Raw genomic sequence first — 288,358 nt, forward strand, 5'->3', positions numbered from 1 at the left:
TAATTAATTATTATGTGCAAGCCTAGGGTTTTCCCTTTTTAGAGTTTCTTGACCTATTAGAGATTACTTTTTCTTTTCATTGTATTATCTTTTAATATACATTTTCTGGTGAATTGGAGCTCTCTTTTTTGGAGAATATTTTTCCTGTGTTTTGTTTGTTCTTTAGATTTTGCTTCATTGCTTCTCCTTGTAATAGGTTATTCGGCTTGTAGAAGATCTTCAGGCTACTGTGGGGTTGTATTTCTCAACTCCTATATGGTATCAGAGCTAGATCTGCAGCTACCTGTCCCTGTTTTTTGAGAATTTTGCATTTGAAGCAGATCTGGGGTTTCAGGCATTTTTTTGTGTGCTTAGGGGTTAAGGTTTATTTTCTGAGCACTTTGGGCCTAAACGGACCTCACCATCGTGCTTAGAAGACCCAAAAACCCCTACAGTCATATAAAATTTGTCCATTTTTGACCCCTGAGCGTCTGGGTGATTTTTTTCTCCAAGCTAGGCCATACGACCCTGACACACAAATCGAGAAAAAAATTGCCTTTTTACGGCATGCAGGCCGAATTGTTTTGATTTTTCAAAAAAAATTTACAAAAAAAAAATCAAACAAATAAAAAAAAATGCATTAAAAAAAAAAGAGTTTTTTAACAAAGCTTTTTTTAGGGTACTGGACTTGATAGTCCGGCGCCGTACAGACCTGTCAGGCCGGCCCCACTGGCGCAGCAGGCCTCCGGCTCAGGGTCCCGCCGGCTTTTTCTCCCACTACCAACCAAGGTTCGCTCCTGCCGGCGACTTTCCCTTTGCCCCGGCTTTTGCTCCTGCCGCCCGTGAAGTCCTTGTCGTCGGCCGCTGCTCCGTCTCCTGCCGACGACTTTCCCTCCGCTTCGGCCGCCGCTCCGATCGCTGCTCTCGCCCCGCCAGTGAGCCACCACCGCTGGGTTGAGCTCCACTCCGCCGGGCTGAGCTCCGCTCCGCCCCAGCATCTCCTGCGCCCAGCCCGAGCCCCACCTCCGCCCGAAGCACCACCAGCCCCTCCTCTCTAGTCTTTTTGAGAGGGGGTTGGTTTTTTGGGCCTAGATTGTGCATCTAGAGTCGGATTTTGGTGAACGAATAGGCGTTAGAAAGGTGATTCTGAGCCAGACCTTGTGGTAGTGGATTTTTTTCGTGGATCTACTGTTTGACTATGTTTTTCACCAGTCAAAGTTGGGCTTCTTTTTTGCACTTCCAGGGCCATAGAATGGGCAAATGGACTTCGTTTTTCGAAAACGAATAGGCATTGGAAAGCTCTTAGCATGCTCTATTCAGATTTGTAATCTTTTTTCTCAGAATTTTTATTAGGTACATGAGATATCAGTTTGAAGTTTTTTTGCTTATGCACTACTTCCTTCTCTTTACTATGTACTAAGGTTTGGGTTTCTCCATTGTGGGGGGGTGTTTTTTTCTCACTTTCTATCATTTATATTAGAAATCAGGAACACCTAAACTCTCAAAACAAACAAAGCCTTCTGCATCTTCTGTCTACTCTGAAAGATCACATAATAAAAACAACCAACAAGTAGGTGCAGGTGCAGAGTTTTTTCTTTGTTCTCATGGCATATCCTTCAGTTGAGTTATTGACTTCACACAACTATCACACCTGGAAGCCCCGCATCACAAGGCTTCTCAGGTCACAAGGGTTGTGGGCTACTTTGGATGAGGTTCAGCCAGACCTTCACCATCCTTATGAGGTTCTTATGTACTGGAACAAGCTGGATGAGGCCATGGGTTTGATCGCTTTGCATGTCTCCGACAGTATTCTGTTTCACCTTGATGAGTTGCTTACTCCTCGGGATATGTGGTTGAAGTTTGATTCTCTCTTCGGGAGGGTCAATGAGATTCGGGCATTATAGATTGAGGCAAAGTTGACTTCATTGTTACCTGATACCTTTCCCACTATTGAGGATTTTTTGAACAAATTCAAGACTACCAGATCTGTTCTTCAGGGATGTGGAAAGAACAAGACTGATAAAGAGTGCATTCATTTGATTCTTTCGAAGCTTCGGGGTCCCTTTCAGTTTTTTGCCTTTGCTTTCTACTCCACCATGGATGGTTTGGGTACTAATTTCACCATGCCTAGCTTTGATGTCTTTTGTGAGCGCTTGTCTCGTGAGCAGTCTCATCTTTCTCAGTTGGATACGCTCTTAGGCTCCAAGAACAAAGTATTGGTTGCTCAGTCCTCTAAGGAGAAGGACAAACAAAAGCGTAAATCGAAGCCAAAAAAGCCTTCTACAGGTAGTGAGAATTCCTCCAAGCCTGCTCCTAAGTCTGATTCAAAACCAGTTCCTCCCAAACAAGGGAAATCTTCACAGTCCGGTGAGTCTTCCTCCAAGACTAAGAAGAAATCATTAGACACTTGCAGTTTTTGTGGAAAGGACGGGCATCCAGTTTCCAGGTGTTGGAAATGATTAGAGGCTTTAGAAGAAGCCATGCAGCAGCATCACATTTCCTCACCTCAAGCGTCTTCTCCTTCCACAGGGAAAGGTCATGCTCTCACTGCTAGAGCTTCGACCTCTGGGTCCACTTGGATTCTAGATTCTGGTGCTTCTCACCATATGACACACACTCAGTAGTTGGTTACTTCTCTTGCCTCTTGTGGTATTTCATAGATTGCAGTGGGTGACTCAGTTCAGCTTTCCGTCTTGGGTTCAGGTTCTGTCTCTTTGGATGGGGGTACTCTACAGGATGTTCTAGTTGTCCCTGACATCTCAACGAACCTCCTGTCCATTTATCAAATTTGCCACTCTGGCTCTGGTAAGATAGTTGAGTTCTCACCACATGATGTGGTTATTCGGGACCTCCATGACCCTGATTTGGTTGTGGCTTCTGGTAGTGTGGATTCTGCATCTCGTCTCTACAGATTTGATGAATTTGAGCCCTCTTCGGGTACAGGTTCATCTCTCATAGCACATGCAGATTCAGTGAGTAAGCTTTGACATGAGTGATTGGGCCATGTCAATTATAGATATCTTCAGTAGATGAGTACACAGGCACTTGATCTTGGGCTCCCACAGATTTCCTGCACTGATGGTGTTTGCCATGGTTGTGTTCTTGGCAAGCATCATAGAGATCCCTTTCTGAAGGGGAGAGCCTCTCGTGCTTTGGCACCCTTGGAGTTGATTCACAGTGATCTCATGTCATTTCCCACTCCTTTTTCAGGGGCCAAGTATGTACTCACGTTTATTGATGACTTCTCCAGACGCACATGGGTGTACTTTCTTAAGTACAAGTCTGATGTCTTTGATTCATTTTGAATCTTCAAGACATTTGTCGAGAAGCAGTTTGGCTATTCTATTCGACGGATACGTACAGATAATGGGGGGGAGTATGTGAATCAGGCTTTCAGGGATTTTTGCACCGAGCATGGTTTGCAGCATCAGTTTATTGTTCCCTACACCCTTCAGTAGAATGGTGTCGCTGAACGCAAGAACAAAACTTTATGGGAGATGGCGAATTGTATGATTCAGTCCAAGTCCATAGATTCGTCTTTTTGGGCTGAGGCAATCAATTGTGCCAACTATATTCAGAATCGGATGCCTCACAAGGCTATTCGACATATGACTCCTGAGGAGGCTTGGTCTCATGACAAGCCTGATGTTTCCTTTTTCCGGGTATTTGGTAGTGAGGCATGGGCCTTTATTCCTGATACTCAGAGGAAAGCCATGGAGCGGAAGAGCCGACCACTCATTTTTGTTGGCTATTGTGAGGATGTTAAGGCGTACAGGTTGTTTGATTCTGATTCCAGAGAGGTCCTGTTTCAACGGGATGTTCAGTTTGATGAGCGTCTTCCCATAGTGGATACCCCGACTCCTATGTCTACTCCTCTGCCTACTCCGGCCACTGCACCACTTCAGGATCTTTTTGAGGATGATTCTGATGATGGTGTTGATGATCCACCATCCCCACCCCCACCATCCCCACCTCCACCTGCTCCACCTCAGATGCCCAAGTGGGCTCGCCTTACTGTTGCAGCGGCAGATCCTCTGGTTGGTGATCCTTCACATACTCGTCGCACTTGTTCTCACATAGTAGGTTCTAGTCTTTTGAGTCATGCTATTTCAAATGATCCTTAGAAGTTTTCAGAGGTGATAGGTCACCCTGAGTGGGATTGTGCTATGGAGGAGGAGTATTCTTCTTTGATGAGGAATCATACATGGGATCTCTGTCCTCTTCCTAAGGGCAGAAAGATGGTTAGGTGTCACTGGTTGTATCACACTAAATATGCTGCTGATGGTTCCATTGATAAGTACAAGGGACATCTTGTTGCAAAGGGTTTTTCACAGGTTGAAGGTATTGATTACTCTGAGACATTTGCCCCTGTAGCCAAGATGAATTCCATTCGCTTTGTACTCTCTCTTGCAGCTTCTCAGCGTTGGCTTGTTTTTCAGATGGATGTGAAGAGTGCCTTCTTGCATGGGGATCTATAGGAGAAAATCTACATGGAACAACCTCAGGGATTTGTGCAGGATAGTTCTTTGGTTTGCAGACTTCAGCGTTCATTGTATGGTCTCAAACAGGCCCCTCAGGCTTGGTATGAGAAGATGGACTCTTTCTTGCTCTCCATTGGGTTCTCCCGCAGTCATTCTGATCACACCGTCTACATTCAGCTTCTTGAGGGTGACATTTTGATTCTTGTGCTATATGTTGATGATCTTCTCATCACGGGTAGCTCATCCTTTATGATTCAACATATTTGCGTGCCTTGATGGATCAGTTTGAGATGACATATCTCGGTCTGTTGCACTATTTCCTTGGTCTTCAGGTGATTCAGTCTTCTGATGGGATCTCTCTCTACCAGCAGAAGTATGCTCTTGGAATGCTTTAGCGCTTCGGCATGCTTGCTTGCAAGCCTACTCCCACACCATTTTAGTCAGAGGTTGTTTTGACCACAACTTGTCCCACTCCTTCAGTTGATTCTACACTTTACAGGTAGTTGGTTGGCAGTTTGTTGTACCTGACTCACACCCGTCCTGATATTTCCTTTGCGGTTGGTCTTGTCTCTCGATTCTCCCATGATCCTCATGAGAGTCATTGGCAAGTTGCCAAACGTATTTTGAGGTACATTCAGGGCACTAGTTCTCATGGCATTCATTATACATCAGGGGAACCTCACATTGTTGGCTACACTGACTCAGATTGGGCTGGTGATGTCACTGATCGGAAGTCTACTTCCGGCTTTGTTTTCTATCTTGGCTCTGGTCCTATCACATGGTCTTGCAAGAAGCAGACTGCTCATGCATTATCATCTACAGAGGCTGAGTACCGCTCTGCTATGCTTGCTAGTTAGGAGATCTTATGGCTTCGACAGTTGATGACTGAGTTTGGTTTTCCTCCTGATAGTCCCACTATTCTTTGGTGTGACAATCAGAGTGCTATTCATATTTCCCGCAACCCGGTAGAGCATCAGTGGATGAAGCACATTGAGCTTCACATGCATTTCATCCGTCAGTTGATTCAAGATGGTGTTCTCATTTTGGAGTACATTCCCACTTCTGAGCAGGTTGCAGACATCTTCACGAAACCTTTTGCATTGCCACGCTATCTTCAGTTGCGCTCTATGCTTGGGGTGAAGGAAGTTGTCCTTGGGGAGTCTTTATGAGGCCTTCCTTCCTTCTTCTTCTTTCAGCATGTTCTTTTATCTCTTTTTGGAGAGGAGTTTTTTCCCACTGGGTTTTCTCCTTTGTCTCCGTTTCATAGAGATTTCATTGTATTTGGGTACCTGATCAGGCCTTGTTGCCGGGACCCATCTTTCATGCTTTCAGTAGTTGTTCTAGGTTTTAGCTTCTCCCTAAGTCTAGCTTAAGGGGGGGTGTTAGAGTAATTGGGTCTTTACTTGATTAATTAAACATTATTTGTTTAATTCTTTAAGTTTCCAATTATATTTTTACACTTAAGCTAACATTAGGTGCATATAATTAATTATTTTAATTAATTATTATGTGCAAGCCTAGGGTTTTCCCTTTTTAGGGTTTCTTGACCTATTAGAGGTTACTTTTTCTTTTCATTGTATTATCTTTTAATATACATTTTCTGGTGAATTGGAGCTCTCTTTTTTGGAGAATATTTTTCCTGTGTTTTGTTTGTTCTTCAGATTTTGCTTCATTGCTTCTCCTTGTAACAGGTTATTCGGCTTGTAGAAGATCTTCAGGCTACTGTGGGGTTGTATTTCTCAACTCCTATACTTGCATGTCGTCTATATTTTTAGCACACAATTTTCCCTAAATTTAGTATCTTACTATTTACTCATGCATTGTATCTTGCATGTCGAAAATATAATTTATAATTTTGATTATACATATATATTTAAATTATTTTATTAATTAATATTTTAATAAATTCCTTAAATTAATCCCTTTTTTTTTTCTAAAATTAGTCCTCTAATTATTTACAAGATGTTATCTCTTTAAATAGCTTTTATTTATTTTATAATTTAATTATCAAATAAGTTATATATTTTTTAGTTACTCACTTTTAAATAATTATATTATAATTAATTTCTAGCTTGATTGTAATATTAAATACTTGCATATTTAATAATTTATCCTTATTATTATTTTATTTTTATTTTAATAATTTTATTATATCATTTTATATTAAACTCCCTAATTTAATTTACTAATTGCTTATCTAATTGGGTACTTTGCACAAGGTTCCAATACTTAGGTTGCTACTAGCGAGCTAGAAAAACCCCTCCTTGGTCATATGTCTGCCTTCAACGATTAACCTGCAACTTACTCCAACTCAAAAAAAGGTCATCAGATCACAATAATAAAATGCATTATTCATATTATCAGGGTTAAAATCTAATTAAAACATTAATATCATTAATGATCATAATTGAAAATAATAATTCATCATCATTAAATAATGATATTATAAAATAACTGACCATCATTAATGTCATTAAATCACAAAATACCATCTAACATCATGAAAAAGCTAATCAAATAATTACGTATAAAATGTCAACAATATAAGTATCTGGCATAGTAAAGTAAATCTAACTAGGGTCTAAGTCGGGTCGTGACACAATTCAACAACCTTAATCGGTTAGGGTTTAACAAAAACAACTAGTAGGGTTTACTAGTTACATAACATAGAAAGGTTTTAACCTTTTACTCTGATTACCGGTTCAACTCACAAACTTACATACCGGTTTACAATAACCTTCACAAAGCTCTTCCTACTGGTTATAAGACAATATCAACAATAACAACAATAATATTACCGGTTCAATTGACATCAATGACAACATAACATATCATTAATGCAATCTCCATGCAAATGCCAACAATCTCCCCCTTTGGCATTGATGGCAATACAAAATATCAACACAATTGCTTTGCTGCTGTGATTGTGAATAGGAATCCTGGTTTACATTACCAAGTATTGACATGCTCTCTCTGTCTTCAGTGTGTCACTGGTTTCCCTTTCCATAATCACATAATTCTTCTCCCCCTTTGACAACAATGCCAAATTTACACTGTGCATCAACAACACACTGCAACTTGATGTTCCCCCTATGGAGTACATCCACTTCTACATCAACCCTTGTAAATTTTTTGCAAGTGATTTAGGGACTAATGCAGTCAACATCATGTTCAACTGACTTCTTGAAGAGGGACAAAACTTAACTGACTTCTAAGATACTAAAAAATAGTCTTAGGCAGAGGTTTGATAAAAATATCTGCAAGCTGCTCCTTTGTAGAAACATGCTCTAAGATAGCATCTTTGCTCTAAACTTTTTCCCTCAAGAAATGATACTTCAATTCAATGTGCTTGGTTCGTGCGTGCAAAACAAGATTCTTGGAAATATTTATGGCACTTGTGTTATCACATAAAATCTTTATAGGTTCTGAAATCTTCATCTTAAAACCTTCCAAAATGTGTTTCATCCAAATAGCCTGTGTGCAATTCATATAAGCTGCACCATACTCAGCTTCAACAGTAGACTGTGAAGTACAACTTTGCTTTTTACTACTCCATGAAACAAGCCTTCCTCCAAGAAAAAATGCTCCATCGGTTGTGCTTTTCCAGTCATCAACATTTCCTACCCAATCGACATCTGTGTATGCCTTCAAATCAAAGTTTCCACCATATGGATACCATAATCCATAGTCAATAGTACCTTTGAGGTATCTAAAGATTCTCTTGGTTGCTATCAGATGTTTCTCCTTAGGATTCTTCTGGAATCTAGAAACTATGCCAACTGCATGGGCTATGTTTGGTCTATTGTGAACAACATAGTGCAATTTGCCAATCATTGACCTGTATTCCTTCTCATCAACAAACTTAGATTCATCTTCCTTGGACAACTTACAACCTGTAACCATTGGTGTCCCAACTAGTTTATAGTCACTCATGCCAAAAGTCTTCAAAACATCTTTCACATACTTTTATTGTGTAATGAAAATACCATTCTTCATTTGCTGTATCTGCAAGCTTATGAATTTTTTTATTTCCCCTACTAAAGACATTTCAAACTCATTTTTCATTTCTTCTGCAAAACTATTGCTCATGACATCATTACCTCCAAATATAATATCATCAAAAAATACTTTACTGACCATTATTTCATCTCCTTCAGACTTGAAATATATGTTACTATCATCATTGGTTCTCAGAAAGCCTATCTTTATTAGATGTGTATGAAACCTTTCATACCATGCTCTGGGTGCCTGCTTTAATCCATATAAGGCCTTATGCAATCTGCATACCATGTATTTCTCATCAGTCAAAGCATAACCATCTGGCTGCTCTATGTATACCTCTTCTTCCAATATCCCATTCAAAAATGCAGACTTGACATCCATTTGATATACCTTTAACTTTTTATGGGTTGCAAATGCAAGTAAAGTTCTAACACCTTCTAGTCTTTCTACTGGTGCAAAAGTTTCTCCATAATCTTCTCCTTCTTCTTGTGCATAACCCTTGCAGACGAATCTTGCCTTGTTGCAAACTATAACACCATCTTCATTCAACTTGTTTGTATATACCCATTTAGTACCTATAACATTCTTATTTACCGGTCGGGGTACTAGGGTCCAAGTGTTGTTCTTCTCAATTTGATCCAATTCCTCTTCCATAGCTTTAACCCAATGATCATCACCAAATGCCTCCTTAGCAGTTCTTGGTTCAATAGTGGAGATCATGCAAGAATTCTCTCTGATTCTTCTTCTGGTTAATAATACATCATCCTTATCTCCAATAATCTGCTCGGGATTGTGATTCAGTCTCACATATCTAGAAATAACATGATCATTATCTTCAGGTTCAGCTTCTTCGTTGTCATCATCTTTTGAATTTATCTATTTCGGTTGAACTGTTGCATCAAAATTTTCTTTGTCGATTTCAGATTTCACAGTTTCTAGTTTCCAAAAATAAAATGCAAGGATCTTCATCCTTCTTTTCTATACTGGTTCCTTCTGAGACTTCAGGAAATTCATCCACTCGAACATCAACACTCTCAACAATTCTCTGTGTCCCGTTGTTAAAACATTTGTATGCCTTACTCTTGGTAGAATAGCCAAGAAATATGCCTTCATCAGTCTTAGCCTCAAATTTTGTAATGTAATGACCTCTCTTAATAAAAAATTTGCTTCCAAATATCTTAAAATAGCTAACATCGGGTGATCTTCCATACCAATATTCATAAGGAGTCATTTTCTTACCTCTCTTTACCAGAACCCGGTTCATTGTGTAGACAGTTGTGTTGACAACTTCTCTCCAAAAGGTTTTCACTACACCTCATATCAACATTGTCCTAGCAGCTTCAACAACTGACCAGTTGTTCCTTTCTGTGATACCATTCTGTTGTGGTGTCCTTGGTGCAGAAAGTTGCCATTTGATACCATTCTCTTCACAGTACCTAGTGAATTCCTCAGAAGTAAATTTACCGCCTTGATCTATCCTCAGACATTTTATCTTCTTACCGCTCTCTTTCTCAGCTAAGGCCCTAAATGCCTCGAACTTACCAAAAGCTTTAGTCTTATCCTTCAAGAATGTGACCCACATCATCCTTGAGCAATCATCAGTGAGAATCATAAAATATCTGTCACCTTGAATGCTTTTTTTTCTTATTGGTCCACAAAGATTTGTATGAACCAAATCTAACAAGTGCTCCGCTGAGAAGGATTTGCTTTTGAAAGTTGAAGAATTCATCTTTCCTAACTGATATTCTTTGCAAAAGAGCATTAACTAGTTTGTCTAACTAAGGCAAACCTCTTACTGTCTTGGAATTGCTCACTTTAACAATGTTATCAAAGTTTATATGAAAAATCTCCTATGCCAAAGCTAGCTATCATCTATTTTTCCAATAAAACAGTTGCTAACTTTAGAATTAAGATGAAACAGGTTACCTTTAGTTTGTTTCCCGATTGCAATCAATTCACCTTTGTTGTCAAAGACTTTGCACATACCATTTTTAAACTGTATTGTGTATCCTTTGCCATTGAGTTGTGCCACACTCAAAAGATTGTGCTTTATTCCTTCAACCTAGTAGACATCATCTACACTTCTCTTCCCATTAAGAGAAATAACTCCTTTACCTTTAACCATGCAGGGTGAGTCACTGCCAAATCTAACAACACTGCCATCAAATTCCTTCAAGGAAAGAAATTTGCTCCGATCACCGGTCATATGATGTGAACAACCACTATCAATGATCCAATCATCAGAGTTATCCATCCTCGATACTAATGCATTTTGGTCTGATATCTCTTCCTTAATAGCTACAAACACAATATCTTCACTAGCATCATATCAGATTCTTCATCAGTGACACCACTATCAATAGCAATAAGACAATCTCTTTTGCCTTTACCCTTATACTTCTTGAATCTATCTCTCTTGTATTCATTTTCACCATTAGGACAATTAGCCGCTATATGACCAATCTTGTTGCATGCAAAACATTTTAAAGGTATTTACCTCTGTATTTACTAGTGCCTCTAGGCAACTGCTTTGCCAATAATGCTTCAAGCTCCACTAAAATATCTTCATCATCAACATCTCTGCTGGATCTAGATTCATAACCATGACTAGTATCTCTACTTTTTCTCACAGATGGGTTAGAAATAGAAGCTCTAAATGCAGACTCAGATTTCTATATACTACCATCATAATCATTTAATTCAAAAGCAGTAAGCTTGCCAATGATGGAGTCAAGAGTTACCTTAGTTTTGTCAATGGACTTCAGCTTTTGAATAGCTGCAACTCGAATATCATAGACTAGTAGTAGGGTTCTCAATACCTTACTGATTACTGTGGCATCTTCCACTTTCCCTCCTACACTCTTAATTTCACCGACTATCTCTTTTATCCTTTGACCATATTGTTGGATATTCTCACCTTCAGACATCCTCATGTCATCAAACTTTCCTCTTAGACTCTCTTCTTTAGCAATCTTAGCATGTTCATCACCGCTATAAATCTCTTCAAGTTTTTTCCATATTTCATATGCAGTTTCAAGACCATGAACATCTACATATTCATCATCGAATAGGGAACTGATAATAGCCTCCAATGCTTGATGATTTTCTTGTTGTTCTTTCTTCTTATCATCGATCAGAATTCCAGTAGGTGCAATATACTTAGTATCTATATGATGCCAATACTGACTTCCCAGACTCTTGATGTAAATTTTCATTCTGTCACTCCATATCCTATAGTTTTCTCCGTTGAACTTCAGACCTTCCTTTCTCATCATGTTCTAGCAGATATTTTCCTCAAACTGTTAGGCTTAGACCTTAGAGGACCTGAGACGCTCTGATACCAATTGATGGTATGATGAAAGAATAAGTATTCGGTAGATTACTGAGAGGGGGGGTGAATCAGTAACTAGAAAAATTGATACAAACTTCCCAAACTCAAACTCAAACATGCAAAGTAATCTTATCAATGAAATACCACTATCAAGATCAATACTCATAAGAATACCGGTTTACTGTTACAACAACTTAACAATAAACATCATTTAACTTGTAAACATCCAAATTCTTTATCATATGTCAATACTTCACTTCTCAATGCATCCGGTTATCATGCCTTATCAGAAATAGTTAATCAAATCACAATAAGATCATAACCACAAAAGCATTCACCACATGACACAGGTATTTATATGTGAAAAACCCAAATAGGTAAAAACCACGGTGAGATGAGACTCACAAGATAATATCTGAACTCTTCTAAAGTTCGCCTTGTTAGGAGCCAAGCCTGTTAAAACTTTTACAAAAGTCTTGTTAAGAACTAATCCTGTTAGGAATCACTCGGTTAAGGGATTGACTACAAATGCCTTGTTAGAAGCAAATACCCTATAAGGAGTAACCTCAGTAGAGGATTTGAAAATCCAATCTAATGGATCACCTTGTTAGAGGATTTAATAAGTAACCAAGCTTGTTAGAGCTTACCCGGTTAGAGGATTTCAATTCTGCTGTAATTGTTAGAAAACAATAGGAGTTTCTTGATTTGTCTGAATAACACTACATTTGCTTGATCAGATCCATTTAATCTTCTATCTACCTTTACTCAAACTGCAGACTCATTCTCCGATTTGGGAATCACACACTCAACTGATTTCTGCCAACTCTTGCCAACACTCAACAAACCAACTTCATCGACCTTAAATACAAATCAATTAGGACGGTAACACAACAAAATTCAAATCCTCTCATCGATATTACAAACAAGTTGTTACAGACATGACCATTGGATTTCATAGCAATCTCTACACATCAATCAAGAAAACCTCAACTGCTCGCTGATTACCGCTTCATCAAGCTTAGTAACTCATCATGCATTTTGAATTAGATGCAATACATTTTGATCATTCCCTAGATAAACAAACGCGGAAAAATATTTTGAACTTGTCTTCATACAATGACCTTACGTGTCACCATCATTACTGCTCAACATCAAATCATAAACCAACATAACCAATTCAACAACCTTAATCAGTTAGGGTTTAACAAAAACAACTTGTAGGGTTTACCGGTTACATAACATAGAAAGGGTTTAACCTTTTACTCTGATTACTAGTTCAACTCACAAACTTACATACCAGTTTACAATAACCTTCACAAAGCTCTTCCTACCAGTTATAAGACAATATCAACAATAACAATAATATCATTACCGATTCAATTGACATCAATGACAACATAACATATCATTAATGCAATCTTCATGCAAATGCCAACATCATTGTGATTTGAAGTCTTGACATGAGTCATTGCAACATCTTGGATGCCATGCCCATTGCCATGTTGAAAATTGAGTTTTGTTGAGTGTAGAATTTGAAACAATTAACATACTGGTCCAAATGGTTAAATTGACATTATGACACTAACATTAACCTATAGATACCATTTAATAATTGATTTCACCTATTTCAAATTGCATTGTATGTCTTTCATTAAAGCTTTATACCACCAAAACTTATTACATGGCCTATTCATATCAAATCCCTCAAGCTAAGACATGAATAATGCTTCTAAAGTTTTATATCCCAAAACCTTACTACAATACACATTCATATCAAGTACCTAGAAATAGAGTACCAATCAAAGGTCAAATAGTTTATGAAACATTTTAATTGCATTTTTTTTTTAAAATGACTAAGCTAATTAATTACATAAAATAGTGTTCTTTGAGAAAACTTTTTAGTGGACCAAAATTTTTATCTTTCCTAGATGTCACAGTTAACCATATTTTTGTATCACTAAAATGTAAAACTAAACAAGCTCATAAGATACAATATTAATTTAACAATCATGAAAATTATGAGAATTTATCCTTTAACAAGTTTCATTGCAATTTGTAACACAAATCAAAATTATATTCCGAGCAAATACATTGAACTTCTTGAACACATACACCTGATGCAACTTTCTTGAAGTCCAAGCCAAAAAATTATATATGTCAAAGTCAGAGAAAATCTTTAATACAAATGTGTGGCAAATTGAGCTAAGATATAAAATTCTATTGAATTTGTTCATATTCTAATTAAAGATAGACTATCACATGAACTACACATGAATCCAACAAAAAACATCAAATATATGTGTAAAATTTTGAGGAATGTTGTACTTGCTTTCATATTTTATTTTTATTTTTCTTACATGATGTTGGCAGTGGGCTAGCATCCCATATGGTTGCTTAGGCAGTTGTAGATATAACATTTGGTGAATTTACTCTATCCTTACAATTTGATGCTCTACATCTAGCTCTAGAATTTCACAAAGGGAGGAAGATGAAAATAATCAAGAGGAAGTTATTAATTTTTAATTTTACTTTTTACCTTCCAAATGTCCTGTAAATTAAAAAAGGTAATTGTGTAGTCTTACCATCGAGACTCTTCATGTAGCCACGTTTATTTGAGGCAATATATCAAACAATATGTTTTCCTTGTCTATGCAACCCTTTTTTCATATGTTTTTAGCAAGGCGATTCAACATCATTTTAAATAAATCTGATCTCACATTTTTGCATATAAAGCTTATTTGCATTGCAAATCTCACATATTCCTATTCTTGATGATGAATCACAAAGAGTGATTCAAAACATCAAATGAAAAATAAGCACATAGTGCTTATCCAAAAGTTTGCATCTATAATTCATGGATTGCGGAAAACTTATACCTTCTATCATTTTAAATATTTTCATTTAGTGCTTTAGACTTGCCAATTTATAATTTTGTGATAGTCACTAAAACTATTTAAATCACATCTTTTGTGTATATCCTAAAATCTTTGTGTCCATTTGATTACATAGCTTTAGGTGTTTTAAAATTTTGAGAAATATTGGACTATATATTACATCATTTTTAACATTATGTTAATGTTACTTGATACCATCCTTCATGACAAGAAACCTAAAATGACATCACCTTAAATTCAACAATATTTTTATCAACAATTGATAGATTGATATTTCTCCTTCTAGTTCATTGTTGAACACACTGTAGGATTGATAGGGGGGAGAGGGGTGAATTAGTCCGGATCAATTGTTTACAGATCTATATACCAATTAATATTATATTGCAATTTATAAACATGAAAGCACAAAGCACATTCAATGCATGAACACTAGATTTACATGGAAAACCTTATTAGGAAAAAACCACGGTAAGAATCACAGTCACAATATAATAAAATTGATTACAAGGTTGTAGGCTCACTACCAAGGAGCAATATGCACTTGATGGAATTGCAATGCTAAGGTGCACAAAGGGAAAGATACAAAGAGACTTGCGAAATTGAGATGCACTATTTTAGAGCAAGATACAAAATTCTACCAATAGAATCAATGTCTAATGGAAGACCTAAGGAATAGGTGAAATTGAAATGAGTAGGATCTCCTAATCATGAAATTTACCTTGAATCTCGGTTTCAAGCGACCAATATCATGGCAAGCATAGGTGATCACAAATATTGTCTCTAATCACTATATATTACTATCAAAACATTTCTTTACTAAATTTAGCACATCACCAACATCAAATCTACTTGAATATTATTCTCATCCACTTCATAATGATTCACACACATTCCATACCTCAACATACACATCCATACATTCTTACATACAAATATTTTCATCAAAACCCTCAATTAGGTTGGCCAAAGACATAATAAGAAATATTGCATAAATTAGGCCATCCAGACCTATAACAATCACTTTGGTCCTCTCTAGGAGATAAAGGGGAACCAAACATATCATAATACATTCATTCAAGTACATTCCAATGAACCAAACACACTACCACAATCTCCAAGATTAGTGCCACGTGTTGCATCTAGAAGTATAATGAAACACATCAATTGGTCTGTCCAAAAACATCTTCCAATATAAATTACTAAGTGTGGATCACCACACACAATGGTGAGATCCAGATCAACACTCTAACTCATCCTCCAAATATTATTCGAACCAAAAGAGCATAATCCAAGCGACATATAGATCAACCGAAACAACTGAGGCTCAACAAAATAGAGCTTGTCGAGCACATACCAACATAACTAACTTGCAAAACAAAACCAACACTAGAAAGTTGAACTGGAATATTGCACAAACCAAATGAACATGTCCTCCAAACTATAATGCTCGAATCCTTATTTTTGGAAGCCACAAAGTAATTTTTAGACCAGTCTGATAGACAATCTTACTGTCAGAAAACAACCACTAACATCAACATCTAAGCAATCAAAGGACATGCACAACTGATAGTACATCATTAATAGGACATTTAAACATTATGCCTAAATCCTCACATAATTATTTTCACAATTCAGAAGGATGCAAAACATTCTTCCTTAGGAACATTAAATACTCTTTCATGTATATTGAGATATCATGTATGGTAACCTTCTGAAACCAACTTATGTATGCAAAAAATTAGTACTAGGTAACATGACAACATCTAAACATCTAATCTTAGATCATATACATAATTGAACACTTACAATCAAAGACAAACAACAACCATGAATGACATATAAGACTAATATTTGTGACAACTCAAATGAATCAACAACCTGTAATGGTGAAAAATTTAGGGTTTTACCCAATGATGGAGTAAAACCCTTGATATTTTTCTTAGGTACCACTACATTAAATAGGGGTGAACCCAATAGATATAGCCTCAAATAAGAAAGGATAGGTCTAATAATTTATATTGGATTCGGATTTGACACCCTCTTTTAATTTGAACTGTGAAAATGTTGAAATTAGGGTAAAAGTGTTGAAATTGAAGTAAAAACACATAAAAAGTGAGCTACAGTTGTTGGATTGAGCCATGAACCTAGATCTGAGTAATATAAGAGTGCTTGGATCTACTCCCAGAAGGTTGTCTTGATTTTTTGGGACTAGAATGCCTGTCGCTTTGGTCCTATGAACTTTTCATCGTCCAAAGGGGAACTTGTTTGTCTCTATGAATAAATTCGATCTTGCAACTCCGTACTTGTTCCTACGCATAGTAGAGAAGGGAAAATGGTTGGGAATAGGGGTTTACCTTACGTCAAACCCCAGTTTTGGAATTAACCATGAAATAAAAATGAAATGTAATTGAACTCCTGTAATGGAAATTATTTTCTTTTGAGGGAAATGTTGAAAATGTGTGAAACATAAATGATATAGCTTTTTATGGAGTTTTGTTTATCTCCACAAGGAATTAGGGATTCATGAAGTCTTTATAAATAGAGAACATGAATTTCAACTCCAATTCTTGAATCTTGAACTTACTTTTGCTCGAATGCTTGAAAGAAAACTGATTGCTTGCTTACTTGAATGTAGATCTCAATTTTCTCTCTTGAGTGGATATTAATTTGAATTGATGTCAAAATGAGAGGGGTAGACCTCCTTTTATACATTTTTTTTGAAAAAAATTTAATTTTCCAACATGAGAAAACATGAGATCAAAATTCCCACTCAAATTGAATGACTGTTGTGAGGCCCCAAAATAGGTTTTGAATGGGAGGACCAGAGTGCTAGAACCCTAGTCCTGACTAATCAGGGACATAGGAAGTTGGGGTAGAAAGTGCACATAATGAAAATTTTGAATTATTTGCATGTGTGAGCAGAATCAAGGCTCCAATCAGGTATCGGGAGATGAACACCAAGGTGAGGGCCCAAATGAGGATGCTACACAACCATCATCTCCAATTTTCCATACATCCCTATCATAATTAAATATATGTTGCCTATTTCACATAAACTAATTGTGACAAATCAGATAAGGTACCATTTTCTGTAGATAGGACATAAATACTCTTACTTGCAAATTAAAGGTTACTCAATATTACTATCAAACAATATACTAGTTCTCTTCTCCATATTGAAACATTCACAACTGTAGATGCCATGAAAGCCACACACATGAACAAAAATACCACCATCAAACAAAGCATAAACAACTAAACCTCTAATTAGAAACATCTGCACTAATATATTTGAACTATGTAGTTTTCATGAATGATCATGAACTGAGCACTGAAAAAATGATCAATAGCTAAAAAATTAGACAAACATCAACTGATCACCAAGAAAAATCAACTAATCACCATAAAAATCATCACCTAAAATACATCAATTGAACATCAAACAAATCATCAACTCATCAAGTGATCACCAAGAAAGTCATCAACTAAAACACATCAATTGAACATAAAATAAATCATCAACTCATCAACTAAAATACATCAATTGATCACCAGAAAATCATCAACTAAAACACATCTTGATTGAACATCAAACAAATCATCAAGTTATCAACTGAAACACATCAACTGAACATCAGACAAATCATTAACTGGATCTAAAATTGAACAACCACCAGACAGGTAGAACATATACAACATCTATGAAATTGATAATCTACATCAACTGATTATGACAAACACCAGACAAGTTTGACATCAATGACAACACAACAGAGCATTATTTAGGTTTTAAATAGTTTATATCTCCATAAAATACAATAGAGTATTTTACTTCAATGGGGTTAATATTAGTTGTATACAAATTTTAAAATATAAATTCACTAAAAGCATGTCCAGTGAATTACCTCAAAATTTTGATATAATTGTATTGATCTATCAAAAATGTCAATAAAAAAGTGTAGAATTTGTAGGAAAAATTTACAAAACCATACCACCCTAGAAATTCTTCCTATGGAACCCACCAAAACTTATCTCCTATAAGTGCTACTAAAATCTATCCATAGTAAATTATTATTGGATCTAAAAATATTGGGGTTTCAAGGCTATTAGATTCTTGAGGTTGAGATAATGTTTCATGTGTAAGGTGACACAAATCCAATTTGATTTGGATGTTAACATTTTAAATAAAAATCAGGTTCCTACCATAGGTTAATTAACTGGTTATGATTTTTCCCTACATGATTACAACAATGAAATATTAGATAGTAACAAGAGAGGAAGATCCCTTTCATTTTCAGTTGTAGATCGAGTCAAACTCAATATCTGTTTTAAGGTGTGCAACGAGGAATGTTTCTACTATCCCCACGAAATTTCCTAGCATGAGACTTTAGATATGAGATTGTCTTAATTTTGAGAAAATTACCACATAATATAGTCTATCAACTGATTAATTTCTAGGGAAAGCACATTAATATACATTTAATTGATGTTTTTTTTCATATGAATTTTATTAGGGAGATCTTTCTTTTAATTGGTGTTCTATTAGTGGGTGATATTGTTATAATCACAATGTTCTCTTCAACTTGAACACTTCTCTTCCTCTTATCTCATCTCTTCCTACAAGAAAACCAATCCTAAACAATGATCTTCCAATTTGAATGATTTTTTTTCTCTTCAACTTGAATGATTCTTTCATAATTCCTCCTACAAGGCAACCAATTCCCTTTATGACCATCATCTTCCTGTTGTGTACCTCAATTTTGCTTCTCCAACTTGAATATTTTTCATCCATTGTACTGCTTTGGCTTGAATGCCTCAAGTTGTGCTCTTCTATTTTGAAGCAATTGCTTATGGCATGCTCTTCCGACTTGAATGCCTATCACCTATAGGATTACCACTTTAACATCCCTACTAATACCAAGTTCTCTCTTATGGAGATTTGGTCTTAGTCTCTAGCATGAGAACCTAGTGCTCATTCCTCTTAACCACAATGCCTTTTACCCCTATGTAAAATTTGTAATAAATTACGTTAATACTCATTTATCTACTAGTTGCCTTATAAAAATTACCCATAAATCAACATTATTAAGGGTCAATATCCTCTATCATGTCATTTTTTAATCATGCAATTAAATGTTCCTTTTTTTTGCATCTAAAAATAAATATGTTCAATAATGTTTTCTAACATCATATCTCTTCGAATTGTACTTGTAGACCTTTTATCTAACTTTCTTTTTAAATTTTTCAGCCTTGCAAATATTTTGCATGGTACCTTATATATTAATAAGGAGCTCAAGAAATAGATTCATACCATGTTAGATCAAAAGTAGAGAAGCAACCAATGCTCTTTTCCATTGTTGTCAAAGGGGGAGAAGGAATCTGTAGTATACCGAATACTACATGTGTTGACATCAATGCCAAAGGGGGAGATTGTTGGCATTGTGTTTTCATTGATGTCAATCGGTATAGGGTGTCAACCGGCATGGGAGATGTATGTGCAGTATTGTCATTGATGTCAACTAGTATTACTATCATGAAGGTCAACTGGTAGTATGTGCAGTTGAGGCCAACCGGTATGCAAGCTAGGGTCACCGGTATACAAGTTGATGAATGGGTATGAAGAAACCGATATCTAGTGAACAAGTGGATGAATATGTTAGTATACATGTTGGTTCTAACTGGTAAGATGATGATCGGTAAGACTACAAAGTGAATAGGCCACCAATATATTAGTATGATGCAATCTAGTAGGACTCCCACTAGTAAATAATGTTGTCCCTGGATGAAGAGAAGACTGAAGAAGTAATGTTGCCTGAGGATTGTAGGGAAGTTTCATCTACCCAATAACAAGGATGTCACTCCATTAGCCAATAGGTGACATAGATCCTCCTCCACTGGTGTTTAGCAGTTGAAGTGCAGTTGTCTATTCCTCCCACCAGTAAGTGGTAATACCTTGCTTATCTCACAACATACATAACATACATCATGACTCTTCGGGATATGATAGTCAGAATAAGAAAAGGAAGGTGTTTGGATGCATAGACCTGATGACCAAAGAGGAATATGAGAAAGCCTCTAGAGGTCAAGATCTGAGATGCACACCATATCAACATGTGAAGTCAAGATATGCTACAAGGATAGAGAAGGAAGAGTTGAGAGGAGAACTGGTCAGATGTAGATGAATCTTTGTAGTTGCACACTTAGAGTTACCAAGGTTCAGATGGAGATTGTTGTTGCCACTGATGGAGGTGGTTGGAGGATTGATAGCATGAGGTTATCAAGAGTCCCAACCGGTAAACAAGGATATCGACATGCACCAAAGTGTACTGAGAGACAAAAGTGAAGTGCTCTCAGTCAGTTGAAGAAGCACATGGTGAGTCACCCTAGATAGCTGCTAAGAACCGATATGTGTGATGACCAAGATGACATGATCCACTGACACAAGGAAGGTGAAGGCAAGAAGGTTAACTGGTAAGGAAAGATATACCAGTAGGGTTAGAGAATTGGTAGTCTCATACCGGTTGTGTGTAATTTGTTGGTGACTAGGTCAGACCAACTTAGTGAGCTAAGGTGGATGCCAACAAAGATGCCACGTGGAGTCAATGTGGCGGACATGCATGAAGTGGTAGATGGAGTGTGCACCGATGAGGTAGTTACAGAGTCACTCGATAGTAAATGTAGACCCTGTAAATCATGGGATGTGCTGCAAAGGTGTGCGGCTCAAGGAAGGTTGAACATAGGTGATCGATGGGATGCATCGATTGATGCAGAATGTCCAAGTGCAAAATGAGATTGGTGATGCAATCTGCTGAACCATTTATGGTGATTGACCAAGTGCCTTGCCGACGGACTGGCCATGTTTGCTAAGTATAGAAAACGTACCTTGGAAGAAAGAAGAGATGGTAGGTGATACTTGATTTATTGCAGGTTATTTATCTTCATTTTGAACGCAATCTGATTGGATCTGATGCTCCTCGTGATCAGTAGAAGAAACCTTAGTGCGCTAATAGTTTGAAGTTGCGTTTTGGCGGGAAAGCTTAGTAATAAGAATGGAGGTAGAAGACCGGATTTGATGATGCTAGTTGTCAAAGGAGAGTGATCATGAGAAAAGAAGAGAGAAAATAAGATTGAGAGGAGTCAAGGAACTCAACATCTGAAGCAAAGAGCCGGCAAGGAAGGTTAAACCGGTGAGAGGGTTTAACAATGGCTTAAACGACAAGATCAGAAAAACTAGTAAATTGTAAAGTGAGTTGTAGAGGTGGGAACTGACAGTATTCAAGCCAACTAGAAGGTAGTGCAGAGTGAAGCAGTGGTATGTGTGTATGGGATAGAAGATCCGATAGGTAGGGAGTAGAGGAAAGATAAACCAGTAAGTAGAGTAACCGACAACACGTGTATGATCTGATTGTTCATCCAACATGCAGAGGTAGAACTGGTGTGTCAGCAACAACAAGTGAAGGTGAGCAGAGACATTAAGAGAGAGAGATAGAAGGAAGAGTAGGAGTCAACTAGTGAGGCAGAGAAGGTGAGAAATTGATAGGATAAAGTGTATGCAGTGGTTACAAGATTCACTTGTAATCAGACTATTACTTTTGTAATTGATTATGTTCATGATAGATCACTAAGTTGGAGCTCAGTGCAGGGGTTGGTTCTCCTTGGGTTGGTGCCCTAAAGCAGGAGTGGTACTCCTTTGGTTGGTTCCCTAAATGTTGTAACCGACGTTTTCATTGTGAGGCTGGATTGGAGCAGTAGACCCCAACAACACTTCTCACTGAGGTTTTTCCCATCTTGGGTTTTCATCATATATATCGGTGTCATATGATATGCATTTGTGTGTGCTTACTTTATGATATCTTTCCTTCTCTTACCTTTAGGTTAACTTGGCATTAGGATAGGTAACCAATAATCTCTCTTAGGATCATAAGGTTAAAGAGTTTTGGAAACCATTGATTCACCCCCCCCCCCTCTACCCCCACTCTCAGTGGCATATTGTGTTCAACAGTTAACACCTACCTGGGGGTTGACTTGGGAAAACCCTTATACAACCCAACACTTTTCTCTTCTTTTTAGTGTGTAGGTGACAGATTTGATGACAAAGAGTTAAAGATCCAAAAAGTGTAGATAGAGATACACAATTTCAAATTCACAATAGATGGAAAAACCTGGTCATTAGTAAAAAAAGATCACTAATCAACACTTCTTGTACAAAATTTTTTGGGAGAATGATTGACAGAACATAGTAAGACAGATTCCACGCATCCAAGTTTATGAAAACACCCCTCTAGACAGTGACACCTATCCATAATGATCGACCCTTTTATCCCCAAATTGTAGGAATAGGTTCCTCTCTGTATCAAATTTATAGATTTGATATTGTAACTTTATTTACAATTCTTTACCTTCCTGTACATGCTCTTTATTTTTAAAGTCCCTAGTTCTTGCATCATTTCTCATTTTATCTTATTCAATCAAATCACAAAGAGAATAATCAATCAAAGTGTCAAACTCTCCCAAGGGTTTGAAGCTAGGCCTTATCCTCTAATGAATGTTGATGTGAATGGGTTTGATTCCTAGTTTGCATGTTTATACTAGTGAACCCCATTCTTCTTCTATTTCAAATTTATTATTTTTATATATGACGAAGTTATAGTTTTTTGCATTTATTTTCAAATTCTGTTGTAATAGGGAAAGGATTGAGAATTACGTTTGTTATTTGTTGGGTTATTGTCTAGAATGCAATGATGATAATGTGATGTAAACAATGATTAAATTTAAATTTGGCAATTTGTGAATTAAATATTTAAACCCAATATTATTTATCCGAAATACTTAACAATTGAAAAGGGTTTAAAATTAGTTTAAAGTGAGATTTGCATAATTATTTTAGATTGAAACATTAGACTTGTACCAACTTGGCTAGTTGTAGTAGGGAGACTAGATTTTTGTAGAGGAACAATGTTGGGTGAGGTTCAACATTGATTACATGGGATGCACTAATGGATGTGGGCACTAGTACATTTGGGGCTAATTTTTGATGATCTTTTGTCGAAAGTCCGACTACATTTCGTCAGACTGCCGATAAATGTAGCCGTCGAAAAATCATCGTCGGACTTCCCAATAATGTCATTGAACATCGGAATTCTGACCACATCATGAACTCTTCTGACGACGGATATGATCACTCCTCTGACCAAAAATGTCATTGGAGGACCATTAGAATGCCGACGCTCGACCCCACTACCATGCATCGATGACCGTCCGACAAGGAAGTGTCGTCTGACATATAGAATCGTCGTTGGCTGTTTCTCTACTTGTCATCGAAATTTTGATGGAATCAGAAAATTTGCAGAAGCATAAGATACAAGCTAAAGAGTCATGTGCAAGTAAATTTCATAAAAGAAAGCAAGCATGCATTATCTTGAATGACATGGAAACAAGCTCATCAGCTACCCAAAAGAGAGCAATTGGAGAAAAGCAGGGGAAAGTGTTAAAGGGTGATAAATACATAAAGAGTATGAAATACAAACAAACAATGCCTAGAGTGTGTGATGTGGTCTCTAATTTATGCCGGGAGGGACTAACTATTTTTGGAGTTCCCGAGAAACCTATTGGGCCACGCTTGGAGGAAATCAATGTGTTCATGCAAGGGCCACCTTTTGTCTATTATGAGAATGATTCTTTTGCACCGAAGGATATTTGGAAGACAATATCCAAACATTTCTATGGTGTGGAACCAGAGTTGGTGGACTCAAAGTACTTTTCATCTTCCAAAAGACCAAGAGGTTATGTACACAATCTCCCAATATAAGGGAGATTTCAAGCATTACCTCTCCCCCCCATGACTATTCAGGAAGCACTTCCTCAGACAAAGGACTATTGGCCTCCATGGGATAAAAGAAAAAAATTGAATTGCATAGACTCTAGACGATGTGGTAGTGTCCTTCGTGAAGAATTTTGTACTATAATTGAAAATTCATGAGTGAAACTGCAAGATAGTCACTAGTACATTCGGGTCAAAATTTTGACGGCAAATCGTCGGGATTCCAAAACAATTTCGTTGCACTACTGACAAAAAAAGTCGTCGAAAACTTTGTGTCGGAAGTTCCGACATCACCTCCAACCTTTCAGACGGCCGCCATGGATGCTCATACCCCGAAAGAATACCGTTGCGATCTCGGCCTATCATCAGAATTTCGACTCCAAAGGGTAAAATTCTGACAGAGGAGTGCCGTTGGATGCACAACATCCTCGTCGGAACTCTCCTGGAGGCCATCGTGAATTCTGACGATAGGCCGATTTTTCAGAATTTTTTTTTTATAGAAAAAGATTGACATTGATATCTCTCTTCTATCTCTCTTCTCTATCCCTCTCTACTATCTCTCTTCTCTCTCCCCTCTCTAGGTCTCTTTCTCCATCCCTCTCTTCTTCTCTCCCTCTCTACTTCTCTTTCTCTACCCTCTCCAGGTCATTATCTCTTCCTCTCACCCTCTCTCTCTCTCTCTCACCTCTATAGGTCTCACCTTCCATTCCTCCATCATTACCCATTTTGTCAAGTTGCAAGATATTTCCCAAAGTACTTGGTTGCTAGGGTTGATTTGCTTAAGTGTTGGAGTCAGAGTTAGATGAGACCTGCATGATTAAGCTATATTAAGTGATCAAGTCACCAAGATCTCAATTGTAAACATGACTAGGTTCTAGGGTTTTAGGGTGGCATAGGTCAAGATTGAGGTATGGTGGTCAAGAATTACCTTCCAATGACAAAAGACATCCAAATGATGAAGAATGAAGGCGATGAACTCATAGAAGTTTGGAGGAGATAATTTGACTAAGCTAAAATTTTGTTTAAGTCATGGTCATGATACTAGCTTGCTCATCAAGAGCAATTTGTGCGAACGAACCCTAGAAATGTGCCCATGCTAGAGAAGCAAGAATTCCAATAAAACCTAAGGCAATGCTAGTAAGGGGTCAAAATTAAAGAATTAGGGTACAAAAAAAAAATTTGGCTAAGTCGAGATGTTGCTCAAGGATGACCTAAATCATGGAGTGTAAATCAATCATGAAGCATGAGAATGGATAGGTCTTGACCCAAGCAACGTAAGTCCCCCTTGTGATTCCAGCAGATATCACATCACAATCATTGAGTCTATCTGCAATATAAAGTCAAGACCTGACTATTGGAATCTTGGAGTCATCCCATTTGATCACGTAGTTTAGCACTTGGGAGGATTTTGTTCAAGAGAGGATAGAATACTTAGTATTTTATTTTGTGTTGCATAGTGCATAAAAAACACATCAACAGAAACCATTGAAAGGTTTGGTTAAAGCCTTCGAATCACAATCTCTATGAGAAGCTATCAAGAGTGCCTAGAATTTGGAAACTTTAGTATCCAAGAACATAATTCATAAGGCACCACTTTTAGAGCAACCAAAGAAGCCTATCAATGTAATATTTTACTTACCTTGGATATGTTTTATCCTAAGTGTGATATTCCACTATTAAAAAGCTTAATTAGGTAATATTTTTACTTAGGTAGAATAAGATAATGAGTTGCACATTCTCCTTCTTTGATTGAGATTCTACTTTTTCCTTGTCACAAATTTGGAAACTTGGATAATCAATTTCTTTTTTTGGTTTCCTACCTCTTCATGATCCTCATGGATTTGGAATCTTGGAAGCTATATATTGTAGGTTTTTCCTCGATTAAAATATCAAATGAAACTATTGTGAGCTTTCATATCTTAACATGCCAAGGGCTTAAGTTTGGGGACGACAGGGGGATGACGAAGGGGGCGGGGTGTGATGCAAATATATATACAACTTAAAAAATTAATTATAAAAGGATGTGTATAGAATAAGTATAACAACTGTAAATAAAAATTTGCCACACTATGTAAATTTTACAATAAACATTAAAAATATGTCAATGATTGCATTGAAATTTTAACATTAACAATGGTGGTAGAGTTTTGGAACTTTGGGAACAAACTAAGAATAAGTATAAGAATTGTAGATGAAACTTTGGCATACTAAGTGTTTAAACTAGTCAACATGAAAAAAATGGAAACGATTGCATTAACAATAAGAATGGTGGGTAGAGGTTTGGGGTCAATGGGTAGTGCCCCTTGTGGGGGGTTTGGGGCAAAGCCCCCATCAAGGTTAGGGGGCATTGCCAAACCTTTAATATGGATGACATTTTCACAATAATTTCACCATTTTTGTTTAGAATTGGAGTTTCTAATTGGGGGCCATGGGAGACTCATAGGCATCCTCAAGATGGTCAAGATACTCCTTCGAGTCCCTAGGATGTCCCTAAGTGGTGCGGCAAGGGGATGTTTCCCCTAAGTATTGCATCCTGAAAAAATAGGGATTTTATAGGGGGGGAAGGGGTCCCCATGTTTCAATGGTTTCAAAAGATTCTAATTTTTTTTTTTTATCTTGTCATAACAAAATATACTTCTCTTGCATCCTTGAATGATTTGAAAATTGAAAACAATTTGACAAGAAAAAACTAACTTCTAAAGTTTAGACTTAGTTTTCTTTTTTTATCCAAGTCACTACAACATTTCAATGATCAAAGTAGCTTTTTTTTGGTGGTTTTGAAGCATCCAAAAGGCTTGAGAAATTCAATATTATCTTTCATTCCACCAAAATTGGAGATCAAGAAGCATGCTCACAAACAAGGATTTGTTTGTAACTTAAGGCAATCGACTAGTATTTGGGGCATTTTTAGGTCTAAAGAACGTACCATTGTGTCAAAAAGGCCCATAAGACCCCATTTTCATCTAAAACTTGTCTCTTTTGGTCATAGAAGCATTTAAGGAAAAAAAAAATCACACAACCAATGATATGCCTATACCATACATATTTGAGTTAAAATAAAAATAAAAAATTGACAAGGTTTGGAGACCATTGAACAATTTGGGAGATTGCTAATACATACACTCAATTTATAAAGTCTCAATTTTATGTACTTAATCTTTGAGAGGCCTATACAAAAGCATTTTGTAATTGTGAACTAAGATAAATTTCCATTTTTGGCAGTTTTCATCATGGATTATGGTATTCAATTCCGACATTCTATTGTCAAGATAAATTCAGAGAACCATTTGTACTCGAAACAAGGGATAGTGAAAAATTACATTATGTAGGATCTCCTACCCTATCTCATTGAATTCATTCCTACACCAAGTGACTATGAATAAAAGCATAGGTATTTAACAACAATGACATGGTCCATGGACTAGTGATCCTCCTCTTGATACTCCATCTACAAATGAGAACATCTCTTATACACATTGCTACTTCAGAATTAAAAGTTGCTTCTTCTAGAACTTTCCATGATTCTTTGCAATAGGATTATATGTCTTCTAGATTCACCCCACTAGGACACATTCCTATCAAGCATCTTTACTTTTTTGAAAAGTAGACCACATTTCAGATCTAGATGACACCATAATGACTTTGATTTCCTCTTGCAAGATATTCCTCCATCATGTATTGCTTCATCGAAGTTCAAATTTGCTTCTTCAAGGGCTCTCAATGATTCTCTATATAGGATTCTTCATGTCTATGAGATCCATTTCATTGGGAGGCCTACTTAAACATTTCACATCTGTTTGTGGACTCTCACCTTTCAAATATTGATGAAAAAATTGAGAATATTTGTCTTCTCATTGATGACAATGCCCATCGAGTTACATCATCTCCCATTGTAAATTCACTTGTTCTATCCCCACCATATCATGCAACATGACACATTCTATTTCACATTAATTAAGGTCTCACACTTCAATGATTGTAGTCCCTGAATCTTCTATGGAACAATCACAACTTAACATCAACATCAAGACACATGAGTCGCTTCAAAAACCATACATCTGAATTCCTTTCTACATTCCACTTGAATGGGAATTCAACAATTTGACAACTCAAGATTTCCATATTGTGAAAGGAAGGTGCATCATTTGTTGCAAATGAACCTACTACAACATTCACCATTCAACATTTTGCATTGCTTTTCTCTCTTCTTTGTGGAGGCACCAACTTTAGGGGATGGGGTGGGTCTATATTATCCTTCACATATGTCACTTGGGATGGAGTTTTGTCCTATGGATTTTCTAGTCTCTACTTCGAGAGGGTACACTCTCTTTATAATTTGGGGTTATTTCATATTTTACATGGATACCTAACCTTGTGACCCATTTCTTCTTACCTCAATTGCACTTAAGAGGGTGTACCAATGTACCATTTTATTCACCAAGTGGATATGTTTTATCGTAAGTATGATATTGCATTTGTTTGTTTAGTTTACTTAAGTAATTTCTTTTAACTTGAGATAATGACTTGCACATTCTCCTTCTTTCATAGGATTATGTTTTTTTCCTTATCCTCAAAAACTTGGAAACTTGGATAAACAATTCCTTGTCTTTTGGATTTCTATCTCATCCTCATCTTCATCCTCATGGATTAAAAATCTTGGATATCGAGTGAAGATACTGTGAACTTTTTCATTTTCTCTCTTATGAAGTCAACTATGTTATGCTATTTTGATTTTATTATCATTTATATTTAACAATTTTAAAAATGTTATCACTTACATTAATTTCTAGGTTAATATTTATTTTGTAGATTCTAATAGAATTGAATACCATACCCAAACAATATCTAGTATGAACTAGTTAGTTACAGGCTAGGTTCCAAGCGTACTTGGTAACACAATTTTTGAGCTTGTGTTTGTTTATGATTTAACGATTGATGCATCTAGCTTTGCTACGCATCTACTTTGAATACAATGAGAGGGTGATTTTGTCTAAGCCAAGAGACCCTACTATCTAATATCACCCAAGAAAGATACTGATAGTTTACCTTGGAAATATAAGCCTTTTGTAACTATAATTCAATGAATTGTGATAATAACTTAAAACGAAGTGAATTAAAATTTGATTGAGTTCCCCATTGTATTTTAACAAATCACCTAGGAAGATGTTCATTCCTAACAATTTCCAATTCTCTTTCCAAAAGGATGAAAAAGAAGAGAAAGGAACTAATTAATGTTGGGACAGAATTTAGAAGACCTATGTTTTGTGTCTGAAAGCTACTAGCCTAGAGAGCATGGAAACAATCTGAAGTCATGGGAGAGAGTTTTAGTTCTATCTCCAGAAATTATGTCCAGTACTCTTGTATTGAATTTTTAAATCCTTCTAAGTTTAAATGTTCACGAGGAAACTCTAAAATTTTAATAAAATACATAAATAAAAACCAATTTTGTTTTCATCGGAATACTTTTGAAAATCACATCACCTCAGTAATTGAACTGTAACAATAAGATTGCATACAAAGTGCAGGTTTGCTATGAAACATGTTAAAAGGGTTAAATTGTTTCAATTAATACAAACACTGGAACTATTAAACAACAATAGCTTGTTGGTAATCAAGATTTTGGACTATACCCACATTTTACACCTTTTCATACAGTTACAAAGAACATAGAAAACATGTACGTGGAACTACAAATTCCAACATATGTAAAAATACAACAATCTAAATAAGAATGGGAAGCATGTGGAGAATGGTTAAGACATGCATAAATAAAAGGAAAACAAAAATCTCTCAATGTGTATCACAAACAAATCAAGGAAAAAAGCTTTTAGGCAGGGGACCGATATGATCATAAAAATTTCAAAACTTCCAAAGTATAGAGCATTTGAGATTTTATAGAGAATGCACTAATTCAGCTTTATTCATGATGAGGCATATTCACAACTTTTGCAGTCGCACCATGGTGTTGTTCATGTTGGCTCTGTTGGACCTTGCAATTAAGATTCAATATACGTACATTATTCAATAAGATTAACTGTGCAACATAATGAAATATTGAAAAGTGTGTTATCTTATTGAGCTTCACTTTGTTTCAAGAATAGTTTAATATTCTCTACTTAACAGGGCCAACCACATGAAGGTGGAAGCTCATTTGGCCCCTCCCCCCCCCTAACATCACTCTAAATTCCCCGTTAACATCTAACATTCATTCATTCTTTCATCCATTATTAAAATATAACATTCATTCATTATCACATAACGTTCATTAACACATAAAATTCATTAACTTTCATTAACACGCAACATTCATCAATAATCATCAACACATATCATTCATGAACATTCATTAGCACATAATTACATTCATTAACACATAAAAATCAGTCATTATCAAATAAGGTAGATTACAATCATTTCTTTTTTTTTTTTTTTTTTGAAGCTATGTAAAGTCTAAGTGGAGCATCATCTTCTTCATCATTTCCCCCATCTTTGGATGTTCTGCCCTCTTCTCATGCTCTTGATGTATGCCTAGTCCTATACAAAGGACGAGGATGCTAAACCAAAGGGGGGTCCTCTGCAATAACAAAGAATTGGATTAAATTCAAAACATTTTTTTATTATTGTTACAAGTATTTCATTAATTTAAAGAACACAACCGTTACACTCTTTGCCTGATGGGGCCACATCATCTTCCACATCATTTTGTCTAGCCTCAACCTCGACATGTTGAACACCCTCTAGATCCTTTGGAGTTGAAATACGAAACGTTACATTAATCAATACACCAATTGCAATTAAATTTGTTTAAAGGAATAATAGTGGTCCTCTTTACCTGATTGGGGAACATCACGTTCCTGATGTTGTCTACCCGGATCATGCTCCACTTGGTCACCACCGACTACATGCTTTAAAATATTAACAATAAAGGTTACATTAATTACTACACTAATTTTCAATTTAAGATGTTTAATTGTATTGATAATTACATAAAAAAATTTGAATAGCAACTGAATACCTCCACTACTAGGATGCACATCTGGACCTTCATGTATAGGTTCTGTTCCACGATTATCATGTTGCATTCCAATGTCATGCATAGTGTTATCATTGCTTGCTTATTTAAAAAAAATATAGTCACTTTATGTTGAAACTTAACATCAAATAGATTATTGGTTAAGTATTCAATTTGAAATAATTTTCATTTAGCTTATTTACCATTGTGACAGATGCATCAGAATCTCGTGTTTGCCCACTCAATTCTCGTAGCCGTTCAGCCACAGCTATATAGCCTTGCTGGTAGCCAATTCTCTTGTCATCTTCTGTGGGTGCTCTATTGAATTCAGAGCCCTGCATTTTTGCTTAGTATTGTGAATTTTGCTTGTATTGTTTGATAAAAAAAAAATTGTTTACAATTTATAAATATTTTGATGTGATACTTAATTTACTAATTCTTATAATTCATGTGGCAAGTTTCATATAACCACTAGAGCCGAGTTTGTGTTTCCCATGCTTTTCTTGTCTTGCCTTGGTTGCCTTTGATGTGTCACTCAATCTATGAAAAGTTTGAAATATGTTAGATTATATAAATATAATGAATAATTAGTACATATTCACATTCTTAATAGTATCACATTCCTTCTTCTGGCGTCTGGTGGTGTATTTCCTTTTTTCCTTTCAATTCTCTCCTTTGCATCCAAAATCAGGTCCTTCCACTCCCTCTCTGGAATCATGGGGGGACGCTCATACTTTACGTTCTTCTCTAAATGTGTCCTGGTCCCTCACATACTTTAGATATGTGCCAGCTTTTTCCAGGAGCTTAGTCTTGTCGAATGTGTCATTTCCAAACAACCCTACCATACGGTTTGTGAGTTCATCTTTTAACTTTTTTTCTTGGTCATTCCACCTTTAAAGAAAAAACAAACCTGTTAGATTTAGAAAGAAACTGAAGCTACCTTTGATATAGTTCAAGAAATGGATAAAAGGAAAACTATTCTAGCAATGATATGAAATCAAAATAGTGGATAAGGGTTAGTTCACGTATGATGTTCCACCTTTTACGTATGGTGTGCCCAAATATCTGCAATGTAATGTCATTAAGATTTTTATAAAAAATATCATTTCCTGCAAAAAAAACATGGGATCATTAGTCCAAAATGAGTGATCAGTAAGTAAATTACAATTAGACTATATATAATAATAATTTTAAAGTACTTGGAACCTTTTGTATCTTCAAGGGAATCAATTCTTCGTCGCTCACCACTAATGTGGCCTGTAACATTCCCGTACTAGCAATACTGGAAGATCCAGGAAATGATGGTATGTTATCACCAGTAGTCGCCTCTGGCGCATCCTCATGTGCATCTCCTGCCACAGTAAATGAATCCACTATGAAATGCCTCCAAGAAAGAACACTTCAAGGGTAATAAACACATAACGAAAGAGAGAGAAAAAGAGGGATCTACCACCAGTGGGCGGGTCAACACGAGCCAGTGCAATAGACGATGTCTGCATGCTATGTGTTGCCGACATTGCAGTCGGCAATATAGTTGGGGTCGACCTCGGACCCATGTCAGCACCTGAAAAGTAATACATTAAATATATAAAACATTAAAAAAGCAAGTTCACAAGTCCAAAGGAGTGGTTTTAATATATAGAACATGGTCATCACCTGAACTACCTGCAATACCCTGATCATCGCCACCAGGATGATGAGCCCTTATAAATTTCTATAAAAACAACACATACATATTTTAGTTAATGACATAAAAGAGAAAAAAATATAAACCATTATTGAACTTTTGTTATGATTAAAGCTTTCAATATTGCTTACTTGCAAGTTTTCTACTGTCCACAACAATAGTTGCACCCTCTCTGTTATCTCATTAGTCTGAGGGCTTATGGTTGCCAAATCAACAATCTCTTGGCTAATTTTTCTAATATTCATTTGTACCAATTGTATAGGGTTTGCGCTAAGTGCGATGTCATCAACACATAACACTATCGAGCGCCCCACATCCCTATGGAGGTGCTGAGGTACTGTAGGTTCCTTTCCCTTATCCCGAACATCTATTTGTGACAAGAATATAATTAACACTATCAAAATTACTTCAAAACACTCAAGAAAAGATCATAATATAACAGTTTGCTTCTATCTAATTTGTACAATTACAATGAGGTTTACCTGCTCTGTAGAACTGCCGAGACCTACACCCCTATCTGTGCTATGTGGTGGATCCATGTGGCCCTGTGACAAAGAAAAAATATAAAAACATTAGCGAAATGAAACCAATAGACTTAGCAAAAAAACTTAATAATACAATGGTTTATTGGATTCATTAATTGGAAGTTGGCTTAAATGGTATATATATAGTACGTACCACCCCCATGATAGTAACTTTGTTTGTATCTATACGATTAAAATTGTAATCGATTAGCAGCTCTTCCTCTGCACTTATTGATTTTATCGCACATACAAACACACAATTTCCCTCACGTGCCTCAAATATGCAATTGGGTTGCTTATTAGTTGACCCAGGTCGTGTACTATTTATAAAACTTGCAATATTCCTTGTTGCTTTTGGCCTTCCATCAATGTATATAGCCACTCGTTTACTTTGATCATTATCTTTTTGTTGTATATAATTGGCTGACAGTGCATACCTATGCATACTTTTTTTATATCGAACAATCTGCATCCAATCATTATAATTGTAACAAGGTCCAACAAACTCCATCAATTCAACAACTTTTTTGTAACAGACCTTTATGTTGTCCATGGAAAATAGGCCCAAACCATGTAACAATGAAGGTGCTATGCGATATATCCTCTCATTAACACAAAAATCAGTGTTTATTGGAGGAAGTTCCTTGGGTACACATTGTTTCAGTAGATGTTTGTACCTCAAGGGCACCTCAATGTCACCTTTGGTCTCATCATCATAAGAACATGACCCCTCTTGAGCAAGAAAAAATTCCATGCGTTTATTGAATTTTCTTCTAATCTTTTGACCTCTAGTTGATCTCCCTATTTGAGATCTACTACATGTCTCACTTTCCTCTTCTATTCCTGCATTTCCCTCACTCGAGGAAGACACATCTGACAAATACCTATTTGGTGATACCTGTGCACCATCAAATGAGAGAGTTAGTTGGTAACGAGAGAGATATTTTGCAAATGAGGATAATATTGATGAAGAAGTTGGCCATAAAGTTGATGTTGAGATTAAAATTTGAGTAAGTCCAACTGGGGCCTCAAGTGTTGATAACTGTATTAGATTTGCTGCTAATGTTGAGGTTTGAAAAACTGAGGAAGTTTGTTTTTCTTGTAATTTTTTAAAAATATATTATTTCTATAAGGTGTATTGACTTATACCTATCGATCCATGAGATTGTGCAGGATCCGCGTCAAAGGGGTTCAGGTTCCTGCACCAACAATTGAGCATCATAAGCATTACATTTGTAATTTGATAAACAATAAATACTGCAGTATCATAAGCATCATAAGCATCACATATGTATCATCATATATGTAATTGAGCATCATAAGAATCACATATGTATCATCATAAACATGTAATCCATCACATACGTATCATAAATCACCATCCATCACATAGCTAATAAGTAGTCCACATTCCATAAATAAACACAAAGTTCAAAAAAAGTCACATGTATCATCATAAGCATGCAATCCATCACATATGTATTTTAAATCACCATCTATCACATAGCTAGAGGTGCATCATGAATTAATTAAGTAATGGCATTAGAATTCAAAACATATGAATTATTTATGTAACCATATAAGTCAAATCAATTTCTATCAAGATATCAATACTAAATAGATAATATAATAATCGCATCTCATACATTTCATTCATGTCATTGATCTTTTTCTTCATCCAACTCATCATCATCATCATCATCATCATCATCATCATCATCATCGTCATCGTCATCGTTGTCGTCGTCATCGTCGTCGTCGTCGTCGTCGTCGTCGTCGTCGTCATCGTCATCGTCATCATCATCACCATCACCATCACCATCACCATCACCATCATCATTAGCAGCAGCAACATCATCATCATCAGCTTCTTCTTTGTGTACATTTCCGTTAGGAACATCGTCGACTAACTGTCGATCGTGATCATCATCTATATCATCTTCTACTTCTTTGGTATCTTCTTCTTCCATCACATTATACATTATCAGCCTTCCTCTTAGATCATGTCTAACAACAAATGACCAACCCGGTTTATGTGGAACCTTTGAGTAAAATACCTGCTCACATTGACTTGGAAGAACATAGGGCTCATCCCCAACTCGTTCAAATGACCTTGTATTAACCATTGTAAATCCATTATCATGTTTGATAACAGTTCTATCAGGATCATTTTTATTCAGTCATAGCCTATACCATTTGATGACGAATAGAACTAATTTGAAGGAATTAAAGTCACACTCAAGTATATCATCCAAAATGCCATAGTATCGATTTTGAGACTCTTGAGGATGTATGTTGTTTCTAGATGAAATATTGGTCACCTCAAAGACTACAGCTATCCCAGAATCACAAGTTTTCTTTGTGTCATCCAACTGTTTGATGCAAAATTTATGACCATTGCAGCACATAGCCTTGTGGTGTTTGACCTGCAATATGTCTAACATATTAAAATTATTGCATTATGAGTTGATAAACATATGGGTGATTAATAAAATTATACGTACCTATTGATCTCTTAAACCATATGCTAAATCAATTTCCCTTTGTGTAACATTGGAGTCTCCATTACGATGAGCTTCTTTAACCAATGAAGTGACACTATCCCATGTTAATGTGTGACCAGAATGTTGACATCATTCAATCCACACCATCATCCAATCAAGATTGTTTGCAATATACAAATGTAGTGCATCCCACTCCCGACCAACTGTACAAATAATTAATAGACCACTTACAACTGATTTATTTAGAAGATGAAGAATTAATTTACTACAATAACATCTTATAATTACCTCTCACTTTCTTCAATCTACCTTTCCCCATCAAGTGCTCCCCTTCGAATTTATTAATGGGGTTGGGATCCCAAATGCGATCTACATGGGTTTTTGCTGCAAACTTAGGAAGATATTCAGTAATGTACACCATAGTTTGGTATACCATATATCCCTCCACCACAAAACCCTCAGGATGTGCTCTTTGTCGAACCAAAGCCTTCAAAAATTTCAAGTGCCTCTCAACCATCCACATTGACCTAGTGTGTATAGGTCCACACAATCTGATCTCCTCAACTTGGTGTATGAGGTAGTGTTCTTGTGCATTGAAAAAAGTTGAAGGTAGACACTTTTGCATTTCACACATTAGATGAGGGATTTTTCTCTTTCAATATTTTATATCTTCCTTGTGGATTTCTTTAGATGACAACCACCTAAAAGAGATTGAAGACGCAAAAATATATAAACGAGACTTTACAAAATAATATACAATATATTGCATAACAAGTAAAACAAATGGCAAATATAATATCTATACAACAAATTGAACAAACATCACTACTTACCTCATGTATTTTCCAAGATCATATATGACTTTCTTGATATTATTGTCGAAGTGGTCTGGGAGAGATAGAGGTAGAACGTACTGCAACAATTATAAAATGATCTTTTCATTGTTTTCTAACATAATACAATGAAAAGTACATGCGTAGTATACAAATATATAGTAAATACACAAGAACACAAATTACCTTAATGAAGGTATGCCAATCATGCATTTTCATCCCTGACCCAAATTCACTCTTCTTTGATATGAGATTGTTTATGTTCGCAGCAAATCCTGTGGGAAATCAAATTTTTCGTATGACTTCTTTTATAGAATTGCTTTGCTGCTCCGTTAATAACCAAGGAAGGGCACTTATATTAATCTGATCTCCATTGCTATTTGATTGAATGACATTTTTCATTGCATGATTGGATTCCACAATGTCACTACAAATTTTGACAATTTTTTCTTTGTCACGCCTTCCATCCAATATTTTCCATAATGTCTCTGTTATATTCTTTCCAATATGCATTGTATCAAACAAATGCACAATTTGTAGCTGCTCATAGTAAGGCAACCTACTGAATTGTCTGGGATAACTTTTTAGTCCCTTTCGAAGGTGGTCATCCATGCCTTGACGACCTTCAGTATCATCAATTACATCATCAGTAAACAAAACACGATAGAAAAATTCAAATTCCAAACATAAACCATTAGATGGAATGACATTACCTTGATGATTAATTCTATTATATTCCAACTTCCATAAGTGAGGAGTCATTCTTCGTGGCTTTGATGTAGTCTCTTCTTTTCCATTGAAAAGATGTTTTTCAGTATTCCGGTACTTATGATTTTTGTGAAGGAAGTGCCTATACTCATCAAACACCTGCTTTCCTAAACTTTTTGAATGATGGGATTTCATCTTTGGACCACAAACTGGACATGCAAATTTTCCCTTTGTTTGAAGACTTACAAGATAATGTAGAATTCTATTAAATCTGTTAATTTTTATAATTATAATTATCATGCGCAACTTGAACACAATAAAGTACCACAAAAATGTGTTAGCCCTGGGGCATCATGTATTGTCAATACAAGCATTGCATGGAATTGAAATTGTCTTTGTCCTATTGGTCTAGAGATGTCATACATGGTCACACCATTCCATAACTCCAACAACTCGTCGATAAGAGGCTCAATATATACATTCATATCTTTAACTTGGTACTTGCCTAGTGGAATGAACAAAAACATTACATAATTATTATGACCATTTTACTGCAATATTTATAATTAAATGTAGATGACTATTAAATGATAAAATACCTGGAACAATCATTGCCAACATTATGTGCTCCCTCTTTATTGACATCCATGGAGGAATATTATTGTTGATAACAAAAATAGGCCACACCGAGTAAACAGATCTCAACTCTCCAAATGGATTGACACTGTCCGCTGCCAATGAAAGCCTAAGATTACGAGGTTCTTCTTTAAAGTGTGGCCACTTTTCCTCTATGTCCATAAATGTTGAACCATCTGCAGGCATTCGAATAATGTCATCTCGACTTCTATTGCATGCATGGTAATCCATAAATTGTGCCAAGCTAGTGCACCTGAATAATTGTTGCATACGTGGAATAATGGGAATATAACGAAGAACCTTGGGAGGCACCTTTTTGTTATTTGATCTATTTGATATCTACTGATATGACATTCAGGGCATTTTGTTCCAAATTCATGTTGTTTATGATATATAATATGATCATTGGGACAAGCATCTATTGTTTGATACTCCATTCCAATATCTTTCATAATGGCAGATAATTCTCAGTATGAGTGAGGTAGAATATTTGATGGTGGTAAGAAAAACTCACCTATCAATCTACAACAAAAAAAAAAAGTTTGAGGTGTTAATATAAAGAGTATTAATGGTACATGATTCACCATTTATTAACTGTAATGACATGTGTGACACACCTTAACATACGTGAGATTGTTATGTTGGATAAACGATTCATAACCTTCATGTTCACCAACAACAATACAGCAGAGAGAAGAGTTGTTTGGGAGCCTTTGTAAAGGGGCTCATATGCCTTCTCAAGAAGAGGTAAATCATGAACATCAAGGTCATCTTGATCATCATGATCAGCTGTGCCAGTACTAAATGTGTCATGGATCAATGTATTTGTACCATCATCTTCAATTGTGTTTTCTGGTGCATGATCATCATCTTCCATGGGATCATTATCTTTAGCTTCGTTATTCACACCTCCATGTTCCTCCACTTCGAAAACCATATTCTTCGGGTTGTGTTGGTCCATATCATGTGCCCTGGGGTGCTCGACCTATATAAAAATGATCAACATAAATAAACCATGATCATGATCTCATTATCAAGTGATTTCTTATGTATATAAATTGTTAAAATGATATAATGAACAACTTACCAGTGGATGGTAATCATGTCCCCCTTCAATGTGACCATGTTGCCTACAATGTTTCTTATCTGTTTTGATTAGAAGTCTTCTAGTCTTTAAGCCCTTACAAATTTTGTAGGGACAATAACATTTCCCATCACCTTTTCTTTTCAAGTTAGACCATGATCTAGCAATTGTCTCCTTATTTTGTTCTTCGCTGATATTATCTGACATGGTCTTTCTTCACAGGCAAAAAAATCAGGCTATGGAAACTTCAGTGCAAAAGCTTCACAAAAATTGCAAATCGAACCAAAACCATTTAACTCTTCTTTTTCATCTTAAAACATTGAACTTAATAGAGAACGTATTTAATGTAGCTGATTGTGTGAATTTCTGAGCATTGTGTCTGCAAATTCTTACTAAAAGTTTGCTTGTTGCAGACTTTCTAAGAGACATATTTGAGTATTCTAAGCCTTGGTTCTTGTATTTTCACTGGTGATAAGTTGGAAACTTTATGGCAGACCTGTAGCCAATCGATCTAATTCTGACAAGTTATACACCAAACAAACAGGCATCTAGAACTAACATTGTTTGCAGGTCACCCCTACCCTATGCCATGGGTATATGACTACCCAAAACTCTAGTTTAAGCATCAATCTTGGAAATGATCGGTATATGACTACCCAGAACTCCAGTTTAAGCATTAAGTTACATCATTATTGACCTTACTTTGGGATGCTATGTATGAGATTGGAACATTTTGTAAGGTGTGATCAATGTGCTATCATAAATGCAAAGCCAAAACCATTTTGAAGAGATCATGATCCCACTAATACTATTTTGCCTTGTTAATTTTTCACCCACAAAAATGATGGAACCAGATATAATATGCCATCAATGCCCATATACCGACAATGCTCAAGATGAGCCACTTAGAGGTAGAGTTTAACCACTTTCCATATAGGTAGATTATCTCTAACCTCATTTTCCCTATAGGTAACTGATTAGGTTCATTTTAGAGTCTTATTTCCAAATATGTACCTCTATGTTAGCTTTTTGCTTTATTATTTGCCTTTTTATGTTTAATCTTGTCAATTTTGCATAATTTTACTTAGTTCTTGCATCTTCAATGAAATTATATCTAATCATATCCAATCACATCAAAATGGAACAATTAATCATATTGTTGGTCTCTCCTAGAGGAATTAAATTGAACTAAATTGACTATTCCCCAATAAAATGTTTTGAAATGGTGAATGTATAAGTTTGTAGTTTACTTTCCTAGACTAGGACCCCATTTCGTCAACATTTCACTATGAAAGCATAAATATTTTTTCTTGAAGAGAACATCTTATAGATTATGCTTCAATGTATAACACATTTTCATAATAAATCATTCGACTTCACATGGATAAAAGAATTCACATATTCTAAATCATGATCTGATGATGTGAACAACTTATATGCAACTATATGGCATGTAAAGCATTTATTTTAACATACACTTATTCATCCACATTGCAGGGATAACAATACAAGGCTCACATATTGGTCTAAGAGGATGCCATGATCTCACAAAGTAACTAAGAACCATATGAAATGATGGTCTTGAATCCACACACAACTAGGGAGGATCCATACGATTATGTATGACTTCCCCCTTGTTTGTTTAATGGGATTAGCCTCCAAGACATAGCCATCAATAATCACTAAGAATGTACAAGTGGATCGTAGCTACCCATAAAATAAACACTTACATCTATCCTCAAATTTTCCTAATGTTTAAATCCTTATATACACTCATCCAAGGTTATCTACGTCGATCTTGGTGAGGAATCACATCACAACAAAGAAGGCAACATTTAAAAATAGTAAGAGTTTCACTAAACTACCAAAGATCATAAATATTAAAAGAAAGAAAAAATAGTACCACTAATAAGTCAAATAAATGTGTTCAATTCCAATAGAAAATCAAACATAGCCACAATAACTACACAATAGAGAAAACTCACAATAGTGATTAAACTAATTCAAACAAGATAAAATAAAATTGTTGGCCCATGCAACAAAGATGAGATATCATCAATAATTGAAGGAAACTTCACAATCCTTAAAAGTGCACATTACATAACTATACGACTAGAAATTGTGGCTAAATAGAGTGAAGATTCATCATGACTCCAATAATAGTCCCTCATGTGTGCATTTGTGGCATGAACACAAAAACTCCCACATGGCATGGCCATGTACCTAATGGAGAAGACATGCCTAGGCTACATGCCCAAAAAACATGACTATAATAATAGTCCCTCATGCATGCATTTGTGGCCTGCACACTACAAATCCTAACATATCATGGCAATACACCTCATAGAGAAGACACACCTAGGGCCACATTGCACATAGTAACGTGCCTCACAAAGAAGACATGCATAGGGCACATGCCACATAGCAATGTGTCTTATGGAAAAATGTGCATGCATGTCACACACCAAAGCTATATGTATACATCATGAGGCACATTCATATGTTATCAAACACAACCTATTGTATCTAACATGAGTTCCTCTCTACATGTGTGCAAATCTTCCAACACTAATCACCACTAAGAAGGAATAATATAAAATGCATCTTCAAATATTTGTGTGTGTGTGTGGAATTGTGTCTTTGAACCCAAATCGCTACCATCAACAACATGTAACCATCACCTACACTATATCAAAACATAAGTATGGTGTGACATCATATCTATTTGCATAATGTCAAAACACATGCAAACATGAAAATCATCATAGCATGACAAAAATCAATCTCCACATGTTGGAACAAAGATATAAATAAGATAATAGGGTAAGAGGAAACCCGTACCAAGAACCACATACCAACTATCGGCAATGCCATCAAGATAAATGTAGGATAGGATACCACTATGAGCCATCCAGTGGTCCATTCTATGAGGAGAACTAGGGGATACTATATTTGAAAGGTGCGGTCAATAGAGATAATCCCTACTAATGCCACAATATGTCACCATAGCTTCTTGAGTTTTCCATTCTTCTACTTAACACCACATTTATTGAGTTCCTCAACAGTGAGGTTGGTTCTCAATAGGATGCACAAACATGTAAACACACAAGCATGGTTTCATCATACTTGTACAACAATACAAATTCATTTTTCTAGTTAATTACTTAGTGTAAAAATAACTCCATTACATAACATAGGGCAATAATCACCATAAGTTTTCAAATAAACTGCCCAAACATCAATTGGAGTTACCCTTTCTAAGGTACAAACATAATTTATTTATAACTTCAAAATTAAAATAATCACAATACATCCAAATAAGTTCAATAGTGCATGGAAATAGACAACATGATCCATAATTAAACCCATAAATTACCCTAATTGGATATGCTAATAAAATGGTGTCTCAAATAATAGAGATTATGTTGGACCTATAATAGAGATCTGGACTTTGTTTCATCATACACAAGCATGGTTTCATCATACTTGTATCCAAATACACCATCCATAGATAGGTACTCAGTACCACAATCTCATGGGTACCCGTTTAGCTGAATTTACCCTATATTTAGGTGAATCTACCCTTGTATCATTCCTTGATCTAGTATGTCATTCCACCAATCAATAATTTTTCCATATTCTTGGGAGAATACACTATCCCTTAGGTGAATATGCCATATCCTTAAATGAATCCTCCTTGTCATCATCCTAAGTCCTCTTTTTGTTAAGTCTTATCCCTTCATCTTTAGGAAAATCCACCTATCCTTATGTGAATCTACTTTCTCTTAGGTGAATCTATTTCACATAAATCATTTATCTTATCCATCTTTCTTACGCAAATGGTGAACTTTTCCTATCCTTAGATGACTACACTCCCATTTAGGTGAATCTATCTAGTTTTAGTCTCCTTCCATTATTTTGTCCAAATTTGTATCCTCTAGTTTACATGAATCTACTTATTCTTAGGAAAATCAACCCTATCATTCTAAGGAAAATTCACCTTGTCATCATCCTTAATCATCTACCTTTCAAGTGTATAGTCCATCCATCCTTGGGAAAATCTAACATATTATTGGGAAAATCCACTCCCTCTTAGGTGAATCCACCTTTTCCACCTTCTCATTAATCTATTATTTGTTCTAAGGACACAAAAGTGGATAGAAAACAATAGAGGAGATAGTACTCAAACAAGTACTAAGGAATTGCATTAGTGACATGTCACAAATGTGAGTTATACATGTTCCAAATTGATTTATTCTCATGAAGGAACTAAGTTATCTACAATAAATAGCCACCCAAGAAACCCATTTGCTTTAGGCAAACTATCTTCTTAGTAGTAGCTTAATTCTTGAGACACTTGATTTAGATATGATCTTGTAAATGGTGTTAAAAAGAGTAATTAGTCACCAACCAACCACACTCTTCATTTGTATATTTAAGAATTAGTTTGGTCAAACCTTGATTGTAACAAGCATAACCAAATCCTCCATGATAAAGTTAACAACAAATATATTATTGCATAGCCAAATCTTTGTGGTGGGTGTGTTCAACAAATATATTATTGTGTGAATTGCTTTTGTCCAAAATGTAGGAACTTGATCTACATATCCATGAAGACATGATTAGGTCTCTATACAACATTATTTTGTTGATGCATATATGTAGTGGTTAGTTGTTTTCTTTTAGTTGTGGATAAACCATTTTGAGTGAATTTCTCATTTACTTGAGCATTTTGCATTTAGAGAACAACTGGATGACCATTCAACAAGGGGTTTAAACTCTTTGAACTTCACAAATGCTTAAGCTTTTCTTGTCAAGCAATGTACCCACATCTTAAAGACATCAAATTATGAAAGATGATAGTCCCAAATCTGCAAATGACTATCACAACATAGTGAATAAGGGAAATCCATAGATACATTAATGAGTAGCCTTAGATCAATACAAAGAGAGCACATGCATGCTAAGGGAGCATTGAACAAGCCTTTTTCAGGATAATATAATGGTAGTAAAAGAAATCAATAAAGAGCATAAGTTCATCAAGAACAATTCTTAGCCACAAAGATCTAAGGTAATCATAGAGGAGCTGATAATAAGTGAGTTCAAGAAGACACACTCAAGCCTTCATCACATTCCATAAAAAGAAAATCATTATTCCATATAATTGGAAGGAAATGATATATTGCAAAGATTACTCTGAAGGTCTAAAATAGTAAAAGAGATGAGACTAATCTTTTATTTCTACTTACAACAGTGAATTGGTTGAGATATACTCATAGAAAAAGTGAATGACATGTATGAGAACAACCTCAATAAAGGTAAAAAGGACAATAAATAGTAGTGATAGATGACAATGCATTGAATGTGCCAAGAAAAAGACAGTGGAAGCCATGGAGAAATCACTATCAAAACAAAGCCATTAAATAAAACTATGTTGGTGCAGCTTGAGAAGCACAATAGAACAATGAAAAAAGAACACTACTTGGTCCTTGAAAAGCATGTAGTCGCAATGATTGAAAATCACAATGACAACATAGAGGGCATGAATGTTTGGAGTATTTCCATTCTTAAGAATCTCATGATAGTCCATTATTAGGACAAGTGAAGTGCACTATGAAAGTGTCTTAAAAAGCTAATATAGCCATAAGTGATAGTGCCAATGCTTTGAGTTCAAATCCTCATGAAATATAGTCATGTTTATCTCAATGCAATGTTTTCCAGCATCCTCCCTGCGTGTGCTAAAATAGGAGCTTTGGAACAAGGTATGGACATCCATCAAAGAATAATCGAAGGGGGTTTTTTGTTAGAAATTATTTGCAAATGCTCCAATAACAAAAATCACAAAATGGGGTAGCATACACACGACATGTGAATTGTATGACAGAATACCTCAAAGAGATGTCATTTCATGGAATTTTAAGATCGCAGGATATGCACAAAATGGAATAATTCGCAAAAAAAAACCAGTTGCCCTTGATTGCGAAAAAAAATTAGTTGCCATTCAATAAAAAACAAAGAGTTCCATTGATTGCCAAAAAAAACCTTACCTTGCTTGTGCAAAGATCGCTCCGGCGGGGGGAGGGGGGGGGGCAGGGAGGCAAGATGGTCGCCGCTTGCTTCGGTTTGCTTTCAAAATGAAAATGCGTTGTGTTTTTTTTTAATAAAATGCTCGAGGTCATTGGAATTCCGACGAACACGAGCATTTTAAAAATAAAAAATCAAATTTTCACACAATGCTCCTTGTCCGTCGGAAACCTCCGTTGGAATTTGACCCCAAATGTATTAGTGAGTGAACATAAATACATTATTGAAAAGTGCAAAGAATGGAACTTGGTTTGGGTGGGGCCAGGTTAGGTGGATCCTCTAGAGGTTGATGAGATAGAAATTATATTAGGATTTGAAAAAGATCACACTGGTGGAACTTCTTGTGCAACTGATCGATTGCACTGTTTGGGTAATGCATTCCAAATAGATACAATTGCATACCATTTATCTGTCTTGAAATCATTTTATCCTGATGGCATTAAATTTATTTCTCTATTTTCTGGTATTGGTGGAGCAGAGGTTGCTTTGCATCAACTTGGGATACATTTAAGTTGTGTTGTATCTATGGAAATATGTGAAAAGAACAGGCTTGTCCTTAATAGTTGGTGGAGAAAAACCCAACAGATAGGTAGGTTGATTCAGAGGGAGGATGTCCAAGATTTGAATATAGAAGTACTAGAGGACTCAGTAGACAATGCTTTCAATGACTTTCGAAGATCTCAGTAGATGTCTGTAGGTGTCAATTGATGAAATACCACTTGACACATGTTGTTTACCTATTTCATCCACTCTAGTTCCACACCATAGAAATTTTCAGATATTGTCTTCCAAATATCCTTCGGTGCAAAAGCATCATTCTCATAATAGAAAAAGGTGGCCCTTGCATGAACATATTGATTCCTCCAAGCGTGGCCCAGTAGGTTTCCCTGAAACTCCAAAACCAGTTAGTCCCTCCGAACATAAATTAGAGACCACGTCAAACACTCTAGACATTGTTTGTTTGTATTGCATACTCTCTATGTATTTATCACCCTTTAACACTTTCCTCTTATTTTCTCCAATTGCTCTCTTCTGGGAAGCTAATGAGCTTGTTTTCATGTCATTCAAGATAATGCCTTCTTGCTTTCTTTTACGAAATTTACTTGCACACGACTCTTCAGCTTGTATCTTTTGCTTCTGCACATATATAAATTATAATTCAAGCTCGGATGATTAAATAAAATAAGCATCTGTAAAGAAAAGATTTAGTCATTGGATGTTACATATTATCCGACAGAAAGATCCTAGATCCAATTCTTGGAGAAATGAAACATCATTGATAATATTTTTTTCAAATAAGACTCAATCAAATAAATTAAAAATGTTTTATGTAATTTTTAAAAGTAGAACTCATGCAATGCTTTTTGCATTATGAATGAATAGATACATAGAGGTAATCCATAAGTTGTGCCAAGCTAGTGCACTTGAATAATCGTTGCATACGTGGAATAATGGAAATATAGCGAAGAACCTTGCGAGGAACCCTTTTTTTTATTTGATTTGTTTGATATCTACTGATATGACATTCTGAGCATTTAGGGTATCTTTGTGTTCATGTCAACTTTTCTTCCCGTTTGGGCTCCTTCATTGTGAAAATGAGTTTAACTACTAAAAAAAAGTTGCATGTAAACCCTTATACGCCTACTGCACCACCAAAGAAGCCACAAAAATGACAATAATCTGAACCACGTGAAGAATCATGCATGTGAAGGACAGTCCCAAAGATTCAATGGGCAACAAATATTACTGTAGTCACATAAATCTGTCCAATTTAATTAAATAAATATTTTCTATTTATTTGATTAAAAATCCACTAGCCATCAGTTAATTAAATTAATATTTAATTAATTAATCTTCAATCATTCTCCTATTAATTAAATAAATTATTCAATTTATTTAAATTAATTCATCAAACCAAATTCACAATCAATTAAATGAATACATCCTATTTATTTAATTTAATCCCCTTTCCTCTTTTAAATAAATTAAATAAAACATTTAATTAAATCATTAAATCCCCCTCCACTTGCATTCTCCTACAAATACAAGTTGCACCTATTTGTTGAAATAAATGAATTTTATTTAAATAAAAATTCTATTGTCCCTCACCCACCAAACCCACTTGCAATCCTAACCCCCTTCTAGATTCTTCTAACCCCTTCCTAATTAGCCTAATCCATCCCCTAAATATTGTCACATTCTTAAGCAACTTGGAGTCACTTCTCAAAGACTCCAAAGTCTTTGAAAAACATTTAATTCTTTATATGTCCAACAAGCTAACCTCTAAAGTCTTCCAAACCACTTATGGCTCTTACATGACCATTAATGGTTAACTCAACTCACCCACATAGTTAGGGACTTTGACCCCTAACTCAACCCTCATGTAACCCATGTGTCTCCTCAAGCATTTATTGCTTTGACCATGGTTATCCTCACTAACTCTTGCACAAGAGTTTATCCATTGGATAAAAACATTATTCCTTGAATAATGAATTTATCCATTCAACTCAACATTAACCTTACCTCCCAAGTTAACCCTCAGGTCATGTCAAGCATTTAATGCTTCTTCCCTCTCCTCTCAACCCATCTCATGTTGACACTTGTCATCCTGGGATTGGGTTTAAAGTCTTCACATGGATCATGAACCCTTCAATCCTGACCCTTGTTGAGATTACTTAATCTCAACCATCCATTGCTCCATTTTTTCTTAAATAGAGCTCATTTCTTCATAATCCAGATCTTGAAAACTTGTATGCATTTATATTATAGTCATTTTTAGAGAGCATTTAGCATAAATCAATCATATTCACTCTTTTGGTTTAAAATCAACACTAGCTAATTAGATAATCTCTTATTTTAGCTTTTGTTCACACTTGCATAGCATTAGATTAATCATTTTTCAATCTTAACCTCCATAAGGCATCTATAGTGCAAAAAGATGCTCAGAGCTACACTAATTTGGAACTTGAAGAGGAGAGGAACAAGGTAGGAGGAGCTACACGCATGGTGGAAGGCATTTGGAGATGCCTTATTGTATTTGCTTTCATTGTCAAATGCTTCATTATGTTTTTGGTGTCTCTCTTGGTATGCCTACTTAGACTAGTCTTTGGTTGATTAACACTAACAGTTCTTTGTTTCTTGTTGTTTCTAATATGTGTTATACCACCATAGGTTTTGTCTAAACATCTCCCATTTTGCAGAGCATCATTTGGTGAACCCGACGTGAATCAGCAACTGTTTTTTTTTAAATACTATTTTTTTTGACTATTTTACTTGACACACAGGTCTCGCTTCGACACTTTTGTTCACGCTTTAGCGCTATCACAATCTAGTCTTTTAGCGCTATTGTCCCAAAATTAGCACTTTTGTTTATAGTATAGTGCTATTGTTCCATTATTTAGCGCTGTTGGCTCTCTGTGTAATAATTTATTTTAGCACTTTTGTACTTACTGTTGCGTTTTTGTGTTAAATAGTGTTTCTATTCTCACACAGAGTAGCGCTATTGTAATAGAGCGTTGTAAAAAATGCCTTGTTACCAAAAAATCAAATTTTTTTAGGCTTGTAGAGGCCCACCATGTATGCGGATTTTACTGACTTTTTGTTTCTTGTGCAGGTTTGAACTAACCCAGTTTATTTCTTAAAATTTTAGAAATTCACTTTTTTTTTATTGCAAGTTAAAATCAACTTGAACACTTCATTTTGGTGCTTGAAAATCAAATCTCAAAGATTTCATTTTGGTGCTTTAAAACTCACAACAAACTTTGATTTTCTTTCAAGTTAGGGAACTCAAACTTTATTTTGGTGTTTAAAACCCAACAAAGACAAATTTTGATTTTCTTGCATCAACTCAAGCTAAAATTCACAATCTACACTTTGTTTTAGGCAAATAAAAAGAACAATCAACTTGTTTTGTTTTTCAAAGCGATCTACTTCAAGAAAACATGCTTTTCATTTAGTTGACCAGGATTTCAATTTCCTAGTTTACTCAATATATTGCCTTTGAAGGATAAAAAGAACACCATGACTGTTGGAGCAAATAGTTAGATAACATTGCGATGATGAGTTAAAAAGAACAAGTGTCTTTTGTGTTTGGCACACTTGTGCAAAAATTTTGTTGAGTGGTCCTACTTCTAACACACACTATCCTCTCCCTTAGCTTTCATGGTCCTAGGTGCAAGAGAAAAGTGTTAGTAACACTCAAATTTTATCCTTTTAAGAGAGGCCTTCCAAGAGACACATCACTCTTGGGAATGACCTCGCGCGATAAATCCTTCGAGCCGCTATAGAAATCAGGTGTGAGCAAAAGCTGTAGCCTTGGGTATAGTTGTTCCTACAGTGTAACTTGCTGAAAGGACAAATGGACCCCACCACAATTTACAAGGCTCTTAAGTGATTCACTGCAGAATGAACTTATTTCCAAAGACATCGAAAATTAATAAACACCTTTATGTAGTATCCCACCCGTTATATTGATTGAGAATATTTGTGATAAATTCAGTGCAAGAGCATCGAGGGTTTTTCTCCCAAGATACTCACCATGCATATTTCCTTGAGTAGAAACATAGCTTTTTGAAAGGTTACTTGTATCCTGATAAAAAGTGGTGACTCCCCCATCATAGGGATCATGTATTTGTTATGCTCGTGCAAGACTTAGTATATCACATCCTTACCTGCCATGGCGGGATTCATAAGGTATGTAGTACCAAAGTTGAAGAAATATCAAGATGTGGGCTAAAATTATTGCAACTGGCCATTTGACCTTAGGGATAAAGTGTGTTTGAAGTGTCTTCGTTTTGTGTCAAGACCAGTAATAAACTGAGCGGACTTCAGGCTTTTTGTGAAAACATACTCAATAACATTTTGGATAGAAAGGGTCATAAAAAGTCCAAAGATTGGGTTGATCTAGACCCATACTTACTTGTGCCTTTTGAGGCAACATTCTTGTGTTTGTGTGCTTGCTTTGTTTTCTTGTCAAAGAAAAATAAAAAATCAATTCCAAAAACAAGTATTCATCCAACACAAACATTTTCAAAAACCAAAGATCAAAAACAAAGTGCAAAAACAAAGTATCAAACTATATTACCATTCTTCACATCTTGAGAAAGAAGAATCTTCATCAACATATCAAATTGAAGAAAAGACCATTGAGATCAAAGGCTTTCATCAAAAGAAGGAAATTCTTCTATCTCACATAGAACCTTCTTACGTCACATGCATTTATATCTTCAAGGAAAATCAAATGAGTTTGATCAAGAGTCATTAAACCGCAGAGCTTTTACTCAATATAGAGCTTTGAGTTATCATAAAAACAAGGGAGGCAAAATCAATCCTACTTTCTTTCCAAACATTTGTATCACATATAACTCAGCTAGGGAAGAACCCCCAACTCCTGAAAGAGAAGAAGAAGATTTTGTTCCTTTAATAACACAGAGTTTCTATTGAAGTTAACATTTCATCCATTCTCACATTCACACATCATCAATCCATTCCAACTCTCAAAAACATCAAGAGGTTTTTGTCCTAAGTTCTATTTCGATATTGCTTGAATCAAACACAATACATCACTTTTTAGAGTGTCTCTACATCTAGGATAAACTCATCCTAAGAGGCATTTCTATGCAGGTTAAAACTAGTCTATGAGTGAATCCTCTCATTACTAGGTCGTTGGGTCTATAACACATCTTATATCTCTCTAAACCTTATCATATCAAACATTGTCAACCAAACACAACAAACAATTCTAGGAAAGGACTTTGGTAACATCTACCTTTAGTGTTAGAGATCCATATGCAAAACACTTCACCAAACATTAATCTTTCATTCCATCACCAACTCATCATCATTTTCACCAAACTTCAACAAAAAGTTGTAAACAAAATGGCTCAAACCAGATCAAGGTCTAGACAACTAGAAATTGAAGAGGAAGAGGAGGAAAATCTCAATGAATTCCAAGAATCTCTCAGAGGAAACACAAATGATGAAAATCCAAGTACTCCTACTCTTGCAGCAATAGAAAGGGCACAACACAACCCTCTCTTTAATCGACTTTTTGACGAAATACTTAGGAGCAATGCTGATGCTCACTTTTTAAGACTTGCCCAAGAGGGAGCCAAACTACCCTCTGATTTTGAAATTGCACAACTAAGGCAAGCATAGGAATGCCAAAGTTGTAATGAGGACGAAAGAGGTCGAGATCACATTAGATACAACCTTCATCAAGGAAATCCCCCACCTCCTCCTCCAAATGACATAGACATGTTGCGGCAACAAGTCGAGAGTCTCGCCCAACAACTCCACAGTGGTGTGAAAACAAACCAGTTTTCACTTAATGATATTTGTCCCTATCCCTTTGATAGGAATCTACATATGCCACCTTTTCCACGAGGGTTTGAAACACCTAAGTTTGAAAAGTATCGAGGAAAAGGAGACCCTTGCGATCATGTTAGAGAATTTCATTCAGCATGCCTAGAAGTGGCATATGAGGACACATACCTAATGCGACTCTTTCCCCAAAGTTTGGGAGGGACAACTACATCATGGTTTTCCCGACTAGCAGGTGGTATTAGGACATTCAAAGAACTGGTCCAAAAATTCCTTGCACATTACTCACACAACATTGAACACAATATCACCATGGCAGACCTGTGTAACACCAAGCAAGAACCAGGGAGCTATTTTTAGCTTTCCTGCAATGATGGCGACAAATGTCAGCAGATGTTCCCTTTAGCTACTTGAAAGAGAGCTAGTGGAAATATTTATTCCCAACTTGAACGAAGAAATGGACTTTCATTTGGACATGAAAGGCACAGAGTCCTTTAATGAAATGATCACCCAGGGTTTAAAATGTGAACGAGCCCTCATAAAAAAGGGACTTATCAAAATATACAATGAACCCAAAGATTCCCCTCGCCCTTGATTCAACAATGATAAACCTAACTTCTAGAATAAAAACAAAAACATCGTCAATGATAGGGTTGTCGATGCAAGGACTATCAAAAGTGCACAACCTATGGTCTGCTTTGCAAGGCAAAACCCCTCTCCTAAGACCAACACAGTTCCTCCCCCACCAAATCAAGGACGCAATGTACCACAAGAAGAACCAAGACAACGCCAACAAAATTATAAACAAAAATGAGTGTACACTCCCTTAGGGGAACCTATTGAAATAGTGTTACATCAGATGGTCTCTTCAAATCTGGCGACTTTACCAAAAATGTCCAATTATGAACCTCAGGTCAAACCTTCACGATGGAGGGATAATGAACATGGTGAATTCCATCAAGGGAAAGGGTATAAAACAAGCAATTGTCATAGATTGAAAGATCTTATTCAAGATCTCATTGATCGAGGCGAGATTGAAATTGAAGGACACGACCCAAAAACTATAAACAATGATCATCTTATGTTTAAAAATCCACTTCCATCACAAGATCAAAGGGATCCTTCTACTTCAGGGTGAACACAAATACCACTGATTATACGCGAGCCACCTATAATTACTCTGTGAATCACCTATATGATGCCAATGAACAAATTACGACCATTACCATAAAAAATCCAAACACTACCTGCAATGTTGTTACACGTCGCAACAAGATCACCATTAAAGAAGCTTCACAAGGCACCCCCTCCATCCAAAAGGAGTATAACCTTGTGGAACAGTTAGATAAAACACCTGCACTTATCTCCATCTTAGAGATTTTGCGCCTATCCCCATCTCATAAAACAATCTTGGATCAAGCTCTCCAAGAGGCGTCAGTCCCTGCAAATCTAAATACAAATCAATTCCAAGATATGGTTGGAAATCTAAGGTCATCACCATGTCTCACTTTCTTTGAAAGTGACAATACATCCTTCCAGCAATCTCATAACGCCTCACTCCATATTGAAGGATTTATCAACCAACATAGGATCAAGCGAGTCTTGATCGACAATGGAGCAGGCCTAAATATCTGTACACTACAATTGGTCACAACATTGGGGTATGTAGTTGAATTAGTGGATCCCCATAAAAATATAACCATAAAAGCTTATGATGATGCAGAGCGTTTATCCAAAGGAGCAGTTGTGTTACCAATCCGAGTGGGCCCAGTAGTGAAGCACATCACATGTCAAGTTCTGGACCTTCCTCTATCATATAATTTGTTGTTAGGAAGACCTTGGATACATGCCATGCAAGCCATTCCATCCACCTACCACCAGTGGATCAAGTTTCCTCATAATGGTGTAGAAATTACAATCCTAGGTGATACAAATCCATTTGCATATTGTAACAATATCAACCATTAACCAAAGATTACCATTCCTAACAATAGAGAAGCCACCTCATCCATCTCATATGTTAGTCCAACCTCTCTTTCTAGTTCAAACACCACTATACCCAAGTAAGAGAAGCTCAAGATGAAAATGGCAGAGGAAGGTCCTGGAGAGTACAATTTAAGGCAACTCTTTTGTGTTGGGAAACTACCCACTTCTCGTAGAACTCATGGTAAACCTCAAAGGTTACTTCAAATGCCACTGGTCAAGCCAACATGCACTTTGATACCTTTCATCCTTGGAAAGAGTCAAGAAGAAGAGACTAGAGATGAAGACTTAGCAGACTGGATCTATAAAAACCCTATCACCACAGACATCCCACAAGCTAAGCTTCCCACAGATCAATATGGAAAAGGCCTTCTCATTATGCAAAGAATAGGTTATGATGGTCAAAGTGGTTTGGGACCTTGCAAGAAAGGACGACATGAGCCGCTGCAGCCAGAATTAAAGTCCAAAGATAACACATGCTTAGGTTTTCAAAAGGAGATTCTTCCTAAACTCAGATTCAAAGGGAAACCCAACAAACCTCTATATCAACCGACTACAAACATAAAGAGGTCACCTTTGATTATATCAGCAACACCCAGAACCACACCAATTACTCCAATACAGTTGAACATCCCAGCAATAACATCCACAACACCAATCATCCCACCAATCAAACCAACAACTCCATTAACAACAACAACCGTATCAATAACACCATTAGCAGTATCAGAATCCCCAATAGTATTGACAACACCACAATTCTAGCAGAAGTAGCAGATTCAATAACACCGATACTACCTGTATTGGATTCACTAATCCCCATAACCCTTCCTACAACACCAATCATTTCATCTACAAGGGTACATCAACCGATCACACACCTGCAGTGTTTAACTCAAAGGACATCCCAGTATGGTATAGTAATTGGATACTGTAAAGTGACTCAGAGATCGACTCACATGAGTGGGAATTTGATTCCGTCCAACTTAATACTTCAAATGAGGAAGACGCATCACTACCTCCACCTTGCAAAGACATCCCTATTTACAAAGAAGCACAGATAAAGACCTCTTGGGTTCCTGAACTAGAAACACCTTCCACAGACCCTACGTCACATCCTATGCCCGATTTTGACAGGGAGAGTACCATCAACAACCTTCACCACAATGTCTTAACCCTCACTGACACATCTTATGAACTTAACCTGATCGATGAGGTAATGTCCATTATCCATCCCAAACTCATCGAATGGAACCAGCCTAATCCCCCATGTCTTGACCATTTCCAAAATGATGAGGCGATCATTGACTTTTTGGAACTGCAAGATAACATACCAAGAAGGGATCACAAAGTTGGATTCACCATTGAACTTAATAGCACAACATACTTTGGGGCAGATGCCAAACCTTTCAGCTACAAAAATATAATAATAAAACATGGATCTTCTAGTGAAAACCATATAGTGGCACTGCTTGATCCCACAAAAGTAAAAAGAAAGAGCGTATCCAATGGTGAAAATCTCTTTGAGGTGCCTGAGGATGAAAGGTTTGACATCCTCCCTTCTAGTGCATAGCAGGAATGATCAACAATCCTTATTGAAGAGACAAAAGAATACAACGTGGGGACTCCTGAAACTCCTCACCACATACATCTAGCATCTCTTTTAACTCCAGAGGAACAACCTAAGTTTGTTGAATTCTTCCAGAAGCGTCAGATCAACTTTGCATGGTCATATGCAGACATGCCTAGTCTTGATCCGGATCTAGTCATGCATCACCTCACCATCACAGAAGGAGCCAAGCCTGTCAAGCAGAAACTTCACAAGATGCATCCCTAGATTGCAGTACTAGTCAAAGAAGAACTTAAGAAACTCTTGGATGTTGGTTTTATTAGACCAGTTGATTATGCAGCTTGGATATCCAACATTGTGCCTATCAGCAAACCAAATGGGGGCATTCATATTTGTACTGACTTCAGAGATCTAAACAAGGCATGTCCTAAAGATGATTTCCCCCTACCAAACATCGACATAATCGTAGACCTAATAGCAGGACATGCCATGCTTTCTCTCATGGATGGATTTTCAGGGTACAACCAGATAAAGATCACACCAGAGGATCAACATAAGACAACCTTCACATGTCCATGGGGAACAAACTGCTGGAATATAATGCCTTTTAGTCTAAAGAATGCAGGAGTGACCTATCAAAGAGAAATGACAACCATCTTTCATGATATGATGCATACCATAATGGAAGATTATGTTGATGACTTACTGGCAAAATCACTCACAAGAGAAGGTCATCTAGAAATATTAGATAAAATCTTTGATAGACTGGAACAATATCATGTTCGCCTCAACCCAAAGAAATGTGTCTTTGGAGTAACCTCAGGGAAGCTTCTAGGATACATTGTCTCAAGCAAGGGCATTGAGGTCGATCCTGCAAAGGTCAAAGCAATCATGGACATGCCACCTCCACAGAACATCAGTTAGCGAAGGACTTTACAAGGATGACTACAATCCATCCGAAGATTCATTGCACAACTAGAAGATAAGTGTCACCCCTTTACACACTTATTACACAAGAACATTCGCTTTCAATGGGATACCAAATGCCAACAAGCATTCTAGATGCTTAAATACTATCTCATGAATACACCATTGTTGATCCCACTGGATCTGAGTAAACCTTTATTACTCTATATCTCAGCAACTACTACGACATTGGGAGTAGTCCTGGCTCAACACAATGCAAAAGGGAAAGAGTGTGTTGTTTACTACATCTCTCGCACATTGGTCGGGTATGAACTCAATTACACCCCTATTGAGCGAGCTTGCCTAATAGTAATCTTGTAAGCCACTAAACTGAGGCACTATCTATTAACACATAAAGTACAACTCATTTCCAAGATCGATCCACTAAAATACTTACTCAGCAAAGCAGCATTAACTGGCTGCTTGGCCAAATGGGTGATGATTCTAAGTGAATTTGACATCAGGTATGTGGACCATAAGGCTATCAAGGGTCAATTTATTGTAGATTAGTTGGCTGATGCACCTCTCATAGGCAATCATCCTCTCATTTCCAATTTTCTAGGTGAAGAAATCTTCATGATCACAACAACACAACCATGGAAAGTGTACTTTGATGGTTCATACACTAGGCATGGCTCGGGGGCAGGCATTCTCTTTATCACACCTCAAGGTGATAGCATCCCAAAGTCTTACAGGCTCATATTTCCATGCACTAGCAACATAGCGGAATATGAGGCTTTGATCACATGACTCAGACTAGCCATACAATGGAAATTGAAAGAGACACAGATATATGGCAACTCCCAACTGGTCATCCGACAAGTAACAGATGAATATCATACCAAGGATGACAAACTCATGCCGTACAAACAAATGGTGGACAACTTAAAGGCATCATTTACTACTATCACCTTTGAGCAGATACCCAGAGATCAGAATCGAGTTGTTGATGCTATGGCTACTATTGCATCTCTCCTAGATCTTCCTCAGAATTCAACACGCTACAAGTTCTTGGTAGAATAGATTTGATTCCCGCTTATGATATCCCTGAATTTGAGATGATATGTCTCCTTGTCGGTTCCGAATCCCTATGGTACGGTGAGTTCTACACTTATCTCCATGATCACACACTTCCTCCTAACCAATCAAATAACCAACGTAAAACCTTTATTCGCCAAACCGCTCGATATACCATTATTGCTGAAACCCTATATTGATGCAGTCTTGATGGTACTTTCCTTCGATGTTTGGAATAGGATGAGATAACAAAGGCCTTGGAAGAGGTACATGAAGGAATTTTTGGAACTCACGCAAGTGGTTCTTCCTTAACAAAGAAGATCATGCGCACTGGATACTATTGGCCATCAATGGAAAAAGACTCATACTACTTTGTCATAAAATGCAAGCAGTGCCAAGTTCATGGAGACCTGATACATGCACCAGTACATGAATTGCAACCCATCACAACACCATGGCCCTTTTGTCAATGGGGACTTGACCTTGTGGGTAAAATTTATCCATCTTCATCCAACGACCACAAATTCATTATTATTGCCATCAAATACTTCACAAAGTGGATCTAAGCTGTTCCACTTACCCAAGTCACCGACAAGCAGATCGCCTCATTCATCCTTAATTACATCATTTGCCGGTATGGTGTACCCATGTCCATCATCACTGATAATGGGTTTCCTTTCAAAAATCAGGATGTCCATGAGCTCTGTGAGAAGTTTCATATCCAACACCGCTTTTCCACTCCCTATTACCCCCAAAGAAATGGTCAAGCCAAAGCATCAAATAAAAACATATTGAGAATTCTAAAGAAGACAGTCAATTATGCCGGTCGTGATTGGTATGTTCAATTAAAGCTAGTACTATGGGCGTATCTAACTAGCATTTGAATCCCTACAAGCGCAACTCCCTATTCATTGGTCTATGGAACAGAAGCTATCTTACCTATTGAGGTTGAGATACCATCTCTATGGGTTTCCTTGCATAATCTCATAGATGATGAAGCATTTAGAGTATCATGTCTTCAAGACTTAGAGCTACTTGATGAGAAATGACAAGCTACATACAATCACCTCAAAGCCTATCAATAGTGCATGAGCAGAAGCTATAATCATCTAGTTAGACCTCGTACGTTTGAGGTAGGTGATCTTGTTCTTCGAGAAAATCCTCATAACTAATCAAACAAAGAACATCAAGGAAAGTTTGAATCAAACTGGCTAGGTCCATATGTTATCACTGGGGTATTTGGGTCTGGAGCATATTAGTTGGCTACTTCAGAAGGAGAACTGCTAGCAAATCCAATCAACAACATGCACCTCAAACGGTTTTATACATAAGATGTATAGAGAATCAGGCTCCCATACATACCAGAAAAACACCAAAAACATTTAGATAAATGTCTTGAAGAAAATACAAAAAAATCAAAATAGTAAAGAAAAATCATGTATCCAAATGGTGAACAACCACTCCGGTGGCACCTTGGGTAAGTGCGATGGCAAAAACCTAGCAAACAAGGGCCACTCGTAAAGGCTATGGCTCCATTGTCTTTCAGACTTGTTGCAAATCACATTCATTGCATCCACACATCCATCAGTCAAAACCATGGCTTGTTATTGATCTACAATCGAGGATAGTACTTCATGTGTCTTGCATCCCGCTTTTTCATAGTCATGTCTAAACTGGGGGCAATGCCCTTAACCTATTAATGGAAGTGGATTCTACATCACTTGTGATTCATTGAGTTATTCATTCAAAACTGTCTAACAAAATACCAAAAACATTTGAAAAATTGTCTCACAAAATACCAAAAACATTCAAAAACACTCACAAAATCCAAAAACATGATAAAACATCAAAAATCAATCAAAAACATGGCAACACATTGTACATACGCATCCAAGTAGATACCAAACAAACATTTTGAGATACTCCAACAACGATCACTTATCACATCAACCAAACAATCAACATCGACATGCTAACTGTCTTAACAAGGATGCACCCTTCCTTACCAAAATAAAGACAAGATAACATTTTTCTTTGACAAAAAATTTTGTTTAAAGCTATCAAGTACTTGGTTGATTTGTAGGTTATTTATTCATTTATATCAGGTTCCTACGCTACTCTGGGATATCCACAAGTGATTAGAATGGCCATGATGGTTCCTAAGTATCATTTTGTTTATTATCTGCGAATTATTCCAATGAAGTTCTGGGGCATGTACTAATGATGTCTACGTGGGAAGTTCACTAAGCTACGTGATCATAAGAAAAATACAGTCATGGATCAATATGGCTTGCTGACTACAATGTATACCTCGACCATATGAGCATGAACCACTATGGAGGGTCCATATTATTTATTCTTTATTTATGGTGCTTGTTTGTAGGTACAATGCTCCATCCTTGGTTCCTACTACCTTGTCCAAGATTGATACTACCATGCTCAATGATGAAAAATAAATCACTATGGATTGTCATTTCATCTCATCTGTATATATTGCATTCCATTGCATTCCATTGCATTCCATTGCATTCCACCCATCCATACATTCATAATAGCTACATATCATGCATACATAGTCATAACAATGCATACTCTATTTTACTCATCTTCTTCCATAGGACTCGGTCCTAGATCCTCCATATCTTCTATCTAACACTGAATCACCCCCTCACCCTCTCTCTCTAGGTCATCGTCATAAATCCCTTCATCGTATCCCATCAACCCAATCAAGCCATGTTCATCACCATCCATCTCTAAAAAGAGGGAATGCGTTTCCCATCCTAAGTCATCCTATAAGCCAAGCAAGTTACTCTGTCTGCACAGGTACATCGACTCCCACACACCTAGACTATCAACAGATACTTTGATCAAGTCTCTTCAGGTCTCAATAGGTAATCAATCATGGTAATCCTAGACTATATTAGACATTTATCATAACGACCTAGTCTCAATGGGGCTGCTATGATTCACCACAACCATCCATCCCACACCCACACTATCAATTGATCAACCAATCCAACACAATCCAATAGACAATTACATCAATTGTCTAAGTCTCAACGAGTATTTTGCTTCATATACCTTGACTTCATTGGACAATTACATCAATTGTCTAAGTCTCATAAGGTTACTTTGATTCACTTACTCATACTTTATCCTGTCTAAGCGACCAACTGACATCAACTATCACGCTTTGACTCGACCGCGTCAATTAAACCGATTGCACCAGATTGTCCAACCAATTTTAATCAATTGTATAGCATCAATCCAAACCACATACTACATCTACTCTATATCTCTTGCATGACCCAAGGGTACTCGCTGGCTTGTTGTTTCTTTGTATTCCCTCCATTTTCTCCCATTCTTTCACCATTAGTTCTATTTTCTTCTCTTCTACCTCCCCGCCAACTCTCGTTCTTTTTTGAGAGATTGCCTGATTTTTTGAAATTTTTCGACCCATCTCTCAAGGGGGCATACCACCCATTAAATTAACATTTATGGGGCATATTTCTTCACACCTATTTTTCTTTCTTTGAAACAACACGATAAACCGCACTGTCTCAAAGAGGGGCAAATGTAGTCACATAAATCTATCCAATTTAATTAAATAAATATTTGCTATTTATTTGATTAAATATCCACTACCCATCAGTTAATTAAATTAATATTTAATTAATTCATCTTCAATCATTCTCCTATTAATTAAATAAATTATTGAATTTATTTAAATTAATTCATTAAACCAAATTCACAATCAATTAAATGAATAAATCCTATTTATTTAATTTAATCCCCTTTCCTCTTTTAAATAAATTAAATAAAACATTTAATTAAATCATTAAATCCCCCGACTTGCATTCTCCTACAAATACAAGTTGCACCTATTTGTTGAAATAAATAAATTTTATTTTAATAAAATTCTATTTTCCCTCACCCACCAAACCCACTTGCAATCCTAACCCCCTTCTAGATTCTTCTAACCCCTTCCTAATTAGCCTAATCCATCCCCTAAATATTGTCACATTCCTAAGCAACTTGGAGTCACTTCTCAAAGACTCCAAAGTCTTTGAAAAGTATTTAATGCTTTATGTGTCCAACAAGCTAACCTCTAAAGTCTTCCAAACCACTTATAGCTCTTACATGACCATTAATGGTTAACTCAACTCACCCACATGGTTAGGGACTTTGACCCCTAGCTCAACCCTCATGTAACCGATGTGTCTCCTCACGCATTTATTGCTTTGACCATGGTTATCCTCACTAACTCTTGCACAAGAGTTTATCCATTGGATAAAAACATTATTCCTTGAATAATGAATTTATCCATTCAACTCAACATTAACCTTACCTCCCAAGTTAACCCTTAGGTCATGTCAAGCATTTAATGCTTCTTCCCTCTCCTCTCAACCCATCTCATGTTGACACTTGTCATCTTGGGATTGGGTTGAAAGTCTTCACATGGATCATAAACCCTTCAATCCCAACCCTTGTTGAGATTACTCAATCTCAACCATCCATTGCTCCATTTTTCCTATAAATAGAGCTCATTTCTTCATAATCCAGATCTTGAAAACTTGTATGCAGTTACATTATAGTCATTTTTAGAGAGCATTTAGCATAAATCAATCATATTCACTCTTTTGGTTTAAAATCAACACTAGCTAATTAGATAATCTCTTATTTTAGCTTTTGTTCACACTTGCATAGCATTAGATTAATCATTTTTCAATCTTGAACTTCCATAAGGCATCCATAGTGCAAAAAGCTACTCAGAGCTACACTAATTTGGAACTTGGAGAGGAGAGAAACAAGGGAGGAGGAGCTACAAGCATGGTGGAAGGCATTTGGAGACGCCTTATTGTATTTACTTTCATTGTCAAATGCTTCATTATGTTTTTAGTGTCTCTCTTGGTATGCCTGCTTAGACTAGTCTTTGGTTGATTAACACTAACACTTCTTTGTTTCTTGTTGTTTCTCATATGTGTTATACCACCACAGGTTTTGTCTAAACATCTCCCATTTTGCAGAGCATCAATTACAATCCAAATAGAAGTTTTATAACAACAAATGTTACAATCCAAATAGAAATTTAATAGCAGCCAAACATAGAGATTAAAAGCTCATGCCTAATGGATAGGTCTGAAGTGCTATAGACAACAAGGGTAGAAAGAAAAGTTTTAGAGATGAAGAAAACACATGCTTAGAGGGATTTCATTGACACCAATGAGTAGATATTTGTTCTTGGCCTTGAATTCCTATGAATGCATGCAAACCATTGCCAATGATAAAAGATATAGGTTTCTACAAAGAACCAATAATGGAGCATATGATATTCTTAGGAACACAAGAATATAAGCATGAATCTCAGAGTAGTTACAACATCAAAAGATAGTCCAATGATAGATTTTGAGATCTATTTTTGGCAAAGAAATTATCGAAGGGTGATAGTTGAGATTTAGGAGAAAGTGGAGCCAATCAAAAGAAGTTAAATTTACAGATGATATTGCCATGTTTCCTACCTTGGACAAGAATAATATGATCAACTCGATTATAGATTAGAGTTCTTTTATAATGCATTTGGATCAAATATTTCTCAGCCTAAATCTACTTTACTAGGATCGACTATTGACCCTCCTGATTGATTGAGTCAATTTGGTTGGCAATGGGGAGGGTCTGGTAAAATTGTAAGGTACCCAGGTATACCATTCTCAGTGTCCCCCTCGTTACCTAAGATGTGGGAATGGATGTATGCTAAGATAGAAAGAAAAATCAATGGTTAGAATAGGAAATTTCTGTCATTGGTAAGTAGAGTCCAAGTGTGTGAAAAAATATTATCCCTTTACACCATTTATTATGCATCTATGTGGTTCCTTGCTAGTTATCAAGTAGATAAGGTGAAAAAAGTGATTAGGCAATTTTGTGGTTAGATGGAAGAGGTAAGAAAAGGATGCATGCTGTTAAATGGAAATGGTGTTGCTTGAGTAATGATTATTGAATAGGTATCATTTACATTGAAGATGCCAACAAGAAGAATCATGAAGATATTGGATGAAGGTTCCTCTTCAATATATAAAGAAGATATTTAGGATGCTGCCTATGTTGAAAAAAAATATTAGCTAAGTTTGGATTATGACAATCATATATGTATGTATTATTTCAAAGTACCTATTATTGGGCTAGACCCAAATGTGATGTGGGAAAGGCAATTCAATGTGTGATAGGGTTGGGCCCAAAATGTAACATGCTAAGGCATTGGGCTCGACCCAAATGTCCAATGTGGTAAATGTCAATGACAATATAACAATAGCAAGCCGACCTAAAGAGATCTACTGCCAAAAGAAGGATATATATAAGAACTTCAAGACAAAGTAAAACACATTTTCATTACTTGCAAAAATGCGATCTGCTCTTCCTATCTCTGCTCTTCTATGTTAGTGATCTACTCTTCTATCCATAGCGAATCTGCTGGTCTACACTTTGGCGAACCTCAAGGGCTTATTAAGCGAATTTGTCAAGATTCTGCTTCAGCCTGTTGAAGCCATCTTATGCTGATCCGCTCCTTTGGTCATCTACTATTGGTTAGGGCTGCATCATCTATCATCTTGGCAACTTGTTGTTAGGACAACAATCAAAGATGTCTGTCATATTGTAATTGCCTACCATTGATATAATACATCTTATAGTTTAAGGCTAGGTTTTTCACCTTCAAGAGGGAGGTTTTCCCAAGGTATTGGTGTCTTGTGTCTTGTGTTTCATTATTGTTACTATTTATTCATAGTCAGATTATAGTTAATTAATTTGTTTAACATCTTAGCACTTAAATTTAACATCCTATTAACCCCAAGATCTAAGAAATAGGGAAGAAATTCTAGGAAGAGTATATAGACTTTTACAATAAATACCAAAAAGGACACCAATATCAATTAAAGAGGGGTGAAGCTATAAGACACCTAGAAATGGCTCACCAAAACTTTGATTGCTCTAGTTGAGAGAGTATCTTTGTGCCCTTTGGAAGAGAATTTGATACTTTCCAAATTAGTAGGACTGAACCTAAGAATAATGACAAAGGAAAAGACAAAGAAGCTAATAATGAAGATGGAGAGAATGAAGAGAAAGAGGAGAATCCACATAATGATAGTGATAATGAATCTTAATAAGATATTACAATCTATCTTTTTGAATATGTTGTCAATAGATGATATAATATTGATGTAATTTGATGTTGACTCGAAGCTCTACACGTCACTCTTAATCATATAAGCTGATTCTTTTTTTTCTTCTAATTTTAAGGCGGTTTAGCCTGGTTGGGGATTTGATGGAGTAATCAACTTGGTCACTATTATTGTAACCTCACTTTGTACTCTGATTTTATTTTGGTAATCGATCTTCAAAAAAAAAAAAATTCTACATAGCAAACACATTACACTCACATACACTCTTATATGAACCTTGACATGTGTCTTGCTTTAGGATAACCTAGTGTACCACAAGCCAAATAGACATAGACAAAAGATGAGGGAGCTAGTATTTATTTCTACCCTCATTTCATCACTTATCATCAACCAGCTCAACACTATCAATGATTAATCTGAGGTGTAAAGATTCAACAAATTGCTACAAATTTCATTGAGTAGAGGCAACATAGGTGACAACCACCCTAACTTCCACAAAAAAAGTCTTACACATAAGATTCCTACCTTTTGACCTTTTGTAGTTTGATCTTGCAAGATTTAAAAATTCATATGTGCTAGTTTTTTTATCATATAAGAATCACATATATGATTTTATCCTTAGGCTAGATAATGGGCATGGTCCAAATTTTAGCTGTTTAAATTCATATTTTTTTCAAGGTTGACGATTCCTAGATCTAATTGTTATCCATTGACATTCTAGGATGGTGTCCACCTACTCTAAAACCTTGTGGGCACTCTCTGTCTGATACTTTAGTCCCTTGATCAAGGTTACAAAATTCTCTCATGCCTCTTGTGTCCTCCCATGTACCTCCTTTTTGTTGGTATTATGGATGTGCTGCATTGGTTTTGTCATTGATGTCAACACTTATCCTTGTGGAGATCTTTGGTTATGTTCACCGGCATGTTCAGTAACTTATGCACAGTCACCGGTATCTGGTTCACCGATAGGTTATATTGTTCACCGACACTAAGGATGATCTGTTATCATCTGGAGATTACTTGGTTATGTCAAAGACATTGTTTGGACACTTGGTTTTGGTTATTTGATTATTGGTACAATCGAGTTTGCATATTTGTTGTTACTGGCAAATAGGTCTAGGTTATGGACCAGCAAGCATTATCTATTCTAGATCAGCACGACATGTTATGGAGATGTTTTATTGATTGGTTATTATTGTAAATGCATTAAGCCGACATCATGCATCACATATTGATTCATTTGTAATTGATTTAATTGTAATATTCTTAGTAAGACGACCTACACATTTGGTCTTAGGTTTTGGTATATATGTAAGATCTCATTTGTGAGATTATGTAGGATTGTGAAAAAGGATTGTAATAAGGTATATGTAAATATAACAAGAGCTATACATGCAAACATCATTCAAGATTTAAGGTGGTTTTGAAGAAGGCAAGTCGGAGCTTAACCAGTACTGAATCCAGCATATGAAGATGCTATTTTGAGCAGTACATTATCATTGGATTAACCATCCAATTGTAGTCAGTGTGACTCCTATTTTGTGATTGAGCAGTGAGCTCTAGGCAGTTGGCCTTTCTGCATGTGCAGAACCCATTTGTACACATACTATATGTAGTAGTATCATCTGATTGTGGGTAAGGTTTCCCACCGTGGTTTTTCCCCTTACAGGGTTTCCACATACAAATAACTGTGTTATGTGTTGTGGATGTTATTTGTCTTTTGTTTCATGCATTAAACTTTACCAGTACTGTTATTAACTACTAAACTGTCTACTGACATTAAGTTTGGTTTACCGATATTATGCACTAAGTTTGGTTAAAGTATATTTGGGTTGAAATTAATAGACAACTGATTCACCCCCCCCTCTCAGTTGCCTCCGGGTCCTAACAATTGGTATCAGAGCTAAGTCCTCTTTTTGTAGAAGTTTAACAGCTTGAGGAGATTCTATGGCAACTAACTATTTTAGGAAGAATAGTTTGAAGCTTGATGGAACTAACTATGGTATATGGAAGATCAGAATGGAGACTCATCTGAGTTGCATTGGAAAAGACATATGGGATGTTACAAAGAATGTCTATGTTGGTCTTGCTCAGAGTCAACCTAATCCACCAACCTTGGCTAAAGATCAGGAGAATGATTGCAAAGCAAGAGAAGCACTTTTGAGCGCCAGGTTTAACTTTAAGAAACCCCCCCGAGCAACTGTGTAAAATCCTGGCAAATCAGACATTATTTTCGGGGGGAAATTTTCATATCAATGGCGAAATTTTTTTTTTAAATGACGAAAAAATTATTTTGTATTGGCGATTTTTTTTCTAGGGTGCGAAAATGCCATAAATTTCTTGCGAATAATACCTTGTTCTATGGGGAAAATATTTATTGTGGGAGGCAAATAATTATTGTTAAAAGGAACAAATATATAATTGTATGAGCGGAAATTTTTACTCCGAAGGAAAAATTATTTAAATGTATTGGCGATTTTTATCCACCGCTTGAAATTTTTTTAATTTGTTTTGGCGAATATTTTGTTATTTATGGTACAATATATAATTCATTGGCGATTTCATAAATTCACTGCCATTAATAGAAAAGGCACATCACATCACATCAGTACATCACATCACATAATACATTGAGTTCGGACTCTGCATGATGTATCAATAAGCGCAGCCTCTTTGACACGTAAAGGGTGACACATACCTAAAATCTATCAATGATTTTAAACCGTTCGATGATCGTATATCAATGGCTGAAGTTTTATTTCGGCCCAATTTTCTGAAGAGAACATACCTCACCAGAAAGTGCTCGGAATGGAATTGGATTCAATAGACACGTATCAAATGTCACGAATCACGATTGATAATTTTGTTCATTTAATATATATCTTTTCACTTACGGCAATCCACTCTGTCCCCACAACTTCCAATGTGATACTTGCCAATTTGGTACTGGTTCATAGCTATTTCCAATTTCGCACACTCGTGCATTTATGGGAAAGATTTACAGAGATACGAAAGATTTAAAAAAAATTATAGCAGTTAATACTGTTAAAGAAGTAATTATTACAATCAAGAGCTTCAACAATTTATATACGATCTCTGCTTCTTTCATCTTCAATTAGCCTTTGCCATTTAGTAGATAAATCGTCAGAGCTCACGGTATTTTAGGTTTATAGGCTCATTGCTCAGGTTGTTTAATTTGTTAATCTGTTTTCTCAAGATGGACACTCCCATCCGCTTGAGAAGCATTTCTGTAGAGGACCAGAGGGCCTTTCTAGGCTTCGTTAGAGACCCAACCCTCCAATCAGTTTGCAAGGAGGTTGGGTCGTTCATCAATGAAGCTGTGCGGATGGTGCTGGGCAGAGAATTTCTGCGAAATGAAAATAGGTACCGTGTTAACACGGACCTTACATCTCGCTTCTTAGCCTCTCTTCTGAACTTGGGAGGAGACAAGGTGGATATGCTGATGCTGTTGAGGAAGGTTTTTAAGGAAGACTTCCTCGGAGACGATATTACTCTTGTCGTTCTTGTAGAAGTAGGGGTGGAGATCCCTTGGGTGAGTGATTTATCCAAGCTTCTCCTCCCTGACCAAACTCTGCCAGTAGCCAGGCAACCGTTTCTCCTAAACCTGAATGTGGAGTAGCTGTCGCGTCACAAAAAATGGGTGCGGATTGGTAGGGACTTCCTCCTGAAATGGTTCCTCCTGGACGACTTTCCAAACTACACGTGGCTTGAAGAATTCTCTCAGCTTATGCTATCTGAAGAATTCTACATGGAAGGAGGGCCAGATTCTTAGGGAAAAATTGTAAACAATTCCACTACCTGTAGTTTTTTTTTCCTATGTCCTTGAACCCTAACAGGCTGAGTGCTAGAGGCTCACTCATTTTGGCTTTTAAGTTTTTGGGGGACTCAAGTCTCTGACGAAAAAATTGTAAATTTCAAAAGCATAAATAATTTAATGATAATTTTTCAGATTCCAGTTTGTTTCACTTTGCCTCTTACATTCTTATGGATATAAAAATGCTTTCTATAATTCTATTTCATTTTTATTAATTAATTTCTTTCAAATACTTTTTGTATATGAGCTACGTTATTTCAATTATTTGTTAAACAATGGAAATAAATTTAATACCGTGATCTTTTTATGTAATGCTATAAAAAATAAAATTCAATTCGTTCCATTAATTATTTGTACATTGATTATGGTTGATTATAATTTTATAAATATATACTATTACTATATAGTCATTCAAAATACAAAATTTCAAAAGTTGCAAGATACAAAAGTTTATCGGTCAAGGTTTTTTCATTCAATTAATTGAAATGTTTCAAGATACAAAATTTGTCCATAGCTTATAGCATGCAGACAAAAAAACTAGTTCATTGCCGATAGGCTGCTCACTCAATCTCACTATCCCCCTGGTCCTCCCAGTCCCTTCCTCCTCAGAGGTCGATGCTTTGGCTTTCCCTTTTGCTGCTTCAACTTTCATTTTTGGAATGCAGTTTAGGAACCCGAAGTCAGGGTCACCCTCCAAGCTTGCTAGTAGCTGTATGGCCCTTCCTTCTTCAGCCCTATCTCTCAATACCCTACCAACCTCCATCCTTGCCACCACATGCAAAGCATTCAGGACTTCATCCACCCTCGTTAATTTAACAAAGAGTTTCATCGCTTCCCACCCCACTCGGGCTCATTCACGACACTGGTATTTGATTTCATCCTCTGGGCCACGAATAAAAGGAAGCAATTCCTCCTAGTCGTCCCCTTCCATAATTCGAATGCCAACTCTCGGCACCACCCACTCCAAGATTGAATCCAGGTTAATCAAAAACTCCCCATCAATCAATTCGACCAATGTGAATTTTACCTTTTCCACCTCCGGTTCGAATTCACAGGCCCATGCCATAATCAAAGAGTAAACCTCCATGTGAGTTAGATACTGGTGACTGATATGTGCCACCTCCTCTGCAAGCATCAGTCAAGCTGCCACCCACAACTTCTCCTCTGTAAACCTGAATAGTCCTTGCATTCATTTATCAGATACTTTTCCCAAAAAGGGCACCAACTTCTTGTCTATTCGAAGTGGAAATTGGCCTCCATTGTCTTACAGAAGGTATGATTCTACGAACTACAAACTATAGATTTGTTCTGCACTTGCAGCTGCTTCAAAGCAATAAGTGGTACATAGATGAAAAGGTAAAAAAAATTGCCTCCGTCTTAACTCTTATAGGCTGGGTAATGAATGTGCACAATAAGACATTAATGCCATGAGATCAGGAAAAAGATTTCCTGCCATCCTCCCCTTCCCCCTTTCATGCGGCATGCCGCAGACAACTCCTTGTGCAACAATTAATCGCCACCTTGGCATTTGTACTTTCCAAATTTTCTCGCCTTAACAGGTTGAGGACTGCAGTTGCACATTTTTAAAAATTAATAGACTAAATTTATGTTGAAATTTTATATATATTTTTCAACTATTTTTGAAAATGATATATCGTAAACATATTTTCAAAGAATTTTGTTAAACATTAAATTAATATTTTAGATTTAATATTGAATGTTTTCTTTTTAATATTAAACTTTTACCTTTCAAATTGCATATCAAAATTTATATTTTTATTTAGTTATTTGTTTTATTCTAGAAACTAAGTTTCATGTTTAATACTATTTTTGAATTTAAAATTTTTACAAATAATATTAACATTATATTTAATAGTTATCTCAAACTATTGCACATCTTTAATTACAAATAACATTTATTATTAACATTATATTTAATAGTTAATAGTTATCTCAAACTATTGCCCAATGCCCGAAATTGAACATTTTAAATTTAATTAAATAGAATTAAGTGAAAGTCTATACTTATAGTCTATGACTCTATAATCTATTAAATCTCTTTTTTGGGCAGAATTTTAAAATGATTTAGTAGACTTTAAAAACAGACCAGAAAAGTAACACGAGTACGGTGACGTGCCAGAAAAAATGGCAGAAGTCATGGGACCCACTTCATCTAAAAATAGGTACCATCGACCATTGGATGAACAAAGATCAACGGCTAGGGTGGATTTCAGCCCGAATGTGGGAAGCGAACACCTTTCTGAGAACTTCGCCCGGAATTTGACATTTTAAATTTAATTAAATATAATTAAGTCTAAAAATCTCTTTTTCGGGCGGAATTTTAAAATGATTAAATAGACTAAAAATCAATCCAAAAAAGTGACACGAGTATGGTGACGTGCCAGAAAAATGGCAGAAGTTGTGGGACCCACTACATCTTAAAATAGGTACAATCGATCGTTGGATGAATAAAGATCAACGGCTAGGGTGGATTTCGGCCTGAATGTGGGAAGTGAACACATTTGGGAGAACTTCGCCCGGAATTGGACATTTTAAATGTAATTAAATAAAATTAAGTCTATAAAGCTTTTTTTCAGGTGGAGGTTTAAACTGATTAAATAGACTAAAAATCAAACCCGAAAAGTAACATGATTATGGTGATGTGCCAGAAAAATGGCAGAAGTTGTGGGACCCACTACATCTTAAAACAGGTACCATCAATTGTCGGATGAACAAAGATCAACAACTTAGGGTGGAATTCGGCCCGAATGTGGGAAGTGAACACATTTGGGAGAACTTCGCCCGAAATTGAAACGTTTTAAATTTAATTAAATATAAGTAAGTCTATAAAGCACTTTTTCGGACGGAAGTTTAAAATTATTAAACAGACTTAAAAAACAGACCCATAAAGTCACAACAGGTACCTTGGTCCCTCATCCGTTGGATGAGCAAAGATCAATGGCTTAGGGTGGATTTCAGCCCGAATGTGGGAAGTGAACACATTTGGGAGAACTTCGCCCGGAATTGAACGTATTACATTTAATGTCCTCAGAATTTATACTGAAGTAGTGAATGTTTTGTCCTTCGGCATCAAATACTTATTAATAATAATTAATAAAATTACAACATGATTTTTAATGTCCTTGGAATTTATACTGAAGTAATGAATGTTTTGTCCTTCGGCACCAAATAGTTAGTAATAGTAATTAATAAAATTACAACATGAATCTTGATATTTTGCCATTTAGGTTTTACTTTTCTACTTTTTAGAGTTTTCAAAATAAGAGACTCGTAAATAATAATCATCTTTCATTTCTTGGACAAACCTGTAAATCGAGGGAGATTCAGAAACAACTACTAGATTGAGGAATGCAAGTTGCAACAGAGACTGTCTGCGCCAATCTAGTGAAATAGAAATTCCAATTTCCGGGTAAAATCTAGAACACTTACATCGTGCCTTTTTTTCTTTTGGTAATCCCATTGTCCAATTCGAGGGTTAGCATTTTCAGGTTTTTATCTAGCATTATTTTGAATTATTAACAATAATAGTGATGGGAAAAATGGGAAGCTGTAGTTCTACAAGAAGTCAAGTGAAAAACAAAATGTACCTAACTGAACTGGTTAAAACACCAGGTTTCACTGATGAATACCATGATATTGATGACCCTGCTATCCATGGTGAAAAGCGTATCATAGATATTAGATATACATTGTCTAGTAAGGCGGCAGATGCATCCAGGGCAAAATTTATTGTTTTCAACCCAATGTTACAACAAAAAACAAATAAAATCGCATCATGGGATGCTGGATTGGGAAGCATGGTGTTACCTGAAGTATTCCCTTGCCTTGATTTTGTCATGGTCTGTGCCAAAAATTATGATGAAGATAAAAAAACAATTGTCAATAAAAATACAAAAGAGGAAATTCTATCCATAAACGAGGGAGAATTTGCTCGTTTGTTGAACCTAGGATTTGAAGCCCAAAACTCAAATGTCCAAATTGACCTAGGAAAGCTGGCAGAGAATTATGAGACTCTCGATCCAAGTCACAGAGATTAATTTATCAAAGGTCTAATAAATATTGGTATTGGTATTGTGCTGGATCAGAATCATAAGCCTCCTTATGATTCTAAATTTTTTGTTCCATGGGTTGGACATACTATTTCCTTGCTGTCGTTTTTCCTGGGATTGGAAAATGATAGGGAAGTGGGTGCAATCCTTCTTGAATTGATTTATAATATCCATTGTGCAAGTCAGCCAGTAAGATATAATTTTATTGAGCACATTGTAAAATCCATGCAAAAACAGTTACTAATGATCAAAAAAGGTTCCTGTAAGACATTTAGGTTCTCATCCTACTTGTGCTATCTCCTTCTATCCAAGTATCGTGCAATATTTGAGACCAACAAGCTTCAAATTGTGAGCTATAAGATTGATGAGAAGACTGGGAAGAGAACAGAGTGTCCAATATATGATTGGACCCCAAAGATAAGGATGCATGATAACAGAAAGAACTACAACCATTTTGTAGACTTCTTTTTGGCACCAATGTATAATGAAATTACAAGAACTCCAATGCCTAGGTTGCCTGTGTCTTGTAGAGATTGCATTCAACTCGGAAGTCAAATAGAATTGGCTGACTGGTTCTTCATGGAAGAATTCACTGTGATAAGGTTTTACGGATCGACAGTAAAACCATATAAACTTCCAATACATGTGACATAGAGGGTATTTGCATTAGAGTATGTACGGCAATTGGAGAGCACAGATAGACACTTCCATGGTTGGCAAAAGAATAGCATATTTCCTTCCTTGTCTTTCTCATGTGGAGGGTTCACATTTGAGAGAAAAACATTCATTGTGGCACATGATTTCTTGATAGTTTTTAACTTTGGTGATGAGGGTCTCACTCTCTAGTAGTATGATCCAATCGATGTAGTTCAAGCAAGGCTTAAGAAAAATGGGAACTCTTCAGCATTATGTCAACATGAAAGTAAGCCATTGCTAGAAAAGCTTAGAAACAAGGACTCCTGGGATGAGGTTAAAAAGAGATGGAGAAAATTGCAGCTAACAATAACATTTCAATAGAAGATATTTCATCACAAATTATGGCATTGCAAATGCACACAGAGAGGACAACAGAAGAGGGCCAGGGCATCCAAAATAGGAGGTCCTACAATTTCTACCTAAAATCTGCTAATCCATCTAAAAAACTATTCCCAAATACATTTTGCATGAATGTAAAGAGAATTATTTCACTCAAACGAAAATAAATGATTTTTGGACTATGAGGAGGAATCTCGGTGAACCAAAGACAAGTGCAGAATTTGAGAGCATCGACGAGGATGCAGAGTTTAGCAAATTGTGGGATATGGAGCATGGCAGGATTGAAGGTGATGATGATGAGCATGAGGTTTCCATTGAGCCCCCTCCAACAACTACTACAGTCCCTAAAATATTAGGTGGAGTCATTGAGTTCATGAAAGAAAAATATAGCAAAGTGGCAAACCTTGTGGAAAAAATGGGTTTTGAAGGTGGTGGTCTAGGTCCCAGAGGAGAGGGCATTTGGTATCCACTTCAGGTACAACTTCCATCATAGTCAAAATCAAAAGGTCCTTATAAACCAATCATTGGACTTGATTCTTCAGATTCATCAGGGATAGGTACTACTCATTACCCTCAGGGTACACCTAAATTTGTTTCAGGTTCAAATCCACAACCACCACCACATCATGGTATTCCCATTGGTGGTGAATCAAGTGCCACTGCCACTGGTGGGGAATCTGGGGATAGTATTCCTATTAATGTTCAATCAAGTGCTGCTGTGATTGGTGGGGTTGGCAAGGGTACTACTACTGATACTAGTTGTCTTGGTGTTGGACAAGGGCAACAACAAAAAATCTCTTGCAAGAGGCCACTAGAGGTATATACTCAATCTCATACTATTGAGAATCCTATATCAAGTGCCACTGACACTACAAATCAATCATTTGCAGCTTCAGATCACACACCTCAAAAGACTATGAAAACTACACATGAAAGTGTCAGTGGGAGGAACTGCTGTTGGTAATCCTCATCAAGCATTAGTTAAAACCACAGGAATAAGTGGAACTAGAGCCTATGGTATTCCTATGTCACCTTTCAAACATTCAATTGCTTCAGCAAGCCCAGATTTTCAATTTCGTGATTACTATGAAAAATATGAACACACAACAAAAGCAAATAAAGAAAAAAAGAAAGCATTTCATAGGAATTCCGTGTCTGAAGTTGTAAACGAACAGCCTGCAAGGAACAGGGTATTTCCAACATATGACCCACAGAAAGATATGATGGAGTTCATGGTTGTTATGCCCCCGGACACATCTAAAGATAAAAATCCACCACAGAGTCAGATAGATCCCTCTCAATTTCAAGTTAGCACCCTCCAAATGGATTTTTCCAAAGTACATAATGTGGACAAATTAGTGTGTCAAAAAGGACTAACGAAGTGGTCTACACTTCATTGCTAAAGGTGGAGAGAGAAAAAAATAAACTGGAGAAACAAATAGAAAAGTTATAGGCAGACCTGGAAAACAAAAAAATCAAGGAGGAAAGCAGCAAATAGCAAGAGCAATGATTTACAAAAAAGGATTAAAAATTCGGGCTTTGTAGTAGAAATTGCAGAGCAGGAGAAGAAGGATGCAGAATTGAAGGACCTGATTGAAAAACTGGCTAAAAGCAGTAAAAAAATTGTTGAGGAAAAAGCCAGTTTTCAAAAATTATACAAAAGTTATGAGTCTGCTGCCATAGAAATGAGAAAGTATTGGATCATGGGAAGGAAAAAGAAAAACATTTGCAAGAGGAAGTAGAGGAAGAAAGAAAAAAATGTGCACAAATGAAAGAAGACCTGCACAATGCAAATGATAAAATAAAATCTTTGGAGGATAGATTGAAAGACAATATGAAAAATACAATGAAGTATATACAAGAAAACATTTGGCGGCGAATAATACAGAGTAGTGAGAAGTTGTGTGAATGGTTTCAATTGACTGAAAGTATGAGACAATTTTTTATAAAAATCAAAGGGCACTATGAGTAGAGCACACATGTTTATTCAAAAGAGGAAATGGCAAAAGAGATTCTGAAAGTAGTCTACAGTTCCAATGACAGCTACTTGGCATCCAAGGGAATTAAGAGCTGCATTGATGCCACAGTTAAGACATCATCTATCATTTAAAAATGCCAGAAGCTAAGGGAAACATCAGAAGTTATGGATAGTTGTGGAAAAAAGATAGTGAAGCTGTAAGATATGAAAAATAATTTGATTAAACTTGGTTTGCCTAAGCTTGTTGACACATCAAATAAATTCATTGGAGAAGAAGCTTACAAAAAAATCATGGAGATAAAAATGAAGTCTGATTTAGACTTGCTTCCAAAGGACACAACTCCCAAAAGCTTTCTGGAATTCATCCAACCATTTACAACTCTAAATACAATATTGGATGAAACAGTGATGTCAAGTAAATCTTATAAATATGGAATGTTGACGAAGTTGGAGTTGAATTTCCATAGTTTACAGAATATTGACCTTCCATCAGACAAAGAGTGGAGCACCCTACAAAAACTGGCACAAAATTCTTAATAATCATAGTATGTATTGCACAATTTTCTTCTTTTATTCTTAATTTCAAGGTTTTATGTTTTTTTTGTTTGCTATTTTGCTAATCTAGCGTATGAATCTATGATGCACTGGGTAATGCTATTTTGCTAATCCAACCTATGAATCTATTTTATGAATAGGAAAAAAACAGCACTCACTATTGCTATTTTGCTAATCTAGCCTATGAATCTATGATGCACAGTGCAAAACTTCAGCCAGTAAATTTGTATTCTCAAATTCTCCCTTGCTTTAACATTTATGCATTTCTCTATTTCTGATTAGTAGGTTTTAGGCATTGATATTATCTATGTTTAATTTGTCATGGCGTGAATTAATATTTAATTTTGAACTTTGTTTTTTGAATAGGAGACATCAAACATGTAGCAGATGTTAAATTGCTAATAAGGCCTGTGATGGCCATATAAATATGTCCTGAGTTTGTGATTTTGATGTTCAGTGTTCACATGTTGCAAACTTGCAATTCGACCTGAAGCTGTTGTTGCTCCCTTGTTTCTATAAAAGGGAATTTAGGGTCATTTGCAATTTTACAAAGGGTTCTACTTCTGAAAGTTTGTATTCACTTTTGCATGGACATTGGAGAATCACACATGAGTTGTTGTTGCTCTCTTGTTTTTATAAAAGGGAATTCAGGGTCATTTGCAAAGGGTTCTGAAACTTTGTATTCACTTTTGCAATTGGTATGGAGAATCACACAGATTGGAATTTTGTGTATTACTATTGAATGAATTGTATCATATGGCTATATTTTGAAAGAATGAATGAAAATCTAAGTTCTGGACATGTGTATTACTATTGAATGAATTGTATCATATGGTTCTGAAATGTATCACACAGATTTGAGACTCAAACATGTATAAATAAACAATAAATATCTCTGTATCAATAAAAACATTATGGTTTTTTTTTTATTATGCTATTTTAAATCTGGAAATAGAAAGTTGAAAAATATAATTACAAATCAATATTAAATTCTAATTGCAAAAAGTAATATGCTTTTGTAATATGAATGATGAGATACAGTAATAAGATTAATAAATACCAATCTCTTACTGTTACAGTTGCCCTTCATCCTCATCAAATTCAGTGCTTTCTTGATTTCTGTCTGTGGTTTCTTCACTCTGAGTCTGAGTCTGCATATCCTTGCCGAACTGCATCTCAATGCTACCACTAGCTCCAGTAGTCCCACTGGCACTTTGGTTTGAAGTGTTGCCCAAACCTCTTCTTTCACATTTGGACCTCCAGATTTGCAGTGCCCTATCGTAAGGAAAAGTGTGGACATCATACCTAGATGTATAGAGCCTCAAGCAATTTTCCAAATTTTTGTCTAGTTTGTTTCTTATCTTTGATTTTAGGAATCCCAAAGCACTGAAAACTCTCTCATCTTCCACCGAACCCAATATCATGGTAAGACATAAATCAGCAAGCTTCACATATTCTGGTATTGAATCACGTAAGGTTTTGTTCTCAGCTATATATTTCCAAACCCTTGTTACTGATCCCTCTTCGCGGGGGTTATCCATTTTGGCATATTGTTCTTTCATAGTGTATGCAAAACGAGCTGATTGCTCTCGAAGATGAGTTTCGTCTAATATTCCATTTATAGTTACTCCATTAAATTCTCTGGAAATGCAAAATTGTTTTACCAAAGTTAGTAGCTTACTTCGAAAATCAGATGCACTGTTGAGGCTCCAATAATGAGGAAACACAATAGACATGGCTTCGAGTAGGTTGTTAGAAGGGAATCTGCTTCTAATTTGTGAGGAAAGATCATATGCAATTTTCTTCGCAAAAGTAGTTACAGTCTCAACAATCTTGTCGAAATCTTCCTTTGTAACTCTTCCTAGTTTCTTCCTGGGGCGCTTTCCTGGTTCCTTGGGGTCGACCGTGGCATAGAAGTGCATTGGTATCTCAACTCCCTGTACATTGGCACATACCTCCCCATCTGCACCGATTTGTAAAAAGTTATCAGGATTGTTCAAATCTGTGAGTGTCCACCACTTAGCAAATTTTTCATCAGATAGTGTTGGTTGATTTTGATAGAGATTGTCGAGGGTCAGGCATGTCATCTTACACAGCGTACCATATTCTGCAATATATAGAGCTCTTTTTTGGGTAGCCTTCATAATATTCCTCATTTCCTCTAGCATGGGTAGAAAAGCTGCTAAAGTTAAGAGTGTCTCTAGATTACTTAACCTGCCAAGAAGTTTTGGAAATTACGGTTGATCTGATTCGTCGCGAGTTGTGTGAAATAGTCCAATCAAGGATGGATATTCTGGAAACACTCCATGCGCTAGACCATCCAAAGAGATCCATCTGGTATCATTATCCTTGAGAAGCTTGTTCCCATCAGTTAATCCATCAGCAAAGTTTTGAAATTCGATAAATCACTTGGGACTTCGACAAAAGTGTGAGTAGAGCTCTCTGATTAAAATTTCAATTTTTTTAACTGAAGCAAACTTGCTCACAATTCCAAAAGCTAGATTCATTCTGTGAGCCATGCAGTGAATTGCAGTAATGTACGGTGCAAATGAAGTTTCAATCTTTGTACAAAGTCCATTCTTGTGACCTTGCATTACTGAAGCTCCATCTGCTCCAACACAAACCAATTTTTTGGCTACCGTCATGTCATCCATACCTCCATATTCAATTAAACTTCTCTTTACTAGTTGAAATCAATTTTCCGCTATCGCACTCTCCTTCATTTTAGCAACAAATAGTAGATGAGGTTGGCGGGTATGATTCTCTACTATATAAACATGCATGCATACCCATGAAGTATTGTCTACTGTAGTAACTTCGTCTAAAGAAAATGCAATGAAGTTTGACTCTCTTATTTTTTCCTGCACATCTTCTTTTTCAACCTCAGCAAGACAACTTGCCCATTCCCATCCACTGTTTACTGACTAGTGTCTATTAGGATAGTTAGGAACTTTCAAAAAGTGTAATAAACCACTAATTGATGGGAAATCTGTCATAGCATGCCCTCTTCTCAAAATATGAAAAATAACGCTTAACTGAACAACTTTTCCCAGTTGTTCTATTTGCATTGCTTTTCCAAAAACAACTTCAATAGAACCTTTAACTTCAGCAGGCTTCGTCTGTAATTTCTCATGAAAATAATACTCTTTGGCATTTACCTCACATGCTTACATTCATCCTTTGTTTTCCATCTTATCACTGATTTTTCAACCCCGTCTATCATTTGTTTTTCATAAACTTTACCCATATGCTTTTCTATGGTGTCAAATTTTAGCTACAACCTAATTTCCTTGTTATGTTTCCAAGTGCAAATCTTACACTTGCATTCTATTGGAGGCTCGCCTTCAATTGGATTCTCGATCCTTTTTTTATTGTGGTTCACCCTTTTTTGATATGGCTATTCTTTTCCCCTTCCGTGCATTATCATCAATGGCATTATCACCCAAGTCGATTATATCATTCCGGTTAACTGGGGTATCTACCAGATAATCTTCTTCAAGATCATCCTAATCTGAGATATCAGGTTCACCGCCGTCTTCAACATGCAGTGTAGGTGGCGAATTTTGTACTTGTACTTGTGATGATGTACCTTCCTGATTTTCACATCCAATGCCAAAGTACGAAGACAACGTTCTGCTTTTTGTTGGCCTCTCCTGGCCTTCCCCACTTGCAGGTTTCCTACCCCTCTTCCTGTTTGATATCTCCAACGAAATAAAGGCTACCAAAAAAATATCAATTTGCTGAAGAAGCAATAATAGACTATAATGTATAATATACCACTTCAAAAATATGATCGCTCACCTTTAGGCTTTAGGTCACTAGCAGTCGCCAATACAGTCAACGACTCAACAACAATGATTTTCCTTGGTTTGAAACTTCGCTATTGATAAGAATTCAGAGCCTAGAACCCACCAGATTGTGTTGAGATATTGAGATAGATCTAATCTTTGCATGTATTTATACCAATCCTTATATGGTGAATTCTATGGGAATTTTATATGGTATACAAATATTTGGTGAATCCTGCGTAACAGAACACGTCTTATGTAATTTTTGAGGTGATTATAGGTTGTCCAAATATGACTTATGTAATTTTTGAGGCGATTATAGGTCGTCCAAATAATAGGCAAATACAATATAGTTGGCAAAAGTTGGGGTGAATGGAGACACGCGTCAGCAAGATGTAGGGCGAATTGGGTCCCCCTGGCTAACAAATCTTCGCATGCCTATAGGCAAATTAAGGTCATCTATTAAGGCAACCTCGGAGAGTGTAGGCGAAACAATTAAATTTACTGTGTGTCCACCATATATTGTATTGGCGAAATCATTGCATAGAAACATTTATTTGCATAAAACATATGGCGATCAGAACGTGACTATGACGGAAATTGATAATGTTCTGGTAACATGGCCACCCCCAAACAGTACAAAATATTCACCATTTCCGATATGGCCGACGTGAAAAATTCGCCATTGGCGAATATTCGCCACTAAAGTAAACTTTGTTGAGCGCATTGTTAGATCAGCAAATCATGGGATTATCAGACCGATCTACTGCTAAAGCTATTTGGGATAAATTGGAGACATTAAATGAAGGTGATACCACTGTCCAAATTGCAAAACTGGAATGCTTCCGAGTCAGGTATGAAAATCTGAAAATGGAAGAAGATGAAAGGATTTCTACTTTTATGGAAAGAGTTAATGAAATTATTTTGGGTATACAATGTTGTGGAGGATCCTTAAGTGAAGATGAAATTATTTCTAAAGTTTTAAGAGCATTTCCACCGGCATACAAAATGAAAGTAACTGCTATTAATGAATTAAGAACAATGCCTAATGCATCAATATCTAGAGATACTTTGGTTGGAAAACTTTCAGCTTTTGAACTTGAGGAATTTGGTCCTATTGCTACCATTAAGATAGATTTGGCTTTCAAAGCTTCATCATCATCTGAAAAATCTGATTGGAAAGCGTTGTATGCTAGATAACTTGAAGAAATCAGAAGAGAGAATGAAGAACTTAAAGAGCTTGAAGCACTATTTGCAAGGAAAATTCATAAAGGTCTAGTTGGAAGTAAGTATGAAGGTAAAGCACCATTTAAATGTTTTAACTACAATAAAACTGGTCATATGGCATCTAGGTGTCTTGATAGACATGCAAGATTGAAAGAAGAAGCTAAAAGAACATATAAGCCTAACCCTGAATATCAAAGATACAGATTTAAGAAGAATAGAGATAAATCATGTTACTATGTTGATAAAGGAGTTACTGATGATTCTGATGAGGAGCCGACAGACAATGGATGGGCTTTTGTTGCAACAATAGAAGATCAACCGACACCTACTGTTCAACCGGTAGAGCAGGCCCTGACAGCTAAAATTGAAGAAAAGGATGAAGGGATCATTGATTCAGGATGTTCACATCATATGATTGGTGATAAGAGTAAATTTTTAACCTTTCAGGAATGCAATGGAGGTTTAGTAAGATTTGGAGATGACAAAGCTTGCTTGATCAGAGGAAAAGGCATTATATCTTTTGACGGTAAGCACAATACTGATAATGTTTACTGTGTTGAAGGTTTGAAGCATAATATTTTGAGTGTTGGTCAATTAGTTGAAAAAGGATTTCAGTTACAATTCAAGAATGGTAAATGCAAAATCATGAATAGAATTGGTCTGGAAATAGCAACCGGTAATCAGACTAGAGGTAATATCTTTCATTTGAATAACAATGAGAAGACATGCTTGATTGCACATATTGATGAAAGTTGGTTATGGCATAAGAGACTTTGTCATGTAAATTTTGATTGCATTGTGAAAATCAGTACAACTAAGACAGTAAGGGATTTACCTAAGATTGTTAAACCTCACAATCTAGTATGTAAGGAATGTCAATTCAGAAAGCAAGTTAAAGCAAATTTTAAGAGTATTATAGAAAAATCCAATAATGTTCTTGACTTTAATTCATACTGATTTATGTGGTCCAACAAGAACTAGAAGTTTACAAGGAATTAGATATTTTATGCTAATCATTGATGATTATTCTAAAATGTGTTGGGTTACTTTTCTCAGAGAGAAATCAAAAGCTTTTGGGAAATTCAAACTATTCAAGGTGATGGTAGAGAATGAAACCGGTAAGAAAATCAAATGTTTGAGATCAGATCAAGGAGGTGAATTCAAATCTAAGGAATTGAATACATTCAGTGAAATGAATGGAATCAGAAGACAATTATCAACACCTCAAACACCCAGCAAAATGGAGTTGTGGAAAGGAAGAATAAAAATATTTTGGATGCAGCTAGAAGCATGATATCAAAAGAAAACCTACCTCATATGTATTGGAGAGAAGTAGTCAATATAGTTGTTTATACATTCAACAAAGTTCATATCAAAGGTGAAACCAGTAAGACCCCTCATGAACTGTGGTTTGATAATACTTCTAATCTTAAATATTTCAGAATATTTTGAAGCAAATGTTATATTAGGAGAGATGATTATATTGGAAAATTTGATCCTAGAAGTGATGAAGGAATATTTCTTGGGTATTCATCTAAGAGCAAGGCATATAGATGTTTTAATAAGAGATTGCAGAAAGTCATTGAAAGTGCAAATGTGAAGATTGATGAATAGTTTAGAAGGTTTATAGACTCTGAACCGAAAGTTGAGATAATCACAAATGAGCCTACAATGAGTACAATGGTACAAAATGTTGATCCAGTCCCACTGACATCATCTGCAAATTCCATAGTGACTGAAGAAAAACAACAAGTGAATACACCCAGGTATGTAAGATTGAATCACTTTGAAAGTCAGATAATTGGGAATAAGTATCAAGGAGTTATGACTAGAGGAAGACTGGAAAATGAAGAGGTATGTCTAATTTCTCAAATTGAACCAACAACTATTAATGAGGCATGTGAAGATAAACATTGGATTAAAGCTATGGAAGATGAATTGGAACAAATTGAAAAGAATAACACATGGACATTGGTTCCCCGACCTAAAAATAAAAATGTAATTTGAACTAAATGGGCATTCAAAAATAAACTTAATTAAGATGGTAAGGTAATCAGAAACAAAGAAAGATTAGTGTGTAAGGGATATTCAAAGAAAGAAGGAATTGATTATAATGAAACCTTTGCACCAGTAGCTAGAATTGAGGCAGTCAGACTATTCTTAGCTTTTGCAGCACACAGGAACTATAAAGTATATCAAATGGATGTTAAATGTGTATTTCTGAATGGTAATCTTGAAGAGGAAGTTTACATTGAACAACCTGATGGATTTTCTTTGACAAATGGCAAAGATATGGTTTGCAGGTTAAGGAAAGCTTTATATGGATTGAAGCACGCTCCTAGAGCTTGGCATGCTAGATTGGACAAATATCTTTTGAAGCTTGGTTACACTTAAGGTAATGCTGACAACAACTTATACTACAAAGTGACTATTGATGACATCATGGTTATTGAAGTTTTTGTTGATGATATCATTTTTGGAGGAGAAGATGGATTGTGTAAAGACTTTTCTAATAAGATGTAGGAAGAATTTGAAATGTCTATGATTGGGGAGATAAAATTCTTTTTAGGATTGCAGATTTCATAGACTGATAAAGGTATATTTATAAATCAATCAAAGTACTTGAAGGAATTACTTAAGAAATTTGGCATGGAAAACTCTAAACCGATAAGCACACCTATGACTACAATTGATAAACTATCATTGAGGGATGAATCAACACCTATCAATCCGACAAGATACAAATCTATGATAGGAGGTATACTGTATTTAACACAAACAAGACCTGATATTATGAATGTAGTATGTATAGTTTCAATATTTCAGAGTAATCCTAAGAAAAATCATGAATCAATAGTAAAAAGGATTTTCCGGTACCTACAAGGCACAACAAATCTTGGCTTATGGTATCCTAAAGATGAAAATTTTGATTTATGTGCATACATAGATGCAAATTGGGAAGGAGATGTAGATGACATAAAAAGAACCACCAGCGGAGCATTTTTTCTTGGCAGCAGACTAATTTCATGGTTGAGCAAGAAACAAAGTTGTACATCACTATCAACAACAAAATCATAATATGTTGCAGAAGCAACTAATTGTACACAAGTATTATGGATTAAGCAAATGCTGAAGGACATAAAGGTAAAATGCAAAGAACCTATAATCATTTACTGTGATAATATGACAACAATTGATATATCAAAGAATCTAGTATTTCACTCTAAAACTAAACACGTTTCTATCAAATTCAATTTTCTGAAAGAGAATGTTGAAGCAAAAGAAGTGAAATTGGTTTATGTGAATACTAAAGAGCATATTGCAGATATCTTTACTAGACCTTTGCCTAAGGAAACTTTTGAATATCTAAGAGAGCAGCTTGGAGTTATACCCTCACCGGTAGAAACTTAGACAGTTGGAGCATGGCATCGGACCGACAAAATTAAACAGAGAAATCTTTTTTCCAGCTTTGATAAAGGAGAGCTACTTCTCAGGGGGAGTAGATTGAATAAATTTGGTTATAACAATTGGTATTTGTAATGAGTTCTATGAACTGATTGTATTTGGTTTTGTATTTCTTTGGCATTTGATGTCAAAGGGGGAGAGATATCTATGAAAAAACACATTATCTTTTAGGGAGAGATTATTCATTGGGGGAGAGATTGTTACTCTCTGTATCTATATTTTAATGATCTCTTTGGGAGATTGTTGGTTTTTGGTTTTTGGCATTTCTGCTTTGGCACTTAGATGGTTTTTCCATCTTGTGTTGCCATTAATGCCAAAGGGGGAGATTGTTGGTATTATGGATGTGTTGTATTAGTTTTTTCATTGATGTCAAAACTTGTCAACACTTATCCTTGTGGAGATCTTTCGTTATGTTCACCGGCATGTTCAGTGACTTATGCACAGTCATCAGTATCTAGTTCACCGATAGGTTATATTGTTCACTGACACTAAGGATGATTTGTTATCATCTGGAGATTACTTGGTTATGTCGAAGATATTGTTTGGAAACTTGGTTTTGGTGATTTGATTATTGGTACAATCGAGTTTGCATATTTGTTGTTACCGGCAAATAGGTCTAGGTTATGGACCGGCAAGCATTATCTATTCTAGATCGATACGACACGTTATGGACATGTTTTATTGATTGGTTATTATTGTAAATGCATTAAGCTGACATGATGCATCACATATTGATTCATTTATAATTGATTTAATTATAATATTCTTAGTAAGACGACCTACACATTTGGTCTTAGGTTTTGGTATATATGTAAGATCTCATTTGTGAGATTCTGTAGGATTGTGAAAAAAGATTGTAATAAGGTATATGCGAATATAAGAAGAACTATACATGCAGACATCATTCAAGATTCAATGTGGTTTTGAAGAAGGCAAATTAGAGCTTAACTGACATTGAATCCAGCATATGAAGATGCTATTTTGAGCAGTACATTATCATTGGATTTAACCATCCAATTGTAGTCAGTGTGACTCCCATTTTGTGATTGAGCAGTGAGCTCTAGGTAGTTGGCCTTTCTGCATGTGCAGACCCCATTTGTACACACATACTATCTGAAATAGTATCATCTAATTGTGGGTAAGGTTTCCCACTGTGGTTTTTCCCCTTACAGGGTTTCCACGTATAAATAACTGTGTTATGTGTTGTGGATGTTATTTGTCTTTTGTTTCATGCATTAAACTTTATCGATATTATTATTAACTACTAAACTGTCTACTTGCATTAAGTTTGGTTTACCGGTATTATGCACTAAGTTTGGTTAAAGTATATTTGGGTTGAAATTAATCGAGAACTGAATCAGCCCCCCTCCCCCTCTTAGTTGCCTCCGGGTCCTAACACTTTTCCATAAGAGACTTTACCATAGCAACCCTAAAGTCTGTACCATCCTTCAACAATTTTTCAACAATCCCTCATTTAAGTCTATCAACTTCTCCTTTGACTCCTATTTAGACTCAAATATGTTTTTGAAATGATCATTATTCTGGTTGTTGCAACTTTAGCTTGATTGATTTTAATTTTGAGACAAATCAAAATAGCTTAGATCCTATGAAATGATCCTCACCCAACCATTCAACTATCATATTGAAGAAATTTATATCCTTCATCAACATGTTTTCAAATTTGAATGGACTCTTACATATATTTTTGTCACCCACAAGTTTCAACTAGATGGGTCAGTGATCTAAGCTAGAACAAGGAAGAATTGATGCTTCCATGCAAAAAGGGAAGGATGCCAAATCCTTGCAAAAGAGATACCTATAGATAATCTCTATAATGTTACTAAAGCCCATCCTCCTATTATTCTAAGTAAAAGCCTCATTCCTTAAACCAGTCTCAAGAAGATTGTTCCTAGTTACCCAATAAGTGAAGTCTCTTTGGGACTGATTAAACCTCAAAATAGCCACCCTCTTGTCCTAAATATGTAGGATATCATTAAAATATAAACCAAAGATGTAATGAGAAAAGGGTATTGGTAGAGACAAAACCATACAATTACAAACTATAGAGAAGAAGAATAACTCCCAATGCTACACCCTTTCCTATCCTCTCCATAGCTATTGGAGAGGAGCTCCAAAAGATAGTTAGGCTACTAGATGCCCCTTCAAATTGGATCGCCCCCAGATTCACATTCTTTTCTTTCTTGGAAAATGTCTTCATTTCTAATGTGGAAAATTTGGTTTCTTGTAGTAGTATTATATATGCCTTTTCAAACTCAATCCTATGCTTGACCAAGTGTTGTTTTTTATGGGCATTAAAGCCCCTAAAATTCCCTTATAGGAGCTTCATTCCCACTAGGGAAGTGGGCCACCCTTCTATGATCTCAATAATAGTACTTTTTAAAACTTTTTGTATACTTCACCATCCTTGGTTCTCAATTTATATAACAATTTCCTATCTTTTCATTTTCTCTTTCTTCAATCTAGGATAGATTTATTGGAAGGTGTCTATTTAATAGCCATCTTTATCTAGGAACCATCCTCACTATCCTCACTATCTTTCTCTAACAGATTGTCAAACAAAATATTCTGCTCCTCTCCTTATAATCCATCTTCCTCTATAATGTCCTTCCCTAACCCTGGATCATTTAATTGATCACTTTGTAATAAATCCAAGCACCAACATGCTATCCTCATCAACTAATCGTTGATATCCTAATAAGGGGACCAAAAATTCTCTAGTCTCTCCCTATCTTCTACTGTTGTTTTCCTGTTGATAGGAGTGGTTGTTAGAGTTCTTAGGATTTAACTAGTGTGACATTCTAAGTAGGGATTCAATATCCTTCCACCTTAGAGGGTTTTCTTGGAGATGTTGACACTTGTTCAAATTGAAAAGAAATTTTATGCTTTTTATTAACCTGCATGTTTTCTTCCTCTATCACAATGCTCTTTCCTTACCCCTTATTCTTCTTTGCATAGCCAACCTCTGTCTCCTTGAGGATGTTCAAGATTTAATTATGGTTCATCTAATCTATGGGCACTACAAACCATTTTCTCCCTACCTATGACTCTTTTGGTTCTCCTAATGAACATTTAGTTTCAGAGCTATTCCTTGGGAGGCACCATTATTCAACCAACCCCTCTCTACAACAACCTTCTAAAACCATATCCCATTCTTAAATATAATCTCCAATTCCTCCATGATCCCAACATTCAAATCAAACTCACTGAATAATTTAGTCATTGAGCATGGCCTACCATTAATAAAATCTTTATCTATCCCCACAAAGCAGTCAAGGGAATCTCCTATTTTAATTAGGACTTCTATGTTCCAATATTTCAAAATAAGTTCGGCAAGACTGATCCATATAAAGGGTTCCTAATTTTATATTTCATTAGAGAAATTGGGGACCCAATCTATGCAATTTAAGCTTAAACCCTCAAAGAAGAGTAGACTCCCATATTATAAAAAACTCTTTAGAGAAGAACCAATGCATTCAACTAGAATTAATTCATTTAGGAGGGTTCTAATACTTACACTCCCTCGAAGTTGTTAATCCACCACTCCATGAGTATCTTATTGAAGCAACTCTCCACCACACTTCATGAAGAGTGTATGATCCTTCAACTGTTCTATAGTTGCCCCAAGGGTGGTTGTGGATACGACAAAGACTTTGTTATTAATAAACTTTGAGGGCTTGTCTTTTCTTCCATCTACTAGAATGGTAGTGTATTTATGCCTAAACCCCCTAACCGTTGTTTGCGGCTGATGTGAAGCGTTTGTATGAAAAAAATTATGAGCAATAAAATTCATTATAAGAAGGATACAGCCTGATCATCAAGCAAGACAAATGCAAACTCCTATGTAAATTAAATTCAAACAATTTCATCACTACATCAAGCAAATTCAACACATTGTCACAAACATAACAATTTTTTCTTCAAGAAAACATCATGTGAATGAATTGGTTGATTACCCTACCTTTTTTCTTCAACTGGATCTTGGCAGCACTCCAATCCAAAATTGTTTCCCTCCCCCAATTTTTTTGTGATGGTAGAGGTCGACGAGACGAAGAGGCGGGAATAATTTTTATCAAATGACTTGGTGTTTTTTTTTTTTTTCTAAGTAAAGCCCGCGGTCGTCAGAATTTCGACAAACGTGGGCACTTTTTCTCAAAAAACACAAATTTCATTGCCAATTCCTTCTTTGTTGAAACCAAATGTTGAATTATCGTCAGAATTTCGATGAATACGAGCATTTAAAAAAAAAAAAAATCAAATTTGGTCACAATATACCTTCTCCATCGGAAACCTCTGTCGGAATTTTAGGCCAAATGTATTAGTGGGGTCACTTGTTCAAAAGGAGACCATGATAGTTTGATAGAGATGTAGTGTATGGTGTGGGAGATAATACTTATACCATATAGATAGATGGTCAAAAGCACATATTGATGCCATTGAGGGCAAGCAAGGGGAAATTATATAACAAGATGTGTGTTGGGGAAAAGTGATATGCATTGATTCCAAAAGCTTGCAACTTTGTTGTAACATGTGGCATCATCATAAATGCAAAAGAAGTAGTTCATAGAGTTGACTATGAGATGAAATGTCATTGAAAGGAATCAATTAAAAGGATATGATAGATGAGCAAGAGAATAAGGAGTTACATTAAGGTACATATGGCCATTGAGGGCTAGACATTAGGATGTTCAATGGATGGAAAAGGGATTAGTGGGTGAGAGGGATTAATTGATAAAGAAGAGAAGTGGATTGTGACCAAATACACACTCGAAATGAGTAGTGCAAAGGATGATTGGTGAAACAAAGGATGAGTGAAAGGGTTAAGAGTAGTACCTAGGGTGGATTGCTTGAGGCATACTTGAGGAGGTGAAAAAATGAGTTGAAGAAGAAATAATGAGTTGGAATTTCTAGATTGGGGTTAGTTGCCTTGGAAAATGAGGGACTCATAAGTGTTTGAAGTAGGGACATTCTAATAATGAGTTTGTCAAAGAATTGGAAATATGTGGTAAAATATGTGTTTGATAGTTTTTTATGAGAAAAAGTGAACACATTTCACCACATTGTGTAATTAGGTGTTGTAGTTTTAGACGTAATTCCATATATAATTGATTGGTCTATATTAGAATTCAAGGTAATTTAGATTGATCTAAATATACGATCGTACAAATTGATATCTACACATTGATTACAATATTTAGTTGAAATTGTTTTAGTTAGAAAAAAGCTACTTAAAATTGTTCATAGTTATCCTTATTCTTCTAATAATTATTCCCACCAAGATTTCGAACTTTGTTTATTCTTCATATTCTTTTTATTGATGCGATGCACTTCTACATTAAAATATACAAATATATTATTATTTGATATTATTATGTCTCTTGCCACCATAAAGTTGCTTGACAGCAAAATCATGTACACCTGTTCATTATCAAAGCATCCATTTTAGTCCCTCATGAATATGGGCATCAAAAGGCTCGTCTTCAAATGCAGTGAAAATGGGCTACATAGGTAATAGCTTCAATATTTGTTTAACCAACCACGTCTTTGACAATGCCTATGAAGTTGTACTTACTTCGAATCCTTACACACCTGAAAGGCCAGTTCATATGAATCAATGCTCACTGTCAGACACACCATCGATAATGTGAAATCTGTGGAGAATCCAATATATTATTAATGGTGTTTTAAGCAAATAAAATAGTACAGACAAGAACGTACATTCACTGCTTAACTTTACAGACAGTTAAGAACACCACTCCCATGCCTGAGCCGGTTTTATTAGACTGTATTAAGACTGCGGCTATTCTGGTTTTAAAATGGGTCTTTCGTACAGCAGGATAGCAGTGTTAGTCAATCGCAAGAATATGGGTCTTTCGTACAGCAGGATAGCAGTGTTAGTCAATCGCAACCATTTACTGCAAAATCAATGGTGTAAAACACGCGAGTAACATACATGTTAATCAATCCGTACTGTCATTTTGAAGTCAGAATAGACGCATCCCTTAATCAATCCGCACTGCCATTTTGAAGTCAGAATAGACGCATCCCTGTATTAATACTAAATGCCCACCCTGTTTCAATACAGGAACCTCAACTTTTTACAAAAAGAGCTAAAAAATATCTATATTATTCTTTGGTCAGCATTTTGTACACCACTGTTTAATAGATTTTGTGTGGAATAAATGAATGAAAGAATTTTAATGACGTTAATGAAATTTATCAGTTTAAAAGATCAAGAAACATCAAATTAATCCGTTTTAAAAAAAAAATTGATGTTTATTTTTCTATTATGAATTTTAATAAGAAATTCATATCCGATATGTGAAATCTTATCCCATCAAAGCACTCATTCAAACTGTTCACCTTAAATCATTATCAAACTGACTTGACATGAAGAAAATGAAAAGGCGTGAGTGATAATTTAATGGAGTCAGTGGTCGGCAGAGCTGAAAATGTTTTTAACTTTCTGGAAACTTTGTTGGAACTTGAATCACACGCTTTAGAGGACGACGTTTACTTTTTTCTTTTATCAACAGGAAACTGGGAACTTGAAAGATATTTCAATTTCTTCCACAGAATTATATCTTTTCATACAGCAAAATGATGGATCGTGTGAGTTGGCACGAAAAGTAGAGGCCAATTTGCTTTTGCTTGAACGCACATTGATTGTACGAACTGATCTCCGGCTTTTTTAACTATGCCTTTTGTGAGGGACACAGTTATTTTGATTCTAAAATGGGGTTATAAAATTTGTGTTATTGATTCTTACGAAAAATTACAGCTGTTGCTTGCACGATCAATGATGTGTAATATTTGTGTAATTGACTATCCGTGGTACGACAGTATCGTTTTGGAACCAGAATCGCTGCGGGCATCCATGAGCACCGCCTCAGATTTTGCATGGACAAACTGTAGATTTGACGACTATGCAAAGAACACAATAACAGTGTAGATTTATTTTGTTGGTAAATAAATATTTGTTTTTTAATTTTTTTTTATATTGGAGAAAATTTGAAATTAGTATCATTTAGATGTCTGTATCATGGATTTTGTCATTAAAGCGTCTTTTGACAATCTTTTAAATCTCGTGAAAGTTCTAATTATGATTTAGATTGACTCGTTCTTCATTTTGGAGTAAATGATTCTTGTGGTTCAAGTCTAATGTTTATATTTTAATTTAATTTCTAGGAGAGCACATTCTACATTTGATTGATGTTCTCTTTCAAATATATAATTTTTAGGTAGTTAGTCAAGGTTTTATTTGGGGCCTCATTTTTAAGATTGTGAGAGTTTGTTCATGACATCCAAATCTCATAGTTTTTTATTAGGGAGATGTTTTTAATTGATGTTTATTAGTGGGGGATATTACTACAATTGCAATGTGCTCTTCAGCTTGAACACTTGTCCTCTTTATCTCCTATCTCATTTCTTCCTACAAGAAAAACAATTTTCAAGCATGATCTTCCAATTTTATTGAATTTTTTTCTCTTCAACTTAAATGCTTCTCTCATAATTCCTCCTACAAGGCAACTACTCTTTATGACTTTTTCCTTCCTCTTATGTTCCTCTAGTGTGCTCCTCTAACTTGGATTTTTTTCCTCCGTCATACTCCTTTATCTTGAATACCTCAACTTGTGCTCTTCCAATTGAAACTTGTTACTTATGATACACTCTTCCAACTGGAATGCCTATCACCTATAGGACTACACTAACTACAAATTAGCCAAATTGGGATTGTCACTTTAGCATTGTCTACTTATACCTAGTTCTCTCTTGAGGAAATTTGGACCTTAGTCTCGAGCATGAGAACCAATTGCCCCTACCACTTAACCACAACACCTTTGACCCCTATATACAATTTGTTAGGAACTACATTAATCCTCCTTTCTCTACTAGTCACCTACCTTAAGGAAATAGTAGGCGAGATTTCCGTTACCCTACACAACTTGGTTAGCTATTTCTTCTCTCTTGGTTTAGAAGTTGATTCCTTTCTTCTTTCATCCTAGAAGTAGACAACTGCTTTCATTGGCCTTATCATTCTCATCTTGAATATCCTGAATTCATTTCATAGTAAGAGGGAAACATTTCTTCCTTAATCAACCATCCTCCTTCTTCTAGGTTGCTGTCATCAATTCACCTTGAAAAGGCTTTGTGCTCCTTCTTAATTTGCAAGTGTCATGCGTTAGATAGCAAGTTTGTTTAGCACAAGACTTCATTCATGAAGCAGACTCATAGGCCCTAGAGTTATAAACCTGGATTTGATACCAAAATGTAAAGACATAAATCATGCTAACTTCAATAATAGCCTAAAAACTCTTTATTCTTAAATAAACTCATAATTCCTTTAATAAGTCTATTACATTCCACTTTTCCTTCCATAGCTTCATTTGATCATTCCATTTATATTGTAATAAACACGAAATTTTTTATAAAAGATAAAGATTCTTCATTCAATAAATCGATATAAGTAGTATCTCAATCATACAATACTTAGGCATTTCAAGTTGTCATAAGTTCAATAAAATAATACAAAGTAATGGGTGAGATGTGTCCTTTGATCTGCAACCTAAGCTATCTTCAATGCAATCTTTAGCATGAAGATGAGAACAAGATTCAGGTGTTTTTTTCGCCCAACCTTGAAGATTACACTTCCCCAGAATTCTTAGTCAATCAAGAATACCCGACCCAGCATGAATTGCTTAGTAAAAGAATTCGAAAGACAAGATGGAATCTGGTGCATGCCTAGATGATACATGCATTTTCATTTTTCTAAATCCATTAAGAAACAAGCAAGATAAATCAAGGACGTGGTAGACTAGATAAATAAAAGAATTCCACCTATTTCAATGGTTATTCAATTGATAACTCAACCGAGTATAATGCCATGCATAGCAAATAATATAGTTTGGAAAAAGAAAACTCTCTCTCTATAATCCACATTCGGCACCCGTCCTGGAAGGTAACTTTCCACAAACACAAGCCTATCTATCCTTGTTCATATAATTCTAGAATAAATATACACAAAAGACAATCTTTCGCTTCTCAATTCTAGCTTTCTATTTCTTGCAGGATAAAAATACAGTGATAAAGAAGACAATCTTTCGTTGAATAGAAATAAAAATAATCAATCTTTTGTTACAACCAATCCTATCTGATAGGAAGCAATCTTTCATGGATAAACAAATATACATTTGAAAAGAAACAATCTTTTGCTTCTATCTTTCAAGCAATTTAAAGACAAGAATTAAATATTTAAATCAATCTTCTACTCATTCCAAATTCGTCAGTCCAATTTAAACTAACACTCAAATAAGGCTATTTAAATCATCCATCTTTTCAAGATGCAAATTATAAATCCTAATGTGGTGTGTGAGAGATTCCATCTCTTCTAACAAAATTCAAGAGCTAAGACAACTCTACCTAAACCATGTTCTCGCCTTCATCTGCGTTCACCTTTTCCTACATTCACTTGCACTCAGTTGCTCATTAGCAATGACGATCCCAATTTTACAATAAAAATTATTACTGATCATTCAATTGTATATAAATCATTTCAGTGCATTCGATCTCCTTTCTTCTTTCATTAACAATTCCAATTTCATTTGCGAAAAATAAACATTATTTTCCTAATTAAATAATTATGAAAAAATAGGGTTCGTGATAGAGAAGGTGTAAGAATTCCCCCCCCTTCCTTATCAATTCTTGTATGCACATTTGGGATATGTACTCTCAAACTTAGTGTGATATTATCTCTTGTTACTCTTACTCTTGATTGCTCAAATATCTCTCTCTTTCTTCTATTTTACTATAGTTCATACTCTCGCTAAAGTGGACACTAAATGTAATGTCATATATTATAACCCTTTACAATTGTACACTCCTTTTTGGGCCGTTGATTTAATGTGCCCCTACATACCTCATTCCAAGCCTATTTATGGTCTTTTCATTTCCAAATTGGCGTAAAGTTTTCATTTGGTGGCCAACTTTGGTACCCTAAACTTATGCACTTCACACCTGTCTCTATCATACCTAACATACTGCAACTTTGAACAATATTGAGATCACTTCTAGAGAAAGTATTATGAACAAATTTCTTCAAATCTACGCATTATCAAGCATCAAGTTACATTAATATTCATGCAAGTGTGTTTTCATGATTGATCTTGTTTTTTCATGTCATGTTATTGCATCAATACTTGATGGTTCTATACAAAGACAATTATATCACCGCCATTATCAAGCTCGAGGTATATTCATGTCAATTCAACAGTTTACTTCAGATTTAGCCTCTCCCCTACAAGGGTAAGCTCTCGTTTTCTAATCATCATTGTTGTAGTGGAGGTTAACACCTACCTGGGGTTTGACTTGGGCAAACCCCTAAACAACCCAACACTTTTCCTCTCTTTTTAGTTTATAGGTGATAGATTTGATGACAAAGAGTTAAAGATCCAAAAAGTGTAGATAGAGATACACAATTTCAAAGTTAAAATAGATGGAAAAACTTGGTCATTAGTAAAAATAGAACACTAATCAACACTTTTTGTACTAAAATTTTGGGAGAATGATTTACAGAACACAGTAAGCCAAATTCCAAGCATCCAAGTTTATGAAAACACCCCTCTAGACAGTGACACCTATTCACAATGATCGACCCTTTTATCCCCAAATTGTAGGAACAAGTTCCTCTTTGTATCAAATTTATAGATTTGATATTGTAACTTGATTTACAATTCTTTACCTTTCTATACATGTTATTTATCTTCAAAGTCCCTAGTTCTTGCATCATTTCTCATTCTATCTTATTCAATCAAATCACAAAGAGAATAATCAATCAGACTATCAAACTCTCCCAAGGGTTTGAAGCTAGGCCTAATTGGTTATCCTCTAATGAATGTTGATGTGAATGGGTTTGATTCCTAGTTTGCATGTTTAGACTAGTGAATCCCATTCCTCTTATATATTTCATTTTTTTTTTTAATATGATGAAGTTATAGTTTTTTGCATTTATTTTCAAATTCTATTGTAATAGGGAAAGGATTGAGAATTGTGTTTGTTATTTGTTGGGTTATTGTTTATAATGCAACAGTGATATTTGTGATGTAAACAATGATTAAATTTAAATTTTGCAATTTGTGAGTTAAATTTTAAACCCAATATTATTTATCCGAAATACTTAATAGTTGAAAAAGGTTTATAATTAGTTTAAAGTTAGATTTGCATAATTATTTTAGATTGAAACATTAGACTTGTACCAACCTGGCTAGTTGTAGTAGGGAGACTAGGTTTTTGTAGAGGAACAATGTTGGGTGAGGTTCAACATTGAATACATGGGATGCACTAATGGATGTGGGCCATTTGTTTATAAGAAAACCATGATAGTTTGATAGAGATGTAGTGTATGGTGTGGGAGATAATACTTATACCATATAGATAGATGGTCAAAAGCACATATTTGTGCCATTGAGGGCAAGCAAGGAGAAATTATATAACAAGATGTGTGTTGGGAAAAGTGATATGCATTGATTCCAAAAGCTTGCAACTTTGTTGTAACATGTGGCACCATCATAAATGCAAAAGAAGTAGTTCATAGAGTTGACTATGAGATGAAATGTCATTGAAAGGAATCAATTAAAAGGATATGGTAGATGAGCAAGTGAATTAGAAGTTACATTAAGGTACCTATGGCTATTGAGGGCTAGACATTAGGATATTCAATGGATAGAAAAGGGATTAGTGGGTATGAGGGATTGATTGATAAAGAAGAGAAGTGGCTTGTGACCAAATACACACCCAATATGAGTAGTGCAAAGGATGATTGGTGAAACAAAGGATGAGTGAAAGGGTTAAGAGTAGTACTTAGGGTGGATTGCTTGAGGCATACTTGAGGAGGTGAAAAAATGAGTTGAAGAAGAAATAATGAGTTGGAATTTCTAGATTAGGGTTAGTTGCCTTGGAAAATGAGGGACTCATAAGTGTTTGAAGTAGGGACATTCTAATGACAATATAATGAGTTTGTCAAAGATTTGGAAATATGTGGTAAAATATGTGTTTGATAATTTTTTATGAGAAAAAGTGAACACATTTCACCACATTGTGTATTTAGGTGTTGTAGTTTTAGACATAATTTCATATTTAATTGATTGGTGTATATTAAAATTTAAGATGATTTGGATTGATCTAAATATACGATCACGTACACATTGATAGCAATATTTAGTTGAAATTGTTTTAGTTAAAAAAAGGCTACTTAAAATTGTTCATATTTATCCTTATTCTTCTAATAATTATTCCCACCAAGATTTCGAACTTTGTTTATTCTCCATATTCCTTTTATTGATGCAATGCACTGCTACATTAAAATATACAAATATATTATTATGTCTCTTGCCACCATAAAGTTGCTTGACAGCAAAATCATGTACACCAAGGTATTCATTATCAAAGCATCCATTTTAGTCCCTCATGAATATGGGCATCAAAAGTTTCGCCTTCAAATGCATTGAAAATGGGCTACATAATTGTTTAACCAACAACGTGTTTGACAATGCCTATGAAGTTGTACTTACTTTGAATCCTTACACACCTGAAAGGCCAGTTCATATGAATCAATGCTTTATTGCTCACTCTCAGACACACCATCGATAATGTGAAATCTGTGGAGAATCAAATATATTATTAATGGTGTTTTTAAGCATATAAAATAGTACAGATAAGAACGTGCATTCACTGCTTAACTTTACAGACAGTTAAGAACACCACTGCCAAGCCTGAGCCGGTTGTACTAAGGCTGCGGCTATTCTGGTTTCAAAATGGATCTTTCGTATAGCATGATAGCGACATGTTAGTCAATCGCAACTGTTTATTGCATGTTAATCAATCTGCACTGTTGTTTTGGAACCAGAATAGACACATCCCTGTATTCTTTGGTCAGCATTTTGTACACCACTGTTTAATAGATTTTGTGTGAAATAAATGAATAAAAGAATTTTAATGATATTTATGAGATTTATCAGTTTAAGAAATCAAGAGACATCAAACTAATCTGTTTTCAAAAAAAAATTATGTTCATTTTTCTATTATGAATTTTAGTAAGAAATTCATATCCGATATGTGAAATCTTATCCCATCAAAACACTCATTCAAACTGTTCACCTTAAATCATTATCAAACTGAGTTGACATCTTAAATCATTATCAAACTGAGTTGACATGAAGAAACTGAAAAGGTCGAAGTAAGCAAGGCATCCGTGAGTGATAATTTAATGGAGTCAGTGGTCGGAAGAGCTGAAAATGTTTTTAACTTTCTGGAAACTTCGTTGGAACTTGAATCACACGCTTTAGAGGACGACGTTTACTTTTCTTTTATCAACAGGAAACTGTGAACCCACATAATTATATCTTTTCATACAGCAAAATGATGGATCGTGTGAGTTGGCACGAAAAGATCCCACATTGATTGTACGAACTGAATCTCCGACTTTTTAAACCATGCGTTCTGTTCAAATCCAGCTATTCTGGTTCTAAAATGGGGTTATAAAATTCGTGTTATTGATTTTTACGAAAAATTATAGCCGTTGCTTGCACGATCAACGGTATGTAATGTTTGTTTTATTGACTTTCTGTGATACGACAGTACTGTTTTGGAGCCAGAATAGTGTGGGCCTCTGCCAGCACCGCCTCAGATTTTGCATGGACAAACTGTAGATTTCACCACTATGCAAAGAACACAATAACAGTGTAGATTTATTTTGTTGGTAAATAAATATTTGTTTTTTATTTATTTTTATATTGGAGAAAATTTGAAATTAGTATCATTTCAATGTCTATATCATGGATTTTGTCATTAAAGCGTCTTTTGACAATCTTTTTAATCTCGTGAAAGTTCTAATTATGATTTAGATTGACTCATTCTTCATTTTGGATTAAATGATTCTTGTGGTTCAAGTCTAATGTTTATATTTTAATTTAATTTCTAGGAGAGCACATTCTACATTTGATTGATGTTCTCTTTCAAATATATAATTTTTAGGTAGCTAGAGGAAGAGCACCAGTAGTCGTCATAGCTAACTTCACTCATCCACAGATCCTAAACGGTACATCGGATTTTGATTTTTTGTTGTTGTTCTCTTTGTATGTGACTTAACTGCTTATAGCTATTGATCTGGCTTTTGGATAGTAACGATGCACATTGTGGAATCAGTTATGCACACAAAGGTCAAAAAGTACACATTTCAAAGTGTCGCCTGATACCTAAATAAAGATGTTCCAGTAATCCTCAACTCAAAATCACTAGTACTTGTTGACAAATGTCCCAATAGTGGTGCACAAATGTTCCATTAGTGGTACACAAATGGGACAAATGTTCCAATAGTTGTGCACAAAATGGGCCAATTAATTGCAAAAAATGATTGGCTATTGGTACAAAACAAATTTATTAATGGTGTTTTCACTATGATGGCTATTGGGGGGTCAACATGACAATAAGGTGATGGTTATTGGAACTATGTTATCTATTGGTGCTCTTCCCCTAGTCGGGGTTTTAATTGGGGCCTCATTTTTAAGATTGTGAGGGTTTGTTCATGACATCCAAATCTCATAGTTTTTTATTAGGGAGATGTTTTTAATTGATGTTTATTAGTGGGGGATATTACTACAATTGCAATGTGCTCTTCAACTTGAACACTTGTCCTCTTTCTCCTATCTCATTTCTTCGTACAAGATAATCAATTTTCAAGCATGATCTTCCAATTTTATTGAAATTTTTTCTCTTCAACTTGAATGCTACTCTCATACTTCCTCCTACAAGGCAACTACTCTTTATGACCTTTGCCTTCCTCTTATGTTCCTGTAGTGTGCTCCTCTAACTTGAATATTTTTCCTCCGTCGTACTCCTCTATCTTGAATACCTCAACTTGTGCTCTTCCAATTGAAACTTGTTACTTATGATACACTCTTCCAACTTAGATGCCTATCACCTATAGGACTACACTAACTACAAATTAGCCAAATTGGGATTGTCACTTTAGCATGTCTACATGTACCCAGTTCTCTCTTGACGAAATTTGAACCTTAGTCTTGAGCATGAGAACCAAGTGCCCCTACCACTTAACCAAAACACCTCTTACCCCTATATAAAATTTGCTGTGAACTACATTAATCCTCCTTCCTCTACTAGTCACCTACCTTATAAAATTTACCTATAAATCAACATTGTTAGGGGTCAATACCCTTTGTCATGTCATTTTTGAATCATGCCATCAAATGTTCCCCTTTTTTCATCTAAAAGTAAAGATGTTCAATAATGTTTTCTAGCAACATCATATCTCTTGGAATTGTACTTGTAAACCTCTTATGTAACTTTCTTTTCAAAGTTGTCAATCTTACAAATATTTTGCAAGTTACAGGTTATAGATTAATAAGGAGCTCAAAAAATAGATGGATGAGATTTTGGATCAAGTGGGTGTTATTGTAAAAATCTAGGTGAGCTGGCCAAGATAATCTATTAAATTAGTAGGAACTCTAATCTTTATTCATTTCCAAGGGAGTTGAATACCAACCTTTTCCAATTGGAGTGCTATAATTCATCTCATAGACACCTAAAATTTATGCTCAATCAATTATGCATCATTCTATGATCCCCAACAAATTAAATATATTTAATTAATTGTCTCAATTATTCTCCCAACATTAATTGAATATTTTTTATTAAATTAATTAATCAATGTCATAATTTTCCAACATTAATTGGATAAATCAAAACCTTTTATCCAATTAATTAATGACTAGTCACTTTCTAAGGATCAAACTTAAAAAATAAAAAATAATTTATTTAAATTCACTTTATACATTTATCAAAGAATTGAATTTGTATGTATGTATGTATGTATGTATGTGTGTGTGTGTATGTATGTATATATGTATGCATATGTATATGTATGTATATGTGTATGTATGTATGTATGTATGTATGTATGTATGTACACACACACATATATCTTTGTATCTATGCATGTATGTATGCATGCATGTATATATGAATATATATGTATGTATGTATGTTGTAGACACTTAAAATTAATATTTAATTAATTTAAGCTTGTCAACATAATTAATTGATTTAATTGTGTTATCCTTACTCTCCTCAGTGTTGATTAAATCTAATTTAATTAATTCTATCACTATTGTCCAATAATTAATTTATCAAATAAATTAATTATTCCCCTATTCTTCTAAAGTCCCCTCCAATAATTATTTCCTCTAAACCCACTCAGTTAATTAATTTTAATTAATTAACTTATTCATGTGATTCCTACAAATCAATTTTTCCTTATCACACTCAACCTAATTAATCTTTCTAGAATCTCTCATAATCATGCTTATCATTATTCTCCAATTTTTAATTCCCACTCATGTCAAATCAACATTGAGCCTCTCAAAGAAATTCAAATTTATTTGAATCTCTCCCTCATGTCACATCGACATTGAGCCTCTCAAAGAAAAATTTTCTTTGAATCCCTCCCTATGTCACATCAACATTGAGTCTCTCAAAGAAATTCAAATTTCTTTGAATCCCTCAATGCATCCTTATTTTAAAATTTTTAATTCCTCATGTTTGAATTTCAAATTTCTCCTCCCTTTTTTCCAAGGAATTTTATATTCCTGTTTATTTTCCCAAGGCACCCTTGAGATCCATGCCTTCTATCACAAATCAATCTTAACTCTCCATAAGGAAATCAATCTTGGCCCTTCATTGGCCTCTTTTAATCTATAAGTTGGATGATCATTCCCTCACAAAGGATCCACTTCTTCTCATAACATCCTCATGTTGCTATTTTCTCCTCTCTCTTCTTCCTTCAATCTTTCAATTCAAATCCATAAAAAATCCATCCAATAATCCTATCAAAATCCTATCAAATTCAATCTATATTGTTGAGAACTTGGAGAGCATTCCACATCACAATCAAGGAGCTAATCCAAACAAGCTAAGGAGGGACACATCTTTGGCTTAATCAAAGGCTCAATCTGAAGGAGAAGGCATAAGCTTGTAAGGTATAAACAATTTGTTTATGTTTTCACATGGTTTGTTGATGTGTGCGAGAAATGAGGGCAACAGAAACTAAAAATTCAGTTTCAAAAGGTCCATACACCAATGAGAATCTTGGTGCTATAGGAACTATATTGAATAACTCAACTTCCCAAGGTGTGTCCCATTGTTCTCTATCTCACAGGATTCCCAGGGTCTCACTCTCACTCTTAGATCATTGAGCAAGGTGACTTAGGAATGATAACTCCAAGAATGAGTGATGATTGATTAATAAACATGAATGTATTCCTACAATATGTATGATATTGAAACTAGGATGATTAAACTAGTATGAAGATGATGCTATGATAAAAGATTAGTAATTCTATCCTAACATGATATACTAATCTAACATGGATATGCTATGATATTGAAATACTTCTAAATTCTTAGTATGCTTTAAACAAAGAGAGGCTAAATGCTTAGTAAAATGACTATAACTTGGATACACAAAGACTTGGATGATGAAATGAGAGGATGAGAGCTCTATTTATAGGAAAAATAGGGCAATGGATGGTCAAGATTGAGTAATCGTAACAAGGGCCAAGACTGAAAGTTAACCAATCCATGTTCACAATTCTCACCAATGAAGTGGTGACAATTGTCAACAAGAGGTTACTTGAGAGGAGATGTAAGAAGCATTAAATGCTTGAGAAGACATGAAGGTTACCTTAGGAGGTAAGGTTAAGGTTAGATTAGAGTCATCCATTGGATAAAGCTTTTATCCAAGGGGTAAAATCTTGTGCAAGGGTTAAAGGGATAACCAAGGGTAAAGCCATGAATGCTTGATGAGACCCTTGGGTTAGATGAAGGTTGAGTTAGAGAGAAAGTCTCTAACCATGCAAGAAGGGTGAGTTAACCATTAATGGTTATGAAGAATTTGGGGACAAGTTTGTAAGAGTCCTTCCAAATTTGGGGGAACTCAACAAGTTAGCTTATTGAAGACACAAAGCCTTTAATGCTTTTTAGAAGACTTTCCCCCAAATTTGAGAAGTGACATCCTCAAATTTAGGGAAATGATAGAATAAGAGGGATTAAGGCTAATTGATTAAGATTAGATGGGTTCTAGAAGAATGTTTTAGGAGGCAAGTGGGAGATGTAGGAAAATGCAAGTGGATGGAGGAGGATTTTAATTAAAAGAAATTATTTTATTTCAACAAAAATAGAAGCAACTTGCATAAATACAAGTGGGGAATTTAGATAAATAAATAAGATTTATTTACTTGCAAGGATCAATTTAATTAAATGTAAATTTAATTAAAAAGGGGGAAAGGGGAATTAATTAAATAAAGTAATTTATTTAATTAAAGGCTAGAAAAGGCTTAGGTGAACTTAATTAAATAAATTGAGTAATTCATTTAATTAAATAGATGAATGTGAAGAATTTAATTAAATAAAATTTAATTAAAATAGAGGAATGGGGTTAAAAATGAATATTAAATATTCATTTAGGGAAGTGGCCAAATTTATACGTCTACATTTTGCCCCTCTTTGAAGTGACGTGTGCGCACATGTTGATTCAAAGAAAAATTTTCTGGATATGATGTTTGTGTTGAAATATCAATATGATGCCCCAGATTTGATGAACAATTTTGATGATGCCCCCTCGAGAGATGAATCAAGGATTTTGAAAAATTTGTCGATGAGTGTTTTCGAGATTGATTGCAATATGCGAATATTGACTATGTTGAATGCGTATTGATTGATTCATCTCCCAATAATGATGTTGATAAAGTTAAAAAAAAATGAAAAAGTGAGGACAAGTCATGCCCCACTTGTTAACCTTGTTGACTTTTACCCTATTAAAAGGTAAAGAGTGATTTGATTCTTATCATTTGCATATTTGTCTCCTTGTGATTGTGATAGCTAAGCTCTGACGGAAAATGCTAGTTTCATATGCCTCATATCGATTTGAGCGCGTCCGTCGATATCAGAGGCCTGCCACGTATGGTCCACCTATAAGTGGTCAAAATCTCACCACGTTTTTGATTGATTTTGATTGTATTGATCACGTTTTTAATTTTTTGGTTGGAAATTTGTTGTTTTAGCATGTATGTTAGATTCTATAGCGCATATGATAAACATGTTAGTGCGTAGGGTAAACCTAGTTAGGTTAGCATCTAAGGAGCATTCGTCAGCACATTAGAAAGTTAGGTTAGCGCATTGAGGGTTTTAGCGCATAGGGTCTGCAAGAGGGTGTATGGGTAGATAGAGTAGCACGTCAGGTAGGTTAGCGCATGCGGTTAGCTGGGTAGCATGCAGTGGCGGAACCAGTTAGCGCGTTGGGGGATTTAGTGCGTAGAGTAAAGTTTCTAGCGCATTGGTGGAAAAGGATAGCGTATAAGTAGCAACTTAGCACATAGGAGCCTTGATTTAGCATGTAGGGTCCAAAATGGGTGAAAAATGTTTGGAAGAATGTGTCTCGAGTCGAAATAGATGAGATAGATAGATTAGGGGTTGATACGCACCTGTTGATTGTTCTGAGGTGAGTCTTGAGCCAATGTTTTGCCTGCTGTAATGATGTCTGATTCTGATATGATGATTTTGGAGTCTATTGTTGAAATTGCTTTCGATATGGAGTGCCAAGCTGATTGATTTTTGATGTGGATCCTGATTTTGAGTTTGATGTGGATCTCTGAATTTGAGTTGATGTTCGATATGAGTCTTGATTCTTGATTTCCGATATGATTCCTGATTTGATGCTTGTGATATGGATTTTTGATTTGCTTTCTCGACATGGGTCTTGAGTTGATGCTTGATTTCTCGATATGAGTCAGATTTTTGATACAGTTCTTGATTTTCAATATGGGTCAAATTTTCGATATGGTTCGTGATTTTCGACATGGTTAGATTTTCGATATGGTTCTTGATTTTTGATATGGGTCAGATTTTCGATATGGATCTTGATTTTCGATATTGGTGTTTGATTGATTTTTGATATTGGATAAGAATGTAAGAAAATACAACAATTGATATTATACCGTTTGAATGTAGCACCCTCCTAATAGTAATATATATTATATCACATAATTGGTTGGACTCATTTATAATGTGTTATAGTGTATACAATGGTAATTAATAGTTTGTTTTTTGAAGATGTTAGTTCCCACCAAAACGTCTTATAATCTACCGAACTCACATTGATTATCTTCTTATCCTTAACACTAAGGTATTAATATAACATTTTACATGCCTAACATAGTCTTTGATCTACACATTTACTTGCTAATAATAAATAGAGAGGGTGGTTAATAGATTAAGATGAACCAAATGTTGGCAAGAAACACTGCATTGTTGTTTAGATGTTTTCATTCATGGCAACTAGAGTTAGATATTCAATCTAGAGTTCATGATTCATTCATACCAAAAGAGAGATTGAGGTTCCGTGAGGTCTGGTGAGATAGAACAAGACATCTGGTAATGTACAGTATTTTAGTTGGTGGTTCAGTTGTGTTAAGTATTTGGTGTTGCAGATCTCAGAGAAGCATTGTGGATGTGTAATCTACCTTATTTTAGGTTTGTGTGCTCCACTACTTACTCTTGACTAAGTTGGAAGGTCTGTTATACAGGTTTTTGGTTAGAACAGTTCTCATCAACAGTAACATGTGGATATTCATTGTGCAGATCGTGCAAAGTAATTTTGATGATTATTTGTGTGTTCGAGGATGTTAAGACAACATGTGGAAAATGTGTGGACAAGTGCCTTTCGTCTGCATGATTGTTTTAGATTGGATTGAGTTGACTTGGTATACACGTTTCATTTGTGTGTTATGCTTTTTTGGGTCGACATGTAAAAGATCCAATTTGATGTTGTAGATATAAAAGAGCGATTTATATGATCATTTTTGGTATTAGTGTTTGTGTATAAAGTGGTTGTGGGAGATTATGCATAGTTTCATGTGTGAAAGTAAAGGATTTGTGCTTTGGAATTCAGCATAACAACATAACAAAGAAGTGTAGTAGAGAAAAGTAAGCTTAAATATTTTGTGCTTAACCAAAACTATAATTTGGCATTTGCAGATGTTGTTTATCAATTCATAAATGTCAATTATCATTTGTAATCATTTTGTAGAGCAGTGAGCCTTCTGGGGTTGTAGCCCTTATTGTAATTTGAGCAGTGAGGTCTAGGCAGTGTGCCTGAATGCATCTGCATTCCCCTTATATAATATTTCTACACTTCTAACATAGTATATTAATATTGTGGGTCTCAATCCCACCATGGTTTTTCCCTTAACCGGTTTTTTCACATATAAATCCCAGTGTTATGGTGTGGTGGATATCTGGTTTATGTGTTTGCATATTTCTTTTGTTCAATTGCATTAAGTGGTTGCAGAATTAGATTAAGAATGTTAAAAATTACAGAACATTGATTCACCCCTCCCCACCCCGCCACCCTCCCACCCCCCCATCTAAATGTTTCTTGATTCCAACAATTACTATCAGAGCCTAGTTCCTCAGAAAAAGCCTAATAGCTTGAGGAGGATCCAAGAAAGTGAATCAATGGATTCCAGGAGTCTTAGACAACAACTTTTTGTTGCACTTGAAGATCTTGATCAATTACAAGCTGAGGTCCGACAAGTGAAAGTAAAACTTAGGGATGCTAATAAATTCATTGAATTAGTGAAAGATCAGTTGAACAAGTCAAGGGAAAAGAGAAAGGAACTTGTTGATAAGTTAAAGGAGAAAGAGAATGTGAGAGGCTTGCTAGAGCTAATGTTGTCCAGAAGAATGAGATGGAATCTATTGTGATGAGACCGAAAAAGGAGATTGATGAAGGGAAGAAAAATGAATAAAATCTTGCTCAATTACTTAAAGATAATTATGATGAATGTTGGAGACTTGATTGTGAAAATGGACAAACGAAGCCTGACCTGCAATACTCTAGACAACATGAGGAAGATCTTGAAAGGCAGATCATTCTTCTTAGATATGATCTTGATGTTGCAAATGAGTACAAGGAGAAGTTTCGAATCAACTCAGCCAGATTTGATTAGATGCTTGAAAGCCAGAAGAATGCTAATGACACAAGAGGTCTTGGATTTGAGAAAGGTGAAATCTCTAAATCAGTACAACAAAAGAACAATTCAAGAAGGCCTCTGGTAAGGAAACCTAATGCTCATAAGTTCAATGGTAACTATTTTGTTTAAAATAAATATGGTCATATGGCTAGTCAATGCAGAAGTAGTTTGAATAATAATGGTCCATATTTCTCCAGTCAATATTTTAAATGTAATAAGTATGGTCATAAGTCAAATGAATGCAAACGTGTGATGAAAAACTTTCAAAATAAGAGTAATGTCAGATGTCATGCATGTTGTATGTTTGGACATATTGCTAATCAATGCAGATAAAGAGGAAACCAAATGAACTTTAGGCCTATGCATGGAAATGTTGTTTGTTATGCTTGCAACAAATCTAGTCACATTGCTAAGTATTGCAAAAGCAGAAACATGAATATAAAAGGTTCAGAAGACAAGGATAAGAATGTGAAGGCAGATGAGAATGGTAAAGAAAAAGTTGATGAGATCGAAGATCAGATGAAGAAGTCTTGGATTAAGAAAAGTAATTCTGAAGCTAGAGGTCGATCTGCACCTGATTTTGTTGCTAGAACTACATCTAGTAACTAAGGTAAGGCATCTGGCCTTGGGGGAAGCTATCATGAAAATCTTATAGACCCCCTGTTTGAGACATGTGCCTGATTTTGGCAAGTTGTAGAAGTGATATTTGATGATTGCAGACCTATTTGAAGAATTTTTGGAAGAGTTTGAGTAGATTTGAAGATTCAAAGATTTTTTTTGAAAATACAGAGTATCTGGAAGTATTAGGGAAAAGTGCATTTATTATACCTAAAATTTAGGTATGCGGAGGATAAACAACAATTTTACCACTTCATTTCTCACTTTGCGTTTGAAGAGAAGAAGTTTGGAGAGATCTGCAAGAAGAATTTTCAATGACTGAAACGTGAAAGAAGATTTCTCAGGCGTTTTGGCAAGAAACCCTAATCCGATGGTCAAGGTATTTATTGGTAGAACTTTTTAAGTTTGAAGTCTTAAATTTCCAAAATGGTTGCATCTGGTATTACTAGGTCCCTCTTGTTGTTGATATCACTGAGCGTGCATGACCTAATTTCAAACATCATCCATTTATCTCCATGGAAGATGATCTGAAAAGCACATTTTCATTTGTGTCCTTTGGTGTCCTGCATATTGAAGATATTAGGGTTTAGACCCATTGTCCTATTGAAGAATTGGGAAGCACACACATGCTAAATATGTACAATAATTAGTTGTCTGATAGGAGTTCAATGCTGAAACCAAAATTTCAAGGGTTGGAAGACAAGGGTTTCACGCAGTATGTAAGATTCTTGATGTTCGAAGAGTTTGAATGGGTTCAATATGACTTAAGCAGAATGCATGATGAATTCATGTGGCTAAACAAGCCCCACAAGATCATGAAGAATGTAATCAGAGTCGTTACTAATTTATGTTCATCAAGAGATTTGCCATCAGTGAAGGCTGCGAAAAATGATATTATGACAAATCCAACTGGATCAAAATTTGAGAAACAAGCAATGACAATCAATAATATCCTAGGGAGCATGACATCAAATTTGCTTCTATGGTGATTGGTTACAAGATTTACTACTCCAATAGGGAGAATTTTGTTTCTGGAACTGAAATATGTGTCCCTTATGAATGAAGTATTGAGATTTGGGTAGGTTTAATGGGCCTTTGACAGACCGATAGGAGTTTAAATCGGAGAATATTTGTACAATTCTGGTGACTCTAAGGTTCAGAATGCAAATTTATGGAGCTATTTTGAGAATTTCTAGAAGTAAATGCATGAGAGGGAAAGGATTCCTAAGTCCATAATGGAGAAATATCAGGACACAATCTGTTTTATGGCTGACACAGATTAGTGCTTGATGGAGGCAATAGAACCAAGAACTTCATGTATTCTACCTATGGGATATGAAGTTGAAGAGCAAATATTGGAACTCTATGCACAACACTTGTTGACTAAATTGGTGGATCCTAATGAGGATAGATTTGGAGCATACAAAGAAAAGAGCTTGAAGTTGCATCACCAGTTTAAGAGGCTAGTAATTCAAAAGAAAGTAAAAAAGAAAGTTGAGGCTCTTGCAGAGATCATGGAAATAACAAAGGAGGCAGTCTAGAAAGCAAGAGAGAGTAACATCCTCTCAAAAGAACACACTGTCAAGAAGAAGGCTAAACCAGAAGCATCTACACCTAAACCAAGGTAATCAAGAAGTGTTTCTCCCTCCTCTGGTCTTGCAAAGCCTGCAAGAAAACCTCAACCATCAACCAAATCATCTAGTGAAGTAGAGAAAAAGAGGAAACACGTAAGATTTGTGACTGTAGATGATGAAGAAACTGAGTCAAATGAAGCTATAAAGGAGGTGAAGGAAAAGAAGCTAAGGTCACCAAAGTTGCAAAGGAGAAACCATCTAGTAGAGAACGGCCAAGCAAGAAATCAAATCCATCCAAAATTGATGAGGTAATGAAGCAAGGAAAATTTGAAGTTAAACCTCCTATGTCTTTAAATAAAATTGTGAATGAAGTAGTAAAGAAAGGTAACTTGAAGCCATTATCAGAATGGTATGGAATTTTGATGAGAATGGTAAAAGAAAATTAGAGGAAGCCAATGTAGAATATATGAGTGTATATAGCAAATCCTTGATAGAATTAATGTCTGAACTTCCTAAGAGTCTATACAAAGTTTTGGATATGAGAAGAGAGATTGCAAAAGCAGAAGAAGAAAGATTAAAAAAATATGTATGAGTTAATCTATGCTCTGTGATTTCTAAGGAGGAGATTGCTAGAATCCTCAAGTTAGCAAATAATGAGTTTCAGAGTAAAACCAGAGTGAACAAAATCATGTTCAGGAAAATTGATGAGGTTGTAAAAGAAACAGAGAAAATCTTGATAAAAATATTACTTGAGAATCGATATGAAGTTAATCAAGAAAAAGGACAAGATGAATCTCATATGGAATCTCAGAACATGCCATCATAGGATAATCTGGAAGCCAAGAAGACAATGGATGATACTACCTCTGTCTCAAAATTTTAGATAGCTGAGCAAGTAGAGGTTAATGTGCAAGAAGTTAGAGTTGAGGATATAGTTGATAGGGGTGAAGAGGATGCAAGAAAAGTAGACGAGGGTAAGGACAAGGATGATAATCCTTCAGTTGATGTAGATAACCCTCCGGTTCTTGAGATGGAAGCAAATATTGATAAGAATGCAAAAAAGGAGAAGGTGGAGGTTAAGGTTGAAGTTAAGACTAAAGAAAGAGACACTAAAGAGCCAGTGAAGGGAAAGCAAATAATTGATGATCTAGAATTTTTGCAAGGTCCTATTAACCTCGCCTCTCTGTCTCCCATCCAAAATCTTCAACTTGCATCATTTTCTCAAGCAAAGGCCAGTGAGGATCTCTTAAAGTCACATACTAAGGATTATATGTTTCTAACCTTGGCATCCATAGTTTTTGAAAAATTAATGCCTACATTTCAAAAGGATTCATCTGACACCCCATCCAGCTAGTTAAAAAGTTTGATTATCTCTATAGATACACATTTTGAATCTTTTGAAAAATCTACTAAGGAGAAGGTTTGAAATCAATTCAATACAAAGAGGCTCCAGACTTTGAAAAAGATGATTGCAAATGATAGTCACATTAGATGCTTGTGTAAAGAGTATGCAAGAAGCACTATTCGAAAGTGGAAACTTGTACAAATCATGCCTATCTTTGAAAACATTCATTGAGGACTTTGAGAAGAAGTCTAAGGAGCATGACAATGAGCTAGGACGCATATCTCAGTCGGTTGATCCCTTGTCAGTTTCTTTGAGGAGTCATAAAGATCAAGTGATGTCATTGCTTGAGAAAATTAAAATATTGAGTCATGACAGGGATATAATAACTAGAAGAGTTTGAGAACTTTGGAGTTGCATTACTCCCAAGTTGGATATTATACTTAGTGCCTTGATGGATACTCAAGATGTTCTGACCAACAATGATCTGGCAAATCTAAAAACAACAGAGGTGCAAGCTTACTTGTTTAGTGGACTTATAACCATGTTAAAGAGTCCGAAGAAGGGCTAGGATAACCATCTGGATACATTGAAGAACTATTATGCAAACATCTGTAGACATCTTCAAGTTTTTGTGAATAAAGACTGTGTGTACATATGTAAATAATCATTTTTGGTTTGTGGAACCCTACCTTTGCCATTGATGTCAAAGGGGGAGTATAGAGGAGTGAAAAATGTTGATCTTGTTGATCTTAAGGGGAGTTTTTGATTCTTGGAGTCCGGATGATAGATTCTTGGTGCAATGTACATTATTTTGGGTTTGGTCCGACACAATCATTTTTTCACTATGTGTTTCCATCAATGCCAAAGAGGGAGATTGTTGGCAAGAAACATTGCATTGTTGTTCAAATGTTGTCATTGATGGCAACTAGAGTCATATATTCAATCTGTAGTTCATGATTCATTCATATCAGATGAGAGATTGAGGTCTGGTGAGATAGAATAGGACATCTAGTAATGTACATTAATTTGGTTGGCAGTTCAGTTGTGTCAAGTATTTGGTGTTGCAGATATCGAAGAAGCATTGTTGATGTGTAATCTACCTTATTCCAGGTTTGTGTGCTCTAGTGGTGATTCTTGAGTATGTTGAAAGGTCTGCTATATAGGTTTTTGGTTAGAACAATGCTCACCAGTAGTAATGTGTGGATATTCATTGTGCGGATTGTGCAAATTAATTTTTATTATTATTTGTGTGTTCGAGGATGTTAAGCTGATATGTGGGAAGTGTGTGTACAACTTCCTTTGGTTTGCATGATTGTTTTGGATTGGATCGAGCCAATTTGGTATACACGTTTCATTTGTGTGTGATTCATTTTTGGGTCAACATGTAAAAGATCTAATTTGATGTTCTAGATATAAAAGAGTGATTGATATGATCATTTTTGGTATTGGTGTTTGTGTGGAAAGTGGTTGTGAGAGATTGTGTGCAAGCAAAGGATTTGTGCTCCAGAATTTAGCAAAACAGAGCATTGTAGCAAAGCAAAGTAAGCTTAAATGTTTTATGCTTAACCGAAACTGTAATTTGGCATTTGCAGATAGTGTTTATCAGTTTAGACATTCCAATTATCCTTTGTAATCATTTTGTAAGGCAATGAAACTTCTAGGGTTGTAGTCCTTATTGTAATTTGAGAAGTGAGCTCTAGGTAGTGTGCTTGAATGCATGTGTATTCCCCTTATGTAATATTTCTATATTTCTAACAGAGTATATTAATATTGTGGGTCTTAATCGCACTGTGGTTTTTCCCCTAACTGGGTTTTCCACGTATAAATCTCGATGTTATGGTGTGGTGGATATTTGGTTTATGTGTTTGCATCTTTCTTTTTTTTAGTTGCAATAAGTGGTTACAGAATCAGATTAAGAATTTTAAAAATATCAGAACACTGTTTCAACCCCCACCCCCCTCTTAGTGTTCCTTGATTCCAACACCAAATGTCTAGAAGAGTAGGGATAACATGACAATTAGGAGATATGTAAAATATATCCTAGGGACTCATTTTCCTGAAGAATTCCTCACAATAATTGTTCCATGTAAACCATAGAGGTATGTGAAGGTGAAGTTTGCTTGAGGGGTATATGCACGAAGTTGTGGTACCAAAAAGGTGCCACACTTTAAAAAAAATGAAAAATGCTCATAAGGTGCACGCACTATAGGGCGCGTGCCCTATAGTGTGCGTGCCTTATAAGGCGTGTGCTTTATGAGCATTTAAAACTTTTAAAAAACCCATGTCCACATTTTGGATGCATTCTGCATTCCCAAACCCGCATTTTGGCGATTTCGGGTGCCATTTTCTTGCGCTCGCCCTTTGTAAAAGCTTGATATTGGGAACTAAGTTGTCTATCTCTCATCAAAATTCTGCCACGCCATCAAAGAGCTCGAAGAGGTATGTATTTTTATTTTCTTATTGCCATTTTTTTATTAATTTGAAGATTAAACTAGGTTTATTGATTTAAATTTATTTTCATTATCAGGAAATGAGATTAGACAAGAAAATGTTGAAAACACTGAATCACCTCCTCTTGAAGACCATATTGAAAAAGAAGCACATCAATCACCTCCTCATGAAGACCATATTGAAGAAGAAGCACATCAAGAACCTCTTGCAATCCCTAGACATCCCATAGGTACACCAGAAAACCCATTAAGTCAAATAGAAAATAGCCAAAAAGAGCTTCAAGGTTTAATCACAAGGCTAAAAGATCCCACTGGAATAAACTCCCATAGGACAAACCTTGCCATTTGTTTGCAATCTATTGTATCTCACATACAATCTGTGAGTGGGCAAATAAATTTTTGGTCTAGTAAGAAGGAAGAACAAAAGCAATTTTATGCTGACAAATTATCATATGCGGTAGTGAAGAAAAATAAAATTAATAAATTTGCCTTGTGTGCTCTTTTTACGGACCCCTGAACGAATCAACCTTTACACCCTAGATGTAGGAGATTCCCTATTCATTGGTGTCATCATGAAGGGATTAAGAACAATTTTTGGGATAGGTGGTGGATGGTATTTGATCACCCCCCATGCAATAATCATGAGGTACCCCAATACTTTTTGAGAAAACTGTACTGTGAGTTTGTCCTTAATGAGATTCCAAACTATTTTGATTTTCTAGATTTCCAAGGTAGAGGTGGGGGCTCCTCACATGATAGAGAGGGTGCACAACGTGACCCAAATCTCCCACCAAGACCCTTGGCCAGACCTATGGTGGACCATGCTATTATTCCTTCCATTGTGAAGGAGAGTATTGAGGTCAAAACTCTAGACTCGATTAGCTCACTCACTCAGATCCTTATACAATATGCTAGGCCTCTGGTAGAGGGTGATGCGAGTGATGATGGTGATTCATATAGGCATCGAGTTCCAGCTCATTTTTGTCGATCTTGTGGTTCTCTTTGCACTTATGATCCTAATAGTTTTGAGAATGCACGTGCACGAGTGGAGTTTGCTACAGAGAACATTGTCATGACAAAATCCTTGCTGAACAAAAAATTTGGCATTGATACCCAGTTGAATTTCATTACAAGTTCATTTCATTCTTTTTATTAAATCTTATATGTAAATTTGAGAATATATATAAATCAGTAAATTATTATGATAAAAAATCAGGGTCAAAGTGTTCACAATACTAGCAACATTCCCGCAACACCCTTTTTCATGAATTCGTCGACTCCACAGGTATACAACGAGTGAAGAAATATAATTATTATATGTAGATAGTTGAACCTTATGTGAATGATTTTCTAATTACTCATTTTGGATGTCAAATAGTTTGATGCTAGAGCTTCAAAATCAACACCTCGCAGTGTATTTCATCGACAATCTTTCACCTAGGTAAGCAATTTATCTTTAATTTTATTATTAAATAATATAGATAGTTTTGACAATTAATCAATATACTTTGTTTAATTTTCAGATGTTGACATCATAGACTCCTCCTGTTGTCCACACGTTAATGGAGCGCGGTGTTGCTCTAGCAGTAGCAAGTTCAACTGCTTTAACATAAGTATGAGACATATTTGTAAATTTAGTAATTTTAACATTACATTTGTTATCTTAATAATATGTTATTGAAAATTTTAACGACACTTGTATTTAGTTTAATTTATATTGTGATGCTTACAGGAGGGGCTTGTCACTCCAGATCATGAACATGCCCCTGTTGTGGATGAACATCATGATTATTTGTATGCAGTAAGTGACTATTCTATTATATGTCATTCTAAAATTCAATTTTTGTATATGCTAACATCATTCTTTTCATTGTATCAGGTGGACTTACAAAAAAGTCCTGAGAAGAGGTTGAGTGGACGTACTTGAAAGACACCTGCATCATATACATCTCCATCCCCTCGACAGGCAAAGATATCTCGTGATCTATTTCCTTCCCCTAGAGGGAAATGAATAGAATAGGGTGCTATGTTGTATTCCTATATGGTAATTTTGAAAATATATTTTGTATTACAAATATGTGACATTCTATGTCCATATGGCTTTTGGCAAGCTCCTATTTGACTTTATTGGATACCATGTTGTATGCCTATATGACAAATTTGAACATATATTTTGTATTACGAATATGTGACATTGTATGTCCATATGGCTTTTGGCAAGCCCCTATTTGACTTTATTGGATATCATGTTGTATGTCTTTATAGCAATTTTGAACATATGTTTTGTTTTATGAATACATGAAATTCTATGTCCATATGGCTTTTGGCAAGCCTATTTGTTTGTATTGGATATATTTGATAGTTTTAACGGTATAAAATGTTGCATGGATTTGTAGCTTTTTGGTTAATGCAAATCATTTATCATGGTTATCCATAATTGCTGTACAAATGATTAAATGAATAATTGCACAAAGTTTATTGTTACTTAAGCTTTGAACCTAAATATGTGTTTGTAATCCAAGACACAAGTTTATAGAGATCAACACAAATTCAATAGTTATAGTCGAAATAAGACTATATAAAGGAAACATGGAAAGAACCAAAATCAAACAATGTAAGACACCATTGTACCAATACCCATTCTAAAAAAATAGCATAGCCCATAAACTTATATTCATCTAATCCATGCACTTAGGTGATTTCGCTGCTAGGGTGTGGCCCACAATGATCGGGCGAGTTGGACAGTAGAAGACATTCCTAGCATAAAACCGACCACCCCGATGTGTACAAGATGATGGTTCGGTGCCGTGACGAGCGGATTGAAAGATGGGGCATTGTGCAACTTTTCATTGAACTCATTTGACGCTTTTTGTCGCAACCGAGAAAGTGTCACCACGAGCAACTGGATTAGAGTCTACCGAAACCAAGAGAGGATTTTTTAGAGTGCCATAACACGACCCTGTAGGATCAGACCACACATTTTTATGATTAACGGGCATCGAGTAACGCGATGACAAATATTGACAACTTTGAGCAACTTAAGTAGTTAGGCGATTTTGCTGCCAAGGTCTAGCCAGCAACGATTGGGCGAGTTGGAGAGAAAAAAGAAGGCATTCCTAGTGTAAACCCAACCACCCCAATGCGTACGAGCTGATGGTTTGGTGTCGTGACGAGTGGATTAAAATATGGGGTATTGTGCAAATTTTCATTGAACTCATCTGATGCTTTTTGTCACAACTGAGAAAGTGTCGCCATGAGCAACTGGATCCTAGCCTACCGAAAACTAGAGGCTTTTTTAGAGTGCCATAACATGACCCCGTAGGATCAGATGACTTGTTATTATGATTAATGGGTGCCGAGAAACGCGATGCCAAATATTGACAACTTTGAGCAACTTGAGCACTTAGGCGATTTTGCTGCCAGGGTGTGGCCCACAATGATTAGGAGAGTTGGAGAGCAAAAAGAAGGCATTCCTAGCATAATCCCGGCCACCCTGACACGTACAAGCTGATAGTTCACTATCGCAACAAGCGGATTCAAAGATGGGGCATTGTGCAACTTTTCATTAAACTCATCTAACACTTTTTGTCGCAACCGAGAAAGTGTCACCACGAGCAATTGGATAAGAGTACCGAAACCAAGAGAGGATTTTTTAGAGTGCCATAACACGACCCCGTAGGATCACACCACACATTCTTATGATTAACAGGCATCGAGAAACATGATGCCAAATATTGACAACTTTGAGCAACTTGAGTAGTTAGGCGATTTCGCTGCCAGGGTGTGGCCAACAACGATTGGGTGAGTTGGAGAGCAAAAAGAAGACATTCCTAGTGTAAACCCAACCACCCCAACATGTACGAGCTGACGGTTTGGTGTCGTGACGAGCGGATTGAAATATGGGGTATTGTGCAACTTTTCATTGAACTCATCTGATGCTTTTTTTCACAACCGAGAAAGTGTCGCCATGAGCAACTGGATCCTAGTCTACCGAAAACTAGAGAGGCCTTTTTAGAGTGCCATAAAACAAGCCCATAGGATCAGACAACTTGTTATTATGATTAACGGGTGTCGAGAAACGCGATGCCAAATATTGACAACTTTGAGTAACTTGAGCACTTAGGTGATTTCGCTGCCAGGGTGTGGCCCACAACGACCAGGTGAGATGGAGAGCAAAAAGAAGGCATTCCTAGCATAAACCCGACCACCCCGATGCATACGAGCTGACGGTTCACTGTCGTGACGAGCAGATTGAAAGATGGGGCATTGTGCAACTTTTCATTGAACTCATCTGACGCTTTTTGTCGCAATCGAGAAAGTGTCGCCACGAGCAACTGGATCTGAGTCTACCGAAACCGACAAAAGGTTTTCTAGAGTGCCATAACATGACCCCATAGGATCAGATGAATTATTCTTATGATTAATGGGCATTGAGAAACACGATGATGAATATTGACAACTTTGAGCAACTTGAGCACTTAGCCGATTTCGCTGCCAGGGTGTGGCCTGCAATAATGGAACGAGTTGGAGAGAAAAAAGAAGGCATTCCTAGCATAAACCTGACCACCCTAAAGTGTATGAGTTGATGGTTTGGTGCCATGATGAGCGGATTGAAAGATGGGGCATTGTGCAACTTTTCATTGAACTCATCTGACACTTTTTGTCACAACCGAGAAAGTGTCACCACGAGCAACTGGATCCGAGTCTATCGAAATCGAGAGAGGCTTTTTTAGAGTGCCATAACATGAACCCATAGGATTAGATGGCTCATTCTTATGATTAACGGGCACTGAGAAATGTGATGCCGAATATTGACAACTCTGAGCAACTTGAGCACTTAGGTGTTTTCGCTGCGAGGGTGTGGCCCGCAATGATCGAACGAGTTGGAGAGAAAAAAGAAGGAATTCCTAGCATAAAATTGACCACCCCAAAGCATACGAGATGAAGGTTTGGTGCCGCGATGAGCGGATTGAAAGATGGGGCATTGTGCAACTTTTCATTAAATTCATCTGACACTTTTTATCGCAACCGAGAAAGTGTCGCCATGAGCAACTAGATTCGAATCTACCGAAATTGAGAGAGACTTTTTTAGAGTGCCATAACATAACAACAAAGGATTAGACAACTCGTTCTTATGATTAACGGGTGCCAAGGAAAACTTTAAGAAACCCCCCCCCCCTCGGACAAGGTGTAAAAACCTGGTGAAAGTTGTATAATTCCGAGGAAAATTTTAATTTTACTAGCGAATTTTTGCGGTTTACGAAGATAAATAATAATCTCGATTGGCGAATTAGCCGTGATCACTCAAAGTTTGTGAAAAATCCTTGCGAATTGTAATGTTTTTAAAACCCAAAAAATATTTGCATGGGCGAATTGTAATGTTTTTAAAACTAGAAAAATATTTGCATTGGTGATTTCAACCTATTTTCAAACCATTAAAAAAAATATTGGTGATTTCAACCTATTTTCAAATCATAAAATAAAATATTGGCGATTTCAAGCTATTTTCAAACCATAAAAAAAAAAATATTGGCGATTTCAGGATATTAACTTTAAGTCATTAAAACACGTGGCACATAGTTGTCAACTCTCTTCCTAGAAGACTGCCCATTAGGGCATCTCGCGACCTAGCGACAAGCCCTTACAACTCTCTCTATCTCCAACTCGCAAGCTGAAGCCTTTGTAACCTTGAGATCTAGCAACTGAGGGAAACTAAACTACCACTCACCAATTCTCGTCCACAAAATGTTAAGTCCTCGTCACCATAGCGACTTGGAGATAGTGGTAACTTTAACCCTTGTCATGTACTCGCCAATATAAAATTGTTTATCTCTTAACCTCTAGTACTTCACTCACAAGCTCGCGGCTTGATCAGGTCTTCAGACATTTAACTTTGTGAGCTAGCAATAACTATTAAACCTAACCACAAACTGTCTAGTCGCTAGCTCGTGACCTAAGAATACTAACATTAAACAAACATGAGAGCTAGCGACAATTGTATGAAATGAGTTACTCGCTAACTCTCGCGGCTATAATGTATGACATCAGACCAACTTGTGACCTCGCGACCAAAGCAATTTCACTAACAATCTCCAGCTCAGTAACATAAAACGCTAACACCCAAAAAGCTAGAGACTTCGCGATGTAAACCCAAACCAACTTGTCACCATCTTGCAACTTGATCACATCTTCAGACATTTTACCTCGTGAGCTGGTGATAACCATAAAACTTAACCACAAACTATCTGGTCACTAGCTCGCAACCTAAATTTTTTAAGGCTTGGATGCTGACTCATTCCTAAGGGACTATTTTGAAGGTTTCTCTTGAGTCGAGGTTGATTAGACAAGCAAGGACGAAGGTTTCAGAGGCATAAAAGGATTTGATAGCTTCTGAGTTAGTGATGGGAGATCACGGATTTATCTGAGAAATAAGAGCTCAAGTTGTTTGTTGTTAAGGATTCTAATTTCTGAAGCAAAATTTGTGCAATCAAGGAGGAATAAAATCAGAACAAAATCGTTAACAATAGATGAGCCTTGGCATGATGCAGTGGATTTGATAGGCATGACATGACTTCTAGAGTTTACAATCATGTTGAAAAACACCAAAATGATGATTTTTCATGTGAATGAGCATCACCAAATGAAGTGTGAAAAAATGAAAATGTTATAAATACAATGGAGTGGTGACTTAATTGGTATAAGAGAAAAGAAACCTTTTTCATTTTCTGAGAGTGTTTTTTTCCTCAGAAAGGAAGATGATGTTTGAGCAGGATCGTGCATGGAGTTGTTGTGTGCTCTGTGATACTGAATGGGTGTTTTTTTGTTTTCTTCTATGTGAGTTTGTTTATTGTTAGAGGGGTTGTGAAAGTGAGAAGGATTGCCAGAGGGGGTGTGAAACCCTTTTCTTGTCAAGAAAGGCCAAGTATGGAACATCCTCTGCTTCTACTCTGCCATAGGTTGGCAAGGGGTTTGAAGAAGGAGCCTGCAGAGGAATGAAAGAAGGATTTGTTTGGGTGGGGAGTGGTAGCCAGTCATCTTTGTGATGACATGGAAGCTGCGACCCCTCCCCAACATATTACATTTACCCTAAAGCTCATGTTTTCACTTTCCCTGATCGTGGGCATGAAGGCTCGATCTCCTTTTTCCATTAAACCATTTTCTCTGTTCTTGGGCATGATTGATTCCTCCTCTATTTGGAAATGATCTTTTGGACAAAACGTAACATCTTACATTCCATCCGAAGGCATCAAGGTGATAATGGCATGGCTCAAGCAGTTTTGCAAGTTGTATAGTCATTGGGGTTCCTTTTTCTGGTTCCAGTAGTGATTCTAGACTGTAGGTGAAGGGAGAAAGTTGTATATTGTATAGTCATTTACAGAGGAAATGAAAAGCATTTAGTGTCAAGCTTTGTGTAGGTTCTTGAAAGAGTTATATATAAATTTATTTTATGTATAATTCTATCTCTTTGAAATGATCAGAATCATGAGTTTTAACTTTTTTCATTTGTTGCATTGTTATGGTGTATGTAATTTTTCATTTAATGCTTCCTATTAATTATTATGCCTAGGAATGCAAAATTTATGTTACTGTTAGTTTGGAATCATATTAAGGATTCACCTCATTGTAATTGGTGGGCGGATTATAGTCATAGAACACCTCCATATATATTACATAAACATCCATAGCATATAAAATCATAAGAGTATTAAGAATGAAAGTATCAAACACCACAATAGATAGGAATACAACATAATTAGTAAAACATGCATGCAACTCAATTAAAGGGAATATCTTTTGAGGATCCAATTCCATGATAGATGATAGGTCACTTCACCAAGTCAACATCAAGACAACAGACCAGTGCCTTATCTTAGGGCATAGAGTCACTTACAATTCAAAGACAACTTGATAATAAACTTCAATAATATTCATTTGCAGATAAATAGGAATGAAATTATGAATAATGCCATTACATACACAAACCCAGATTCATATGTAAACTGAAAAACCCTTGACCATTCAATTTGCAGTGAAAACATAAATTCAACACAAAGACAATTATGTGAAGATCTCAAACTGCAAATAATATTGATATTATATTCATAATGATATCAGAAAGTAAATTCACAATGCGATTCAACTATGCACTTATCAAATTCTTGAATAGTTGATCTATTATAACTATATAAGAGTTTTCAAGTTCAACATCAATAAAAGTGGCCAACTGGCCATCCCTCTCTACCGATCAAAAAGAAAAAGTGGTCATCCCTCTCAAATTAATCTTGGAATCCTTTTATAAGATGAGGATTCAACAAGCTTAGGATTACTATGAGGAATCTTGGGTAGCAACCTCAACCTGAGATTTCTTCTTTGGCTTTAGCATGGCTTACCACTTGCCCACCTCTTTGTCTGTTGGCCAAATGAATGCATTTACCTCTTCCAACTTTGTAACTGAATCTGTTCATCTGGCATCTGTAACTGCCTTGGAATCAACAATAAACTTTGCATGGTCAACCTCAACCTTGAACAATGAATCAAGCACACCGTTAAGGAAATCAACATCAACTTGTTCATTTACATGCTTGATTATTTCTTCTTGCTCCAAAATTAAATCAAATTTGCTGGTCCAATTAGAAATTGATTTCAAATCTCCATTACTACCATAAATTGAAGGCACCAATTTACTATAACCTTCCCCAAATGTCTGCAATTTTTCATTTATAAGCACATCCTTCCCTGTGAAAAATGCAAAAGATGCATTCATTACCTCCACCATGTCTTTAGTGTCACTGATCTTGGGAGGGAACTCATCACTATAAATCATTGCAGTATCTAGCTTATCCATTAATCTGCTTCTTCTTGACCAAACATTGAACAAAGGTCCAAGAAAAGCGATAGCCTCAGAGGATGTTTTACTTGCCTCTTTCAAAGAAATGTGCAAATCATGCACTACCATCAATTTACCTTTCAATACATTAATCTTGTGTTTCAGAATTACTGACATAGTAGAGATAGCCTTGACATTTTGTTCGTTTTCAAGCTTTTCAATTTCCCCTGTGTATTCCTTCATTTTTGTTGTCATATCACCTGGTATTTCTTGTACTTGTTCTGTAATCTGTATTGGAGGGGGCTCATTTGCAATTTTTTCTTTCAACTCCACTAACTCTTCCTCCAGAGCGCCCTTCTTCATCAATGTCTCTTCATATTTTTTAGACAATGCAATCAATTGGGTATATGTTTCTGTGTATCTTCTTGACAAATCCTCTGTTTTTGATAAATTCATGAAAGAAACTTGAGTAAAAAATGAGGCAATCTCAGTGTCAGTTGTGTTCTGCAAGTTCTACATCATTCTGTTAGCTTTCTTTTCTACTTGGATATTTAGAAGGTGGGGCTTTTGAGTGGAAGGGGCCAAAGACCAAGCAATAAGTGTCTTTGACTTAGGATTAAATCCCGATCCTTTTTATTACATCTCCAATTTCAAATTCAGTTTTAAACATTGGGTCGTCTTGCTTCCTAATCTGATCAATAATAAAAATAGACTGGATATCCCAGTCAGGCATCATAATTATACCAGTACTCTTAATCAATTGTCTTGCCTGTTCCACATATATTTGTTCCCTATTAGGATCATATTCCTGCAGTGCCTTCATGATGTCCTATTTCTTTTCTTCATTTGCTTCCTCTATGATCAGATTTTATCTTAATTGTTTTTGTTTCAATCTTGTCAAAAAAAATTTAAATTCATCTGACTTAATAAAGTCATCATCTTTCATGAACTCATTTGACAACATCACACACTCATCAAAGCCTTGAACAAGGGCTTCGTTTGTTTCTCCCTATTCTTCATTTTGCCCTGCTTCTCTGAGATGTGTCCTTACTTGATGAAATTATTGTCCTTGTTCTATAACAATTGCTCTAGCAGAGTCTCTCCTCACATTTGTACTGACCTCATTGGTTTTTTGTTTCTTTGCGGCTGGCACTCAGGTAGATTGAACTTCATCCCCACTCTCTACATCATCAACAGACACACTAAGTGGCCTCTTTCCATGTGAAGAAGGACCATCTTGGGGTTCTTGCTACTGAGTAGCCACTTCTGGAATTTGAGGCATTTGTTCCATTAGAGTTTCATATAAAATCAACATTCTATTAATCCTCTCCAGGTACGGGCTATCAGAGCAAAAACCTGAGAAACTAGGGTCAGCAGCCTTCAATTCTGCTTCAACTCTCATCAAATTTTTCCATTTTCTTCTCCTTTCTTGTACTTCATCTTTTCTTAGCAAATTTCTAACCACATCTTCATCATCCAATGGTTCATGGTCCTTTATTGTGGCCCAAGGTGTCATTTTTGGCAATGCAACTTTAATAAATTGTTCAGGATCACAGAAACTAGACACAACATTAACCAACCTATACTGTTTAAGGAATTTGTTTACTTCATCAAAGGAACTCCTACCAATGGTAAAATCAGATGCAACCCAAAGCCTAGGAAGAAGAGAACCCTTCCTGTGTTTTTCAAGGTATTCTTTTTTAACTAGGGTCAATTGCTAGATAAACAACATAAAAGCAATCCTAATTGGAACAAATTTTGGTAAAATATTGGGAGGCTGAGGACACCCATAGACTTTGATCACAGTAAAGTTATCAAAAAAATAAAAGTCCCCCAGTAATGTGAAATAGACTAGTTTGGAACATATTGGTAAGGTCTCAAAACTCTCCTAACATTAATTGACAATCGTTCCCCATTTATTCCCAGCATTTCTATAATTGGCAAAACAATACAATTTTCAAAGAAAAGGAAAGAAGAATAGGGAGAACTACTGTCCCAAACCTGGGTCCATCTTTGTATTGGCATTAAGACACCCAATTCTTCTTTGAATAGCTCCAATTCTTTATCCATGAACTCAACATTATAGAACAAGATTAAATGCATCATCAATGAATAATGCTTGAATGTAGGGCTGGGTGCACCACTCTGAATTTCAACTAGAGCATTATGAATTTGTTCAACCACATAGCCCATATAATCATAATATTTGTTAACATCTGGGTGTTGAATGTCCATAGCCATTGTCAGTAATTCAGCTGACATCTCCATCAAAACCCAACACTCTGCATAATCCATAGATTGTACAATGCATATAATGGTGGAAAGGTGTGATGTCAAATGGTGGTTCAATACTCTCTGGAATTATAAACGGCTTCCTATTCACCCTAGGCATGTATCTGGGCATTGCATGCTTATTGATAACACCTTTGTATTTGTCATAATCCTCTGCAATCTGCTCCAAATCTATATCTATACATGCAACACCAGTAATCTAGAAAGCTTCAACAAATCTAGCTCTGTTAATTGAAACTAAGGCAAACTAGTTCTTTCTCCTGATTACCCTAGATACTGAGCAATAGCGTTTGGCCAACTCTTTGATCAAATTCACATCAACATACACATCTAGCACAATCAACTTTGCCATATTTAAATCCCAAGGGTTTGACATTAGGACACCCTTAACCCTATTATTCCAGAAATAATGAAACAAGGCAGAACCAATCATATTAAGTGTGGTAAGGTTTCTGCATTGGCTCCATAAATCTCTCCATGCCAAATCATTTGTATTCAAAGCAACGAAAGTCCTTGGCATCAAATCTACAAATTCTTCTTTGTATTTCTTAACCATCTTTTCCTTAGTGGCAGTGGCCTTGGAACCTCCAGGTCCTCCTACTCTGCTTGTCGTGGGCTTGGGCTTGGGTGCAGGCTTGGGCTTGGGTGCGGAAGCTCCAGTTCCACTCGTCGCTTGGCTCATTTTAGCTGCAGGAGAAAAACTTAACCAATTTTCTAAAATTTTCCCACACACAACACTCTGAATTCTCCAACATTGTTACAGAGCTCAATTCACTGGATTACCTCGAAGATAGAATGCATTAATGCAATTATACAAAATCTTAGATTGATCATGCAATTTATGGTATTTGGGTGCCATCACTTCTCTCAAGTCTCAAGTCTCATTAATTGCCATACTTGCATGAACTAGCTACTGTGGCATTAATTCAAATTTCAAACTTCAAAGCTGAAGTACTCAAGCAAAATTTGAATTCATGCCCTTCTATTTGATTGGCAATTGCCATTCAAAACTTTTACAGAACCCGACAAACAAGTCCACGTGTTAGCGAGTTAGTGACAATGCTACCAAATCCTCTTAATCGCAAGCTCACAACCCCTTTTACGAATCCTCAAAGAATCTCGCGAATGAGCGACAACAGTTGATCTTCATCAAGCCCTTCAGTCGCAACCTTGCAACAACATTTGTAATATTCTTTCCTTACCTATGAGCTTGCGACCACTGTAAATCTAACAAAACAACTTATTTCATTGCAAGCTCGCAACTAGAAACTTAACTTGACTTAAACCCTTGCGATCCCATGACAACATGACACTTAACTGCCGTCGAATGCTTACAACACTTTTTGACTTAAGACTTACAAACCCGTGAGCATGCGATGACCACAAAATCAGACCAAAACTTACTTGTCGCCAAATCGCAACTTAAAATGCTAAACAACTTCAAAACCTATGAGCAAGTGATGAAACCAACTAAGCTGTGATACCAACCACATCGCATGATCGCAAATTAAAATGACTTAACCACGAACATCTCATGACCTTGCGATAACATAAAATCACACCCAGTCGCAACCTCGCAACATAAAATGGTATTTGGGCATCGCCACTTCTCTCAAGTCTCATTAATTGCCATTTGCCACACTTGCATGAACTAGCTAGTGTGGCATTAATGCAATTATACAAATGTCAAAATCTCAGCTCGATCATGCAATTTATGGTATCTGGGCACTGTCACTTCTCTCAAGTCTCATTAATATTAATTGCCACACTTGGATTAACTAGCAGTAGCTACTGTGGAATTTGATTGGCAATTGCCATTAAAAACTTTTACAGAACCTAACAAACAAGTCCACGTGTCAATCCCCATCTTTAATCGCACACTCGCAACCGGTTATAACAATTTGGAAAGGAATCGATGAGTTAGCAACAATGCTACCAAATCCTCTTAATCGCAAGCCCCCAACCCCTTTTATGAATTCTCAAAGAATCTCGTGAGTGAGCGAAAGCCGTTGATCTTCATCAAGCCCTTCAGTCGCAACCTCGCAACAACATTTGTAAGATTCTTTCTTTACCTGCGAGCTAGCGACCACTGTAGATCTAACAAAATAATTTATTTCATCACAAGATCACAACTAGAAACTTAACTTGACTTAAACCCTTGCGATCCCGTGACAACAAGGCACTTAACTGCCATTGCATGCTCGCAACACTTTTTGACTTAAGACTTACAAACCCGCAAGCATGCGATGACCACAAAATTAGACCAAAACTTACCTATCGCCAGATCGCAACTTAAAATGCTAAACAACTTCAAAACCTGCGAGCAAGTGACGAAACCAAGTAAGCTGTGATACCAACCACATCGCATGATCGCAAATTAAAATGACTTAACCATGAACACCTCATGACCTTGCGACAACATAAAATCACATCGAGTCGCAACCTTGCAACATAAAATGGTCAAGTGCAAAACATCTTACGAGGTAGCGACAACTAAAATCTCCCAGTACTCGCAAGCTCGCAACTTAAATTGACTTGATGATAAAGGACCTGTGAGCTAGCGATAACCATAAAATCTCAAAACTTTTTATCTCTTGACCACAACGACCCAACGAGTACCAACAAAAATTGATGTTTTATGTTAATTTACCATCATTAACAGGCGCGAGCAATAGCACACAGACCATTAATGACTTAGTACTTACTCGCTAACTCTCGTGGCTATAATGCATGGCATCAAACCAATTCGAGACCTCATGACCAAAGCAATTTCATTAACAATCTCCAGCTCGTTAACATAAAATGCTAACACTCAAAAAACTAGAGACCTCGCGATTTAAACCCAAACCAACACTCGCTAAGTCGCCACTTAAATTGTTAAACATGAAATTTATCTGCGAGTTAGAGATGAAACATTAAACATGTCTGACCAACCGTTTGACCACACTTGACATTGACATGGACAAATAAAGAGAGGACAACTCAGATTTTCAATGCACGACAACTTCGGTTTACTAGCCAACTAAGACAAAAAACAAACACAAAACCCTAATCGCCATGAACATCATGTTAAGCATTTAATATAGAACAGTCGAAAGGTTCTAGCAGTAACAGTTATGAAATATGAATTTTATGGATCTTGTGACACAAATTGTTGCATTTCATGTTCAACATAATGTGGAACCAAATACCAATTTACTAATAATTCAATTGTTTACTAATAATTCAAATTCACAATTAAAAATATGAAATAAGTATCCGTTTCCGATTGAAAAATTCAAGGAATACAATATCAAAAATCATCAATGACAACTATAGTATTGCAATTTTGCAAATTGAAATTGTAATATGACTCAAGAACTGTAGTATAATTATAAATACCTATAAACTGACTGCTAATTCACTTCAATGACTCACTCTGAGGCTTCTATATCCCAAATGGACTCAAGATCCGAAAACTGACTAGTACTAACAGGTTCATCTTCATTCTGAGTTGGGTATTCAAAAATGTCTTCGTCTTCATGCTGACTCTGAGTCTACAATCCATCATATTCATTTGTCACAGCACTAGCACTAGTAGTAGCACCACCAGCTTTTAAAGTGTTGCACACCGCTCGTCTTTCACGCATGGAATTCTAGATTGCCAGTGCCCTATCATATGGAAAATCTCTAACATTATACTGGGTTACAAACAACCTCAAGCAAGTTTCCAAATCCTTGTCTAAATTGTTTCTGATCTTTGATTTCAAAAGCCCTAATGCACTGAAAACTCTCTCATCTTCCACCAACCCCAATATCATTGTTTGACATAAATCAGCAAGTTTCAAATATTCTGGTATTGCAATACGCAATGCTTCACTTTGATCTATCCTTTTCCAAAGCCTTGTGATTGATCTAGGTTCAAATGGATTCTCCAAGTTAACCAACTGTTGTTTCACAACCAATGCAAATTGTTTACATTGTTTTCTAAGATGATCTGAATTTTAAATTCCTTCTATTGGTTGTCCATTGCAATATGTATCTTTTGAAAATGTCAAAATCAATTCCTCTAGTTTTTTATGATACATCTTTGCATCATTTGGATTATCTCCAATTGAATGCCAAAGTTGAGGATACATATAACCCATGTCTTCAAGTATTTCTTCTCAAGGGAATCTTTCACGAATCTCAATTGAAAGTTCATATGCAATAGACTTCAAATTATAACTAACAGATTTAACAATCATGTCAAAATCTTCTTTTTTAACTAGTAGTGCTCTACCTCGCTTGCCCATCTTAGATTGGTGCATTGGTATCTGAAATCCTTTTACAAAGACACATAACTCATTTTTTGTATTGAAATGTAAAAAAATTTCAGCATGATTCAAATATGTAATTATCTGCCACCTAAAAAAATTTGGGCTTCACCCTGTTAGATCTGAATATAGACCATTTGGGCTCAAGCATGTCATTTTAGGTAGAGTGCTATACTCATTGATATACATAGTTCTATCTTGGGATTTCTTAACAAGTTTGTTCGTTGAATCTAGCATGGGGAGAAGAGTAGCTAAAGTTAACAGAGTCTCTATATCACTTAACTTATGTAAGAGATCAGGAGCTTTGTCTACTGTGAGGCATTGCTCATACATTAGTCTGTTCAAGGATTGATATTCTATTAGAACTCGTTCTATTGGTCCATGCAAGGAGATCCATCTGGTCTCAACATCACTGAGAAGCTTGTTTCCTCCTATTAATCCCTCAACAAAAATTTGAAATTCTGCAAAATGTTTAGGACTTCGGCAGAAGTATGAGTGGAGCTCGTGGACCAGATCTTGAACTTTTGATACTGTAGGGAAATTACTTACAATTCTATATGCTAAATTCATTCGATGGGCCATGCAGTGAATGCCAACCATGTATGGTGCAATACTATTTTGTAATCTTGTGCAAAGATCGGTCCTTTGACGTTGCATTATTGTAGCTCCATCAGCTCCAACACACCAACTTCTTGGCAATTGTCCAGTCATCCATACCAGCAATTTCATTCAAAGTTTTCTTAACTTCCATATATAAATTTTATGCTATTGAATTGCCCCTCATTTTATGAACATAGAGTAGATGAGCTCGGTGGACGTGTTCTTTTACGGTATACACATGCATACAAACCCAAGCAGTGTTATCTACCATAGTAACTTCATCTATGGATAATGAAATGAAATTTGACTCTTTTACACTCTCTTGTAAATTTTGCTTTTCCACCTCAGCAAGATAGTTTGCCATTTCCCATCCAACATTTATTGACCAATGTGACATAGGATAGTGAGGAACATTCAAAAAAGATAATAAATTACTAAATTCTAGGAAATCTTTCATAGGACACCCTCTCGACATAATATGAAAATCAACACTCATCTGAATAGTCTTTGCCAGGTTTACATCTTTCGCTGCATGTTCAAGCCGAGCCTTGATTGTATTTCAAAATCCACTATTACCAATCAATGTCGTTTTGTGGTTATGTTCTTCATATTCCACGACATACTTAACATGAAGACATTCTTCCTTTGATTTCCATCTTACTACTCATGTTTCCTTTCCGTCTATGATTTGTTATTCATAAACTTTACCAATATGCTTTTCTATGGTGTCAAGCTTTAGTTGCATCTTCTTCTCTCTTTTAGTTTTCTAGCTACAAATCTTACACCTGCATTCTGTTGGTTGTTCATCATTGTTTGGGACTGGTTCAATGAATGGGTACTTTGCTACCCAATCAATCTTAAAACTCCTTGTGATTTCCCACTCTCGCCCCAATTTTACTTTCCCGTTTCTTTTCTTCCTACCAACATCATCTTCAGTACTAGCATTTGCATATGAGTGAATTATCTCATTGTGTGTATCCCTTACAACATCTTCTGCCGTGTCAGTATTGTCATCCTAATTTGATACATTTAACTCAATGGCAATCCAACCTTGTGGTGGTGGTGAGCTACTGTGAATGGCTTCTACAACTGTAGAAGTTGATGGACCATAAACTTTGCCAATTCCAAAGAAAGACTTTATGGTAGTATCTTTAAGTTTAAGTTTTGGGCATTTTGATGGCCTCTCAATCCCTTCAGTTTCACAGCCCTAAGGAGTCTTACCCTTGTCTGACATCCCAATCCCTTCACCACCCTAAGGAGTGTCAGTATCACCCTTGTGTGACATCTCAATCCCTTCACCACCCTGAGGAGTCTCACCCATGTCTGACTGTGACATCTTTTGTCTTGACCTCTCACTATGAATTAAAAGTTGAAACTAATACTATCAAGTATGAAGAAATGATTACTCACCTTTACGCCTTCTCAATTCTCTGAATTAGGAATTGAGAATGTCTGGGCCTGTGTTGTAGGATTGTAACTCTGGCCCTCCACCCTACAATGTGAATGAACTTTGAATTTCCAACTCAATTTGCAGAATGCGAATCGAGACTCGAGAGCTCCCAATTTACAAATTAGACATGAACAAATTGTAAGAAAGAGTGAAAGAAAGAGTGTATTTATAGCAATCCATGATTGTATTTTTGGCAAATTGCGTGGGGCTCGGGCATCACATTTGCCAATAAACATTTAATTTAAATACATTTTTGGTGAATTGCATGGGCGTGCAATGAACATTTAGTTTAAGTGTGGTGAAATGGGTCCTCGAATGCTTATAATGTTTTAATTGATATTGGCGAATTTGGCCGACGCGTGCAATGAACATTTAATTTACCATTAGCATATTAGGTCCTGGGTACGTGGTCGTTTTACTATTGCTGGTGAATAACGAAGGTGATCTAATACCCACGTGTGAGTGATTCCAAGCGAATATTACGAGCATGCACGTCGATGGTGTGTGGTCTATGGTGAAGCCAGATTCTACAGTGTACCGTTAACCCTGAAATTTCGGGTGCCACGATGTTGCCCCCAACTATTTGCGTGGGATTTGCTAATTGACAAATATTTTCCAATAAAAACTCTCTGACGGGTGTCAAGAAACACGATGCTGAATGTTGACAACTTTGAGCAACTTGAGCACTTAGGTGATTTCACTGCTAGGGTGTGGCCCGCAACGATCGAGTGAGTTGGAGAGAAAAAAGAAGGCATTACTAGCATAAACCCAACCACCCCAACGTGTATGAGCTAATGGTTCGGTGCCGTAACGAGCGGATTGAAAGATGGGGCATTGTGCAACTTTTCATTGTACTCATCTCACGCTTTTTGTTGCAGCCGAGAAAGTGTCACCACGAGCAACTGGATCAGAGTCTACCAAAACCAAGAGAGGCTTTTTTAGGGTGCCATAACATGACCCCATAGGATTAGACGGCTCATTCTCTTGATTAATAGGTGCCGAGAAACGCGATGCCGAATACTGACAACTTTGAGCAACTTTAGCACTTAGGCGATTTCGTTGCCAGGGTGTGGCCCGCAACGATCAGGCGAGTTGGAGAGAAAAAAGAAGGCATTCCTATCATAAACCTAACCACCCCAATGCGTACGAGCTAAAGGTTTGGTGCCGCGATGAGCGGATTGAAAGATGGGGCATTGTGCAACTTTTCATTGAACTCATTTGATGCTTTTTGTCACAACCGAGAAAGTGTTTCCACGGGCAACTAGTTCCGATTCTACCGAAACCAAGAGAGGATTTTTTAGAGTGCCATAACATGACCCCGTAGGATCAGACAAATCATTCTTATGATTAATGGGCACTGAGAAACGCGATGCCAAATATTGACAACTTTGAGCAACTTGAGCACATAGGTGATTTCGCTACCAAGGTGTGGCCCGCAACTATTAGTTGAGTTGGAGAGAAAAAAGAAGGCATTCCTAGCATAAACCTGGCCACCCCGACGCGTACGAGCTAATGGTTTGGTGCCATGATGAGCGGATTGAAAGATGGGGCATTGTGCAACTTTTCATTGAACTCATCTGACGCTTTTTGTCACAACCAGGAAAGTGTCACCACGAGCAACTGGATCCGAGTCTACAGAAACCGAGAGAGGATTTTTTAGAGTGCCATAACATGATCTTGTAGGATTAGATGGCTCATTCTTATGATTAATGGGCGTCGAGTGCTGGCATTGCACACTCCAATGACAATTGAAGGTGATTGAAGGTGTTGTCATTGATGGCAACTTACTGACAACCTTGTGGATATCTTCAGGCACTGACACCAACAAACACTTCACTGACAGCGACAATAATGTTTACCGGCATCTCAGCCGACAAGATTTTGATTATTATACTTTGTATTTAATTGTAATATCTTTTTGTAAGACGACATGGCATATTGTAATAAGACTCATATATAAGTATGAGATCTTGTAGATCATTTTGGGAGAGATACATGATAGAGGATAGATATGATGGATATGTAGGGCAAATATTAAGGTAGATTTTGTTGAAGGGTTTATGGTTATTGTATGAGCTTAAACCGGTACTAAACCTGGCATAATAGATGTTGTTTTGTAGCAGTACATTATATTCGATTCTCATAATCCATTTTGTAAGTCAATGAGACTTCCTTTTGTAATTGAGCAGTGAGCTCTAGGCAGTTCACCTTCTTGCATGTGCAAGCCCCTCATGTAAGTAATATCCATTCATTGGCCAGTGAGTGAATATTGTGGGTCACAAATCCCACCGAGGTTTTTCCCACATCGGGTTTCGTCATTAAACATTTTGTGTTATGGTGTGCTTTCTATGTTGTCTTTATTGTTCTTATTTACTGCATTAATTCTTGTTTACTGGTACATTGTTTTGGAATGCAAAATACTTAATAAGGTCAGAAATTCTATTAACTAGTTAGATACTGATTCACCCCCCCTCTCAGTATCTTTGGGACTATCATCAATTCTAGCACCGAGAAACGTGATGCCAAATATTGACAACTTTGAGCAACTTGAACACTTAGGCCATTTCACTGCTAGGGTGTGGCCCGCAACGATCGGGTGAGTTGGAGAGAAAATAGAAGACATTCCTAGCATAAACACGGCCACCCCGACGCGTACGAGTTGATGGTTTGGTGCCATGACGAGGAGATTGAAAGATAGGGCATTGTGCAACTTTTCATTGAACTCATCTAATGCTTTTTATCGCAACCGAGAAAGTGTCGCCACAAGAAATTGGATCCGAGTCTACCAAAACTGAGAGAGGATTTTTTAGAGTGCCATTACACGACCTTGTAGGATCAGATGACTCATTCTTTTGATTAACAGGCATTGAGAAATGTGATGCCGAATATTGACAACTTTGAGCAACTTGAGCACTTAGGCGATTTTGCTGCCAGGGTGTGGCCCGCAACGATTGGGCAAGTTGCAGAGAAAAAATAAGGCAATCCTAGTGTAAACTCGACCACCCTGATGCGTACAAGCTGATAGTTTGGTGCCGTGATGAGCGGATTGAAAGATGGGGCATTGTGCAACTTTTCATTGAACTCATCTGACGCTTTTTGTCACAACCGAGAAAGTGCCACCGCGAGCAACTAGATCCGAGTCTACCAAAACTGAGAGAGGATTTTTTAGAGTGCCATAAAATGACCCCGTAGGATTAGACAACTTGTTCTTATGATTAACAGGTGCTAAGAAATACAATGCTGAATATTGACAACTTTGAGCAACTTGAGCACTTAGGTGATTTCACTGCCAGGGTGTGGCCCGCAATGATCGAGCGAGTTGGAGAGAAAAAAGAAGGAAATCCTAGCATAAACCCAGCCACCTTGACACGTATGAGCTAACGGTTTGGTGCCGTGATGAGTGGATTGAAAGATGGGGCATTATGCAACTTTTCATTGAACCCATTTGACGCTTTTTGTCACGACTGAGAAAGTATTGCCACGAGCAATTGGATCCTAGTCTACCTAAACTGAGAGACGGTTTTTTAGAGTGCCATAACATGAAACCATAGGATCAAATGGATTGTTCTTATGATTAACGGGCACCAAGAAACGTGACGCCGAATATTGACAACTTTGAGCAACTTGAGCACTTAGGCAATTTCACTACCAGGGTGTGGCCCACAACGATCGCACGAGTTGGAGAGGAAAAAGAAGGCATTCCTAGTGTAAACCTGGCCACCCCGATGTGTATGAACTGACAGTTCATTGTCGTGACAAGTGGATTTAAAGATGGGGCATTGTGCAACTTTTCATTGAACCCATTTGATGCTTTTTGTCGCAACCGAGAAAGTGTCGCCACGAGCAATTGGATCTTAGTCAACCTAAACCGAGAGAGGATTTTTTAGAGTGCCATAATAGGATCCCGCATGATCAGATGAATCATTCTTACATGTCACTAACATCAAGAAAAATGATACTGAATTTTGAGAAATTTTCACACTTTGAGTGATTGACAACAAATTAGCAATTTTTACATCTTTTACCATATTAGCCTAAAACGTCACGAAATGATCCCATGTGATCTCTAATGGTCCAAAATGAAATTATTTACATTAAATCACACAAAAAAAGACAAAAACACAATTTTTTATATTACAATGCCTCGAGTAGTAAAAAATACAAGTCATGTACATATATCCAAATAAGATTGATATTACAATTTTTTACATTTAAATTTAATCCAATGAACCATCTGGATCTGCTCTACTCTTTATCGTGTCTTGTATGGCCTCATGGTTAGACTCACGAACCTTCCATAGGTTCTTGTTTAGTGGTCTACCCCCATAACTGATCAAATGAACATTTGAAGCTACAACAAGGTTATAATAATGAGGAATCTTCCTATGTGTCTTGAAGTCCTCAAACAACCACAAGTTAGACTTCTTCACTGGGTACCTTCTAAGCCATGTACCAGTAACAACTACTGGTCCTGTGGGGTACTCAATATTTTCTCCATCTACCACCGGGCCATCCAATTTCTTTTTTGTGTCCATAAAATGACACAGGTAATAATATGTTCCTTCTTCATTGTCTTCAGCTGCAATTACTGCATAAACATGCCCTGCAATGATAAAGTGAGAAGAATTTAGCAAACAACTAAGGTAAAATATTAAAGTACAAAAAATTGCATGTGGATAATTTACCTCATTGGACTAAATCTGACACATGGTCAAAGTCAACTGATGCTTCCATCTGTGTTAGTTGTAGTGCACTCGGAGGTCAATATGTCTCAAGTGGGATTAGAGGCCTCATACACCATTCGTCCACTCACTCCTTTGACTCACACTCATTATAGGCACCATATCTACATGAAGAACAATTACATGCCATCCGCCACATATGGATAGTCCATGAACCTGCATCAGAGCTTCTGAAAGAGTGTATCTCACTCGATCCTGTCAATGTACAACAATCTTCTAATTTTTCAATGTTAGTATCATCTACCAACCAAAAAAATATGTGAACTGAAGACTTACCTTGATTACCTGGACCAATTGTACCATTGCACCATTGAACTATTGATTTTTCATCTTTCAAGTTTGCATTCCCTTTGTACTTTAACTCTTCACGTGCTAAAGCTCTTTTAATTCATGCTCCTGCACCATCATGCTCCCCTTTTCCATGCCCAGCCTCAGAGAAATTCCACATATGTTGAATAGCAGTCAACTTATACATCCTACTCAATCAATAAAACATCCAAGAGTTCTTAAATTGTGATGCACAGTTATCTGACCATATGATATGTTGACAGAATGATTTACCTCGGCTAGCCAAGTCATCGTAGAATATCTGAAAACAACCTTGCACAAACTCTATAGAGTGTGAGCGATCATCACTGATGTAAAAATGACACTCCCTCAATATCTTCCTATCCTCTTCCATACTATCATGTGCATGAATGAATTCTATATGCACAAATATAACAACTTGTGTGGAGTTGTAATATTGCGATTGCACCTCATTCTGTGGATGTAGTGTGTAGTTCTCTGCAAAGTCAACAATTGAAACGATTGTATGAAGTGGAAACGTGTACTTGCATAACTTAAATTGTGAGTTCAACCAACGAGCTCGATGGTTATGCCTTGCATACTCATACACTATATTCTCATGAAAGATGCCCATAAAATGATACACTGGAATCTTCTCACTAACCAATTCACACCTTTTTTGCTTCTTTTCCATCTTTTAGCATGTAGGCCATTGTCTTATATTTTCCAAATTCTACTAATTCATTACCAATTTCTTGTCCAATATCCATATGTTGAGAAATTTGTAAATGTCGCAATCCACCACATTCAACACATGTGCCATCCAAGAAACACTTATTGTAATATACTTGACCATCTACTCTTTCACATAAGATGCTAGATATGAATTCCCTTGAAGATGTCGGTGGACCATTTATGTTGCATTCCTACAAAACATTGTTAGCATGCAAATCTATACACATGTGTTGATAAACATCATAATGGTTAGAAAATTCAATATGTACTCTACAACAACAAGTTGTGCGTGTGTGATTTATTTTGACATAAAAAGGCTTTACCAGTTCAAAGAATCTTTGACTAATTTTAATTTGAGGATACATACGTTGAAACTTGGCAAAAAATTATGTTTGAGTCATATCCAATAAATGTTTCAGATGTGGATCACGGATTTTACTACCAATCCTCCTTCTTACAACATCTCTTTGATTTGGAGAGACCCTTGTGTTATTCTTCCAAAATCTTCAATTAGGGATCTCAAAACTTCAGCAATTGCTTTATCTTTCCGTGGTAATCTACTGGAAAATGCCCATAACTCATTGTTATATGGATCGTTTGCTCTGTCACCTTCCCATAGCTCTCATTAGAGTTTGTCTACTTATCTTCAATTGTTTACTTGTCTTTCTAAGGAGGTGAGATTTCTTAGTTTGAGTGCTTACAATTGTTGATGTAATGACATGTCGTGTGGCATTACTATCTTTTGTGCATGAGTTAGAACCAACAGTATCAGATGCATTTAGCAGATTCTTCACAATAGATTTGTCTGTTGATTCAATCAATGTTCTTAGCCCAAGAATCTTCATTATGGGCCTAAATTTCAGATTTCTCATCATTTCAACAAATAGTTGACATCTTCCTATCTCATTTAAAGGCTCAAAAAGTATTTTCCATATCCGGTTAGCATGTCTTTGACAAGTACGCTTCAAAATCTTGTCAACCATTGGTTTCAAAACATTAGCATCAATATCAATCAAATAATTAGGCTTTCTATGTAAAAATCTAGGAGGTGTTATCAAACTTTGAGTTACCTCAAGATTAGGAATGTCAACAACATTAGGGATAGGTGGCATACCTTCAACCAGAGATGAAAATGATGACATACCTTGAAATTGAGGTGTACAAGATGGTGTATCTCCAATACTTGATGTCAGTCGTGAAGTACTTGCAACGTCAAATGTCATAGAGGGAGTGCATTCAATATGAGATGTTGTAGACACCAACAACGTGCCAATAAGAGATGGTGTGCCTTCAACTTCAGATGTAAGAGATGGGGTGCCTTCAACTTGAATTGTGGTAGATATGCTCTCAACCTCGGGATTCAATTGTCTCATTGCATGAAGGTTTTGTATCTGTTGCCTTTGTGTGGCCAATTTTGTCTCTCTCTTAGATTGGATGGATATTTATTGTTCCTCTTCAATTGGTACCTCTTCTTCTATGGTATTCAATTTCCTTTCTTCACGAAGTTGCTTCATTCCTTCTCTCTTTTTTGCATTCTTAGCTTCACGCTCTTTCGATGTTACATTTTTTGGTCATTTCCTCGGCATGATGATGATTTATACATGTACATGCACATAAAAGAGAATAAAGTGAATTCATAAAGATATTTCAAGAGGCATAAGGGGCAGTCCTAATGGATCTATGACTGTCCTAATTATGTTAGGACATTCCTAATGCATCTATGACTGTCCTAATTATGCATATGTTAAAATAGATATATGAAATTTAAATTATTTCATGTATTCCTTTTTTAAATTATTTCATAAGATCTTAAAAAGGATGTATGAAATTGCAAATTTTGTTTTAAACCACTAAACAAATAATTTTCTTATGCAACTTCCTTCAAATGCATTGTTAAATCTAATGTAAATCTAATAGGATTATAATCAATTTTGATTCACACTTATTCTAACATTTAAACAAAATAACACTTAATAAGTATTTGAATTCTAAAAACAAGAAAATATTACCTCAATTATTCAAATTTGATAAAAAAAAACTATGTTCTTCCTCTTTGACGTTGCCAAATGAAAAAAAAGGTGGCGGAGAGCTAATGGAATGTATAAAATAACCTTGCATAAAATGTCAACACCATGCAAAAAGCATTTTTTTGTCTGATCATGTGCAGAAAGAAGAGAAAATGAGAGAATGTGGGCTTGGATCATGGGTCAAGGGTCCCATATAACCATTTTTTAGTGCAGCTCATTTGGCTAGCGCCAAATGACTTCCATTGAAAATTTTTAACCTTTGATAAATTTCTACTCTATACCCTATAATCTATACTCTATACCCTATAGTTTGATAGCCACAACCATAAAAATTAAACCATTTCAAACCTATAAAACATACCCTAAATCGTATGACCAAATATGCTAAATCCTCGACCCTATAACCCAATATGCTAAACCATATGAAGTTGTTATGGGTCGTATGGTGTCCTAAGGGGTCATATGGTGTCCTATGACCCCTTAGGACACCACTTGACCCCTTAGGATACAATGTGAACCCTAACAACACGTAAGGGTTTATATGGTATCCTTAGGGGTCATAGGACACTATATGACCTGTTAGGACACCATATGACCCCTTAGGAACAATATGGTGTCGTTATGAGTCGTATGGTGTCCTAAGGGGTCATATGATGTCCTATGACCCCTTAGAACACCATATGACCCCTTAGTACACAATATGGTGTCGTTATGGGTCGTATGGTGTCCTAAGGGGTCATATGGTGTTCTATGGGGCCATAGGACACCATATGACCCCTTAGGTGTCATTAGGGATCATATTGTGTCTTAACAGGTCATATGGTGTGTTATGAACCCTTAAGACACCATATGACCCCTTAGGACACCATACAACCCATAATGACACCATATGATGTCCTAAGGGGTCATAGGAGACTATATGATTCCTTAGGATACAATGTGAACCCTAACGACATGTAAGGGGTTATATGGTGTCCTAAGGGGTCACAGGATACTATATGACTTGTTAAGACACCATATGACCCGTAAAGACACTATATGGTGTTCTAAGGGGTCAAATGGTGTCCTAAGGGGTCAAATGGTTTCCTAAGGGGTCATTTGGTGTCCTTTGACCCCTTAGGACACCATGTGACCCCTTAGGACACAATATGGGGTTGTTAAGGGTCATATTGTGCGCTATGACCCCTTAGGACACCATATGACCCCTTAGAACACAATATGGTTTTTTTATGGGTTGTATGGTGTCCTATGGGATCATAAGAGAGCATATGACCCCTTAGGACACCATACGACCCATAATGACACCATATGGTGTCCTAAGTGGTCATATAGTGTCCTAAAGGGTCATAGGACACCATATGACCCCTTAGGACACAATGTGAACCCTAATGAGATGTAAGGGGTTATATGGTGTCCTAAGGGGTCATATGACACTATTTGACCCGTTAGGACACCATATGACCCACAACGACACTACATGGTGTTCTAAGGGGTCACATGGTGTCCTAAGGGGTCATATTGTGTCCTATGACCCCTTAGGACACCATATGTTCCCTTAGGACACAATATGGTGTCATTATGGGTTCTATGGTGTCGTAAGGGGTCATATGGTATCCTATGACTCCTTAGGACACCATATGACCCCTTAGGACACAATATGATGTCGTTATGGGTGGTATGGTGTCCTAAGGGGTCACATGGCACCATATGACCCCTTAGGTGTCGTTAGGGATCATATTGTGTCTTAACGGGTCATATGAAGTGTTATGACCCCTTAAGACATCATATGAACCCTTAGGAGACCATATGACCCATAATGACACCATATGGTGTCCTAAGGGGTCATATAGTGTCTTAAGGGGTCATAGGACACCATATGACCCTTGAGGGCACAATGTGAAACCTAACAACATGTAAGCAGTTATATGGTATCCTAAGGGGTCATAGGACACTATATGACCTGTTAGGACACCATATGATCCCTTAGGACACCATATGACCCATAATGACACTATATAATGTTCTAAGGGGTCACATGGTGTCGTAAGGGGTCATAAGGTGTCCTATGACCCCTTAGGACACAATATGATGTCATTATGGGTCGTATGGTGTCCTAAGGGGTCATATGGTGTCCTATGGGGTCATAGGACACCATATGACCCCTTAGGTGTTGTTAGGGATCATATTTCATCTTAGCAGGTCATATGGTGTGTTATGACCCCTTAGGACACCTTATGTTGTCATTATGGGTCATATGGTGTCCTAAGGGGTCATATGGTGTCCAATGGGATCATAAGACACCTAATGACCACTTAGGAGACCATACAACCCATAATGACACCATATGGTGTCCTAAGGGGTCATATGGTGTCCAATGGGATCATAAGACACCTAATGACCACTTAGGAGACCATACAACCCATAATGACACCATATGGTGTCCTAAGGGGTCATATAGTGTCTTAAGGGGTCATAAGACACCATATGACCCCTTAGGACACAATGTGAACCTTAACAACACGTAAGGGGTTATGTGGTATCCTAAGGGGTCATAAGACACTATATGACCTATTAGGATACCATATGACCCATAATGACACTATATGGTGTTCTAAGGGGTCACATGGTGTCCTAAGGGGTCATCTAGTGTCCCATGACCCCTTAGGACACCATATGACCCCTTAGGACACAATATGGTGTCGTTATGGGTTGTATGTTGTCGTAAGGGATCATATGGTGTCCTATGACCACTTAGGACACCATATGACCCCTTAGGACACAATATGGTGTCGTTATGGGTCGTATGGTGTCCTAAGGGGTCATATGGTGTCCTATGACCGCTTAGGACACCATATGACCCCTTAGGACACAATATGGTGTCGTTATGGGTCGTATGGTGTCCTAAGGGGTCATATGGTGTCCTATGGGGTCATAGGACACCATATGACCCCTTAGGTGTCATTAGGGATCATATTGTGTCTTAATGGGTCATATGGTGTGTTATGACCCCTTAAGACACCTTATGTTGTCATTATGGGTCGTATGGTGTCCTAAGGGATCATCGCACACCATAAGACCATACTGATCCCATATGGTGTACTAGGGGCTCATATGGTGTCCTAAGGGGTCATAGGACACCATACGAACCATATTGACACCATATGATGTACTAAGGGGTCATATGGTGTCCTAAGGGGTCATACGACACCATATAACCCCTTAGGACACAATATGACCCCTAACAACAGCTAAGGGGTCATATGGTGTCCTATGACCCATTAAGACACCATATGGTGTTGTTATGGGTTGTATGGTGTCCTAAGGGATCATATGCTGTCCTATGACCACTTAGGACATAATATGGTGTCGTTATGGGTCCTATGGTAACCTAAGAGGTCATATGGTGTCCTATGACCCCTTAGGACACCATATGACCCCTTAGGTGTCGTTAGGGGTCATATTGTGTCCTAAGGGGTCATATGGTGTCCTATGACCCCTTAGGACCTAGAGAGAGGAGCGAGTGAGGAAGAAACTGAGGGAAAGAGGCGAGAGAGGGAATTAGATGGGTGTAAGGATGGAGAGGGAGATAGCTTGAGGGATAGGAGAATAAGGGAATTGTGAGAGCTAGAGAGGGGACAGACAAAGAAGATTATGTATATATAAGAATAAAGAGCCCGAGAAGAGGTTAGGGGAGAGAGAGAATATGAGATCTAGTTCATAGAGAGAGATGGAACTACAAGGGAAGGGAGATGAAGAAGGGAGAGGTGAGATGGGGGTTTCTATGTACACATTTGGTGCTCTCCCTATTTGGTGCGCGCCAAATGGAAAAATCCATTCATCACATTTGGCACACACAAAATAGGGCGAGCACCATATTTGGTGTGCGCCAAATGGCCCGCTTTGGGAAACACCAAACCTATGGGTTGGATTTGCCTTGGGCACCCAACCCAAAGGTTTGGATGACCATTTCAGGCTAGAGACGTGTTTTTATCAGAACATTAAAAATTTTGACATATTTTTGGTCGTGCTCTCCATCAGGTTTGCACGTGTTTCAATGAAGTTAAAAAAAAATACCGTCGTAAACTTGAGCTCCCTCTTAGCTATCCAACAATGTAATTTATTTCAAATTTTGATTTCGCTGTCTTTCATCTATAATTTCTTTTGTCAGTGTGTCCGTTTTTTGTCAAAAATTAACATGTACTATTTTGGTTATAGATTTTTACACGTTCACCAGATTTTGAAAAAACTTACATTTTTAGAAACTAGACTCCATTCTACACAATTTAAATTTTTTTTTATTTATTTATTAGTTTTCAATGATTTTAGGGGGGAGCATGCTCAAAATTATGTTTTTCAAGATGTGTCCACTTCGAAAATTAGTAAAAAAACATATGCTCATTAAAAAATTAGCTGAAAAATCTGGCATAAACTACAAGGTGTTAGCTAATTTCTCACTGAAGCCATTGTAAAAATTCCAAAAAAAAAATTAACATTTTAGGGGGGCCACAACAGATGCTATGTTATGTTTTTTGCATAAAAACATGACCATTTTTTGTGGCCCCCCTTTTTGAAATCCTTAATCTCCACCATTTAAAAAAAAAATAGTAGTTTAGAAAGTAGACTCGAAGCACTCTGATTCTTGTTCTTTTTGCATCTTCAAATTTGGAGTGTAACTATCTTCAATTTGATGTTGAAGTTCAGATTTTTCTGATTTTAGAAAAAAAAGTGGCATCTTAAGACCCCCTTTTGGTACCACAACTTGGTGCACATACCCCAAGAGAGGATCAAACACACCTAGTGAGCTGTGGGCCAATGCCCACACATCAAATTTTTATTCAAGATAAGCAAGAAGTGTTGGCATATGTGCAGAGTGTGATGACATGATGATATTGTATATTGTCATTGATGTCAATATGCTAAAGTATGAATCGGTATATTGAAGTAAGCAAACTGGCAAGAGAACCGGTATGATGATGTGAACCGGTATATATGAAAAAGTGAAGTGGTATGTTGGAATGTGAATCGGTATATGGAAATTTTTGTATTGGGGTTTCATTTGGTATGGGTACCGGTTGGTAGTCTCAGCTTCAGGGTTTCCGGTTGATGCATTTCAAGTCTGTGTGATTCGACCGACGACATCCTGTGATGCATTAGCATTGAAATCAATATCCGATCGTGTTGCCACGTTAGCCTTGTGCGTGTGAAGGATTTCCTTGAGGATCTTGCATGAAGAAGATTGATCCTATCTACCTCGGGAATGTGCAAAGTCTCAGTAAATGGTCGAGAGCGCGTGATGGGTTATCAACTTCTAGAAGCGGTGAAGAACGAACGATGGAGAATGTCTTGAGATTTGTTCAAGATCATTTTACATTATGCAAAGTGATTGAACGGTTAGGATTGGACCAACTGTATTGATAACCTAAATGTTCAGGGTTTAGGGTTTATGCCACCGACCTATTTGTTGTCTATAAGGTCGATGATGGTTTGCATTGTGAGGTTGTTGGCAAATGTTATGTGTGTATCCAAGTGAAGAGATACTTGATTCTTACCAAACTGAAGAAGTGTGTTGATACCTATAGAGTGTGATTGCAGGAGCAAAGGAACTAAAGTGGATATGCATTGGCATTGAGTGCTGTTATCAGATCAGTGTTTTACCTCTTGACTTGTAACCATTTCAGTAGTTGGAAAATCCCTTAACCGGGTAGCTTTAACAGGCTTTCTGTAAATCCTTTAACAGGGTGACTCAAATTCATTGAGTTCTTCAAATCCTCTTGCGAGGTAACCTTTAATAGGGTTCTAACCTTTCTTTGGGTATTTAGCCATCCCTTAACCGAGTGATCCCTAACAAGATTGGTTCCTTGCAGAACCTATTATAAAGTCCTTAACCGGACAAGGTTCCTAATAGAGCGGACTTCAGAAGAGTTCAAAGAACAACTTGTGGGTATTCATCCCCACCGTGTGTTTTCCTAGTTGGGTTTCCATGTGAAAAATCAGTGTGTCATGTGTGATGCTTTTTCATGTGATGATTAGTGTTTTCTGTTAAGTGGTAATGCATGCTGATCCCGTGGTTTTTATATTTCTGATGTATTACTTGTTTATGCATATGGGTGAAGTGGAAAGGAGATATTAGGTGTGGTGAAGATCTAAGTGTTACCGGTTTATGTCTTTCATAGTCATATTGTGTTTTACCGGTAGTGCCCTGTTTTAGATCGGTGATACTGTTTACTAGTCAGTTCAGTCTTTGCAGTCAAAGTGGTTTAAGGAAGTTTTTGGCTATACTGATTCACCCTCCGCCCTCTCGGTATCTGTTGAGTACTTATTGTTCATCATTAGTCATCAATTGGTATCAGAGCGTCCTCTAGGTCCTTTTGTGTTGTAAGCTTAACCGCTTGAGGAAAAGATCGTATTCTAATGATGAAGAGGGAAGGTCCTAAGTTGAATAGAGATAACTTTAAGATATGGAAGGATAGAATGAAGATATACATTAAAAGCATGGGTGCTCAACACTGGAGCTATGTTGAGAATACTTATGTTGTCCCTACCGGTACTCTCACTGATGATCAAAGAAGATAAATTCAAGAGAATGGGCAAGTAATGGAAGCTCTTATCAACAACCTATCTAATGTTGAGTTTATAGATGTTCAGGAAAAAGACAATCCCAAAGATGTATAGGATGCTTTGGAGTCTATCTATGGCAGTGATGAGCATGTGAAGAAAGCTAAGGAAGAAATCCTTAGAGGAAAGTTTGAAGACATGCAGATGGTTGAAGGAGAGACCATTCAACAATATAGGATAAGGATTAAAACTATTGTTGGAGACATCAAGAGTGCAGGAGGTACAATGGATGATTCCACCATTGTTAGCAAAGTTTTGAGAACCTTCTTACCGGTCTATGCAATAAGGGTTTCCACTATTCAAGAGTTGAGATCTATTGACAAGACAAAGGTGTCCCTTGACTCTATCATTACTAAGTTGACCGCATATGAGCTAAATAGTTATGATGGCAGTGTTCAGAAGACTCATTCAACCTTTAAAGCATTTGTTGCACTATCCAGAAAGGGTAAAGAAGCTAGTACCATCTGTGAACCTAGACAAAGTAGAGATATGGATGATGAGGAGATCCTGATGGAATTTGAAGCTCTTTTGGCCAAGAGACCTCCTAAGGGAACTGGAAAATACAGAGGTAATCTCCCTTTGAAATTCTTTTCTTGCAATAGGATAGGACACATTATTGTAAACTATCCTAATGGTGATAATAAGGACAAACTAGAGAGGTTCAAAAAGTTCAAAGGAGGAAATAGGAGAAGTTGTCTTGTTGCAGTTGCTGAAAGTGTCATTGATGATGAATCAGAAGATGAAGAAGGCGAAGACATAGTATTTGTAGCTGTTAAGGAAGATGTGTCAGACAAGAAGGCTCTTATCTCCCACTTTGATAATTCCAATGAGTGGATTATTGACAGTGGTTGTTCTCACCCACATGATTGGTGACCAGAGAAAGTTTCTGTCTCTGAAAGAGTATGATGGAGGTGTAGTCCGATTTGGCAATGATGCATCTTGTATGGTAAAAGGCAAAGAGTCCATCTCTTTAAATGGAAAAAGCAATGTTGATAATGTCTATTGGGTAGAAGGTCTCAGGCATAATGTTTTGAGTGTTGCTCAGCTGAATGATAATGGACTCACTATGGAGTTCAAAGATGGAGTATGCAAAATAAAAGGAAAGAGTGGTGAACTAATGGCGACCGGTATGCAGACCAAAGGTAACTTATTTTAGTCAAATGCAAATATCAGTCAATGTCTAATGGCTAAGTATGATGATAGTTGGATATGGCATAGGAGACTCTGCCATACAAATTTTGATAACATTGTGAAGGCCAGTAAGATTAAGGCAGTCAGAGGATTGCCTGTGCTGAACAAACCGGAGAATCCTCTATACAGAGAATGTCAACTAGGGAAACTGTCTTCCTCAACCTTCAAAGGTAAATCTTTCATAGCAGATAATTTATTTGATCTTGTGCATACTGATTTGTGTGGTCCTATGAAAACTAGGAGTGTTTAGGGAGATAGGTACTTTATAATTCTTACTGATGATTGCTCAAGAATGATGTGGGTCACATTCTTGAAAGACACATCTGAAGCTTTTGGAAAGTTTAAAGCCTTCAGAGCACTTGTCGAAAAAGAAAGTGGTAAGAGAATCAAATGCCTTAGAACTGACCAAGGAGGTGAGTTCACTTCTAGTGAATTCAATAAGTACTGTGAAGAGAATGGCATCAAGAGGCAACTATCTTCCCCTCAGACTCCAAAGCAGAATGGCCTAGCAGAAAGGAACAACCGGACTATAGTTGATGCAGCTAGAACGATGCTAATTCAAGGGAAGGTTGCTCACACTTTTTGGAGAGAAGCGGTGAGCACTACAGTCTACACTATGAATTGGGCACTCATCAAGAAAGGTAAGGATAAAACTCCTTACGAGTATTGGACCGGTAAGACTCCTGTAGTAAGCTACTTTAGAGTGTTTGGTAGCAAGTGTTATATCAAGAGGAGTGAACACCAGAGCAAGTTTGATGCAAAATGTGATGAGGGAATATTCCTAGGGTATTCCACCAAGAGCAAAGCTCTCAAGTGTTTTAACAATAGGACTCAGAGAATTGTGGAGAGTATCAATGTTAGAGTTGATGAAACCTCTGAGAAACCCGAGGAAATTGGCAGTGAGCAAGTGGTAGATGAACCAGTTGTAACCTTTTGGGAACCGGTTGCAAAACAACCAAGTATCAGTAACAGTGCTCCTACACTGGTAGATGCTGATGCTGATGAAGATGAGGATGAAGAAGAAAAGAAAGATGAATCTGTTAAGATCATTCCTAGGCATGTAAAGCTGAATCATGATCCAAAGAAGATCATAGGAGATAAGGATGTAGGAATTCTTACAAGAAGAAAGGTCAGAGAAAACTCTTGCATGATCTCTGAATTTGAGCCTAAAACATTTAAAGAGGCACATAAAGATGAAGACTGGATCAAGGCTATGGAAGAGGAACTTGACCAGATAGAAAAGAATGGTACATGGTCTTTTGTACCCAGACTTGAGCATAAAAATGTTATTGGCACCAAATGGGTTTTCAGAAACAAGCTGAATGAAGATGGCACAGGAGTAAGAAACAAAGCCAGACTGGTATGTAAGGGATATGCTCAAGAAGAAGGAGAAGACTGTGGAGAAACCTTTGCTCCAGTAGCTAGATTGGAAGGAGTTCGAATGCTTCTTGCATATGCAGCCTTCAAGGGATTCAATGTGTATCAGATGGATGTAAAATCTGCATTCCTGAATGGAACACTTGAAGAGGAAGTGTATATAGAGCAACCAGATGGGTTTTCCTTATCAAAAGACACTGATATGGTGTGTAGGCTACATAAATCCTTGTATTGATTGAAGCAGGCACCTAGAGCATGGTATGAACGTTTACACTCCCATCTTGTGAAGATTGGATTTGAAAGAAAAAGTGAAGATAGCAATATCTATCTGAAGTCAGAAGGAGATCAGATTCTGATCTGTGAAGTATTTGTTGATGACATAATTTTTGGTGGAGATGACAAGATGAGTCATGATTTTGCAGATGAGGAAGAAGGAATTTGAGATGTCACTAATCAAAGAGATTAAGTTCTTCATTGGACTACAGATACAACAAATGAAAGATGATATCTTTATCACTCAGTCCAAGTATGTCAAAGAGGGGTTGAAGACCTTTGGCATGGAAGACAACAAACCGGTTGGTACACCGATAGTGACCAGTTGTAAATTGTCAAAAGAAGATGACTCAGCATTGGTGAATGAGAAGGAATACCGATCAATGATCGATAAGATGCACTATGTAGTACACAATAGAATGGACATTGCACATACATTGGACATTACTACATGTTTCTAGAAAATTCCAAGAGAATCCCACTTGGTAGCAGTCAAGCGGATTCTTAGATATCTGAAGGGAACTATTGACTATGGATTGTGGTATCCATACAATAATGATTTCAATCTCAAAGTGTTTACAGATGCCGATTGGGTGGGTAATGTGGACGACCGAAAGAGCACAATCGATGGTGCATTCTTTCTCGGTGGTAGACTAGTCTCATGGATGAGTAAGAAGCATAGTTGTATCTCTCAGTCTACAACAAAAGTAGAATATGTAGCCGCATTTATGAATTGCACTCAGACAATTTGGATGAAGCATGTATTAAGTGGTTTCAAAATCCCTGTATCTGAACTGGTGAGCATACTTTGTGATAACACAAGTGCAATTAATATTTCCAAGAATCCGGTATTGCATGCTAGAACCAAGCACTTCGAGCTCAAGTATCATTTCTTGAGGGAGAAATTTAAGAACAAAGAGGTTGTATTGGAACATGTTTCCAGTAAGGAGCAGTTAGAAGACATATTCACCAAGCCTCTACCGAAGGCTACATTTACCTATTTAAGAGGTGAATTAGGGGTGTTGCCCCTTCAAGAGGTGAACTAAAGGTATATGCCCCACATCAGTCAGGTATTGCATTGTCAAATCTTTTTAGGATTGGTGTGTTGAAGGATGCTACTCCTTAGGGGGAGCAACATAGTGGAACATAGATGTTTGTGCCTCTACTTTGGCATTGTTGTCAAAGGGGGAGAAGATGTGAAGCGAAGAGATATCTCTATATATTACCATCAATGCCAAAGGGGGAGATTGTTGGCATACGTGCAAAGTGTGATGACATGATGATATTGTATGTTGTCATTGATGTCAATATGCTGAAGTATGAACCGATATATTAAAGTAAGCAAACTGGCAAGAGAACCGATATAATGATGTGAACTGGTATATGTGAAAAAGTGAAGTGGTATGTTGGAATGTGAACTGGTATATGGAAAGTTTTGTATCGAGGTTTCATTTGGTATGACTACTGGTTGGTAGTTTCAGCTTCAGGGTTTCTGGTTGATGCATTTCAAGTTTGTGTGATTCGACCAACGACATCCTATGATGGGTTAGCATTGAAATGAAGATCAGATCATGTTGCCATGTTAGCCTTGTGCGCGTGAAGGATTTCCTTGAGGATCTTGCATGAAGAAGATTGATCCTATCTACCTCGGGAATGTGCAAAGTCTCAGTAAATGGTCAAGAGCGCGTGATGGGTTATCAACTTCTAGAAGCGGTGAAGAATGAACGATGGAGAATATCTTGAGATTTGTTCAACATCATTTTACATTATGCAAAGTGATTGAACGGTTAGGATTGGACCAACTGTATTGATAACCTAAATGTTCAGGGTTTAGGGTTTATGCCACTGACCTATCTATTGTCTATAAGGTCGATGATGGTTTGCTTGTGAGGTTATTCGCAAATGTTATGTGTGTATCCAAGTGAAGAGATACTTGATTCTTGCTAGACCGAAGAAGTATGTTGATACCTGTAGAGTGTGATTGCAGGAGCAAAGGAACTAAAGTGGATCTGCATTGGCATTGAGTGTTGTTATCAGATCAGTGTTTTACCTCTTGACTTGTAACCATTTCAGCAGTTGGAAAATCCCTTAACCAGGTAGCTTTAACAGGCTTTCTATAAATCCTTTAACAGGGTGACTCAAATTCATTGAGTTCTACAAATCCTCTTGCGAGGTAACCTTTAACAGGGTTCTAACCTTTAACCGGGTATTTAGCCATCCCTTAACCAGGTGATCCCTAGCAGGATCGGTTCCTAGCAGAACCTGTTGTAAAGTCCTTAATCGAACAAGGCTCCTAACAGAGCGGACTTTAGAAGAGTTCAAAGAACAACTTGTGGGTATTCATCCCCACCATGGTTTTTCCCAGTTGGGTTTCCACGTGAAAAATCAGTGTGTCATGTGTGATGCTTTTTCATGTGATGATTAGTGTTTTCTACTAAGTGGTAATGCATGTTGATCCAGTGGTCTTTATATTTCTAATGTATTACTTGTTTATGCATATGGGTGAAGTGGAAAAGAGATATTAGGTGTGGTGAAGATCTAAGTGTTACCGGTTTATGTCTTTCACAGTCATACTATGTTTTATGGGTAGTGCCCTATTTTAGATCGGTGATATTGTTTACCAGTCAGTTCAATCTTTGCAGTCAAAGTGGTTTAAGGAAGTTTTTGGCTATACTGATTCAGCCCCCCCCTCTTAGTATCTGTTGAGTACTTACTATTCATCATTATTCATCAAGAAGAACTAAGCGAATTGTAGTTGATGGGATTCTCCTCCATGATGAAATCACCTAAAGCATCTAATTTGTGATTGAGAGGTGAAAACCTATCCATTCTTGAAGAAAAGTTCTCTGTAGTGGAAAATTAAGAGCATAAATAGAATGACAAAAGAAAATTAAGCACTTTCAAGGAGCATGGTAACCACATGCAATCGGAGAGTTTTTTAGTGGCTAATCTTCGCCAATTTTTGAATTCCGCGCGAATAGTCGGGGGCAAAATTATGGTCAAATCACCCAGAATTTTTGGGTTAATGGTGCACTATAGAATCTAGCTTCACCATTGACCACACACCGTTGATGTGCATGCCCGTAATATTCACCTAGAATCACTTGTATGTGGGTATTAGATCACCTTCGTTATTCGCCAACAATAGTAAAACGATCACATACCCAGGACCTAATTCACCAATGGTAAATTACATGTTCATTGCATGCGTCGGCCAAATTCGCCAATATCAAATAAAAGATTATAATCATTCGAGGACCCATTTTGCCTTGCTTAAATTAAATGTTCATTGCACGCCTGCGCAATTCGCCAAAAATGCAATTAAATTAAATGTTTATTGGCAATTGTGACGCCTAGGCCCCATGCAATTCGCCAAAATTGCAATCATGGATTGCTATAAATACACTATTTCTTACACTCTTTCTTACAATTTGTTCATGCCTGATTAGTAAATTGGGAGCTCTCGGAGTCTCGAGTCTCGATTCGCATTTTGCAAATTGAGTTGGAAAATCGAAGTTCATTGTAGGGCGGAGGGCAAGAGTTACAATCCTGCAACACAGGCCCAGGTATTCATTCATGATTCCTGATTCAAAGAATTGAGAAGGCATAAAGGTGAGTAATCATTTCTTTATACTTGATAGTATTAGTTTTAACTTTTAATTCGTAGTGAGAGGTCAAGACTCAAGATGTCACAGTCAGACATGTGTGAGACTCCTCAGGGTCGTGAAGGGATTGGGATGTCAGACAAGCGTAAGACTCCTTAGGGTAGTGAAATTGAAGGGATTGGGAGGCCATCAAAATGCCCAAAACTTAAACTTAATGATACTACCATAAAGTCTTTTTTTGGAATTGGGAAAGTTTCTAGTCCATCAACCTATGCAGTTGTAGAACTCATTCACAGTAGCGCACCACCACCAGTACCACAAGGTGGGATTGTCATTGAGTTAAATGCATCAAATGAGGATGACAATACTGACACGATAGAAGATGTTCTAAGGGATACACACAATGAGATACCATTAGTGAATGCAAATGCTAGTATTGATGATGATGTTGGTAGGAAGAAAAGAAAAAGGAAAGTAAAACTGCGGTGAGAGTGGGAGATGACAAGGAGTTTTAAGATTGATTGGGTAGCAAAGTACCCATTCATTGAACCGGCCCCAAACAATGATGAACAACCAACAGAATGCAGGTGTAAGATTTGTAGCTGGAAAACTAAAAGAGAGAAGAAGATGCAGCTAAAGCTTGACACCACAGAAAAACATATTGGTAAGGTTTATGAAAACTAGATCATAGGCAGAAAGGAAACACGAGTAGTGAGATGGAAATCAAAGGAAGAATGTCTTTGTGTTAAGTATGTCGCGGAATATGAAGAGCATAACCACAAAATGACACTGATTCATAATAATGGATTTGGAAATACAATCAAGGTTGGGCTTGAACATGCAGCGAAAGATGCAAACCTAGCAAAGACTATTTAGATGAGTGTTGTTTATCATATTATGTCGAGAGGGCGTCCTATGAAATATTTCCCAAAATTTAGTAATTTATTATCTTTGTTGAATGTTCCTCACTATCCTATGTCACATTGGTCAATAAACGCTGGATGGGAAATGGCAAACTATCTCACTGAGGTGGAAAAGGAAAATTTACAAGAGAGTGTAAAAGAGTCAAATTTCATTTCATTATCCATAGATGAAGTTACTGTGGTAGATAACACTGCTTGGGTTTGTATGCATGTGTATACCGTAAAAGAACACGTCGGCCGAGCTCATCTACTCTGTGTTCATAAAATCAGGGGCAATTCAACAACAAAAAATTTATATTTGGAAGTTAAGAAAGCTTTGAATGAAATTGCTGGTATGGATGACATGACAATTGCCAAGAAGTTGGTGTGTGTTGGAGCTGATGGAGTTGCAGTAATGCAAGGTCAAAGCACTGACCTTTGCGCAAGATTACAAACTAGTATTGCACCATACATGGTTGGCATTCACTGCATGGCCCATCGAATGAATTTAGCATATAGAATTGTAAGCAATTTCCCTACAGTGTCAAAAGTTGAAGATCTGGTCCACAAGCTCCACTCATACTTCTGCCGAAGTCCTAAAAGATTTGCAGAATTTCAGATTTTTGCTGAGGGAGTAACAGGAGGAAACAAGCTTCTCAAGGATGTTGAGACTAGATGGATCTCCTTGCATGGACCAGCAGAACGAGTTCTATCAGAATATCAATCCTTGATCGAACTAATGTATGAGCAACGCCTCACAGTAGACAAAGCTCCTGATCTCTTACATAAGTTAAGTGATATAGAGACTCTGTTAACTTTAGCTAGTCTTCTCCCCATGCTGGATTCAATGAACAAACTTGTTAAGAAAGCCCAAGACAAAACTATGTATATCAATGAGTATAGCACTCTATGTAAAATGACATGCTTGAGCCTGGATGGTCTATATTCAGATCTAACAGGGCGAAGCCCAAATTTTTTTAGGTGGTAGATAATTACAGATTTGAATCATGCTGAAATTTTTTTACATTTCAATACAAAAAATGAGTTATGTGTCTTTGTAAAAGGATTTTAGATACCGATGCACCAATCTAAGATGGGCAAGCGAGGTAGAGCACTAACAGTTAAAAAGGAAGATTTTGAATGGATTGTTAAATCCGTTAGTGATAATTTGAAGTCTATTGCATATGAACTTTCAACTGAGATTCGAGAAAGATTCCCTCGAGAAGAAATACTTGAAGCCATGGGTTGTGTGTATCCTCAATTGTGGCATTCAATTGGAGATAATCCAAATGACGCAAAGATGTATCATAAAAAACTAGAGGAATTGATATTGACATTTTCAAAAGATGCATATTGCAATAGACAGCCAATATAAGGAATTTTAAATTTAGATCATCTTAGAAAATAATGTAAATAGTTTGCATTGGTTATGAAACAGTAGTTGGTTAACTTGGAGAATCCATTTGAACCTGGATCATTCAGAAGGCTTTGGAAAAGGATAGATCAAAGTGAAGCATTGCGTATTGCAATACCAGAATATTTGAAACTTGCTGATTTATGTCAAACAATGATATTGGGGTCGGTGGAAGATGAGAGAGTTTTCAGTGCATTAGGGCTTTTGAAATGAAAGATCAAAAACAAATTAGACAAGAATTTGGAAACTTGCTTGAGGTTGTTTGTAACCCAGTATAATGTTAGAGATTTTCCATATGATAGGGCATTGGCAATCTGGAATTCCATGCGAGATAGACGAGGGGTGTGCAACACTTTAAAAGTTGGTGGTGCTACTGCTAGTGCTAGTGCTGAGACAAATGAATATGATGGATCGCAGACTCAGAGTCAACATGAAGACGAAGACATTTTTGTGTACCCGACTCAGAATGAAGATGAACCTGTTAGTACTAGTCAGTTTTCGGATCTTGAGTCCATTTGGGATATAGAAGCCTCAGACAGTCGAACTAAATCACTGAAGTGAATTAGCAGTCAGTTTATAGGTATTTATAATTATACTACAATTCTTGAGTCATATTACAATTTCAATTTGGAAAATTGCAATACTATAGTTTTCATTGATGATTTTTGATATTGTATTCCTTTAATTTGTCAATCAGAAGTAGAACGGATACTTATTTCATATTTTTAATTGTGAATTTGAATTATTACTAAACAATTGAATTATTAGTAAATTGGTATTTGGTTCCACATTATGTAACATGTTGAACATGAAATGCAACAAATTTGTGTCACAAGATCTATAAAATTATTCATATTGCATAACTGTTATTGCTAGAACCTTTGTTACCTTTCTACTGTTCTACATTAAATGCTTAAAATGATGTTCATGGCGACTATGGTTTTGTGTTTGTTTTTTTTCTTTGTTGGCTAGTAAACTGAAGTTGTCGAGCGTTGAAAATCTAAGTTGTCCTCTATTTATTTGTCCATGTCAACGTCAAGTGTGGTCAAATGATTGGTCAGACATGTTTAATGGTTATCATTAGCTCACAGGTCCTTTATCATCAAGTCAGCTTAAGTCGTGAGCTTGCAACTACTGGGAGATTTTAGTTGTCACTAGCTCGCAAGATGTTTTGCACTTGACCATTTTATGTTGTGAGGTTGCGACTGGGTGTGATTTTATGTTGTCGCACAGTCGCGAGGTGTTCGTGGTTAAGTCATTTTAATTTGCGATCATGCGATGTAGTTGGTATCGCAGCTTAGTTGGTTTCGCCGCTTGCTCGCAGGTTTTGAAGTTGTTTAGCATTTTAAGTTGCGATCTAGTGATAGGTAAATTTTGGTCTGATTTTGTGGTCATCGCATGCTCGCAGGTTTGTAAGTCTTAAGTCAAAAAGTGTTGTGAGCATGCGATGGCGGTTAAGTGCCTTGTTATCGTGGGATCACAAGGGTTTAAGTCAAGTTAAGTTTTGAGTTGCGAGCTTGCGAAGAAATAAGTTATTTTGTTAGATCAACGGCTGTCGCTCACTCGCAAGATTCTATGAGGATTCGTAAAAGGGGTTGCGAGCTTGCGATTAAGCGGATTTGGCAGCATTGTCGCTAACTCGCTGATTCCTTTCTTGATTGTTATAACCGGTTGAGAGTGTGCGATTAAAGATGGGGATTGACACATGGACTTGTTTTTCGGGTTTTGTAAAAGTTTTGACACGATCGAGCTGAGATTTTGACATTTGTACAATTGCATTAATGCATTCTATCAGTTTAATTGAATTAATGCCACACTAGCTAGTTCATGCAAGTGTGGTAGTTAATGAGACTTTGTCACTTGAGAGAAGTGACGATGCCCAAATACCATTTTATGTTGTGAGGTTGTGACTGGGTGTGATTTTATGTTATTCCAATGTCGCGAGGTGTTTGCGGTTAAGTCATTTTAATTTGCGATCATGCGATGCGGTTAAGTCGCTTGCTCGCAGGTTTTGAAGTTGTTTAGCATTTTAAGTTGCGATCTGGCAATAGATAAGTTTTGGTCTGATTTTGTGGTCATCGCATGCTCGCGGGTTTGTAAGTCTTAAGTCAAAAAGTGTTGCGAGCATGCGAAAGCGGTTAAGTGTCTTGTTGTCGCGGGATCACAAGGGTTTAAGTCAAGTTAAGTTTCTAGTTGCAAGCTTGCGATGAAATAAGTTGTTTTGTTAGATCAACGGCTGTCACTCACTCGTGAGATTATTTGAGGATTCGTAAAAGGGGTTGCGAGCTTACGATTAAGAGGATTTGGTACCATTGTCGCTAACTTGCTAACACGTGGACTTGTTTGTCGGGTTCTGTAAAAGTTTTGAATGCCAATCGCTAATCAAATAGAAGGGTATGAATTCAAATTTCGCTTGAGTACTTCAGTTTGAAGTTTGAATTAATGTCATTATGCCACAGTATCTACTAGCTAGTTCATACAAATGTGGCAATTAATGAGACTTGAGACTTGAGAGAAGTGACGACGCCCAAAATTCAAATCATAAATACCATAAATTCAAAGTGTTGGGTGTGAGAAAATTTTAAAAAATTGGTTAAGGTTTTCTCCTGCAGTTAAAATGAGCCAGGAAACGAGTGGTGCTGGAGGTTCTAAGCCCAAGCCCAAGCCCAAGGCCACAACAAGTGGAGTAGGTGGACCTGGAGGTTCCAAGGGTAGTGCCAGTGCCACTAAGGAAACAATGGTTAAGAAATACAAAGATGAATTTGTAGATTTGATGCCAGGGACTTCCGTTGCTTTGAATACAAATCATTTGGCATGGAGAGATTTATGGAGCCAATGCAGAAACCCTACCACACTTAATGTGACTGGTTTTGCTTTGTTTCATTATTTCTGGAAAAATAGGGTTAAGGGTGTCCCGATGTCAAACCCTTGGGATTTAAATATGGCAAAGTTAATTGTGCCAGATGTGTATGTTGATGTGGATTTGATCAAAGAGTTGGGCAAACGCTATTGCCCAGTATCTAGGGTAATCAGAAGAAAGAACCAGTCTGCCCTAGTTTCAATTAACAGAGCTAGCTTTGTTGAAGCTTTCCAGATTACTAGTGCTGCATGTACAGATATAGATTTGGAGCGGATTGTAGAGGATTATGACAAATACAAAGGTGTTATCAAGAAGCATGCAATGCCCAGATACATGCCTAGGGTGAATAAGAAGCCGGTTATAACTCCAGAGAGTATCGAACCACCATTATATGCATTGTACAATCTATGGATTATGCAGAGTGTTGGGTTTTGATGGAGATTCAACAGTGTTAGCTGAATTACTGATGATGGCTATGGAGATTCAACACCCAGATGTTAAAAAAGATTATGATTATGTGGGCTATGTGGTTGAACACATTCATAATGCTCTAGTTGAAATTTAGAGTGGTGCACCCAGCCCTACATTCAAGCATTATTCATTGCTGATGCATTTTATCTTGTTCTATAATGTTGAGTTTGTGGATAAAGAATTGGAGCTTTTCAAAGAAGAATTCGATGTCTTATTGCCAATACAAAGATGGACCTAGGTTTGGGACAGTAGTTCTCCCCATTCTTCTTTCCTTTTCTTTGAAAATTGGATTATTTTGCCAATTATGGAAATGGAGGAATACGCAAGGAAAATTGAAAAGCTTGAAAAGGAACAAAATGTCAAGGCTATCTCTGTTGTGTCAGGAATTCTAAAACATAGGATTAGTGTATTGAAAGACAAATTGATGGTTGTGCATGATATGCACATTTCTTTGAAAGAGGCAAGCAAAACATCCTCTGAGGCTGTCGCTTTTCTTGGACCTTTGTTCAATGTTTGGTTAGGAAGAAGCAAATTAATTGATAAGCTAGATACTGCAATGATGTATAGTGTCGAGTTCCCTCCCAAGATTAGTGACACTAAAGACATGGTGGAGGTAATGAATGTAGCTTATGCATTTTTCACAGGGAAGGATGTGCTTATAAATAAAAAATTGCAGACATTTGGGGAAGGTTAAAATAAATTGGTGCCTTCAATTTATGGTAGTAATGGAGATTTGAAATTAGTTTTTGATTGGACCAGCGAATTTGATTTGATTCTGGAGTAAGAAGAAATAATCAAGAATGTAAATGAACAGGTTGATGCTGATTTCCTTAACGGTCTACTTGATTCACTATTCAAGGTTGAGGTTGACCATGCAAAGTTTATTGTTGAGTCCAGGTCAGTTACAGATGCCAGATGGGCAGATTCAGTTGCAAAGTTGGAAGAGGTAAAGGCATTCAACTGGCCAACAAACAAAGAGGTGGATAGGTGGCAAGCTATGCTAAAGCAAAAGAAGAAATCTCAGGTTGAGGTTGCTACCCAAGATTCCTCATAGTAATCCTAAGCTTGTTGAATCCTCAGGTTGAGGTTGCCACTTTTATTGATCAATGATGTTGAACTTGAGAACTCTTATATTAATATAGTTATAATAGCTCAACTATTCAAGAATTTGATAAGTGGATAGTTGAATTGCATTGTGAATTTACTTTCTAATATCATTATGAATATAATATCAATATCATTTGCAGTTTGAGCAATGTGATCTTCACATAATTGTCTTTGTGTTGAATTTATGTTTTCACTGTGAATTGAATGGTCAAGGGTTTTTCAGTTTACATATGAATCTAAGTTGTGTAACTGTATGTAATGGCATTATTCATAATTTCATTCCTATTGTACGTTAGGAAATAGAAAATCATCACAAACAATATAAACATACTAATCATTAGCTCAATCATGAAAACTCATTGCAACGATCTATCCTAAACACATTCAATAGAGACATGAAAATTGAAACATCCAAAAGTAAATACTATGCAAACCATATGCAGATCTGAATGCTTCCTTCATGCGGCTCCATTGTTCTTCTTTCCTCTTCAAATAGTTTGGTTGTGGATCTCACCTACAAGTGCACACACATAATTGAAAGCAAGTAGACAAGATTATTGATCAAGAGTACTCGAAATGTGATTGATTAGAAATTCGATAATCTGATTAGGGGTTTGATTGAAGAAATTCATCCAATTTATAGATAAATTGGAGAAATGATCAAATTAGCATGATAATGATTCGAATGGACATTCAAATCAAGAATAGCAAAATTATGACATGTGTATGACAAATTGCTATGCAAGGATTTATGACAATTTATGACAAATTGCTATGCAAAGATTTATGACAATTTATGACAAATTTCTATGCAAGGATTGATTGATTGTCAATTATGACAAATTATGACAAATTTCTATGTCATTTCCATGAATTTAGGAGAGAAATAGGAGGAAATTGAAATTAGGAATTAGAAAATTAAGAAATTAGAGAATTAAGAATTTAGGAATTAAGAAATTGATGGAAATTAGAAATTAGGTAAATTAATTAATAATTTATCATTTATTAATAAATTCACAAAGAGGAATAATTAGCCAATTAAATGAACATTTAATTTTGACAAGAAAACTTAGGATAAATAAATAATTTATTAATCCTAAAGGGAGAAATGACAAACAAGGTTAAATGATTAAATCACGAAACCTTAGAAGATGAATTAGGCCTTGATAAAAGATAATTGACTTGATCATGATTCTGATTAACAAAGGACCAATGTGATAAATGATTTAATTGATAAATGCGCCAATTAACAAGGAACAATGACTAATTGATCCAAATTGACATAATTGAAACAGACAATGATCGATGACAAATTGATCACAAAATGACAAAATTGACAAGAGGACAAGGATCGATGACAAAATAGATTGCAAAATGACAATATTGAAAATGACCACGATCAATGACAAATCGATCGCAAAATGACAAGATCGAACATAACAACGACCGATGACAAATCGATCGTTAAATGACAAGATTGAAAATGATAAGGATTGATGATAAATCGATCGCTAGATGACAAGATTGATAAGAGGACAAAACCCTAATTAGGATTGACGATGTCCAAAATGATGACAAATGAGCACGCACATTGATGCGATAGGATAAGATCGACCAAAATCATGATTGAAGATTGTTGTCGACAAGACCAAATTCTAGAGTAAGATGAATGAAGAATGTAGAAGAATGACTCGATGCTCGCAAATGATAAAGACCAAGTATGAATCATAGGAGAAATGTTAATGTGACACAGAAACCTAAAATGAGGCAATGCGCAAATGTTAAAGTATGACTCCACAAGCGCTGACCATTTTTAGGTGTCTACATTTTTCCCCTCTTTGAGACAATGCGATTTTAAGCATTGTTTCAAAGAATAGTAATGAAAATGCCCCAGATAATGACAATGACACATGCATGCCCCCTCGAGGAATTGGTCGGAAAAATCTAGAAAAGAGGCCAATTGATCAATAAGAATGATAGAAAATGATAGGATCAAATGGACTGACAATCAGAGATCGGATGCATGAAGGACAAGCAATTTATGGTGCAAAAGACCATGACCAACATAAGATGGAGAGGGTGCACGTCCATCTATGCACTGACAAAGATCTATAAATGAGACCAAGAGAGGGAAAATTGCTCATTTGCACTAGACAAAGAGGAGGATTTGTTGCTCTGGACAAGGACACTTGCAGAGAGATGGCAAAAATTCCAATGGCAGATCACCTTGGGGAACGTGTATGCACATACAAATGACTGAACGATGCAGGAGCAGCGGTATGGATCTCAAAAACCCATGTTTTCAATTTCATGAATTTTGATTGCTTGCGGGACATTGCGGGGCCCACAGGGAATGCAGAAAATGACTCCTGCACTTGTGTAGGGCGAATCTTGCGCTTGTGTAGGGTCTTTTGCACTTGTGTAGGGAGACACAGGCGCAGGTTACATGACACAGGCGCAGGTTCCTTGACACAGGCGCAATTGTGCATTTGTGACTCAATTTTGGTTCGAAACTGCATGCAAATGATTCGAAAAGGGTGGATAAGGGTAGGATAAGTCAGAATAGATGAAAAACACCCTGATTTGAACATGAAAATGAGGAAATGCAACCCATAGGAGCAAACCCTAATACTGACAAAATGTGCCCCAATTTGTGATGCAAAGTCGACAGTATCCGTTGATCACACGGGAGAACCGACCTGACTGCTTCATGCTACAACATAGACTTAGGAGCATGGACAGAGATACATTAGCAGGACTGGGGATATACTATGTCACGTTCATGCCCGAGATTAGGGCAAACACAGGATTGCTTACCGCATTGGTAGAGCGATGGCATTCAGAGACCTCCTCATTCCATCTGGCGATTGGAGAGGCGACGGTGACACTGGAGGATGTATGGCATATCCTCCGCATTCTGATTCATGGAGAGATGATAGAGTATGACCCAGTGATAGGGAGAGATGCATTGTGTAGATTATTTGAGTGTGACGCAGATGATCTGGATATCGTGGAGAGGGAGATTGGCTGGGAGACTATGGCATCAGAGTATGATCGACGATATGTGGTGATAGCCGTGGTGATAGCATGTCTACTAGCAGGAGACAAACGAGGACATGGATTCCCTATTGGATGGGGAAGAGTGCTAGAGCGGATGGCGACAAAGGGGACGGTCTATGCATGGGGACCATGTGTACTGGCTATGCTATATTTTCAGCTACATCAGATAGCATACCAGGGAGTTCAGACTTTGAGCTGTGGAGTTACACTGCTACAGGTATGGGCATTTGAGTACATAGCCCTATGTCGACCGATCACAGATAGACAGGTAGTACCACACCGACCTTATGTGTATTTCTATGGGGGAGCACTGAGATAGGGTCCTTTTGGATACATACTATATTGGCGACATGAGCTAGACAGACTGAGAGAGTTCATATGGAGGCCATATCATGATTGCCCGGGATGGTCAGATGATAGTGATGAGCTACCATATTGTAGATAGGAGAGGTACTTGATTGGGAAACCAATGAATCACCAGAGAGTGGTTGAGTTGTACCTACCAGAGAGAGTCAGACGATAGTTTGGAGAGAGGCAGGATGTACCTAGGAGGACTGCACACTTTGCCCGATCTCACAGAGAGACGAGTCAGTGGGGGAGTATGATTCAGCCACACATAGCATATGCTGAGTTTTCATAGCTACAATAGAGACAATGGGATTGGGGATCAGATGTGGTGGATGTTGGGATGACAGAGGAGTATGAGAGACGGTTTGCATGATGGTGGCCAGTGCCATTGATAGATCCGGATATTCCAGTACCGAGGAGACAGGAGGACTTCCCACTCACAGGAGAGGAGGAGGGAGATGATGAGGACGAGGAGGATGAGGGTGGGGATGAGGATGAGGGGGATGACAAGGACAGAGATGAGGATGGTGGGGATGATGAGGATGAGCCAGATTCAGGCGAGCATAAGGCATTGCAGGATATACCCATAGAGCTGAAGACAACTAGGACAAAGGAGATGGAGATGTGCAGGGCTACCATAGCGAGTCAGCAGGATCACATTGCAACTTTAGAGAGACAACAGGAGCAGTTCAGAGTGGAGATAGCCAGACTCACAGTGGCTCGCGATACAGCAATAGCTCAGGCACAGCGAGAAGAATAGAGAGTCACTGAGTATATTGGGTCGATTCGGGATGCCAGTGCACGGGAGATGGCACAGATGTTGGTAGAGACCAGAGAGGAGATACGCCATTGGAGGACACTATATGAGAGTGCAGTTCCACCAGAGCAGAGAGCACCTTCCTATTGGGCATGATCAAGGACAGAGAGCAGGGCACACTCTCGGAGGTCATTGAGCAGCATGGGGGTGAGTGGACCTATGAGACCACCACAGCCAGGACTAGGGGGGACATCATCCGCGAGACATGGCAGGGATGAGGAGGACAGAGGGAGCACCCAGTGATAGAGGCACATGCTCCTTATTACAGATAGTGGACATTATGTAGTTTGACATTTTGTAGTCAGCCTGCGGGTCATACTTAGGACAGACAATCCAATTTTGTACTCCGATATTATGATGATATATGATATGCATCGATATGATGAGATGCAATGTATTATGACATATGTTATTTTCCATGTATGGATGACTTATGCACTATTTATGTACCATTGTGGAGCATGTATGGATGTATATTTTGTTTTATGTGTTTTTGGCGCATTGATAATATGAAATGGATAAAATGCTTGATGTGATGTTTGATATAATGCAAATGTACTAACCAATGAATGCAGGATGCAACATGTATGTTTGGAGATCGGAGCACTAGACCGAACTGACTATCCGAATGGATGGAGGAAATGTTAGTAAGAAGAAAATGAGATGGAGGACAGTTAGAGACGAAGAAAAACTTGCTTTCAGTAATGCACTTTGTAGGTGAGAACCTTTATTTTTATGTAGCAAAACGGATGTGTAGCATCATGGCATTGAAGGCCAGAGCTGAAATGCAACCCTTTTTGCAAAAGACAGACACATCACAGACAAACAACAATCACACACAAAAAAGAAAGGGACCATGATCCATCCTGGTCACTCTAAATCACTCAGTGACATCATCGAGCAACATAGGAACATGACCGAAGCCAAAGATAAATCAGTAAAAAGATAAGATGCACAAATTCCAACAAATCAAATAAAACATCTACATCTTCATTGTCAAAAGTTGAAAGTGTTGATAGGACGATCATGCTGTCTGGTTGCAGGACATGCGGTACCCCGTCTAAGACAGGACACAGTCTGGTTTCGAGTATACCACACCCTGTATAAGACCCATGATAGTGTGCCAAGGACAAATGATATTGATGGTAACGTTCGATTGATATGACAATTTTGATCAGTTTGAATGTTTGGTTTTTGATGGAAAAAGTTCATCTGTTTAAGCATGATTTCATTAAAGCACAGTGTTGATTGTGAGTTTGTTGGATGTATGGTCAGTGATTTGTCTTATTGCAAAATGCTTGTTTTTGGATTTTAATGCTTTGAAATTTTTTTGTTCATTTTTTCAAGACTTTTTATGACTTTTTAGGGATTATCTCTAGACGTTTTTCAATTTTTTTGATTTATTTCAGGACATTTTTCAATTTTTATGAGATTTTTTTCAGGACATTTTCCAAGTTTTATGAGATTTTTTCAGTTAATTTTTAAATGCAAAAGTTCCAGTGATCGATCATGACAAGGGGAACACACCCAATGCGCATTTGAAAGACATGCATAGACCGGGACCAAAACATATGTACAAGCAACCAGAATATGCAAGACAATGATGTTGACCAATAACAGGCCTGGAATAGAACATTGGGGCAAGACAAAGATAGATGTGAGAAACCAGCCGAGAGAAAGCATAGCTTAGAGGCCATGATAGATGACGGAGCAACAATCTCATGTTACACATGGTGCCTGTTTGCCAGGTTTTCACCAAGGTACTTGCCCCAAGCGCCTGTTTGCCAGGTTTTCACTAGAGGGTGAATCATTTTTCTTTACTTTTTTTGCTCTTTTTTCACTTTTTTTGCTTCTTTTTCATTTTTTTGTATTTTTTTACTTTTTCCATTTTTTTGTATTTTTTCAGGATCATATTTGAAGAAGTGCTGATAGAAAATTATGCCCAGTACTTGCGAAGATGCATGCTATTTATAGGATTAGACAGAGGTTCACCTTCTGGGGTAGCAAGCTGATATGCCCCCGAGCCATATGCTGCAGTTACTATGAAAGGCCCAAGCCAATTAGGTTCAAACTTGCCTTTGATGATGTCAGTAGACTGTGCATTCTTAGGGTTTGCCTTTAAAACCAGATCTCCTACTTCGAAGTGTCACCCTTTGACCTTCTTATTATAAGAGTGACGGAGACGGTTTTGATATGCTTGCAAATGTGTCAGAGCTATCTGACGTTTCTTATCTAACATCTCAAGATGATGCAACCGAGAGACTCTGTGTGTCTCATCATCAATCAAATGTTGCAAGGAAACACGCAAGGAAGGAATCTCCACTTCCAAGGGTAAAATAGCTTCTGCACCATACACCAAGGAATAAGGTGTTGTGCCAGTAGGTGTGCGGATAGAAGTGCGATAGCCCCATAGTGCTGGATTCAACTGTACATGCCAATCTCGACCAGCGTCATTGACAAGCTTCTTTAGGATCTTGATAATGGTTTTATTTGATGCTTCGGCTTGACCATTCCCCTGTGGATAGTATGGATTGGAGAATCAGTGTTGGATATGAAACTTTTCACAGAGTTCCTTGACATCTTTATTCTTGAAGGGATGACCATTATCTATGACTATGGCAAGGGGAACCCCATACCGGCATATGATATAATTCAACAAGAATTTTGAAATTTGGACACCTGTGATATAGGTCATGGGGATAGCCTCGATCCATTTTGTGAAATACTCTGTGGCTGTAATGATGAACTTGTGTCCATTTGCAGATGTTGGGTGAATCTTGCCAATAAGATCCAATCCCCATTGAGAAAAGGGCCACAGAGATATGATAGAATGAAGTTCTTGGGCTGGTGCATGAATGAAATTTCCATGAATCTGGCATTTGTAGCACTTCTTAACAAAATCATGAACATCTTTTTCCAGAGTGGGCCAATAATACCCAGCATGAATAAACTTTTTGGCTAAGCTTAGACCATTGAAATGGCCCCCACATATACCATCGTGAACCTCATGTAAAGCCATTTGTGCTTCGTTAGAATCCAAACACCTGAGGAGGGTATGGTCAAAGGAACGTCGGTAAAGGGTGTCGGCGATGATGACATATTTGGCTGTTTTTCGGATAAAGGCTCGACGTTGGTTAGTGGAAAGGTTGGGTGGTAAGGTTTGGGATTTCAAATATTGATATACGTCATTGTACCATGGGGATTGGACCAACAAGAACGCACATCACATCTGCCGTCGGAATGTCAAAAGAAGGAACCAACAATTGTTCAACTAAAAGTTCACATTTATCCATATTGTGGGGCATATTCAACATGGAAGCAATCTTAGCCATCGCATCTGCTGACTTGTTTTGCATTCTTGGAACTTGACTGAAATGGATAGCTGTGAATTTGGTCTTAAAGAAATCTACCATGTGCTTATAGGGAATAAGCTTTTCATCTTTTGTTTTGTAGTCATCATTCACTTGTCGGATGACTAATTGAGAATCTCCATAGACTTGCAAATGCGTGATGTTCTAGTGGACTGCTACTCAGAGTCTTGTAACCAGTGCTTCATACTCTGCAATGTTATTGGTACAATGAAAAGTTATTCTGTAGGACTTTGGAATAGCATCACCTTGAGGGGTGACAAACAAGATGCCTGCTCCGGACCCAAACTTGGTATGGTACCCATCAAAGTATAACTTCCATTCATTAGAGGATGTGAAAGCAAAGACTGATTCATCTGGAAAATCAGTCAACATGGGATGATTATCAGAAATAGGAGCCTCTGCAAGTTGATCTGCTATGACTTGTCCTTTTATCGCCTTTCACTCCATATATTCAATGTCAAATTCACTAAGATTCATGACCCACTTTGCTAGGCGACCCGTCAAAGCTGCTCGGCTAAGCAAGTATTTTAGGGGATCAGTTTTTGCAACCAACAATGTTTGGTGGCTTAACATATAATGTCGGAGCTTCTGCGTTGCAAATGCCACTGCTAAGCATGCCCTTTCAATAGTTGAATAATTTAGCTCATAACCTACCAGTGTCTAGCTGATATAATAAATAGCTCGCTCTTTGCCGTTCTCATCTTGTTGGGCCAAGAGAACTCCTAATGCCGTTTCAGTTGCAGAAATATACAATAAAAATGGCTTTCCTTCTATAGGAGGCATTAGGATAGGTGGTGACAACAAATATTCTTTAAGAGCTTGAAAGGCTAATTGACATTGCTCAGTCCATTTGAAAGCGACACCTTTGTGCAGTAGATGTTGGAATGGATGACATTTGTCGGCCAACTGAGCTATGAAGTGGTGGATTGACTGGAGCTTTCCTTGCAGACTTCTTAATTGCCGGAGGTTTGAAGGTGGAGGCATATCCATTATTACTTTAACCTTGGCAGGGTCGACCTCAATGCCTTTGTGAGAAATAATGTACCCTAGTAATTTGCAACTGTGACACCAAAGACACACTTCTTTGGATTGAGTCTAAGCTTGTAAGTCTCCATTTGGTCAAAGATCAGGCTCAGGATGGCTAGATGACTATCTCTAGTGACAGATTTGTATAACAAGTCATCAACATAGTCCTCCATCAAAGTGTGCATGAAATCATGAAAAAATGTCATCATTGCTCTTTGATATGTTGCACCTGCATTTTTAAGACCGAAGGGTATTACATTCCAACAGTAGGTACCCCAAGCACAGGTGAATGCTGTCTTATGCTGATCTTCAGGAGCAATGCGAATTTGGTTATAGCCGGAGAACCCATCCATCAATGAGAGCATCTCGTATCCAGCAGTCATGTCCACTATGATGTTTATGTTTGGCAATGGAAAATCATCCTTAGAGAATGCTTTATTGAGATCCCTAAAATCTATGCAGATTCTGATGCCCCCAGTTACTTTGCTAACTGGTACTAAATTTGAAATCCAATCCGCATAATCAATAAGTCTAATGAAGCCCACATCTAGTAATTTTTTTAGTTCCACCTTTACCAAAAGAGCCACCTGGGGATGCATCTTTCTAAGTTTCTATTTGACAGGCTTGGCATTGGATTTTAGTAGCAAATGATGAAGAACCAATTCTGGATCGAGGCCAGGCATATCTGCATAGGACCATGCAAAGTTGATCTTCTTCTCAAGAAAGAAATTGACAAAATCTATTTTTTCCTGTTGTGATAGAGAAGCAGCAAAATGAATGACCTTAGGGTTGTCAGGTGTACCCAAATTGATTTCCTCGGTCATTTCCACTAGCAATGTTGATTTGTCCTGACTTGATAGGGGTATGTCCACTCTTCCACCTTTGGGCACCTCAGAGAGGTTTTCACCCACAAGTACGTCTTTTATTTTGACTTTTTTATGATCAGAGAGTGCCTTACGGTTTTCACTCAAAGATCTATTCTTTTGATTTTTTACTTTTTCTTTTCTTTTTTCATTTTGATGACTGGAAGAGGGAGTTGACTCCCCAAAATATGTCGTGGAATGCAGGTCAATAGCAAATCCTGCCTTGTGATCACCTTGTGGTATGCCTTCCTGTAGTCCAAGGAATTCTGCAATTGCTTCATCATTTTGAAAACAGTCCAATGTGAGTGGTTCTTGTTGGTCATGTTGGATAAGTTGGGGATAGATGAGGGGCATGTCATCATCAGTTGTAAGGAGAGATAGGGCTGATATGGTAAAGATATGAACATCTGTGGTATCACTATCCAAACTGCTTGTATCGGATTCGGAGCTTGGATCCCAGAATGACTCTATCCAAGCATGGGGACATGTTTTAGGAAGAGGAGTTATTTCATGTTTGTCTTCCATAGGAAAATTATCAGGGTCAATGAAAATATTGTCGAGGGCATAGGAGCTAGAAGAAAAAGAACTCCACTCCCATTTATTGGAATTAGTTTCGGGTCGGGTATCCTCAGGTGATATTTCATCGTCAGAATCACGCCCTTTTCTACACGTGGGCACTTTGGTAGATGTAGATCCAATTCTCAATGGTACAAAACCTAACCCTAAAGTTGGAGGTTGCCTCTTGGGTATGACAGGTTCTAGCCTTCCATTGTTGTTCAGGCCTAAGCCACTGCAACCATCATATCCTTTCTTTTGCAGCATAGTAAATCCTTTGCCGTATTGTTCCACTAGCAATCTGACAGGTGGGGTCTCAGTTGGATCCTTATAAAGCCAATCTATGACATCATCATCTACAGTTTCTTTGTCAAGTTCACCCCATCTTGTAAATGTAGTGGGAGGCTGATATTGAATAATGACCTTAGGTTCCTTTTGCAATAAATGTGGATTGCCATAGGTTTTTGGAGATATTGGCAAATTCCTGATGAGGAATGTTTGATCCATTGAATATTCTCCACATCCTTGGTCTTGTATCTTCAATTTTCCTTTGACAGCATCTAACAATTGATTAGGATCCACATAGCTATGTAATTTGGCCTCTCTATTGACTGGGACTTGCTGCTGAGGGGTATCCTTTAGAGTAGCACAAAATTGAAATGGATTAGGATCTCCCGGAATTGTTATCTCAGTTCCATTGTAAGGATATTTTAAACATTGATGATAGGTGGATGGAACTGCTTTCATTGCATGGATCCATGGACAGCCAAGGATCATATTATAAGGGAGATCAAGGTCTAGGACCTGTAGGAAAGTGTTTTCTGTCACTGGACCAACTCTGATAGGCAATGTAATTATCCCTTTGGATGGGCGCTCAGCATCATCATATGCTTTGATTGTTATTCTTTTGGAAGCATCAATGTCATTTTCTATATATCCAAGGCCAATGACCACTCTCAAGGTGCAAATATTAAGACCTGCTCTGCCATCTATCAAGACTTGTTGGATTTTGCAGTTATGAACAAAGACTTCAAGGTGTAAAGGATCATTGTGAGGGAGCTTATCAGGTGAGATATCATTGTTAGAAAATGCGACATTTTGGGAAATAGCTAGATGTCCAATCCGGGCTTGAAACTCGTCAACATCAATATCTGTCGGGATAGTGGACTCAATTAAAGCTTTATCCAGGACTGCAGGATGCATGGGGGACATTTTTAATAACTCAAGGATTGATATTTGTGTAGGTGTCTTTCCTAGATGATCCAAAAGATTATACTGACTTGCAGGAGTTGGCTTGGGAGGAGCTACAGGAGCTCCTTTTAGGACTATTTTGGATCGACGAGTGGTGACTGCACAAGAAGGATCTTGTCCCTTTATTCTCAGGGTGGAGACATACTCATTTGACGCACAAAAATAATTAATGACATTGTTATAACTAGTATTTGCATAATTTGCTGTTTGGGCAGAGTTGGAAGAAGACGCTTTACGCTTGTCATGATCAAGCAAAGGAGTTTTGAAAATAGTATGATCTGTGTTAGAAGTTGCATGGGGTGGATCCACCTCAATTACTCCTTGCTCTAATAAATCTTGAATCATATGTTTCAATTGAAAACATGATGCAGTTTTATGCCCTTTGGACCGATGATACTCACAGTATGCATTATCATTCCACCAATGCGGTTTTACTGCTGGTTCTACCTTGATTTCTGGTAGCTTAATAAATTTTGCTTGTATCAATTGTCTCATTACTGATTCAATAGGCTCTCCTAATGGTGTAAATTGTCGAGGAGGCCCATCCCTTGATCGGAAAGGTTTGCACTGCTGGTTTTGTTGTTGGCCTTGTTGTTGGTTATATTGTTGAGTATGCTGTTGGTATTGCGGCTGTTGAGTAACATTGCTCATTGGTTCTTGATTTTGTTCCATAGTTGACATATTAGGAACACTCAATTTCTTGATCGTGAATGGGGGTTGATTTGCATTCACTGCTCTTGCATCAACAACTCCATCATTAGTGACATTCTTGTTCTTATACCAAAATCTGTTTCAATCCCCCGAATAATTGGTGTTGTCACTGTCTTTATTGAGCTTGATAATTCCTTTAGCTACAAGAGCCATTTCGATGCTCATTTCTTTCTTAATGAGTTTCTCTATAGTACTGGGACTTTTCAATTTTAACTCATACATCATTTCTGGGACCAAATTCTGGATAAACAGATTCACTTGTTGTTCTTCGGGTATATCGAGAGAAGAACGACTATACAAGCTTCGCCATCATTGCAAGAAAGTCACTAATGATTCACCTTGCTTTTGCTTGGTGTTGCATAAATCTGACATGGTCACGTCACTGTCGATGTTGAACACGAAATGAGATAAAAACTTTTGAGCCAATTCCGACCATGTTTTTATATTTCTTGGCAGATGTGAATACCAATCCATGGCTTGTCCCGTGAGACTTCGTGCAAATAATCGCATTAAATATGTCTCCTCATAGCTTACTTCAGTACATGCTATGAAAAATGCATGAATGTGATCTTTTGGATTGCCATTCCCTTTATATTTCTCAAAGTTAGGTGCCTCAAAATGCTTAGGGAATGGAGCCATGTATACACTCTTGTCAAATGGATTAGGACATAAATCTTGATCTGTATACAACTTCTTTGTTCCTTTAGTTTCTAATGCGTCAAATTTTCGTTGCAACTTCTCAAGTTGTTGCACAATTGTATCAGATTGTGGATGTCCATCATTAGTCTTGGTTGGTATTCTTTGTCGATACATCGCATTTCCGATCGGTTGTTGATACTCTGAAATGGCCATTTTTGGTGTCTCCGGCATATAAAGTTCTTGGTACATCTCTTGTTGTTGTGGTTGTGCTATGCCTTGATACCGACCCTGTTTTTGTGGTTCTTGGAGCCTAGGTTGATATTGCAATTAAGTAGGTTGTTGATATTGCACAGGCGCCAATTGCGGTTGTGAAGTAGGATAGCTTGTTTGCCTTGGCACATATTGAGGCACATGTTGTTGATGCTGACGAATCGGAATTTGTTGACTTTGTGCCAATTGTTGTTGCGGTGTGTATCCCATCATTTGTAAAAAACTTTGTTTAGGTGCTTTTCATTGCTTCTCCTTAGGATGGGGTATAGCACTTGCATTAACTTGCTGTGTTGTTTGTCCAATCCATTGTGATGGTTGCAAGTTTGCATTAACTTGTAATGGTGCCGAAGGCGCTGCAATTTGTTGTCGAATGCAAAATTGTTGTTGTTGCACATTATATGTTTGCACATTTGATTGTACCTTTTGCGTATTTCTCAATTGTTGCAACAATTGTTGTTGATGCAAACCACTATCCATAGCTCTTCGTGTCGCCATTATCGAAGGATCTGTCGCAATAGTGTTTGGCAAAGATATTGAACTTAACGGGATATAAGAACTTTGTTGCATCGTGGAATTGTTTTGGACATTGGTGATATCAGGCATTCCAGTTGTGAAGCTTTCCTGCATCTTAGATTTTGATCGAATTTTATGCATGTAAGGAACCACTTCTTATTGAGGGACAGCTGTCAATATTGGTGTGGTCTTTATTTGATCTTGTGTTACAGGTGTTGTGTTGAATAGTGGATTATTTATTGTCTCAAATGACGACTTTTGAGGAATGGTCACTGTCAATGCCTTTGAAGCACGTTTACTCATCAATGTAGGTTGAGTTGCTTGTCGTGTATTTTCTTCATTTGGATGCAGAGAGAAACTTAACAACTCACCGCTTTGTTGTTCTTGCACATTGATTTGGTCACTTGAAGATGTCACATTACTCATCATGTTAAGATACTTTTGTGGAAACATCTCAAAGACCTTGTTCAAGAACTTATCCATCTTTTTTGTTATCTTTGGATCTTGAAGGAACATGTCAACATCATCAGAAGCATCAGAATCAGATGAAGAATCTGGTTGGACATTTGGATTCGTTTCTTGTTGAATGCCTTGGTCTGAACCAAATCCTTGTGAGAGGGTTTGTTCTTCATATAATGTTTGAGTTTGAATGTCATGTTGCAGGTGTGGTTGATTCCAATTGAAAGGTGCACTTCCTCTTGAAGTTGGTGGAACACTCCCATGTCCTGGTTTCATAGGTACAAACACTGGTTCATATAATGGAGGTGGTCCAAGTTGAACCGTTCCATATGGTGGTAGAGATGTGTTTGATGAACCTTCAATTTGTACTGTTTGACTAGTTTGAAACTGCGAATTTGCTATGTTGTCCATGGGTTGATACATTGGTTCGCCCATCTTCTTAGATTTTGATCTTGTCTCAACAGGCATGTCACTTATGCAAATGCAATGTTTTTGGAATTTTTCAAGGGCAATATATGCTATGCAACTAAATGCAAACTTGAATAGATGAAAATGCAATCTATGTTTTTGGTTGTTTTTAAAGATTTTGACAAACTTATGAATGCAAAGCTAAGAGAGGGACCCTTGGGAAATTGGAAGGATGTCTAGACCTCAAAGGACAAAAGGACTAAGTGACAAAAGGACAAAATGACAAAGTCTCCCCTATATGCTTGGATACTAAGCTAGGTTTGACGAAATGATATTGATGACAAAAGGACAAAAGATTTAATAAGGTCTAGACTTCCTAACAATGACTTAGGGTTTATCAAAGATTTGGATTACTCAAGTATGACAAAACCTAGTTTTGACACTATATGCTAAGGGAAAATTACTATGCAAGTGACCCTAATATGATATGATAATGACCTAAGCTTAATGAAGAGACCTAGGGTATGCAAATATGAATGTATGACAATGGTATGACTTTAATGCAAGAGGACACATGCAAATGGATGACCCTTATTGATATGCAAAGGAGTATGACTTAGGTGAGACCTAACCTTGGTACTTGACAATGACTTTGCAAAATGCAAACCTAAGATGAACCTAAATCTAAGTGACATGAATGTTGAGATAAGATTTTGAACAATGTTTGCTAACCATGTTTGAAGATGAGTTTTGAATCTTGTTGAACTTTTGTTGGATGAATGTCTCTTGTGTTTAATCTTATGTTGGATCAATTTGTTTTGTTCTTGAAATGAGATACAATTCAACTTTTGACAAGCAAAGAATACAAGATACTGCAACTTAGACTCAAGACAATCATGCTCATTCACACATTTCTTATGGTAGGCAAGGACATTAGGTACTTGAGAGGTAGACTCATTATGGGATTCAAGGAGAATACATAGATGCTTGACCCACGGGCTCCCCTCCACGACACTCACTTCTCAGGGCAGCCAAGCATCAGTCCCCATGGAAATCTCCCCATGGTGAACTTAGTATCTCTTCCAAGTATCCGAACTTGTCCTTCTCAAGCAACTAGAAGGGTTTTTGGCCTCTAAAACAAGGTGTGTAGTAAGGATTTCTGTTAAGCGTTTCTCCTTGATGTCGCGCAAGCGTGATTGAGACATTAAGCCCATCAAGATACCAAACAAATGTAGTCGCACAAGCATGATTTAGACCAAGAGGCCCTACTTAGATGTTGATATGAGAAAGAGTTCAAGGGTCATCACTTCCCAAGTAACTGCAATTCCCACGTAACCCTTCCTTCAAAGCTTTCGCTCATCGGGTATTTTTTTATAGTGAGTTAGAATGCCAAGGTATTCTACCTATACTCACTTTGGGTCGTTCCCTTCTCACAATTATCACTTGCTTGCAAAAGAAAATGGTCGGGAAGGCAGGCCCTCTAAAGGAGACACACAATCAAAGACATGAGCATGGTATCGAAGATCTGGATTTCTGATCACCCTAAGAAGGATGAGAGCATACTCTCCTACTCCAATGTCACACTCAACAATCAAAGAAAAAACATGTTCATTCCAACCTATTTAGAAATCACTAAGTGCCTAAAACATTAATGACAAACACCAAGTTTAGTTGTTTCTCCAAGGCAACCTGCAAAACCCAAGCTAGAAGTTTGAGGTGTTTATTCTTTGACTATCGATTCTGCATAAAACATGTTAGTAGTTTCATTTGTTGTCTTTGCCATGCATATGCCAAGATGCTGCACAGATAATTAGTACCAAAAACCAAAACACAGAAAATAGAATGCAGAAACAAGACAATTTTCAAGTAAAACACTGCATTTTTACCTCTGTTCTAGACTTTACACAGGTGCAGAAGTCATGACACAGGCGCAGAAGTCATGACACAGGTGCAAAATGTCTCTAACACAAGCATAGAATGCTTAACACAGGTGCAGAATGTCCCAGAAAACCCTGCACTACCCTGTTTTTGGGTTTTTGACCTGCAAATCAACTCAAAAACACTCAAAAACATAGTTAAGGGGTCAGATGGTTAGTGTTCATGTCGGGTTCACCAATTAATGTACATTAGGAAATAGGAAATCATCACAAACAATATAAGCATACTAATCATTAGCTCAATCACGAAAACTCATTGCAACGATCTATCCTAAACACATTCAATAGAGACATGAAAATTGAAACATCCAAAAGTAAATACTATGCAAACCATATGCAGATCTGAATGCTTCCTTCATGCGGCTCCATTTTTCTTCTTTCCTCTTCAAATAGTTTGGTTGTGGATCTCACCTACAAGTGCACACACATAATTGAAAGCAAGTAGACAAGATTATTGATCAAGAGTACTCAAAATGTGATTGATTAGAAATTCGATAATCTGATCAGGGGTTTGATTGAAGAAATTCATCCAATTTATAGATAAATTGGAGAAATGATCAAATTAGCATGATAATGATTTGAATGGAAATTCAAATCAAGAATAGAAAAATTATGACATGTGTATGACAAATTGCTATGCAAGGATTTATGACAATTTATGACAAATTGCTATGCAAAGATTTATGACAATTTATGACAAATTTCTATGCAAGGATTGATTGATTGTCAATTATGACAAATTATGACAAATTTCTATGTCATTTCCATGAATTTAGGAGAGAAATAGGAGGAAATTGAAATTAGGAATTAGAAAATTAAGAAATTAGAGAATTAAGAATTTAGGAATTAAGAAATTGATGGAAATTAGAAATTAGGTAAATTAATTAATAATTTATCATTTATTAATTAATTCACAAAGAGGAATAATTAGCCAATTAAATGAACATTTAATTGTGACAAGAAAACTTAGGATAAATAAATAATTTATTAATCCTAAAGGGAGAAATGACAAACAAGGTTAAATGATTAAATCACGAAACCTTAGAAGATGAATTAGGCCTTGATAAAAGATAATTGACTCGATCATAATTCTGATTAACAAAGGACCAATGTGATAAATGATTTAATTGATAAATGCGCCAATTAACGAGAAACAATGACTAATTGATCCAAATTGACATAATTGAAACAGACAACGATCGATGACAAATCGATCACAAAATGACAAAATTGACAAGAGGACAAGGATCGATGACAAAATAGATTGCAAAACGACAATATTGAAAATGACCACGATCAATGACAAATCGATCGCAAAATGACAAGATCGAACATAACAACGACCGATGACAAATCGATCGTTAAACGACAAGATTGAAAATGATAAGGATTGATGATAAATCAATCGCCAGATGACAAGATTGATAAGAGGACAAAACCCTAATTAGGATTGACGATGTCCAAAATGATGACAAATGAGCACGCACATTGATGCGATAGGATAAGATCGACCAAAATCATGATTGAAGATTGTTGTCGACAAGACCAAATTCGAGAGTAAGATGAATGAAGAATGTAGAAGAATGACTCGATGCTCGCAAATGATAAAGACCAAGTACGAATCATAGGAGAAATGTTAATGCGACACAAAAACCTAAAATGAGGCAATGCGCAAATGTTTAAGTATGACTCCGCAGGCGTTGACCATTTTTAGGTGTCTACACCTATTTATCTGTAAATGAATCTTATTGAAGTTTATTATCAGGTTGTCTTGAATTGTAAGTGACTCTATGCCCTAGGATAAGGCACTGGTTTGTTGTCTTGATGTTTTACTAATTATGTTGTATAATTGTATTCCTATCTAATAATCTATTGTGGTGTTTAATACTTTCATTCTTAATACTCTTATGATTTTATATGCTATTGATGTTTATGTAATATATATGGAGGTGTTCTATGACTGTCTATGACTCTATAATCCGCCCACCAATTACAATGAGGTGAATCCTTAATTATTTAATATGATTCCAGACTAACAGAAATTTTGCATTCCTAGGCATAATAGGATTAGGAAGCATTAAATGAAAAATTGCATACACCATAACAATGCAACAAATGAAAAAAATTAAATCTCATGATTTTGATCATTTGAAAGAGATAGAATTATAGACAAAATAAATTTATATATAGACAAAGCTTGACACTAAATGCTTTTCATTTGCTCTGTAAATGACTATACAGTATACAACTTGCTCCCTTCACCTAGAGTCTAGAATCACTACTGGAACCAGAAAAGGAACCCCAATGACTATACAACTTGCAAAATTGCTTGAGCCATGCCATTATCACCCTGATGCCTTCATTTTGGATGGAATGTGAGATTATACATTCTGTCCAAGTCCAACAGATCATTTCCAAATTGAGGAGGAAGCCTTCATGCCTAGGAACAGAGAAAATGGAAAGAGGAACTTAAGCCTTCATGCCCACGATTAGGGAAAGTGGAAACAAGAGCTTTAGGGTAAATGTAATCTATTGGGGAGGGGTCGTAGCTTCCATGTCATCACAAAGATGACTGGCTGCCACTCCCCACCCAAACAAATCCTTCTTTCATTCCTCTGCGGGCTCCTTCTTCAAACCCCTTGCCATCCTATGGTAGAGTAAAAGCAGAGGATGTGTCATGCTTGGCCCTTCTTGACAAGAAAAGGCTTTCATAGCCCCTCTAGCAATCCTTCTCACTTTCACAACCCCTCTGACAATAAACAAACTCACACAGAAGAAAAAAAAAAAAACACCCATCCAGTATCACAGAGCACACAACAACTCCATGCACGATCGTACTCAAACATCATCTTCTTTTCTGAGGAAAAAACCACTCTCAGAAAATGAAAAAGGTTTCTTTTCTGAGTTTCTCTTCTACCAATTAAGTCACCACTCTATTGTATTTATAATATTTTCACACTTCATTTGGTGATGCTCATTCACGTGAAAAATCATCATTTTGGTGTTTTTCAACATGATTGTAGACTCTAGAAGTCATGCCTATCAAATCAACTGCATCCTGCTAAGGCTCATCTATTGTGAACGATTTTGTTCTGATTTTATTCCTCCTTGATTGGACAAATTCTGCTTCAGAATCCCTGACAACAAGCAACCTGAGCTATTATTTCTCAGAGAAATCCGTGATCTCCCATCTCTAACTCAGAAGCTATCAAATCCTTTTATGCCTCTGAAACTGTCGTCCTCACTTGTCTAATCAACCTCGACTCAAGAGAAACCTTCAAACTAGTCCCTCAGGAACGAGTCAACATCCAAGCCTTAAAAATTTTAGGTTGCGAGCTAGTGACCAGATAGTTTGTGGTTAATTTTTATGGTTATCGCCAGCTCGCGAGGTAAAATGTTTGAAGACGTGATCAAGCTGCGAGCTGGCGACAAGTTGGTTTGGGTTTATATCGCGAGGTCTCTAGCTCTTTGGGTGTTAGCGTTTTATGTTACCAAGCTGAAGATTGTTATTGAAATTGCTTTGGTCGTGAGGTCTCGAGTTGGTCTGATATCATACATTATAGCCGCGAGAGTTAGCGAGTAACTCATTTCATACAGTTGTCACTAGCTCTCATGTTTGTTTAATGTTAGCATTTTTAGGTCACGAGCTAGCGATTAGACAGTTTGTGGTTAGGTTTAATGGTTATCGCTAGCTCGCGAAGTTAAATGTCTGAAGACCTGATCAAGCCGCGAGCTTGCGAGTGAAGTGCTAGCGGTTAAGAGATAAATAGTTTTATGTTGGCGAGTACACGACAAGGGTTAAAGTTACCACTATTTCCAAGTCGCTGCGGTGACGAGGACTTAACATTTGTGGTCGAGAATTGGCGAGTGCCAGTTTAGTTTCCCTCAGTCGCTAGATCTTGAGGTTATGAAGGCTTACCATTTTCGGCTTGCAAGTTGGAGATAGAGAGAGTCATAAGGGCTTGTCGCTAGGTCGCGAGATTTTCTAATGGGCAGTCTTCCAGGCAGAGAGTTGACGACTGTGTGCCACGTGTTTTAATTACTTAAAGTTAATATCTTGAAATCGCCAATATTTTTTTTTAATGGTTTGAAAATAGCTTGAAATCGCCAATATTTTATTTTTATGGTTTGAAAATGGCTTGGAATCGCCAATATTTTTTTTTAATGGTTTGAAAATAGCTTGAAATCGCCAATATTTTATTTTTATGATCTGAAAATAGGTTGAAATCGCCAATGCAAATATTTTTCTGGTTTTAAAAACATTACAATTCGCCCATGCAATTTTTTTTGGGTTTTAAAAACAGTACAATTCGCCAGGATTTTTCACAAACTTTGAGCAATCACGGCTAATTCGCCAATGGAGATTATTATTTTTCTCCGTAAACCGCAAAAATTTGCCAATAAAATTAAAAATTTCTTCGGAATTATACAACTTTCGCCAGGTTTTTACACCTTGTGCAAGGGAGGGTTTTCTTAAAGTTTTCCTTGCATGCAATAGTTATGCGGCTCAATGCTAGATGTCACTATATCCTTTGCAAGCCAAGGGGCAAGGCTTAGTACAAATGTATTAGGGCTAAAGGAGGACTTGTTGGTGAAAAGTTGGGAAGCACAAGGAAATTTCAATTCACCTTCAATAGAATAATAGTTGGGAAGGTATGAATTGTTTGAAGAAGGTTATGGTGAATGTTGTTTGTAGACAATGTAGTCTTGAATGAGATATCCCTCCTAGTAGCAATATAAACATGCATTTGGCCTGTTAAGGTAGTTGATTGACTAGTCAAACTCAAAACCAATATGGATGAGTTTATTGGTGTTTGGAAGGGACCATGCAAGGCCCATCTTGATGTAGAGCCAAGATTTAACTCACAAATTGACCCACTTGTTAGAGTTTCACATACACCAAAATTTTTTACTCAATTGTCAAGTTACATCATAAAAATAATAGAATATTAGATTCAATAAAAAATCAACGCATACTTAAAATTTGACTTAGATTTCCTTTTAAGCGAAAATCAAAATCCTATACCCAACATGTTTTGCTACAAATAATCTATAAGAGAACTTTAGGGCCAAACCCTTTTGTTCCCATTTTCTCAGATTCCACCTAAAGTAGTCTTTTTAAGTGGTAACCCCTTCAAGAAGAAGCAGATAAGATAATAGGAATTCAAATGGTCTGATTTCCAAAGTATTCGTGGCAAACAAAAGGTCCAGAGAAGAGTCATCCTTATCTCTGAGTTTTGAGGTGAAATGAATACGAATGCGACCTCCATGAATGCAGACGATTAAGCTGTGTTCTGCAAGTTTATTAGATTACGAAATCCAGTCATGAAGTGGACTGCAAGATGGCGACTTACAAACAATGCCGCCATATATGAATAGTACAGTGTTAAATCATGATATCAATGAGGTAAGCCATATTAGTTGAATTGATTTGATGTTTTTATTTGGAGATTATTTTTATTATTGCATTGTATTTCTGAATTCAATCTTGTAGAATTTATTTGTATCAACGTTTCAGATCACATTCTATGGTCCCCATCATTGGATGAGAGAGTTGTAGAGAGAAAATAGATAAATTGCAGACCTACGTAGATTGAATTGCTCCTCCATAATCTATCTGGTCTGCAATTTATCTATTTTCTTTCTACAACTCTCTCATCATGATGATGGATCATGGAGTGCGATCCAAAATATTGAGACAAATATAATTCCACGCAGTTGCATCTAGAAGCATAGTGCAATAATCATTATGAACTGTGGTAATTTAGTGTCTCTAGTTTATTTTTATATTTATATTTTATGGGTGGTTTTATGTGAATTTTAAAGTGGCTTTGTTATTTGATATGGAAATATAAGTTTAATGTGATATTTATATCAGATTTTAGTGGCATAATTTTTTAGTGAATCTCATTGATTCTTATGTTGATGGTATACTCTGAAAATGTACAACAAGCTAATAATGAACACCTTATATTAATGGTTTACTAATTATTATATCATTGTGTCACGAATTTTGTTTTATATGTTACATATATTAATGAATTGATTTGATGGTTTCTTTGTAGTTTATTTTTATTCTATTTAGTTTTTGGGTGAATTTAATTTAAATTTAGAGTGGTTTTTTTGTTGATATGGGAATATGAGTTTAAGTTGATATTTATACAAGAGTTTAGTTGCATAGCTTTTGAGTGAATCTCATTGAATCTTATGTTGATCTTGTGTGCACTCTTAAAAAGGAGAGTATAAGACAAACTAATAATTGAGTACCTTATGTTGATGATTTCCTTGTAATTTATTTTTAACTTTTTTGGTGAATTTAATGTTAAATTCAATATTTTTTATTATTTGATATGGGAATATGACTTTAGCTGATATTTGTATTTGAATTTAGTAGGATAGTTTTTGAGTGAATCTCATTGACTCTAACATTGATGGTATATTCTTTAAAAAGGGGGGAGTATAAGACAAACTAATAATTGGCCAAGTTGATGGTTTGCCAGCCATCATATCGTTGTCGTGTCACGTGTTTTATTTTATATATTACATATATCAATGAATTCATTTCATGGTTTTTTTGTCATTTATTTATTTAGACTCAATTTTATGTCAAATTTATAGCTGCTTTGGTATTTGAGATAGGGAGATGAGTTTAAGTTGTTATTTACATCAAGGTTTAGCTACATGTAGTTTTTAAGTGAATCCCATTGATCTTTATGTTGACAGTATACTCTTAAACAAAGAGAGTATAAGACAAGCTAATAAATGAATACCTTATGTTGATGGTTTACCAATTGCCATATTTGGTGTGTCATGAATTTTATTTTATATGTTAATCTATTAACTAATGATTTGATAGTTTCTTTGTAGTTTTTAAAGAAAAGTTAGGTGGATTTTATATCAATTTATAGTTATTTTTTATTTGATATAAGATTATGAGTTTAATCTTATATTTCTTCAATTGAGAGTACAAGATTGAGGTTATCCATTCTTTAAGTTGGTTGGAAAAATGTCAATCTCATTCCCCTATTATTACACTTCTAGAAAATTTAAAACCTTGTAATTAAGGAGCATACCATCATCCTTATTAATTGTGCTCAACCAATCAAATTACAATTTTGATATTTTTATTTATTTTGAAATTATAAAAAAAAATTATTTACAATAATTTTAAATATTTTAATCTTAATTATTTTAATATTTATTATTATAATTTTTTTTTCTTATTACTTTAAATAAAGCAAACAAACATATTGTTTATGAATTAAATTAAACTTAGTTAAAGTGATGCAAAAAAAACAATTTAATTTTTAATATGTTCTATAATTTTAGTTTAGAAATTTAAAGAAGGGAGAAGGGATTCTTTATATTTAGTGCACACAATAAAATTATATATTAATTCATTTTATTAATAAAAGAGGGATGGTAAATGTGTAATAAATGTTGCTATAATAGAATTAAATGAAGGGACAAGGATATTTAATTCTTAATTATGATGAGAATAATTTTAATGTTGTATAGAATTTAATTATTTGTATGTAGAAAAATAAATATGTTTTCTTATGAGAACTATAATTGATACTAAAATCTATTTAGATCAAATATATAATATGAATGCTCAAACCTATTGTCCATGAAAATGTCTTGAAGCAGTTTGCAAGATTTGTCTAATAGACTGTGGACTTTTACAATCTATTTTTTCTTTGTTTTGTTGTCTACTAAAGCATAAGGATTGCTAGTATTTAAAAATTAAAGAAAGTAGATTGCAAGGGTTGATTTATTCTTAATCGACTAGTTGTTTATTGTCTTTACAATCTTTGGCCAATGATGAAAGATAATAGGCTCAAGTATGCAATATCTAAAATGATTATGATTACAAAACTAAATTCTTTTAATGATAAAAAAATTAATGTTTTTATAAATAAATGCTCCTTATAGTGTAGATTCTTTAGGATTATTTGATGATTCCAAAATGATCTTTAAATACCAAAACTCAAGAAATAGTTGAATAAATATCTATCAAGTTTTTATTAGCTCCAAAAGTTAGTAAGAAAAAATAGTGGTAGATCGATTTTGAGTGATAATGAACCCACACATTGTAGGATTAGCCAAAAACAAGGATTGTAGAATATGAATATTAGTAATAACTATGTTAAAATATGCTCATGCTTATGTAAAATTAATTGTAAATGAAATGAATAAGATGTGAACCAATAAAAATGAATAAGCATAAAAAATAAATCAAACTTAACACAGAATTGTATTGCATACTATTAAATAATTAATATATTATTTTTAATTAAAATAAATCAAAAATTAAATAAAAATAATATATTTAAAAAAATTCCATCATTTTAAATACATATAAAAATAATTAAAATATAAATATAATAAAAATGTCTACATTTAAACAAAGATTAAAGAAAAAAAATAGATATTGTACTATCTAAAACAATCCTCACATGATAACTAATCAATTATGCCAAGGGAAAGCTCAAGAACTCTTATTAATCATATCAATGCAAAGATGATACATAAATGATTTATACAAAAATATTAAAAATTCTATATTTCTCACATCTTTCATTGTTTTTTATTAACAATCATTATTTTTATTTATGTTTTTATTGAATTTCAATATAAATTTTAAAATTAATCAATAATGTATTGATAAATAAAATAAACTTATAAAATTGAATAATTTATAACACAAACATTTACTAAATGTTCTTCATAAAAGATACGAGTCAACTCACTTTTAGTTTGAAGGATATATGTTACATTGTATATTTTATTATCTAGATAGAATAAAATATGTTCTCACAAATCTTATTGTAATTATAATTATAATGAATTTTTATTATAAGTATTAAAATAATTCTTTGTTTATATAATTTTGATTATAATTTCATATTATTAAGTTATACCATTTTTTCCTTAATCAATTTAATCAATTTTGTACTATTGTAGTGCATATTAAGTAGTTGATTAAGTTTTGAAGGTTCATAAAACACATGTTATTAAAAAAAAAAAAACACTTTTGATCTAGAGCACACAAAGATTTGATGCCTCATAGAGGATCTATATTCTATAATTGATTCCTATCGTTGGTCCACATTAGCACAATAGGCTTGTCATATCCTTTCAACACTAAAATCTCTTAATCAACAACAAAACCCATCTTTAGTGACTTTGATTGTTTCTCATTGAGTGTACTAGAATATGATTTTCTAATATGTTTAGTCTAATATAATATAATGACATTAGTACAATAGGCTTGTCATACCCCTTCAACACTAAAATCTCTTAATCAACAACGAAACCCATCTTTAGTGACTCTGATTGTTTCTCATCGAGAGTACTAGAATATGATTTTCTAATATGTTTAATCTAATCTAATATAATGATCTATTATTAAAAAGGTTTTCTTCAAAGGTATTTTAATGGCAATAATACACATTGGGTGGAAATTCAAGCTACTATTTTCAAAATTTCTCCACTATAAAAGTTGGCTTTAGAAGTATTCATGGTCTCTCAATCAGCCTAATAGTAGTATTGATAGAGAAAAGAACAAAGAATTTAAATTTGAGTATCTTGCATTCCTTTTTAAGGTAGACCTATTTATATTTTTCCACATAATTTAAAATTATTGTACTTTGAAAAGGGGACTCTATTCTGGGTTGGGATTTTTTTCTTATAAATAGGGGTATGCATGACATTTTATAATTTATATTTTTCTTTATATGGATGACTTATATGGGTCTTATGTTCATATACACTTCTCAATTATTTTTTTATTAGGCTTTCTAGTAACCTCTATATACGTATCTAAATGTATTATTCTCATTGTATGAGGCTAATCAATACCATCTATAACATTAATATAATAATTTAATAATCTTGAAGTTTTCATTCTTGTTTATTGTGGATGATTTTTTTTAATTCATATTTATTTTTGTTCTTTTATCATTTTTTATTGTATATTATATTATGATTTGTAAATGTCTAAGAAGAATAAAATAAAGATATATGTTTTGTGTGAGTATTTTAATTTCTATATTTTTCTTGAATTCATCTCTCCATTGCATCCATACAAATATATTAACTTAATAGATACTAGAGATAGGGTTGCATGCTTATCTCGTATTTACAATAATTTTAATTTTTTATGAAATTAGGCATTATATTTGTCATAAAAAAAACATTTAGGTCATCAAATTTTTTTACCATACTCGATGGGACATTATATCACACACTAACCAAATATTTGTTGAATTCTTGTTTTTTTTTGTTTTTTGTTTTAAGTAAAATTATAGATAAACCGCATGGTGAATGTACACACAAAACAAAGGAGATGAATGGACCCTAAGAGTATCCCTTTAAATTTGAATAAAATATTATAACTAAATAAGAAATCTATCCTTAAGCAACTACCACTTAAAATTGTACTTTACTTGAATATTAGCTAAAGCTAGTACCCCTGCCCAAACCTCAACAATGACCCTTTGTACCATAAAACAATACCAGTTCCTTGATAATGTTTATATACTAGAATGAAATTCCTCCATATAACCAATAATTTTGCATCTCTTATATAAGAGAGAATTCAATAATTCTCTTATATTATTATTGACCAAAATAATAATGTATGGTTGAGAACTTTGTCGGGAAATGTGTATCAATATTTCTCCTAATGTTAAGATTACAAAAAGTGAGCTATGTAGTTGGTATTGCATCAAAATAAATATTATTTGTTGTTTAGCACTTCCTATATGGGTTCGTATTGCATCAATCTATTCAAATGCTTTATTTTTTAAGGGTTTGAATAAGTCAACTAGATCAAAAGTTGTGGCCTCCAAGCTTTTTCATAGGAAATCTAAAAAGTTGTGTGTAAATTTTAGGGACTTGAATAAATTCACACTTAAAGAACAGTAATTGTTTCCCTCCATGTAATAAATCTTGCAAGTTGTTTCAAGTTCTGGGAGGTTTTCTTTTCTTGATAGGTATATTAGGTATAATCATCTATTTGGGTTAAGGAATAAGACCAATATAAGAGAACCTTCACAATGAATAGGGAATGATGAATTACATGAAAATGCCCTTTGTTTTTGTTAGATTCTATGAGAAGCGAGAACCGATTCAAAATCTGATGTCAATCGTAGATCACATGCAACTCCAAGCAACAAATGATCAAAGATCAAAATAGCTGAATGAAAATAAATCTGATATGAGAGAGAAAAATAGAGACAAAAGAGAATTTTGGAGAAGACTCTCATCGAGCTATCACTAAACTAGTGAAAGTGAGAGTATAATGCTTATTATATAGAAAAATAATAGCATATACATCCAAGGGGTGCATTAACTCCTATTCCCCATAAAAGTGGGAGGTTTTACCTTCTTGGTAAATGCCAAAACATGTGGCATAACCTCCTTACATGAATACATGAAAGGAGTTGAGAAAGTTGGCACATAAGGACAAAAGAGGGTGAGAAACCTAACTACCCCATAACCCACTTAAGAAATGATAAAATAGTGGTTATGAGAGGTGGTACAACAAGCCAAAAGAGGGTGTATAAGGGTAAAACCACAAACCTATCTCACACTTTTATAAAGGCATCGACTAACAGAACTAAAAATATTTAACTTCGACCGCATAAAAGTGACATTTCTAAATTAAATTTTGAAATGATGTAAACTGATCAAATGTAGAATTTTTTTTTAATTTTTTTTTTTTCAATAAAAGTGGACAAGCCACTAAACTTTTTTTCTTTTATTATTATATATAATAATTTTTACAATAGGTTCAAAGGGCATACCGACAGGAAAGAACCCGCAAGAAAACCTCTAGTTGTTGGCTAAAATAAACCAGTCTATTCTACCCTTACAAGATAGCAATTACATAGCCAGTTGTTCATATAACCCACCCAACCCCAATCTTTTGAAATGTACAATGAGGTCCCATAGGAATTTTCAAGATACAATATAACATCATGATTATATCCATCATAACATAATCTCAACTAGTATACAAAATGAAGAGAAGGATGCCAACAAAAACCTCTTCGTGAAAAACATGCCAAGACACCAAGAAGCCCACAAGCTTAAACCAATACATCAGCCTGGCTTGACAAAAAAGAATGCAGAACCGAAATTGCCCATACCTACAAAAAAAACATAGCACAACTCCAAGATAGCATAAAAAATGTCAGATGTTTAGAAACCAAGTACCAATGCCTTCAGGTGGGGGATCATTATTTACATCTGGAGGGGAAAAAACCCTAAGAGCAAATTCGAGTCATGCAGGAGCAGAAAACAAAAAGATCAAAGAAAGTAACGAATGCAAGGCTTCTAAAACAACCAAAGCTTTATCCACAATCTGAGCAGGTACCCAATTCACAAGAAGCTCCATGCATGCCCGGGTATCATCCAAAGTGTCACATATCAGACCCATTCTTAGTTCAAATGATAATTGACCATACCATCCATTACCCAAAAGATCATGATGAGGAAGAAAACTACCATAATGGAAAGACCCCACATCAAACTGATAACTATCCAAAGCAGAAAAAACCAAATCCCCATTACACAATGATGGGAACATGAATGTGGAGACCAGAAGATGAACCAATTCAACATCAAGTAAAATATCATAGAAAATAATAATAAATCAAGACATAATCTCAGAGTAAGAAATATTAAGACCAGTTTCCAACCAGCAATTCCCCAAAAGCCTATGGATTCCATTAGCCACCTCAAGAGAAAACAGGTTAAAAACCTTACCAAGCTTTTGAAAATTGTCCTCATTTACTTCTTCCGAAACCACCGATTTGAGCGCCACTCTATATTTAACAAAAGGTAAGAAAACCAACATTTGCTGAAACAAGAAAACCCAGACAACCCACAGACTATGTGACACAAAATGTAGACTACCACACTTACCATGAGATAAATAGATGAGGTGAAAGGCATAAAAGAAACCAAAATAGAAATGCAAACTACGATGATGTGATATTTCACAATAGATAAAATCACCTCAAATCTGACAGCCATTAATGATATCTCAAATGGGAGAGGACGCAAATAGCAAAAAAAATGATTCCAAACATCATAAAACAATGGCAATCCTACCACAACCAAACTCACGTGAACAATCTTCAAGAGGGTACGGGGACATCATCAAACAATAATAGCCAAAGTATGTTCAATAGATAATTCCACACACATGCCTATATCCATTTTAAGCCAAAAAATTAAAAGAACTTTAAATCACACAAACCACCACCCTTGAGTGTATCAGGAATATCCACACCTGCACCCTATGAGTGACATCGTATATCACAAATATAGAGAGCAGAAAAACCATTTCTACTTCAAATACCTGTCATATAATGGTAATCATCCATATGGAGAACAAGAACACAAATCCGACAATTCAAGGAGGATGGGAAAGGACATGTATTAATCAGAGAGCACTCCATCCCAAGCTTTAGACATAAATTCTTTGGGATCAACTATGCAAAAATGAGCTTTGCTATCAATAGCTAGATTAGCCAAAAAATCCGCCACTATGTTAACTTCTCTATAACAATGACAAATTAAGAAAGAATCAAAAGAATCTAACTTTTGCAGAATATCATCAAGCAAATATTGCAACTTCCAACAATTCGATTTCTTCTTCATAACACTCTAAATTATTACCATAGAGTCACCCTCAATCACTATATTTTTCATTCGGCGTCACCTTTTGACTAAAAATACCCTTTTCTAGAAAATTCTCTCATCTAGTGTAAAATAATTTTTTAAATTTTTTAAAATTTCATTTAATATTAAGTTTTTAATTTCTAATTAGCCTTTTTTTAGCATTAAAATGCTAGTCGCAATGTTTAATTAATAAAAAATATTAAAAATTATCAAAATACTAAAAACTTATATGACCGGATTCGTGACTTCGAGCTCTACAAAAGGGCATTTATAGATTTTTGTAAAAAAATATTTTGCTTGAAGAAAAATTGAGTAGAAGTGAAAATTTTCAAAAATACAGATTTTTTCACATTTTTTTTGCCACATCACATGACACATAGGATAGTTTGGTCATACTCAGTCCGACCGGACTACCCTTAGTTCTAACATTAAAAAAAAAATTGATTTTTTTTTGGATGGCACCATTTGAACTAAGGGAGTCCGGTCGAATTGAGTCCATCTAGACTCTGAATGCCATTTTGGTGCCACATGGCACCACGCAGCCCAGGGGTAGTCCGGTCGGACTCAATTTGGCTGAACTCCCCTTCATTGGCGAAAAGTATGACACAAATCTATGCTTTGGCCCATAAATCAACTACCCATGTGAGGTGGAGAGTTACACATGTAGTTGAAGTATTTTGCTACATGTCCTTATATTAACCACTCCTAATAACCTAAACAAGCTTAATAATATATGTGTAGGAAAAATAAATACCCCCTAACATAAGGAAATAAAACAACTACACTAACACCCCCCCTTAAGCGTAGCTTAGGTGGGTGAAAAGATGGGTCCCGACAAATGAGGCCATGTTAGGTACCCATATACATAGATATCCCCCCAAAAAGAAGAAGCCCCCCCATAAGAGGAAAAAAACCCCCTTAAATAGAGAGAAAGAATGGACTAAGAAGCCCCTCCTGAAGTAGACAACTGTCGCAACCCAAGAAAAGCTTGCAAATGAAGGAACTTGCTTTTGGTGAAGGGTTTGGTGAAGATGTTAGTAGTCTTCTCCGATGTAGCACAATACTTAAGATCAATGATGACTTCCTGAATCAACTCTCGAATGTTCTGCATATGTATGTCAATTTGTTTCATCCTTTGGTGATGAAATAGATTTCTTGAGATCTATATAGCACTTTGGTTATCACAAAAGATGATGGTAGGCTTTCTGATCGAGATACAGTGAAAATATTCTAAAGCCAAATAGCCTCTGTGGTGGCAATGATTGCCTCTAGATGCTCAGCCTCTATTTATGAAAGAGAGATTGCAGACAACTTCTTGCTCGACCAACAAACTAGACTAGAACCAAGTGAGAAGCAATACCCTAAAGTAGACTTGCAAGCTTGAGAATCACCTGCCCAACCTGAATTTGTATATGCCACCAAGTCAATATCCATGCTTGTTGCATACTGAATTCCATAATTGTGAGTACCCTAAATGTAGTGGAGGATCCTCTTAGCTTATGTCCAATGCAACTCACATGGCTCCTGCATGAATCTAGAGACCACGCCCACATCATATGAAATTTCGGGTCTCATATGAGTCAACTAGATGAGGCTCCCAACAAGCTGTTGGTATAAAGTTCCATCAGCAAAGGGTGAAGAGCACTTAGCCTCAAGTTTTATCCCTAACAAAAATGGAGTAGGTGAAAGATTACAACCAACCATGCAAATTATGGAGAGCATATCAAGTGCATAATTGGGTTGTCCAAGGAAGATACCTGAAGAAGACTGAGTGATCTCAATCCCCAAGAAGTAATGCAAAAGACCCAAGTCTGACATGAAAAATCTATCTTGTAGAGCAGTTTTCACTGCCTTGATGGTGGATGAGTGACTCCATGTGATCAACAAGTCATCAACATAGAGAACAAAAAATGTGAGAGTATCATCCTACTACAAAATGTAGACGTTCAGATCAGAATAGCATCGAGTGAAACCAACTATTAGAAGGAATGATTCTATCTTGGCATACCAAGATCGAGGAGATTGTTTAAGTCCATAAAGAGACTTTCTAAGGTGACACACAAGTGAGTGATCTTGAACAAACCCCTGTGGCTTCTCCAAGTAGATTTCCTCCTGAAGGTCATCATGAAGAAATGCACTCTTCACATCCATCTGATGAACTTCCCAATGATGGGATGAAACTATAGCAAGGACAAGTCAGATGGAATTCATCTTAGCAATTGGGGCAAAATTTTTAGAGTAATCAATCCCTAAAACTTGGGAAAAACCTTTTGCTACCAAGCGAGCCTTATACTTATCAACTGATCCATCTATTGCAAATTTTGTTTGATAGGTCCACTTGCATCAAACAAGTTTCCTTCCCTTAGGAAGAGGAACTAAATCCCATATTTGATTTCTTTCCAAGGAATTAAACTATTTTAGTATTGAAACATCCCACTCAGGAACACCTGAAGCTTCTTAAAAAGATTATGGATGAAAAGATGAAGCAATGAAGAGATGTGGAGCCTATTGAAATTGTGACCTTGTTATTCTAGTATTTTATGGATCACCAATCCAATCTCATGCTGACTCAAATGTTTGTTGAGACCAAAGAGGAACTGAGGCTGGAGAGTCTAGGGGAGAATCATCAATCTCTGAATGATTACTATGAGAAGAATGTGAATCCTCATGATGATTTTCATCATATGAAGTGGAGGAAGAAGAATCCTCATCAGGATTAGGAGGATCAATATCCTTTGAAGAACTCTCATCATGATGCAATGTCTCCAATGTGATAGTGGATGGAGAAGTGGTATGAGAAGAACTAGAAGAAATCTCCTTAAAATGAACACTCCTCTCAATGAAAAACTCATGAGTAGTGGGATGGAGAAGTCTACATCCTTTGAAATCATTTGGATACCCAACAAATATGCAGGGCTTGCTCTGTAGATCCATAGCCTTGCATTTCTCTGTTGGAATGTGGACCCATTCAAGAGAACCAAACACTCTGAAGTGCTTAACTATGGGTTTTCGACCAGTCCAAGATTGAAAAGGAGTTGCCCCCTTCACAAATTTGTGAGGAACCCAGTTTTGGATGTAACACGCAGAGTTGATGGCCTCTACACAATACCAAGGTGCCAAAGACTTGGAGTGAATAATACAATTTTCCATCTCCTTCAAGGACCTATTATTGTGTTTTGTGACTCCTTTCTGCTGAGGACTGTATGAAACTGTGTATTGCATGTTGATACCTTTTGAAGCACAAAACTGTCCAAACTGATTATTAACATATTCACCCCCATTATCTGTATGCAAAATCTTGATGAACTTCCCAGATTGTTTCTCTGCAAAAGCTTTGAAATCTAGAAAATTCTCAAATACTTTAGACTTCTATTTCAGAAAGTAAACCCATGTATATCTAGAAAAGTCATCAATAAATGTCAAGACATATCTAGCCCTATTGAAAGATGGATGTGGAAATTTTCTCACCAAGTCACTATGTACCAAGTCCAATAGTTGTGTAGCTCTCCATGCTTTGCATTTATCATACTTATCCTCGGGATGCTTACCAAGAATGCACCCCTGGCAAACTCCATCAGAAAATTGAATAAAAGGCAACCCTGAAACCATGTCATATTGACTGAGTTGTTGCAAGTAATGGTATTTCAAGTGGCCAAACCATTTATGCCACAAACAACTCACCTCATCTACATGAGTGAGTAAAACTTTCTAAGGAGAGTTAGGAACAAACTGGGAAAATTGATATAATTTGGAATGATGATCTTCTTTTGGCACAATAACAGTAGACCCATTATGCATTTCATTGATTGCCACTGTATCTTGTGTAGACTCAACTCACTTGCCAAAACTAGTGTGAGTGATTTGATGAACATATAGGAGATTAGTTGATAAAGATGGAATGCAAAGGACATTTTGAAATGTTCCTTCACCCACATCAATAGACTCTCTCCCATGCACTTCAATAGGAGTGTCATCGACCATTATTAGGGTAGGCTTAGAACATGGTTCTAAAGAGGTGAAATTGTCTTCTGAAAAATACATATGATGCAAAGCACTTGAGTCAATTATACAAGAATTGGGTAGTGAAGCAACAAAAACTAGGGCCTTACCCTTTCCTTTCCCCTTATTCTTATCAGTGTCATTTGAAGATCCTTCTGATGAACTTTGTTTGATTGAATCAAGCACCTTGATATTATTCTTTTCAAGAAGATGTAAAAGGTGATCAATCTGTTTCTTTAAACACTTATGTCCATCATGACCAGGCCTCTTACAATAAGAACTGTAGACACCTAAAATTGTCCAGTCTAATTAAATAAATATTTTATTTATTTAATTATCTAAGCCTAATTCTTCTATTAATTAAATAAATCTTTATTTATTTAATTAATTCATTTATCCTCTTCTAGCCTTATTTCTCATTTAAATAAATACATTTATTTATTTAAATTATCCTTTTCCTAAATTAAATAAATATTTTATTTATTTAATTATCCTACTTCTTCTATTAATTAAATAAATCTTTATTTATTTAATCAATTCATTAGCTTTTTCTACACATGACACATGTCATTCATCTCTTAATTCCTACACTACCTACCCCTTTCATTATTTTGGTATTTCTTTTACCTACCATCTAATCTTAGCCGACCTCTCTTTTTACAACTATCAATCTTATCCCTCCATTTCATATTGTCTCTTCTATTTAAGAAGATGCCTCCTTCATTGTCAAACCCTAATGATCTTTTATGCAATTGACTACACTACGATCCTACTAGCAACCACATTCCGTTCTTTGTTGAGCTCTTGTGCATATAAAATCTGAGAGCAAATATATCAAGCAAGATCAATGGAGATCAAAACCCTATTGGACATGTGATGGTATAATCTTTGTGATTTCATGTGATTTGCATTGTCTTAGGTAATCTTCATATGTTATGGTGGATCTTTGTTGATTGTTAGGCTAGGGTTTTGTGGTTGAATTCATTTAGCCTTTCAATATTGTTATTATTGTTATCCATTTTCACCATAAACATTTTGGCACGCCCGGTGGGACTCTTGTCCCTTTGCATTTAACCTTTTTGTTGCAGATTTTGCGTTTTTGAAGTTGCAGATCGGACATTTTTTTCTGACAGCATTTTAGGTATTTCCGCGTCTGCGAGTGTTCGGATCGCGTCTCTGAGTTTCAGGAGCGTCTGCGGAGGCGGGAATCATGTCTATGTTTTCAACAAATTTTGTTTTGCAGGTCTCAGACAGGGGCGTCTGTGTTACATAATCGCGTCTGCGTTACTTCTGATCGCGTCTGTGTCCGAGACGGGCATCTGTGTGTTTTGGCCGCGTCTGTGCATCACAGAACCGTGTCTGTGTCATAAAGACACGTCTGTGTCTGGTATAACAGCGTCTGTGTTTTTACTGTTTCGGAATTTCAAACTTTCTTTGATTCAATTTTTGGATTTCGTACCTAGGGTTTCAGATCTGATTTATTTTTGGACTAACCCTTGCAGATCTAGCTAACCAAGTTTGTGCAGCTTGTTTTGGAAGCAAAAACGTTTTTGTTGAAGGCCCCTCTTTCACAAAGTCTTTTGAGTTTTTAAAATTTACCTAACTTGTGTGCTTGCAGGAAGGGGTGATCATTTGAGACAACCCAAACTACTAACAAATTTTGTTGCAGGTCCTTGGCTAGGGTTTTGAAATTTTGTTGTGTGCCTTGTTTTCATAGATTAGCAAACACTTCCATTGGTGCACTAAAATTGAATCATTGTCTTTTGTGTCTTGAGCAATAGGCTCTTTTTGTTTAATCTTTAGAGGGCCTATCTTCCCGTGTGGTCATTAGGACTACTAGTGAGAAGAGAACGACCCAAGTGGTAGCGAGGAAAACCCACCTCATCCGAACCACTATAATCAAATGTATTCATGGTGAAAACTATGAATAACGTGTGCTGATTAGTTCATACTGACACTATGTCTCCCCATAAACCCGTTTGATCAAATTTATTTGATCATTTGTAGGGCGTAACCCCTACCGGCTGGGAGCCTTCTGTATTTACAGAGCTGAAAGTGCCGCATGTATGGCCACACGAGTGGATGCCCTTACTAGCACCATTTTGTTTTAGAGGCCCAAATCCTTCTAGTTGTTGAGGCAGGAGGTCGGACCTCTGGTAGCGGCCCACACACATACGGTTTTTAGTAGAGATACAAAGTTCGCCATGGGGAGTTTTCATGGGGACTGATGCTTGGCTGACCCGAGAAGTGAGTGCCGAGGGTGGAGCCAGTGAGGTCAAGCATCTAAGTATCCACTCTGAATAGCGTAGCCTCGGGGGTAAAACCCTATGTGGGATCAACAACTATTGTCTTGGCCAGCCATAAGAATTGTGCTTGTTTTATTTTAAACATTCAAACATTCAAGACCAAACAACAAAACATTGTGTCTTTTGTGTCTTCAAGTGTATGCAAAACAACTTTACATCAAACAACACACTTTTGGAGTCTAAAACACTTGCAAACATTGAATCCTCATCAACATTGTGTCCTATTGTCACGAAAAATAGTCAAACAGTCGGATTTGGTCACAACAAAACAACTTCACAGATTGGAAAAATTGCACGAAGTTTACAGAAACGCGTCTGTGTCTATTTTAACCGCGTCTGGGTCATCTAAGCGCGTCTGTGAAGGGCAGAATAGCATCTATGTTTTTAGCAGCGTCTGTGTCGAACAGAGACACGTTTGTGTCTGGGAATCGCGTCTGTGAAGTATACAGAGGCGTCTGTGTCCAGAATTGAAAATTTTTATAGTCCAGCAAACAAAAGAAATCAGTTTCGGAATACTTGAGCTTCCTAGGTTGTTTCTTTAGGTTTCATCTAGCATTCAATCTGTCCTTGGGTCTCATACAGTCCATCATTGCTTTACATCTCATTTTACATTCATACTTGTCCAAACTTGAGTCACAAGGTCACTTGCTTGTCCTCATCATACTTTGTCAACATACTACATACAACTACACTTTGCTAAGTGGTCCCTCATCAAGGTTTCTTACCTTTGGGTCTCATTTGGTCTTACATAGAGTCAAGGTTAGCTTACCTCATCAAGAGAAACAATCATCTCTTTGGAAGTCACACCTACTCTACTACATACATACTTGGTCTTACACTTTGGACATTTGCAAGTACACCTCAAGATTCATTTACACTCCATACAACTCTTGGTCTTCCATACTCTTTCCATTTTTCATCTAGTCTCTCACATCTTGGTCAAACACATAGTTCATGGTTGAAACCCGTCTTCAAAAATCTAGGAGAAAAGCTAAAGAAGCTCAAGAGTCCGCAAACATGAGTTCTTATGAGTATGACAATGATTTATTTTTCAATCCTGAGCACACTACATTGCCTGACATGGATGTTTATAGACACATTCCAAATGTGGAAAACACAGACACTACAAACAAAAATGCTACACACAATGACAATGTGGACAACTTTTCAATATTATCAGCAGATATAGAAGAATCCATAATGAATCCTCATTTCAATAGATTGGTTGAAGAGATAATGAAGAGGGATAGACATACTTCTTACACATGATGGCACAAAGTGGAACTAAAATACCTCATGACTTTGACATGTCTCAACTTATGGAAAACCGACCCTTGCAACAAACTCACTCCAACATGGATCAAAGGAGACCTAATAGTGGAGGAAATAGAGGACCGCATATGGTACCTGAATTACCATCAGCTTTGCTTAAAAAACTAGAAATCCCACATACACACGGTCAAACATATGATACTTACCTTCGAAGACCATTATGGAATTCTTATGCAGATAGATATGCTCAATCACATGCTCAAGCTATGGATCAATCAAAACAAGTGGACATTCAAAGGCATGCTCAAAATTTGGACACAAGGAAACCTCATGTCAAATTTGGGGGCAACACAATAGAACATGACATGCCTATAGAATATGGTATACACACACAAAATAGATATGGGGTTCCTCAACATGAAGCTATACCAAGTGCTCCCTATATGCCGCATCAATATAGACCTCCTCCATATGAACATGTCTATGATCAATATCATCCATACATGCAACAAGCTCCTCCTCAAATTGGTGTCTCAAACACGGGGTATGCTACAAGAAGTCGATCTCCACCTAAGAGCAATTTGGAGCAACAAATCAGGGACTTACAAAAGAAAATGGAGGACATAAATACACCGAAGCCAACATACACAATCAGAGACATATGTCCTTATCCATTTGATAAGAGCATCCCAATGCCTCCATTTCCTGCACACTTTGTGACGCCTAAATTTGACAAGTATAGAGGAAAAGGGGATCCTAAGGCACACATAAGACAATTTTTCACAGCTTGCATTGAGGTAGCGGCAGAAGAAACATATTTGATGAGGTTGTTCCCGCAAAGCTTAGGCGATCAAGCTATGGAATGGTTCTCTCAATTACCTCCTAGTATTAAGTCATGGGGTGACTTAGCAGAGGGATTTATTCAGCATTTCTCCTACAATATTGAGACAGATATCTCAGTCACTACTTTGTGCAACACCAAGCAAAAAGAGGGAGAATCTTTTGCATCATTTTTGCAAAGATGGAGAAATCTAACCAGCAGATGCTCTTGTGAAATCCCACAGAAACAAATGGTAGAAATGTTCACTCAAAACGTTAACAAGGACATTGGCTATGATCTAAGGAAAGCTTGTTTGGCCACCTTCAAGGATGTTATTGAAAAGGGCTTAGCAACAGAAAAGGTCTTAATTGAACAAGGAGTCATTAAGATATTCAAGGAAAACAAAGATGACTTTAAAGGAAAAGACAAGCCAAGATTTTGGAATAAAAACAAGAACACAGTCAATGATGGTGTTGTTGATGCCAATACAGTGAGACCCAAATTCATCTTTTCGGGATCAAGTTCTACAAACAATCAAGTGAATACTCAAACAACTTCTAGACCACGAAGGAAGTACACCCCATTGGGAGAACCACTTGAATCAGTCTTCAAAAAGCTTGTGGCAAACAAAGTGATCACAGTTCCAGATTTTCCTCCATATGAACCAAAGGTCAAACCAAATTGGTGGAATGATGATGAGTATTGTGAGTTTCATAAGAGCAAGGGTCACAAGACAGGTAATTGTCATCGACTGAAGAATATTGTGCAAGATCTCATTGATAGAGGTGACATTGAGATTGAGGGACACTCATCCAATCAAGAACATGAGATGTTTAAGGAACCATTCCCAAAGCATGACAAAGGAAAAGCCAAAGTCACAGATGATCAGGCCAACTATACTAGAGCACCTTACAACTATGACTCAACTATCAATCACATCTCGACGGACAATCATATCTCTACTATTACCATCAAGAACAAAAATCCTGAGAATCCTCCTCAGAGACCCAAGATTGTCCTAAGAGGTTTTGGATCTTCTTCCGAACATACCTCTGAATGTCATGTTACAACCCGTTGAGGTAAGATTACTTTGCCAGGTGCTTCCACTAAAAATGCCGCTTCTTCATCAACCAAACCTGAGTATGACCTTGTAGAACAGTTAGGGAAGACACTCGCGCTCATCTCCATCCTTGAGCTCTTACGTATATCCCCCGCTTATAAAGCTATTCTTGACAAAATCTTGAGAGATACTGTTGTTCCTACTGATCTGAACGTGGACCAGTTTCAAGCCATGGTGGGATACCTTTCCATTCCACATTCCCTTACATTCACAGAAGCTGATGATGCCTCCGTATGTCAGCCAAATAATGCACCTTTACATGTTGAAGCCTTCATACACAAACATCGAATAAAGCGAGTCCTGATAGATGGAGGAGCAGGTCTAAACATTTGTACATTGAGCACCATTAAACAATTGGGATATTTTGATAAAGCTGTGAATTCAAAAAATCAAATCACCATCAAGGCATATGACGATGAAGAGCGCTCATCCAAGGGCACGGTCACCTTACCTCTAAGAATTGGGCCAGTTACAAAGGATGTGGTTTGTCAAGTCCTAGATCTGGATCTCACATACAACATATTGCTAGGGCGTCCTTGGATTCATGAAATGAGGGCAGTCCCATCGACATACCATCAATGCATTAAGTTTCCTCATAATGGAGTCGAGGTAACAGTTAACGGTGATCCTAATCCGTTCATATATTGCAATAACTTGAGATCACATACTGAGACCATCATTCCCAGTAATCATGAAGCTGTTCCTTCTTCGGCATACATTGACCCTGAGTCATTGAAACCTTCGACATCAAAACAAGGTGAACTTAAAGGCAAATTTCAGGACAAAGGCATGGGAGAATACACTCTAAATCAGACAATGTATTTACGACAAGTCATGAGCTCTCCAAAAGAATATGGAAGGCCACATCCTAACAAGCAAATATCCATCATGATACTCAAATGGGATCCTACTACCTTTCAAAGATGGGGCGAACTAGAAGAGGAAGATTTATATAGAATGCTCTATAAAGACATTGAAGAGGACACACAAGATCAGATCAATATACCTTGTGAGAAATATGGTAAAGGCTTCAAAATTCTACAAAAATTCGGGTATGATGGAAAAATCCCTCTTGGGTTACGCAAAGAAGGCGTCATGGAACCCTTACAACCTGAATTGACTGTAAAAAGGGAACGCTCAAAGGGACTTGGTTTTCTGACTTCCAAGATCCACACTAAAAGGACAGAAGAGGCATCACAAATCAAAGTTGCCAAAATTCAACAAGAGGATTGCTATTCCACAGATTCCAACGAATGGGAATGGGGTTTAGACAAATCCCCCAGTGACTATGAGCTCACCGAGACATTCAGAGAGCCAGATGAACCCACAGAAGAGGAAGAATTTTATAAAAAGTTCGAAGTTGGTCAAGAAACAACCCATAAGGATTCCGCACAGTCTTCGTCTCAAGGTCTTAGGTCGAAATCACATAGGATGAGGACACCTATCCCGGAAAGTGCTACTAGTGACGACAATTTGGATTCACTTGCGATCGAAACTGATGAGGAGAGTGCCATCAATGACCTCGACAATTGCCTCGATATACCTGAATATAACCACATCTTCACTCTTAGCCCCGCAAACTCCGAAAACATTAAAGGCCTTCCCCTTGTTCACCACCAACTCATTGACTGGGATTATCAAGGACCAGCACAATTTGACACATTCCAAAATGACGAAGCCATTATTGACTATCTGGGCATACGAGATGATCTTCCCCCTGGGGACCACAAAGCAGGATACACCATAGAACTCAACAACGTGGCATATTTTGGTGAGGGTGTCGGACCTTCCAGTCGCAAAAATGTGAAAATAAGAACAAATCAAGGGTCTTATGGCGAAAACCACACTGTGGCGCTATCTGATCCCAAAAAAGTAAAAAGAAAGGATGTATCTGAGGGCGAAAACCTCTCTGAGGCACCCGAAGATGGAAGGCTCGACATTCTCCCAGCATCATATGAGGAAAAGTCATCCATGTTGGTAGAAGAGACTATCAAAATGAACATTAGTACAGGAGAAGTTCCACACAATATATTCCTGGCTCAATCATTGACAGAGTTCGAAAGGGCAAAATTCATAAGCTTCTTCAAAGAACGACAAATCAACTTTGCATGGTCATACACTGATATGCCTGGACTAGATCCGGATTTGGTAATGCATCATTTGACAGTCAAACCAGGGGCAAAGCCAGTGAAACAAAAATTAAGAAAAATGCATCCACAAGTGGCATTACTAGTCAAAGCAGAGCTGGAGAAATTATTGGATGTCGGATTCATACACCCAATTGATTATCCTGAATGGATCTCCAATTTAGTACCTGTCAGTAAACCAGATCGCAGTATCAGAATATGTACAGATTTCAGAGACATCAACAAAGCTTGTCCAAAAGATGACTTCCCACTACCAAATATCGACTTGATCGTTGATCTCACAGCAGGTCATGAAATGTTATCTTTAATGGATGGATTTTCTGGTTATAATCAAATCAGGATTGCACCCGAGGATCAACACAAAACATCATTCACTTGTCCGTGGGGAACTTTCTGTTGGAATGTCATGCCCTTTGGGCTAAAAAATGTAGGTGCTACATATCAAAGAGCAATGACCACTATCTTTCATGATCTCATGCACATAACTGTGGAGGATTATGTTGATGATCTCTTGGGTAAATCAATAGACAAAGATACACATTTGGACATACTTTCAGTCATCTTTGATCGGTTGGAAAAATACAAAGTAAGATTAAACCCCAAGAAATGTGTCTTTGGAGTAACCTCTGGGAAGCTCCTAGGATTCATTGTGTCCAAAAGAGGAATCGAAGCCGATCCAGCAAAAGTCAAGGCTATCTTGGACATGCCGCCACCCAGAAATATCAGTCAACTTTGATCCTTACAAGGGAGACTCCAGTCTATACGAAGAATCATAGCACAACTTGCAGATAAGTGTAATCCTTTTCAGCACCTGCTACATAAAAATATCAAATTCAAATGGGATGATAACTGTCAACAAGCTTTTCAGACGCTCAAAGATTATCTTTTGAATCCGCCAGTTTTGATGCCACCAGTTCTAGATCAGCCTCTGCTACTATACATATCAGCTACTCCAATAGCACTGGGGGCACTCCTAGCACAACAAATTGCTGATGGCAAGGAAAAAGCAGTATACTATATCAGTCGCACATTGGTGGGATATGAGCTAAACTACACACCAATCGAGCATGCATGTCTCGCTGTGGTCTTTGCTTCGCAAAAATTACGCCATTATATGCTCACTCACAAGACTAAGTTGATTGCAAGGATTGATCCATTAAAATACCTTCTCAACAAAGCTACACTTACTGGGTGACTAGCCAAGTGGGTAATGATCCTGAGTGAATTTGACATTGAGTATGTGGACAGAAAAGCAATAAAAGGACAAGCAATCGCGGATCAATTAGCAGATGCCCCCATGATTGATGATGCTCCTCTAAATTCAGAATTTCCAGATGAATCCATTTTAACAATATCACACGAAAGACCATGGCAACTATACTTTGATGGCTCATACACACAGCACAGGGCAGGAGCTGGTATTCTCTTTATAACTCCTCAAGGCGATTCTATACCAAAATCATACCGCTTATCATTTCCTTGCACTAACAATATAGCGGAATATGAGGCATTAACAACTGGATTACGAATTGCAGTTCAATGGAAGATCCAAGAACTTCGTGTTTTTGGGGATTCTCAACTTGTCATCCGTCAAGCAACTGATGATTACCAAACGAAAGATGAAAAATTAATGCCTTACAAGCAACTGGTAGATGATTTGAAATGGCACTTTACAAAGATAGATTTTGAGAAGATACCAAGAGAGCAGAATCGTGCTGCAGATGCCATGGCTACAATCGCTTCACTAATTGACCTGCCTCAAAATGAAACCTGCTATGAGTTTTTGGTAGACAACCTGTTGGTTCCTTCATATGAGATCACTCCTACTGAAATGATATGCGTTGTCGGTCTCGAATCCCAGTTATATGGTTCCATATTCACATATCTTTGTGACAATATCTTACCTCCTGATCTATCAAACAACCAACACCACACTTTCATTCGCCAATCTTCTCGATATGTCATTTTAGCTGATATCCTATACCGACGAGGTCTAGCTGGCACTCTTCGTAGATGTTTAGAAAGCGACGAAGCTCGGATTGCGTTACATGAAGTGCATGAAGGGATATGTGGTCCGCATGCTAGTGGTCCTCCCTTGGCCAAGAAACTCATCAGGACTGGATATTATTGGCCCAATATGGAAAAAGACTCATATCAGTTTGTCAAGAAATGTAAGCAATGTCAAATTCATGGAGACCTCATACATGCACTAGCACAAGAACTACAACCACTTGCGTCTCCTTGGCCCTTTTGTTAGTGGGGACTCAACCTCATAGGCAAGATTCACCCTCCTTCTTCCAATGGTCATAAATTCATTATCACAGCCACAGAGTATTTCACAAAGTGGATTGAGGTTGTGCCTCTTACACAAGTCACTAGGAAACAAATTGCTACCTTCATCCTTAACTATATCATTTGCCGATATGGTATTCCTAAGTCCATTATTACTGATAACGGGCGTCCCTTCAAAAATCAGGATGTTCGTGAACTCTGTGACCGCTTCCATATTTCCCATCATTTCTCCACACCATATTACCCCCAAGGTAATGGCCAAGCTGAGGCGTCTAATAAAACAATTCTTAAAATCCTCAAAAAGACAGTCGACGACGCTGGCCGTAACTGGCATATCCAACTCAATCCTGCACTTTGGGCCTACCGCACAAGTGTCCGCACACCTACAGGAGCTACACCCTACTCATCTACGGCGCTGAAGCCATCTTGCCTATTGAGGTTGAGTTACCTTCTTTACGGGTCTCTTTGCAAAACATCATCAACGATGAAGATTACAAGGTCTCTCGCTTACAAGAACTAGAACTGTTGGATGAACGGAGACAAACTACTTTTAATCATCTCAAGGCTTACCAACAACAAATGAGTCGTAGCTACAATCACAAAGTCAAGCCTCGCACATTTGAGATAGGTGACTTGGTTCTCAGAGAAAACCCCAAGAATTAGCAAGACAGAGAGAAGAAGGGCAAGTTCGAACCAAATTGGCTTGGTCCCTACATCATTACAGCAGCCTATGGATCTGGGGCATATCGGCTCTCAACTACAGAAGGTGAACCTTTGGAGGATCCTATCAACAACATGCATCTTCGTAGGTTCTACACATAGCTCTTCAGAATATCCTAATTCAAAAAATAAAATAAAATTATAAAACATAAAAAATCGTTACTTGGTGAAAACCTGGCAAACAGGCGCCTTGTGACACAAAAAAAATGGAAAAATCGAAAAAAGTAAAGAGAAATAATTTCATCCAACGGTGAAAACCACTTCGGTGGCGCCCTGGGCAAGTACCATGGTGAAAAATGGGTCACCAGCGCCATGTGTAGAGATATTGCTCCTCCCTCCTTCAGGATTCACTTTCATCCTTTCACTTTGCACACACTCACGACCAATTCATCCACAATAAACTTACCCATTCCCATCATGGCTTGTTATTGATCTACCCAATATTGGTTAGCCGTTCATAATAAACCTCCCTGTCCATCCATAATAAATCAGATCCTATCTGTGGCTAAGGCAAATCCTGCATCTAGTGATGGGTGTGGAACTGAGAACACCACATGTTTCGAGGAGTATAGTTTCTTCCAACTTCCTTCAAGTCTATCCGCGCACAATCCGCAATAAAGCAACATTGGCATCACAGATCCGCAATAAAGTTTCATCTTCTCCACAATAAAGTATCAGTTTCATGGATTCAGTCAGTTTCAGATGAGACACAGCAGCAACAATGGGCTTCAACAAATCAAATCTTTCGATAGACTCAGACAACATTATGGTTCAGTGCTATCTATCCTTTCTGTGAAAGTAAACATTGTGACCACAATCAAATAAGACTTATACAAGTGACAAGAGACACTAAACTTGAGGACTACAGTGGATGTTGGTGTCGAGTCTTGGTTTTCTTTTGATTTCATCTTTTTTGGTGACATGTCTTTTAGCTTTTCCAGGATGTCTCTGACTAGAGATTCTATCTCCAGGATGTCTTTTGCTAGAAAGGTGAGGATGGGGTATCATCACCTATTTTGTTTGTTGTTTGTGGATTGTCTTTTAGTAATGCTATGGCTTGTCCAAGGATATGAGGACACTGTGAGTCTAGTATGAACTGGGGCATTCCTTGTTTGTGACTGTCTTATCTCCATGCAAACAGGTACAATGACTTTCTGGGTTGAACATATGCCTTGATTGTCATAACCTACTTGCCATAATAAAACTCAATGATGATAACGCACAAGAAGATCTTTCACGTTCATATCTTCTGTCTTCCATCCCTCTTTCTTGATTGACTTCCATCGTCCTTCTCAAGTCCACGTAGCCTGCTATCACACGACTGAGTATAATGACACACCAAAAACATTTGCATTTCGTATAGTTACACCTGCATTTCCACATATAAGCATTTCATACATACATATAGATATCACAACTGCATCACATCCTACACACAACACCTGTTAGCACAATTTACATTTGCATTATCATATTCATCTGCATTACATACATTCACATTTGCGTCATGCATCACATATAAAACATAAAAGAACAAAAATATTGCATTGTGTCATATACATATTTGCATCCATATCATAAGCATACATTCTAAGAACATCTCATCACATAGGTACACATGCATATAGCTGCCGCAAAAATGAATCATCTCTCATATATAATCAAATGTGTCATGATACAATGATGTCAAAAGAATCATATGGCTACAAAATCACCCACAGGTGTTTACAATACAAAAAAATGGTACAAATACTGATACAAGGGAGCCCTCTATGGCTATGATGAACTCCCTCCCTCGGAGCCGCCTAGCCTCGATGGAATCTGAGCTCTAGATGGACCCGCTCCAGGATCACCCTGCCTGTCTGGTGGTGGAGGAGGACCCATGACCCCACCACTCGATGCCTGTCTCCTCCGGCTCCCTCTCGTAGCCATCGCTGTCCGCGATGGTCTATGAAAGCTCCTCGCCCGCTGATCTACTGGAACGACACCATAATACAGGTCCCTCCAGTAGGCAATCTCCTCTCCGGCTCACAGGACATATGAGTAGCTTGCTCCTGTGTCCTCCGCCGCCTGCCTCCCTGCCCTCATCGCTGTCTCAGCCTCAATGTAGCGCTGAATCGCCTGATCCCTCTCCCGCTCAGTATCCCTGAGCCAGGTCCTGAGTCAGTCCCTCTCCCTCTCCAACTCCTGGATCTCGTCTGCCTGGCCCTGGCAGATCTCCCTGAGCTCAATCAGCTCATCCTCCTCTGGATCCCCACCCTCTGCCTCTGCCTGTGGCTCTCCCTCTGCGGGTGCCTGCTCTTGTACCTGTCCCTGTACCTATCTCGGTACATGTCTAGGTCCCTGTACCTATCTCTGTGCATGCCTAGGCACCTGCACCTATCCCTGTGCCCTAGGACCCTGTGCTGCTGGTACCTGTAGGGGCACTCCACCGCGATCCCTCACCACTTGAGCCTGTCCCTCCTGTCCACCCTCCCTCCGAGGTGCCACCCTCCTCTCCCCAAATACTCCCCTCCGCCTCCGTCGGCCTCTGCCCCCATCACCTCCACCATCATCATCATCATCTCCTCCTACCTCTCCCTCCAGTAGCTCTCCTGGATCTGTCAACCGTGAGAACGGATGCTCTGCCCAGTATGCCGAGTACTCTGCATCCATACCTGCATCCTCAATCTCCAGCCACATATCCCAAGGTAGGGGCACCATCTCTGCCAGCTGTGTAACTGCCTGATCATATGACAATAGCGGTCCAAACTGCGCTTGATCCCTGACTGTACGGGCATACATACCCGAGCCTCGTGGCATCCTCTAGATCCTGCCATACTGTCTGCATACTCATTCCACTAGCTGCCTCTCCAGTATATAGGGCGTCTGCCCAATCAAATATCTGCTCCGGAAGGTGAAAGGAAGCTCCATTGCATCATTCTCCCACTCCTCGCACCCCAGATACGGCCTCCAGATGACTGTGTCAATGTCATCTATCACTCGCCTCCAGTGCTCTAGCCTGCCAATCTGAGGCTGCGAAGTGATCATATCATACAAGTGAACAAAGCTCTACCCATGACCTCTGCCCCTGAAGTGTATCGGTCGTGTGACAAGCAGATGCTCATATGCCCAAACCTGCAGAAGTGTCACTCCACAACCCAGTCCCACTGATCCATGGTAGACAAACTGGTGAAGCTCATAATACAGGTGTGCCAACACACATGGACCCCATGCATATCTGGTGTGATGTGTAACCAATGTCTCCAGTGCTCCTCCCCAGCCCATTGCCAACCCCCGTGTCACCCTGTCCGGACACAAGAAACCACTGATGGCTCCTCCAATCACAGCTGGCAAAGCTAACCCTGTCGCAGTCATGGTATCCCATGCCACATGCCCTGCTCTCATCTCTAGCCCGGGATCCTGGAACACCCATCTCAAAGCCTCTCTGTCTCCATCTCGGTCATAGGGGATCAGATCTCCATCGATCGGTATGTGTAGAATCCTATAAACATCCTTGAGGGTCACTGTCATCTCCCCCATCGGCAAATGAAACGTACATGTCTCAGAGTACCATCTCTCCGCCAGTGCAGTCAGCAAACCCATGTTTGCCTGAAACTCAGGTACATATAGCACGTGTCTCAATCCCATCTCCTCAATGGCAGCTCTATCCTGAAACGACAACTCTGGTCGCAACCTCTGTGTGGACGGGAATCTCTCCTGTGACTCCAACATAGGCAAATACTCCTGCAGTCAAGCAAATCAATCATGTCAGTCAGGGTGGCATTCACTGTTCATCACAAAATGCTACTCGCTATCTAAATGCATATGGTTATCTATTCTAGTGACACTCACTGTTCATCACAAAGTGTTGCTTCTATCCTAGTAGTGCTCCCTGTTCATCACAAAGTACTACATGTGTGACACTCCCTATTCATCACAAAGTGTTCCTCACATTTTGCACTCCCTGTTCATCACAAAGTGCTGCTCATACTTTGGGTACTCCCTGTTCATCACAAAGTACTCTATCTTGGTGCTCCCTGTTCATCACAAAGTGCCTTGATCTATCCTAGTCTTCCTCGAGGACCTGCTTGAGTGTATCCTCTCAGCAGCTTATCCAATCGACAGCGTATGTTCATCACAGAACTGCCGATTTGATCTAGAAGACTAAAACCATGCATTTTTTTGACATATACGCGCTTTTAACTCACAAACGCGTTTCTACCTCACAAATGCGCCTATAGACTGCACAAGCGTGCCTAAACAACACGGACGCGCCTGTTTGACATAAACGTGCCTAAATCATTCACAAACGCGACTTTGGCGCACAAACGCCCCTTCAGGACGTAGACGCGCCCGCATCAAGCACAAACGTGGTTCCAGACACAGACGTGCCTGGCACTGACACAGACGCGCCTGTTGGACACCGACGCAGACGCGGTTGCACGTTTTTGCACTTTTTTGTGCCCTATTCCTAAGCACATTTATTGCTAACTAGCGTGCATTAATGACAAAATTGAATGCGTCAAAGTACGAGGAGGTTTGGTGGTACTTACCGGCTCTCCTGCCTCTGCTGGCCTCTGAAATCGTCGAACTCGGTCGAATCTGTGTACGAAGGCCATCGCTGCTGACTGTTGCTGCTCTTTTTCTTGCTCTGCACTATGATCTCGTGAAGGTGTAGATGACAATGAGGATGTCTTTTGCCCGTGGTCTATCTTATAGCCTACCCTAGCCCTCGCCTTCATTTCCCGAGTCAGTCTTCTTCATCTCGTGACTCTGTCACTTTATCCGGTCTATCCATTCTAGCCTTTCTTTCTTATTGAGAGATTGTCTGCAATCTTTTCAGACATTTTCATCCAATCTCTCGAGGGGGCATATCATTCCCATTCTGGGGAAACTTTGTATCAGTTCATCTTATCTTCTTTGAAACAACGCGACAAGCCGCATTGTCTCAAAGAGGGGCAAAATGTAGACACCTAAAATTGTCCAGTCTAATTAAATAAATATTTTATTTATTTAATTATCTAAGCCTAATTCTTCTATTAATTAAATAAATCTTTATTTATTTAATTAATTCATTTATCCTCTTCTAGCCTTATTTCTCATTTAAATAAATACATTTATTTATTTAAATTATCCTTTTCCTAAATTAAATAAATATTTTATTTATTTAATTATCCTACTTCTTCTATTAATTAAATAAATCTTTATTTATTTAATCAATTCATTAGCTTTTTCTACACATGACACATGTCATTCATCTCTTAATTCCTACACTACCTACCCCTTTCATTATTTTGGTATTTCTTTTACCTACCCTCTAATCTTAGCCGACCTCTCTTTTTACACTTCTCAATCTTATCCCTCCATTTCATATTGTGTCTTCTATTTAAGAAGATGCCTCCTTCATTGTCAAACCCTAATGATCTTTTATGCAATTGACTACACTACGATCCTACTAGCAACCACATTCCGTTCTTTGTTGAGCTCTTGTGCATATAAAATCTGAGAGCAAATATATCAAGCAAGATCAATGGAGATAGGAAGAATGGAGATCAAAACCCTATTGGACATGTGATGGTATAATCTTTGTGATTTCATGTGATTTGCATTGTCTTAGGTAATCTTCATATGTTATGGTGGATCTTTGTTGATTGTTAGGCTAGGGTTTTGTGGTTGAATTCTTTTAGCCTTTCAATATTGTTATTATTGTTATCCATTTTCACCATAAACAAGAACAATTGACCTTCTCCTTCTTAGTTTGTTCATCTTTTGATGAAGAGGTTTGATTATTTTCTTTGAAGTAGCAGATTTTTTATCTTTCTTCTTCTTTGCTTGGTTATTTTGTTTCTTATCTTGCTTACTAGACCCTTTATGTTCTTTTTTAGCTTCATTTATAGTTAAGGCATGTGACTTAGAGGGTTTTATTGTACCCATTTGAGCTAATTTGTCCTGCTTCCTAGTGAGTTCTGCAACAAATTCATCTAGAGAAGGCATTTTGAATGTGGTACCTCGGGCACATTTTGTAATGTAGAAATAAACATTGAATAGTTAGGACCAAGCTTAGAAAGAATACTCAAGATCAGTTGCTTATCATATTTCTTAGTTCCACACTATTCCAACTGCAATCTTATAGACTTTTGTTTTGTGAAGAAGTCTTGTATGGTATCAAAATTGGTTGGATTCAACCCTATTAGTTCATTCTCCAACTGATAACCTTTTAGCTCATTCTGCTTACCAAAGAGATTTTCTAAAGTGGTCCACACTGCATTTGGTGTAGTGACAAATTCAATATGAAAAAGAAGGTTAGGAGAGACTGACATACACAAAGTACCAAAAGCTTCATCACATTTATTAAACCATTTAATCTTTTTTGCATTCTCCAGAGGTTTAGTTTCAAGTCCCATAGTAACATGATGATATCCATGTCTTTTCAGATATATTATCATCTTATATACCCATTCGAAATAATTATATGGTGTTAAAAGAGGAACTATAGATGCATCCATGATAGCAGAAAAGAAGATTGGAAAGATTCAAGAAGAGTGCAAGAAAGAAGACACAAGAGACACCCCCCCTTTCCACTGGTCTAAAAAATAACCCCCCCAAGTATTACAAGGTTGGCACTTTATAATTAGTGTGTTTACAAGGCCTTTTACTAGATTACAATGCTTTTAAGGCTCCAATGGTCAAAAATAATTTTTTTCAATAAAACTAATTTTGATAGAAAATATGAAAAATTAGCCTTGTAGCCGCTCAATGCATCTCAATATCTCTCCAACAACTATTCATTTTTGAAAACCAGAGTTGTGAGGTGAAATATATGACCTATTCAAACAAACAAAATGTAGTTAATTCAACCTACAATATTTGATGAAAAAGGCAAAATATTTGAATGAGACCTGCAAGAATGGGAATTTCTCATTTCCACATTTCCATTAAGTATTCATTTGCAAAAATACGACATCTGAGGAAAAAGTTATGCAACGTTTAAGAAAGGTTGTTGAATTTCCCTACTAGGAAAACAATTCACACCCTATTAAATCTCAATTTTTGCAAAAGCAATATTAATTTTCTGGGAACGCCATAGAAAACCTAGAAGTTTTTCGATGCTAGAAAGAAAACCCAGAAATATTATTTCTCAAAAATAAGAAGAAGATATAATTATAAAGCCAAAATTAAAACAACTCTATTAAAAATATTTCACTCTGATTTTTTTATTGTCCTCCAAACTCTGATTTTGGCGAAACAAATGTCACTTTTGACTTTCTCAAGCCTTCTGGACACTCTGGAAATGCTGAATAAGCTTCCAATATTACCAAAAAATTGCAATCACCCAGGTCTCACAAGAACACATATATAAAACCGGATTTAACTAGAAGCTTATTTTCCTTTAAACTCTTTTGATTCTCCAGGTCACACGAGAATGTAGGAGAAGAGCATACTTGGTTTTTAAAGAAAAAATTGGCTATCTAATAGTATGAAATCTCTCAAATAAATAAAAAATAAAAAATGGTCTATGCTAGATGATAGGCCAACACTAGGAAAAGAGTGCAATAGAATTGATGTTTAATAAAAAAATTTAATTGGTCTATACATGTCAATCTGGATGCGTAAACTTGTGAGAGTTGTTTGGGCAATATGGCATCAAGGGGTGAGAGTCATGAGTTGAGTAGGGATGAATTCAACTACAAAAAGAAACCTATTGTAGATCAAAATGGAACCCGCAACCTTGAAACCATGTCCTATTGACTGAGTTGTTGCAAGTAATGGTAGTTCAAGTGGCCAAACCATCGATGCCACAAAAAAATCACCTCATTTACATGAGTGAGTAAAATTGTCCAAGGAGAGTGAGGAACAAAGTGAGAAAACTAATATAATCTAGAATGATAATTTTCTATTCCTACAACAACAGTAGACCCATTATGCATTTCATTGATTACCACTGTATTTGGTGTTAACTCAACTCGATTGCTAGAACCAATGTGAATGATTTGATAAACATATAGGAGATTAGTTGATAAATATGGAGCACAAAGGACATTCTGAAATGTTCCTTCGCCCACATCAATAGACCCTCTCCCATGCACTTCAACAAGAATGTTATCACCCATTAGTAGGGTAGACATAGAACATGGCTCTAAAGAGGTGAAATCATCTTCTGAAGAAGTCATGTGATGCGAAGCACTCAAGTTAATTGTCCAAGAATTGGGTTGTGAAGCAACAAAAAATAGGGTCTTATCCTTTCCTTTCCCCTTCCTCTTATATGTGTCCTTTGAAGATCCTTCTGATGAACTCTGTTTGATTGAATCAAGCACCTTAATATTATTCTTTTCAAGAAGATGTAAAAGGTGATCAATCTATTTTTTTAAACACTTATGTTCATCATGACCAGGCCTCTTACAATAAGAACACTTGACCTTCTCCTTCTTAGTTTGTTCACCTTTTGATGAAGAGGTTTCATTAGTTACTTTTGAAGTAGAAGACTTTTTATCTTTCTTCTTCTTCTCTCCTTGGTTCTTTTATTTCTTATCTTGCTTACTAGACCCTTTCTTTTCTTTTGTGCCTTTATTTACAACTAAGGCATACAAATTAGAGGGTTTTATTGTACCCATTTGAACTAATTTGTCTTTCTCCCTAGTGAGTTTTACAACAAATTCATCTAGAGAAGGAATTTTGAATGTGGTACCTAGGGCACATTTTCTAGCATAGAAGTAGAAACAAACACTAAATAGGTAGGACCAAGCTTAGAAAGAATACTCAAGATCAATTTCTTATCATCTTTCTTAGTTCCACACTGTTCCACTGGCAATCTTACAGGGTTAAGTTTTGTGAAAAAATCTTGTATAGTGTCAAAATTGGTTGGATTCAACCCTATTAGTTCATTCTCCAACTGGTGACCTTTTAGCTCATCCTGCTTACCAAAGATATTTTCCAAAGTGGTCCACACTGCATTTGGTGTAGTGGTAGATACAATGTGAAAAAGCATGTCATGAGAGAGTGACATACATAGAGTACCAAAAGCTTCATCACATTTATTAAACCATTTAATCTTTTCTACATCCTCCTGATGTTTAGTTTCGAGTGTTGTAGTAACATGATGATATCCATGTCTTTTCAGATATATTATCATCTTAGATTTCCATTCGAAATAATTATTGGCATTAAAAGAGGAATTATAGATGCATCCATGATAGCATAAAAGAAGATTGCAAAGGTTCAAGAAGAGTGCAAGAAAGAAAACACAAGAGACACCCCCCCTTTCCACTAGTCTAAAAAATCAACCCCTCAAAATATTACAAGGTTGGCACTTTATAATTAGTGCGCTTACAAGGCCTTTTATCAGATTACAATGCTTTTAAGGCTCCAATGGACAAAAATAGAAATTTTCAATAAAAATAATTTTGATACAAAATCTGAAAAAATAGCCTTATAGTTTCTCAATGCATCTCAATACCTCTCCAACAACTATTCATTTTTGAAAAACTGAGTTGTGAGGTGAAAGATCTGACATGTTCAAGGAAAAAATGTAGTTGATTCAACCTACAATATCTGATGAAAAAGAAAAATATTTGAATGAGACCTGCAAGAATGGAAAGTTCTCATTTCCATTTTTCTGTTAAGTATTCATTTGAAAAAATATGACATCCGAGGCAAAAGTTATGCAACTTTTAAGAAAGGTTGTTGAATTTCCCTACTAGAAATATGGTTCATGGCTTGTTAAATCTTGATTTTTGCAAAAATATTTATTTTTTGGGAGCACCATAGAAAACCTAAAATTTTCGATGATGGGAAGAAAACTTAGAAATCATTTTTTTCTTGAAAATGAGAAGAAGATATAATTATGAATACAAAAAGAAAACAACTCTAGTAAAAATATTTCATTTTGATTTTTTTACTGTGTCCTCCAAACTCTGACTTTGGTGAAACAAATATCATTTTTGACTTTCTCAAGCCTTTTGGAAACTTTGGAAATGCTGAATAAGCTTCCAATATTACCAAAAAACTTCAATCACCCAGATCTTACAAGAACACATATATAAAACCAGATTTAACTAGAAGCTTATTTTCCTTTAAACTATTCTGATTCTCCAGGTCACACGCGAATGTAGGGGAAGAGCATACTTGGTTTTTAAGGAAAATATTAGCTATCTAATAGTCTCAAATCTCTTAAATAATAAAAAAAAAAAATGACATATACCGGATGATAGGCCAACATTGGGCAAAGAGTGCAATAGAATTGATGTTTAATAATAAATTTTAGTTGGTCTATACGTGTCAATCCAAGGGCGTAAAATTGTGAGTGATGTTCGGGCAATATGCCATCAAGTGGTGAGAGTCGTGAGCTGAGTGGAGATGACTACAACTACAAAAAGAAACCTTTTGTAAATCAAAATGGAATTGGCGACAAGATCTGTTGTACTCTATTTAGACAAGAGGAACTATGAAAAAATTGTAGCAAAATTTGTAACAAATACTTTAACACAAAGCACAAGATTAAATATGAAATGTGGAATCTAATTCAAATTATATAACAACCACATAAATTACAAAATAGTCTAAAATAAAAACCTTAATGCTGATCATGGAATTATCAGTGATTAACATGAAGCACAATAATTAATTATGAATATGAACTATAGAGATCGTGATACCTAAAATACCAACCTGAAATGATGTAGAATGTAACCGATAACAAACACACACAAAACTTATAGAATAATACAAGAAAATTTATACATTCGGTGGCTGAAAGTGGGTGCCCTTTCTCCCAGCAAACCAACTGAAGAAATCGCTAAGAGAACTCTTAAATCAACTCAACACAACAATATTATATTTATGATATTATGATTCATATAAACCTCCTCAATTTTAATGTTGGATGACTTATATAGCCTTTTACACTCCAAACTGAACTATCTATTGTTATACATGCAATTTATAACCATACGTTTTATAACAAGAAGGCTAAAGATTACATAAAAGAATAAATGGCTTACAACCATTCTTTTAAAACCATCTCCATAAAAAATTACTCAAGATATAATACAAACAAGAAAATAGAGGACAACAACCATCTTTTACCACAACTTGTGGAGGGTGAGTCTTTGCCCATAGAATGCATGTGAATATTTGAACAACCAATAGTTCTTAAGGCACCAAACTGATCGTTAACAATATACTAGATACATTGTTTTGGTTGAAACAATAATATTTACGCGGACTCTCATCCTTCCATTCATAATTGTAGAGACAATTAATTACGTGGGAAGAGGTATTGAGTTGGCAACTAAAGTGTCCATGCTAGTGAAGCATAATGAAATACTCACATTTGAATAAAGATCTTAGACATCAAGATGAATAAAGTCCTCCATGGTATGATAAGAGGTTCTGATGTTGCTATATATTTTTCCTTGATATGTCACAAGCAATATTAGTAAACACAATCTAATTTTATTGTCACACATTTTATCCAAAAACTATATTAAATATTACTTATATATATTGGATCATATGCAACATAAAATGATAAAATGATAGGATATGGAATGGAAATAGAACATGAGAATGGATATGAAGGTGTGTGAAATAGGCATAAAATGAGACATAAATAGCTCTCATCACCATACAACATGACTTTGATACCATGTTAGATTTCACGAGAAGCGAGAATCGAGAATCGAGCCAGTATCTGACGTCGGTCGTAGATCACATCCAACTCCAAGCAACAAATGACCAAAGATCAAAATAGTTGAATGAAATATAAATCTGATATGAGAGGGAAAAATAGAGACAAAAGAGAGATTTGGAGAAGACTCTCACCGAGCTATCACTTAACTAGTGAAGGTGAGAGTATAATGCTTATTATATAGAAAAATAATAGCATATACATCTAAGGGGTGAATTAACTCCTATTCCCCATAAAAGTGGGATGTTTTACCTTCTTGGCAAATGCCAAAAAATGTGGCATAATCTCCTTACATGAAGACATGAAAGGAGTTGATAATGTTGGCACATAAGGCCAAAAGAGGGTGAGAAACCCAACTACCCCATAAACCACTTAGGAAATGACAAGTGGCTATGAGAGGTGGCACAACAAGCCAAAAGAGGCTGTATAACTCAACTACCCATGTGATGTGGAGAGTTACACATGTAGCTCAATTATTTCACCATATGTGCTCATATTAACCACTCCTAATAACCTAAACAAGCTTAATAATATGTGTAGGAAAAATAAATACCCCTAACAAAAGGAAAATAAAAAACCTATACTAACAGTTTTGTCTAATGTGGAGGCAATGTTTTGTTGGCCATTTGGAGGAATTGATTATGTGTTTCATTGATGTTTTGTCATTGATGCCAACACTAGCTATTTGGATGCTTTACCGACACCCTTCTGGTCTCGGTAGGTTGAGTGGTTTCTGGTTGATTTGGATCTGGCATGATCCAGTAGGCTCCGGTATAGCTTGGTTAAGGAATTGGATTAGCCATGATACTCATGTTCATATCCAGTAAGTTGGTTTTGGTCTAGTGATCGGATGCTATCATGTTTGCTTAGAAGCTTGGTTTTTGGTTCCGGCGAGGGTTTCACCGAAAGAGTTTTTGATGAAGATCTCTGATGAATTGCATAAGTGGTGTTGGCACAACTTTTGGTATCATTTTTGGATGATGTCAGTGACCATGTTCAAGACTTGGTGAATGAAGATCATCGTTGTAGCATATGGACCTATAATGGGTCCTGGTTGGTCTAGGTTATGGACTGGTTTAATGAAGCATGTGGATTGGACCTCTCGATACGTTTTTGGGATGTCCTATATGTTGGATATTATTTGTTTGATCTTAGGTTGACATGTTTTGTAATTATGTAATTGGTTTATTGTCTGGTAGCTAACCTGACTGTTTATGATCGAGGGTTTGGATATATAAATGGAATAAGAATATGGTAATGGGATAGGATAGGATAAATGTCAAGGGATGTAATGCACGAATAATATAATATCATTTAGGCAGAGGATTTGGTCGATCATTGGAGATCGAATTGGGTTTATGTAAGAGGATTTAGTCCTTCACTATTGAGATTAATGGGAACTGTACTCAAGCATAGTAGATGCTATATTTTGTAGTTCAACACTTCTCTGAATTGTAGTCTGGATTTCTATGTATTTAGTGAGACTCCTTTTGTGATGAGCAGTGCGCTCTAGGTTGTTGGCCTTCCTGCAAGTGCACACCCCTCAATTGTAATTCACATACTTACTGCAGAAGTATTATCTGACTATGGGTAGGCTTCCCACCGTGGTTTTTCCCTTTTACCAGGTTTTCCACATACAAATCTTGGTGTCATGTGGATGGAATTTATTTTGTGATTATTGTTTATGCTTAATTGGTTTAACTGTTATTCTGGTATTTGGTTTAAGCATTCTGGTATTGATGTTTTGGGTTTCGGTATTAAAGTTTTAATAGCTAATGGTTCTGGTAATCTGAGACAATTGATTCACCCCCCCTTCTCAGTTGTCTTTTGGTTATTTAAACTGTTTAACACTTTTCAAAGAGATAAGGACATATATTTCTAATGATTACTACATAAAATTGTTATAGTTTATCTTGATGATGTTGTTATTTTTTCTAGGGATGCTAAAGAGAACTTCTTTCATTTGAGAAAAGTATTTGACATATGTAGAGAATATGGTATTTTAGTTAACCCAAAGAAATGCATCTTTGTTGTTCATGGACTTAAAATACTTAATCACGTGGTTTCTAAACATGGTATTACCAGTGATCCCAAGGGTAAGTGGTATACTTGCTTTACCATTTCCAAATGACAAGAAAGGTTTTCAAAGTTTCTTTATAATAATTAATTTTTTGATAAGGCTTATACCAAATACCACAAATCATTTTAAGCAATTAACTGTCAAGTTGAAGAAAAATGTGCATTTTAGATATACAAGAGAGGGGGAAAGGAGTGTCAAGGCTATCAAATAAGTCATTGCAATAGCCCCTACACTCATAAATATTTATTTTATAATTATTTCATACTATATACCTTTGGATGAATGGAAACCATCTCAAATATGAAAGTTCAACAAAATGAAGAAGGTTTGGAGCTGCCAACTAAATTATTTAGTCAAGGTTTAGAGTGCTACAAAAAGAGGTATGCCTTTGTTGAAAAGAATGCCACTGCCTTTGTTGAAAATCATGTCGTTGTTATAAGACATCTTAATAAATTTATATAGTTGATAATTTAAAACACCAAGATTCATCTAATGGTGTTTTTATCTAATTGTTAAATATTTCTTGTTGAGCAAGAGAATGAGTGAGAAAAGGGCTAGTTGGATCACTAAGCTGATTAATATGATGTTAAATTTAAGGTGACCAATTTGGTTAAGGGCAAAGGTTTTTGTGAACAACTGATTGACAAGTTAGAGAAAAATAAAGAAGTTGAAAAGAATCCTATACTAGTCTTCCAAAATGACTCATGAATAGTTTCACCTATTCCTTCTCCCAGTTGGGTGTAAATGGGGTCTTAGCCTAGAGATGGAAACTAAGAACTTATTTATTCACCATTTCTAATTTGAGTCATTTTATTAAATAAGGTTAAACTTTAGTCCTTAATGAGAGTTAAGCACTTTGATTAATTGTTCCCATTTTTAATTTGATATGATTGGATCTAATTTTGATATTAATATGTAATATCTAGGTAAAATGATAAGAAATTGACAGCATTCAACATAAATAGGAAGCTATAGAACTAGAAACCAACATAGAAGTATAAATTTAGAATCTGAAGATTGAAAAGAACTTGTAACAACAATCTAGAGTTGAAAGTGTTGGGCCAATGTGCTAGGTGCCCTAGTCTAAAAGTGTCTGTCAATATAAAACTTTGGATTTTAGTTCAGGAGGCTCTATAGATACATCCTTCCAAAAAATAGCCTAGAAATGTACCAAATAGGTGCACAAATTGACAAAGTCTATGGATTTTTACCTATTCAAAGTCTTGGACTATCCATCTCAATCTTATCTACATAATTTTATAACTTTAATTTGTTGGATCTATACCTAAACACATGAAAAGGGAAAAATGTTGTGCTATATAGTGGCCTACCTAAGTCAAATCTTGTTTTGGTGTTTCTACCTTCACTCTAGAAATGTTGGATGAAAAAGAGCTTACCCTTGGTAGGGTAGAGGTTAAAAACCTTAATAAATATGCTTGAACTGATAAATGATACCTTTGATATGAAATCCTTTCCTTAAAGTTTCACACAAATATTGATGTTACTTGAGAAATATTAATGCATGCGTTCATCATGGAGGTACACATAAAATTTCATCATGATTGCTAAACTCAAATTCTTGAATCATTGATTGCAAAATTATCCTCAATTTCGTTTAATATTTTTGATCGAATGCTCAAATTGAATTGAATCTATGCATGAGATAGAAATATTTGTTCTTCAAATGAGAGGAGTTGTATTTATATGTAACTTGCACCATTTAAGTTTATTTTTTGGTTAAGGTCAACATTTAGGAGCACTTTCCCACTATTTGCAAAGCCAAAAATTATAATATAAAATTTGGGGCCAAAATGCTTAGATAGGGGTGCTAGGTGCACTAGTATAGGAGGACGAGGGTTCTAGGAACTCTAGTTATGGTATTTTGGGCAAGAAAAAGATCGTTGAGTAGGGGATAACAATCAATTTCCAAAAATGGTCTCAAAATTTAGTAGAATTTGTAGCATCCTAAAATTTGCACCCCTTGCAATTTTTGACTATATTTGGGTCTTCACCTTAGTGTTTGTGCCCCTTGGCCTAATTAAAGACCTGATTATGCTCATATGCATCACAAATGCCAAAATTTTCAAACTTGCACTCACCCTGCACCTTGATCCTGCCTTAAAATAGGGAATGACCAAGGCATATCATCCTGGTCCTCACCAGGACCAAGGCATGGTGCCATGGTCCTCCCTAAATGGGACCCAATTTAACCCCTTTTTCCCACTTCAAATTTGAGTGGTATTTTCACTTTTGTGTCGACTCATGTTGGGAAATTAGTCAATTAATCAGGTGGGTATATAAAGAGGATTTCCCCTCTCATTCGAACATCCATCAATTAGAAATAGCACACATATGACATCAATCATTCAAGAGAAATTGAGCATTTTCCAGTCTTCCTTCAAGCCTTGGAGTAGCAATAAAGTCAAGGATTTAAGCATTGAAGTGGAGATCAACATCCTATTTTTTGAAATCCTAATTCCATGTGGAGGCAAGAAAAACTTCACAAGGAGGTCTAATCATTTCATTTTTAGTCATAATTCAGCATCTCCCTTAAAAGGAGATCCTTTCCTTTTAGTCATTTCAATTACATTTATCTTAATTTCATGGTTAATTACAAACCCAAAGTTTTACCAAGCAAAAGCCGCTATTCCCAACCTATTTTCCTTTCTTTTTGTATGCAGGAAATAGGTGCACAACTATTCTTCTGGAATTAAGTTTTATTTGCAGAGACAGAACAACCCTTTTCGACGTGCGAAAAAATCGGGGGATCAAGAGGTAGCACCATAGTCCCTTCTACTTTGAGCATTTTTCATAGGGTAGATTTGAACTAGCTTATATTTCTCAGATATTGGTGCATGACTAAATCCTGCATCTGTAGCTCAATATTTTCTCAGTTTTGTCTTCAATTTCACCACTTAACCCTAAATCAGTATTTCAACTTACAAAAGAGGGAAAAACACATTCATAATCAATTAATACATTTAGTATTTAGTCCTTATCTTATTTGTGATTGAATCTGGTGGTTTTCCTTCCCTCTTTTGAATGTAAAGGCCATCTCCCCATATAAGCAAAAATTGATTTGGTGATTTCTCCTTCTATGCTGCAAATTGCCGAATCAAATTTTCCCCTTTATACTTTGGTGAGACCGAATCTGTACACCTTTAATTCTGATTTTTACTTTCATATATGAGTGTGTATGCAATTTAAAATTCAAATTTTCATTTGCAAGTTTGATTTCCATGCAAATTTAAAAAATTTAGAGGTTAATTTTACTAAAAACCCTAATTTTTATTTTCAAAATTGAGCTTGTGAATTGCATAATTTGGGTTAATTGTTTGAGATTTGAATGTTCTTCAATTTTACAATTCAAATGTTCATCTATATGTTCAAATTTCAATCAAAATTTTAAAATTAAGTGGTTGATTTCAAAAACCCTAATTTTATATTTAAAAATTAAGCTTGTGGGTTGTTTAAATTTTGAATTTCCCTCTTCACATTTGGTTGTTAATTTCAATGCAAATTCAAAATTACAATCTTGGAACAAATTTCAAATTCAGATTTAAATTTTAAAATTAAGTGGTTAATGCAACAAACCTAAAATTTTAAATTAAAATTAATCTTGTGCATTTTCCAATTTTTTAATTTCCCTTTAAGCATTTAATTAAATATGAAGTCTTCTTTTATCCCCCTCCACATCATAAAAGTGGGCCCTTAACCCTAAGTGTGCCCCTTTTTATTTTATTCTTTCAATTAATCATTTCATCAAATACCCTAATTGTGTCCTATTTTGACCTTCAAGGCCTAATTTCATAAATCTAGACATCTTAGATTTCTACATCCTTCTAAAATTTTGTTTAGAATCACAATATCTTGCTTCCCCAAAAAATTGGCAAAAAGTTGGTTGGACCAAGAGGTTGACTTTTTCTCCCCAAATTTTGAGAGCTTGTTTTGGTAGTATTTAACTGTTTAAATCTTAAGATATGTGAAATTATATTGATTCTAAGTTGGTCTAAGGTCGAAAAAAAAGTTGAGGTTTCAACATCTTAATTTCCAATCTGAACTTTAAAATTAAGAGGTTATTTTCAACGCTAATTTTAAATTTGAATTTCTATCTCCTAGTGGGTAATTTTAGTTTTAAATTAAGAGGTTATTTTTACATAATCCTAATTTAAAAATTCAACTTCCTAGAGGATTGCATCTTTTCAATCAATTTGTTCATTTAATTGAGTAATAATTTTTCCTAGAATTTTGCATTATTCAATTATTTTGCAACTTAAATTCCAAAATTCAAATTTCAAATTATCAATTTCCCTTCTTTGATGCATGAGTTTTACTACTATTAGTCTAGCCTATAGTATCCTTGTGAGAAGAAGTTGTATAATTAAGGCCTCCCAAGTTTTAATTACTGAGGAGATGAAGCCTAATTTGGATAACTTTTTCCATGAGGATATTAGTGGTTCTCCCAATCCTACAAATGTCCTTATCTATCATCATTCTTTAGATAATTCTCATGATGTGGAGGAATCACTAACTAGGGTTTCCATTGGCCAATTGGAGAAGAGTGACAATCAATTTGAAGATCTTCAACAATGGATGAGTCAACAATACCTCGAAAGTGAATCTCTCCCATTGATTGAAGGATTAAAAAGAATGGTTCAAAGTGATAAACTTGGTGTCGATATCTTGCATGGTATTTCTCATATTGTTGATTCTAATATTATGCCTATGAAGAGTTGTGTTTAAGCCCTAGGTTATACACAACCTCCTAGTCAAGTTAATCATTCCATTCCTTTGACTACTCCTATGGATAGTGTTCCCACATTTACATCAAATATCATGGCTACTTCTATACAAAATGTCATACCTACAAATGTTAGTCAAGGGGGAAAATCCTCTTCTTTCACTCCTCCTACAATGAGCATTCCATTTGTTAGCCAATCTTCCCCTATACCTATGAATGTTAGTCAAGGGGTCAACTCCTCTTCTTTTATTCCTCCTACCATGAATCTTCCATGTGTTACCTAATCCTCTCCCATACCTACCTATCATAATGTTCCACCTCCTTATTCTCAACCCCCACCTTCCTATAACAATATCCCTCCCTATTCTCAACCACTTCCTTCATTCAAAAATTTTACCCCTCCTTCTCAATCCAACATGTCAAATTTCAATCCTTCTACTGAAGCTACAATCAATAGTCTAGCCTAAATAATGTCTTCCTTACAACAACAAATAGCTTTCATAAATCAATCTAAGTATAATGTGCCCACATATGATGTAGAGAGTCCATTATCCAATGAAATTTTCCAAGATATCCCTACTAAACATGTTGAAGTCCCTCAATTGGAACTTTATAATGGAAAAGGTGTTCCCTTAACTTATGTTAAAACATTTCAAACTTTGTGTAGTGAATTTGCTCATGACCAAAGATTGTTGGCTAAATTATTTACTAGAACATTAAGGGATAAAGTTTTTCAATGGTATTGTTCTTTGTCTCCTTATTCTATTACTTATCTTCAACAATTTCACAATAATATTGGTCCTAAAATCACTTTGACTGACTTAATGCATTGTAAGCAAGGTGTGAAAGAAAAAGTGATTGACTTTATTGGTAGATATAAGCATTTGTATTCTCAAATTTATTTTCCCGTTCTTGATCAAGATATTCAAAATATTTTTATTTCTAATTTATAAAAAGATATTAGGGATAAACCTCTCTTTTCTAAGTTTACTTCCTTTATGCAGTTGTGTGCAGTACTTCAGAACTATCATCTTAGTGTGAGTCAATTGGAACAATCATCATCTTCAATGGCTCTGAGTGATAAGGGTTAAAGTGCTCAACAACCTTTTATGAATTTTAAACCGAATAAAGGATTCATCAAATTCAATGACAACAACAAAATTCAAGTGGTAGCCGCAACAGGTGTGCATCCTTTCTCCAAATACTTTAGAAAAAAATTCACTCCTCTTAATGAATCTTTGCATAGTATTATGTCTCAATTATTACAAAGGAATGTGTTAAAACTTACCCCTATCAAACCAATTGATACAACTAAGCCTTTGCCAACCTCTTATGATGTCAAAGCCTTTTGCCAATACCATCATCAACCCAATCATGACAGTGAAAAGTGTTTTTCTTTGAGAAGTAAGATTCAAGACTTGATTGATAACAATACCATATATGTGGTTGGTGTGAATGATAAAGGAAATAAATCAGAAGCTCCTCCTAATCAAAATCTTGAAATTTTTACTGATCCTTTACCTTCCCATTCCACTAATGTAATTGAAACTGATCATCTTGCCTTCTCATCCAATAATGTTGGCCTTGAGTCTAATAATCTGGTGAACCTTGTTGACAAAAATGTAACTCCTAAGGACTTGTGCATTACATTTCATCCTAGTGAAACTATTAAAGCACCTGGTGGCCCACTATATATATCTACAAAAATGAAAGGCATACCTTTGTTTAAGACCTCTGGTACTGAGCTTAACCAGAACTATACTCAGGCATAGGAGATGTTATTCTTGTAGTTCATTCTTCTTTTGGATTCTAGTCTGGATTTATTTTGTAGTCAGTGAGGCTCCTTTTGTGATGAGCAGTGTGCTCTAGGCTGTTGACCTTCCTGCTTGTGCAGGCCCCTCTTATTGTAATCACATAGTTACTGCAGAAGTATTATCTGGCTGTGGGTAGGCTTCCCACCATGGGTTTTCCTTTTATGGGGTTTTCCATGTATAAATCTTGGTGTTATCTTTTGTGGATGGTTGGAAAATGTTTTGTGGTTTATATTTGTGCTTAACTGTTATATCTGATATTCCAGTATTTGGTTTATGTATCCCGGTAATAAGGATTTAATGCTTAAAGTTCTATAATCTGTTGACAACTGATTCACCCCCCTCTCAGTTATCCTCTAGTTATCTGAGCTTTCTAACAATTGGTATCGGAGCCTGGTCCTCTCTACAGAAGCTTAACCACTTGAGGAAGATCCTATGGCATCTAATAGTGCAAGTTCATGAAGTTCATATGCTACTATTTTCCAAAGAGAAATTCCTAGGCTTGATGGAACAAATTACATAGTATGGAAGATTCAGATGGTGACTCATCTGAGATGTATTTGCAAGGAGATTTGTGAGATCAATGAGAATGGCTATACACCTTATAATCTGGCATCTGGCAATCCTCCTCCGGAAAGCTTGGATAAGGACATTGAAAATGATTGTGGTGCTAGAGAAGCCCTTTTGTGTGCACTTTCTGATCAACAAATTATGGGACTATCTGACAAATCAATTGTGAAGGCTATATGGAATAAATTGGAGACTCTAAATGAAGGATATCCTACTATTAAAATTGCTAAACTTGATGGTTATTGGGTGAGATATGAGAACCTAAAAATGGAATAAGATGAAAGGATTACTACTTTTATGGAGAGAGTTAATGAGATTGTCATGGGAATTCAGTGTTGTGGTGGATCTCTGAGCGAAGATGAAATAGTTTCTAGTGTATTGAGAGATTTTCCACTAGATTATAAGATGAAGGCTACTACAATTAATGAGTTGAGAACTATGGCAAACACCTTTGTTAATAGGGATACCTTGGTTGGAAAGTTATCTACTTTTGAGCTTGAGGAATTTGGTCCTTCTGGAGTTGCAAAATATGAACCTGCTTTTCATGCATCTACATCATCTATCGGCAAGAGTGATTGGAAAGCCTTATATGCTAAGGAATTGGAGGAAATGAAGAAAGAAGATGAAGAGTTGGAGAAACTTGAAGCCATATTTTCTAGAAAAGTACATAAAGGTCTTGTAGGAAGTAAGTATGAAGTAAAATCACCTTTTAAATGTTTTGCATGTAATAAGATAGGTCATTTTGCATCTAGATTTCTGAAAGGAATTCAAGATTTGAGGAAAGAGTTAGAAGATCTTTTAGACCTAACCATGATTATCAAAACAAGAATAAGTACATGAGAAACAAAGACAAATCATGATACTATGTTGATGAGGAAGGTGTGACTGATTTTGATGATGAATAGACACAAGATTCAGCTAGTGGATCTGGCAATGGAAAGGAATGGGTATTTTTGGCTATCAAGGAAGATGATCCGGTACCTGAAGAAAAGGCCCTTTATGCTAAAATTGAAGACAGGGATCAATGGGTGATATATAGTGGATGTTCACATCATATGACTAGAGATAAAAGGAAGTTTCTATCTTTGCAAGAATTTGATGGCGGTCTTGTTAGATTTGGAGATGACAAAGCATACATGATCAAGGGAAGAGGAACTATATCACTAGATGGTAAGCATGATACTGATAATGTTTATTATGTTGAAGGTTTAAGTCATAATTGTTTTAGTGTAGGACAGTTGGTGGATAAGGGATTTCAGTTATAGTTCAAGGATGGAAAATGCAAGATTATCAACAGATCTGGATTGGAGATTGCAACTAGTACTCAGACTAAAGGTAACATCTTTCATTTGAACTCCGGTGAGAAGACATGTTTGATTGCACAAATTGATTATAGTTTTTTATGGCATAAGAGGTTGTATAGTGTGAATTTTGATTGTATTGTAAAGATCAATTCTACTAAGGCAATTAGAGATATACCTAAGATTATGAAGCCCTATAATCTGGTATGTAAGGAATGTCAAATGGGAAAGCAAGTCAGAACTTATTTTAAGAGTATACAAGACAAATCTAATGATGTTCTTGATCTTATTCATACTAATTTGTGTGGTCTTGCTAGAATCAAAATTTTTCAAGGTGATAGATATTTTATGCTAATCATTGATGACTATTCTAGAATGATGTGGGTTACTTCTCTAAGAGAGAAATATGAAGCATTTGAAAAGTTAAAAATCTTTAAAGCTAAAGTTGAGACATAGACCAGATTGAATATTAAATGCTTAAGGTTAGATCAATGTGGAGAATTCACATATGGTGAATTTAACAGTTATTGTGAAAATAATGGGATAAGGAGACAGTTATCTGCACCCCAGACACCTCAACAGAATGGAGTTGTGGAAAGGAAGAACAAAACTGTCTTGGATGCGGCTAGAATTATGATTATGGAAGCCAATCTACCTCATATCTACTGGAGAGAAGTTGTGAGCATGACTGTATATACATTCAATAGAGTTCATATCAAGGGTGACACTGATAAGACACCTTATGAGTTATGGTTTGGTCATACACCTATAGTTAAGTATTTCAGAATCTTTGGTAGTAAATGCTATATCAAATGAGATGATTATATTGGAAAGTTGGATCCTAGATGTGATGAAGGGATATTTATTGGTTATTCTAATGGAAGTAAAGCTTATAGATGTTATCAAAACAGATTGAAGAGAATTGTGGAGAGAACTAATGTCAAGGTGGATGAGCAAAATAGAAATCAAATCAGAACTTATGAGAGAGAATCGACAAGGGAAATGATTATAACTGAACCAGTAGTACCTGCACCGAAAGAAAATGTTGAACCATTTACTCCGGGAGTATCATAAAATTCAACAGTAACTGAAGATTAGAGCAAAGGAACAGAAAGTCAGAAGACTCCTCAGAATGTAAGGTTAAATCATTAATAAGATCAGATCATTGGAGACAAGAAAAAAGGAGTGACTACAAGAAGAAGGTTTTCTTAAATTGAACCAGCATCAGTAATTGAAGCATGTAAAGATGAAAGTTGGATGAAAGCTATGTAAGAGGAATTAGATCAGATAGAAAAAGAATAACACATGGACTTTAGTTCCCTGACCTAAAAATAAGAATGCTATTGAATGAAGGTGGACAAGTTGTGAGGAATAAAGCTAGATTGGTTTGTAAATGATATTCTCAGAAGAAAGGAATTAATTATGATTAAAAATTTTCTCTGGTAGCTAGTATTGAAGCTGTGAGATTATTTCTTGCTTATGTTGCCCATAAGAACTATAAGGTTTATCAGATGGATTTTAAGTGTGCATTTCTTAATGGAGATCTTGAAGAAGAAGTTTGGATTGAGAAACCTGATGGATTTTCACTTTTAGATGACAAAAATATGGTTTGCAAGTTAAGGAAAGCTTTATATGGATTAAAAAAATCCCCCAAAGCTTGGTATGCAAGATTGGATAAATATCTTTCGAATCTTGGTTTCAATAAAGGTAATGCTGATGATAATTTATACTATAAGATCACTAATGATGACATATTGGTTGTTGAAGTCTTTGTTGATGATATCATTTTTTGAGGTGAGGATAATTTATGTATGAAATTCTCTGATAATATGAAGGATGAATTTGAGATGTCTATGATTGGGGAAATGATATTTTTCTTAGGTTTGTCGATTACTCAAACTGATAAAGGTGTTTTCATCTATCAAACTAAGTATGCTAGAGAGTTGAAGAAATTTGGTATGGAAGATTGTAAACCGGTTGGTACACCTATTGTTACAAGTGAAAAGTTGACTAAGAAAGATGCATCATCACCAGTAAATCCTACAAGGTATAAGTCTATGATTGGAGATTTGTTATATCTGACTCAGACTAGACTGGATATAATGAATTCAGTTTGTATTGTATCAAGATAACAAAGTCATCCTAGAGAGAATCATGAGAGTGCGGTGAAAAGGATTTTTAGGTATTTGCAGGGAACAACTGAATTTGGTTTGTGGTATCCTAAAAATGATGACTTTATATTATGTGCATATACAGATGTAAATTGGACTGAAGATGTTGATGACTGGAAGAGCACATCTAGTGGAGATTTATTAGCAAGAAGCAGTCATGCACTTCTTTATCTACTGTTGAAGTTGAGTATGTTGTTGCTGCTTCTAACTATACACAAGTTCTATGGATGAAGCAAATGTTGAAGGATATAAAGGTGGATTATAATGAATCGGTAGTTATTCACTTTGATAACTTTGTTATGATTGATATATCAAATAATCCGATATTTCTTTCTAAGATAAAGAACATATCTATTAAGTATAACTTTTTGAAGGAGAAGGTGGAAGAAAATGAAGTCAGACTGGTTTATGTGAACACTAAAGAGAAGATTGCAGATATCTTCACTAAACATTTGCCTAAGGAATCATTTGAGTACTTTAGAGATAGATTGGGGGTTTCTTCCCCTCTGGTAGAGACCTGAATGATGTTGATTGGCATCAGTATGGCATGCACTTATAGAGCTACTATTAATTCTGGATTGATGTGTTGGTGCTACTACTCAGGGGGAGTAGTCAGCTGTGTGGTTCAATGGATTTATGATTTTTCTTTGATGTTCATGTCAGATCTTTGGCATTGATGTCAAAGGGGGATAGACATATGTGAAAACTAGAGATTAACAGAATATCAGTCAAGGGGAGTGATCAGAGCTTAACAAAGATATCATTCACAGGGCGGAGTTTGTTAACTTCATTGTTATATCATCTTTTGGGAGATTGTTGACTGTCTTCCTTTGGGGGAGTCTTGTTTGGCATTTCTTAGCACTTGGATTTTTTTCACATCTAGTGTTTCCATCAATGCCAATGGGGGATATTGTTGGCAATTGGAGGAATTGATTATGTGTTATATTGATGTTTTGTCATTGATGGCAACATCGACTATTTTGGTTGTTTTTTGACTTCCGATAGGTTTTGGTAGAGTGGCTGGTTTATGATATTGACCTGGTATGTGTTGGCTTGTGGAATTAATTCATATGGGTATCATGATCAGTTGGTTTGAGATTTGATGTCTCAGGAGCTATCATTTGTTCTAGTATGCCTTTTGGTCATCGGTAAGGGTTCTTCCGACACAGCTTTGTTGAAGACCTTTTAATGCACATGATAAGTGTTGTTAGCGCAAATTCTAGATGGCCTTCGGGATGTTGTTTGTTATATTGTTCATGTTCCTATTGATCAGTGGTGTTGGATTTGGGGTCTGGACTAATGCTATCTTATTCGGCTAGGTTATGAATCGATTTATGTAACGTGTTGGTGGATGATCCTGATGCGTTACCAGTTGGGTTTATTGAGTGGATTATGTTGTTTTGGTCTTAGGCTAACTTGGTTGATCATTAGATTGTTGGTTTAAACTATGAATTTATTGTATTATCTTTTAGGTGGCCGACCTAATTGTTTATGTCCCAGGTTGGTATAAATGTGATGTAAGATCTCTTTGTAGATCATGAGGATTAATGGGATTAATAGGATTTTGGTAATGGGATTATATGTGTGAATAAAGTTGTAATCATATGCATAGGTTTTTAGTCGATCATAGGCGATCGAATTGGGTTGGTGAAAGAGGTTTAAGACCTCCAGTACTGAGCTTAACAAGAACTTTACTCAGGCATAGGATATGTTATTCTTGCAGTTCATTCTTCTTCTGGATTGTAGTCTAGATTTATTTTGTAGTAAATGAGGCTCCTTTTGAAATGAGCAGTGTGCTCTAGGTTGTTGGCCTTCCTGCATGCGCAGTCCCCTCTTATTGTAATCACATACTTACTGCAGAAGTATTATCTAACTATGGGTAGGATTCTCATCATGGTTTTTCCCTTTACTAGGTTTTCCATGTACAAATCTTGGTGTTATCTTTTGTGGATGGTTGGAAAATATTCTATGGTTTATATTTGTGCTTAGTTGTTATATCTATTATTCCGGTAATAAGGATTTAATGCTTAAAGTTCTATAATCTATTGACAACTGATTCACGCCCCCCTCTCAATTGTCCTCCAGTTATATGAGTTGTCTAACAGTTTCATGTCATCTACAAATAATTATAAGCATCATTAACCCTCTATAAGTTTCCTACAATGCATTAGAAGAATATTGGAGGTTGATATAGGAGTTTTAATATTGCAACAAGAATACTAGAATTGTTGTTAATACAAGAGCATCCGACGGTGTCAAAGTAATCTTAGATTAACCAAAATTATTTTAAATTAATTAATTTGATTGTTTATAGGTTCATAATTACATTCAATTCATTGGTAATTCACTACCACCCCACTACATTTTGCCAAAATTGCACATTTCATCTCATGGTTGAGAACATATACTCTATATTGGTGCTTTAAACATTGCATTTAATTTCTGTATATTGTTGAGTAGATATTGTCATTGGTGTCAAAGTATGTGGAAAAAGTTGTCATTGATGTCAAAGTATTAAGCACAAGTTATCTTTGATAAACAATTTGTGCTGATTATTCCTGTTTATGGTGAAAATGGATAACAATAATAATGATATTGAAAGGCTAAATGAATTCAACCACAAAACCCTAGCCTAACAACAACAAAGATCCACCATAACATATGAAGATTACCTAAGACAATGCAAATCAAATGAAATCACAAAGATTATACCATCACATGTCCAATAGGGTTTGGATCTCCATTCTTCCTATCTCCATTGATCTTGCTTGATATATTTGCTCTTAGATTTTATGTGTGCACAAGAGCTCAACAAAGAATGGAAATGTAGTTGCAAGTAGGATCGCCTATGTTCAAAAGCGTAGTGTAGTCAAGTAGTCAACGAGGGGCATAAATTGATTAGAATGATTGATTAGGGTTTGATAATGAAGGAAGTATCTCCTTATATAGAAGACACTATAAGAAATGGAGGGGTAAAATTGAGAGGTGTAAAAGGAGGTCGGCTATGATTAGAGGGTAGGCAAAAGAAATAATAAAATAATGAAAGGGGTAGGTAGTGTATGAATTAAGAGATGAATGACATGTGTCATGGGTAGAAAAGGTTAATGAATTAATTAAATAAATAAAGATTTATTTAATTAATAGAAGGAGTGAGATCAATTAAATAAATAAGATATTTATTTAATTTAGGAAAAGGATAATTTAAATAAATAAATGTATTTATTTAAATGAGAAATAAGGCTAGAAGAGGATAAATGAATTAATTAAATAAATAAAGATTTTCTTAATTAATGGAAAAATTAGGTTAAAGTAATTAAATAAATAAAATATTTATTTAATTAGACATGACAATTTTAGGTGTCTACATTTTGCCCCTCTTTGAGACAATGCAGCTTGTCGTGTTGTTTCAAAGAAGATAATATGAACTGATACAAAGTTGCCCCAAGATGGGAATGATATGCCCCCTCGAGAGATTGGATGAAAATGTGTGAAAAGACCATAGACAATCTCTCGATAAGAAAGAAAGGCTAGAATGGCCTGACCAGATAAAGTGACAAAGTCACGGGATAACAAAAACTGACACAAGAGACTAGGGCTAGGGTAGTCTATAAGATAGACCACGAGGGGAAAACATCCTCATTGTCATCCACACATCCAAGAGATCAGAGTGCAGAGTGAGATAGAGTAGCAGCAGTCAGTAGCGATGGCAATGGCTCACAGATTCGATCGCGTTTGCCAATTTCAGAGGCCAGTAGAGGCAGGAGAGCCAGTAAGTACCACAAAACCTCCTTGTACTTTGATGCATTTATTGTTATCATTAATGCATGCTAGGTAGAGTAATAAATGCACTTAGAATAGGGTGCAAAAAAATGTCAAAAATGTGTATGCATGTCTGCGTTGGTGCCAGGCGCGTTTATGCGGTCTAAAAGAGCGTTTATGTTATGAAAGCATGTTTGTGTCCAAAAAATGTAAATTTGTGTCTTCTAGGTCAAATCGGCAGTTCTGTGATGAACATACCCTGTCGAATGGATAAGCTGCTAAGAGGATACACTCAAGCAGGTCCTCTAGGGAAGACTAGGATAACAAATAGGGCTAGGATTGACAATTCTGTGATAGAACATACGTTGCCAATTAGGAAACTTCTCAAGAGGATTCACTCAAGTAGAGGCCCTAGGATAGGATAGATCAAGGCACTTTGTGATGAACAGTGAGTACCAAGATATAGTACTTTGTGATGAACAGGGAGTACTAAAATATGAGCAGCACTTTGTGATGAACAGTGAGTGCAAATGTGAGCAGCACTTTGTGATGAACAGGGAGTGCCAAACACGTAGTACTTTGTGATGAATAGGGAGTACCACTAGGATAGAAGCAACACTTTGTGATGAACAGTGAGTGTCACTAGGATAGAGTATCATAAGCACTAGGATAATAAGCAACATTTTGTGATTAACAGTGAATGCCACTTTAACTGACATAGTTGATTTGCTTGACTGCAGGAGTACTTGCCTATGCTGGAGTCACAAGAGAGATTCCTGTAGACTTAGAGGTTACGATCAGAGCTGATATTTGAGGACCGAGCTGGCATTAAGGCTATGGGATTGAGACATATTCTGTATGTGCCTGAGTTTCGGGTGAACATGGGATTGCTGACAGCACTAGCGGAGAGGTGGCACTCTGCAACTTGCACTTTTCATTTGCCGATGGGGGAGATGATAGTCACCCTGGAGGATGTATATAGGATTTTGTGGATACCGATCGATGGGGAGTTGATTCCATACAATCGAGACGGAGATAGGGATTCCCTTAGATGAGTGTTCTAGGATCTAGGACTAGAGATGAGGGTGGGACATGTGGCATGGGATACCATGACATGGACAGGATTAGCACTACCAACAGTGTTGGCAGGAGTTATCAGTGGGTTCCTCTGTCCGGATAGGGTGACACGAGGGGTGGCTACAGAGGACATAGGGGCCAGGAGAGATCATCTTTGGGCAGGCCCTTCTAGGGCTCAGACTCCATCGAGGCTAGCCTACTCTGAGGGAGGGAATTCATCATAGTCGTAGAGGGCTCCCTATGTATCAGTATTGTACCATTTTTGTATGATGATGTAGACACCTGCGGGTGATTGTAGCCATATGATTTTGACATCATTGTATCATGAAACTTTATATATATATATATGAGATGATTCATCTTTGCGGCAACTATATGCATGTGTACCTATGTGATGAGATGTTCTTATGTGATGCTTATGATATGGATGCAATGCAATATATTTTTTTTTTGTTTTTTTATGTTTTATATGTGTATGCATGATGCAAATGTGAATGTATGTAGTGCAGATGAATATGATAATGCAAATGTCTATATACATGATGAGAATGTAAAATGTGCTAATAGGTGTTGTGTGCAGGATGTGATGCAGTTGTGATATCTATATGTATGTATGAAATGCTTATATGTGGTAATGCAGGTGCAACTACATGAAATGCAAATGTTTTGGGTGTGTCATTATACTTAGTCATGTGATAGCAGGCTACGTGGACTCGAGAAGGACGATGGAAGTTAGTCAAGAAAGGGGGATGGAAGATAGAAGATATGAAAGTGAAAGAGCTTCTTATGCATTATTATCATTGAGCTTTATTATGGCAAGTAGGTTATGACAATCGAGGCATATGTTTGACCCAGAAAGTCATTGTACCTGTTTGCATGGAGATAAGACAGTCACAAAGAAAGAATGCCCCAGTTCATACTAGACTCACAGTGTCCTCATATCCTTGGACAAGTCATAGCATTACTAAAAGACAATCCACAGACAGCAAATACAAATAGGTGACGATACCCCATCCTCGCCTTTCTAGTCAAAGACATCCTGGAGATAGAATCTCTAGTCAGAGACATCCTAAAAAAGCTAAAAGACATGTCACCAAAAAGATAAAATCAAAAGAAAACCAAGACTCTACACCAACATCCACTGTAGTCCTCAAGTTTAGTGTCTCTTGTCACTTGTATAAGTCTTATTTGATTGTGGTCACAATGTTTACTTTCACAAAAAGGATAGATCACACTGAACCATATGTTGTCTGAGTCTGTTGAAAGATTTGATTTGTTGAAGCCCATTTTTGCTGTTGTCTCATCTGAAACTGACTGAATCCATGAAACTGATACTTTATTTTGGAGAAGATGAAACTTTATTGTGGATCTGTGATGCAAATGTTGCTTTATTGCGGATTGTGTGCGGATAGACTGAAGGAAGCTGGAAGAAACTATACTCCTCAAAACATGTGATGTTCTCAGTTCCACACCCATCACTAGATGTAGGATTTGCCTTAGCCACAGATAGGATCTGATTTATTATGGATGGAAAGGGAGGTGAAAAGGGAAGTTTATTATGAATGGCTAACCAATCTTGGGTAGATCAATAACAAGCCATGATGGGAATGGGTAATTTTATTATGAACGAATAGGTTGTGAGTGTGTGGAAAGTGAAAGGATGAAAGTGAATCCTGAAGGAGGGAGAAGCAATGTCTCTACACATGGTGTTGGTGACCCAGTTTTCACCATGGTACTTGCCCAGGGTGCCACCAAAGTGGTTTTCACCATTGGACGAAATGTTTTCTCTTTATTTTTTTTATTTTTCAATTTTTTTGTGTCACAAGGCGCCTGTTTGCCAGGTTTTCACCAAGTAACGATTTTTTTTGTTTTATAATTTTTTTTGTATTTTTGAATTTTTTGATTTTTTTTGTATTTTTGAAATTTTTGAATTAGGATACTCTAAAGAGCTATGTGTAAAACCTGCGAAGGTGCATGTTGTTGATAGGATCCTCCAAAGGTTCACCCTCTGTGGTTGAGAGCTGATATGCACTAGATCCATATGTTGTTGTGATGATGTAAGGAGCAAGCCAGTTTGGTTCGAACTTGCCCTTCTTCTCTCTGTCTTGCTGATTTTTGGGGTTTTCTTTGAGAACTAAATCACCAACCTCAAATCTGCGAGGCTTGACTTTATGATTGTAACTGCATTGTTCCTTGACTGAATGATGTGTAGCTTGAGTGACTGTCTTCCTTGATAAAGGAACTGAGATAGAATTACTAATATGTGGACTACATAGGCCCATATGCATGTCACCTAAAGAAGTTTGGGCATCCCTGACAACAAAGTCCCTTGAGGAAGCTCCATTAAAGGTCCATGATGTATCGCCAGAAGGGAAAGGATGTGTGGAACAAGTGGATGAGTTATGAAGGCTTATGATTGTGAAAAGAAGTGAAATTAAGATGACATGAAGGAGACATAGGATCAACAAGTGTGCTTTTTAACTTAAAATTTTAGAACTTTTGCCCCCAGTTATTTTGATATTAGGGGAGATCAACTCTTGTTGTTTTTTCTTCATAGGACTTTTATCCTTGACTTTGATTTTTTCAGAGTCCAATAGCTTTTGATTTTGATGTGGACTGAAGGACTTTTCTTTATTTTTGACTTTTAGATTTTTCTTTTCAAAGCTTGATTTTTGATCCCCAGTGAGTAAGGTATTTTGTAATTCTTGTTGATCCAAGTCTGGAAGTGGAGTGGAAATGGTTTGAGTGGATGAAATGGTAAGGCTATGTGAGTTCTCAAGAGGGCTGGCAATACACTCAATAGATTCTTCGCTAGAACCACTCTTAGGACTATTGATATCAAGATATGCTTGCACCACCAGAGGAGATTTGCATTCAGACTTAGTAGCTACAACAATAGGTGGTTCACACCCAATTCCTTTCAAATTGTTTATAGATTGTTCATGTCGATTGAATACCTTAGGAGATAGTGGGATTTGATCAACATGAAAGATATACTCACCACATCCCATATCTTTAAACTTGAACTTTTCTTTGATCTCTACCTATTTTGATGTAGAAGCTTTTTAGGATTCTAGATCAACATATGCTGATGAAGGAATAGCTTCTTGATTGATTGGGATTGTTATTTCTAATCTATGTCGTAGATTGTTGCAATATATGAATGTATTTGGGTAAGCTTTGACAGTCACTTCAACTCGATTGTGTGGGAACTTTATACAACGATGATATGTAGATGGTATTGCGCTCATCTCATGAATCCATGGATGTCCTAGCAATATGTTGTATGTGAGATCCAGGTCTAGGACTTAAAAAACCACATCCTTTGTAACTGGTCCAACTCTGAGAGGCAAGGTGTTTATTCCTTTGGATGAACGCTCTTCATCATCATATGCCTTGATGGTAATTTTGTTTGTAGCATTCATAGATTTTTCAGAATATCCCAATTGTTTAATAGTGCTTAATGTATAGATGTTTAGACCTGCTCCTCCATCTATTAGGACTCATTTTATTAGATGTTTGTGTATGAAGGCTTCAATATGAAATGGTGCATTATGTGGCTGACTTACGAAGGCATCATCAACTTCTGTGAATGTAAGGGAGTGTGGAATGGAAAGGTATCCCACCATGGCTTGAAACTGGTCCACGTTTAGATCAGTAGGAATGACAGTTTCTCTCAAGATTTTGTCAAGAATGGATTTATGTGCGGGGAATATGCATAGGAGCTCAAGAATGGAGATGAGCACGGGTTTCTTCCCTAATTGTTCTACAAGGTCAAACTTCGGTTTGGTTGATGAGGAAGCGGTATTCTTGGCTGGAGCACCTTGCAAAGTGAATTTACCTCGATGAGTTGTGACATTACATTCTGAGGTAGGTTCAGAAGAAGATCCAATGCCTTTTAAGACAATCTTGGGTCTCTGAGTAGAATTCTCAGGGTTTTTGTCCTTGATGATAATGGTAGAGATGTAATTGTCCATCAAGATGTGATTGATAGTTGAATCATAGTTGTAGGATGCTCTGGTATAGTTGGTTTGATCATCTGTGACTTTAGCTTTTCCTTTGTCATGTTTTGGGAATGGTTCCTTAAACATCTCATGTTCTTGATTGGATGAGTGCCCTTCAATCTCAATGTCACCCCTATCAATGAGATCTTGTATGATGTTCTTCAATCGATGGCAATTTCCTATCTTATGACCCTTGCTCTTATGAAATTCACAATATTCATCATCATTCCACCAATTTGGTTTAACCTTTGGTTCATATGGAGGAAAATTTGGAATAGTGATTACCTTGTTTGCCACTAGCTTTTTGAAAACTGACTCAAGTGGTTCTCCCAATGGAGTGTACTTCCTTCATGATTTAGAAGTTGTTTGAGTATTCACCTGATTTGATCCAGAAAAAATGAATTTGGGTCGCACTGTATTGGCATCAACAACACCATCATTGACTGTGTTCTTGTTTTTATTCCAAAATCTTGGCTTGTCTTTTCTTTTAAAGTCATCTTTGTTTTCCTTGAATATCTTAATGACTCCTTGCTCAATTAGGACCTTTTCTATCACTAAGCCTTTTTCAATGATGTCCTTGAAGGTGGACAAACAAGCTTTCCTTAAGTCATAACCAATCTCTTTGTTATAATTTTGGGTGAACATTTCTACCATTTGTTTTTGTGGAATTTCACAAGAGCATCTGCTGGCTAGATTCCTCCATCTTTGTAAAAATGATGCAAAAGACTCTCCCTCTTTTTGCTTGGTGTTGCACAAGGTAGTGACTGATATGTCTATCTCTATGTTGTATGAAAAATGTTGGATAAATGCCTCTGCTAAGTCGCCCCATGACTTAATAGTAGGTGGAAGTTGGGAGAACCTTTCCATAGCTTGATCGCCTAAGCTCTGTGGGAATAATCTCATCAAATATGTCTCTTCTATTGCTACCTCAATGCAAGTTGTGAAAAACTGTCTTATGTGTGCCTTAGGATCCCCTTTTCCTCTATACTTATCAAATTTAGGCATCACAAAGTATGTAGGAAAAGGAGGTATTGGAATGCTCTTGTCAAATGGATAAGGACATATGTCTCTCATTGTGTCTGTTGGCTTCAGTGTATTTATGTCCTCCATATTCTTTTGTAAGTCCCTGATTTGTTGCTCCAAATTCTTCTTAGGTGGAGATCGACTTCTTGGACCATACCCTATGCTTGAGGTACCAATTGGAGGAGGAGCATGTTGCATATATGGATGATATTGATCATACACATGTTCATATGGACGAGGTCTATAGTGATGCTGCATATATGGACCACTTGGTATAGATTCATGTTGAGGAATGAAATATCTATTTTGTCCATCTATACCATACTCTACAGGCATGTCATGTTCTAATGTGTTGCCCCCAAATTTGGCATGGGGTTTCCTTGTGTCCAAATTTTGAGCATGCCTTTGAATATCCAATTGCTTTGGTGGTTGATCCTTAGCATTGATATGTGATTGAGCATATTTCTCTACATAAGACTTCCATAATGGTCTGCGAAGATGAGTATCATATGCTTGACCATGTGTATGTGGGACCTCTGGTTTTTGAAACAAAGATGATGGTGATTCAGGCACAAGATGTGGTCTTCTATTGCCTCCACTATTAGGCCTCTTTTGATCCATGTTGGAGTGAGGTTGTTGCAAAGGTCAATTTTCCATTATTTGAGACATGTCAAAATAATGAGGTATCTTCGCTCCACTTTGTGCCATCATTTGTAAGAAGTATTATCTATCCCTCCTCATTATTTCCTCAACCAATCGATTGAAACGAGGATCCACAATGGATTATTCCACATCTGCTGAATGTACTGAAAAGTTGTCCATATCATCATTGTGTGTATCATTGTTGTTTGTAGTGTCCATGTTCTCAACATTTGGAATGTTTCTATATGCATCCATGTCAGGTAATGTAGTATGATCATAATTGAAAAAGATATCATTGTCATACTCATAAGAACTCATGTTTGTGGACTCTTGAGCTTCTTTAGTTTCTCTCCTAGATTTTTGAAGACAGGTTTCAACCATGAACTAGGTATTGACTGAGATGTGTGAGACTAGATGAAAATGGAAAAAGTATGGAAGACCAAGGGTTGGATGGAATGTAAATGAATCTGAAGTGTACTTGCAATGTCCAAAGTGTAAGACCAAGTATGTATGTAGTAGAGTAGGTGTGACTTCCAAAGAGAGGATAGCTTCTCTTGATGAGGTAAGTTGACCTTGACTCCAAGTAAGAACAAATGAGACCCAAAGGTGATAGACATTGATGAGGGACCACTTAGCAAAATGTTGTTGTATGTAGTGTGTTGACAAAGTATGATGAGGACAAGCAAGTGACCTTTTGACTCAAGTTTAGACAAATGTAAATTTAATGCAAGATGTAAAGCAATGATGGACTTTGTGAGACTCAAAGACAAGTTGAATGCTAGATGAAAACCTGGAGAAACAACCTAGGAAGTTCAAGAATTCCGAAACTGATTGTTCTTGTTTGCTGGATTGTAAAATTTTTCTAATTTGTGAAGTTGTTGGTTGTGACCAAAATTGAATGTTTGACTATTTTTCGTGACAAGAGGACACAATGTTGATGAGGACTCAATGTTTGCAAGTGTTTAGACTCAAAATGACTCCAAGAAAAGTGTGTTGTTTGATGTAAAAATATTTTGAATACACTTGAAGACATAAAAGACACAATGTTTTGTTGTTTGGTCTTGAATGTTTTGAATGTTTAAAATAAGTCAAGCACAATTCTTATGGCTGGCCAAGACAATAGTTGTTGATCCCACATGAGGTTTTACCCCTGAGGCTACGCTATTCAGAGTGGATACTTAGATGCTTGACCTCACTGGCTCCACCCTCAGCACTCACTTCTCGGGTCAGCCAAGCATCAATCCCCATGAAAACTCCCTGTGGCGAACTTTGTATCTCTACTAAGAATCATATGTGTGTGGCCTGCTACCAGAGGTCCGACCTCCTGCCTCAACAACTAGAAGGATTTTGGCTTCTAAATCAAAAAGGTGCTAGTAAGGGCATCCACTCGTGTGGCCATACATGCAACACTTTCAGCTCTATAAATATAGAAGGCTCCCAACTGGTAGGGGTTGTGCCCTACAACTGATCAAATAAATTTGATCAAAAGGGTTTATGGGGAGACATAGTGTCGGTATGAACTAATCAGGACATGTTATCCATAGTTTTCACCATGAATACATTTATTTATAGTGGTTTGGAAGAGGTGGGTTTTCCTCACTACCACTTGGGTCATTCTCTCCTCACTAGTATTCCTAATGACCACACGGGGAGACAGACCCTCTAGAGATGAAACAAAAAGAGCCTATTGCTCAATACACAAAAGACAATGGTTCAATTTTAGTGTAGCAATTGAAATGTTAACTAGTCTATGAAAACAAGGCAAACAATAAAATTCAAAAAACCCTTGCCAAGGTCCTGCAACAAAGATTTATTAGTAGTTTGGATTGTTTGAAATAATCACCCCTTCCTGCAAGCACACAAGTTAGGTAAATTTTAGATCCAAAAGACTTTGTGAAATAGGGGCCTTCAACAATGCATTTTGTTGACCAATTCAAAGATCTGATTCATCATAAAAAAAGACCACCTGTAAAATTTCAAGAGATTTCCAGAAATCTAAGAAAATCCAAAAAATTTGCTAATTTGCTCCAAAAATTAATTTTTTATGAAAAATCATAAAAAATTCATATAAAATGCATAATCGATCCAAAAAACCTCAAATTTTTACTAGAAAGTCTTGATGGTCTTCCAAATCTGCATAAATTTTTTTTTGCAACAAATCCAAGCAGTTTGTGAGATATGAGTAAAATAATGCAAAACCCTAATTTTCAAAGATCTAATTTTTGAGGAATTCTTTTGCATCAAATTTAAAATCACAAAGAATAGATCCTATGTATAATTTTGAGATATTTCCAAAAATATAAGAAAATCCAAAAAATTCACTAATTTTCTCTCACAATTAATTTTTTATGAAAAATCATAAAAAATTCATATAAATTGAACAAGTGATCCAAAAAATCTAAATTTTTTATTGAATTCTTTTGATACTTTTCTTGACCTGCACAAACAATTTTATGCCAAAATTTGAAGCTGTTTGTGAGATCTGATCAAAATAAGGAAAAATCCTAATTTTTAAAGATCCGATTTTTAGGGAAATATTTTGGATCAAAATTAAAATCACAAAGAACAGATCCTATGTATAATAATGAAAGATTTCCAAAAATGTAAGAAAATCTGAAACATTCTCTCATTTGCTCTCAACATTAATTATTTATGAAAAATCATAAAAAATTCATAGAAAATGAAAATTTGCTCCAAAAATTCTGAATTTTGGATTGAGAGCTCCTGATACTTTCCTCAACCTGCAAAAAACATTTGGTGCAAAATTTCCAAGCTGTTTGTGAGATATGATCAAATCTCTCCAAGATCTTGATTTTGTGTCCAAAACCCTAGCTGCACAAGGTTATTCTCCAAATTGTTTTACAAAACAACAATATAGGGTTAGAAAAATTTGCAAAAAACATAGATCTAACAAAAATCCATGTCCCACTGGGCATACCAAAATGTTTATGGCGAAAATGGATACAACAAATGTTGAAAGACTAAATGAATTCAACAACAAAACCCTAGCCTAACAACAACAAAGATCCACCATAACATATGAAGATTACCTAAGACAATGCAAATCAAATGAAATCACAAATATTATACCATCACATGTCCAATAGGGTTTGGATCTCCATTCTTCCTATCTCCATTGATCTTGCTTGATATATTTGCTCTCATATTTTATGTTTGCACAAGAGCTCAACAAAGAACGGAAATGTGGTTGCAAGTAGGATCGCCTATGTTCAAAAGCGTAGTGTAGTCAAGTAGTCAACGGGGGGCATAGATTGATTAGAATGATTGATTAGGGTTTGATAATGAAGGAAGTATCTCCTTATATAGAAGACACTATAAGAAATGGAGGGATAAGATTGAGAGTGTAAAAAGAGGTCGGCTATGATTAGAGGGTAGGTAAAAGAAATAATAAAATAATGAAAGGGGTAGGTAGTGTATGAATTAAGAGATGAATGACATGTGTCATGGGTAGAAAAGGTTAATGAATGAATTAATTAAATAAATATTTATTTAATTAATAGAAGGAGTGAGATCAATTAAATAAATAAGATATTTATTTAATTTAGGAAAAGGATAATTTAAATAAATAAATGCATTTATTTAAATGAGAAATAAGGCTAGAAGAGGATAAATGAATTAATTAAATAAATAAAGATTTATTTAATTAATAGAAGAATTAGGCTAAAGTAATTAAATAAATAAAATATTTATTTAATTAGACATGACAATTTTAGGTGTCTACAATTCCTACTATATTTGGAAGAGTGAAGACCTATGGTAATGACATGTCATGTCAAACATTTTGAGTAGTGGATGTAGTTCCATTGATTGATATGACTATAAAATTGGCTAAAACATAAGTTGATGGAAGTGTCTTGAAAGTCTATTCCATAATGCTTGATATTGTTACCTGATAGTGAGGTTGTTCTGGCAACTTAAAGGAGTTTTGTATCTTCTAGTGACTAAGCATAATGTCCTATGGCTTGAATGGTGAGTATTCCTACACAATCATTATCAATATCCTATGTTTCTAGATCTCTAGTATGGTGAAAGATAGTATTTGGTCCACCAAATTTCTACTATGTTGGCAAAAGACCATGTTTATTTTATGAAATGTTGTATTAGTTGATTTGAGTTTGTGCTACCATAATTTAAAGGTGGATAATCTCTATGGTCTATTTGATCTTTGTCTCACTTTGCAAGACAATTTCCTTTGTGTTGAGCTAAGTGTAAGTTATTGCTACAAAACTATTACACGTTTGATATGGGTAACTTGCAAAAGTATTGAAGCATGTGCATTTGCTAGTGATTATGGAAGGATAGCATTATGGACTTGTTTAAGCTTCATTGAGAAACATATGTGGTGTTCTCTTAAATTATATTGTGTGTGGGCTAATTAGGACCTAACCTACTACACATTTTTTGGAGTATAAAGAACACTGAGAGGGGGGGGGGGGGTGGTGAAACATTGCTTAGTAATTCTAATCAAATGAAATAATTTATTTTGTTTTGCTTGAGCAATCATAAATAGAAAAACAATTCAAATGAAATAAAGACAAATGAATCATAAAACCACAAAAGTTGACACAAGAAATTTCATGAGTGGAAAAACCTCGCGGGGAATACAAACCACTCGTAAATGCCTCATTGACTTAATTTGAAATCTTCCTTTTTACAAATGCCTCACTGGCTCAAAGGTATGTCTCACTAACAATACTATCTCATTGATAGATTTTAAATGCCTCACTGGCTATACATCATCACTTCTTAAACATTGTTTTGAATTCACATACAGAGTATCATCTCTTTTTATTTTTCAAAAATCTTCTAATCTCGCATCTCTTGAGACTCAAAAGCAATAGTATAAAGTATCTCAATATTTCACATACAATATATCACTGTGCATATGAAAAGTATACACAGTGATATAACATAGTGAATCTAATCTACAATGTGTACTGCAAGTGCTTTACAAAACATATCTCAATATGTAGATATGCATTTAATAAACTGATCAATAATGCCTTTTACAACACTGAGAATAATGATTCTATACATAGTATGAAACAACAATAAGAGATTTTTCTTTCTGATCAACTGCACATTTTGAATGCCCTCGACATAGTATTTATAATGTTGTCTATTTTTTAACTGAAAGAAAAATGACATGAAGCTCTTTTTAACAAATAATTGAATAACAATAAAACTACACTTTGCTACAATAGTTAATAACAAGTAACTCAAAGGCATTGTGTAAACACAAGAATGGTAACTCAGGATCTGAACTAGGGTATAATAACAAACCCTTAACACAAAATTACTTGTAGACTCACAAGGATAAACACTTGTCATGGACCTCCATAAGGAACCCAAAATCACCGAACAAGATTAACCTAAACTAGGGTTAAATAAAAAGAATGTGATTTGTCTTTCACAAAACTCGACTAGGGTTTTACACAACTGAAATAAGCACAAAAAAATAAACATTCTATAAGAAAATATTGATGACGAAAGCCTTATTATTTAAACCTGACAACAAACCCCCATTAAAAATACAAAGGTTTTGAACAAAAATATTTTAAATAGTTTGTTTAACACAAAACCCTTTTCAAATTAGCAACATTTTACCAGTTAATAAATAAATGATAACAAATCCCCATAAAAACAAATTGTCAATGTTCTTCAACAATAATACTTAAACCTCAATTAACATAAACTCTTTCATCGCATAGTTACAAAATTAGGAAACAAAGAATTAGGAAGAATACACCTATTAATACTTCGTTAACACTAGAAATTGAAAGATTGCCCCAAAGAAACTCTCTCTCATGTCCACCTTCGAAGCCATAGTTCACAATCTCCACTTGTTATGCCCTAGCACCATTGGTTGGGGTTTGAAGATCGTCGGGCATACAACTGATTTCCTTAGCAATATCTAGGGTTCAAAAAATTGAACCACGGAATACCTATTGGCAACAATGTAGCAAACTGAGAGGGAGGGGGTGAATTAATTTGCTCAAAAAAATTCTGCAACTTAAACCACAAATCAGATCTGATAATTAATAGTTTAAAGAATGAAACAATAACACATCAATATGTTAGGATAACCGGTGAACAACTGAGAGGGGTGGGGTGAATCAATTGTTACCAGATTATATCAATCAAACCACTTAATAACCTTTAACCAGAGCATATAAACATTAAGTACCAGAATAGAAAAAATAGATACCGGTAGAAACAGATACCAGTAAACAATACAACTTAACAATAAAACGGATAATCAACACAATGCAACCATACCACATAACACCATGATTTGTACATGGAAAACTCGGAAAGGGAAAAACCACGGTGGGAAGCCAACCCACAATTAGATGATACTTCTATAGAAAGTATGTGATATAATGAGGGGCCTGCACATGTAGGAAGACACATTGCCTAGAGTGTAATGCTCATTACAAAAGAGTCTCACTGACTACAAAGAGGTTATAACCACCTCGAGATAATTGGACAACAATCTAAAGAATGAACTGCCAAAGATAACATCTACCATTCCTGATTACAGACTCAGTTAAGCTCAATATCGGAGGCCTTTGACCTCTTCTTTAAACCCAATTTGATTCTCAATGATCGACCAAAACTCCTTCGCATATGATATTACATTTCCATTCCCACACCATTATCTACAATTAGATCTCACATCAATTTATACCAACCCTAAGGCCTAAACTAATAAGGTCAGCCACCTAAAAGATATTAAAAAAAGATCATTACATACATCCATATTACAATGATATGCCATGTCGTCTTGAGACCAAAACAACAATAACCAATCCATAAATCATCTTGGTAACATGTAGAGAACACGTTAACATTATATTGGTCCATAACCTAGATAGGTATTGGACCTAATCTGGGTCCACCATGCCAAAGTGATGTCTTCAATCAGTTGAGGCATGATCAAAGAACATCTTCAGCAACCCGAAATCCATCTAGAAGATGCACCAACACCACTTATGCATCTTGTCCAAGAATCTCAATAAAAGCTCTACCGGTAAAACCTTAAACCCGTGTTGGTAAGGGTTTACAATAGTATATGATAGCATCAATCACCAAGTCAATACCAACTAACTAAAACATACTCTAGGAACATGTAACACATAAAATCAAATAGACTCCATTGATCCAAACATATCGAAAGTGTCCAAAAGATAGTCCCTTCTATCAGTAACACTAAATCTTCTACTGGTAACCAACCATAACAACTAGTGTTGACATCAATGACAAAACATCAATGCAACACATAATTAACTCATCCATAATGCCCACAATCTCCCTCTTTTGCATTGATGGAAACACTAGATGTGAAAAATATCTTAGTACCAAGAAATGCCAAACAAGTCTCCTCCTGTGGAAGACAACCAACAATCTCCTGAATATCAATAACTCTCCCCCTGTGAAAATATCTTTGTAAAGTTCTGAATTTATTTTTCACATCACTATCACTCCCCCTTGAACATCAATGCCAGAAATCTGACAAAAATATCAAAGCAATGATATAAGTCTCTGACTCTCAAAGCTGACTACTCCCCTGAGTAGTAGCACCACTCATCAGTGTTAGAATGAATAGTATCTCTGATAATTCATGTTCGATTAATGCCAAACCGCATCAATCAATTCTTTGTTGGAGGGGCAGAAACCCCTAACCTATTGTAGACACCTAAAATTGTCCTGTCTAATTAAATAAATATTATTTATTTAATTATTTTAGCCTAATTCTTCTATTAATTAAATAAATATTTATTTATTTAATTAATTCATTTATCATCTTCTAGCCTTATTTCTCATTTGAATAAATACCTTTATTTATTTAAATTATCCTTTCCTCTTAAATTAAATAAATACTTTTATTTATTTAATTGATCCCACTTCCTCTATTAATTAAATGAATCTTTATTTATTTAATTAATTCATTAACCTTTTCTACCTATGACACATGTCATTCATCTCTTAATTCCTACACTACCTACCCTCTCATTATTTTATTATTTCATCTACCTACCCTCTAATCATAGCCGACCATTTATCTTTTACACCTCTCAATCTTATCCTTTCATTTCTTATGGTGTCTTCTATATAAGGAGATGCTTCCTTCATTATCAAACCCCGCTGACTACCTGACTATGCATCCTAGCATTCGAACTTTCATATGCGATCAAGTCTACTTGCAACCACATTTCCGTTCTTTGTTGAGCTCTTGTGCACACATAAAATCTGAGAGCAAATATATCAAGCAAGATCAATGGAGATAGGAAGAATGGAGATCCAAACCCTATTGGACATGTGATGGTATAATCTTTGTGATTTCATTTGATTTACATTGTCTTAGGTAATCTTCATATGTTATGGTGGATCTTTTTTGTTGTTAGGCTAGGGTTTTGTGGTTTAATCTATTTAATCTTTCAATATTGTTGTTTCCACTTTTCACCATATACATTTTGGCATTCCCGGTGGGACCCTTGTCCCTTTTGCATTTAACATCTTTTGTTGCAGATTTTGTGTTTTTGAAGTTGCAGATCCAACATTTTGACATTTTCGTGTTTGCGCATTTTTAGATTGCGTTTTTGATTTTCTGCCGCGTCTATGACATTTGGGATTGCGTCTACATCTTCAACAATATTTTTACTTTTTTTTTGCAAATTCCTATGTCGCGTCTGTGTTCCCTAATCACGTTTGTGAAGCATTCAGACACGTCTGTGTTCCCTAGTCATGTCTATGTCCAGAAGATGCGTCTGTGTCAAATATAGGCACATTTGCATATTTCTATAACATTTGTGTTAGTGTTAACCGCGTTTGTGATTCAAGTCTTGCATTTTGGTTTCCCGTGATTCAGTTTTTGGTCATTCAGATTTTAGATCTAGTTTATATTGAGCTAACATCTTGTGATCTAGTTAACAAAATTGGTGTAGCTTGCCTTGAAAGAAAAATCATTTTTTCGAAGACCCCTATTTCACAAAGTCTTTGGATCTAAAATTTACCTAACTTGTGTGCTTGCAGGAAGGGGTGATCATTTGAAATAATCCAAACTACTAACAAATCTTTGTTGCAGGACCTTCACAAGGATTTTTCTTTTGATCTTTATTGTGTGCCTTGTTTTCATAGATTATCAAACACTTCAATTGGTGCACTAAAATTGAACCAATGTCTTTTATGTCTTGGGCAATAGGCTCTTTTTGTTTCATCTTTAGAGGGCTTGTCTCCCCATGTGGTCATTAGGACTACTAGTGAGGAGAGAATGACCCAAGTGGTAGCGAGGAAAAGCCATCCTCTTTTGAACCACTATAAACAATTGTATCCATGGTGAAAACCATGGGTAACGTGTGCTGATTAGTTCATACCGACACTATGTCTCCCCATAAACCCATTTGATTAAATTTATTTGATCATTTGTAGGGCATAACCCCTACCGGCTAGGAGCCTTTTGTATTTACAGAGCTAAAAGTACCGCATGTATGGCCACACGAGCGGATGCCCTTACTAGCACCTTTTTGTTTTAGAAGGCAAAATCCTTCTAGTTGTTGGGTCAGGAGGTCGGACCTCTAGAGCGACCCACACACATACAGTTCTTAGTAGAGATACAAATTTTGCCATAGGGGAGTTTTCATGGGGACTAATGCTTGGCTGCCCCGAGAAGTGAGTGCCGAGGGTGGAGCCAGGGGGGTCAAGCATCTAAGTATCCACTCTAAATAGCATAGCCTTAGGGGAAACCCCATGTGGGATCAACAACTATTGTCCTGGCCAACCATAAGAATTGTGCTTGTCTTATTTTGAACTATCAAACATTCAAGACCAAACATCAAAACATTGTGTCTTCAAGTGTATGTAAAACATTTTTACATCAAACAACACACTTTTCTTTGAGTCATTTTTGAGTCTAAACACTTGTAAACATTGAGTCCTCATTAACATTGTGTCCTCTTGTGATGAAAAATAGTCAAAAATTTAGATTGGGTGACAACAAAACAACTTCACGAATTGGAAAAATTGCACTTAGTTTTCAGAAACGTGTCTATGTTTGACAGAGTTACGTCTGTGTCATATAAATGCGTCTGTGAAGGGAAGAAATGCATCTGTGTTCTCTTGAGCAGCGTTCATTTACAAAATCCCAAAAATGCGTCTGTGTCATTTAAGCGCGTTTGTGAAGTATACAGGCACGTCTATGTTCAAATTTAGAAAAAATTACAGTCCAACAAACAAGAACAGTCAGTTTCAGACTTATTGAGCTTCCTAGGTTATCTCTTGGGTTTTCATCTAGCATTCAACCTATCTTTGGGTCTCATAAAGCCCATCATCATTTTACATCTTGCATTACATTCACATTTGTCTAAACTTGAGCCAAAAGGTCACTTGCTTGTCCTCATCATACTTTGTCAACACATAAAATACAACAACATTTTGCTAAGTGGTCCCTCATCAAGGTCTATCACCTTTGGGTCTCATTTGGTCGTACTTAGAGTCAAGGTCAACTTACCTCATCAAGAGAAACTATCATCTCTTTGGAAGCCACACCTACTCTACTACATACATACTTGGTCCATCACTTTGGACATTGCAAGTACACCTCAAATTCATTTACATTCCATCCAACTCTTGGTCTTGCATACTCTTTCCATTTTCATCTAGTCTCACACATCTTGGTCAATACCTAGTTCATGGTTGAAACCCATTCCCAAAAAGCTAGGAGAGAAGCTAAAGAGGCTCAAGAGTCCACAAACATGAGTTCCTATGAGTATGACAATGATATCTTTTTCAATTCTGATCATACTACATTACCTGACATGGATGCTTATAGAAACATTCCAAATGTTGAGAACATGGACACTACAAACAACAATGATACACACAATGACAATATGGACAACTTTTCCATACATTTAGTAAAAGTGGAAGACTCCATTATGGATCCTCATTTTGATAGATTGGTTGAGGAAATAATGAGGAGAGATAGACAATATTTCTTACAAGTGATGGAACAAAGTGGAGCCAAGATTCCTCATGATTTTGACATGTCTCAAATAATGGAAAATTGACCTTTGCAACAACCTCACCTCAACATGGATCAAAGGAGGCCTAATAGTGGAGGCAATAGAGAATCACATCTTGTGCACATCTTGTGCTTGAATCATGATCATCTTTGTTTCAAAAACTAGGGGTCCCATACACACATGGTCAAGCATATGATACTCACCTTCGCAGACCATTATGGAAGTCTTATGTACAAAAATATACTCAATCACATACCAATGCTAAGGACCAACCACCAAAGAAATTGGATATCCAAAGGCATGATCAAAATTTGGACACAAGGGAACCCCGTGTCAAATTTGGGGGCAACACATTAGAACAAACTCATGACATGCCTGTAGAGTATGGTATACATGGACAAAGTAGATATGCCATTCCTCACCATGACTCTATACCAAGTGGTCCATATATGCAACATCATTATAGACCTCCTCCATATGAACATGTGTATGATCAATATCATCCATATATGCAACATGCTCCTCCTCCACCTGGTGCCTCAAGCATGGGGTATGGTCCAAGAAGTCAGTCTCCACCTAAGAACAATTTGGAACAGAAAATTAAGGACTTACAAAAGAAAATGGAGGACATAAATACACCGAAGCCAACTTACACAATGAGAGACATATGTCCCTATCTATTTGAAAAAAGTATTCCAATGCCTCCATTTCCTACACATTTTGTGATACCTAAGTTCAATAAGTACAGAGGAAAAGGGGATCCTAAGGCACATATAAGACAATTTTTCACAGCTTGCATTGAGGTAGCAACAAAAGAGACATATTTGATGAGATTATTCCCATAAAGCTTAGGTGATCAAGCTATGGAATGGTTTTCCCAACTCCCACCTGGAATTAAGTCATGGGGTGACTTAGCAGAGGCATTTATCCAACATGTCTCATACAACATAGAGACAAACATATCAGTTGCTACTTTGTGCAACACCAAACAAAAAGATGGAGAGTCTTTTTCATCATTCTTGCAATGATGGAGGAATTTAGCTAGCAGATGCTCTTGTGAAATTCCACAAAAAACAAATGGTAGAGATGTTCACCCAAAATGTTAACAAAGACATTGGTTATGATATAAGAAAAGCTTGGTTGTCCACCTTCAAGGATGTCATAAAAAAAGGCTTAGCAACAGAGAAGGTCCTAATTGAACAAGGAGTCATTAAAATATTCAAGGAAAACAAAGAGGAATATAAAGGAAAAGACAAGCCAAGATTTTGGAATAAAAACAAGAACACAATCAATGATGGTGTTGTGGATGCTAATACAGTGCAACCCAAAATCATTTTTTCTGAATCAAGCTCTACAAACAATCAAGTGAATACTCAAACAACTTCAAAGTAATGAAGGAAGTACACCCCATTGGGAGAACCATTAGAGTTAGTTTTCAAAAAGCTAGTGGCAAACAAGATAGTAACAATTCCAGATCTACCTCCATATGAGCCAAAGGTTAAACCAAATTGGTGGAATGATGATGAGTATTGTGAATTTCATAAGAGCAAGGGCCATAAGACAGGAAATTGTCATCAACTGAAGAACATCATACAAGATCTTATTGATAAAGGTGACATTGAGATCGAGTGACACTCATCTAACCAAGAACATGAAATATTTAAGGAACCATTCCCAAAACATGACAAGGGAAAAACTAAAGCCATAGATGACCAAACCAACTATACCAGAGCATCTTATAACTATGATTTGACCATCAATCACATTTCGATGGACAATTATGTCTCTACCATTATCATCAAGGACAAAATGCCTGATAATTCTATGCAAAGGCCCAAGATCATCCTGAAAGGAATTGGATCTTCTTTCAAACCTACCTCTGAATGTAATGTTACAACTCATCGAGGTAAATTCACTTTGCAAGGTGCTCCAGTTAAAAATATCGCTTCCTCATCAACCAAACCTAAGTATGACCTTGTAGAATAGTTAGGGAAAACGCTCGCGCTCATCTCAATCCTCGAGCTCTTACGCATATCCCCTACACATAAAGCCATTCTTGACAAAATCTTGAGAGACACTTATGTTCCTACTGATCTGAATGTGGACCAGTTTCAATCCATGGTGGGATACCTTTCCGTTCCACACTCCCTCACATTTACAGAAGCTGACGACAACTCTGTGAGCCAACCACATAATGCACCGTTGCACATTGAAGCCTTCCTACACAAACATCGAATAAAATGAGTCCTGATAGATGGAGGAGCAGGTCTTAACATTTGTACATTAAGCACTATTAAACAATTGGGATATTCAGATTAAGCTATGAATTCTACAAACAAAATTACCATCAAGGCATATGATGATGAAGAGCATTCATCCAAGGGCACAGTCACCTTGCCTCTCAGAGTTGGACTGGTTACAAAGGATGTGGTTTGCCAAGTTCTTGACCTTGATCTCACATACAATATATTCCTAGGACGTCCTTGGATTCATGAGATGAGGGTAGTCCCATCTACATACCACCAATGCATTAAGTTTCCTCATAATGGAGTTGAAATAATAGTTAATGGTGATCCTAATCCATTTATATACTGCAATAACTTAAGACCAAAAACTGAGATGATCATTCCAAGTAATAGAGAAGTTGTCGCTTCTTCTGCATACATTGATCCTGAATCATTAAAACCTTCAACATCAAAACAAGGTGAGCTTAAAGGGAAACATTAGGACAAAGGCATGGGTGGATACACTTTGAATTAAACCATGTGCTTACAACAAGTTATGAGTTCACCAAAATAATATGGATGACCACATCCTACTAAACATGTATCTATCATAACACTCAAATGGGATCTGACTATCTTCCAAAGATGGGGTGAAGTGGAAAAAGATGAATTATACAAAATGCTTTACAAAGACCGTGAAAATGGTACACAAGATCACGTCAACATACCATGTGAAAAATATGGCAAAGGATTGAAGATCCTACAAAAATTTGGTTATGATGGTAAAAGTCCTCTTGGCTTAAGAAAGGAAGGTATCATATTCAACCTTTGCAACCTGAATTGATATTCAAAAAGGAATGCTCAAAAGGACTTGGCTTCATGTCTTCCAAGGTAAATACTCGAAAGACAAAAGAAGCATTACAAATCAAGGCTTCCAAAAATCAACAAGAGAACCGTTACTCCACTGACTCCAATGAATGGGAATGGGGTTTAGACAAATCCCTCAGTGACTATGAACTCACTGAGACATTCAGAGAACTAGGTGAACCCGCAGATGAAGAAGAATTTTATAGAAAATTCAAAGTTGGTCAAGAAGCAACCGCTGAGGATCCCACAGAGTCCTTGCCTCTAGGTTCTAGGTCGAAATCATGAAGAATGAGAACAACCATCTTGGAATGCGCTACTAGTGATGACAATTTGGATTCTTTCACAATCGAGACACACTAGTACATTTGCGTCAAGATTTTAATGGCAAATTGTTGGAATTCGACCACATTTCATCGCACTACCGACAAAAAAAGTCATCGAAAACTTTGTGTCAGAAGTTCCGACTATCCTTGTGGTCATCGCAATTCTGACATCACCTCCAACCTTTCCAACGACCACCATGGATGCTCATTCCCTGAAAGAATACCGTCGCGATCTTGGGCTATCGTCAGAATTCCGACTCCAAAGTATAAAATTTTGACAGAGGAGTGCCTTTGGATGCATAGCATCCTTGTCGGGCATTTCATTGGTTGTCATCAGAATTACGATGGCGAGAGATGATGTGGGTTAAATGGCTTTGCCGTCAGTGAATGAAAGCATTGAATGAGTTCTATTTTTAAAAATTGCATTAAACATTTTAATTTATTTCATTTAGTGTTATTTGTAAAAAATGATTATCAATGATGTTTCCTTTCTCCAAGAATTGTCTAGGATCTTTTCGTCGGATAATATGTAACATCAAATGACTAAATTTTTTCTTTACAAATGCCTATTTAATTTAATTATTATCTAAGTGTGAATTAAAATTTATATCTGTACGGAAGCAGAACATACAAGTTGAAGAGTCATGTGCAAGCAAATTTCCTAAAAGAAAGCAAGCAGGCATTATCTTGAATGACATGGAAACAAGCTCATCAGCTGCCTAGAAGAGAGCAATTGGAGAATGGTAGAGGAAAGTGTTTAAGGGTGATAAATAGATAGATAGTATGCAATACAAACAAACAATTTCTGGAGTGTCTGATGTGACGTCTCTAATTTATGTCTGGAGGGACTAATTGGTTTTGGAGTTCCTGCGAAACCTATTGGGACATGCTTGGAGGAAATCAATGTGTTCATGCAAGGAGCACCTTTTTTCTATTATGAGAATGATACTTTTGTACTGAGGGATATTTGGAAGTCAACATCCAAAAATTTCTATAGTGTTGAACAAGAGTTGGCGGACTCGAAGTATAATTGTCAGCTTTCAGAAGACCAAGAGGTTATGTACACAATCTCCCAATAGAAGAGCGATTTCAAGAATTACCTCTCCCCCACATGACTATTCAGGAAGCACTTCCTCAAACAGAGGACTATTGGCCTCCATGGGATCAAAGAAAAAAGTTAAAGCATAGACTCTAGAGGATGTGGTGGTGTCCTTCGTGAAGAACTCTACACTATAATTGAAAATTCACGAGAGAAACTGCAAGATAGTGAAGAGAAATACAATCTTAAAAAGTGGGAAGAATGGATCTTGGTTTGGGTGGCACCAAGTCAGGTGGCTCCTCTAGAGGTTGACAAGATAGAAATCATATTAGGATTTGAAAAAGATCACATTCGTGGAACTTCATGTGCGAGTGATCGATTGCGGTGTTTGGGTAATGCATTCCAAATAGATACAGTTGCATTCCAAATGGTAATGTCTTGATTAAAGACTTTTATCCTGATAGCATGCAACTGTATCTATTTGGAATGCATTACCCAAACACCGCAATCGATCACTCACACATGAAGTTCCACGAGTGTGATATTTTTCAAATCCTAATATTATTTCTATCTCATCAACCTCTAGAGGAGCCATCTGACTTGGCTGCACCCAAACCAAGATCCATTCTTCCCACTTTTCAAGATTGTATTTCTCTTCACTATCTTGCAGTTTCCCTCATGAATTTTCAATTATAGTGTAGAGTTCTTCACGAAGGACACCACCACATCATCTAGAGTCTATGCTTTAATTTTTTTCTTTGATCCCATGGAGGCCAATAGTCCTCTGTTTGAGGAAGTGCTTCCTGAATAGTCATGGGGGGGAGAGGTAATTCTTGAAATTGCTCTTCTATTGGGAGATTGTGTACATAACCTCTTGGTCTTCTGAAAGCTGACAATTATACTTCGAGTCCGCCAACTCTTGTTCCACACTATAGAAATTTTTGGATATTGACTTCCAAATATCCCTCAATGCAAAAGTATCATTCTCATAATAGAAAAACGGTGCTCCTTGCATGAACACATTGATTTCCTCCAAGCATGGCCCAATAGGTTTCACAGGAACTCCAAAACCAGTTAGTCCCTCCGAACATAAATTAGAGACGTCACATCAGACACTCTAGACATTGTTTGTTTGTATTGAATACTATCTATCTATTTATCACCCTTAAACACTTTCCTCTGCCATTCTCCAATTGCTCTCTTCTAGGTAGCTAATGATCTTGTTTCCATGTCATTCAAGCTAATGCCTGCTTGCTTTCTTTTAGGAAATTTGCTTGCACATGACTCTTCAACTTGTATGTTCTGCTTCCATACAGATATAAATTTTAATTCATGCTCAGAAAATAATTAAATAAAATAAGCATTTGTAATGAAAAGATTTAGTCATTCGATGTTACATATTATCTAATGGAAAGATCCTAGACAATTCTTGGAGAAAGGAAACATCATTGATAATCATTTTTTGCAAATAACATTGAATCAAATAAATTAAAAATGTTTCATGTAATTTTTAAAATTAGAACTCGTTCAATGCTTTCATGCACCGACGACAAAGTCGTCTGACCCACACCATTATGCATAATAGAACAAATCAATATAATAGGCTATTATAAAGAATATATACAAAAATATGAAAGAACATTAAATTACCATTACAAACCCATAAACCATTAAATAGTGAAAATAGATATAAATTTGTAAATGTCTCCCTATAAACACCACAACCATAACCAAAACAAAAAAAATTCTTACCCACAAAAACTTAGCTGGTGAGTTGCAAGTCTACAACATCTCTCAGATGATCAAACCATTTCTTAATTTTGTTCTTCTGGTTAGTCAATGGATTTAGTTGCATGTTCAAGTTTTCTATTTGAAGCCTTCTGTTTCCCTATATTTGAGACATAATAAAATTCTTGTGAGTAGGAAATTGATTCAGGAGTTACGTGTGAAGAATTTGGCAAAGTAAATGATGACAATCAAACTCAAATTTTATCTGTCTTGATTAAAGACTTTTATCCTGATGGCATTAAATTAAAGTTCTTTCTCTATTTTTTGGTGATCTCTGGAGCAGAGGTTACTTTGCATCAACCTGGGATACATTTAACTTGTGTTGTATTTGTGGAAATATATCCTAGGACGATGCAATGCAACCTGTACTCCACCAATACCAGATAGAAGAGAAAGTACTCTAATTTAAAGCCATCACAATAAAATGCTTTCAAGACATATATTAGGTATAAAAGGAAGCCTATCCTATCATTTGAAGAGATTTACCTACAATTCAAGTGATCTCTTAATTATAAAATCAATTCAATTCCAAGTGAACATGCAATCAAGCATTCATCAAGAATTGAAGGAGAAATCAAGTTAATAAAGATATTTAATAAAGATATCATCTTTTAAATTAAGAAATGGGTAGGAGATTAAGAATACAAACCTTCCATATTGCACACTTCAAGGTATATTAAAATCAGTTTAAAGTGTATTCATTTAGGGACCTTTCATAAAATATTCTCAACTTACATATCATAAAAGGATTTGCTCCACCAATACCAGATAGAAGAGAAAGTACTTTAATTTAAAGCCATCAGGATAAAATGCTTTCAAGACATGTATAAGGTATAAAAGGAAGCCTACTCTATCATTTGAAGGGGTCTACCTACAATTCAAGTGATCTCTTAGTTATAAAATCAATTCAATTCCAAGTGAACAGGCAATCAAGTATTGAAGGAAAATTCAAGATGGTGCAGGTGAATTTGGAAGACAAAAGGACTCAATGAAGCCATTAAAGACTTTTGAAGGTCTTAGGACTGAAGAGCCAATTAATTATGATTTCTTAAGGGGGCAGCCTTAAACAACACACACTAAGCTTTGACTACTTAGGTGTGTTGTGGGCCCATTCCTTCCCTTGACGTCCCTTCCCATCTCTTTTCGTGAAAAAGACAATCACTGTTAGCATTTGAATTCAAACAGTGTTCTCGCATTTGACTGCATAGAACAAAGCAAATGGCATAAGAAACTCTCATCTACCTCGCAGTTGTCATAGAATACCTCCCTGAGGAGATATTCTCATGTCCTTTCCTGCTTTATGCTGTCGATGAAATACATAAGCGTCCTCACAATGCAGTCAATGCAATAAATAGATTTCCATTTCGATCAGTTTTATTTGCCAACGTACTCTCTACCTCTGCCAAAATGGGAGATTTGGAACAAATTATGGTCTTCCATCAAAGCAAAAGGTAAGGGCAATTAATATTAGATGCTTATAGTGAAATAGGTGGTTTGGGATGGAGGTTACAAGTATATATGATAATTTGTATGGATAATTTGTTGTCTATAAAGAGGCAAATAAGCTATCACAACTTCAACATGAATGAATGCCTCATCTATAGAAGTAAAAGTTACCTCTAATGGTTTCAAAATTTGTCAGAATAGTTATGATATACCAAATAATCAAAGTGGAATATCCTTTAGGTAACTAATATTATCTTCAAACTATTTATTTTGATTTTCATCATATCCTTTCCATGTGCATTTCCCTTGGTTTTAGTCCCATTTTTTCTTTATTTTATTCAAAACAAAATTTATAGATGCCTCTACTTATCTCACCACTCATTAATTGTTTGGGATTTTCATTCCATTCACCAAGGTTGGCATCTATTCTAAGACTTTGTGTCATGGCCAAGCTAAATGCTTTGCCTCTAGTTTCTCTCCAATCTAGTCACCTAGTAGCATGTGAAATCTATCTCTTCCTAATTATTATTCTCTCCATCTTGTTAATGACCATTTCATTAATGAATCCTTCCTCATAATTTTGGATAAGTGAGACAATGTTAGCTCAAGGAATCTTTTCAATCCTCTTTCAAGATTCTTTCCCAAGTAATAATCTTGCATATTGGAAAATAAATTATGTTTCTATTTTTCCAAGCTACTCTTCCTTATAATGTTTAGATTTATTCTAAAGTGCTCATTGTGACTCATGTTTACTACTCTTCCTATTAGTCTCATTCCAATATCTCCTGCAAAAATATGGAATGATTACATTTATATTTTATTTGTGTCTCCTAAATATCCACAAAATTTGGAACAATAATACAATTTTTTAATAATATTTAATTGTAAAAGAAAGGATTAAAATGGAACTAAACACTCTAAATAAATTAATTAGGGTTAAAGGGATAAACTAGGATCAATTCATGAAGGCGAGATTTGTTATCTCAAAATTAATAGATTCATGCAAGAAAAGAAATATTAAATCTAGAGATAAAATTCTTGAAAAATTTAGCTAGCTAAAAGCGAAAGAATGCTATCAAGCTCTCATTTTCACACAGACTGGCAAAGGTTGTAGAGGAGAAATCACTATTTAACTTACCCCTATCTCATATAACCCTATGTTGAGACCTCGCTCAATAGGATTCCATCTAATCATTCATCCATCTTCTTACAGTCTAGGCCTTAGAATAGATTTTATTAACACTTCACCTTTTGCCCTTTTTTCAATTCAAGTTAGTTTAGGACAAAAAGCATCACGAGATTGAAATATCAGATGATCAAGTTCCAGCTATTCAAGCATTCGACAATTCAATGTAAGTCCCCTTATGATACCAACAATCACATCAACCAACTATGTTTATCCACATGTCATGACCTGACATACCAGAACCTTGGAGTTGTCTCAAGTGATCCTTAAGCAAATCTCTAGCATTTGAGTAACTTTGTTCAAGAGAGGATAAGATGCTTTTGGGTATTTTATTCTACGTTCGCATGTGAATAAAAAACACATCAACACCTCTCACTTGTCAATGGATAAGCTAAAGTTGCTCTATAATGAATGGTTTATAAGGCACACCAATTGATGAAGGTTTTGCAAATGGGGTGGCAAGTTGAATGGGTTTGATCTTGGGACATTCTACATGGTTAAACGTGCTTGATTTAGAGTAGTATTAGTATGGGTGACCTCCTAGGAATCCCTAATGCTTCACCGCTATGAGCATCACTTTGATGAAATGAGTACTAAGTGGTCCATTCTTATGAGGGGTTCATATAAACTACTCATGAGAATGGGTCAGCTTGACTCTAAAACTATGCAAGTGAATCTTGATATAAATATCATAGTATGAAAGTCTTGTGAAAACACTCATTCTTCTAGCATTGAAAGTTGTGAGAGAGTTATTAAGGGGATTCTCGTGTGCATAGATTCAATGTATAAGTTCAAGACAGATTTTGAGGTGATATTTCTTTCCTTTTGGTACATCTATCTTTAAATTGGATGTTCTTTTGCCTTCATGGTAGGGAGTAAGTAATTTTTAGGTGGGTTCCTTTTTTCATTCTTGGATTATTAAGGAAAACATAGTTTGTGAAGAGGAGGTTTTGCTTGTTATCTTATAAAAAAATTGGGTATTAGCTATTATAATAAATGATAGACAAAACAATGTCCTCTAAGGCTGTTGAAAAGAAATATCTATATGATGGATTCTCTTCCCAATTTATCTTCAAAGTTATTTACTAAATATTTGGGAAACCAAAATAGGGTATGTTGATTTGCAAAGGAAGAACTAAATCTCCCAAGCTTGTTCCAACAAGCATAAAATTTTATGATTGGGATGCAAGGGAGATTAGTGGATTTGATGGGTTGGCTTTGGCTAGATTCACCTAAGACAAATGATGATTTATTAGGAATTGTTGTCGTCAATGCATTGTTAAGGTTATTATGGTTGATTACGAAAGCTAGTGGGATTCAAATATAGAGGCGTGTTTAAGATAATTCTTATCATTGGTTGGTTAATAAAAATATGGTTTCAAGATTGATGCACAAACATATTAGAAGGGCACTTTTATGATGTATGTGAAATAATCACATTATTAAGCAAAATAATAGGTAATCTATAGGCAAGAATACTCCATATATAGATATTCTATATGATGGACATGACTAATTCCACAAACTATAAGATTGACTAGGTTTTTTTCATTAGTGGAATCATATAATAGCTAGTGTGTATTGTTGCCTAGATGCATGAATTTGTAGTTTCCATACAACTAAGAAATGATAATGTTTCTAAGTACAAACCAAGTGGGAACTATGGACCCACTAATCTTATTTGTAACCACTTGCCATGACTATATTATGATAACTCTCTTATTGATAATAGAGAGTATCTAATACATTTATTAAGACCCTGATTATGGTCATTGTAGACCACACAAAGAATGACTTCCATAGGAGGCTAAGAAAGTGATCCATGAACAAGAGTTTGTTTCATTCAATCCTTAACATTAACTATCATTAAGGTGGAAGAATTTAGTGAACAACCTCTTATGCTACCTAGGTACCCTAATGTCATATTCTATTAGAATTAAACAAGTAGTTAGAGTTCATTCAATTTTTAAATCCAAGCATAGAGGGGGGACTATAATGATCCATCATCATTGAGTGTTTTTAATTAGATAAGAAGGGATTTTGAAAGGGCCCTGATCCCTTGTGCAAAGAGAAAGATGAAGCATTAATCCCAACAAAACAACAAAACAACAAGAGGCGGAATAACTAAAGCAAAAATGAACCATCCTAAAATCAGGGTGGTTTAAAAAATTGATCCAAAGCTCTTTGATTGAGCACAAAGGAAGGACCCTTCTCTCCAAATCCTATTTTCTTGAGACAATGAAGGGACATAATATCATTGACACATCCATCATTAGAACCCAAAGCATCATATATCCTTCAACAATCCAAAGGGGAACTCCCTTGATTAGAATCAATATTTTGAATCTCCTGGGAAATAGGGAAAGTTTCATCCTTATTTTTCTCCTTACAAGCATGGCAAATAACCGAAGAGTACTCATACTCAAACTTCTGCACCCATTTTCCAAATTAAGAGATAAGTTAATCTGGGTAGGGAGAGCTTGATTGCAATTGAGTGAGGATGCCAAGAATATCTTTGATATAGATTTAAAAAATGGGATTAAACCAGGGCTCAAGGACCCATCTACACAATAGCAATCATATGACAAGAGTAACCACTACCATGATATATGAAACTTAAAACAATGTGACAAAGATATTACTATGTATAACTTGAGAGCATTCAGAATTATACCCTTATTTGATCCAAGGGGTTATATGGAGGGGAAGATAGTGAGAAAGTATGTTTATGTGACTAATTTAGAGATTTTTTTGGAAAATTTTGCCAAAAAATCTCAATTTAGAGAAAGTGATTATTGTACTACCTTACTTTGTTTTGTCTTAGCTTGAAAAAAAAAGTCTAGTTTAGATTATTTTCCTATAAAGCAAAATGCTCTAACAATATTGTTATCAAATGCAAATATTTAGAAGCTATTCCATATGATATTCTTGATAAAACCATTTCTTTTATAGAATCTAGAAAGGTAAATATTTTAAGATTTGACTATGGAGATAGCCACCCAAGATCTAGAGGTCTAATGGAAAGCACAACAAAATGAGAAGATCAACATGACACGAATAAACTATATTCTTATCAATGAATGCAAGTTTACAATATGAATGAATGAGATTATAAATAGATATGGCTCAAATTGAAATAATTTATTTCATCAATGAGAACAAATATATTCAAAATTTTACTAAGTAATAAAACAAGTCTCGTGATCCTTACTTTCCTTAAACTGGCCCCTTTGGTTGCTAGCCCTTTACTCACAAGCATTACTCTCACAAAAAATACAAACTCATTTTTTTGTAAGTGATCCTTTAATCATCATCATTTTCATGCTCCGAACACACTTACCTTTGCAAGTGCCAGTATCCCAAGCCTCGATCCAAAACTATAATCGCCACATCACTTCAAATTGCTCTTGTAAGAACACAATTGTTAAATTAGTCTACATGACTAATACAATATCATGGAGGGGTGTAGTAGAAGAAGACATATATCTCTATAAACAATATGACTTTTTTGAATCTGTTCTCAAAGATCAATGATAAAAATAATGAAGATGGGGTTTTTAGTATGATATATGAATTAACCGAACTACATATTATCAGAATGAATAGGTCTCAAGAAGATCAAGGAAGTAGAGGACAAAGGATCTCCCTATACTAGTAACACATTTAGAGGAAGGTAAATCACAATCTTCTTTTAAAACTTTTATAGTGACTCTACAAGGTACTAGACCTTTCCTAATTTCTTTCAAATTAGTAAACTAATGAAGATATGACTGTTCTTTAGAGAACATCTAAGAACCAGTAGGAATCACCAACACATATATATCCATATAAATTGAGAAACAACTCATCTAGGTTTTCATAGTTATTTCTCAGTTATGGACAACAATAGTATATGTATAGGTTTAAAGTTTAAACCCTTGGCCGTGGAAGTATTCTGATTTAAAGTTTAAGCAGTGAGTTGTCCCATATGCATCCCATAGTTGTGGTCTAAAAGGTTACAGTGGAATGGTAATGGGAGACACTCACGACAGTATGACCCAATTGCCAAATCCGTCCAGCAAAATAAGGTCGTCTATTACTCCACTAGACATGTGATTAAGTTGTAGCATAACAATTATAGGCGACATTCAAGTGTGACTCAATTTATAAATATTCAAGAATGTGATCAAAGCATTGTTTTTACTGCATTAAAGTTGGCCTCACCAAGCAAAACAAAATAAGTGCATACAAAATTATCAGATAAACTATGCATCACAATGACACACCATCCATGCCATGCTAATATTTTTCAATTTATGATCACTATTTTCATACAAAACTCAAAAAAAGGGAAAAATACGATTCACATGAATAAAATAATGGAAGGGATTGAAATGAGGCCAACCTTGTAATTTGACAGGGTGGTAAATCTCCAGAGCTTCCAACAATCTTAGTTCCAGCTCTACTTGGGGCAGTTCCTTGGGAAGTGACCAATGATCTTTCCCGCCACAATTAAACCCATAGGTTCGCTACAGAGGCGGGCTGAATGAGAGGCAGGATTTTGTAAAGAGGTGGGATTTATGAAATGACTTGGTCTTTTCTTTTTTTTTAAGTAATGAACGCGGTCGTTGGAATTTCAACGAATGCGGGCACTTTTTCTAAAAATACCCTAATGTCATTGCCAATTCCTTCTACATCGAAACCAAATGTTGAATTATCGTCGAAATTCTGATGAAATCGGGCATTTTTTCAAAAAAAAATCAAGTTTGATCACAATATACCTTCTCCGTCGGAAACCTCCATTGGAATTTTAGGCTAAATGTATTAGTGACAGATGAGGAGAGTGCCAACGATGACCTCGACATACCTGAATATAACTACATCTTCACACTTAGTCCTATTGACTTTGAAAGCATTGAAGGTCTTCCCCCTGTCCACCACCAACTGATTGACTAGGACCATGAAGGACATGTACAGTTCGACACATTCCAAAATGATGAAGCCTTTATTGACTATGTAGGCATACGAGATGATCTTTCCCTTGGGGACCATAAGGCAGGATACACTATAGAACTCAACAGTGTGGCATATTTTGGTGAGGGTGTTGGGCCTTCCAGTCACAAAAACATAAAAATAAAAATGAATCAAGGGTCTTATGGTGGAAACCACGTTGTGGCATTGTCTGACCCCAAAAAAGTATAAAGAAAGGACGTATCTGAGGGCGAAAACCTCTCTGAGGCACCCAAAGATGGAAGGATTGATATTCTCTCGGCATCATACGAAGAAATATCATCTATGTTGGTACAGGAGACCATCAAAACAAACGTTGGTACAAAAGAAATTCCACATAACATATTCCTAGCACGTTCTTTGACAGAGACAGAAAGATCAAAGTTCATAAGTTTCTTCACAGAGCAACAAATCAATTTTGTATGGTCATACACTGATATGCCTAGAATGGATCCGGATTTGGTAATACATCATTTGATAGTCAAACTGGGGGCAAAACCAGTGAAACAAAAATTAAGAAAGATGCATCCACAAGTGGCATTATTAGTCAAAGTGGAGCTTGAAAAATTATTGGATGTAGGATTCATATGTCCAATTGACTATCTTGTCAATTGGATCTCCAACTTAGTGCCTATCAGCAAGCCAAACTGTAGCATCAGAATATGCACAGATTTTAGAGACATCAACAAAGCTTGTCCTAAGGATGATTTTCCATTGCCAAATATTGACCTGATCATAGATCTCACAGTAGGTCATGCGATGTTATCTTTGATGGATGGATTCTCTGGCTATAATCAAATAAAAATCGCATCTGAGGATCAACACAAAACAACATTTACTTGTCCTTAGGGAACTTTCTGCTAGAATGTCATGCCCTTTGGGCTAAAGAATGCAGGTGCTACATATCAAAGAGCCATGACTACTATCTTTCATGATCTTATGCACGTTACTATGGAAGATTATGTTGATGACCTCTGGGCAAATCAATAGATAGAGATACACATTTGGACATACTTTCAGTCATTTTTTATCAGTAGGAAAAATACAAAGTAAGATTAAACCCCAAGAAATGTGTCTTTGGAGTACCCTCCGGGAAGCTCCTGGGATTCATTGTCTCAAAAAGAGGAATTTAAGCCGATCCAACAAAAGTCAATGCCATCCTAGAGATGCAACCACCAAGAAATATTAGTCAACTTCGATCTTTGCAAGGGAGACTCTAGTCCATATGAAGATTCATAGCACAACTTGTGGATAAATGTCATCCTTTTGAGCACTTTCTACACAAAAACATCAAATTTATATGGGATGAAAACTATCAACAGGCTTTCCAGATACTCAAATATTATCTTTTGAATCCGCTAGCCTTGATGCCACCGGTTTTGGATCAACCCCTATTACTATACATATCCGCTACTTCAACAACACTAGGGGAACTCTTAGCACAACAAGATGTTGACGGAAAAGAAAAGGAAGTCTACTACATCAGTCGCACTTTGGTGGGATATGAGTTAAACTACATACCAATTGAACGTGCATGTCTTGTTGTGGTCTTTGCTTCACAAAAATTACGACACTACATGCTAACTCATAAAACTAAGTTGGTCGCAAGGATCGATCCATTGAAATACCTTCTCATTAAAGCAATGCTTACTGGTCGAATAACCAAATGGGTAATGCTCCTGAGTGAATTTGACATTGAATATGTGGATAGAAAAGAAAAAAAAGGACAAGCTATCGCAGATCAATTAGCAGATGCTCCCATGATAGATGATGCTCCTCTAACTTCAAAATTTCCAGATGAATCCATCTTGATAGTATCACATGCAAAGCCTTGGCAGCTATACTTTGAAGACTCATACACACAACATGGTGCAGGAGCTAACATCCTCTTCATCACACCTCAAGGGGATTCCGTACCAAAATCACATCGATTATCATTTCCTTGCACTAATAACATAGCAGAATACGAGGCATTAACAGCTGGATTACGGATTGTAGTTCAGTGGAAGATCCAGGAACTTCATGTTTTTGGGGACTCTCAACTTGTAATTTGTCAAGCAACTGATGACTACCAAACTAAGGATGAAAAATTAATGCCTTATAAAAGAATGGTAGATGACCTGAAAAAATGTTTCACGAAGTTAGACTTTGAGCAGATACCAAGAGAGCAAAATCAAGCTGCAGATGCTATGGCTACTATTGCTTCACTGATCAATCTACCACAAAATGAAACCCGCTATGAGTTCTTGGTGGATAAACTTCTGGTTCCCTCGTATGAGATCACTACTACTGAGATGATATGTGTCGTTGGTCCTGATTCCTAGTTATATGGTCCCATTTTCACATACCTTCGCAATAATACCCTTCCCCCTGACTTAACCAACAACCAACATCACACTTTCATTCATCAATCTTCTTGATATATCATTTTAGCCGATATCCTATACCGTCGAGGTATAGATGGCACTCTTCTTAAATGTTTAGAAAGGGATGAAGCTCAGATTGCATTACGCAAAGTTGATGAAGGGATATGTGGTCCACATTCTAGTGGTCCTACCTTAGCCAAGAAGCTCATTAGGACTGGATATTACTGGCCCAATATGGAAAAAGATTCATATCAATTTGTCAAGAAATGTAAGTAGTGTCAACTTCACGGAGACCTCATTCATGCGCCAACTCAAGAACTTCAACCAATTGCAACTCCTTGGCCCTTTTGTCAATGGGGACTCGATCTCATAGGCAAGATTCACCCTCCTTCCTCCAATGGCCACAAATTCATCATCACCGCCACAAAATATTTCACAAAATGGATCGAAGCCATGCCTCTTACACAAGTCACTAGGAAACAAATTGCTACATTCATTCTCAACTACATCATTTGTCGATACGGTATTCCTGTCTCCATCATCACCGATAACAAGCGTCCCTTCAAAAATCAAGATGTTCATGAACTTTGTGATCATTTCCATATTACCCATCATTTCTCCACACCTTATTACCCCCAAGGAAATGGTCAAGCTGAGGCATCTAATAAAACCATTCTTAAAATCCTAAAAAAGACAGTCGATGACACTGGCCGCAATTGGCATATCCAACTTAATCCCACACTTTGGGCTTACCGCACAAGCATCTGCACACCTATAGGAGCTACACCTTATTCACTTGTCTATGACGCTGAAGCTATCTTGCCTATTGAGGTTGAGTTACCCTCTTTACAAGTCTCTTTGCAAAACATTATCAGTGATGAATACTACAGGGTCTCTCGCTTATAGGAACTTGAACTATTGGATGAACAAAGATAAACTGCTTTTAATCATCTCAAATCTTATTAACAATGAATGAGTCACAACTACAATCATAAATTCAAGCCTCACACATTTGAGGTAAGTGACTTAGTTCTCAAAGAAAATCCTAAGAATCAACAAGACAGAGAGAAGAAGGGCAAGTTCGAACCAAATTGGCTTGGTCCTTACATCATCACAATGGCCTATGGATCCGGTGCATATCAGCTCTCAACCATAGAGGGTCAACCTTTCGAGGATCCTATCAACAACACGCAGCTTTGTAGGTTTTACACATAGCTCTCAGAATATCCTAATTTAAAAATACAAAAAAATCCAAAAAGAAATAAAATACAAAAATACAAAAAAATGAAAAAAATTCAAAAATACAAAAAAATCATAAAAATAAAAAAATCGTTACTTGGTGAAAACCTGGCAAATAGGCGCCTTGTGACAAAAAAAAATTGAAAAAATAAAAAAGTTGAAGAGAAAAACATTCGTCCAATAGTGAAAACCACTTTGGTGGTGCCCTGGGCAAGGTCACCGATGCCATGTGTAGAGACATTGCTCCTCCCTCCTTCAGGATTCCATTTCATCCTCTCACTTTGCACACACTCACAACCTATCCATCCATAATAAACTTACCCATTCCCATCATGGCTTGTTATTGATCTACCTAAGATTGGTTAGCCATTCATAATAAACATTCCTTTTCACCCCTTTCCATCCATAATAAACCAGCTCCTATCTGTGGCTAAGGCAAATCCTACGTCTAGTGATAGGTGTGGAACTAAGAGCATCACACGTTTCGAGGAGTACATTTTCATCCAGTTTTCTTCAGTCTATTCATGCACTATCCATAATAAAGTAGCATTTGCATTGCTGATCTGCAATAAAGTATCATTTTCATGGATTTAGTCAATTCAGATGAGACACAACAGCAACAATGGGCTTCAACAGATCAAATCTTTCAAATACTCAGACAACATTATGGTTTAGTGCTATCTATCCTTTTGTGAAAGTAAACATTGTGACCACAACCAAATAAGGCTTATACAAGTGACAAGAGACACTAAACTTGAGGACTATAGTGGATGTTGGTGTCGAGTCTTTGTTTTCTTTTGATTTTATCCTTTTCGTGACATGTCTTTTAGCTTTTCTAGGATGTCTCTGACTAGAGATTTTATCTCCAGGATGTCGTTGAATAGAAAGGCGAGGATGGGGTATCATCACCTATTTTTCTTTTGCTGTTTGTGGATTGTCTCTTAGTAATGCTATGACCTATCCAAGGATATGAGGACACTATGAGTCTAGTATGAACTGGGGCATACCTGCTCCAAAATGTATATGGCAGCTCCACTACATCATCCTCCCACTCCTCACACTCTCGGTATGGCCTCCATACTACAGTGTCAATCTCATCAATGACCCTGCGCCAGTACTCTAATCTCCCAATCCGCGGCTGAGATGTAATCATGTTATACAAATGCACAAAATTGCGCCCATCTCCCCTGCCTCTGAAATGAATCGGTCGTGTCACTGGCAGATGCTCATATACCCATACCTGCAATAGTGTAACTCCGCAGCCCAATCCTGCCGATTCATGGTATATAAACTGATGTAACTCATAGTACAAATATGCCAGCAGAGATGGTCCCCATGCAAATCAAGTATGTTGTGTCACCAGTGTCTCTAGTGTACCACCCCATCCCACAACCAATCCTCGTGTCGCCCTATCCAGACAAAGGAACCCACTGATCACTCCTACTAGTACTACTGGTAGTGCTAACCCTGTCTATGTCATGGTATCCCAAGCCATGTGTCCAACCCTCATCTCTAGTCCTGGATCATGGAACACTCATCTTAGTGCATCCCTGTCTCTATCTCAATCGTAGGGTACTAACTCCCCATCGATCGGTATGCTCAGAATCCTGTAAACATCCTCCAAGGTGACTATCATCTCACCCATCGGCAAATGAAATCTACAAGTCTCTGAGTGCCATGTCTCAGCCAGTGCAGTCAACAACCCCATGTTCACCTGAAACTTAGACACATATAGAATATGTCGTAGACCCATAGCCTGAACCGCTGCTCTCTCCTCAACTATCAGCTCTGCTCACAAGCTCTGAGTCGACGGGAATCTCTCTCATGACTCTAGCATAGGTAGATCCGCCTGCAGTCAAGCAAATCAATTTTGTCAATCATAGTGGCATTCCCTATTCATCATAAAATGCTTCTTTTTATCCTAGTGCTTATGGCATTTTGTCCTAGTAATACTCCCTTTTCATCACAAAGTGTTGCTTTTTATCCTAGTGGCACTCCCTATTCATCACAAAGTGTTGCTGATTATCCTAGTGGTACATCCTGTTCATCACAAAGTACTACATGTTTTGCACTCCCTGTTCATCACAAAGTGTTGCTCTTTTTAGTACTCCCTGTTCATCATAAATTACTATGTTTTGGCATTCCTTATTTAGCACAAAGTGCCTCGATCTGTCCTATCCTAGGGCCTCTTCTTGAGTGTATCCTCTTGAGTAGTTTCCTGATTGGCAACGTATGTTCTATCACAAAATTGTAAATCCTAGCCCTATTTTCTATCCTAGTCTTCCCTAGAGGACCTTCTTGAGTGTATCCTCTCAGCAACTTATCCAATCGACAAAGTATGTTCATCACAGAACTGCCAATTCGACCTAGAAGACATAAATGCACCTTTATGACATAAACACACTTACATACTACACATACGCGTCTGCTCTGCACAGGCGCACCTGACATACATAGACATGACTCTTCTCTACACAGATGCACCCATACAACATAAACACGCTTGCACAACACAGAAGTGCTCGCATCTGACACAAACGACTTTTCATTCATAGACACGCTTGGCACAAACATAGACATGCCTAACCTACCCAGATGCGTCTGGCACCAGCACAGACGTGCCTTAGCATTTTTTGACCCCGCTTGACATATTCTAAAATGCATTAAATGTGCTTCCTAACATGCATTAATGACAACATTTATTGCGATAAAGTACAAGGAGGTTTTGCGGTACTTATTGGTTCTCCTGCACCTGCTGGCCTCTGAAATTGGCGAACATGATCAAACCTATGAACTAATGCCATCGCTACTGACTACTGCTGCTCTATGACCTCTCTACACTCTGATCTCTTGGATGTGTGGATGACAATGAGGATGTTTTCCCCTCGTGGTCTATCTTATAGACTGCTCTAGCCCTAGCCCTAGCCCTAGCCCTTGTTTCCTGAGTCAGTCTTCTTTATCCTATGACTCTATCACTTTATATGATTAATCCATTCTAGCCTTCCTTTCTTATCAAGAGATTGTCTACGATCTTTTCAAATATTTTCATCCAATCTCTCGAGGGGGCATATCATTCCCATCTTGGGGCAAGTTTGTATCAGTTCATATTATCTTCTTTGAAACAACGTGACAAGCTGCATTGTCTCAAAGAGGGACAAAATGTAGACACCTAAAATTGTCCTATCTATTTTATTTATTTAATTATTTAAGCCTAATTCTTCTATTAATTAAATAAATCTTTATTTATTTAATTAATTCATTTATCCTTTTCTAGCCTTATTTCTCATTTGAATAAATACCTTTATTTATTTAAATTATCCTTTCCTCTTAAATTAAATAAATACTTTTATTTATTTAATTGATCCCACTTCCTCTATTAATTAAATGAATCTTTATTTATTTAATTAATTCATTAACCTTTTCTACCTATGACACATGTCATTCATCTCTTAATTCCTACACTACCTACCGTCGCATTATTTTATTATTTCATCTACCTACCCTCTAATCATAGCTGACCATTTGTCTTTTACACCTCTCAATCTTATCCCTACATTTGTTATGGTGTCTTCTATATAAGGAGATGGTTCCTTCATTATCAAACCCCGCTGACTACCTGACTATGCATCCTAGCATTCAAACTTTCATATGTGATCAAGTCTACTTGCAACCACATTTTTGTTCTTTGTTGAGCTCTTGTGCACACATAAAAGCTGAGAGCAAATATATCAAGCAAGATCAATGGAGATAGGAAGAATGGAGATCCAAACCCTATTGGACATGTGATGGTATAATCTTTGTGATTTCATTTGATTTGCACTGTTTTAGGTAATATTCATATGTTATGGTGGATCTTTATTGTTGTTAGGCTATGGTTTTGTGGTTGAATCTATTTAGTCTTTCAATATTGTTGTTTCCACTTTTCACCATATACACCTGTTTCTCAAATATTCAAATGATTCCTTAGACAATGGTTTTGTGAATATATGATGAGGAGGGGTACTAAAAGAGAGTCAATCCTTTATCACAAGGAATTCAAGTGTTGTCTTAGTGGCCTCACTCATTTATTCTCTGGTCTATCAATCAAACTAGACATCCAAAATCTCTAGGAGTGCTCCCAATCAGTATGTTCTCACTGGTTGCTCAGGCATGGTTGAGATTCACAAGGGTAAATCCAACCTTACACTATCAAACTCCTAACATATGCTTGCAGGGGTTGTAGTGTGTGTCTATGATGGTTTCCAAGGCCAATCAACTAGTTTTGAGTTTGGGTTTGATCCATCTCTCCATTGCTTTTTCCTTTCCCTATTTTCTAGGCCTAGTAGCCCTAGAGCCCTAATTAGCCCTACCTAATCAGTTTTTGTGGATTTGTTCACAATTTTCCCATAGACCCAAACAAAATCATTTGTGATCTGAGTACCCTTTTGGAAGTACTTCAATATTCATGAAGTGAGAAAACTCAATCTAACCATACAGGTACGGAACCTGAAAAAGGCTTATTCTGAAGGGTTTTAGGGTCTTTTTGGTCTTCTTCAAGGGTTTAGTGACTTCCCTAATCTTCCACACCTCCAAAATCACACATAGGCTCTGCGAAACCTCATTTTCTCATGCCAAACACTTGGCAACTTCAAACCTGCACATCCCTGCAAGCACTTGCATAATTTCATTCATTTCCTAACTGGGCTATGACTGAGCTCACCTAGGAAATGATGCTCATTGGCCTTTCAATGACCTCCAAATGAAAAAAAATACTATTTACACTATATAAAGGTTCCATGGATTGAGTACCAAGGGTTATTGAGAAGAACTCAAAGGACTTCAAGCTGGAACCATGTTTGGGCCTCTCAAACCCTTACCCAGGCCGAGAGCTTTCAAAATTAAGAACTCAATTCAAACCTACAACAAAACTAACCAAAGTTACTCCTAAGCACTAAAAGAACAAGTACAAAAAATATATCAAATAATAGCAATGCAATCAATCCATGAAGTATGGACTACTGCACTAAATTGGAGAAAACACAAGGTAAAAACTTGGAAAATGGTCTTCAAATGTATTCAAATATGCTCTAGGCATTCACCAACCTTATTAAATTCATACTCAGGGCATTTATATGCCATTTTTTTCCTAACTAACTCTCCATCAATTTCCTAACCAACCCTTTTCTCAAAGTTGCAAAAAGTTGCTTAACGTTGCAAAATGTTCTCAAGCAACTTTGACAACTTTTGCAAAAAGTGGATTTTTGCATTTCATGCTTTTTTTCCTTTTCTAAACCATCTAGGATGACTAAAAAATACTACCATAACCTGTACAAATGCCAAACAAGGATTTTCAAGAAGTTTTACATCAAAATGCATGATTATGCCATTTTAGGCTTACAAGGGCTTACAAGCCAAAATTGAGCAAATGCATGATCCTATTGACATCCAACCTACCAAAGGATAGCACAAAAACATGAATACCTATGAGAAGTCCCTTGTTATTCACCATCCAAAACCAAACTATGGACCACACACCAAAATGAATAAATTGCACTCAAAACTAGGTGCTCCTGCATCAATATATCTGCAGTCTGCTCTTTAGTGTTCACATAAACCAATTTGAATTCCTTTTCTTCCACCTTGTCCTTCAGAAAGTTATACTTTATTGATATGTGCTTAGTCTTAGAGTGAAATACCATATTTTTAGACATGTCAATGGGTGCAGAGTTATCACAATAGATAACTACCGGTTCACTATAATTTACCTTGATATCCTTCAACATTTGCTTCATCCACATGACTTGAGTGCAATTAGTTGTTGCTACAACATACTCAACTTATGAAGTAGATAAAGAAATGCATGACCATTTTTTGCTGATCCATGAAAAAAATTTCTTTCGAAGAAAGAAAGCTCCACCAAAAGTGCTCTTTCTGTCATCAATATGTCTTGCCCAATCTGAATCAATATATGCACATAAAGTGAAGTCCATCTCCAGAATACCATAAGCCATATTCTGTTGTTTCTTGCAAATACAAGAATATCCTCTTTACTACACATTCATGATTTTCTTTAAGATTACTTTGATATCTTGAAGCAATACTCACTGCATTCATAATATCTGGTCTAGTCTGAGTTAGATATAACAAGCCACCAACCATAGACTTATATCTTGTTGAATTTACCATTGTAGATATATCTTTGATAGATAATTTCTCACTTGTCACCCTAGGAGTACTTACCACTTTGGAATTATCCATACCAAAATTCTTCAACAATTCCCTTAGATACTTAGTTTGATAGATAAAGATGCCTTTGTCAGTTTGAGTAATCTGCAAACCTAAGAAAAATCTCATCTCACCAATTATGGACATTTCAAATTCATTTTTCATATTATTAGAGAATTCCATGCATAATTTATCTTCTCCTCCAAAAATGATATCATCAACAAATACTTCAAGAATCAGAATATCATCATCAGTGATCTTATAATATAAATTACTATCAGCATTGCCTTTAGTAAAACCAAACTTCAAAAGATATTTATCCAACCTTGCATACCAAGCCCTAGGAGCTTGTTTCAATCCATATAAATATTTCCTCAATCTCCAAACCATATATTTATCATCTATCAGTGAAAATCCATCAGGTTGTTCAATGTATACTTCTTCCTCAAGTTGACCATTCAATAATTCACATTTAACATCCATTTGATAGACCTTATAGTTCTTATAAGATGCATAGGCAAGAAATAGTCTAACAACTTCAATTCTAGCTATAGGTGCAAATGTCTCACCATAATCAATTCCTTGCATTTGATAATATCCTTTACAAACCAATCTAGCTTTGTTTCTTACAACTTGACCATCCTCATTCATTTTATTTCTAAAAACCCATTTAGGTTCAATAAAATTCTTATTTTTAGACCGGGGAACTAAAGTCTAAGTCTCATTTTTCTCTATCTGATCTAATTCATCTTCCAAGCTTTTAACCAATGTTTATCTTTACAAGATTCAATAACAGACGTCGATTCAATTTGAGAAATAAGACATACGTCTTCATTTGCCAGTCTTCTTCTTGTTATAACTCCCATGTTCCTATCTCCAATGATTTGATCTTTAGAATGATTTAATATTACATACCTTGGTGTCTTTTGAACTTTAGGTTCATTGTTCTGATCATTAGTCTCATTTGAATTTTTTGATTGTACCGGTGTAACTGTCTCAGTTTCCTATACCAATTAAGGCATTGTTGGTTCAGTTATGATCATTTCCACTGTCGGTTCCCTGTCATATGATATAGATTGATTTATGTATTGCTCATCCACTTTCACATTAGCGCTTTCCATAATATTATGCAATCTTTTGTTATAACATCTATATGATTTGGTTTGAATTGAATATCCAAGAAATATTCCTTCATCACATCTAGGATCAAACTTCCCAATTGAATCATCCCTTTTGATATAGCATTTACTTCCAAAAATTCTGAAATATTTAATAGTAGGTGTATGTCCAAACCATAATTCATAAGGGATCTTACCGGTTTCACCTTTGATGTGAACTCTGTTGAATGTGTAGATTGTTGTACTCATTGCTTCTCTCTAGTAGATGTGAGGAAATTTGGCTTCCATCATCATGCATCTTGCTGCATTCAAAATGGTTCTATTCTTCCTTTCCACTACTCCATTCTGCTGAGGAGTCTGAGGTGCAGATAATTGTCTCCTAATTCCATTTGTCTCACAATAACTATTAAATTCATGAGAAGTGAACTCACCACCTTGATTTGATCTTAGACATTTGATTTTCAGTCCCGTTTTTTTTCCTACCTTTGCTTTAAAGATCTTTTTCTCAAAAGCTTCAAACTTCTCCCTTAGAAAAGTCACCCACATCATTCTATAATAATCATCAATTATTAGCATGAAATACCTATCACCTTGAAAGCTTCTAGTGCTTGCTGGACCACATAAGTCAGTGTGAATGAAATCAAGCAAATCATTAGATTTATCATGTATTCCCTTAAAACAAGTTCTAACTTGCTTTCCCAATTGACATTCCTTACATACCGGATTATGAGGCTTCATAATCTTAGGTATATCTCTAAATTAGATAGTTGAACCAATCTTAACAATACAATCAAAATTAACATGACACAACCTCTTATACGATATCCAACTCTCATCAATATGAGCAATCAAACATGCCTTATTGCCAGTGTTCAAGTGAGATATATTACATCTAGTTTTAATACCGATTGCAATCTCCAAACCAATTTTTTTAATGATTTTGCATTTTCTATCTTTGAATTGAAGTTGGAATCCCTTGTCCACCAATTGACCAACACTCAAAATATTATTCTTTAAACCTTCTACATAATAGACATTATTAGTATTATGCTTATCATCTAGAGAAATAGTACCTCTACCTTTGATCATACATGCTTTGTCATCTCCAAATCTGACTTGACCGCCATTGTATTCTTGCAGGGATAGAAATTTCCTTTTATCTCCAATCATATGATGCAAGTACCGATTATCAATTACCCATTCATCCTTATCTTCAACTTTTGATGTCAGGGCCTTTTCTTCATTTTTGATAGCCGGTTTCGGTTCATCTTCCTTTAAAGCATAGAACACCCATTCCTTTCCATTGTTGGATCCACTAGTAGAGCCTGCTGTCGGTTCATCCTCAGAGTCATCACTTACTCCTTCCTCATCCACTATGTAGCATTGTTTGTTTATCTTGAATCCATATTTGTTCTGATTAGGCTTAAATGATTTCTTAACTCTCTCTTCAAATCTTGCATTCCTTTCAAGACATCTAGATGCAAAATGACCAATCTTATTACATACAAAATATTTAGAAGGTGTTTTTCCTTCATACTTACTTCATGTCGGTCCTTTAGGTACTCTTCTAGAAAATAGGGCTTCAAGTTGCTCAAATTATTCATCCTCTTTCCTCATATCTTCCAATTGTTTTGCATATAGGGCTTATCAATCATTCTTGCTGGTAGATGATCATGATGTTGTTGGCAACTGACACTCATTGGATTCATTTTATTTTCATTGATGGCAACAAGATCAGATGGAAGTCATAAACCAACACTTGGAAGCATATACTGACAGATACCGACTTTGAAGCATTTAGTGCTACACCGACACCGACACCGACATCAACACTTCATTGGAAGCTGACATCAAGGAGGATTTACTTAATTAATCATTTTATAAATATTGTCAAGGCCGGCATTGAATATCTTTGTAAATGTATTGTAAGCTAACATAAGGCATATCATTTGTAATAGGTATATAGGTTAGTCTGCTAGGTTATTTTTGTAAGGAGAATAGACATATGAAATGTGTGGATATAGGAGAATACAACAAAACTCTATGATGCAAAATATATGTATGGAGATCATTTTGTATGCGAGTGTTATATCATGCAATGATCTGTATATAGCTTGGAAAGCATTCTTGGAGGAGAAGTAATACCGATAAAGGGTTTATGAACCATTACAGAGCAGAGTTAGAACCAAAACTCTATTTGGCATAGTAGATGTATTCTTGAGTTCATTTTCAGTAATTTACTTTAGTAGAAAGCTTGTAGTCAGTGAGGCTCTTTAGTGATGAGCAGTATTCTCTAGGCAGTGTGCCTTCCTACAAGTGCAGGCCACTATTATATGTAATATCTTTTCATATGGCTAGTGAACTGATATTGTAGGTCACAAATCGTACTGTGGTTTTTCCTCATTGAGGTTTTCCATATATAAATTTTGTGTGTTATGGTGTTTATTTATGTGGATGGTTTATTTTATTCTTTTTATATGTTTATTTGTTTACCAGTTTATATATGCATGGTATAAAAGGATAAAAATTATTCATCCCGACAGAACAGTGATTCACCCCCCCCTCTCAATGTTCTTGGATCCCAACAATTGGTATCAGAGCTTGGTACCTCAGAAGAAGCAACTTGAGATGGCTCTTGAGGATTATGATGCAGAAAGGATGAAGAACTTGAAATTGCAAGAAGAATTGAATTCTGCAAATGAATTCATTCTTATCCTACAAGAAAGGTTATCATTTGCTCAAGCCAAGAGAAAAGAACTTTTACAAAAACTGGATGATGAGGAGAAGAATGCTCTTAAGGAGCAATTTCAGAAACTAAGTCAATCCAACATGCTCATGAAGAATGAAATGCAAGATCTGACTATGAGGTTATCAAAAGATATTGAGGATAGAAAGAAGAAGGAAGATAATCTTGTTATATCTTTGAAGAACAAATTTGATGAATGCGGCAGATTGACTCATGAGAATAAATTGTTTAGAACTGATTTCGCACACTCCTAGAACAATGAACAAGAACTTGAAAGAAAAATAACTACTTTGAGAGATGATCTAACTACTACAGGTGAGTATAATTTTTTTTTAGGATCAGTGTTGCATAGCTGGATGACTTATTGAAAATACAAAGATAGATTGATGATTCTAGAGGGCTTGGATTTGTACAAGGTGAAAGCTCTGGTACTGCAAGTAAAGATCAGACAACCGACATGCAGAACTCATCAGAATAGAGGAAACCGGTAAGGCAATATAATGCTTATAAATTCAATGGTAGATGTTTTGTTTGCAATAAATTTGGGCATATGGCTAAACAATGTAGAAATAAAGAAAATCAAAACAACAATTTTATTCCTGGTCAATGCACAAACTGCAAGAAATATGGTCATAGATCAAAAGATTGCAGAATGAATGTTAAATGTCATGCAAGTGGAAAGTTTGGACATTTTGCTAATCATTGTAGGTCAAGAAATGATACCGGATATGTCAAAAAAATTAAGAAGAACAATGTTACATGTTATGCATGCAACAAAATAGGTCATATTGCTAAGTATTGTAGAAGCAAGACTTAACCGGTTAATAAGGATAAAGATAATGAGAAAGGAAAGTAGAAGGTAGATGAAATACAAAAAGATAACACCAAGAGATGGGTTAGAAAATCTAAAGAACCAAGTGGAGATGGATCTATACTAGTAACTCCACTGGAAGAATAGGGTATTCCTCCACCGGTAGGAAACTCCATCAGTAATTGAGCCATAAGCCTTAGGGGTTGGCAAAGTCATTGCTAAATTTTGCATATTACCCCGGAAGAGACATAAGGAGATCTGAAAGAGATCTGGAGAATTGTGTTCATCATCGATGAACGTTCACCCAACACATGACTATGAAACTGACATCCGTAGGGTTGTTGGTGAAGCATTTACTACAAATATTAGGGTTTTATTTGCTAATAAAAGGGGGTAAGTGAATTCATTTTCACTCACCGAGCATTCAAGCATTTAGAGTGAAGTAAAGGTGAGTTAAGAGAAAGCAAAAGCATTGTGAAAGAATTTCGAGCAATTATTTCAAACACTCAATCTTCCACCGGCATTCACTTTCAATTATTTTTCGAAATGGCATCTGGATCTTCAACTCCTACTTTTATTGGAAATCCCACCATTTTCGAAGTCAACGATAGGTTAAGGCCAGTATTTAAGGAGGTTCCCAAAATTGCTAAAAAGGAAGACTTTGCGGGAGCATTTTCTAGGGTTCCTGACGACGTAATGTATGTTGAAGATGTGAGGGCATGCATTCACTGCACCCTTAAGGATTTGGGAACAAAGGACATCAAAAGAATATATCAATATGTGATATAGGGAGACTCTGGAACCATCAAACTGGAATACAAAGCAATTGAGGATATAGGGTTAACCGGTATTCTGTACATACCAAAATTCAAAGATGAGGTTATTAGATACGTTTTGAGCAGGGTTCACAACAAATTTATTTGGCTAGATAGGACTTACATGATCATGAAGGAGGCTATTCAAGCTATCACCGGCTTACCTAGGGTCAAACAAAAACCTGGCAAGAAAATTTCCAACACAGAGGTTGAGAAACTCACCAGTGCTACACCTAATAGAAGATCAATGAGGATAAGAATAATCACTGACACAGATATAAATTTTGCAAGCATGATCATACGCTACAAGGTAACTCAATCCAACCGATTGAATTATGTTGCTAGTTCATGCATTCATGTTGCATATCAGATGCTAAGGAATAATGTGAAGCATGATTTATGTGAATGCATGAGGAGTGAGTTGATGTTAAACCTTGGTAAGATTAAAGGAATCTAGAAAGACACTTTTAGATATGGAAACTTGATTGTTTGTTTAATGCTTTACCTCCTGAATGAGCTACCTAGTCTAGTGAAGAAGCATTGGGCTCATGACATACTGGTAGGTATGCAGATAAAGGAAGCAATCACTAGTCTTGGTACTGGCAGAGATGAGAAACTTTGGGGGTATTTTAAGACATTTCAAGAAAACATGAGGCAAAGGGAGAGAATTTCAATAAACATTGTCAAGTATACCACTAATATTTGTTTCATGGTAAAAACTGATGAAACTCTTATGAAAGTAGTTGAACCTAGGCAAATCTAGATTACTGAGATTGGATATGAGGTGGATGATAGCATTTTTGAACTCTATGAAAAGATGTTGTTAGATGCCCCATTAGATGATAAAACAGAGCATTTTGGTACAACAGGAGAGAAGGCTATTGAAGTGAAACCCAATTTTAATAGGAAGAGAAGAGAGAAGAAAATAGAAAAGATGTCTACATATGTACAAGATGTGATTTATAAGATAAACACTCAACTGGGTTCTAAATACAAACAAGAAACTAAACCGACAAAGGTTGGTACTACAGAAGAAGGTAGAGCCTAGGAGGAGACTTGTTAGAAAGGCAACTAAGCCTACTGCACCTCCACCACCGACAAGGAATCCTATGCAAAAGAGGAAAATAGATACACTCGCAACCACAAGAAGAAAAAAGAAGGGTGATGATACTTGAACTGGTAAGACCGCAATGACCTGTGCTGAGCTAACTGATGAAATTACAAAAGATGGAATATTGAAAAATGTACCAAAGTATTATGAAGATTTAGAAGTATTATGAAGATTTAGAAGTGAATGAGAAAAATGAATTAGAAGAGGCTATTTTGTTGTGTATAGACATTTATAGGAAATCCTTAATTGAAATATTGAAGGAGATACCTTTATCCTTGTATAATAAGCTTGATGCTAGGAGACTTGATGCTATCAAGAGAGATAGGGAGATCAAAGAAGTTGCACTTTTGGAATTATGTGGTGCTGTAAATAACGAAGAAATGAAAAGATGTATAGAGACTACAAATAGGACAGTTTTCAGTAGTAAATCCCAATGGATAAGCCTTATGATGGGGAGAGTAAATGAGGTGATAAATGAGACAAGTAAGGGATAGAACAAATTATTTTAGAAAAAACCTAGAGTTTCTCACATCTCAAGAAGAATTTCCAAGGGCAACATATTCCACCATTCCCGACAAATCAAAAGAGAAGGTATTTTGGGCAGTCCAACTCCTATTTTGACACAATCGGTAGTAACTATAGATACTCAAACACAACCAGCAGCTAAGGAGAGTGTACAATCTATACCGGAATAGACCATTTTTTAACAAAGCAATGTACAGGACACTACAAATATTGTGGATAATACTCCACCGGTAGTAACCGACATTGCACCAAGTGGTGAAGCCACTTGCACAAAAGAAGTTGAGATGGACAAGGTAAAAACAACTGAGTCCATACTGATAGGTTAAACTAATTACCCGGTAAAGGTTTTGGCAATTGACACTTCTCAGGTTGAGAAGAAATCAGTCTCTGAGTTGAGTCCAACTGAATTGATGATGATCTCTACTCAGAAATTACTAAAGGAAGGGACTACAGATAAAGGACTAAGAGATTAATCGGTCTCAGTATTGCACAAACTAATACTTGAATGTCAGATTGAAGATGGAGCAAGCCCTTTCGGTAAGCTCAAGACTCTAACAGAGCATATCTCAAACAATTTTCAATCTCTGAGGCAGATTGCAGACCAACAGGCTTTGGATAATTTCACAATAGCAAAAAGAACAACTTTTGATAAGATTATACAAACAGAGAAGAAGAAAATTGAGGACAAACTTATTCCTATTGAGGTTTGTTTAAAACAATGTACAAATATCTACAGAGTGTGTTGTAACATAGAAAGTCTTACGGCTAATGTAGATAGAAGATTGAAGGATTTATATGATAAGATGGATAAAATTGCTAATTCTTTTGATGGATTGACTACACTGACCACATTTGTTGATGGACAAATTTTGTCCTTAGAGAACCAATTTTTTTCTTTTGAAAGGAGAAAGATAAAATCATGTGAAGAGCAAGAAATCTAAGAGGATTGGTAAGCCCTAGACTAGATTCATTGGGTGTTCATAAGAAAGAGTGCATGGAAATGATAGATAAACCCACATTGATAGATATCCAAGAGAAGGAAACACTTTCCCACTTACTAAGTGGACTTGCATCTATTTTTGATACTTTCAAATCCAGTTGGGATACATATCTTCAGTTATTACAAAAGGCATACCCGGAAATCCTGAAGATGACTAAGCTCCAGTGAAAGTAACAGTATTCTTTTATTCTTTCAATTATTTCACTGTTCTTTGGCATTAATGTCAAAGGGGGAGTATGCACATATGTGAAAAATATACAAGAAACACATTGGAAGGATATCAGATGGAGTTTATTTCTCAGGGAGAGCATATCGATAGGGAATCCATTTTTCACATGAGTATTCCCATCAATGCCAAAGGGGGAGATTGTTGGAAATTGACACTCATTGGATTCATTTTGTTGTCATTGATGGTAACAAGATCAGATGGAAGTCATAAACCAGCACTTGGAAGCATATAACAATAGATACCCGTTTTGGAGCATTCAGGGCTACACCGACACCGACATCAATACTTCATGGGAAGATGACATCAAGGAGGATTTACTTAATAATTCATTTTGTAAATATTGTCAAGGCTGACATTGAATATCTTTGTAAATGTATTGTAAGCCAACATAAGGCATATCATTTGTAATAGGTATATAGGTCAGTTTGATATGTTATTTTTGTAAGGAGAATAGACATATGAAATGTGTAGATAAAGGAGAATATAGAAGAACTACATGATGCAAAATATATGTATGGAGATAATTTTGTATGCGAGTGTTATATCATGCAATGATCTATAGATAGCTTGGAAAGCATTCTTAGAGGAGAAGTAATACCGGTAAAGGGTTTATGAACTAGTACATAACAGAGTCAGAACCAGAACTCTATGTGGCATAGCAGATGCATTCTTGAGTTTATTTTTCAGCAATTTACTTTAGCAGAAAGCTTGTATTCAGTGAGGCTCTTTAGTGATGAGTAGTATTCTCTAGGCGGTGTGTCTTCCTGCAAGTGCATGCCCCTATTATATGTAATATCTTTTCATATGACCAGTGAACTGATATTGTAGGTCACAAATCCCACCGTGATTTTTCCTCATTGAGGTTTTCCACATATAAATTATGTGTGTTATGGTGTTCATTTATGTGGGTGGTTTGTTTGCTTCTTGTTATATGTTTATTTGTTTACCGGTTTATATATGCATGGTATAAAAGGCTAAAAATTGTTCATACCAGAAGAACACTGATTTGCCCCCCCTCCCCGCTCTCAGTGTTCTTGGATCCTAACAGATGCATCAAAAGCAGGTTCATACTTTGTAACTCTAGAAGGTCCAAATTCTTGAAGCTCAAAAGTAGATATTTTCCCAATCATAATATCTTTTTTAACTAAAGTGTTTGCCATTGTTCTCAATTCAGTATTAGTAGTTGCCTTTATCTTGTAAGCTAGTGGAAGGGCTCTCAAAAATTTGGAAACTATCTCATCTTCACTAAGAGATCCTCCACAACATTGAATTTCCATGACAATCCCATGTACTCTTTCCATAAATGTAACAATTCTTTCATTGTCATCCATCTTCAAGTTTTCAAACCTTACTCGGTAACCATCAAGTTTAGCAATTTTGATAGTAGGGTCACCTTCATTCAGAGTTTGGAATTTATCCCACATAACCTTTGTCGATCATTTATCATTCAATCCCATAATTTTTTGATCAGTAAGTGCACACATGAGGGCTTCTCTATCTTTGCAATCATTTTCAATATTTTTGTCCAAGTCTGTAGGAGCAAGATTGCCAAATGCCAGATCATAAGGTGTGTATCCTTTCTCAGTGATCTCCCAAATATCCTTTCCAAGACATCTAAGATGAGTCTCCATTTGGATTTTCCATATCCCATAATTTGTTCCATCAAGCTTAGGGATTTATCTTTTGAAAATAGTTGCCAGTGGATTTGAAGTGTTAGTTGCCATAGGATCTTCCTCAAGTGGTTAAGCTTCTTCAAAAGAGGACCAAAGCTCTAATACCAATTGTTAGAATAACTAGTGAACAACTGAGAGGGGGGGGTGAATAAGTTGTTAACAAATTATATCAATCAAACCACTTAATAACCTTTAACTGGAGCATATAAACATTAAGTACTGAAATAGCAGAAATAGTTTTCAGTAAAAATAGCTACCGGTAAACAATACAACTTAACAATTAGACAGATAATCAACATAATGCAACCATACCAGATAACACCATGATTTGTATGTGGAAAACTAGGAAAGGGAAAAACCATGGTGGGAAGCCTACCCATAGTCAAATGATACTTTTACAAAAAGTATGTGATACAATCAGGGGCCTACACATGCAGGAAGGCACACTACCTAGAGCGTACTTCTCATTACAAAAGAGTCTCACTGACTACAAAGAGGTTATAACCACCTAGAGATAATTGGACAACAATCCAAAAGAATGAACTGTCAGAGATAGCATATACCATGACTGATTACAGTCTCGGTTAAGCTCAATATTAGAGGCCTTTGATCTCTTCTTTAAACCCAATTCGATCCTCAATGATCGACCAAAACTCCTTCGCATATGATATTACATTCCCATTCCCATACCATTATCTAAAATGAGATCTCACATCAATTTATAGCAACCCTAAGGCCTAAACCAATTAGGTCGGCTACCTAAAATATATTACGATAAGATCATTACATACATCCATATTACAATGATATGCCATGTCAGCTTGAGACCAAAACAACAATAACCAATCCATAAATCATCTCGGTAACCTGTAGAGAACACATTAACATGATACCGGTCCATAACCTAGATAGGTACCGAACCTAATCTTGGTGCACCATGCCAAAGTGATGTTTTCAATCAGTTGAGGAACGATCAAAAAACATCTTCAGCATCCTAAAATCCATCTAGAAGCTGCACCAACACCACTTATGCATCTTGTCCAAGGATCTCAATAAAAGATCTATTGGTAAAACATTAAACCCATGCCGGTAAGGGTTTACAAGAGTATATGATAGAATTGATCACCAAGTCAATGCCAACTGACCAAAACATACTCCAAGAGCATGTAACACATAAAATCAAACATATTCCATTGATCCAAACATGTCGGAAGTGTCCAACAAATAGTCCCTTATGCCGATAATGCTAGATCTTCTGTCGATAACCAACCATAACAGCTAGTGTTGACATCAATCACAAAACATCAATTCAACACAAAAAAATTATCCATAATGCCAACACAATAACACACATAACACCAAGATTTTTGATGTGAAAAAGCTAGTTAAGGGAAAAACCACAATGGGAATCTACCCACAATGAGATAATACCCTATTAGGAGTATGTGTAAATATTATAATGGGGAATGCACATGTATTCAGGTACACTACCTAGAGCTCACTGCTCAAACAAGAAACCCAAAAAGGGCTACAAGCCTTGGGGAAGGCTCACTGCCTTACAAGAAGTCTCACTGACTTAAAAAAGCATTCAGGCAACAATATGTATTACATGAACTATGAAAATAACATCTCCATATGCCTAGGTACAGTTCCGGTTAAGCTCACTATCATATCTTCTCTGGAACACACTTCTTCACATAACTTTAGACAACTTCCCTGCTAATGAATGATTGATACAATATCTGCACATGTCATGATTCCTTTCAATGATTATTACATTCATTTATGCAAGTCATTAACCTATGTTTCAAAGTCGGCTAAACCCTCAACATAAATTACAAAATAATAGCCTCACATGCTACAACAATACATCCAAACCAAAACAATGTCGGCTCAAACATAGTCTAGACCAAAACAACCACTGCAAAAATGAAATACCTCCAAGAATTATGCCTTGATCATCCACAACACACTACAATAACATGAATGTCGCCTAACATGAAGAACATCATCAGATCAAGAAAAATATTCAATAACACGCACAATAAAAAATGCAAACCACCAATATGCATAGAACATGATCTAGAAACATTCACAAGCCACATGAATTGCGCCACAACGACTCAAATTATTGGAATCATCATTATCTCTCTATCGGAGCTCAAGAACACCAACATAACTGACTGACAACCTGAAAGATTCGCTTGTGGATTTCCAAATCATGAACTTATCAAACTGAGGACACACATCAATATCCATAATACATCCCACACATTCCTAACTAAAGATATTCCTATTCTAAATCAAAACGGAGCACAAACCAGAATGCCAAATAACATGAACAACTAAAACAATCCATAATACCGGACCTGATTAACCAATCAAATCAACATGCAAACCTCTATAAGTGGGAATGAACCATCTACAGACAACATCCCAGAAACTCTTTAATTCATATAAGATCATATGCAACACATAGGCTAAACCAACTCATCCAATCGGATTGCAACACTGGAATACACAGAAGAATATGTTGACAACAATGACAACACACTATTCAAACAAACTTCCAAGAAATACCTTTATCTAAATAACATGTCAATAAGAAATGAAGTCCATTTTGATGGTTTAAGTGACCAATTATCATCCAAATGAATTTCAATGGGAAGATTTTAAAAATAACAATCATAGTATGTCCTCATTGCCTAGTCACTTAGAGTGACTTAATAACATATTACCTTTCAAATCTTTCAATGCCATTAGGAAGTGTTTCCTTCTAACCTTTTAGTTCCACTAGGAAGTGTTTCATGCCCAAGGTCTTTTAGACTTTAAATTGAGTGCCTTTAGAAATGAAAATAAACTACTAGAAAATAATGCTCTTAGGCCACCTTTCAATGTCAATGATTAAAAACATACAACATATGCTCATATCTTTAAATAGTAACATCAACTTTGACATGCTATGCATATGAACAAATGAGACCACCTCATTAACTTTGACATTAATGCAAAAAATGTTGGATATTAGAGTTGTTTTAATGTGTTGTTGTCATTGATGTCAATATATTCTTGTATTGCAAAGAATTGGTTTGTTTTAGAGAGTTGGTTTGGGTGATTTGTTGCAGATGTGTTGATGTGGATTAATGGGTTTTGAGATAGTTATCTCTAGTTGATTTGATATGATTTTCAGTGTTTTGAAAGGTGATTTGGTCAAGTTATGTGGTCTGGTGTGATGGTTGGTTTTTCTGTTGGTTCTGTGTTGCAGAGTTGTGGTATTTGATCCATATTTATTTAGACTGTTTATATCTTGAGTTGCAAATTTTGGGAGAGTATTTGGGATGTTCATGTGTGTCCTCAATTAGGATGGTTCATGATTTGGAACTTCACAAGCATATATTTTAGTTTGCCATTTGGTGTTGTTGAGCTCCGGTGATGAAACAATGATGATTCTTATTATCCGAGTTGTTGTGGTTATTGGAATGGAATTCACGTTGCTTGTTGATGCTCTATGATCATGTTCTATGTTTTTTGGTGGCCTGTGTTGATCGTGGCGCATGTTATTGAATATTTTATTGGTCTGGTGGCATTCTTCATTTTATGGGACATATCCAGTGGTTTGATGTATTGCAGATGATCTTGGCAAATTATTTGGTGGTGTTGTGTGTTCAAGGATTTCATTTGGGTCCATGCTATATCCTTATCGACATTGTATTGGTGTGGTTATTGATTTATGTATCATGTGATGTAATTTTGTAATTAGGTCTTATGTATTGAGCTGACCTTGAGGTTAAGGTTGACGATTTGTATAAATAAGTGTTGTTGTCATGTAAGATGTGTGTCTACCGTTGTATCTATGATCTATAAGAAGAAAATTTATCTTTTGGTAGTGGAGAAGATGAGAGAAGTGTTGTTATGCAAACAATGTGCTTAACCAGGATTGTTATCACGCATTTGGAGATGCTATTCTTTTAGTTCATGTATTTAGGGTTGTTGTCCAATCTTTGTAAGCTAGTGAGCCTTCGGAGGGTTGTTTCCCTTTGTTGTATTTGAGCAGTGAGCTCTAGGAAGTGTGCCTGAATGCATGTTCATTCCCCATTGCAATATTTACGCATACTATTGCAGAGTATCGTCATATTATGGGTAGGTTCCCACCCTGGTTTTTCCCTTGACCATGTTTTCCGTGTCAAAAATCCATGTGTTATGTGTGTTGTTGATGTGGTGTTTATCTTTTCTATTGTTGATCCTAATCAGATCTAAAGTTGAGATTAATTTGTTTGAGATTGGTGAAAATTGATTCACTGCCCCCTCTCAATTTTCTTGCATTGTTGTTGCCCTACTACCAACAATTGGTATCAGAGCTATATCCTCTGGAAGGAGCTTGACCACTTGGGGTGATCCAAGATGGGAGTTGTTGTTTTCAAGAAGGAGAGTATGATATTTGATGGAAATAATTAATCTATTTGGAAGAACCAGATGGAAGTTCAATTGAATTGTCTTGGAGAAGATTATTGGAAGATTACAAAGAATGCAAACATTATTCCTCTAAATGGTCTTGTTACTACAGCTGAGATCAAATATGTTGAACATAATATAAGATCTAAAGAAACATCATTGAATGTCCTAATTGATGCATAGATGATTAACGTGATGGGATTGTAGACTTCATATGAGATTTGGGAGAATCTAGAAACCTTGTATGAAGAAGATAGACATGTGAAAGTTGCTAAATTACAGAGCTTGACAGGAAAGTATGAGTTGTTGAGAATGAGAGAAGATGAGAATATTTCATCCTTTATAGTTAAAGTTAATGACCTTGTTCTGAACATTAGGTGTGTTGGTGGAGTCCTTGAAGAAGATGAAATTGTAGCTAAAGTGTCGAGATCTTTGCCTCCTACTTATAAACAAAAAGTTGCTGCTATTGATTAGATCCAAACTGTGACAATTGTGACAAGAGATATCCTGGTTGGTACACTTGTTGCTTTTTAATTAGGAAAACTTGGTGAATCACATTGCAAAAATGAGACTAAATTTAAAGTTATTGTATTCAGGAAGCAGAAGTATGATCTGGGAGAAAGTTCAACTAGGCTTTCTAGATATGAAAATAAAATGAGAGAGATGGAAGAACTGGAAAGAGAATTGGAAGATCTTGAAGGACTTATTTCCAGAAGATTGCCTAAGGGATCTAGTAAGTATGAAGGGAAGTTTGCTTTGAAATGTTTTTCATGCATTAAGATTGGTTATTTTGCTTCTAGATTTCAGGAAAGAGTAGAAAGAGTGTCAAAGTATGATAAGCCTTACAATCCTAATCGCAAGTATAGATATCAAAAGAAGTGTTATTATGTTTTTGATGAAGGTGTGACTGATGATGAGTCTAAGAAAAGGAATTCAGAAGATGAATTTGTGTTCATTTATATCAAGGAATATGATCCAATATTTGTTGATTATACAAGCTGTATTGTCGAAGAGAATGCTTTGGCTGCTAAGATTGATGAGAAAGATGAATGGGTGATTGGCAGTGGTTGTTCACAACACATGACGGGTGATAAAGGTAAATTTGTGAATACGGAGAAGTATAATGGTGGTGTAGTGAGATTTGGAGACAAAAAGGCTTGTGTAATTCATGGCAGAGGTTCTATTTCTCTTGAGGGTAAGCATAATATTGATGATGTTTAATATGTTGAAGGTTTGAAGTATAATATTTCGAGTGTTAGATAGATGGTTGATAAGGGATATGATTTAAAATTCAAGAATGGGAAATGTAGGATCTTAAATAGCTCCGGTATAGAAATTGCATTACGAACTGAAACTAAAGGTAATATCTTTCATCTGAATGCTGGTGAGAAAAGTTGTTTGATTGATTAGATTGATGAGAGTTGGTTGTGGCATAGGAGAATGTGTCATGTTAATTTTGACTACATTATTAAGATAAGTTCTACTCAATCTGTTAGAGATCTACCTAAGATAGTGAAGCCTACTAATCTCGTATATAGATAATATCAATTGGGAAAACAAACAAAAATTTCATTCAAGAGAAAATTGTATTCATCTAATGGCTTATTATATCTTGTGCAAACTAATTTATGTGGACCGTCTAGGGTGATAATATTGTAGGGAGATAGATACTTTATCTTGTTGATTGATGAATACTCTAGGATGATGTGGGTCACTTTTCTAAGGGATAAATCTAAAGAACTAGAGAAATTCAAAATATTCAAAGTTAGAGTGGAGACAAAAACATGATTGAAGATGAAGTGTCTAAGGTCTGACAGAGGAGGAGAATTCACCTCCGACAAGTTTAATTCTTTTTATGAAGAGCATGGAATCATGAGACAATTATCTGCTCCAAGAACCCCTCAGTAGAATGGAGTCATTGAAAGGAAGAACATAAGTCTTTTGGATCCTGCTAGAACTATGATGATTAAAGAAA

Source organism: Cryptomeria japonica, chromosome 11 (assembly GCF_030272615.1).
Source record: "Cryptomeria japonica chromosome 11, Sugi_1.0, whole genome shotgun sequence".
NCBI lineage: Eukaryota > Viridiplantae > Streptophyta > Pinopsida > Cupressales > Cupressaceae > Cryptomeria > Cryptomeria japonica.